General features: G+C 39.5%; 7 protein-coding genes, 4 long non-coding RNA genes and 1 other non-coding gene across 20 annotated transcripts; 6 read left to right on the forward strand and 6 right to left on the reverse strand.

The window, feature by feature from the left end:
• Positions 1-13,371: 13,371 nt before the first annotated feature.
• Positions 13,372-17,847, reverse strand: LOC146663836 (uncharacterized). The gene is made up of 2 exons (XR_014913068.1): positions 14,202-17,847; positions 13,372-13,620 (listed from the first exon to the last, which is right to left on the reverse strand). It is a non-coding gene; the product is annotated as an uncharacterized LOC146663836 (long non-coding RNA).
• A 299-nt stretch (positions 17,848-18,146) lies between these two features.
• On the forward strand, positions 18,147-20,381 carry LOC146663837 (homeobox protein SIX3-like). The gene is made up of 2 exons (XM_085416746.1): positions 18,147-18,991; positions 19,567-20,381. Exons 1-2 carry the CDS (start codon positions 18,297-18,299, stop codon positions 19,709-19,711), a joined length of 840 nt encoding a protein of 279 aa, XP_085272872.1. The 5' UTR covers positions 18,147-18,296; the 3' UTR covers positions 19,712-20,381.
• Positions 20,382-24,660: 4,279 nt separating this feature from the next.
• Positions 24,661-79,424, forward strand: LOC146663838 (protein kinase C epsilon type-like). Its single transcript, XM_085416747.1, has 15 exons — positions 24,661-25,854; positions 53,021-53,084; positions 64,093-64,258; positions 64,348-64,382; positions 66,417-66,505; positions 67,174-67,303; positions 67,813-67,955; positions 69,017-69,119; positions 69,767-69,963; positions 72,729-72,902; positions 72,994-73,148; positions 73,369-73,507; positions 74,839-75,027; positions 76,119-76,265; positions 77,852-79,424. The coding sequence occupies exons 1-15, from the start codon at positions 25,510-25,512 to the stop codon at positions 77,999-78,001; spliced, it is 2,226 nt and encodes a 741-aa protein (XP_085272873.1). The 5' UTR covers positions 24,661-25,509; the 3' UTR covers positions 78,002-79,424.
• A 529-nt stretch (positions 79,425-79,953) lies between these two features.
• Positions 79,954-88,650, forward strand: LOC146663839 (endothelial PAS domain-containing protein 1-like). Its single transcript, XM_085415328.1, has 9 exons — positions 79,954-80,156; positions 80,997-81,163; positions 84,097-84,344; positions 84,431-84,515; positions 85,351-85,451; positions 85,561-85,724; positions 86,544-86,650; positions 86,742-86,910; positions 88,406-88,650. The coding sequence occupies exons 1-9, from the start codon at positions 80,131-80,133 to the stop codon at positions 88,467-88,469; spliced, it is 1,131 nt and encodes a 376-aa protein (XP_085271454.1). The 5' UTR covers positions 79,954-80,130; the 3' UTR covers positions 88,470-88,650.
• LOC146663840 (U6 spliceosomal RNA) lies at positions 83,157-83,264 on the forward strand. Its single transcript, XR_014913122.1, has one exon. It is a non-coding gene; the product is annotated as a U6 spliceosomal RNA (small nuclear RNA).
• Positions 88,651-100,707: 12,057 nt separating the features above from the next.
• glud1b (glutamate dehydrogenase 1b) lies at positions 100,708-120,713 on the forward strand. The gene is made up of 13 exons (XM_085416749.1): positions 100,708-101,298; positions 107,276-107,356; positions 107,573-107,628; positions 107,965-108,028; positions 109,409-109,503; positions 113,534-113,713; positions 115,393-115,530; positions 115,645-115,782; positions 115,899-115,979; positions 116,892-117,015; positions 117,838-117,929; positions 118,159-118,221; positions 119,742-120,713. Exons 1-13 carry the CDS (start codon positions 100,902-100,904, stop codon positions 119,859-119,861), a joined length of 1,629 nt encoding a protein of 542 aa, XP_085272875.1. The 5' UTR covers positions 100,708-100,901; the 3' UTR covers positions 119,862-120,713.
• Positions 120,714-134,193: 13,480 nt separating this feature from the next.
• On the reverse strand, positions 134,194-136,641 carry LOC146663842 (uncharacterized). Its single transcript, XR_014912923.1, has 4 exons — positions 136,395-136,641; positions 135,808-136,303; positions 135,182-135,352; positions 134,194-135,095 (listed from the first exon to the last, which is right to left on the reverse strand). It is a non-coding gene; the product is annotated as an uncharacterized LOC146663842 (long non-coding RNA).
• A 2,594-nt stretch (positions 136,642-139,235) lies between these two features.
• On the reverse strand, positions 139,236-140,479 carry LOC146663843 (uncharacterized). The gene is made up of 3 exons (XR_014912924.1): positions 140,428-140,479; positions 139,911-140,000; positions 139,236-139,833 (listed from the first exon to the last, which is right to left on the reverse strand). It is a non-coding gene; the product is annotated as an uncharacterized LOC146663843 (long non-coding RNA).
• Positions 140,480-142,287: 1,808 nt separating this feature from the next.
• Positions 142,288-154,346, reverse strand: sncgb (synuclein, gamma b (breast cancer-specific protein 1)). Of its 3 annotated transcripts, XM_085416750.1 has the most exons (7): positions 154,128-154,346; positions 153,206-153,506; positions 149,559-149,600; positions 147,575-147,702; positions 146,725-146,742; positions 145,909-145,950; positions 142,288-144,670 (listed from the first exon to the last, which is right to left on the reverse strand). In XM_085416750.1, the coding sequence occupies exons 2-7, from the start codon at positions 153,324-153,326 to the stop codon at positions 144,662-144,664; spliced, it is 360 nt and encodes a 119-aa protein (XP_085272876.1). In that variant the 5' UTR covers positions 153,327-153,506; positions 154,128-154,346; the 3' UTR covers positions 142,288-144,661. The 3 variants fall into 3 exon arrangements, with proteins under 3 accessions (XP_085272876.1, XP_085272877.1, XP_085272878.1); XM_085416751.1 differs by lacking the exon at positions 146,725-146,742 and having other exon boundaries at positions 154,128-154,328; XM_085416752.1 differs by lacking the exon at positions 154,128-154,346 and having other exon boundaries at positions 153,206-153,555.
• Positions 154,347-156,558: 2,212 nt separating this feature from the next.
• Positions 156,559-172,121, reverse strand: ldb3b (LIM domain binding 3b). 3 transcript variants are annotated; one of them, XM_085416753.1, is made up of 10 exons: positions 171,993-172,121; positions 171,446-171,772; positions 168,032-168,183; positions 167,488-167,563; positions 163,842-163,864; positions 161,688-161,885; positions 161,022-161,045; positions 158,830-158,996; positions 158,632-158,668; positions 156,559-157,186 (listed from the first exon to the last, which is right to left on the reverse strand). In XM_085416753.1, exons 2-10 carry the CDS (start codon positions 171,539-171,541, stop codon positions 157,090-157,092), a joined length of 870 nt encoding a protein of 289 aa, XP_085272879.1. In that variant the 5' UTR covers positions 171,542-171,772; positions 171,993-172,121; the 3' UTR covers positions 156,559-157,089. The 3 variants fall into 3 exon arrangements, with proteins under 3 accessions (XP_085272879.1, XP_085272880.1, XP_085272881.1); XM_085416754.1 differs by having other exon boundaries at positions 171,903-172,014; XM_085416755.1 differs by lacking the exon at positions 161,022-161,045.
• Positions 172,122-174,545: 2,424 nt separating this feature from the next.
• On the reverse strand, positions 174,546-211,589 carry opn4b (opsin 4b). Of its 3 annotated transcripts, XM_085416758.1 has the most exons (12): positions 211,248-211,589; positions 204,410-204,546; positions 204,139-204,272; positions 195,607-195,810; positions 193,405-193,576; positions 193,010-193,171; positions 190,758-190,865; positions 187,116-187,287; positions 186,832-187,020; positions 181,611-181,682; positions 180,825-180,886; positions 177,352-177,488 (listed from the first exon to the last, which is right to left on the reverse strand). In XM_085416758.1, exons 1-11 carry the CDS (start codon positions 211,368-211,370, stop codon positions 180,872-180,874), a joined length of 1,488 nt encoding a protein of 495 aa, XP_085272884.1. In that variant the 5' UTR covers positions 211,371-211,589; the 3' UTR covers positions 177,352-177,488; positions 180,825-180,871. The 3 variants fall into 3 exon arrangements, with proteins under 3 accessions (XP_085272882.1, XP_085272883.1, XP_085272884.1); XM_085416756.1 differs by lacking the exon at positions 180,825-180,886 and having other exon boundaries at positions 174,546-177,488; XM_085416757.1 differs by lacking the exons at positions 180,825-180,886; positions 190,758-190,865 and having other exon boundaries at positions 174,546-177,488.
• A 36,124-nt stretch (positions 211,590-247,713) lies between these two features.
• On the forward strand, positions 247,714-250,792 carry LOC146663847 (uncharacterized). Of its 3 annotated transcripts, XR_014912927.1 has the most exons (6): positions 247,714-247,752; positions 247,874-248,005; positions 248,426-248,489; positions 248,848-249,000; positions 249,367-249,457; positions 250,041-250,792. It is a non-coding gene; the product is annotated as an uncharacterized LOC146663847 (long non-coding RNA). The 3 variants fall into 3 exon arrangements; XR_014912926.1 differs by having other exon boundaries at positions 247,722-248,005; XR_014912925.1 differs by lacking the exons at positions 247,714-247,752; positions 247,874-248,005 and having other exon boundaries at positions 248,022-248,489.
• Positions 250,793-265,828: the final 15,036 nt, after the last annotated feature.

The following is a 265,828-nucleotide window of genomic DNA, read 5'->3' on the forward strand; positions in this document are numbered from 1 at the left end:
GAATGGGGGTTGAGGCGCCTAGGACAGGATCTTAAAACTGCATTGTTAGGTAGCAAACAGTATCATAAGCCACCCCTGCTGTTCAAAGATGATAGTTTCTTTCACTCCTCTTTGAAACCATCTGTCTTCTCTGTCCAAAACGTGAACATTGGCATCCTCGTAAGAGTGACCTTTGTCCTTTTAGATGCTGATGTACAGACGAGCCTCGTCCTGTCGAGGTGGCTCTTCTATGTTGTGCCATGCATTTGTGGAGTAGCTGTTTGGCTTTTGGTTTCTCCAGTGTAGAGCACTGAGCACTTTAGCTTGTGTTTGGGAGTTTGGTCCTTGGGATGAACCAGGTTTTGTCCGAGTGTGTGGCTGGGTCTGAAGTGAAAATTCTCCTGAGTTATTTTTCTCCCTAGTCGGTGCCTCGCCTTCTTTCCTGTGCATCTTCCCTGATCTCCTGAGCTGGCTCATATGAAGTCAGTCTTAGTCCTAGCTTGGGACCTGTCTTTAATGTGCTTTAAAACCAAGCAGCAAATTCTGAAACTCAGTTGTATAAGGCATACAAAGCCAATGGAGAGAATCCAGGATTTGAAGGATGTAATGCTGTTTGATGGATTTTTAACCAGCTGGAAGTGAGAATGATTTTTTTTTAATGCTGTGTACTTGTGTGTGGCCTTGTGCAGACTGTCGGTATATGTGTAATCTGTTGATGTTTGGAGCACACTTTCACTTTATAAACAGACGCGACTCAGGCATTAAGAAACCGGTTGCCTGTTTTCAAACATCAAAGCTTGTTTGGCGTCACATTTCCTTCAGATTCAGTTTCTTTCAGTAGGGTTGGTACTACAAAGCAAGTGAGGCATAGCCAGGTTTTCTTTGCAATTGCTGGCTCAACAAACCCTGATAATAGGTATCAGGATGGTTGGTTATTAACTTTACCTTTTGTACCAAGAGTTCTGCTTCCGTGCTTAACGTCCATAACTCAACATGAAGCTTAAGTCTTTAGGCAAGATGCTAAATTACTGGTAGCTCAATGATGCTGTTGTGAAATTTGACCTCTGACGTCTATCAAGTACAGACGCGACTACTTTAGTTATACGGGTAAAAGTAGGCACTATTGTCTCACAGCAAGAAGGTTCTGGGTTTGGCCAGGCTTTTTCTGTGTGGAGTTTGTATGTTCACCCCATGTCGGCATGGGTTCTCTCCATTTTCCTTCAACAGTTCAAAGTCTGTGGCTCAGAGACTGCAAAGCATTGTCAGACTGAGCACTCAGAGCAGGCTAAAGCATGAGCTTTTGGCTCACAGGGATTACTTTCACATAGGCCGACCTCAGTATTTAAAATCCTGGCCATGTTTATTATGAGCATCTACAATCTAACAGTATCTATGTGATAGAACATAAGACGCGTAATAGCACACGCTTTATCAAAAATGTCCGCCTTGACAGCACCACACCTCCCCGACACACGCACGCTACCCTGTCTAATCTGTCACTCTGTCATAATTTGATCATAATCCCTAATCATAATCACATTGTATCTTAAAGGTGTTCCCAATCTGGAGTGGGATTATGGGATTGCAGAACATGTGTGCGTTTGTGAATTAGTGATCCAAATACATTATGAAGTCGGTGCGTATGTGTGTTTTGGGAGGGGTAAAAGGGGTAAATTTAATTTGGTGATGTGGGGTACAGCACGCGCTCTCTCACTGATTCACCCGGTGAATCCACTTTAAGCCTGATAGGACAAAACAATAGACAGACACTGACCTGTTAACATTGTGTTTGTGGAGCCCTGTTCGGTTCAATGTTAATCTCTTTCACTTTAATTTGTTTTCTCAGAAATACAAATTCTTCTCTCTCTCTTTTTTTCCTCTCTGCTCTCTGTTTTGTTTTGTTTTTGTTTGTTTGGGTTTTTTTTGGGGGGGGGGGTCTATGCCAGTAGGGTGACACTACAGATGACAAATTTATTCCACTTCATTGGTTCACACATAGTAATCTTTACCAATGAGAACTTTACTGAGAACAGTTTTCTTTATGTTTAGGCAGCGGTCCTAATAATCTAAAAATAGCCATAGCATTCAAAATTATACTTAAATTATCAAAAGTAGAAGGTCATTCAGAGCAGAACAAGTCGATGGTACCAATAAAAAGATTTATTTTTGTCTGTAAAAATACTGTTTTTCCACTGGACAAGATAACTACAGTATATAAGATAATCATTTGTGGTTCTATTTGAGGTGTTTTTTGTGCTTTCTACATAACACCCACTACATAACGTGGCCAATGCCTAAAAAAAGTACAGTTAAATTGTGAAATGGAGAAATTAGTCTTAGAATACTGATAATATCATTTGTCTCTTTTTCTGTAAAATATGTTAAATCATGCACGCGCGCACCAGCAGCACCAGTTGGCAGACATTTCTGAGTTTACAGAAGGTTGACTGATGGTTGACTGTTTGTCCCGTGCACTTATGTTGGCACAGACTCTGACGCTATGGCCGCTGACCAGCGTGCCGCCCCGGACATCCTTGCCCTTCGGTCTGTGCAAATGGGCCTTGTACTGGAGGACAGACCAGAGTGGAACGGCGGGCCTAGCCTGCTTTGTGATGTTTCCACTGGCCGTCCACGTCCTGTAGTTCCCCTTTTGTGGCGTCGTCGCATTTTTGACTGAGTACACGCCCTCTCTCATCCAGGCGTCCGGGCCTCGGTCAAGCTGGTCAGCTCTAGGTTCGTTTGGCCGGGCCTTCGTAAATCAGTGAAAGACTGGGCAGTGGCGTGCATCCCATGCCAACGCGCTAAGATCCATAGGCACACGCAGGCGCCCCTCGAATCCTTCCACGTTCCAGGGAGGCGTTTTGATCATATCCATGTGGTTCTGGTTGGTCCTCTGCCGCAGTCACAAGGTTTCACGTACGTTTTGACTGTAGTGGACCACACAACCCGCTGGTCCGAAGCAGTGCCTCTTGTGTCCACTACAGCAGCAGCGGTGGCCAGGGCATTTTTGTCAATGTGGGTTTCGTGTTTTGGTCCCCCCTCGGACATCACCTCAGACAGGAGCCCCCAGTTTGTTTCGGGGCTTTGGTCTGCCGTGGCTGATGGCCTGGTGGTCAAGGTCCATCGAACCACTGCGTACCACCCGCAGGCCAACGGGATGTGCGAGCGTTTCCACTGGTCGGTTAAGGCCACGCTCCGTAATTCTCTTATGGATGGTAACTGGGTTGACCGCCTTCCGTGGGTTTTACTGGGGTTGTGCTGCACCGTTAACGAAGACCTTGGGGTTTCCCTGGTTGAACTTGCCCAGGAGCCCGCCCCCGTGCTTCGGTCCCTCTGTGCTTTCTCTCCGTCCCCCAAGAGTCGTTTTCTGTTCCTGGCCCAGTGCACTATTGTCTGCCCGACACCTTTGTTCCGAGGTCGTTGGACTCTTCGCAGTTTGTTTTCATCAGGCATGACGCTCATAGGCCTCCCCTGCGTCCACTGTATGACGGCCCATTTAGGGTTATTCAACCGGGCCGAAAGCATTTCCTTTTGGACTTTGGGGGTTGGCAGGAGGTTGTTTCCATTGACAGACTTAAACCAGCAAATGTTCCTCTGGATGATCAGGTGGTGCTGGCCCAGGCCCCCCGCCGTGGCCATCCGCCTTCCACTGGCCTGGATGACTCTGCTTCTTCCTCTGGGACCACCCCCTACCTGGCGGGGCCCGAGCTATCTTCAGCTTTTCTATTTTACTCTAATGGAATCTATAATTTACAAAATGAATGTGATGTTTGTAGACTTTCATATAGCCTTCATATTTCTGCACCCAAAGGAGTCACAGCCTGCTTGGCTTCACTTTTCAGATGCTAAAGATACACCCATCTTTCATATGAAGTCTAAACGTATTAGCTTCCTGATTTTGGTCATAGGCTCTATTCTTTCATTCTGCCATGTTCTTATTTTCTATTTTCTATCTGTTCTATTAATAAGCTGATACTTCTGTGAAAACATCAGAGCTTCTGGATGCGCGACCTTTGACCTGTAGCTGTTATAAAGTCGAAGCTGCTTTAGAAACTCAATATACAGGGTGTATATGTAAGCAACTGCCTTGTGTCACAGTATTTATATCATATATTTCTGCAGCTATCCAAGCACCGTGTTTATGTCTTCCTCTGCAGTGATGCTAGTGGTTGTTGTGCGCTTTTCAGTTCAAGATCACCTGACCTGGTTGACCCTGACACTCAGAACAACTTGTGCCAGATGAAAAACCAACAGATGAATTGTTTTCTTAGCAGAGAGGGAGATGCTAGTGGTATTTCTTCGAACTCTGCACTCTTAGGTCTCCATTTCTTTTACTTATTTTTTCCCTTTTCACCCACTCCTGGTGCTTTCACTTGAGTTCTCCTTCCACCCACTCTTGTCTATTCATTGTAAAGGGTTTTTTGCTTGATGCGGTAACCTTGAGCGAGAGTAATGGTGGCCTGCTGATTTAGTACCCAATGAGAGCCCAAATAAGACCAATTTGCACACACTGTGAAACATCATTTACACACAGCTCCCTGAACCTTTGTGTGTGTGTTTGTGTGTCTCAGCATATGATTTTGAGTGAAGTAATTTAGCAGATGAACGCGTGGCCATTGTTAGAGGGATAATCTGGCTCTTGCTGCTCAGATAGGTTAACATCCAGCAGATTAGACCAGATTACCCCCAACCACACCAGACTGTTGCCTCCCTCCCTTTACCTCCATATTTCTGAGTAACCCCTCCCCTCCACCTTTCACTCATTCTGTTTCATCAGGCTTTAGCTTCCTCTAACTCCTACAACATTTATTCCTACCACCCGGCTAATAGTCCGACTGCATTTTCCTCTTTATTGCCAGATTCGGAGACACATACCTCAGGTCAGCTGCAATCAAAAGGCGAAAAGCCGTGCATTACTGTCAAAGATTCAGGCCTGTTTTATGCTAGTTGTTTATGCAACTTTATCATCTTGTGAAATATGTATGTCAACCTTCTGTGGATTTAAAACTTCTGCATCTAATTCTTGTTTGCTAAAGTTATTAAAGATACATGTTGTACAATCATTTCACCCTGAAAAAAAGCAGTTCAAAGAAGTCCTTAAGAGAAATTATATTCATGCTCATGCTTAGTTTATGTAAACTATTGAGCACAACTGCAGGTACAATGATAGGCTATTAAAGCATTACTATGCATAAAATACAGTATAATTGGATCATAAATGATCCCACTCAGACATTTCAGTTGCTCAAACAGTTTAATTGCTTGTGGGTTAGCATTGTTGTTTTATTCAAGACACAATAATTACATTCATTCATTCGAAGACTGATCAATAAATAATCTTAGGCCTGCGTGATCACAGGTTGGCATCTAAGCCTGTCAATAAGTCATCTTTAAATGTATAAAACATTGAGTGATATACTCCTTCCCTTTCTGTGCCAGATTTACTAAAAGTGCTGCAGGCAGATTAACTTTCTCTGAGTTACACAAAAACTTTCTGCAGGAAAAAAAAAATCTCCAGATGAAGGAAAATTCTTAATGTAACTCATTCTCCTCATTTCGTTTCCTTTGACATATGGTTTCATTTCCCTCTCCTGCCGACTTTGCATGAATATGTCTAGCTGGAGGGTGTTAATGCATTAGCTCTGTGTGGCTATCCGTGTGTGTCACTACATCTGCACGTGTACCGTGTGTCTCTGCCTTGAGAAGCCTAGGAGCCAGCTGTTTGTTCAGGTTCCAGCCAGCTGTTTGTATTTTTGGCCGCTAGTGTTTGTTTGTCAGGTCGCTGCTGTGTTTATCTCATTCAAGCTATTAATTGAAAGCACTGCCAGTGGTGAGATGACACTAACATAACACAGGATAATGATGTAATTATTGGCTTTACATCTGGACCAGCTGTCCTAAAGCATCCTAGAAAGCATTGTTAGTTAAATTATCTGATTATTTTGTTTATTCATCTATAAGTGAGGTGTTTGTGTTTTAAAGTCTGTCACACGATCTGTCACATTTCAGTGCGTATTTGCGAGCATCTGTGTGTGTTTGTGTGACACACAAACATCCTCACTTGTTTCGGCATTTAGATATATTTTTGGACACTGACACAAGTTTTGTTTTGCTTGCCTGTATATATATAAAAAATCTACATGGACATAATGTGTAGAATATCAGCTTTCATTTGAGGGTATCTGCATTCAAATTGGATGAAGGGTTTAAGAGTTTCAGCGCCTTAAAAATTTATTACATTACAAAAGTAATTGGACAATTTCATGGGCAGGTGTGGGCAATTCCTTTGTCATGTCATTATCAACTAAGCAGATAAAAGGCCTGGAGTTGATTTGAGGTGTGTTGCTTGCATTTAGAAGATTTTGCTGTGAACGGACAACATGCAGTCAAAGGAGCTCTCCATGCAGGTGATACAAGCCAACCTTAACCTGCAAAAAGAAAAACGCATCTGAGAAACTGCGACAATATTAGGACTGGGGAAACCTACAGTTTGGTACATCCTGAGAAAGAAAGAAAGAAAGTACCGATGAAGTCAGCAACACAAAAAGACTGGTGATGATCGCAGAATAATTTCCATGGTGAGGAAAAATGCCTTCACAACAGCCAACCAAGTGAACAATACTCTCCAGGAGTGAGGCGCATCAATATCGAATCTACAATGAAGAAAAGACTTCATGAAAGTAAATACAGAGGGTCCACTGCAAGGTGCAAGCCACTCATAGAAAAGCTAGTTTGGACTTTGCTAAAAAAGAAAAAAAAAACATCTAAAAAAGCCAGCACAGTTCTGGAAAAACATTCTTTTGGGCAGATGAAACCAAGATCAACCTCTGTCAGAATGATGGCAAGAAAAAAGTACAGAGAAGGTGGGGAACGGCTCCAAAGTGTAGCACATCACATCATCATCTGTAAAACACAGCAGGGGCAGTGTGATGGCTTGGGTGTGCATGGCTGCCAGTGGCACTGGGACACTAGTGTTTATTGATGATGGACAGACAGGACAGAAGCAGGACAGAATTCCGAGGTCTTCAGAGACATGCTGTCTGCTCAAATCCAGCTACATGCAGTCAAACTGATTGGTATTTATACAGGGAGTGCAGAATTATTAGGCAAATGAGTATTTTGTCCACATCATCCTCTTCATGCATGTTGTCTTACTCCATGCTGTATAGGCTCGAAAGCCTACTACCAATTAAGAGGGATGCAGCAGTCTCAAAATTGCAAAGCTTCTGAAGCGTGATCATTGAACAATCAAGCGTTTCATTCAAAATAGTCAACAGGGTCGCAAGAAGCGTGTGGAAAAACCAAGGCGCCAAATAACTGCCCATGAACTGAGAAAAGTCAAGCGTGCAGCTGCCAAGATGCCACTTGCCACCAGTTTGGCCATATTTCAGAGCTGCAACATCACTGGAGTGCCCAAAAGCACAAGGTGTGCAATACTCAGAGACATGGCCAAGGTAAGAAAGGCTGAAAGACGACCACCACTGAACAAGACACACAAGCTGAAACGTCAAGACTGGGCCAAGAAATATCTCAAGACTGATTTTTCTAAGGTTTTATGGACTGATGAAATGAGAGTGAGTCTTGATGGGCCAGATGGATGGGCCCGTGGCTGGATTGGTAAAGGGCAGAGAGCTCCAGTCCGACTCAGACGCCAGCAAGGTGGAGGTGGAGTACTGGTTTGGGCTGGTATCATCAAAGATGAGCTTGTGGGGCCTTTTCGGGTTGAGGATGGAGTCAAGCTCAACTCCCAGTCCTACTGCCAGTTTCTGGAAGACGCCTTCTTCAAGCAGTGGTACAGGAAGAAGTCTGCATCCTTCAAGAAAAACATGATTTTCATGCAGGACAATGCTCCATCACACGCGTCCAAGTACTCCACAGCGTGGCTGGCAAGAAAGGGTATAAAAGAAGAAAAACGAATGACATGGCCTCCTTGTTCACCTGATCTGAACCCCATTGAGAACCTGTGGTCCATCATCAAATGTGAGATTTACAAGGAGGGAAAAGGGTACACCTCTCTGAACAGTGTCTGGGAGGCTGTGGTTGCTGCTGCACGCAATGTTGATGGTGAACAGATCAAAACACTGACAGAATCCATGGAAGGCAGGCTTTTGAGTGTCCTTGCAAAGAAAGGTGGCTATATTGGTCGCTGATTTGTTTTTGGTTTTTTTTTTTCGAATGTCAGAAATGTATATTTGTGAATGTGGAGATGTTATATTGGTTTCACTGGTAAAAATAAATAATTGTAATGGGTATATATTTGTTTTTTGTTAAGTTGCCCAATAATTATGGACAGTAATAGTCACCTGCACACACAGATATCCCCCTAAAATAACTAAAACTAAAAACAAACTAAAAACTACTTCCACAAACATTCAGCTTTGATATTAATGAGTTTTTTGGGTTCATTGAGAACATGGTTGTTGTTCAATAATAAAATTATTCCTCAAAAATACAACTTGCCTAATAATTCTGCACTCCCTGTAATACAGATGGACAAAGGCCCAAAACATACAGCCAAGGAAACCCAGGAGTCCATTAAAGTAAAGAAGTGGAAAATTCTTGAATGGCCAAGTCAGTCACCTGATCTTAACGCAGTTGAGCATGCATTTCACTTGTTGAAGACTAAACTTCAGACAGAAAGGCCCACAAACAAGTAGCAACTGAAAGCTGCTGTAGTAAAGACCTGGCAGAAACCCAGCATGTGATTATGTCCATGAGTTCAAGACTTCAGGCTGTCATTGTCACCAAAAAGTTTTCAACCAATTATTAGACATTTTATTTTGATTTATTTAATTTGTCTAATTACTTTTGAGCCCCTGAAATAAAGGGATTGTGTTTAAAAATGTTTTAGTTCCTCACATTTATATGCAATCTTTTTCTTCAGCCCATTGAATTAAAGTTGAAAATCTGCACTTCATTTTGGTAATGTACAGAACCAAAATTGGAATAAATTTGTCTCTGTCTAAATATTTATGGACTTTAGTGTAGTTGGACTAATGCCTCACCAATTACAACACTGGGATTGGGTTACCATCCAATCAGGTGATGGGATTAGTAGCTCAGGTACAGTTACTTAAGTACCTTTCCTCCTCAGCTTTGTGTGACAGAAGTTAATTTGCGGTCAAATGGCGACCACACACAACAATGTGTAACACAATATGCCCAAATGTGCAGGAAGCTTTCCTTCCCCTACACTCATATTTGTGTGATGATGATGGGGAATCCCACCAACCTGTTAGGTTTTTTTTATTATTATTATTATTATTATTATTATTATTTTAACATTTAGCTGATTAGAAGAAAGATAAAAAGAAAAGTGTATGGAAATGATTAATTACTAGGGTCTTTAATATAATGCTCTGGTATTACTACAAAAGAACAGACAAGCTCTTTAATACATATAGACAAGAAATGCTAACAAACAAAAATGATTATTGTTACACAAATAAAAAAAACAATATGTGAAGGTTTTATGCTGTTTGAAGCTCTTGGTGCTATGTGTGATGTTGGAATTGTAAAATACAGGGTGGGCCATTTATATGGATACACCATAATAAAATGGGAGTGGTTGGTGATATTAAAGTCCTGTTTGTGGCACATTAGTATATGTGAGGGGGCAAACTCCTCAAAATGGGTGGTGACCATGGTGGCCATTTAGAAGTCAGCCATCTTGGATACAACTTTTGTTTTTTCAATAGGAAGAGGGCCATGTGACACATCAAACTTATTGGTAATGTCACAAGAAAAACAATGGTGTGCTTGGTTTCAACGTAACTTTATTGTTTCATGAGTTATACAAGTTTCTGACAACCTATAAAATGTGTTCAATGTGCTGCCCATTGTGTTGGATTGTCAATGCAACCCTCTTCTCCCACTCTTCACACACTGATAGCAACACCACAGGAGAAATGCCAGCACAGGCATCCAGTATCCGTAGTTTCAGGTGCTGCACATCTCGTATCTTCACACCATAGACAATTGCCTTCAGATGACCCCAAAGATAAAAGTCTAAGGGGGTCAGATCGGGAGACCTTGGGGGCCATTCAACCGGCCCACGACGACCAATCCACTTTCCAGGAAACTGTTCATCTAGGAATGCTCGGACCTGGCACCCATAATGTGATGGTGCACCATCTTGCTGGAAAAACTCAGGGAACGTGCCAGCTTCAGTGCATAAAGAGGGGAAACACATCATCATGTAGCAATTTCAAATATCCAGTGGCCTTGAGGTTTCCATTGATGAAGAATGGACCCACTATTGTACCCCATATACCACACCAAACCATCACTTTTGTTGTTCCAACAGTCTTGGAGGGATCCATCCAATGTGGGTTAGTGTCAGACCAATAGCGGTGGTTTTGTTTGTTAACTTCACCATTCACATAAAAGTTTGTCTCATCACTGAACAAAATCTTCTGCGTGAACTGAGGGTCCTGTTCCAATTTTTGTTTTGCCCATTCTGCAAATTCTGTGTGCCGATCTGGGTCATCCTCGTTGAGATGCTGCAGTAGCTGGAGTTTGTAAGGGTGCCATTTGTGAGTAGCTAATATCCGCCGAAGGGATGTTCGACTAATGCCACTCTCCAGTGACATGCGGCGAGTGCTACGCTGTGGGCTCTTGCTGAATGAAGCTAGGACAGCCACTGATGTTTCTTCATTAGTGACAGTTTTCTTGCGTCCACATTTTGGCAAATCCAACACTGAACCAGTTTCACGAAACTTAGCAAGCAGTTTGCTAACTGTAGCATGGGAGATGGGTGGTCAAGATGATAAAGAGTAATGGTGAAAAATCATATTGCATATTAAGTTTTTGCTAATGTTTCATTTGTTACAGGCTCTGTTAATTTCTCTTCATGTAACGTGACCTAAAAAAGTGTAATGAGTTATTAGCAGTAAAACTGATAGCAAGTCTGGTAAAGCAGCTTTTTTTTTTATTATGCACTACAGACTCTATACATTGTTTTAATGCACATAGCAATTATAACATCAGACATCCAACTTAGGAAGGTGAACCATCTAAGCAGCGTTTTAATGCACAGTACAGACAGAGAACTGTTAACTTAGCTTTCTCCTTCTAGCGCAGCTTGTTGGATTTATTTTTCCTTTTGGGGAAATATAACAAACACAATACTGTTTGTTCAGCCAGGAACTGAACTAGATCTCAAATGTTATCGATTTACTCTCACTGAAAAAGCCACAGTTTGAAAATGCACTTACCCAAAATGTTAAAGTATTCTTTTAAATTAAAGAATCATCACTATAATTATTGCTATTTCTTTTTCTGATCACTTAATCAACAGTTTATAAGTTTATAACAGTTTGTAAATTGTTGCACAGTCTTGCTGTGCAACAATTTACCCTCGTTTTCTGTGTACAATTGTGCTCCAGATTCTCCTGGAATCCTGTAATGGCACTAAAGCACGACAAAGACTCGGGAAGTGATTAGTGGCTTAATGAGGAGGAGGTTTTGGTGGGAGTTTGGGGCCTGTATGGCCACGGGTGAGGGGGTTAGCGTTTTGGGGCTTAAGAGGTCAGTGGAGAGGTTAATTAGGAGCACGGCTTTTGTTTATGAGGGGATAAGGAGATGCAAAGGAGATTCACTTTGTCTCCTCATAGTGTTTCTCCAGCCACCCTGGAAGTGTCATCCACCCGGTTTTAGCCACCTCTGCTTTCCCTCCTCCTCCCCCCACCCCTGATAATTACCCTGCAGCTTGGTGGAGGTGCAGCTGAATTAATATGATTGTCTCCGTTATAACACACTTCCTTCCTCATCATGCATGCACACATACACTTTGAGTATCTTTCCTCAAGTATGTTTGGCATGTCCTTCCTGCTTCCACAGAAGAACGTTTTTTCAACTTGGAGGAGCTCTGGTCGTGACTGTCGCTCAAAGCCGGTTGTGTGAGTCCATTGTTCTGCTGTTACAACACAGATAAAACGGTCTGCAAACAGAAGCATCCACAGACTCGAGCTCGAGTCGAGCAGAATGAGTGAGTCCACATGATGAGTGCGTGTCTGTGAAGACGAGTAAACAGAACTGACAGCTTTCTTGGCCAAAACTTTTACACCACTTTCATTGTGTCTTAAACTGTGCATTAAGTGCATTTAGAAATTAGGCAATAATTGACAAGCTGATGTTATCACCACAAAAATAGTCACAGATGATTGCAAGACATCCTCTGCAATATATGTGTGTAACTGAAGAATAGAAAGAGGGCCAGGAATTAAACGGGAATTATGTATTTATTCAGTGCTTTGAAATGACTGCGAGTGTGTGTGTATATATAATTATTATTTTAATTTAATAATGCCTAAGTTTATTTTATTAAATCCCTAATTAGCAATCCCTTCCTGTCTGCCATTTCTGCTTCTTCTGCCAGTTCGATAACTTATGTTTACTTTACTCGTTAATTTTGGGAATCTTCACCTCAAGGTGTCGTGAAATACAGGTGGGGAAATCTGACTGGAGCACCTGCATGTTTGAATAAAAGTAATGATGCTTTAGAGGAGAATCTTGTTCCATTTAAATTGCATGGAGTTACATTCCCTAACACTGTTTGGATTAAATGCAATTTTTTGTTTTAGCCCTTCTGTGTCTAACCTAAGTGGATGTTGGCCGAAAAATCATGTGGAGTTTTATGTAACTGGAGCTCGTATTCAGCTATATTTGAATGATCGTGGTCTGTGTAAAGTTGTTTAACTGCACATTGAATCTCTGGAATATCAGTATAAGCAAAAAGAAGTGCAATTTCAGCAGTACGTCTCAGTTTTCTTCACATGATAAAGAAATGTTGCTGTAGTTAATGAAATAAATCTGTCAGCACGATTCTTTGGGCTTTAATTGTAAAATACTATTGTTCAAAATTACGCAAAAACTTTTAGCAGCCCATTGCCCAATCAGTCCTGTAATTATAAGATGACATTTTTGTTAATTCACAGAAAATGTTGTGTTTTATTTATTTATTTTACTGTGGGCATTTTGTGGGAAAAAAAATCAATTGTAGTGAAAAAACAACTTTTCCGTCATTTAATTCTTTATCTGTTATTGCATTACTTTGGTGCAGTACACAGCAAATCCAGCATGTCCAAATTAACACTGTCGGATTTGATTTCAACACTATTAAAGTGTCTATATGGGTCCACACCAGAGAGTGTTAATTTAACTCTTTTTGGAGAGTTGGTACGTTAACTCTGATTTAGTGTTAAACACCAAATCTGTCTGGAGTTGATAATTTAACACTTGGTGTTAAGAGTTTATATATTAACTCTCAAAGAGTATTTTAGTTTAACTACGTAAGAGTTATCTTCTAATTCATTCTAAAAAGCGGGAATTTTACTGTTCTGAACTTCTAGAAATTTCTTTTGGAAATAAACATTTACGAAAAAGATGCAATGGTTTTTGAAAAACATTTATTCTGAACTGTGCACCACAATTTCAAAACATTTTCTGAAAGATGTAACAGTGTACATGTTCTCACTTTCATTAGAATTTTGTTTATCAAAAGGTCTGACATGGTAAATGCAAATAACAGCATTCTCATCACTTATTTCTTCAATACAATATGCATGTCCTTCATTCATCACTTTGTGGAACTTCAACACACTTCTGCTCTCCCCCATATTCCATCTTCACAAGCATATCCTGTGCGGAGATTGAATAAAAATTAGTTGACACTAATTAATGGCACAAATAATCCAGTAAACAATTGCAGCACAGTAAAAAAAAAAAAAGGAATCCTCTTTGAGACATTACTTGTGTAAAGTATTTTCCCAAAAGACAAAGACACAGGCAACAGGTATACTGAACTAAATGTAAAACCTCAACCTTTTTCATTTTTACCTAAACCGTGTGCACAAAACTCTGGAGGGATCTATGCTAACGTAGAACCCAGTCAGGACGTCTGCTACTGCTGTTTGCTCGTTTTTTTTTATGGGCGATCGTTTTCAGGCTTCAAGTAGCACCATTATACCAACATTTCACATTCTAGACATTGTTTTAGGTGTATTTGACCAAAAGTTTGACTGAAAATTCACATGCAAGCTTTTTTCAAGGCTGTGGTATTTGCCCGCAAACAATACCTTTCAGCTAGCTAAAACAGAATATTATGCTATCACCGAGCAACATGGCTATTGCCTTTCACACAGCTTTGTCTCAACTCCAAAGAGCCACAGAAGTAAAAGCTAATAGAAATAATTGAAACAATCTTTGAAAAAATGACTTACCAAGCATGGCAAACAACTCAAATATGTAGAGCAAAATGTTCTGAAACGGCTTCACTTCAGCTTCGATTGGAGCCGTGCTGGGGGCGGAGTCTGTGAATTTACTCTGTTGGTGTCATAGCCCCTGTAGGAGTTCAGAGTTAAGAGGTCAAGAGTTAATGTTTCCATTGTAACACCTCCAGATTTGACAGAGAAACACTCATTTTTAACACTCGATTTTAACTACTATCATTTTACACCTCAGAGTTACATTAAAAGAATGTGACTCTGCTTAGAGTAAAATTAACTCTACTTTTGCAAGAAGACTATTAACACCAAAACATTTAACACTTTTGAATTTGCTGTGTACGATTGGCTGTGGGAGAGGTCTTGTCAGTAGGACAAGCTGTAAAATACATGAAAATGCATTTAAAAGTCCAAAACGTTTCCCCTCCTTTACAGTTTCCAGAAGATGTCCAGTAGGCTGGATTGAAGTCTTTGCTAGACCAATTCTGGTCCCCGAACCTTATGTTTGATGCCCCTCTGGTAAAACCTTTTACTACATTTTGCAGGAATGTGCTGGAGAATGGTTAGAGACAATCTGTCTGTGATGTTACACATTTCCCTTCTATACCTGCAGCTGCATAAAGCCCAGAAATATGCACCTTTACCTGCCTTGAAGGCTGATAAGACGTTGGATGCCACCAAAGACGATATAAAAGACTAAGATAGCGTGCTGTCACTCGGCTTGTGAAGTCCTGTAGCAAAGCCTCAAGATATACCAATGTGACAAGGAGGGGTGGTTCTGATAGTAAAACCACTTGCTCATTGGCTAATGACTTGAAAAGTACTTCGCCAATGAGTGAGCAGGACATAGCATGGCTATTCCTCATTTATGAAACTTTTTTTTTTCCAAAATGACCCAACATGAGCGACTTAGTCCTTGAACTCAGCAGGAAAGGTCAAGAAAGAAAGCCTATTCCCAAAGACTTCTATAGGACCAGATATCTTTTTGCAACCACACCTATCATCATCTGGTGGCCTTCAGATAGAAGTAGGTTTAATGCACTACCACATTGGCTTTGTGTTTTTTTCCAACCAGGATTTTATGTCCACCACTGTGGACCATTACTTTTGTTGACGCTGCTTACCCTCAGCTGTCCAGAGCAGGTATCTACAGGGCAAAAGAAAAATGGAGGCCCAAGCAGTCTAAGATCTTAAAAGCTTACTGAACTTTCTCCTTGTCTAGTTCTCTCTTCTGTTTTTTTCTCCTCTTCTTCTGATTCCCGTGGGTTCTTTGTTTGCATAATCTTTGCAGTGCTACATGGTTTCACTGAATACATGCTTACAAAAAAGTGATCACAAAACATATTGATCGTTCATTGTGCAACTAGCTGAAAGTGAATGAAACATTTTTTCATTTTGTCCCCGTCCTTTCACTGTAGGAAATGAGGCTTTCCTGAATGTTACAAAATTAAGGGAGAAATGTGTTCCATAGGGGAAAAAAATAAAAAGAAAGATAAAAAAAAAATGCTACCTGGCACAACATCACATAAATTGTCGGGAAATGTTCATATTTTTAATTAAATTGGTTAGAAATGATAAACTGCAGCACTTCCTGGACACTGTCTCCAGCAGACTGCCATAAGGACAGATGCAGGTAATCTGTAATACATTGTGCAATAGCGCGGGACAATGCAGCACATCTGTCTAACAGATTATTATCTGTTCTCTTGTGTTAACATGCTATTTCAACCTTGCACTGTCACTACACTTTACACTATTTGCACTCTGAGCCACTTGGATGCTATCTATTTCATGCTTTTACTTAATTTAGAAGCCATTTTTACTGATAAAGTTTGCTTTATTTAATTTTACTCTATACTTTATATGGTCATTTTATTGTGTTGTCTTGTATTTTAATTGGATTTTAACTTTATTTTTTATGCTTCTTTTTAATCAAGGCCCTTTCTTTTGTGTACTTCTTACCCTGTTGAGCTATTGTAATTCGTTTATGTTGTACTTATTGTATTTTATTCTTATGTTCTATTCATTTAACATTTCTACAAAATATTGCTATTAATCTCTACTTTGTGAACAGTCAATTGGTTTCTCAACATAAAACTCACTGCAGCACAAAAATGATTCTTTTAAACTGATTTTTAGTTTTTCTGTTATTATTTTTCTCAGTGTAATCAGTTCTGTCCCTGGTTAGCTAGCATAAACTAATGTAAGTCTATTATCTACAACCAACCACATGACGTCACGTTCCGTGCTGACAGAAGATGGCTCCGTACATGTTCTCAAAATGTAAACTTTAAGCACTTCTTTCTTAAATTGGTGATTACCTGTTTAGTGTTTCATGTCCTCTTTAACGTCTGCTGTTAGAGAACTTCGAGGCTTGAATGACCACCCTGGTGATCTCAGTAAAATCAGTATCAAAACCCATTATGTCGAAATGTCTTGCATACAGTTTATTTGTTGGATTCATTTAAATTTGAACATATGTATATTTTTCACAGCCCTTCCTCTATTGTTTCCTTGTTGTTTTGCATTAGATTCTTTAATATGTATAAAATATTTGGGATTATTTATTATTTTAGGCTTACTTGATTTGATTTAGGGATTAACCAGAACCATATGTGTCACTCAGGGTGGAAAAACTGGCACACAACCCCTCACATCACAGTGCAGGGACATCTGTCTGTTTGGGTAATTGGCATTAACCCTTTTAAGCCGAGTGACACCATTTTTTTTTACAGCCCACACATCTGCATGGGGGTATTTAGAGGGTGTTTCTATGTGACAGAACAGTGCAAGAAGGTGTCCAGCAAAGATATAAAAGATAGTTTTTGTTGTTTCGATCAAGTACTTTAGCTTGCACATACAAGAGGACGTTCCACTTATTTACACTCGTTTACTGGACTCTGACCATCGTGATCAACCCCAAACTTAACTCTAGCCTTGCATTGCATGCTAAAATATAATGTTCTCCACTGCAGCAATTTTGTTTATTGTCCTAAAAAAGGAGGAAAATCAACACAGTATGACAGTTTAAACAGTTTTATGTGCTCATACCTTAAAGAATACAAGCACAAACATACACAGAGGGGCAAAAGTTGCCACACTTCAAAGCATATGGCCCAGGGCAGCTAAAATGTGTTAATGTTGATTGAATAAACTGCTCCATTACACTAATGTTAGCAGGCTGCATAGACCCGATGCTAATCCAAGGTAAGAGAATGGAGATGGAGCAGCTTATCTCTAAACTCATGGATATTGGAAAATGATTAGAAAAGTGATTAGAGTGGAGGGAGACCACTTAGAGAAACATACGCTTTCAGGTTCTGATGTTGTTCCCAATCACAACAGGACGCTACGCATTACTGCTATTAATGATGCAAGCAGCTTACTGCAAGGAAGAGAGAGGTTATGAGACTGAGGTGATAGGTGTTGATTGCAGTTTTCAACATAATCACCATGGAAATTTAGAATTACAGTGCACTATATACTCACCACCAGGACTTTGCTTTTAGTTCTTCTGCCTTCTGCCGTCAGAGCTATGCGTTTCCCTCTTTCTTTATAAACTGTTATATTTACTATGTTGGCACACAGCTTGCACACACAAAGCCTTCACATTACAACAGTACAAAGAAATTCAAAAGCACTGAAAACTGTAGAATGCTATTTATATTTATTTGTTTATTTATTTTACGCTTGCACAGTTGGTGTGGAGTACCCATAATTTTGTTGTACATGTACAGTGACAGGACTATTCTTCTTCTTCTGTTGACACTGACAGATTAAAAAATTGATGTTGTTTTTGTTTTTGCACTGCAGCCTCCATCTACAGGGGGAAAACAGAATCAACTGTCCACATTAGAAATGCAACCGAAGTGAATTCATCTGTACAGCTAGTGCCAGAGATCACCCAGCTGTGTTTGATTGACAGGGGCGCCATGACAACCCCGCATCAGCTCCCGGGTGTCCAATGAGAAGTCAGAGTCAGTGTCCCTCCCTGACTCCCAGGTGAGTTTAAAAATCAGATTTAAGCAGATTTCTGTCAGATGGTTCACGGAACGCTTTCCGCCTCCTTTTTGGCTTCAGTCTGCGAGCCAGATGGTTTTCAGGTCTCCCCTCGACTTTTTCTCAGCCTCCCGCCTCCTCCTGCCGCACTTTGCGGACGGGTCCCCTGTCCTGGCTCGCTCTCAGTCCCCGGATGACTCTTCCTTGGCTTGCGCTCCCGTTGCCCTCCCGGGACTGTGTTTCTCTGCTGCACAGATCGCCAGCGTGTGCGAGACCCTGGAGGAGACAGGAGACATCGAGCGGCTGGCCCGCTTCCTCTGGTCGCTCCCGGTGACCTCGGACGGCCGCGACTCTATTTCTGAACACGAATCTGTGCAGCGGGCTCGCGCTGTAGTAGCCTTCCACACGGGAAGTTTCCGAGAGCTTTATCACATCCTGGAGACTCACCGCTTCACGCGCGCCTCGCACGGTAAATTGCAGGCGATATGGCTCGAAGCGCACTACCGGGAAGCAGAAAAGCTACGCGGGCGGCCACTCGGACCCGTGGACAAGTACCGCGTGAGGAAGAAGTTCCCGTTACCCAGGACCATCTGGGACGGAGAGCAGAAGACACATTGCTTTAAAGAGCGCACCAGGGGCCTGCTGAGAGAGTGGTACCTGCAGGATCCGTACCCTAATCCGGGCAAGAAGCGGGAGCTGGCACACGCCACCGGACTGACACCGACCCAAGTAGGGAACTGGTTCAAAAACCGCAGACAGAGAGACAGGGCGGCAGCAGCCAAAAACAGGTCAGTAGATTTGACTAGGCTGTGCCCTTGGAAGGTGCACTGAGATTTGTTTGTCTGTCTTTTGTTTTTGTTTTTAAATAAATGCACGAGTGCATTTGGAGATTTTTTTCGTATCAAGTTACCGTATCTATATCACATTTCAGTTCAGTTTCATTCAGTTTTATTTATGTATCAAATCAAAACAACAGTGTGATGAGACTACTGTTCATACTTACTATTCAGTTGGGAAGTACTCTAGCTAAGGGTGCGCAAAAAGGCCATTCATGCGTAAAAGCGCACGCCCTGCAGCTTGTAGGTTTTCGTTTTCCAGTTGCACAGTCGGTCTTTCTTCACCTTTCTGTCACTACAATTTACTTCAGGGTCAGTGTGCGGGTCAAGCACCGTGCTGATGAAGGCAAAGCAAGGCATGCATGAATGGGCACAAATTGCTCATCATGCAAGGATAGACTCCAGTTTGACAGGGACGGAGATGGCATTAATTTAGTTCATAGGCTGAATTTAATTTCAGTTTTAGTTATAAGTTTTGTGTTCTACTTTACCTAAGTTGATAAAATTTACTTTTTTCCCCTCTTCAGTAATAGGTTGCAGCACCACCACATGTGTTCCGACAGAGCGCGTGCACTAAGCAGAGGAGGCTGTAGTCCAGACGGGAGCACAGAGCGCGCGGATGGAGAAACTCTGCTCTCAGTAACGGACAGTGACTCCGACTTGGACGTCTGACACTTTTAAAAGTGAAATAAACATTTAGGCTCTGCCGTTGGTCAACTGTGAGGAGAATGTGTGTGGACAAACGCTGGTCAGGATTTGCGCTGCAATAAATTCGGCGTATAAAACGCAATATTATTCCACAGGCGAAGCTTACGTTAACTTTTTCTGGGTGTTTTTCTTTCTTTTTGGTTTTTGGTGGTCTTCAGGTACAAATTTTGAATTGTAACCACCGATTTTATTTAAACTGCGTTATTGGAGGGTGAGTGCAGTGCACATCTGCTGACCCAGTTTGTCATGAGCATAATTAAACACGCATCAAGCAATGCACTCCTGTTGGACTTTAAACCCAGGGACCCCCCAAAGAGAAGACTGAAAACTGCCAGTGAGCGAATCACTTTCATTCTCACTCATTTTCTCAAATTATGTGTCATAAAAAATCAGTCTAGTTGTTCCTTTAGAGGCTCAAGGTGGACTCCTAAATGTTTACTGTAGACAATCAGTCAGCACCACTGAATTCTGCCTGCTCCCTGTCTGTTTGTATTTTAATAACCGTTTTTTGTCAACTTTCCATCTTTTCGTTATTTAAAATTTACTGTGTAGCCATGTTCTGTCTACTTGATGTTCATTTTAATGCTGAATAAATGTTTTTTGGTATTTTATAGAAATAAAGTTATTTATTATATCACTGTTATGAATACTTTTGTAATGATCCGTAACCAAAAACCTGTCATGTAAACAGTTAACACACACAAAAAAAACACAATTTATGATTACAGTAAATACTAGTATTTACTAGTATTGATTGCAAATGACTCGCATGTGGCTTCAGCCTAAAATGTGTTCTTAAGGGGTAACCTAAAGGGATTTATCAAAGCATATAAAGCTTATCAAAGCTTTGTTGTTTTCTGATTGATCCAAAACCCCAAATAAGGGAAAAACATACATATAGAATTGCAAATAAAAACTTTGCTTAAATAAACTCAAACTATCCCTTTTTTCAACCAGTTGAGTATTAAAACCGTGCAGAATACGTTTAATAATCGTGTTGGATTTTCCGTAAGTATTCGTTTATTTTTGCCTACTTTTGCGATCAGTATGTTTAACCTGACTTTCCCGCAAAATGGCCTCGATTCCGGTCCACACAGTGACCTTTTTTGTATGCCAAATATTTTTATACACCTGTATACATGCAAACTACGCCTACATATATGGATAGATATTATTTAAATACTCTCACTTTCTGGAAACGCTATTTAACAAAGTAAATGCACACCGGCTCCACCTAGTGGTAACATTAAATTCAATTTCTGTAGAAAACCAACGACTGTTTTCTACAGTCATTGGTTTATACCCGTTTATGTAAGTCCAATCTGTTAAAGCTGAAACTATGCAGTAGTTGATACAATACTTCAATAGTGATTCACCCACTCTACAGTAATATAACCGGACTTTACTGCACCACTACTGCCTTTATTGGGGTTTTTAATGTATTGTACATTTTAAGTTAAAAAAAAAAGAAGAAGAAGAAAGAAACAGAGAGAGAGAGACTTTTAATTCTAATGTGCCACATGTCTATATATTTTTAAACCATCATCTCCAACATTAGTCTGGCTCCACCACTTGGGTAGTATTTCTGAGACAACTGACTCATATTTCTTGGCATTTATCTTGGTTCGGCGTGAGTCACACTATCCTGTGAAGCGCGAGAAGATCAGAATAGCATTTTGTTTTAACATGCAATGGTTTTCCAGCACAGACGACTGGACGACCTTTTTCCTCCTGACCATTGCAAAATGGCAACGATCTCCGAGCTGCACTTGAACACAGCGTTCAGTGACATCACGACTGATAGCGTCATCCTTCCGGTGATACTTTTCTTGCACCAGCAGGTGGCGCAGTTGGACAGGCCTGATCATAAACTGCATAGGCGTTAATAAACAGTCTCTGATGATATGATGACATTTTACTCATCATTCTATTTAATTTACTAGATCATAATTTGATATCTAAATAAATAAATAATACATTATTTCAGACAGGAGAATCAGCTGGATGTAGCGGAGTGGAAGATGCTACTGTTTTCACTGGACAGAATTAGAAATGAGTATGTCAGGGGGACACCTTTAGAGACAAAGTATAGAGGTAAGCTTGAGAGAGTTTGGACATGTGAAGAGGAGGGATGGTGGATATATTGGGTAAAGGGTATAGAAAATGGAGCTGCCAGACAGGCCACAGTAATGGAAGTAGGAGGACACACAGAGGGTTGGTGTGACAAACAAGGATACTAGGCATAGGACACGATAGAGGCCACTGTGGCCTAAGTGAGTATCCAAAAGAAGACTTTTGCTTGTGATAAGACCTGGGTACCTCTTCTACCACTGGCTCCATGGTTAAGATGCTCAGATTCCTCCATAGGGAAAAAATATGAAAAAAGACATGGCCAAGAGGCTCTTTGTGAAGATGTGTTTGTTATGTTTTCAGCAGCTGTAATTGTAAGAGTTATATTTCAATTCCAAACCAACAAAGGAATAAACAAGCAGCACGTTCGGAGGAGAAGAAATGATGACGTTTGATTATGGTTTCGCTCTGTTTAAGGACTAGTGGAGGCAGACGGCAGGGAAAAGCTGGAGTTTTAGCAGATACTTTGCAGTTATAAGTTCCAGGATGTGTATGTTGCTTGAGCGAGTGCACAGGAGGTCAGGGCTTCACTAACATAGAGTCCAGAAGATTTATGACAAAAACAGCGCTATGCTTGTGGTGTAGTTTTAAATAAAGTTTAGAACAGCATAAGTAATGAATATATATCTAAATTTGATTGTTTTGAGTACTGGCATGTCTTGGGACATTTCTGAAATTGCATCACTCACTGCTGATTTAAAAACCAGTCAAACATCTATTATACTCTTATAGGAGTAGCCAGTATTACTGTAGTACTTTATAAGATACTAAAATACTATTCCAGCAATTTGAAAAAGTGTAGATGGTTTCTTACTTTCAGGGCTCTTTCATGTGAGAAGAAATGTGAAAACAGAGGTTCTGGAGCATTTTCATGTAATATTTTGGAACTATTCTAAGTTTCTATTTGGGGAAAGAAACTATAGACATTTTGGGTGAATATGATAATTTTTATAGAAAATGGGCAATTTATTAAAAAAATATAATTAAATGTAATGTTTTTTTTATTATCACATGAAATGTAATGAAAGAATATGAATTTTTAAGGAGGCTCTACCTCCTCCCTGTATATGTGGATAAAACCCACCAACCCTTTTTATAGTCTGTTAAAATTTGAATTAATCTCTAAATCTAGTTAAATGAAGTTATTTGGTGATGATTTGATGATGACATTTCAGAACATTTATTATGTAAATATGCTGAATTTAGGCTAGTTAAATTCCGTAAGTACAGTGGAAAAAAAGAGTAGCAATTTGCAGTTTTTAAGGGACAAGAGAAAAAACCCAGAATATAATTATTTTTTCGAAGAACTGGTAACTGTTTGCTTTAAGGTAAGAAGGGGATAGGGTACTCTAAAATTGAACCTAAACCCCTATAAAAGTAATGGTTGATTATAAAATAATAAGAAGGGCTCATTGGATTACTCTACAATATAGCCTGGAGCCCTATTATTGTGGTGTAATTACAATGTAAGAAGAGAAGGTTAGCCTAGTCTAAAAGGCAGCCTGGACCCCTAATAGTAACATGTAATTACAAAAATAAGACAGGGTCTTTAGGATAATCTATTATACAGCCTTCAACCCTAGTAGTAATGTCTGATTACAAAAGAATAAGGGATTTAGGAGCTTCAGGATATAGGGAAGTAATGCAGCCTGAAGCTCTATTAGTATGTATTGTATCTTGAAGCATATTAGACTACTCTAAAATACAGCCTAGACACCTATTAATGTGTAATTACAAAATAAGAAGTGCTCTTTGGGATACTCCATAATATAATGAAGCCTGGAACACTTTATAATACAGACTGTAGCTCTGTTAGTATCTACAATGTAAGAAGGGATGCTTAGATTACTGTAAAAGGCATCCTGGAACCCTAATTAAATACAAAGCAGGGTTGAAACCCTTTATAATAAAGCCTAACCCCAGGAATACAACAGACATGGTTCCGGCTTTTCATCACCACTGGAGCCGACTGCACCTGCTCAAGACAATGCTTGTAATTCTACCAGACGTACCACAAGTGTCCAAGCGGCTCTCTGCTCCACGTTGCTTAAAATAGGCCTAGTCTGTTTTTTCTCTGTCTGTCTGTCTGTCTCTCTTTTTAGGAAGACATGTCAATCTGCACAGAGCAGATGACAAGGGCAGAAAGTCTGACAGAAAATCGACGCGGACAGTGTCATAACTTTTCAATTTTCCCTGTGAAACCATCAAAGCTTGCAAACAATGAAATAAAAATTGTGTAAAAGGCAGTTGGGATACTCTTTAATAAAGCTTTATTACTTAAAAATGTTTAGTGTTAAAATGATTTAATCTTAAAAACAACAAACAACTGTTGACTATGACTCATTTTTTAAGTATCATTGGGAATCTGTAGTATTTTAGGAACCTGAAAATCACATCCTATATTCAGGGTGTGGTAAAACGCGGGCTGTATTATAAAGTGCTGCCACCAGATTTACTCAACAATATCAGCCCTGTCTCTTCAGACTCTCTAACTGTGCGTGAGGCTGTCTGTGGTCATGCATGAGGACTGATGGGCTCTGTGGGCTGTCTGGCCATGACACGCGCGTTCACACATACACATTACTCCACGCCTGCGGGTGAATTCCATCGCCCCTCTTTTAAAAACACCTCTTCCAGCTGAGCACACACACACACGCACACACGTATGTATGCACGCACGCACGCGCACACAGATTCTCTCTGTCTTTCTTTTCTCTCATCCGGCGCAGAAGCCCGGCAACGCGGGTGACGCGTTTTGCGCATTTCCTGCAGCTCGCGCTCACTCACAGATTCAGGAGCGAGGGGACGGGAAGCGAGGGGAGCGCGCAGAGAGCGAAAGGAGAAAAAAAAAGCGAAACGGGAGCGGAGCACTGGGATGTGTTTGGGGTGCTCGTGACCCCCCAAAAAACCGTCATTTGGGGGGGTGGGGGGGCAATAAAAGGCACTGCTTTCCGAGGGTTACGCGCAAATATCGCGGTGCCGTGAGGTCTTAGGAAGGAGATTATCCAGGAGAGGAGCGAGTGAGCCGAGACGGGCTGGAAGAGGAGAACCAATCCCGGATGGCTAGGCGCGGCTGGTCGCGCTCTCTTCCACCTTGACCCGGGAGAGACACACGAGGACCGCGGGGAAGCTCCGGGACTTCACGTGAACGTGAGCCAGTCAACCTGCGTTTCTGATCAGAGACATTCATACCCCGTTCTGTTTCCGCGGTAACAGGAATTTTGTGTGGCTCACGAGACCGATCGTAAACAAACAAGGCAGCCGCCTCGGTGGGAGAGCGTCCACCAGGAGACCCCTGAAGGGTGTGAGTCCGCGTTATTTCTGCGTTTTTCAGTCTGCTGGGGATCAGTCAGCTGCCCTGTTGGCGTCTCTGCGCGCGTGTGTGGATAACGAGCTGTTCTGATATGGCTGTACTAGACTGAGAGTCCAAGGAGCCAGCGGCATTATGGGATGTAGCAGGACTGTGCAGTGACCCCGCTCATTGGAAGGAAACACTCTGTGTACAGGAGCAGGAACAGGCAGACTAGCCTAAACACACACACACACACACACACACACACACACACACACACACACACACACACACACACACACACACTCATCCTTTTACGCACACACACTTCCCAGCAGCCATGCCTGTGTTCAGTGGTCTGTTGAAGGTGCGGGTTTGTGAGGCGGTGGACCTAAAGCCCACTCCATGGGCGCTGCGTCACGCAGTGGGGAAGAGCGGCTCCTTCCTGCTGGACCCCTACCTGGCTCTGAATCTGGATCAGACCCGACTAGGCCAGACCGCCACCAGAACCAAGACCAACAGTCCCGTTTGGCACCAGGAGTTCTGCACCGAGGTGCGTGAGGGAAGGAGCCTGGAGCTGTCAGTGTTCCACGATGCACCCATCGGGTATGATGACTTTGTGGCCAACTGCACCATCCAGCTGGAGGACCTGCTGCAGAACGGAACCAGGCACTACGAAGACTGGGTATGCGTTTGATCTGTAGCTGTGTATGCGTGTGTGTAGGTGTGCGTGTCTGTAGGTGAAAGCCACAGTTTTGCATGTGCAGGTGGAAGGAAATCCTAAACACTGTATCTGCATAGTGTATTTTATGTGGTCTATTAGGCTGTGGTATGCATGCCATTGCTTGACTGCTTGTTTCATGTTCCTGTTCACAGTGAACAGCTAGGAAAAAGTATTCCCAGGTTTCACCTGTCGGTTATTATTGCGTAAGGAATCAATACTGTTGGTCTTCTATTCCCAAAATTCAAACGTGAGCCTTTGCCACACCAGTGGGTGAAACTGAAAAAGACTACAATATGATGGCGAGGACTTTAGGACCTTATTATGCTTGTTTTCTGCTCACAAGAGGTCCGCCCTCCCCTCCAGCTTCAGGTTCCTATTACAGACAGTATAAAAGATGGTGGTGGCTTCCAGGTCTGAAAAGTGAAACTAACATGACAGTACCTTCAACCAAGATTCTTTGTAATATCCACCAGGGGGTGATACTCATGGTTACGGACCTACTAGAGTCCATTTTGGAAGATTTTGATCAGTCGGCTAACGTTTGACAAGTTGTTAGCTGGTTTCACAATCAAATCTGCCCCTCTTTCCGTATAGTCAGTTTAAAAAACATGAAAAATGATAAGAGTGTGATTGCTTCAGAACAAGACTTTTCTAAACCACCAGTTTCATGTTACAATACCAGCATCTATCTCCTAAAGGCTCCATTTCACACTGAAGTTTCCTCTCTTGTTGTAACCTGATGTTCAAACCGTCTGTTTGTGAATTGTAGCCAGTGAGAGGCTAGTTGATTTAAAGGGGAAAAAGGTTGTTTCAGAAGGTAGATAAACCAAGGGCCTGCACCAAGGTCCAGTGTAATGCTCGACTTAAAAGTCTGCAGCACTGATTTTTTCCTTCACAGAAATATAACTATACTTAACAGCTACACAATATGTCCACTTTAATCGGTAACAAATATATGTTTAACTCTAGTTTCATTCAGTATCAAGACTGACACCATCCCTATCCAGTGAAACCTCTGGTTTCAGTTCAGAGCCTTTTACAATGAAGTGGGCCTTCATATTTATGACAACGTTAGTGAGGCAAGGCGGAGATGGTTTGGACATGTGCAGAGGAGGGATAGTGGATATACTGAACAAAGGATGTTAAATATGGAGCTGCCAGGCAGGAGGAAAAGAGGAAGACCATAGAGAAGATTCGTGGATGTTGTGAAGGAGAACATGCGGAGGAAGATGCTAGGGATAGGATCAAGAAGGAAGAAGAAGATGTTTACCTTATGTTTATTATTAAATGCTCTCTTCCAGTGTCAAACATTTGCACTGAGCTCTTCGTCAGAGCCTCCACTTCTGTTATTCATATTCCTTAGCTGTGCTGCAGTCTGTCGTTGTCACACTGCAGGTGTGTATGGATATAACAGCTGGAGTCTGACTGATACCACATTATAAAAGCCGATACCGATATTTGGTCATTTAAGAATCCAATATTCCAGCATATCGGCCGATATGGTTTTTCTTTCATGAGAAACGGATTTCCCTAACACTTGTTACGTGTGGTCATTTTTAAGTTATTTGCACTCTGCTCAGATTAGCTGTTTGTTGTGTTCGTGGCCTTACAAGAAAGTGTTTCCAACGGGGAATTTGCAGAGTGCCCTCTAGTGGCTGAACTATGCAACATCAACACTCATAACATGGTTGAAGGGTGTTTCTTCTGTCTCCGTTACTCTTATACTTTCTATAAATGCCAATATCAACCTCCAACCAAAGTCATGGAGTCGTCTTTTTCTAATGTGAAATGAGACCATGTAGGGGCGACTTGTTTTCCATTCTATTATCATGCAGCTTTACCCTCGTTATCTGTGACACAGGAGCTGTTCGGACTTGCATTGCATCTGGTTTGGGCATCTCAGGTTCGACTTGCAGTCGCCCTTTCACAGTTCATCGCATTCCTCCTGTCTCTTTGCACTCGCAGAAACAGGAGCTGTTGTTTTCTTTAACCCCCCTCCGAAAACGCAGCATTGCAGCTCAAGATAAGTTTGTTTTTTTACTTATTTATTAGTTTTACTGTCCTTTCAGAGATGTACTCAGCTATGCAGAGGAGAAAACTATACTATGGTTTCCCATCATTTAACGTTAAGACTGTGATGTTGGATTGCTACACATAGATTTGTATGTAAGGGAATAAAGAGCTGTTTGTTTTAGGTCTGCAAGTTTTGTCTCCAGTTATAACATGTGATCTCGTTCCACTGCTTCCCCTCATTTTGTGTCAACTTGCCTTATGTTAGACGAAAGGCTAATGAAGGTGATTTCAGGACAGAGTTGGGAGGGGGAGAGGATAACGGCAGACTGTTCTCCAAAGCACATTGTGAAATACTCTGATAATTTTCTACCTTTCAGGCAACTGTTTCAGGCAAGACACACACACACACACACACACAATGAAAATCCACTGTCAGGCCTTTGGAAGAGGATATGAAATCACAGCACCCACTTATTACAATATTATTACAGTTTATTTTGTGAAATGTCATTTTCCTCTTTGAAGTAAGAGTATTTAATAGAGGCCCTGCTCTCAGCTGGATTAACATATGACCGTGATGTAATCTTAAAAAAAAAGAAAGAGGGGCAACAAAATGCTCATTGTGGTGAATTAATCGCAAATCTAAAGTCTTAGGAAGCTTATTTTCATGATGCAATGCTGCAAAAAATGTCAGTGTGAGCTCTGTTAATGAGTGTCGAATGTGAAAGTGTATATGATTTCATGCTTGCCAAACTAGGTTTCCTTAACGGGGGGTGGGGGTTAATTGATGTGCAGTTACATAACCTTATGCTATGTCAGCACACGCACTTGTATATAAACCAGCACACACACAGGCACCCACTTTGCCCCTCAGCCATCCAAAGTGAGGTCAGAGCATATGGATCAATGTGCTGATTGACCACATCCCATCGATCAGCCAGCCGGCTCGTCAATACATCTGCCTCAGAGCGACACAGTCCCTCTCACCCACCCCCCCCCCATTATTCCATTACTCACCATTTCTGCCTCCCGAGTCTTTCTCATCCTCCCCTCTTCAGCAGCGAGCTCATCTTTCAGCTTTAAGAACACCCCCACTCTCCCGCCCACCCTTCGTTTACCCATCATCTTCCTCTTCCTGCCTCGCTCGTGCACCTTAAACTCCTCTTTTATCTGCTTCCTCCTGATGCTCTTACCTTCTCGTGCGCCTCTGTCTTAAGCGAGGAAGGAAGGATGTGATGTTCAGTCTCAACAAGGAGGTAGCGGTGGGAAATATAGTATACTCGTTAATAGGTTGTCTGACTCAGATCAGACAGGGTTTTCTCTTCAGTTTTTTTTTAAACTCATTTATACAAAAAATAAAAATAAAATAGGCCAGCCTGCCTCTCACACACTGATTTATCACTACTCGCTGTATGTTTCACAAAAAATACATTATTAGGGATAAACAGAGAATACTGTTAACACAAGAATGACTTCTGGAATCAGATCTTTTCAACCTTTTCTGCTCGGTGGTGGATGCAAACCCTCTGTATAAATCTCTCTGTATGTAAAAATGAGCAAGCAAATTAAACTGGGTGGTAAGGCTTTAAATCTAGCTCACTAATTCTTTCATGGTAAATTTATCTGTTACTTATTTGACCCTTAAAAGGTCACAAAATAGTAATGAATGACCTTCATAGCCGCATGGGGAACTCTCTGCTTGCATCTTATTAAGGTGGAATGAAATGCTCTTTAGGTATTCTGGCTTTTTAAATAGCTTCAACAGTTAATGACAATCAAAAATGATGACAGATTGTCTTTTGGTCAACTAATTATGTAACTTCAAAGTTCTGGTCAGAATTTGGAAAAGTTTATCCCCAGAGGATGAATCCTAAAAACCTAGAATCCTAAAGAAGATTCTTTCTAACGGATTACCGTACCGTGCATTCATTCCTCCCTCAGGATGCACACCGACCAAACATTAATCCCTGTCATTGACCGAAAAGTTTAGCCAAATTTAGCCGTCATCAATTTAAACAGTCAGTCTTTTACTTTGGTTCATTGGCTAAATATTAATATTGACTTTTGAATGAACATTAGCTATATGTTGTAGTTGGAGATAGATAACTAAAGCCCCTTTGCCATTCGCCACGGATCGCCATGACTTGATTTGGATTGACTGGTTTTCCACTACAATCTGGTACTAGCGAATGTGCGTGGTTGTCGTGACAGAAACATGTCCGAGCGTCCCACAATGTTATTAATATGGCACACGAACTCTACAAAAAAGGTGGACGTCAAATGAAACCTGCTGCTCGGTCTGTGACTTTTTGTCTGACTGGGGGACCATGGCGTTGTTTTAACCATTTCCTTAGTTGCTGGGTTTCAAAAATGGCTGTTTTAATTTTCATGAACGAGAGGCTTTCTTGACTCATCGAGTGATGCTACTGACCAGCCAGTCAGTGGCATGCAGTCTGATGATGTCACACTTTAGTGCCTGCTGGGATCGCTTGGAACCCCAGTTGAGCGGGTACTAAAAAAGTATCTGGTACCAGCTACTATGACCTAATGGAAAACGCTGAAAACCGTGGCGAACCGTGCTGAGTTGATCCAAGTAGGTACTAATGGAAAAAGGGCTTAAGACTAAACTAAGTAAACAGATAGATCCCCCCACTCCCCGTCCCATTTTCAGCAAATGCAGAATCACCCATCTGGGATTATTTTGGTTTTAAACCAGGTTACATCAGTGAACTGAAGGACTTAAACAAAGCAGGGAGATGAAGGATGTTACCGCTTGCAGCCTCCAAATGAAAAGCAGGTACAGATATATGTTATCCAGTGTCAAATATGATTTCTGAATTGACATTGCTTGTCAGCCTAGGCCAGGGGTCGGCAACCTCCTCCTTTTTTAAAAAAAAAAAAAAGGAGACAGAAATTAGGGGAACAAGCAGTGATTTGAGCCAAATACTAGTCTTAGATTAGATTACATTTGTGCTTTGCAGGTAATTATTTACCAAGTTGAATTCTCAAGGCACAACATTAAATTAGCAGTTGTGAACTCAGCCAGTCCAGTCTCTCATAGCCACTATATTCATCCAGTAGCTCATCCATTCTGTAGACATCGTGTTTTTTGAGTTTGCAAAAGATTTTCCATAAGACACAAAAATAATTTAATATTCAGTTAAGCCTAGCTAAAAGAAATCTTTTGTGCTCAGTTGCAGTGCCATGTTTTTGTTCTTGGACTATGATCATTAAGTCTGCTGTGTGCAAAGAGGGCCATTGAACAAGTCAGTAGAACGCCAGGTCTGAAGGAAAAAAAACAGTATAGAGCTCCACAAAATCTGTGACTTAATACAGTTTGCATAATGGATCCTGGATCACGCTACCCCTATCATTGTATATTAACCACTGCCCTTCTAAGCAGCAATAATATCAGTAATTGGCAATCTAATAGGGGGAAGAGAGGGCAACTGGATTATGAAGAAGATCACCTAAATCATTAATTAAAATATATTCTTTTTCTCTTACATTGGACCTTTCATCCATCCATTCTCTGTCTGAATCAAACGTTTTAGCTTCCTCTGCTCTCCATTTAACCCGTCTTTCTTGTGATTGGCTGCCCCTCCCAATGTGGGTGGGTGGAGCTTCTGTGCTCACAGCCCAGGGTTCAGCAGCCTGAAGCCTGAGATTTTGCATCATAGGAATTATTTGCACATATATTGACATTATTTGGTCGCTTTCAAGAAAATAAGCAAAATAGACCACTTTAGTGTGTACGAATTATTGAAACCTCGGCAGAGTTTGCAGTACTTAGAGCAGATCAGTGACAAAAACCGAAGTGTACAGTAATACACAGTGAGACCCAGCACAGAGTACAGCCAAATGGCATACTTCCTGCTGTTCAGAAGAACACTGAGGCATGTGTACCTCAGCTCCATCTTTCTCACTTCCTCCGCCCTTCTGCTGCCTCTCTCATCCCATCTCGTCATCGCTCCATCTCTGTCGTATGTGCGCTGTTATCCGCATCCCCTCTGCTTCCTGTTCTCTTTTGTCTTCCACCACCTCTCCATCTCCCCGGGACCCAAGCGCTGGTTCCTGCTTTGTGCTGCTGGTGAAATATTAACCAGGACTTTGATGCTTATTAATTGTCCCACTCAGTAATTGAGATGCTCTACGGAGCCCATCCCCATGGTGACAGTGACAGCCCCGTCCCCTTGGTGACAGTCACTCACCCACAGACACATCAGAGATAGAGAGAGAGAGATGGGTAGGTAGGAGCTTTTTTCTTTTGGTGGGGGGGGGGGGGGGGGGGGGGGGGGGGGCAGGGGGTAAGAAAGGGCAGAGAAAAAAGCAAGAAAAGCAGCGTTTTAGTTCTTTTAGAAGGAAGAGTGATTCAAACTCAAGGCCTTCAAAGGTAGAGAGACTTAAAGGGTTCCCTTGTGCTGCGTGCCCACTCTTCAAGGGAAATTCCACTTTACTCACCAGCATAATTATGCCGATGATGTATTCAGGTAGTCGGTGAGACACGACATTACAGCATCAACCACTGGGCTCTGTAAATCAAGCCTCAGGCAGGTTTGGACAAGTTTTACTCAGTAACAAAACAGTAATTAATCATTCGTCACAAAATAGAGTTGCTGTTTAGATCATCAACGGCGTAATGTACCGTTTAGGACACACAGGTTAGTTACACCGCCATTTATGTATTGTTTTCTGTTCAATATAGCAGCTGTGTTTATTATTTCGTGACTGAAATGCTTCACTGGAATATGTTTGAAAATTCAAAATCTGTCAGTGGGATTGACTCGCCCCAAGTGGCCATTAGAGGATCTGCAGTTTTTTCAGCCCTGCAGTTTGGTGGTTTTACTTCACATACACTGCAGAGGAAATTCTGTTGCTTTCTCCATTATTAGCAATTATTACAGTATTGACTGTAAGCTCATATATAGATTTAGGGTGGGTTGCTTTTTTTTAACAGAAGAAAAAAGAAATAATCAGAATCAGAATCAGAATACTTTATTGATCCCTGGGGGAAATTATTTTTTGTTACAGTGCTCCATTTTAAACCAACATTAAGACAAGACAGACAATACACTAACTAAGAATAGTACAATATATACATATATATACATACATACATACATAAGTCACTCATAAATAAATAGTTGGAAAAGAAACATGTGTAGTTGTAGCAGCAAACAGTGTGTTAAGTGGATGCGTTGTACAGGGAGATGGCCACAGGCAGGAATGATTTCCTGTGTCGTTCAGTGGTGCTTTTCGGTAATCTCAGTCTCTCACTGAACGTGCTCCTGTGACTGACCAGCATGTCATGGAGTGGGTGGGAGGTGTTATCCAACATTGTCTTTATCTTGGACAGCATCCGCCTCTCCGACACCACCTTGAGGGAGTCCAGCTCCATCCCCACAACATTGCTGGCCTTACGGATTAGTTTATTAAGTCTGTTGGCATCTGCGACCCTCTGCCTGCTCCCCCAGCATGCAACAGCATAGAGGATCGCACTGGCCACAACAGACTCATAGAAAATCCTCAGCATTTTCTGGCAGATGTTGAAGGACCTCAGTCGCCTCAAAAAATAGAGACGACTCTGGCCCTTCCTGTAAAGTGCTGTGGTGTTTTTAGCCCAGTCCAGTTTATTGTCAATGTGTACTCCAAGGTATTTATAGTCCTCCACAATGTCAACACTGACCCCCTGAATTGAAACAGGGGTCAAGTGTTTCCTGGTCTTCCTGAAGTCCACGATCAGTTCCTTGGTCTTTGCCACGTTGAGCTGCAGATGATTCTGCTCACACCACGTGACAAAGGAGTCGACCACAGCCCGGTACTCTGTCTCATCATCCCTGCTGATGCATCCAACCACCGCAGAGTCATCAGAAAACTTCTGAAGATGGCAGGTCTCTGTGCAGTGGCTGAAGTCTGTGGTGTAGAGGGTGAAGAGGAAGGGGGAGAGGACAGTCCCCTGTGGTGCCCCTGTGCTGCCCCTGTGAACAAAGAACAAAGAAATAATGTCTACAAAAAAATGATACCATGGAAATCTTATTCTGTAAAATAATTTACTCTGAGGCGCTTACATATTTGTGGCAGAGGTTTAGAGTCAAGGGGTGTACGCACAGGAAATAATTCACAGTGATGTGAGCAGAGACCAAGCGATGATGGGCAAAATAACCACTGCTGATATGTTTCTCAATTGAATTAAACAAATACCAATGACAGTGAAGGATATTGTAGATTCGTGTCCAGCGGGGTGGTGGACACGCCAACAGTTGCTTAGGTAATTAGAGATTACCTAGGCAACCAGAAGCTTGAATTACCGTTAGCGATTGACCGTTATTGCAAAGCAATGTGCAGAGAACAAATACTTACATTTAGTAAGTTACTTACATTCACAGGGAGGTGCACAATAGCTTACAGCTCAGGTTACGTTGTAAGGTTTCAGAATGGTTTCCACTTGCACTCATTCTTCCAAAATTTCTCCACCAAAGCGATTCTATCTCCAGGTAAAAACTCCAGGTACTTTCGAGTAACACGTTACCATCACCTTGTTTCCTGCTGTTCTGGCCCTGCTCACACTTAGAAATGGTGAAAAAAGAGCCTCATTTTCTTGAAGCCTGAAAGGCGTCCAGACTGCAGAAACAGCTCTGCTATTGGTTGAAAGTTACTTTGGCTCTGTTCTTCTAAACCTCCACCTCTCCTCACTGTCTCCCAGCTGTTAACAGCCTGTTACCCAGCATGCCTTTCACTTTATTAATGTTACAAGCTGTTTATGTTTGACAGATTATTTTTTACCGTGACGTTTTGCCCTTATGATTGTTGTGCATTATTTTATTTTTTATTTTTTTTGCAGCAGCGTTTTTATTAAATTTTAACACAATACAGCCATAAATCAGAACATCTTGTACGTTTAAAGTATATTCAAGCTTTTTTGCCAGAAAAAGAAAAAGAAAAGGAAAACACACACACACAGAAGGGCGAGGCTTCTGTTTTGCAGCTTCACAAAACAAAAAAAGAAAAGAAGAGCGGAGGGAAACATCCTCAGTTTGTTATATATTCAAATTCTCGACATGAAGGATGATGAAGGGCGTCCATATATTCTCAAAGGTCTGGTCAGCAACATTTGATTTATCTATTGGTGGTGCTCAGTCTGTGACTGGACTTTCATAACAATGCAGTCAGTGCTTTTTTTTTGGAATAGTCAAACTAAAAATTGCTCATTTTTACTTTAATTATGTTTTTTTCTGAAACAATCTCAAGAGGTAACATTTCAGATCCTACAAGATCCATTTAGTGATTGTTTTTTTTGTAATGATGCTTTAAATTCTTCATAAGATTATCTGGTATTATTTTTTATTATATTTATTCAATAGTTGTGGATTATTAATTGTGGTTTTATATTATTGTATTTAATTCTAATAACAACAAGGAGTGAGTGTGCACAGTTGCAGGCTGTAATATTCAAGTCAGGCTGGCTATCCGGTCGTTAAGTCTGACGTCACTAGCCGTGTCTGGGCCTAAACTCCGCTGCAGGTCCATATATCAAACGATCACTATGGCATTACTGAGAGTTGAAAAACTGTCTAAAGTCTTTCATCTTTAATAAAATGATCAGCGTTCTGCTCTACCAGGTGTAACAATTGAGTTTAACATCCAGGCATCCATGAAAACGGAATTTATTTAACAGAGTTAGAAGTTAGCAGGAAGTTAGCTCGCTAGCTTCTATCTAAATACAATATAGCATGTCCTGACTGCGGGGTTTTGGAAACAAATTAAAATGTACAGCTCTGTTATCACTTCCAACATAAATGAAGACAGAAAACTAAACAGCAGTGACGTTTGTAGGGTCACTGAAGTTTGGCTAGCTGGTATATAATGATGTGCTACGTGACCGTTAGCGACACAGCTGTGTTAGCATAATATAAACAAGCTAACTTTTTTTTCCACTCGATAAAAGTTAATGTGAGTGTTCTCGGTGGTCAGGAACAAATGTAATCGCATGGCAGGATGCTGTAAAAGGACCAAACTTCAGCCAGGAGAACAACTGAGATAATCCATCCACAATACGAGGTTAGTCATTCATATACTGCTGCATGGGCTGGGCTGTAGTTACATCGTAAGGTTTTAAAAACTGAGCTTAAATAAATGATTAGCGGTAATTAAAGCCGAGGGAGGTCAGTGATCACTGACTGTTTTAGGAGCTTTTTTTTTTTTTTTTCCTTCTTTTTTTTTTTTTTTTTTTTTTTGCCTGTCCCGTTTGGCTCTTTTGCCATCAGAATTGTTGTCTAAAGGCAAAGAAAGATGCCCAACGGATTTACTTTACCAAATTGACCATCCCAGCCTTGCCGTAATGGTCCATTTGATTCACCTTTTATTGTTTATTTTATTTTCACTTACTGAATATGGGACAGACTTGACTGGGGGAAAGAAGGGGAGAAAGAAAGAGGGAAAGAGAAACAGCTGAGAAGAGGGATGGGGGAGAAGGGCAAAAACCAAAAACCAACAGAATGAGCAGAAAAAAAAAAAAAGAAGAAAAAAAGAAAAAAAATGCATATATCAATCACCTGGGTCACCTGCTGAGAAAGAAAAAAGAAAACAAGCAGAAGAGAACAAATAGAATAAACAACATCACAATGATATATGGGAATATGACAGTAAATACTAAATATTAAACATTATTGTGCAGCACATAAGAGCAACAGAACACAGTGTGCTTTGAGGTAGGAGCCAAAAAGGGTGTAGTTTGTGTGTGTGATCACCCGTGTGTACACCTGTGAGCATGGACGCGCTTGTTTTTTGTTTTTTAAAAGGTTCCTTCATGTAATGATCTGCTAGAGGGTGTGGGGGGCCACAGCCCCGTCCTCCAGGGCATGAAGCATGAAGGAGCTTTTTGAGATTAAATACAAGAAAATACATAACATTAAACATCAAACAACACAAAAGCCATAATAACACAGACTACTTTAGGCCCGGAAGTAGGATTCGTCACGTCATCACTTAACGACCGGATTATTACCACCAGCTTATCGCTTCCTTAGCAATTAAAAAAAAATAGCTCCTGGTAGTGTTTTTTAAAAAAAGTTCTCAGTTGACAGAGAAAACAGAGTTGGTGCAAAGGTAGCAAGACGAGTCTGAGGAGGGGGAAAACAGTGGTGATGACTGAGAGAGGACAGGAGATGAGGCGTGGAAGTAAGCTCTGTGTACATGTAAACATGTCAGGCTGGAGGGCGAAGCTGCGAGGCTGCTGGAAGCTTCTGAGACGTGATGACCACACAGTGTAACGTTTCCTCGCTGGGACACGGGCCACGTCAGATGTCAGCCAGCCACTGTTTGACACTTGGCTTCAGCACAGATACACTCACATGCTCCAACACGGCAGCCGGGATTAAAGACTGAAGGGCTACAATTGGAGACCGACCAACATCCGTTTAAAAGATGGTTTAACCAGTTTAAATTCTTTTTTGTTTTACAACTACGAAGCCAAATATTTTAGTACAACATGTTTTATAGGCTCCGTTTATGCCTGCCAGAATTTATTGCATTGCATATTTCTAAGAAATCTTAAACAAGTGACAAATTCAGACGGTGTAGAGTTTCAGAATTTGTTATATTAGTGTAAATATTGAATTTATAACCATTTTATGTCAGCAGCGACGGCTTTGCAGTTGTTTTTTCATCTCAATCTCAAGAGCGCCTGTCAGGAAATTTCTTCACAATTGACTCTAAGGCGATCTGATCAAAATGTTAATGTCGCAGGTCAGGGAGAAGAATATATATCTTGGCTGTGACAGGGAATCCTATTTGCATGAACGATCCTTTTCTGTGGCTACCTCTAAGTACAGTTCCTCTTCTACTTTTTTTGCCTATGGTGTGCCACAAGGTTCAGTTTTGGGGCCTTTATTGTTCTTGCTGTATTTACTTCCTCTTCAACACTTATTCAGCACTTTTAAGGACATTTTGTATCACTGCTATGCAGATGATATTCAGTTATATATCTCCTTTAAGCCCCATGATGTTTCCAAGCTACAGATTTTGCATAAGTGCATAGACTCCATTAGAGGTTGGATGGCTGGAAACTTTCTTCAACTAAATGAGGAGAAGACTGAAGTCCTTGTTTGTGCTCCTAAAAATTTTGTACCTAGTGTTATGGAAAACTTGGGTCCACTTGCTACATTTGCCAAACCGTCTATCAGGAAGCTTGGTGTTACTATTGACTCAGCTCTGACTTTGGATGCTCATGTAAAATCTCTGGTTCGCTCCTGTTTTTATCACTTGAGAAACATTGCTAAGCTGAGTCCCATTGTATCGCGCTCCGAATTGGAAGTTGTCATTCATGCATTTGTTTCATCTCGTCTGGATTATTGGAATTCTTTGTTTACTTGGAGCATCTTTGGAGCATCTGCAAGTTGTACAGAACGCTGCTGCAAAGCTTCTGACCAAGTCCTCCAAGTACTCCCATGTCACACCCCTGCTGATTCAGCTGCACTGGCTCCCCGTTAAATTCAGAATCCACTTTAAGGTTTTGACCTTGACTTTCAGGGCTCTGCATAGACAAACACCAACATATATAAGTGAACTTTTACATCCATACATTCCCAGCAGGTCCCTGAGGTCATGTCACCAGAGCTTGCTGGTTGTCCAACACACGAGGCTGAAAACAAAAGGCGACAAAGCTTTTGTAACTGTGGCCCCCAGATTGTGGAACTCTCTCCCTTTGAGCCTGAGATCTGTGGACTCCGTGGTCGCTTTTAAAAAACAGCTAAAAACTCATCTTTTTAAACTTGCTTTTGGTTGATTTTTATTTTTAGGTTTTAGCTTCTGTGAAGCACTTTGTGATTTTTATCTTGAGAGGTGCTATATAAATAAAATTTTACTTACTTACTTACAGAATTACACCCAGTTTGTAAATCAAAAATGTATCGATTGCACAAATGTGGACAAAACATCATAATTTCATAATTTGCCACTTTTTTGCAGCAACATAAGTCAAGCTTTGGCTACAACTTATGTTGTGTATGCTATCAGAATCAAGCGTGTTAATCCACAGAAGGAATTTGACTTACTCTCAAAAAACGTAGACACAAATGGTGACTGTGTAGCCACGGAAGAACAAAAGATTTTTGGCTGTATACATAGTTCTTTCCACAGATTTTAAATCCAGTTGTGCCAAAGTGAGGTTGTATTGCAAATGTGTTAGTCGGCGTGCAAATGTCACGGATATATGTGGTATTCAGTTGCACAAAATATCACAAAGCTAAAAACCCCCCCACAAAAGTGCAGTGACTCAGTAAATCCATTGAAGACAAGGCGCGGGTTGTTAGTTTGTAGTAAATCTTTTTCAGTGTGTGCGTGAATTTGCCCCATGTGCCTGCTTTCAACATTAGATAGCCATAAAAAGTCTAGATGAGCTGTAGCTGCAGTAGGTAGCAAAGCAGAACAGAGCCATGAAGTCTGTTACCCTGAAGGGGCGTCCACATAGGTAGCCCTGCTTTGTTGCTAATGGTTGTTTGCTCCAGTTAGAGTTTCAGGCCCGGGTTGCCTAGGTAACCTTTTGGTAATTAATTTAGCACCTTGTAATATGTCAGTCATCAGTATTTCACTGTCATTGGTAGTTGCTTCAGTCACTCGCCTTGACGTTTAGTCCTGGGCATCGCCTCCGTTTTCTTCACTGTCGTTTAAAGTTGCAGAATTTGATTTTCTGTGCTCACTGGTAACCACGTTGCTGCGAACTGGGGGATGCAATTCTCTCTGAACGAAATCAAGGACAAACATGAAAGTTTTAGTTTTCCAAAGTTCAGCGTTACACCGGGAAGGTTGGTGTCAATATTGTCTCCCATTTCTGCAACCAACGTTAGGGTAACCAACAAGTATGTTAAAGACAGCTTGTAATTACCGAGTATGGTATTTGGCACATCTAAATTTGACATTTCCTTAGATGGGGAGGAGGGCCAAAAAATATTTTTGTCCTTTAGTGGATGTCAGAGTCGTAAAAAGGTTAAGAACCGGTGCCACTTTGAGGGAATGAACTGCCGGAGGGTTAAAAATAGAAAACACTAACAAGTCTTGCTAGCCTCTTTTGTGCCATCTGCTGCTACCTCCCAAAAAAGATGCAGTTTGCAGAAAGTTATAAGATGAAAACAACTGAGATCCACCTTTTTGACTTTATATATTTTGTTGCCTTAAAAAAAACAAAAAACATCCAAAGTTAAAAATATCCTTGAGCACTAACATAATCCTATAGTCACAGAGGCAGCATCATGACACCGTCACCTTGTTCCCCGCCTTTCCACTTTGTCTCTTTCAAGACACGATTATCGTCACAGCCACAGCCACATTGTCATTATGCCTTTCTTTACTCCTGACCCCCAGACTCCCATTCCCTCACAATCGCTGTTTGTGGACAATGACATCATGGGCCCCACCCCTCGGTGACCTGCTGGTTAAGTAGGACAGTCTGGATTTAAGATATACGCTCACACACAAAGAGAAATATGGTGCACTGCCCACTAAAGCCAAATCAGGACAACCTTTAGTGTGTATGTGTAGGGTGTATGTTTGCTGAGGGTGTTTAATTTATGTTTCCAGTGAAAGGGAAGAAATGGGAAGGTGAAATGCACACTCCTTGTCTCCTCTTTCTGTGTGAAACCAGGAGTGCACCTGTATTTCTCTGCCTGTTTTAGCCAGTTTTTCTATGTTATGTATGACTTTAACCACAGTTTTGGTTGTTAAATGTCTCTGAAACTATTGCTTTGGTAGTAAACCCCTTCCTTACACAAGCAGCACATTCATTTGTGTTTCCTTCTGGTCCCAAACTGGGAGCCTTCTTACATCTTTTACATGTAAGGTGAATTTATAAACCACTACACTCTGGAGACACTAGGCGGAGTTGCGTTTCAATGTCTCGCCATGGGTGGACCTCTGAGAACTGTAGTTACACAAATAACCAAAAGTTATATTGCTATTTTTCTCCATTTAAGAATTCTAATCTTATCAATAATAAGCAGGCTTTTTTTTCAGTTATTATAATAAAAGTAGTTAGCACAGAGTTTATGAACTCATTGGTATTTAATAAAAAATGTCCTGAAAAATAACAGGAAAAAGTATAGACTTAAGTTAAGTAAGGTAACACAGTGATTATATGTGTGTGTCGTTCCCCAGAGGCCCAGTACTTCCACTTTTTGGGAATTATCTGATTAACAGTGGAGAGTAAGGTCACAAATGAAACTACTCACACGGTTGTGTAATCAATTTTAAAAAAAAAGGTCTGGCAGTTTTATACTTTTGAGTACTCACACACAGACGACTCTTGTACGGCAGCAAGTTATTATTTTTTTACTCAGTTTTTAAATTTAATATTCTAACTATAACATTTGAATTACTGAGTGCTAGAAATTCCCCTCGGTGGATTTTATTTTGGTTTGTATGGAGCAAAATTTCGCCAGCTCCTTATCCTCCTTTATCAGACAAATATATAAATTGGCATCAAGGTTCTCGTTTAGCTGTGCCAGGAAGTAAATTAAAAAAAATAAATAAATAAATAAATTATGGACATGTTGTGAAGCTGTTAGTTTGCCAATTTTCCTATCATAACTATTGCTTAAGAGCATGAAGGTGTTATCAAAAAATCTTACACCTCAATTGATGACACCTCGTTTATCATATGTGAGAGTCTAAACAAAGGTTTAAAGAACAAATGTAGTGTTTACATGAAAGCTGCCTTTTCAGGAGCTGGTTTAAAAGAGGAGGACCTTCAAAAAGAGCGATGTCTTATATTTAATTGGATATTTCTCCCCAATCGTGCAGCCACCTCGTGCGGCTTGAATTTTTATGAAGTGTGTTTTCATCCAACGGTGACGGCTGTCTGATCTACGGGGACTGCTCATCAGACTGTCTGGATATCACGCACATATCTGGAGTGGTTGTGATCTCTTAAGATGACTGAACGGGCTGGATGATTTGATGGGGAACATCAACTGTTGTAAATCTAATTGGCCTCCTGCCTGACGCTACGGGATTGTTGGAGCGTTGGGTTGTGGTGAGGGGCGGGTTTTGTTGCAGTCTGAACGCAGAATGAGAATCTCTCCCGTCCTCCAGCTTTACCTTCGCTCCGCCGCCGCCACAGCTCGGCTCTTCTTACATTATTAGCCGTCTGTGATGTTACATTAAAGATGCATGACTCTCATGCTGTCTCACTCAGCGGGGGCCTCCTGTGTGAGTTGAGTTGCTGTTAGAAAGAGGGCCAAACACACAGACACGCACAGACACACACATGTTATCGTGTGAATGCGGTCGAGCTCTCTCAAAGCCGAAATTTGTTATTTGACAGATGGATGTGGGAGGCTGTCACTGAGACTAAATGCTCCTGAGAGAGACACAGAGAGCCGTCTGGCTGGACAGAGATAGTGAGCTAGCTGGATGGAGAGTGGGAGGGGGTTAGCTCCACAGTATTGATATAATGCAAGCTTTGAGTGCCCTGTCTGCCTGGTTGAGTGCTTGTCGGTGCTGCTGCATATGGTGTGTGTCTTTTATTGTAGCAGTGTGTTTTTGTGTTTGGAGAGCGAGGAGATGGAACCGATGCGAGAGAGTTAAGACTGTACGTGTGTTTAACGCTAACGTCTCTCTGAAGTCCATTTTAAAATCCCCAGACGCCTTGAGAGCTCAACCACACTCTGCTTCCTGTATGTGTGAGTGTGTGTGTGTGTGTGTGTGTGTGTGTGTGTGTGTGTGTGTGTGTGTGTGTGTGTGTGTGTGTGTGTGTGAGAGAGAGAGAGAGAGAGAGAGAGAGGGCTTGTGAAGCTATCTATCTCTCTGGCTGTATCAGTGTCCTAATTGGACTAACAAGATTAGGTGAGGCGGGGAACCTCGGTGTTGGTGTGTGGTTGTGCACGCAGGAGGTTAAATCCAAGTCACATTACAATTCATTTAACAGGGCTGGTGACGTGGATGCAATCTCCTGTCACAGTAATGTAAAGTTATTAGTGCTTAAGTGGTCAGTCGATTAATCAGTTGGAGAAAATTAATAAACAGATTGTTCTCTCCACGCTTTGACGCTTAATCGGCTGAACAGTTAATGATGTAACCAGGAAAATAGCCGGTGATAATTACTTGAGCCATAATATAATAAAGTTTGTGAAGAGACAAGCTTATTCATAAATAACCTAATACAAATGTCAGTTTTGGCCTAACTTGTCAATTAAACTCAAATAATCAAGGTATGTCCTTAAAAAAATAAAAATAAAGATACAGATGATTGGTATTACCTGTAATTAACAAGTAAAAAAGTAGAAATTAAGCTACATTAAAGAAACATATGGCCTATTGCCTAGGATAGGATACTGTCACCTCTTATCTCATTATAGCCTTAATGTGATCTGATCCATCGCTACATAATCAGCCAACTTTTCCAGCTTTGTTTATCATCTATTATGAAGACAATATGATTAAAAAAAGAGACAATAAGGAAGGAAAGACACAATCTGGGATGATTCTTCACCCATGACACTCGTCATTTGAGTCACTGTTGATATAAAAACATCATCAGAAACAGAGCAGGGCGTTATATTCTGAAAACAACCAGCATAACTGGCAAAAACAACATTTTAGTGGCAAAAAAATATTAGATTTTGCTTTATTAGAGGATTTTTTTTAACATGCTAGCCTCTAGGTAGCCTTTAGAAGGGTAATGCAAGCCTCTGTAGTTAATGAGATGTTTACAAACATAACGTTACTCAGCTTTCTGAACTAATGAGGTTTTTCAGTCATGTGACCTTTGCTTGTCTGCCATTTTGGACTTGTGACAGCTATGTTGACAGTGTAGGCTCAAATAAGTAAAGCCCCGTTCACACATGTCAGTGACCCTCTGGCAATCACATGTTGCTAGGGGAAAACATGTGTATTCCCCAGTCAGTTAGCCAAAGCCTTCTTATGATTGTTTTGGTTGCTAGCATGTTGAATGGAAGAGAAGGACTTGTCTGGAAACAAGCTAGCTACTCTCTGTAGTTGCACCTTATAAAACATGTTGGCAAAACTTTTTACTTAGAAGGAGAGCCTTAGCTTTTCGGTTGGAGTCACATTATTTCAAGTTGTCTTACGCCTCGGCTAGCAGTTAGCAATTATTTGCACAGGATCATAAAAGAAAAAACTAAATGCAACTGTGGAAATATGCTAGCTACCATTGCCAACCTGTTGTTTCCCTAGCACATGGTGGCGTCACATCCTAGACAACAGCGGCAGACAACTCTCAAGCAAAGAGTGTGTGATGCCATGTGAGAAACCTCAATAATACTAGTACAATTCTGTTACAACTACATTACAGAATTTGGATGTGTGAAAGAATGCTTGTAGCACACAAAGGCACACTTGGTGTCAAAATGTTCCCATTTTTCTGGCCTCACTTTTACATTAAAGGCTCAGTTTTCAGTAGATTCTGAATTATTCAACCTGATGGTAGTGAGTAAGCCTACAACATGTTGCAGCTTTAAATTTGTATTTTATTTATTTAATTTTTTTTCTAGCAACAAAATTAATGAGGTAATACCAAGTCAAAAAAGAGCAAGTTATTATTTTTCCTCCTGATGTTGTCAGAGCTCAGGTTGGTATAACAACCCAAACCTGACCAAATTATTTCTGAGATACTGCATGATTAAACTCACTGATAAGCCTATTGATGCAGTACAATGCTCTTGTGGCTTCGTGAATAGCTCGAGGGATCTTTCATGGTTCAGAATAGCAGACTCGTGTTACGTTTGTTTAGTCATGAATGGACTGCTGGGCGTTTCGGCATGACACATTTGGGGTGGCTGTAGCTCAGGCAGTAGAGCAGGTCATCTACTGATTGGAAGGTTGGTGGTTTGATTCCTGGCTTCCCCTAGTCTGCATCCCAAATTGCTCTCCGATGCATCCATTGGAGTATGAATGTGTGTGAATGTTACTTAGACAGCACCTAGAACAATGTGCTTGTGTGAATGGGTGAATGCACAAGTTGTGTAAAGCGCTTTGAGTGCTCAGAAGAGTAGAAAAGCACTATATAAGAACCAGTCCATTTACCATGACAATTCAAATAGAGGTGAGGTTATAATCATAGAAAACAAGAAGTGGTTAACTCTCATGTTTTATTGAGACAGGTGTGTTTGCTTGCTAAAGCAGTAAAAGCAACAAAAGCCGTACTGATCTATTCTCCTTCAGTTTGAAGCAAAGCCAGCATTCACAGCGTCCATGATGAGTATTATTAGGCAGTTTGTGGTGTGTGTATTGTTCATATGCAGATACTGAATCACTGGTTTGTCTTACTGGGATATGGGAATGCAACTTTTTTGGGCGGTCACGTGATACCAAAATATTGGCTACGTTCAAGAACGATGTTGAGTTGTGTTGACTCACTTGTGGTTTGTGATTACCTCAAAAAGTTTTGCAAACAAAGAAACTGTTGGCAGAGAAAGCATGAAATGCATCCAGACTGTTGCAACTCATACTTTTAGCTTTCTCCATGCTACCTACGCTCACTCCCCAGCAGAACGAGATAAACTGAATTGAATTGTCCTGTTTTCACCTGATCCACTTTTTGAGGATGGGAATCGGTGGATCCCTACTAAGTCACCTGATTTGACTGAGACTGTTTTTAATATGAGTGTAAAAAAGGTCAGTAACAGATGTGTTAAAAGCCAGAAGCCTCATAAAGCCTCAATTATACTCATCACGGATGTGGACAGCTAGAAACCCGACAGCCGAGTAGTCATTCCTGTTATACTTCTTTCAAGTCCGTTTGAAATTCGCTGCCTGGGTGCATGTGTGGTTGGTACATTGGTAATGTAAATTCTATGCAGACAAGTCCGTGTGGTCCCAAAAAAAGCAGGCATACGAACATGGAAAGCATAAACCCTGCTTAAGCCAGAACTGGCCCATCATAAGCTCCAGTCTGGCCGTCTCGATGGTTTTGCAAAGTGTAAAAACGACAGCGAAGGGGGGTTGGGGATTGGACTTATCACTGTACAGTATTTTGAACCAGGAAATATTGTGTTGTTAAAGGTACAGTGTGGAAAATCATTCTCACAATTCAAGTGCATATTCCTTGCTACAGTGGTCGCTGTGGGAAAAACCTGCTTTAGAAATTGAATGTTAGGTGATCGTTCTAAGGGTAATGCCCAAAGTGCTTTTTAGACTACAAGTCACATTCATCTACTACAAACAGCGAGCTATTTATTAATTGGTGGACCCTTTGATGGTAGCTTTGCATGACTCGAGGACCAAAATAATGCATTTTTAAAAATCTTATAATGGGCCTTGGTTCAGTGGCCCCATAATGTACTGATTTACACATTCAACTATGAAGTGAGGAAGGAGGAGACACGAATACCTTTGGGGGAGGTCATCTGGTGTAAAACTGCCAAATCAAACATGCGGTGCTACCTGCTGTGGTGACCCATTGTGAATGAGGGAGCAGCTTCACTCAGCCTTGGTTCAGCTTAATTGTCAGCCTACTTTGCTCTGTGTGGCTGTCCCCAGGCTTGCAAGGGTTGCGATGAAGTGTTATCCTGACCTTAAACGACCATATTAGAGATATTCATTTAGGTCATGCAGATCCAGGAGTAGAAAAAACCCGTTTTAATCAGAGTGTTTAGAGCACCCTGCAGCCTGAAACTTCTTTGTTTGAAACTTTGGCCATGCTTCATGTAAGAATCCACTATTATGTTTAACTCCATTGACCTATAAATATTTCTAATTCCTTCAGATTACATGGATGTTTAACTTTACCGTAACAATCAATGTCATGACGATCTGTGGGAAGCGTTTAGATGACTCTACAATCTACAAGTAATGTGGTGATTTGGCCAAACTCTGAGGTTTGGATTTATGGTAAAAATGGTCGTATATAACAAAGCTGGTATAATTCTGGATGCCTAATTAACCATTGTGCATAGAATACTGTATCTGTCATGGCTTTTATTTATTGCTTTATAACTGCAATAAACTCTTCTTTTTTCATTTTTAAAGATACATGTGAGTGCATATATGGTCTAATTCATCCTCCAAAACTCATATCTGTGCAGCAGATGTATTTTTTGTATTTTAATTGATTTTGGATATGAAAAACGAGCTCGAAGGCACAGCATGGCTCAAGTGGCCAGTAACTGGCGATGTGGAAAGAGTGCCGTTTTGCAGGATGGCGTGCCATCCGAGCGCTAAATCAGTGATGGTGCTGTCCATTTGCTCCACTCTGTTCCAAATCACTCTGCGTCCATCTTTTGGCTGAAATCCCCGCTGAGATGCGCTGTTATGCAAGAGGTTACGTTTGGGGATTAGCACATCATTTTCAAGGGTAGACATGAAGAATCCAATGGCGTTTATAGGTCACAAATCCCCCGCAGTTGCTATGTGTTAGACACACAAAACAAAAGGATAATACTTGCACTCTCATATGTAGTACATCTTTCGAGTCTTTTAGCGTTTTTAGCTTGGGACAGTTTCCTTTACATTGGGATTTTCAATTAAAAATAAAATATATGTCAAAGAAATGCAGCAGATCCCCTGATATGACACCAAATGTGTGGCATTTTTCACATTTCTTGCTGTAAGAACAACTAAAATGCACGCAAGCTGGCCTTTTTATGTATTGTTCCATCTTTACTTGACATCAGTAGTACCATAAAATGACAGAAAAGCTGACAGGTCTTTGATGAAAGTCATACAGATGAAGAAAATATGAGCTTGAGAGTGAATCAAAAGAAAATGTAACACATTAATGAATTTATTTGCATGGGTATCTTTTAACTCTGTGAACCATAAAAATCTAAGCAAGCAGCATTTTTGTGATATTTTTAAGGGGACAGGAAATATGTAGGTTAAAAAAATGTGTCATGTTTGTTTGTTTATGTCATATTAGTCCAACTGGAGGCAGCAGGACTGTTAGTTTCTGTCCATGTAGCTCTGTGTGTGTTTCTCCACTAGGGCTGAACGATATATCGCATTTGCGATAATATCGCGACATGATCAAGTGCAATTTTCTAACCGCAAAGGCTGCGATTATACTGCGATTATATTATACAATTCATGGGCTGCATCCTCCTGAGGCCGCATTTGTAGACCGATTACGTCACAGCGACGCGCCGAAGGCTGTCCAAATTACTACCATATCCCAGAATTCATAGCGCGGCCCAGCCAAACTCCAGTTTCCAGCAATGGCGGCCGCTACTAAGTTTTAAAATTACTCATACTAATCTTTCTGGGTCACAAAATAAACTTTTAACATATTTTCAGGCGAGAAAGTAGTTGTGTAAACATCAAATATCTGCTCGGTTTATCAAGATATCCCATATTTGCAAAAGTGCTTCGACGTTTTCAGAGGCGTCTGCTACCCACCAGCTCGACAGCTAGCCGGGAGCTCGAGGGTTACTGATGCGGCCGAGAACGGCACAACTCCCGGCACATCATTTTCAGATCACCGCGGAGTTTCGCTGCTCGGGTTAAACGTAATATATAAGTCACTTAGACAACCTAAAAATGTTATTGTTGGGCTTTTTTCAGTGTTTTGTTTGTTCGTGAGTAAATCGGTTTGGCTGAGATTAAAGTTATTAGATTAGATAAAATAAAACTTTATTAATCCCCCGGGTGGGTTCCTCCTTGGTTTTCACACAGCTGACTAAACGTCAAACAGAAAACTTATTAAACAGAAGTATGAGACAGTCGAGAATTTACACCAGTGTCTGGTTATATTTTAGATAGCAAGAAGCAGACGGCCGAGTTTATTAAACTCCACCGAGACAGCGGTGACGCTAATCAGAACTAGACCGTCCAATTTCACGCCTTTAAATTTTAAAGGCGTGTTTGTGTGTGTGTTTATACAATTGCTATTATGTTTGCACTTTATGTGTAATGTTACTGACTGCAGAGATCAGTAAGATGTGTGTATTTTTTATTTATTAGTTTTATTTATTTAATATTATTTTTTAATTGAATGACTGTCTAGTAGTTCACAGATGTCGAAAAACTGAGTGTGGTAAAGCCACTGATTTTTTTTATGTATATTTCTGCAATCTGCACATTGTACTGACTTTCATTTTAATGTTTACACCAGGGTTCCTTGTCAGCACTTTATGCTCAGATGTTTGTAAGCTAAAAATAAACTATTGTGTATGTTCAAATATACTGTTGTGATTGAAGAAGTTAAATAAAAATGTCAGTCATCAATTCATGCATCACCTCATGTCATCATAACAGAGGTCTGTCTTCCAGGAAAGAACAGTTTAAAATTAATGTAATATAGTATTGGCCATACTATATGATGTATTGCTTGTCTTTGTTTAATAATACAGAAGACAAATACCTTAAAAAATAATCGCATATCGCATCGCAATCGCAATATTGGGGCAAAAAATCGCAATTAGATTATTTTCCATAATCGTTCAGCCCTATTCTCCACGCACTGTGCCTGATTGCTGTGGGATAGGATGTGTGATGTGTGGAGGTATGGACCCCCTATTTGTTTGTGTTCTTTGTGTCTCATGTTCAGCAATGCATGGAGTCCGTGTGTGCGTGTGTGTGCATGTGCGCTGCTGCCTCCTGTGTGCAAGTCTGACTGTTGCATAAGAGGATCTGCTGCTGTCCCAGAGCTTAACTAAGGATTTAAACCTCTCTTCCTCACTCTCTCTTCCTCACTCTCTCTTCCTGGGTCGTCTGCCTCTCCAGCTCGCTCTGTTGCACTTTCTCCCATCTCTGTGACTGCATGTGTGTTGTGGGCGGCTGGTGTTGAATAAGTCTCTGTGCGTATGCAGATCGCCCTTACCCATTAATATTTAAAAGTTTGAAACTGCCTCCCTTTTTGATGGCTGGCTTAACTCATTATAACATGTAATTTTTTTTGTTTTTAATAAAAATAATGATTGATGTGGTGATTTAATCAGCTGCGGTTTTGATTAATTCATTTAATTACACTGACTTTAATTTATTCATTTTATATAGAGGATGAATGGATTATAACTGTACTGTACATACATCTCATACTGCCTTCATTCCAGACGTCCTCTATCAACTAGTCGCTGTTTTGGCAACTCTAAATATCTTTGAGTATAAGAATAGACACTAATATCTTACCACATTTATAATGTGTAGATACCTTCAGAATTGGGCTTGCTGGTGATCTAAAAATAAAAGGTTTGGATGAGACTTGGATGCGATGTGACTTGTCCAAGATGCCAGTGCTGCAAATTTGTTCGCCATAAACTCACACAAGAGAATGTTTTGCCAAGGTGCTCATTGGACTCTGTGCTGAGGAAGGTTTTACTGGGCTGAGCGTTTTACTATCAAGAAATTCTCTACTATATTTATTTAAATTGCATTATGCAGCCATAAACATTTTGATTGCTGCTCTCTATAATAACAGCAATTTCCCTTACGTTAAAATGCAGGAAGTTAATATTAGAGCTTAATAATCGCCGTATGTAAATGATCTTGTGCTGCACACACTGGATGAGCAGTGTTATTTAGCAGGAAGGGACACTTGCTATTTGGTTTAGCCTAACTGTTACAGCAAGTCATTGCAAACAGTATGCTGCAAACACAGATGACAACCTGCTCATTTTTTAACCATTGATAAGCTGAAGTTTATACGAAATCTGACTGTATTCCATACAATGTCTGTTCCTTTATTTGCGTTACTAGTGAGTTGCCTTTAACCCATTTTTTTTCTATTTTGATGCCTTTATTTTCCTAAAGTTTTGAGTTTGGTTTTTCTGAGGTATTTTTTAGATCAGCAAAGTTGACTGAGGACCCAGTCAACCACTCGTCCAGATATAGGACCTCGTGTTTTTAAGCCTCGAGCTTGAAAGGTAACGATAGCAAGCTGCATACACACATAGCACATAGGCAACACAGAAACACTCATATCTACTAATTAGTACTAACATACTAGAATTTCAGTCATGAAAACTAATGCAGAAAGTTCTTCGATTGTCTGTATGACACAGTAATTTGTTAAGTAATGCTCCAAAAGGTCCAAAAACTCAATCTCAGTCTCTTTTATAAAAACACAGCAGTGAAAAATGTGACTTGAGTACATTTTGCAGGTACGTATCTTGATTGTGTGCAGTTTATCAGTGCAGTTGAGTTAAAATTGACAAGAAAACACAATCAAATGTCAGCAGTAATCAAGCTGTGATACTGTAGACTGTGTTGAAGTGAAGGTGGTGGTAAAGGTGATGATAATGATGACGGTGTGAGAATACCGATCACACTGGGGAACGTGGTGAGGGGCATGAAGAGAAGGCAGGAAATGGCTGTCCTGTCTTTTAGATAGTCTCAGAGAATAGCAAAACATATCCGTTACACTTCCTGAAGACACAGTCATGACCAAAGACCAAAGATATCCAGTTTCAATCACTTAAAAACAACCAAACCTCTCAATTAGATTTACCCAGACCGAATACTTTACTCCCATCTTCTCACTGGCCGACGCTCTTATTAATATTTTTGTACTAGAGAACACATGCATGTGACACTTGTATACACAGAAAACTTTCCAATGGAGAATCCTTTCATGCCGCTGCAGCTCCTGTTTTCTGTCTCGCCTGTCTTCAAACCTCATCTGTCATGCTCGGGAAGCAGATGTGAGTGCTGAAATCTGCTCGCATACACACATTTCTCATGAGACAGGTGTTTGGAAAGGGGAATGACAGACGAGCGGTGTTGAGGTTACATCTTCATCGATGGCTGAATTCCTTTCATACTTGATGTGTAAAGCGCCTAAGTGTGCCCAATTCATCTACCATCCAGCCGCACCTGGGTATGAATGGGCGCACCACGACTGGGAATAGCGTGAAAGGTTCACGCAAGCTTACCAGATTTTGGAGATCTGAGTCGACTGATATTTGATATGTAGTTGAACGGGAGCTATAGAGAATATTCAAACAAACGTAAAAATAAGAAAATACTTAAAATTGAGCCTAATTTAATGGTCGATGTCAAACATTGTACATGATCACAAACAGGGTGTATCAAATAAATAAATCAAATAAACGACTCATGTCTGTGCAACACAATACGATAAAAAAAGATTTATGCCCAAAGCACCATGCATTTTTGTTATATGAGCACATGGTAAAACATTAAATTTAACAGATTAGGGTCAAATTAAATTGATTTGATTGGTATACATTTAATTTTTACCAAGTGCATTCTCCTTAATGATTAATTATTTGAATAAATAAACCTTTGATTTTACTTTTTTTTTGTTGTTACTCAAAATTACTCAAAAGAATTATAATTGTAAGAAGGTGTGTAAAAGATGATTAATTAGTTTTAGTACAATTCAGCAACGATGGGAATGTTTAGTTTTCTGGTTGAGTTAGCGAGTACATGCATAGTATCACAAGCATCATAAGAAATGCACTACCTAAGTCAAACTTATGTCATGTTTGACTTCAGATTAATGTCAAAAACCCCTGAATTGGATAAATGGAATAAAATGGAAGGATGGAAGGATTCTCTAATCACCCCCAAAGACCTCAGCAGAAATGCTGAAGCTTTGTATTATGCTAAGCTCTATTTCATTTTACACCAGCTATTAACATGCGTTCTGTACTTTTACATCCTGCTTGAATGTGGTTGTTAAAGCAGCCACGTTATAAAGTGAAAAAGTGAATGCTGTCTGGATGCCGTCCTTGAATTTATTTATTTATTTATTTATTTTTGTTCTACACAAACGCTGCAAAGTGATGGAGACAAACTCACCTCGCCAAAGGCAAAAAAGGTTGAGCCAGTACAGCTGTATCACCTTCTGTGTGAAATTTGCTGCTCTACTTACCTACTTACCTAGCTGAAGGACGAATAAAGATAGTGGTGCCTTTGCATTTATTATATGTTGTTTACAATATATCTGAAAATGCAGATAATTGCTTACATATAATCTTTATGCATAATTGCATTTAATACCAGGAGTACATGGGGGCTAAAAGAGTGTAACCATAATAATATGGAGTGTCGGGGCGGAGTGTAATCTAGTCAAGATAATGACCTCTTGCATGTGCACTGGTGTGTTTGTTTGTGCTGGAGGACTGCCCCCGTGCCGCACTCACTGTTCAGTCGTGTTATTTCTTGCTGATTTACTCTCCGTTTCTTTCTTTCTTCCTCTACACAGATTGACTTGGAGCCGGAAGGGAAGGTGTACGTGGTCATTGATCTGTCCGGATCCTCCACTGAAGGTAAGATCACCACGAAGCACCATTATACAAAGAGGGAGAGAGAAATGCACAAAAATATGCACGCATGCACGCACACATGTGCAAAACTGGCAGTAACAAACATGAAAAGGAAGAATTTATAACCGTCTTTTAATACAAATGTAGTTTTGTATAGTATAGTGCTTATCATTAGTGCCAACCCTAAAAGCCCTTACACACCGAGTGCATTGTAAAACAGCGGCACTCACTTTTATTTATATAGCACTAAATCACAACAACAGTTGCCTCAAGGTGCTTTATATTATAAGGTAAAGACAACAACACAATGATACAGAGCAAACCCCAGCAATCAAATGACCCCCTTATGAGCAAGCACTTTGATGACAGTGCTTCCAAATGCAGTCATCTGAATGGTCAGATCTTCTCATTCACATGAAATGTCTGGTATGTAAACACCTTTACGCTAACCTTAGGCAATCAGGATATTTTTGTTTAAGAGTGGCAGTCAGGGAACCCAGGAAATATTAATTGTAACTGATGCTCAAGAACTATTCAGTGTTCACTGTCTGTTTTGCCCTTCTCCAAAAGATAAGGGTAGGACTACCTGCGATGACTTAGACCTCACATGGCTGAATGATTGTGTAATAGGGCAAACATGCCAGTAAGTATTTTCCTTACCCTTAGCATTAAAATAGCATCGAATATTTTCTTTTATTCTGCATTTAGCTCTGTTTTTTTCTCTCTGATATGACTGATATGTTCAGGTGTTTATAAGTATTGCTAAATGTTGGGTCTTAGATCCCGAGCAGGTAGCATAGAGAGGCTTTTAGCTGTGTGTGAAAAACAGCTTTGTTTTCTCAGTGGAAACAAAGGGAGTGATACTAGTGATCCAAAACAGTAAAGCGGTTCGGTGTATGATTAAAAACCGTAGCTCGCTGCCACTAAAATGTTCCTTAGAGTTGAGAGAACTGCATGCATACCGACGGTTGACCAATTTTTGACACGAGCATGCTAACTGGTGTGGAGGTGAAGAAAAGAGTGTTTACAAGGTGGTAGCGATGTTAGTCGACAGGATTCAGAGGGAGTCAGATACTTCAGGGACAAAGTAAGAGAGGTGAGATTGAACTGGGTTGTGCGGTGGAGAGATACTTGTTAAAATGGGAGAAGAGTGTAGAACATGGAGCTACCAGGCAGAAGGAAAAATGGCCAAAGATGAGGTTTGTGGATGGAGCGAGAGGACATGCAGATAGATGGTGTGACAGACGAATGTGCAGAGCACAGGAAGAGATGGAAACAGGCGATGCGCTGTGACGACCCTAACAGGAACATCTGAATAAGGTCTGCATGAATCTATTGATTACTGAAGCTTCTTGCCAGTTTAGTTTTGGTGTGCATAAAAAGCATCTATCCTTAATGTTAATTGTGTTATTGGCTGGGCTCATTATATTTTTCTGCATGGAAAGCAGCCGATAATTTGCAATAATGTGACACGTGTAATGTTCAGCCGTCCCGAATTCCGCCCACATAATGCATTTTATATGTGAAAAGGTCTATCAGTAAGTACTGAATCATAAAAGATTAATGCAACATATTAATAATAAATCAGTCATCAATTTTATTTCATCATCAGCTCATTGTTTAGCTTTCTAGCACTCAGCTTGCTGTTTTAACAGCATTGTTTTCAGCTGCAGCGGGCGGGTGTTTCTTTTTTTTGTGTGTGTGTGCGTAAAAAGCTCTAAAAACCCTCTACCCGTGTGAGTAGCTGGTAAACATCGTGGATATTTTAGCAGGTAAACAGAAAGATATTTCCCTTAGGGGTTTTGAGTGAATGTTGCACTCACATCTGCCAGGTGCGAAGACACACAACTCAAAATAAATGATAATGTTGCTCTGTGACTGGCGACCGTGTAAATAAGCACGTCAGCACACTGAGCGATTTTCCGTTGATTAGATGTCCAAAAGAAATGGTACATAACTGGGCTGAAATTGTACTTACAAGCTGGAATTGCACCTGTAATCTTATCTTTGCTACATCAGCACTTAAAGTACCGAGCGACTCAAATGCTGAATGAGAAAACGACACGCCATGGTCTTAGACTGCTTATAGAAGGGACAGAGGGCCGGCCGTGAGGTAACTCAGAGGTTCAGAGATATGATGATGGCTGGTTGACAACCCTACAAACCAAACTTGGTCACGGGAGTTTCAGATTAAGCAATACTGAAACCTCAGACTTGGATTTGAGCAGTTTCTTCTGTTTTTATGGCACTGCCTTGTATCATTACACCTAACATGCTATCATATGATGCAAGCAAGTTAGTATAGCGTTGTTCTTCTTTTCTAGCCTTGAAGCATAAAATACAGTTTGATTACCAAAGGACTGATTCATATTTTTAATAGCTGTTGTATATACATGCAACATCACAAAGATTATTCTCTCCCATTACATTGTGCTCAGTTTTCTGAGTGTTTTCTAACTCATCTAGTCATTAACATCATCAAATGTAAACATAATTTTAGAATGTAAAATGTTAATCAAATGAAAAGAGACACAGTTTTATTAATAATTCAAAATGCAGCATGTAGATATTTAGATAGCTCTCGGGTAGCCCAGAATCTCACTGACTGACTCTGGCATTTAATAGTCTATACCATTACTTAACAATCTTTGGGCTGAAATTGGGTTTTATCATGACATTTTATGTTATTTTAGCAAAATATTAGGACTTAAGTGTGAATACTGAATATTTATAAATTATAATCAAGCTGCTCCGGCTTAAAGGGATCTATATTTAGCCGGGGATCTCAAGGGATTTGCAGCGGTTACAAAAAAGCCAGAATTTCTTGGTTCTAGGACTCAGTGTTACGTTATATCAGGAGGAACACCATTTTTAACCACGCAGCAGAAGAAAGTTGAAGACAATGAAAATATATAAATAAATAAAATTTAGAAATGCTTTTTAGCTAATTGACGAAATCAGGAAATAGACAGTATCATGGACAGATTTGCCACTCAGCACACATATAATGCACACTGGAAACAAATACACTAGTGTACTTGACATTAAATACGAAAACAACCAAATGTATTAACTAGGGCTGCCACAAACGATTATTTTGATAGTTGACTAGTCACCGATTATTTTTGCGATTAGTCGACTAATCAGATCGTGCATCCATTGGACGTACAGCGTACAGCTTATTGCACCAGCAGCATCTGCTCTTACATAACTATCATTAGCTTACAGCTTTAAGTGTTTAAGATATGTGCTAACTAAAAATAAAGACAAGATGATAGTTTATTAAATTTTAATGAAATTTGCAGATTGTTTCGGTGAAGTTCAATAAACTCCTTGCTATCTAAAATATAACGGGACACCGGAGTATATTCTCAAGCATCTCACACTTCTGATAATCAGCTGTCTGCTTGACGTTTATTCAGCTGTGTAAAAACTATAACTTTAATCTCAGCCAAACCGATTTACTCAGGAACAAATAAAATACTACAAAAAGCCAAACAATAACATTTTTAAGTTATCTAAGTGACTTATATATGTTTAACCTGAGTAGCGAAAGACAGCGGTGGGTTTGAAAACGATTTGCCGGGAGTCTCACGGGCCCTAGTGAGCCTTGCCCCTGGCTAGCTATCGAGCTAGTGGGTAACAGACGTCTCTGAAAACGTTGGAGCGCTTTTGAAAATATGTGGTGTCTTGATAAACTGAGCAGATATTTGAGGTTTACACAGCTACATTCTCGCCTGAAAATATGTTAAACGTTTATTTTGTGACCCAGAAAGAATAATAATAGTAAAACTAACTAGCTTCCGCCATTGTTGGAAACTGAGCTGGGCTGCGCTATGAATTGTGGGGCAGAGCTACTTCTCCTTCTTCGGGGTTTAACGGCTGCTGGCATCCTTGTACATGCAGTGCTGCCATCTTCTGTTTCAGTCCGTTATTACACTCTTAAATCCTACTACTTATTCCTGCGTCTTTTGTGATCTTACAAAGCTTCAAACGACGCATCGACTATTAAATCAGTCGTCGACGATTCTGATAGTCTACGTAATCGTGACTAGTCGACTAATCGTGGCAGCCCTAGCATTAACGTCATCGCCATGGAGACCTAAAACATTAGAGTAAGTCATTGTCTTGAGGAAGAAAGAAGGGTAATAATACTCAGTCGCCACCTCCAGTCATTTCAAGTCACCTGGGAGGAATTTGCATATTTGTGCACCTTTTCCCCCGGATACAAACGGAAAGAATGAGTTGGTGCAAAACACCAGGAGTGCAACTTCGAAATCACTGTCTTCAGGCTTCTCATTGGGATTTTGCACACCATTTATATAAAGTCTTCGGTGAACCGATGCTGCTACGTGTTTTCTAAGAAAATCTGCACAGAGAATTAAATATAATCTTTATCGGCCTTCACCGGAGTGGCAGGGCTCAATGTTCAATAAAATAACTCACATTTTAAATTATAACTTGCTAATTTTTGTGGTTTTTAATGAAAGTTCTGATGATTTTCTATTAGCAGGAAAAACCTTGAGTGGAAATCAGACAAACAGCTGTGTGAAAAGAGTTTCTGAGAGACGTTCCAGGTATTTTGTAAAGAAAAAAATCGTCTTTTCTCTGTGTGCATCCTTGCCAGTTCCTTGCTTTGAAATGTAAGAAAAAAACTGAATCCAAAGCCCTTCCTGTTTTCCTAGAAAGCTTAAGAGCTCACAGACCCTTCTCTCTCCTTCTCCGTTTTCCCGTCTCCTCTGTTTGTTTACGTCGATTAAACACGGAAACATCTAGAAGATCTTTATCGAGTCGGTCTCTCCGCACACATTCTCTCACTCACATGCTGCCTGATAAGAGTGATTTTCACCTGCACCTGTGTATCCTCGCACCTGGTTATAAATAGAAGCAGCTCTGTGCCCTCCGGTGAAATTGTGCATGTATATATCCGTCTGCGAGCGCGCTTGTGTGAGGGTGGTGGGATAGCCTGAGCAGGGGAGGGTGCAGCGGTGTAACGCAGAGAGCAGTAGAGAGTGGAGATAGAGGGAGTGGATTCTTAAAATAGTAGGTGAGATTGAGCCACAGATTACATACAAACACACGCGCACACTCACACACATGCACAGTCTCAGGCGTCCATGTCAAGCCCTCCTCATCGACGATTGGACACTCGGCTGTGACCTCACGACCCACTCTCCTCCCACTCCTGAACTTCCTGAGTTCAGCTGGCTTGAGTGCTCGAGCTAATGTATGCTGATAAAAACAAATGGTGTGTGTGTGTGTGTGCGTCCTGATAGGAGGGATGGAGAGATGGAGGGTGAGAAATAGAGGATGAGGTGGTATTTTTAGCAGATTTATTTTTTTCCCCTTGCTGCAATCTGTTCTCTGCAGCTTCGGAGGCTGGAAGGATGTGTTCCTCTCCTTTTTTTTTCTTCCTCTTTAATTCTCGTCTCTCCTCTCCATCCTCCTGCATCTGTTGTTCTCAGGAAGCAAATAACAATAATCTGACCTAATCTGTCCATCTGTAGACTCTCCATCGGTATTTCTCGATCGCTGCTTTCATGTTCTTCAGCAGATTGTCTTCCTTTTTGAGTCCCTCCACCACCCCACCCCAGCGCCATTTTGTCAAATAAAGCCGATTTCCTTTAAAGCTTAAGTCATAACCTTCGTGGTAATTGCGTACTTGCATCTACAACAGGAGAATTTCAGGCTAAACTTTTTCCAAGAAAGGCTTATTGTTTTTCAGTGCAGCCTTTGTTTATCCAAATTAATCAGATAGTTAACAGAACATTTTCAGTGCAATGAAGAAATAATACAAATAATTTTCCTCAACTCTATAAAGACTTTTTCTACTTTAGGTTTTTCAATAAAATCTAGTGTTATTTTGAATTTCTGTCTGTTCTCTGCAGTAAGATTTAGTTTAGTTCAGTCAAAAAAAAAAGGCTGATGGGGGTATGTGTCTACTAAAAACCTCGGACGGGTTTGAATGCTGGTGACCTTAACCTCAAGGTCAGAGATCAGAGGTCAAGTTTTTTGAAAATCTTATGAAGGTGATAACTCTTGAATGAGGTGATGTTGGATTTTCAAATTGGTACCATAGGTGTGCCGACTAGAAACCTGAGGGGTAACAAAGGCAGTCGCAAGTACTTTTAAGACCAGTAAGCATCGATGCTGTGTGTACTGGATGGGAAAGAGCACATGAGCTTATTATTCATGGACGTTCCCATAATGAATGAACTAAAACAGCCTGATACAACACTGATGCATTTTAATTAAACTTAAGTGTTAATCCATTAAAAATAGATGTGGAGGCCACCATGTTGCCCGCCATCTTGAATACAGTGGCCAAGGTGGACATCGCTGTTCCGCCTAATTGCACTTTATCTATGTGACTAGAGACCGGCCACATGTGTAATAGGCCTTATAACTTACCGTTAATGTAAAGATCAGAAATAGCTTTTTCAAATTCTATTAGTTAGCATTTTTACATGTATAATTTAATGATCTCTTTCTCATTATGCCTCCCCCTGCACTATTTCCTCACCTCAGGCTTCGTCTCCTAAACTGAAGTCAGGGCTTTAACACACAAAAACATACACAAACATGCTTATTAACTTCTGATATTGATATATAGTAGATTTGAGGGCAAACAAATTCAGTGCTAACTCAGTGATATGTTGATAATAGGAGGAACTTAGAGGAGGCATCTGCATCTTCGTGAGCCTTCACCAGAGTGGCAAGGCTGTGGCAGGATGTGGGCGGCGACCTCACACACAGAAGTCCTGTTGTTCCATAAATATTTAAGACTCAACATTGGTTAACAGATTTTTATGTATTTTCCTGATATTCTGGCCCATTTGTTAAACACAAATGTATTTCAGTATTGTGTAAAATAGATCACATTTTAAATAAATAAAAACTTGTTACATATCTTTTTAATCACAGTCCTGATGGTTTTCCTTTGGTGGAAGAGCAGATGTTTTATAAGCAGAGAGCAGAAATCAGACAAACAGCACTATGAAAAGGATTTCTGGGAGAAGAAGTTCCAGGTATTTTGGATAGAAAACCTTTTCTCTGTGTGCATCCTTGCCAGTTCCCTCCTTTGAAATGTAAAACAAACCAAACTCCAAACCCGAAGTCCTTCCTGTTTTCCTAGAAAACTTCAGAGTCACAGGCTTTCCTTTCTCTTTCTGTTTTGAGTACTTTTTAGTGTAAACGTTTAGCTGCATTTTGGTAGTCAAGGGAAGATTAGATATACTAAAATATATAAGCATATATATCAATGTGAAATATTTTAAATTCATTACATTAAGAGGAGAAATACCAGACATTTAAAGGTCTACGATGCCGTGTTGCACTTTCCATTTGTGTTAATAGAATATAAGCAAATTTGAACTTTGCAGTTAAATTTGTTGAATTTGATCTGGTTTCTGTCCAATTGCTAATTCAGGCACTTCACATCCAGCGAGCCGGTGATGACCAGGTTATGGTTAACCAAAGATTCAGATGGAAATTTCCCTTCTTTGGCAAATGTAATTCTTGTAACTGAAGAAGTGCAGAGAGGTGGTTTCAAAGGTAACACCGACTAGTATGTGACCCATCGTGTGTGCAACCTTACCCTAACCAGGTCACTGAAGACCTGCTGCATGTTGGGAGGTATAACGAGTACGGTGGCACCATGCTAGAGTTTCAAGCTCGATACTATGAGGGAAAAAGAAGCTTCCTTTAACTGCTTCCTTATTCACAAGAGGTGGATAGACAGATCAGCATATCATTAATATCAATTACTATATGAGTAACAGTAATATAGTAGTAATAACACTAAATTAATACAATACAGAAAAAGGTTTACACACATGAGTCTACAGTCTAATTTAGGATTTAAAAAGAAGCTGACACACCTGACATCAATGTTTTTTTGGGGGGTGAAAGCATGCACATTGAGGTTTCTGGTGTGTCTTTCCACGATGCCAGCAATTAAGCAGTAATTGCAGGGGAATGGGTTTAAAATTCCTCAGTATTTTAATGAAAATGCTGACATTTGTTAAATACCACAAAAGAAAGCGATGTGGTGCATCGCCCACTAATCTGCAAATTTATTTAAGATGTTCAAAGTGTCGCTTTCATTTTTTTTTTCAGTGCTTTCACTTCATTTTCTCTGAGCAGCTCAGCTTTACTTCCACAAACATATCGATAAACGGCTTCGGCATTAGAGGGACCGTCTCCACGGCTATTTCTTCTTTTCCGGAAATGCAGCTTAATTTTTTTGTTTTGTTCTTAATTTAATTTAAATTTATATTTAGATACGATTTCATGCTTTCGGATCCTTCTTCAAAAGCGAATCGCCTGCTTGCCTGTGCATGTGTGTGTCTGTGCATTTGTGTATGTGTGTGTGGTGACGTGTACATTTATTGGGTGACCACCCGGCTTGTCCAGAGTACGCTTGTCTCTACGGTGATAACTCTTACCTGTTGTTATGCCTCCTCAACTCTTCTTGTTAACATGCTTGTGTGTGTATGTGTGTGTGTGTGTGTGTGTGTGTGTGTGTGTGTGTGTGTGTGTGACTTTGTGTGTGTGACTTTGTGTGTGTGACTTTGTGTGTGTGACTTTGTGTGTCCTAGACAGATGGATGATGTATTATGTAAAACAAAGTGATCCCAGTAATGGCCTGTTTAGCTGCCACCCTGACCAACACCAGCATCTCACACACACACAGTTACACACAAAAACTCACACTTACACACACACACACAGAGTCCCTAGACAGCCTGTCTGTAATCGAACTCTGGAGAGGCTCAGCGGTAACCACATCTATAACGCACCCTGGAGAGAGATGCTGGGCGAGTGAAAAGAAAGGCAAACTAGGACAGGAGCGCGGAGAGAAGGAGCGCGTGTGGGAGGGAGAGTGGAGGTGGTTCTCTTGTCTTAAGGTTGCCCTCGGAAAGCATTTATCTTCCAGGGGAGATGCAGAGAGGAAGTGAACAACTGATTGGATGGCGCTGGCTGAGGAGGAGTATTTTAATATGCTATCCTTCGTTTTAGTGCCCACACATGAAAGTATAAATAGCCCGCACACGTACGTATGCATAGGCCGCTGGTAGGTGTGGGGTGTTGTGTGAGAAAGAAGGGGTGGGGGGGTGACAGAGGAAGATGAGAGGCCGCTGAATGATTAAACGTCCTCGGCAACACGATGCAAATGATCCTTATTTGTACAATCGAAGCAGCTCAGTGATGTGTGTGAATACTCTGAGCCAAGACTGACTCAGAAAACCATAAAACTCAAGACAGTTTTTTGCACATTTAACTGTGAGGCCAACTTTTTCTACTTCGAGTATGATACCGATACCTTCACTACAGCAGTCTGCTGGCGATGACCTGATACCAGCGCTGAATCAATAAACTGTGTTCATATCTGTGAGGAAAATACTGGGAATAATTCTTGATCTGTAACACAACGTCAGGCTACTTTGTTTTCCTAACAAATAAATACATATGCATATAACAACAGGCCCAAAACAAACACATTAAACAATAAAAAAAATTGCATTCATCTAATTTACTCACACTAGTCTCTTTTCAGCTCAGTGTAGGAGTCATTAAGCTCCTGCTTGCTGTTTTTCCTGCTCCTGCACACGTCGCACGTGGACCTGACAAGAGACAACCAAAGTTAAATAATAATTTGAACATGCCGGGATGTTAGGTTATCATAAATGCACTGAAAGGTTCCCAGCAGGTGTTACACTGGACCAGCCTGCTTGTAGTTTCTGCTTTGTGTAATGTGTCTCTGACCGAACATAACCGGCGAAAGTGAACGAGCGAGAAAGAGAAACAAAAACAATGTCGCGTCAGCGCTTCTCAGTCATGTCGACTCACTTGACTCACAGTTTGCAGTTAAGTTAAATGGTTTATAAACAAACAAAGACAAGCTGTTGACATAGCGAGCGTGGAAAACGCTCCAAACTGCCAACCCTTTGCTGTTAACTTCCTACGAGCTCTGCTGCTACCTGCTGCTGACCTATGGACGATATACACAGGAAAACACTGAATAGATTGGCACGTTGTCGCTGATCCAGCTCTTTAACATCAGACTGTTGCATCATTAAGATTACATGTTGCTCATGTACTTGTGACTAGAGTTATTGTAGCATTATGTTTTCTTTTAGTTTCATATTTTTTTTCACAAACAAAATCAGCTGCAGCAGATTTATATAACAAAACAAAATTCAGGTACTATTATAATTTTCCAGTATGTTTATAAATGAACCAGATAACAATATAAATTTATAAGTTCCTCTTTTTTCCTCATCCCCTTAATTTTCCTGCTTTGATTAGTTGCTCATACCGAGGCTCACGGCTGGTAGCTCACTCTGAGCACTGGTTAGCTTTAGCCACCTTTGTTAGCTTCTTTAAAACGATTAAGTGTCTCACTAGGTTTGCTGTTGTACACATTTTCACACCGTTTACTTACCTGTGCCGGTGTGTGTGTGTTCCACATGCACGAAATTGGCCAACTCACAATCAGTCATATGGAAGGCTGACCGGCTGGTCACTGGTCATGGTGGAAAACACTGGAAATTGGCTGATTAAGTCATGTGGACATAAGTAAACATAGCACACAAAATCCCTCTAGTGCCTGCTCTGTTGACAAAATTGAAAAAGACTTAAACTAAAGAGCTAAAGACATTTTCTATAATTGTTTTAAACTAGTTATATGGAAAGGACTGGTCTTTGTATAGTAAGTTTCTAGTCTGATCATAATGATCACGCCATGACATCACAAGAACTGTTTGCCTTTTCCCACATTTTCACACGACGTTTTATTCTCAGCACTTAAGAGCCTTATCTAGCTTCCATCCACACCTATGGCCATTTCAAAATCACCAGTTAACCTAACATGCATGTCTTAGGACTGTGGGAGGAAGTAGGTGAGAGAACCCACACAGGCTGTGAGGCGACAGTCCAAATCAGTGCTCTGCAGCGCATCGCTGTTTGCTAACCATCATAACCTTGACTGTTTTTCTTTCCTCTGCAGCTTCAGGAACCAACGAGAATGAGGAGCGCGTGTTTCGCGAGAGGATCGGCCCTCGCCGGCGACAGGGCGCCGTCCGTAGGCGCGTCCATCAAGTCAATGGACACAAGTTCATGGCCACCTATCTTAGACAGCCGACCTACTGCTCACACTGCAGAGATTTCATCTGGTGGGTGAAACATCTATCGCATGTATCTGACCCCTTTTGCTTGCTGTGATGCCGCTGAAATGTTGACTCCTCTGTGTGTGATCTGATAGGGGCGTGCTGGGGAAGCAGGGATACCAGTGTCAGGGTGAGTACTTTTCTCCGGCAGACTCCAATTTCTGAAGTAACATTGCGTATCATTTATTATTCAAGCATGAGAACACAAGAGGGATTACATGTTGCTGAGTGACAACTGTGATTTGGTCCCACGCCATCACCCCAGAGCCACGCATTTACAGCATTACACGAGCAGAAAACAAAATGAAGCATAATATTATAATATTAAAAATTACATGCACAGGCTTTTTTTCTTCTTCTCTGTGCTTGCAAATATCCTAAAAATTCAGCTTGAACTCGTAGTGTTATTTAACAGACTCTTTAGGGTACTTCATTACTTCACTTCATAATGCAGCCTGTGGAGGTGCGGGTGGAAGATGTTATGCAGCTTAGCGGTGGAAAAGGTGAAGGTGGAGTGGTTGAAACTGTGCAGCCAGCAAAAGTTGTGCCTCTCTTACCTTTGCTTTAATGCGAATGCAGTTTATCTGCTGTTAACCTCACATTTGTGGCAACTTTAAAGAGTTTTAAAAATCCTCAGAGTCTGTGAGTACTCTTCCTGCCAGGCTTATACATTAAACATTAAATACTTGTGTATATTTTCAGCATTTCGCATCATTTTAACCCAGTTTTATTTTAAAACTCGAATGATATTCACCATATTCGTATTACTTATACTGTCGGTCGTTCAACCAATGAGAATTTGGTCAGATGGGAGCAACTAACAGTCAAAACATTACTTAACTGAGTCATTAATGAAGAATGAAGAATGAGTTCAACAGTTCAGCCCGTCCATCTGCAACCCTACCGAGGCCTGTGCTGAAGTAATTTGGCCTTTGATAAATAAGCCTTAAATCCATTCATCTGGTACGCCAACTGGACTTCCTGGATCATATTTTATTGTCTCACCTGTAGTTTAAACAGCATGCCTCTATCAACACAGCTGTCTGTGGTTAAACGCGGTGCATTTCTTCTTTCCCCTGGTTTAAATATGCAACCATAATAAAGATGTTTTGATAACAGAATGGTGTTTAGGTGTCAAAATGATTCTCTGCGCAGCAGGTGGTTGAGCTATGCAGTTTTCATTGATGCATATGGGCTCGAATTTCACTCGAACCGAAGCATATTTTTTATGTTTCATGTGGGTTGTTTTTGTTTTGTTTTGTGACACTACAACAGTACACCTGAGTGCATCCTGTAAAGATAGAGGAAGGGAACGGAAGCTGCTCATGTGCTCCTGTTGACGTGTTGCTTATACTGCACAGTCTGTGTAGACTAATCGTTGCTTGTGAATATGAAAGTAATGGATATTAACAAAGACAAATGGAAACTAATTCTGTTTTTTGCTGAATTATCCATTGTTAATGTCTCCTAGTGAGTTGTGCTGCCTATGAAAATTCTTTCGTTTGTGCTTTTTATTCATTTAACCTTCATTCATTCATTTAACCGAGAAAATGTAACTCCCACGATTAAAATCCCTTACGGCTAAGTTAGGAAGCAGCTCAGTCAGCAGGCTAATAGTACCTGCACAGATATGGATAGATAGATATACACAAGTTAAGGAATATATTGTTAAATAATCATTATTCAGCTACTCTTCGAAGTCTTTTTCGTGTTAGATTTGTAGGCCTAATTAGGTCTTTCTCATTAATGAAGAGCCGTGCAGAGGATGTGTGGCTGTCAGTGGTAATGCTCACTCACCAACATTCTGTTGTAGACTGTAATTATTTGTGATTTTAGTTAGTTAGCCTTTTCATATTGATATTCAGAGCGGGTCAACCAGATCTTTCAGGATTGGTCGGCAGTGGCATGAAGAAGTGTGCGGCTGCATTGCAGTGCTTTGTTGAACTACACTTGCCTCCCAGTTCATACTTAATTTTGTGTAAATATGATCTGAGATATGATAAGAACAGATAAGGCTTTCTTATAGCTTGCTGTTTGTTTGCAGCTGGAAAAATCAGATTAGCACACTTTGAGATGAAGCTGATGTCCCTCTGCCTCTCACACATCTGTTGTTCAAAATGAAAATATGTTTATTTGACCAAGGTTGTGTGTGAATGCCTTTTAGTGTGCACGTGTGTTGTCCACAAACGCTGCCATGAGCTGATCATCACCAAGTGTGCCGGCATGAAGAAGCAGGAAGACACACCTGAGGAGGTACACACGTCTGCAAACACTCAGCTGCACGGAGACTTTGCAGGAATGAGAGGATTTTTAGTGGACCTCAGTTCATTATTTGCTAACTAAAGGCTCAACTGAAGTTTATTAATTGTTTTTTATTCAGAAATCATAACTTAGACAGTGAGAAGAGCACATATAAAGATATACCAAGTAGTCTTGTGGCCCTTATGCATAGAAAGCGGTGTGCACTGTGGCTAATACTAGTTGGTTGAACTTTGTGCGCTGCCTGTGCTGTTGTTTCCAGGAAAATTAAACAGGTTTAAATGGTTATGTTAGCATTGTTCCATAATTTAACCCCAACAATAGAAATACAAATGATCTTTTAATACTTTTGCTACAGTGAGAATACACATACGCCAAAACTCACTTTGATTTGACTTTATTAGCATTATTTTACCTCTTTTTCAATTAAACTTGATTGTATTGTTATTTTAAATGCTGATCCTCACAGTTTCAGAGAGTAGGAATCATGAAAGAAATACTGAATATGGACAGAGACGCTCAACATTCAGGCCACTGATGAACAAATCTGTTGCTTAAAGCAATGTGTGTCAGAACGCTCCTCTGATAATGCCACCCTGACCTCTCGTTAATGCCCCCGTGTGTGTGTCTGTGTGTTCTTCTGTGTGTGTCTCCCTCTGCAGGTGGGCTCACAGCGGTTCAGTGTTAATATGCCCCATAAGTTCAGTATCCACAACTACAAGGTCCCCACTTTCTGTGACCACTGCGGCTCCCTGCTGTGGGGCCTCATGAGGCAGGGCCTGCAGTGCAAAGGTGAGTTTATGAGCAGTGGGGAATTCACATGAGAGCCCACGGGGAAACATCATGGCAGCCCAGGTGCTCATATTTGCATGTTGAAGCCACATGATGTAAACAGGGATGCCACGAGGAACAGCGTTTTCATTACATCTGTTAAAACATGATAACAAATGAAAAATGATTGCTTTTCCCCCATGATTAATTACATTTCTGGTAAAAATAGTGTTAGGCTTTTGCTATAGACTCTACATACTCACATAGAATTTCTTTTTAATCTAATTTTCAGAAGTATCCCCAAGTAAAGTCCACCACTTGCACTTGTTTTTTGTCATGCAAAAATGGCTTCCTTGGTCTTAACTCATGTTTTATACTAAATGTATTTTAAAGAATATACATTTTTAGTTTGCAGACTCATTTCTGGATTTTTAAAGTAAAATGCCTTTAATGAGCACTTAGGTTGTAGTAGCAGGAGACATGGTTTATGTGTTTAAATTTCACATTTTCTTTCTTTCTTTTTTTTACAGTGTGTAAGATGAATGTGCACAGGCGGTGCGAGACCAATGTAGCTCCTAACTGCGGCGTGGACGCCCGAGGAATCGCCAAGGTCCTGTCTGACCTGGGAGTCACACCTGACAAGATCTCCAACACTGCGCAGCGCAGGAGGAAGGTAACAAGCCGCCCGTGTCAGGTCTTTACTAGATTTTCTCTTAAGGACGTGACTTCTAAATACTGCTCATCTGCTGCATTTTCTTTAGGCCTACCACATAAGTTGTCCTCCACTTGTCCAGTTTCCATAAAACTCACCTTGTTAATGCAAGAGAAATAGGAAGATAATATGGGAAAAGACTTGTTTCAGTCCTTATAGAGAGAAATACCGTTGTCATGTATGTACAGGTGGTGAGCTCGAGTTCTACCCGAGGAAATAAACTCCAGCACCTCAGATGTGCACAGAAAATGCATTTGGGACTTTTCCCAGGCTGTAGCACCTTCCCTGAGGCCGGCAGGTTAACCTGTGGAGTCACACGTATAATGTGCTAATTAAGGAGCTTCATTAATTAAGGAGCTTACTGGTTCCTTCTTTTTTTCTAGTGTTTGTGGGAAGCTCAGCTAAGCTAACCGTCTGTTTTTCATCATTGTGTGGTGCACATCTTTGCATTTTACTCCTAAGGCGTCTCAAAGGGTGTCCATCTATTTGTCCAACTACGCATTTCAAACTGAATGTATTTCTGTTACTGTTGGATGAAAAGCACAAGCTGTTTTCAGACTCTGGAGTATCAGTTCGGGACGTTGTTCAAAGATGTCCTCACTCACACGCGGCACACAACGGCAGGAGTCGGTTTCAGATGGGTTCTCACTCCTGTAAATACTCCGCGTGGTTTGGGTTAGGGAGCGCACACAGGAGGCAGGACACATGACGCCCACTCGCTCGCTGTGAATTCACCGAGCTATTACCTGCTTTATTCTTACACTGGGTCAATCAGACATCACACAGACTTTGTGTGGGAGCGACTGCGTTGCACATTTGTATTCTCACGTGCTCCCGTGTTTAGTAATGCCTTTAAAAGTTCAGGCCTGCGTTGGACGTGTAAAAAGCAGCTTTAAAGCTCCGATTTTCAACTGAGAAACTTGGATTCACCTCCGTGACTCGTGATTCAGGAAACAGATTTTTAGAGGACAGCCCAAAGGCACGGCCATGTTGACTCTCTCTGTGTTTCTCTCTTTCTTCAGTTGACTCCAGGGCAGGACCCTCCCCAGTCTCCTCCTGAGCACTCTCAGACTGAGGAGAACAGCTTCAGCCAGCCAGCTGTCCCCACCTCCCCCTCACAACAGGGTAACACGACACACACACACACACACACCAAAAAAACCACATACGCAACATCAACAAAAAGACGTCTAAAAGCCCGCTTCGAGATGGGTACGGCGGGGGGCGGTTTAATGTGTAATTCTACCAGTGAGGGGTAGTCATTCGATTTCAGCGATAATATTGTTGCTGTTTTTAAAAAATAAGTTAAATGTTATTGTTTTTTTCTTTCTCTCTTCTTTTTTCTAAAAACAAGCTAAAATTGAATTATCCCTCCACCGCCCACCACCATTTGGTTGTCACAGTTAGTCATCGCATTATCACACTTTGCAAGCTGAGAAATAAAAAAGTTAACTTTCTCTTTGTGGAAGTCGTCCCATTTTTTTTTTTTGTTCTCGTCGAGCCAAACGCCGATGACAACGGCGCCGCTCGCTGCTGTTATTTAATCGCCCTGGTCCGGGGAGTGAATCATTCCAGGTTTTAACAGAGGATGTGATCATGTTTTGTTTTGTTTTTTTCAAAGTTTATTGAAAAGCAATCAGTAACAAATGTGTAATGCTTCTAAACAGCTCTTATTTCCGTATAATTGAGTTGAATGCTGACAGGAAAAAAGAGAAAAGTCAGCCAGCCTGTTTTTGCTGATGTCTGATCTGCTTTTCCGATGACACCCACAGACTTGGCAGAGTTGGATCGCCTGCAGGACGCGCTGTCGCTCAACCAGCAGGGACCTCAGCACTCTTCCTCCTCTTCCTCCTCCACCACCTCCTCTTCCTCGTCCTCCTCGGCAGCCAGGCAGAACGGAGAGAGCCAGAGGAGGAGCCTGAAGGATTTCAACTTCATCAAGGTTCTCGGCAAAGGCAGCTTCGGCAAGGTGGGAGAGCTCGGAGGAGGCGTGCGAGGGGGATGTTTATTTGTTTGTTCCTCATTATGTTTATAATTAAACTGTTTTTATTTTTAAATCAACAACCAGTTCACGGGGTTCCCATTATTCATAACACCTGAATTATCAGGGGAAGTGAATAATATCAGGGGAGCAGAATAGACTGACGCTCATGTGCATTGCATTAGATTCAGGCACCTGCTTTTATTTATAATTTAAATGTAATGTTTTTTATGCAGTTTAGATTTTTCTGCTTATTGTTTTCTATTTATGGGTTGCAGGATTAATTGGTACCATGTTGATACAATGTCCAGCAGCAGGTCACTGTAAAACCTTTGTATAGTTACTGCAGATTACCTGCCCAACACCAGATGGTAGGTTAGAGAATAGCTGGTAAATATATTGGGGCTCTGAGCAGATAAAGAGCCATTTGTTTCAATCACCAGCTGCTAGAGACCAAAAACAGATCATATAATATTGTTCCATTCATAATTTTATCACTGTAAACCCCCTCTTGCATTTTATAATACACCGACGAGCTAAAACATTATGACCACTCACTGGAGTGACTCATATTGATGATCTTACACCTATTGCAGTCTGTGATTGAACAGGATGAATCTGAGCAAAATTGACAAAGCCAGACGACCCAGTCTGAGTAACGAGCCAAGCCAGTTTCCCATTGTCTGGCGCAGTGGGAGGACTCTTACATTTCATTGGACCACCTTTAACTTTGTTGCATTGTTGCATCGTTTTGAAAAGCTTGTGCAATGTCACTTCATTTATTTTCATTCAGATATGCATCAGTTGTTCAGCCCAGAGCTCCCTCTCTTGGAGATGTGAGAGTCGGGGCCGCTGTATGAAGTCTGCTCCAACATGTAGATTTTCCGGACTCTTTCACAGTTTCAGCCTAACGATTCCTGTCGTTGCAATCTTGGAACGCGGCTGCGCCGTCGAGGAGAAAAAAATCAGTTGATGAAAAATGATTCAGTCTAATCAGGTAGTCAGCTGACCCGATGTTTTCAGGTGCATAACATTGCTCAACCTGACCGGCTGACACAAACCCAGGTCATAACACTGCTCCCACAGGCTTCATCGCTTCGTCCACCTCTCCTCTTACTCAGATATACTGATCGCTCTGGAAAACAGATTAAACATCCAGATTCCTCTGACCATGTCACCTTTTTCCACTTTTTACAATCTCTTTGCTTCCCAGCAAACCGAAGCCTTTTTTCTGATTTGCTTTATTGATAAGCGGTTTTGTTAGGCGGGCACAGCCGTTTGGCACCGATCCATTAAGCTCTCCTCACTTTGTTGAAATGCTCTTATTTCCCTTTCCTTTTAGCGCTCGAGTTCAGCAAATGTTAAAGGGGTGTCCAATCGCAGTTATTCAAGATTACTTCCTGATTACATTTCTTCCTCAAAGATGATGTTTCACCACTATCCTTCCAGGTTGTCAGTAATGCCTTTGGCACTTCTTAACCTAATTTTAGAGGTTTCAGCAGTCTTCTTTATTGTGTTCTTTGCTTGATGCAGTAACTTGACCCTTCTGAAACGAAGAAGCATCTTTTCCAGGACCAGAGGAGATGTCTTCCGATTTGGAGAAAGAAGAAGTTACTCACTGTTGCAGACCTGAAGCCTATTACTCACTGCAGTAATTATCTAGTAGAAGACTCTTACCTATTTGCTTAGTAAATCCACATGGTGACCTTTTTGTTTTTTTTGTGAGGTAGTGTATTAAAAACAAGGGAGAAAATCACAAGATATTCAAAACAGAGAAACATTAAAAAAATATGAAAGACTCTTTAAAACAGAGACAATGAGAAAAGGTGTGAAAAAGAAGCAAAGAGGTATAAAAAAATAAAACACTTGTGAATAATAGAAGCAGAAGGCTAATTAAGGATTAAGGAAATGGGCATCTGCTCTTCATCTACCTAGGCTACTAACTGTGGTTGAACCTAGTATGAAAAGCACGTGCGGGACGTAACTTGGAACCAAAGCGTGCGAGTTGTGCCAGCGCACCAGGACGCCTAATCCTCACCTTAAGTAACAAGCGTTTGAAGCGTCCTGTAGTAGGCATTACTGCATTACTTGTGTGCGTCCTGCAGTCTTGCAGGCTGCAGATGGATAAAGTTGGTCCAAGCATGGACAAACAAGGCCTGCCCGAAGCTTACAGGAATTACAGGATCTTTGTTTTGGTGCCAGAAAACTCCAGGGCACCTTTAGAAGTCCATGCCTCACTGGATCAGAGCACTTGAAGGACAGACAGCATATCAAGAAGTGATGGCTTTGGGTTTTGGCTTGTCGGTGTAAACAAAATCAGCCTGGATTTTACACGTCACTCTCAACGTTGAGTCGGCAGATAGTCTGATTAAGTTTACTTCGAGAGCTCATTTCAATACAGCAACCAAAGTGCTTGTAAAGTGCTCACAAAACAAACACTGCCTATATAAGACAGTGTATATAATAAATAATTAATGTAAGTCATAGCTTATACGTGGAAGCAGATGCCTCCTGATCTATGTTTGCATTCATTCTGAATTATAATTCATCTGATGTATCATAAATCACATGTGGTACAAATGCTTCACTTCATCACCGTGCAACTATGGGTTGTACTCAGTTGTAATGCAAGATGCCTACAATTCGAAACACCCACAGATAACGAATGACCCCGTAAAAAGAAAAAGGTGTTAACGCTGAGATCGCGGAATAAACAAATTTTTGCCGTTTCATACTGCGCATCTCTTATCCAGGTGATGCTGGCGGAGCTGAAGGGGACAGAAGACGTTTACGCCGTTAAAGTTCTGAAGAAGGACGTCATCCTGCAGGACGACGACGTGGACTGCACCATGACCGAGAAGCGCATCCTGGCCCTCGCCCGTCGACACCCCTACCTCACCCAGCTGTACTGCTGTTTCCAGACACGGGTAGGCTGACGTGTGAAGCAAAACGTACAGATTCAACAGCTGACTGCATTTCTCCTGTCTAATACCACTCCGTCCCTCCCTCTGTCTGCAGGACCGTTTGTTCTTTGTAATGGAATATGTGAATGGAGGAGATCTGATGTTCCAGATTCAACGATCCAGGAAGTTCGATGAGCCTCGCTCTCGGTTCTACGCTGCCGAAGTCACCTCAGCCCTTATGTTTCTGCACCGTAACGGAGTCATCTATAGGTAAACACCCTGCTGTCCTCGTTTGGCTTTTCTATCAAGGTCACTCTTAACTGTCAAAGAGAAAATATATATTTATATTTTGCTTTTTATTTTGGTACGAAAAGCCATAGAAAACATCAGTGCTTATTATCTGTTTACATTGCATGCACCTCCCCCAGTGAACCAAACTTTCCTAGAAAGTAGATGGTGCTAATAGCGTATCTGTGTCTTTCTGTTACAGGGATCTGAAGCTGGATAACATCCTCTTGGATGCTGAGGGTCACTGTAAGCTGGCAGACTTTGGTATGTGCAAAGAGGGCATCATTAACGGAGTCACTACCACCACCTTCTGTGGCACCCCGGACTACATTGCCCCTGAGGTGAGATTAACTCAAGGGCCTGCACTTCTTTATGTTGATAGGGTATAATGGTCGATATTCTTACCCTTGTATTGTTAAGTAGCTATTAGCTATTAACAACATTATATTTCACCTGGATATTTGAACATCTGTCCTGATAACATTAATCTGAGCTAAGTTAAAATCACAGATTCAGACTTATCAGTATTGTACTGATGTATCAAAGATGGAAGTCCCATGAGCTGAGTGCTTTTCATTTTTGCTGTCTTGCTGTTTTAAAACCTCGTGACGAGTGACGGACAGACTGTAGCCGAGGACCCCACAAACCACTTGTCTGGTCCTAATAATGACTATAATTTACCAAATGGCTTCATTTTTTAACCGTGTGTGAACTGGAATTTGAAGTTGAGCCCATAAGTTCATTAGAAAGTGTTTTCTGAATTCAAAAATAAGGGAGCCGATTTCTATGCAGCTGTAAGCATTTTTTGCAGCCTGCTGCACTGCCCCCTGCTGGCCATTAAAAAAAAAATACAGGTTTAGGTCACAGCAGAGTTTTGGGCCACATTTTAGACCCAGAAGTTGTGCATATCTTATGCTGTCTATCCAACTTTAGCTCCCTTTTAGTCAGGACTAACAATCATATTAACAACAATCAACATCCGGCTCTGTTGCTCAGTGCGAAAGGGAACAATCTTCATTCATTTCAGGGTCATATGACTTCGCTGTCATCACAAGCATTTATTGGCTCCACCACCGTGCTTGCTGTGGGGTCATTAACTTCTGGGGGACTCTCAGTCCCCTTGGTTACAAATATAATGTTTAGTCTTTGTTAAGGAATCAATCAAACACTTTTTGGATAAATTGCCTAAAAATGTCACCGGCCGAAGTGCCAAGTGTTCATGACGCATCTGAGTGCAATCACTTATCATGGGTATTACACAAGTCTGTGTTTGTGCACATCAGCTGAAGGTGGACACTGAAGTTGAAGAAAACTTGTGTGCAGCAGTTAAAGCATTTCAAGGGACTTTTATTTGCATAATTTTTAAGTAGATATGCTTTTAAGAAGTCAAAAAGCATATGAAAGATAAATTATTATTCAATGCAGAGACTTTTTATCTCTCTTAAACATGTATGGAGATGATCTTTAAGTAGTTCAGTTTCCCTTTCACTCTTGCTGCTGATGACATTAGTTAGGTCTATCCATTGTTTTGGCTTTTCTACACCACTTAAAGTGGAATAAAGTACATCCTATTGAGGCTCTTCACCTCAATGGATCTGTTTGCAGGATGTCACGCAAGCAGAAATGTATTTCCTCGTAATCATCTTGAGCTGTGTCATTTGGTTGAATTCAGATCCTGCAGGAGCTGGAGTACGGAGCCTCTGTGGACTGGTGGGCCCTTGGGGTGCTGATGTATGAGATGATGGCCGGACAGCCTCCGTTCGAAGCCGATAATGAAGACGACTTGTTTGAGTCGATTCTCCACGACGATGTCCTCTACCCCGTGTGGCTCAGCAAAGAGGCTGTTTCTATTCTCCGAGCGGTACGTGTCGTCTCTCCCAACATTATCTGACATTTTTGTAGGACTGGTAAGCTCTTGGGAAGCTCTCATCACCAATTTCTTTTGATTCTACAAGGAAAGCTTAGTTTATTTTAACTGTATTTAGGAGATTTTGATCAAAATCAATTAAAATCAGTTCAGTTTTATTCACATAGTGCCAAATCATAACAGTCTCCTTATTAATGTGCTTTATACTGTCAGGTAAAGGCCCTACAGTAATACAGAAAAAATCCAACAATCAGATAACCCCACTATGAGCTAGCACTTGGCAACAGTGGAAAGGAAAAACTCTCCATCAGAACCAGGCTCAGGGAGCAGCAGCCACCTCCTATGAGTGGTTGGGAGTGAATGTACTAATAAAGTACTTGTGTATTTTAACATGGACAACCAACATTTATTAAACGTGCTATGAAGAGAAATGTAGAACGGCTATATGAGCACTGTAACGAGTGTAACGATGCAGATAAGTTGAAGTTAAGTTAAACAAAAAACAAACTTCAATGTCTAAAAGGCTCAATTCCAGCCCAGACTTGGCCAAGCTTTAACACAACAGCATCTCAATTAACAAAAACTGTTCCTGCAAGAGTCTTGTGGTCACCGTTTTAACTTTCATTCAGATTTCTATCCTCAGAGCGTCACACGAGCAAATCAAACTCAAAGTGCACTTGATGCAAAGGTGTCATGCTGCACTTTCCTCGGACACTGAGGAGAATTAAAAAAAGGTTAAATGCAGTCATAAAACTGCAGTGAATCACAAAGTGCTCTTATAATGCCGAACAGACAGCAGAACAAAAGCAACGCGGTAAATAACACCGGCACTCTGCTGACCTGTTTGATCACTCTGCCAGTGACACTGTGGATGCTAAAAACAAAGAGCCGTTTATGCCTCGGCTCTATTATTAGCACCAAAATGCTCCCCCCCTTATCTCCTCAATCCCGAATCCTTTGTCTTTACTTGTGCAAACAAAGATGTGAAGTGTATTTTGTTATGGATTAAACCACAGCTAATAGTTTTCAAGGTCCTGCTTTTCTGGAAGAATAAGTCCAAAAATACAAATGTTTTATTTGTGCAGTTCATGACAAAGAACCCGGCCAAGCGTCTGGGCTGCGTCGTGAGCCAGGGTGGCGAGGAGGCCATCAAGACCCACGCCTTCTTCAGAGAGATCGACTGGGTACTGTTGGAGCAGAGAAAAGTCAAACCACCCTTTAAACCCCGGATTGTAAGAGACACACACTCTGCACGAACTCACACAGGCCACAGTTTTACATGCAGCTATTTCACACATAAACCTTCAGTAATGCATCGTGTATTTGATACTAAACATTTTTCAAGGCTCAGTAGTTTTGTGAACTTGTGGATAGGTATCCGAATTATTATTCTTTAGTTTTAAATTTACTTGGAATGCTGAAAGACTATATACATGACATATACTGAGCATATTCTGATTCTGAGGAACTACACCAACAAACTAGCAAAATACTCAAAAAATACTTGTTTCTCAAAATACTAATTTATCATTAAGCTAAAATCTCAACTGTAGCAGAACGAAACATAAGCTGCAATGTTCAGGTAATATTTGCTAACATTACCTGGCAATGGCTAAACTAAAGAGAGCAGCACACAGCCAAAAAAAAAAAATGCTTCTTTTTCTTAGTCCACCAGGTGGTGCTGTTGAGTTTTGGGTTTCATTTGGAAGTTGGTAAAACAAAGATGGAGGCCTGAGAGAAGTGCTGTGTGTTTAAATCAGAGATGTTGCCTTTTTTAACAAGAAAGGGACAAAGGAGATGGATTTGTAAGGAGTGTCATGTGAAAGTAAAATATTCTATGAATACTGTAAACATGAGGGCATATTTCATGCACTGCCATCCTCTCTGGTAATTCCTGCCTCTACTGCCGAGTTGGGGGACCTGTTCTTTGTACTTTGTTCTTTGTACCTGTACTTTGAGGTTTATTTTATCACCCCATTTGCAGTTAGTTGTTAAAAAGCTAATGTTAGCAAAGTATTTGAAACATTAGGGTAAGTGGGACCAGTCAAATAAGGTTTTAAAGCCCTGCGGTGGCTGTTATATTTTCACCACCATCTCTGCTGGTGTCAAGTTGCATCGTAGACTTTCATCTGGGATTGTTTTTTAATACTGTACGTCTCTTTTTGTCTCAAATATAAAATTCAACATCAACACCTTTATTACTATGCTGTCAAAAGTCTTCAGGTTAGCTTTCAGGAATTTTAAAGCCTAGAAAGCCTGAAGTTAAAGTAGGCATAAGCACGGAGATTGAAAAAGTATCTCAATTCGTTATGTTGTTAATTCTCACAGTACCAGTCAAAGGTTTGGACACAGTCACCCATTCAGTTGTTTGCTGGCAGAATCGAAAAAGGGAAGTTCACATACTACGAGGTCAACTGAGAGTCATGACCTGCTTCCCCCTCCAGAATGGGCAGGCTTTAAGCGCACTCTGTCTCTGTCAATCATTCAAAAACAAGTAAATATGTGTTTTTAAAAAGTCTTTCGGTGTACTGAATTACTTTAATTTTAATATGTGTTTATTCATTTTGTTTGTGAAAGAAAGACTGTGCCATTTAGTCTCTAAAAGTAGCTTAAAAGGCTTGAAATCCCAATTTTGCTAATGCTAGATTTAAAAGGTTTGTGGCGTGTTAATTAAAGACCCCCTAAGAGAGCACCTTTCAAGGAACAGTAAGTCACAGTGGTCAGAAGGTGTCGCTGTCATGTAATTTTGAACGTTCTCTGACATCCTTCCCTCCGTCCGTGCCTTTGTGTGTGTGTTTTCGTGTGCATGCGTCTGCAGAAGACCAAACGAGATGTGAATAACTTCGACCAGGATTTCACCAAGGAGGACCCCGTGTTGACGCCCACGGACGAGGCCATTATCCGACAGATCAACCAGGAGGAGTTCAAGGACTTCTCCTACTGCGCCCCCGAGGAGACGCATACCTAACACATACACAAATACACACAGATCCAGCCACACTAAACTCGGTATGCACGCACTCACACATGCTGACACTCCATAGATCCATAAAATCCCTTTACAAATCACACACGCACACAAACACACACACACGGTCAGTCCTTTACTTTGAAGCTATTGGCTGTTGTTACTTTTGAGATATAATTTACTTGCATTGTGTTGTTGTTGTTGCCTGGGTTCATTATGAATATGAATTTAAATATGAATATGCACACGCTCTCACAAACAAACGCACGCACACATCGACACGCTCACGTGCGTACAAACACTACAATCCCAAGTTTTACGTGCCCTCGCGCACTCCTACAGTACAAGGTCACTGCACACGCTCAGACAAAACCAAACACACATACACACACCTACACTGCTTCTCTCCCCGGCACCTGTACACATGTGGACTGTGGGTGCTGGGTGCAGAGGCTTGTATATAGCCTGTGTTGAGTGGCTGTATCGTGCTGGTGTTGTCTGCTATTAAAGGAGCGTCGTGGCGCATGGACAAGCACCCTACCTGTGTTATTACTGTCCTTATTGTGGACCAGTTAGGGCCAAATCCCCTTTTGTGCAATACCCTGACTATCTATATATTTTATGGTTTGTTTGTTCATGTGCGCGTGTGTGTGTGTGTATGTGGTTTTTTTCTTCCTCAAAATGTGTTTTTTAAATTGTTTTTGTTGGATTATGGTATGACTGAAGTATTCACTCATTCTCTGTCCTTTGTGTACAAAGTGAATGTCGAGCTTACGAGTTACAGGCTATCGAACTAATTATGTCGAGCAGAGTGTTAGAGGCGGCCTGTGTAGCAGTGAAAAGCCCCATTTCCAGCTATTTCATCCGTCTGTTAGGTTCAGAGATTTGGTCTGCCCTTTTTGTGTGAATGTGGGCCTTTTTATTAATATTATTGTTATTATTATTATTATTATTGTGAATGTATATTTTCATGCGTGCGAATGTGTGAATTTCTTTTTTCCCCTTTTCTGTCTGTTTTTTAGCATTTCCATAGCAACCGTCAGTGTTTTCCCTTTCCTTGCACTCTATTTCAAAGCACCAATTCCCCTTTTCCACATCCAGCAGCTCTTTCAGCCAAAACCACACGCTTTATTTTTTCTGACTTTTGCTCTTTATGTTTTCAAGAATGGCTTTTTCTTTCTTATTGCTCTCTCTCGCTCGCTCTTTCTCTCTTTTTTATTCTAAATCGAATTATTATTATTATTATTGTAAAGTGTATCTGGAGAAATCCTTTGTGCATAATACTATAACTATACTATTATAGGTCTGTTACAGCCGGGTTGATAAGACGTGTTGAGAGCCAGCAGCTGAATTACCTCTCACTTCACACACACACACACACACACACACACACACACACACACACACACACACACACACACAATAAGCACCAATACAGACTAGCTCCTTTTCCACCTCCCCCTTCTTCTCACTTTCTGTTGTGCAGACACACACACACTAAACACAGAAGGACTGTTGCGTACTGTACAGTGATCTGAAGATGAGCTGGTTGCTCTCTGTGCAGTAGAGTTGATGTGTAGTGAAGCTTTGTGCACCTGGTCACCCTATCTTACTCTGTGCCAAAATGTAGTGCAACAGCCGGGCTAGTCCTGTCTGGTCTGATTCCAATAAAACACTGAGCTGTCTACATCAATCCCAGACTACATTGTGTCTTTTTCTTATTGTTCTTTTCCCCTTCTTTGCTTTAATCGATTCTAACCTGCTGCTGTTCAGAGGCAAATCTGTGGGATGCTCAAAAGTTTATGTAAGAGAAGAAGAAGAGGGGAGGGAGGGTGGAGTGGAGGGAGGAGGAAAGAAGAGGGGAGGGAGATGCTTCTCATCAAGGCTGACCTATCATCACTTTTGGAGCCCTCTAGGTAATTTGCATGCCAAGGGGAGATGAGACTGTTTGGAATCCATTCAAGTCATCTGTGCAGCACTGTGGGTCTAATTGCCTGTCTGATGAACTAGTCTACCTGTGATGGTGCAAATTGCAGTGCAGAGATTCGCTGTTGTGCCGTGAACTCCTGCTGCCATCGCGCCTGCTTTCCTGAGCCGTCATTCACCATGCGAGACATCTGCGAGGCACGATGACAGCTGACAAGGAGAAGAGAAGGTAAAGCAGCGTGTTGCTTTGTTCATAGGGGCATTCATTTGGCAGCAATAAATCTTAATAGATCAAGTTTAAGTGAGTTGCCAGCTAACTGAGGTAAAGAAGTGAGGTCAAAGAGAGTGCTGTGGCCACTCTGGATGCCTCAGATCTTAACCACGGTGCACTGTTGACCTTCCACATCTCTTCATCAGTGGTGGGGGAACTATTAAAAAACAAAGACACTAAAAACTGCAAAAGATAGAATTCAAATACTTCAAGGTAAAGCTCTGGAATCAAATCTTTCAGTAGAAATGAGGCAATGTTAGCAGTAAAAACACTGAAGGTGAAGTAGGAATAAGCATGGAGATTGAAGAAGTGTCACATATTGAGAAATTCTCTAAACTCACACAGATTATGTCAAAAGTTCACAGTGTGATGAAGCTGAAACATGACTGTTTTTACAGTTCCTGTAAAGCTGAGGAACAATGTCACTTTATTTATTTATTTATTTTTCCTTACATCAGTTTGAACACAGAATCCAAGTCTGCAGAGTCACAACATTAGCAGGCAAAATGCAGAAAATGAACAATATTATCTTCCGATATCAAAGAGAGTACATTTTAAATAGTCTTTGAGAAAATGCACTTCATCCAGTATCATCTCACTTTTACTTTAGTGACTAAATGAGTGAGTTTTCTCTAGTTTATATGTATCTATGTTGTGTGCAGCATAGAGCATACTTGCAGTAAAATGGTGTTTATAAACTTACCTAACTTAATTTTAGGTAGTAAAATCTGATGTAAGTTTGATTGAGAGAAATTTAGTTCAGCCTTCTTTGCATTTCCTGACTTCTGCTTTCTGAAGAGCGATCAGCCGTGAGGCTGCTCGAAGGAGACGGCGAGTGGAGTCTGACGTGTTTGGGGATTTGTCTCGCCTCCTGCCGCTGCAGCCCTCCGTCAGAGCTCACCTGGACAAGCCCTCCGTCATTCGCCTGACCCTCAGCTACATACGCATGCACACACTGCTCAAAGGTAACAGCGCACATGTGAAGACATTTAACACCGTCTCTGACCTCTGTGTGTGAGATACACTCAGAGCAAACTGAATCACAAGGAGAAAAACACCACTTGAAGTCAGTAAATATACGCATTTACATATTTATGGCACCATTTATGTACTCGGCACTGATAGTAGTTTGCAGGCTTTAGAGAAAATATAGTGAAATATAGAGAAAACCTTCAAATGATGTAAATGCTTTGTTTCCTTTATTTCTCCTGAAATCTGGGAAATTCATACAAAACACCCCCCCCCCAAATAGCTCACAAAGTGTAGAGAACAAGCACAAAAATAGCTAAAACTGAAGTGTTAACAGTGCTGTTCAAAAATAATGTATTTCATAATACAAACAGATTTCCATTAAGGTGATATCCATAAATAAATACATGCAATTGGGCTGTTTAAACTATTTAATTCTTGCTGAGGTGTGTCTGGCCTATTTATTTATCAATCCATTATCCTGCCAAGGATCCCAGGAGTCTTTGTGTTTGCTCTGCGCCTGTCTTACAACAGTCAATCCATCCTCTTTAAATTCAGCTTGTGTTTGGGTTAAATTTGACCTGTTTTGACATTTGATAGCAGCACAAATGCTTTAAATGTTTCTAAAGTGACCTAAAACACACAGAAAATGACTAACATGACTAACAGGTGCTAAAAATATTTTACAAATGGATCTTACATCAATTTTAGGGAATCCTGCAACTGTGCATGCCATGTCTATGTGTATTTCATATGGGACAGTAGTGACAGTTCAAAGTGGACCTCAACACAATTGTATATGGTGTTTCTCTACTCAGTTTTAGCATTTAAAGTGTTTTCTTCCTCCAAGCCTCATTCACACATTCATACACAAGCCTTTTATCGAAACCCAGTTGCCGTTAACCACACATTCACACACTCATATTCATACTCTGATGGAAGTATTGGGGGGAGCTCATAGCTCTACCACCTGACCCAAAGAAATCTGCTAACAGAGTAAGAGTAAAACAGCATAAGAGTGATCATATATGGAGCACATAAGGAAGAGCGGCCGTACAGGGGTCACAGGATCTGTTGACACAAACACAAGATCTGAAATTTTTCGGCATGGCGGTGGAGTGGTTAGTACAGTTGCCTCACAGTTCCTGGTTTAAATTTCCTGTGTGGAGTGTACGTGTGCTCTCTGGGCCTTCAGGGGTTTCCTTCAGTTTCCTTTTGGCCCGTCTCCTCGTCTCCTCCCACGGTTCAAAGACATCCATGTTAGATTAACTGGTGAGTCGAAACTGGTTGTGGATGTGAGGCAGAATAAAGTGCTTGAAGTAGATGGAATAAAGCGGTGTATTAATGTGTGGTTAAAGTGTGAGTTGTAGCTAAAAGTGCTTTGTGTGGTCAGAAGAACTAAAAAAGCACAACACAAATGCAAGGACATCACGTGAGCACCCACAACGGAGCAAAATAATCTAAAAATAAACAAGTTAGAATTAAAGTCTGAAATCAGTCTGATTCGAGTTGAAACTAACTGAGATTATGAAGCTAACCAAGCTGCCAGTTCAGTGAGTGTGGAAAACACACGTGTGAGTCCCACATGCAAGATTTCCTACTGATGCTTTTAATGTGCAGACTAATCCTTTTTTTAAGCATTTTGTGTGTTTCAACTAACAATTAATCTCTAATTAACACTGATAATTATAAATGGCAGTTTTAATGATGTAAGAGTGAGGAAATGGTTAACAGCTGTAATGGTTATATAATAAAGCTCAACAGTTCACGTTCAGTAAAATACATTTAAATCATTATGGCTGTCTTAGGACATGAGGTTTGGTGATTACAGTGTTTTTTCTCTTTTTCTCTTACATCTAATAAATAGATTAATCCTCTATTTATTACCATCACAGAGACTATTTGTACAGAGTTGTAGTTCTGAGTCAAATCTTGGCTCCACACTTGGACATGAAATATGAGCAGTATGAAAGGGTTATGTAAGGCCATGTGCTTGCTTCGGCAAGCGCGTACGCTAAATTGGATACGATACAGAAAAGATTAGCATGGCCCCTGCGCAAGGATGACACGCAAATTCGTGAAGCGTAAGGCCATGTGCAAATTCATGTTTTCATCCCTTCATCCCAGAATATTGGGTTAATTCAACTTGATTTAATATTTTAATATTATTATTATTATGTGGTTTTCAGTGCCCCACTTCCAGTGGCTCAGTGTCCACAAACCACTACCATAACTTAACCCCAACACCAAGTCTTAGCACGGCAGATATTTAAATATGTGTGAAAAACCAAAATGATTTAGTCACTCTGAAAATCTAAAACTCAAGCTGGTTCTCACAGAGCAGAGAAACACACCCTTTTTTGTTTTTGCTTTTGTTTTTGTTCTTTTGTTTCCTGTGTGAGTTAATTTCACTCAGTCGTGCCGTTTAGATCATCAGTTCTCAAGAAAGCTAAAAACCACAATCTGTCAGTTCTGCACAGCCGTGTTGTGAGCAGACACCTTGGCCATCTCTTTAAAATTAGACACCTATAAAATTTGATGCTTTGCCGCACGTGCTGCATTTAGAAAACATCTGTCAATTGTATATACAAAAAATTAACAAGGGTTACACTATTCATAAAAAGGAACTGGACTAATAAAGACAAGTTAGGATAACAGGCTCGTGTAGTTTTTTCTGCTTACTTAAAAGGTTTTCAGATTAATACATTGTTAAAATGTGGAGATGCAAAAAAAAAGTGAAGAAAAAAAATTCAACGGGCTTGTGGGTTTTAGATTCAGATTGGTTTTAGAAAGAGGAAGTCTAAGATAACACAAGTACTAACAGCTGAAGCAAACACACAAAATGAAAAAGGAAACGCATCTTTTGTTATCCACTGAAAATGTAGACTAGAAAGCTTTGTCATATTAAAAAACACTCTGTTTGTCTTAGAAAATGATGGGATAAATGCCGGGAGTAGGCACATGATAACATATCAGCAAGCGGTGGAAGGTGGAGATGAACAGAGCGGCTGTGACGGAGCACAGGACGAAGAGGAGAAAGACACAGAGGAATTTGAAGCCTCGCAGGAGACAAACATGTACCTGGGGATCTTGGAGGGATTTGTCATGGTCTTGTCCACTGAGGGAGACATGATCTTTCTGTCTGACAATGTCAGCAAGTACATGGGCCTGACTCAGGTAAATAAACCCATATATATTCTTACTATTCTTTTAAATAACCAGTAGGATTCAGGACTGAAATACTCTTCTATGTTTTCTCAAAGACTGAGTTGATGGGACACAACATTTTTGAATATACTCATCCCTGTGACCATGAAGAAATCAGAAGTAATCTGCGTCTAACAGCAGGTGGGTATTTGAACATCAAGGATATATGTTTTTCATATATGTTGGACACCATTTCAAAGCAAATATCTAATCAGACAATCACACGGCAGCAACTCTGTGCATTTAGGCATGTAGATGTTGTCAAGGCGACCCACGGAAGTTCAAACTGAGCATTAAAACAGCAACTCAAATACCCACTCGTAGCATCCAAGACACGCAGAAGAGCATCTCTAAATCCACAACATGTTAATTTGAAGCAACTGGTTTACAGCAGCAGAAGACCACACTGGGTGCCACTTCTGCCGGACTCACCAAAATGGGACAAGGAAGATTATAAAAACATCACCTGCTCTGATGAGTGTCAGTTTCTGCTGCAACATTCACATGGTATGGTCATGATTTTGTGTAAACAACATTAAAGGATGGATCTATCCTGCCTTGAATCAACATTTCAGTCTGGTGGTGGACGTATAATAGTGCGGGGGATCTTTTCTCGTCACACTTTTGGCCCTTTATGACCCACTGAACCAAATGACGCACTTTAAACACCAGAGCCTATCTGACTATTTCCATTGAGCATGTACTGATGACAGGTTCTTGTCTCAAAGCTCAAATCATCTCAAGCTGGTTTCCTGAACATGAAAATGAGTTCACTGTACTCAAATAGTCTCGACAGTCACCACATCTCTTCAATGGAATGGGAGATTCCCATCATTGATGCGTAGCTGATAAACCGGCAACTAAAGAAGTTCTGAAGCCATAAAGGTGGTTTAGCATATTGTACCTAACAAAGTGTCCAGTGAGTATATAATCATACAGCTTTGTCCATGTGGCTAAATTAATTACTTATTTTTAGAGGAAGTTTGGTACGGTGAGAAGAGGGACTTTGTCATGAGGATAAAAAGTGCTCTGACTCACAGAGGAAGAACCGCCAACCTCAAGTCGGCTACTTGGAAGGTTCGTGAGAAACAGTATCGCTTAAAAATATCTTTTTTAAAAATGGCCCCCTGGTCTACATCATGATGATTTTTTATCACACCTCCCATTTCCAACTCTGTGAGTTCAGGTTCTGCACTGTCAGGGCCGAGCAAAGGTGTGCGTGGACCCGTCTGCAGTTTCCTGTCTGCTCCTGACCTGTCGGCCTCTGCCTCTCTCACACACCCTGCTCAGCAGATACACCTTCACCAGCCAGCACAGCATGGACATGAGGTTTACCTATTGTGACCAGAGGTGTGTACATGCATTCAACCAAAGGTGGAATTTGTTGTTTATTAAAAGGATTGTCTTTTTGTAATTACTCTTCAACTAGTAGCTTAGATTAATTAGTGCTTGTGAATAAGCGGAAATAAGTAACAACGGGAAAAAAACCCCAACAAAAAAACCCCCATGCAGAAGCATTTTTAACCACCATATATATATTACTTTAATACATTTAAAATGAATGCAGGATGTTAAGTTGAAAAACAGGAACATGTCTGGTAATCTTATTATGCAGTGCTGGATATTATGAAATTATATTTTTTCAAAAAGGGACAATTTTCGAAGCCAATTCGGAGCCAATTTCGTTTAAAAACTGTGCTGCATTAAGTGTTCTATCTGAACCCTCAGCCAAGAAAGCTCAACCAAAAAATCGGCTACACTATACAGTTCAAACATTAAAGTAGAAATCATTAAAACAAGTTTCATTATGATTCTGGTTAGAAAATCCTGATATGTCATAGTTATAGCAGATTGGTAGTTAATAACCTTCAGTGTAACACATTTCAGGGCCTGACCTATGTTTATATAAACAACTCTGTGGTTATAATGCAAACCCTTGCCAGCTGAGAATGAGTGCACAGCATAATGTGTGACTTTATGAAAGCAGTGAATTGTAAACTTGCTTTTGGTGTTGGCTTTTGCACTTTTGTCATTGGAATTAAAGAAGAATGACTGTGCAGTTGTTTGTAAAGGCAACAGTGACTGGTTTATTAACATGATTTTAATCCTCAGTGTTGCTGACTTGCAAAATAAAATCATTTTGCCTCGTGTGTGTTTCTGTGTGTGCAGAGTGACTTCTCTTTTGGGCTACAGACCTGAGGAGCTGCTGGGCCGCTCCATCTATGATCTCTGTCACGCACTGGACACAAGATGTTTGAACAAAAATCATCTAAACCGTAAGCACTGACACACAGACACAGACGTGCACGCGCACACACTACACTCCTATAAATACTTAACTAACTAACTTAACGTATTTCCCCGCAGTGTGTCTGAAGAACCAGTCAGTCAGCGGTCAGTACAGGATGCTGGTGAAAGGTGGAGGTTACGTCTGGGTGGAGAGTCACAGTGCTGTCATCCCCAGCGTCCGACCCTCCAGGTCCAGACCTGGCATCCCCCAGCCGCTCTGCATCCTCAGCGTTACCTACGTCCTCAGGTGTGTGCATTATTTTTGAAACCGCTTTGATTTAGCATGGCCATCACAGTAAACATGTTATTGGCTTTATTTCTAACCAGATTGGTAGCTCCATTGTCACCTCCTGACCCAGGACCAGGCCCTATCTCTTAACCCAAATCAATTTTAAGAATCATTTCTGGTGGTTTACCCAGACTACAGTGATGCATTAACTTCCAACATGCGACTCTGACAATAAACGATCCTTTCAGTGATTAATGGCCATCAATTTCAACCAGTCCACAAAAATGCCTACCACAGGTCTTTATAACATCCAGGGTGTTTGCACAACCTGGAGCACTGATGTCCCAAATGGAAACGTGCTAATGGGAAAGGGATTAAAAAAGGTGTTTGCAGGTAGATTTGTACGCCATAGCATCTATTATTTGTGAAGGGGAGAATATGAATCGAATAACTTAAAGCAACATATTATTATCTTTGAGGCTGTAACTAAGGATGATAAGTTATTGAAAATTAATTTGTTGATTATGTCTTAATAGAGAAATGTAGTATGATGACCTGTAGGGTTCCTCAGTAGTCTGGGCCTGGACCTCCTGTTTTCTTTATACATGTTACCCCTGAGGCATGTCATCCACAGCAATGGTGTGAGTTTTCCTTTTTATGCAGATGACACACAGATGCGCGTCTATTTTAACCTCAGTGACATTCTCTTAAAATCAAATCATTGAGTGACTGCATCCAATATATTAAATGCTGGATGATACAGAAGTTCTTGGAACAAAATATGGATAATTAAAACTGAAGTAATTGTTACTGGCCCCAGTGAATCTGACACGCTCACATGGACACACCTGAACTGTCTGTAAAGTTGGGCCAGTACTGTAAAAACTTTGGCATCAGTTATAACAACCAGGTAGCACTGAATAACTTTTCAGTTCAGTTTTTCAGTCTCGTTAAAGTAGCTTAGGAAACTTATCAGCTCAGTTTTATTCAAAGGAAATCTAGAGAAAATCGCACATTTGTGTGTTAGATAAGTAAAACTCATACGCAAACTATTGCTGATTCGAACTGAAACTTCTTACTAAAATCAAAAAAACAACACATCACTCCCGTTTCGGCTTCACTTCACTGGTTAACTGTTAATTTTAGAACTGATGTTGTTGTTGAATTTTAAGGCCAGCTGGCATCTGACATATTTGCCTGGTTTAAAGCTGCTGGGCAACCCACAATCATCGGTTGAGAGTCAATGGTGATCTGGCTTTTTCTGTTAGGAGATCCATTCTTTGAGACAATCTTTCTTTGAGATAAGCTGTTTTTTTTCTCCATCTTGTCTCCCAAAGCACTTGGGAACTTTCTTTTAAAGAAATTCATAAAATATAAAATATCTCCTTTGCAAAAACTCAGATAAAAGTGAAAACTCTGAAGGTAGAATGTTTTTTTGTCGTTGCTGTTTTAATACAACTCAGAGTGCTGTTATTTACAGATGTTTAATATTGTGTGCATGTGTGTGTCACAGTGGTGTGGAGCAGCCATCTCTGCAGCTCTCCCTGGACCAGACTATCCACAGATATTTGAATTGAAATCGAGATCTGAAGAGATGTCTGCGAAACCCTCCGTCCTTCTGGGAGCCCTCATCGATTATTTCTATTAATCAAATTTCATTAAATTTTTGACTTTTAAAATCAGAGTGGCTGACTCTGTGTCTTGATGCAGATTATTGTATGCATTATTTGATGAAGAGTGTTTGGATTTAGACTGTTGTTTGTTAATTACATCCACAAACTTGTAAAAGGATGTTTTGTTAGTTCAGGTAGATATGTTGTTGTATTTGGAGTTTTTCCCTTCACAGTTTCTGTCTTACACTTTTGCAGAATTACTGCAGTATGACAGCTTCTCATTCTCTAAAACAAAAAACTGAAAGCCTAGGTGTAGACTGTGGTTGATAGTCAGTTGACGGGGTGTTCTGAGAGTTCAAATATGTTGATGAAAGCAGGCAGTTTGACTTTTTCTTGACCTCCCTGGGCCTGACCTTACTTCCTTTGGGGTTTCCTTCTGAGCCACCTGACACGTGGGGTGACATCTCACTGCCAGCCATAATGCAGCGCGCACACAGACACACAGACATGCACATACACACACATACAGGCTATATAGAGAGAGATACGCATTGTGCTGATGTGGAGATGTGAGTAGACGCAAGTCAAAGCCACAGCTTCCTGAATAGAAACACACGATAGGAAAGTTCTCATGGGAACTCTGTCAACTTTTAACCTCTTGGCCTCTAAATGCACGCAACACACACACACACACACACACACACACACACACACACACACACACACACACACACACACACACCAGGCTGTTTCGAGTTTCAGTTCAGTTAGTTTTACTACTATTGAATCAAAGTGAATCAAAACATTCTCTGTAAATGAAAACAGTCCGAAAATTTACAAAAAACACATGATGAATATAGTTTTGTTAATAAGAAAATTATGAAAACCCCAAATTATTTCTCTGTGTCCGCTGTTCACAAACATATGTTGTTATACCAACATAGCACCTGCTGAATGAGCATGCTCTTCAGCTCCTCCTTTGCATCTCTGCTGTAACTGTGATCCAGGAAGCACTGATGTGGTTATTCACGGTGTCTAGACTTCTCTGGTAAAACATAACTGTGCTGAAAGTCGTTTTAGCCACCATAGTTATATATAAAACTAGTGTTTCACTGACTTTATTTCAGCATATGTTGAACCCTTTGAAGTTATAATGCTTTGTTACGCATCAAACCATTGTTTCTCAACATTTTTTAGCGATGTACCCTGAGCTTAAAATACTTTTTCCACCAAGTGCAACCTCAAACCAAAAACAGAAAAGAAAAAAATGTGAGAGATGAAAAAGAACCCCCATAACTGCGTATAACATTAGATTAACAAGAAGATGATATCATAGGTGTACAATCGGAGTCTCTCTGCTAAGTTGTGCTTAAATTGAATGACAAACATGGGCTGTTTTTTCACCAAGGATCTTAGTCATCTGTAAACAAATGTCAGTTGCTTTCACCTTTTGTGAGGCTTAACGGCCGTTGACTTTGTCATAACATTGGAAACAGAACTTTCCAGACTTATTTTTCATTAAACTTACAATTTATTTCATAACTTGGGGGAACTTGAAAGCAAAAACTGACATAATCGAGACTATCTCAAAAATGATGCTCTTATTTGGGGAAAACTCAGCAAAGGACATTGGCTGTCTCAGTGTTGGAAGAAGATGCAGTCTCCCAGCATATTCATCTATGATGCTAAAAGAATCAAGTGCCTCCAGTGCTGATAGCCTAAAGGGAAAAAGGTGGCACATACACGAAAATGGTTCTGATTAAGCACGTTTGTTGACATGACCAGAATAAATTTAGATTTTACAACTTTTTCCTGTAGTTTTGTTCAAATTCTGCCCATTTAGCTTTGGGTAATTAGCACTGGAAAATACTGGCTCCAACTCAGAGGCGGAGCCAGACATTTGAAACACCCGGGGCTTAGCCCAAAGAGTAGTATGCATGTGGGATTTTTTTTTTTTTTTTTTGGGGGGGGGGGTGTAGAAATGACTGAAAGATTAATAGGCTCTGTTCAAAAAAGAATGACTTCATAGAGGGAAAAATATATATCACATGTGCAGGACACCTTAAACTAGTTTTTTAATTAAGCAGCGAGGCAGAACAAGGTCAGGGCTGTATCAAGACACGAGGACTAAACCCCAATTCAACCAGACCCAGAACTGATCCAGAATTAAAACAGGACTACAACAGTTCAAAATCAGGACTACTGAGGACTTAACCAAGACAGAACCAGAATCAGAACTAGATGATAGCAGCACTAAAAATCATCATAGACCTGCACTACACTTATTTTTTAATTCTACCAAAGTACAATATTTAGATTGAGAAAAGTTTATATAATTATTTAGCCTTGTTGTGCAAACAAGCCTGCAAAACTTAATAAATATAGAATTTGAAAAATAACAAACCTAAAAAGAAACACTAGGTACGAGATACATGAGGACCTGTGATACGGTGATACTTTTGGTAAACAACCATTTGACTAACATGTGTGTCTCACCTGCTCCTGTTCATCTGTTCAGTCCTCGTTCTCCTCTCTCTCTCTCTTTGTGCTGACAATCATCAAATATACAGTTGAAACCAGATATTTACTCTTCAGATAAAAACACTTTTTTAATTGTAACATCAAATCAGACTAAATGTTTATTTTTTTAGATAAATATAAAAACATATTTGTTAACTTTAAGAGTAAAGAGAGAAACTATCTGTATTTCTTAATTGCAAATGGCACCAAATTGTATTCAAACTTGAGCCACACTTATGGAGCTCCACAGTTCTTTTCCTGGTGTTTTGGTTGATATCTCTTGATTTTCCCATGTCAAAGAAACAGGCTCTGTGTTTTGCCTTATATGCATCCACAGCTGTGCCACCAATTTACTCACATGGACTCTACTAACCTATCAGAAGCTTCTTCAGCTCAGAATGGAATCGTCTGGAGTTTTCTTATTAATTAACAATAAATTTAGTGTACATGTACTCCTAAATTTGATGAAAGTGATAAAAATAGCTCTGTCTCTCTTTATTCTGAAATTTAACTAATTCAAAATATATTTCAATATTTATCTAAAACAAAAATTTACTCTAAATTGATGTTGTACAGTAAAAATGTTTTATGTTTTCTCCCTAAAGTGTATGTAAATATCTGGTTACAAATGTGAATATCCTGCTGTGTACTGAAATCCCTCTTGTTTTGCATAGAAATATACTGAACAACATACAAAGCATAATATATAAAATAACATTTACCTGAGTTTTTTCTTTGAAAGAACCCTCGAATGTCCATTCTTATATTTCAGTACATAACTGAAACCGATTTAGTCGGGGAGGGTAAGAACTGAAAATATGAAATAAACACACGTAAGCTAAGACTCTCTAAAAAAAAAAAAAAGCATTTGTTCGGCTTTTCATTTTGCCATTTGTTGATTCACTTGAAGAGCAAGTAACATAATATTGGTCAAGTGATCAGTTTCATATCAATCTTTCGTGATGCACCGTCATATTTACATTATTTGTACGGTACGAATGATTTGCTTTGGTACCTGGTCAAACTTAAGCTCTCCTTAGTATGGCTGGCTCCGTCTCTCCAACAGTGCACTCACGGGCAGCAGCTGCCCCGCCCCCTCGCTCAGTCGCTTAGTGCCTGAGCTTGGATCATACCAATATCAGGGGGGGATTCACGCACAGTCGTAAATTCCCACAGTGTGCACTATGTGCTTCGAATATTGTGTGTACTTTTTGTTTTATACAGTTGTCAGCCAGACATCTAACTATGAAAAAATTACACTCCAAAATACCCCGGGCTTCTGACAAAACAACCCGGGCTTAAGCCCCGTAAGCCACCCCCCCGCTCCGCCCCTGCTCCAACTGATAACTCTGGTCATTAGATTTTTTTTTTTAATGGAAGGTTTCTTTGCAAAGGTAGTTCTTGTTAAATCTGGGAAAGTAAAAACAAGGAAATGTAAAAGTCAAACGCTGTCTGCGAGTTGGAATTTGCTAATTCATTCAGTATGTGGAGTAAAAGCTCTTGTTACAAAACAAACAAACAAAATAACAGCTTGTCATTTTTTTAGAGCTTTGTCACTAAGTGGTATGACAGAATAACAGAAACAGAATAAACAGAAACACAATATCACAGCAGATGTGAAGGTAAAATTATTAATCAAGCAAATATTTAATGTTTTAACTAATCTTATCTCATTGTCCCACTATCCAAACATATGAAACCAAATTTATGTTTTAATGTTATTTGTACATTTTCTTTCACATTTTCTTGGCTCAGGAAGCTCATTGCAGTTTCAAAGTAGAAGGCCTGCAATGATTTGCATTCTCATCCTCACACTGATGCAGTGACACCAGAATGTGGGAACAATGTTTGCACCATCTAGTGTTGAATGCTAGTCACTGAAGCAAACCCAGTCGCAGTGTTAGTTGAAACTTTCATCAGTCTTTTTAGTTTTGGCTACAGCTTAATGTTCTGCATGGATCAAAACCATCTCATGTGACTTGTGATTCTGGAAAGCATCCAACAACAATAGTTTTTATTTACGTGCTCATAAAAAGCACAATAAAAAAACATTCATATTACTTTTAATGTGTATTTACCTTTTTACTATCCGAAACTTATGGATAGATTTAATGAAAGAGTCACCAGAGGTAGAGCTTTTCTGGATTCTTGAAGAGAATCTGAGAGGATTATTTTGCTAAATTGTACATTTCTTATCATAACTACAGTGGCCCTGAGAGGTCTTTTAAGCATGTCACAGCGAAATCCTTCACGTTTTAGTTTTTGACACTTCCGCAGCTTTTCTGCCACATTATTGTTTCCCTTAAATCACTTCTGTTGTGCATTTTTCCAAGTGATTAAGTTGCATTGCGTTCGACCTCCCAGGGCTACTATACATGTCTTTACAAAGACCTTTCAAATATACAGTAATACGAAAGATATCTGACGTTTTCTTTAGCTTATTAGACTAATAAATCACAAATTAATCCCACTCCAGAAAATCTTTGAATCCATTGAGTACATTTTGCATGGAACATAACTACCTGTTCGCAATGCAAAAAGTGTTTCTTCATATGCTATTATGTGTAAAGACCCTCAGGTTATCAACTTCCTGAAACAAGTTGTTTTTGTTCTCTTCTGACTGAGAACAAACAGGTCTGAATAGCAGGTGGGCGGACCCCCCTGTGCTTACAGTGCTTGAAATGACCATATTAAGAATATCTGCTCTCAGTGACATCATAAAAATCCAAGAGCCCTCAGAGTTGTCTGAATCCTGAGCCTTAGACTCACAGACGTTAATTGTAAATCTTACTATTATTATTGTTATTATTAATTAGGTTTTGGCCATCCACCTTTTTTAAAAGCATGTATACAGAAACCAATGAAAAGTGAAATAGGCCAACTTAAAAACAAATTAAAGGGAATTGAAGATCAGTAACATTAATAACCAATATAAGTCCATATTTATAAATATTGATTCTTTAATGAAGGATATCATAACATACGCAGCAATCACAACATCATGACATAACACCATAATCAAAGAAAACATGGGGAAATAATATTTTGTAATCTTTTTCAACATGCTATAGTTCATCAGATTTATTAGGTGTACTGTAACCATATTGGTTGTCAAGGTGACCCAGATGACCGTTGCTGCCTTGCACATTGCTTCAGAGCCCTGTTCACTGCGGTTTCACCAAGTGTTCAGCCACACAGAGTGGAGATAAGAGGTGGAGGAGGCAGAGTCCAGTTTCGTCAGATCCCATTTTACATTCTAGTTTCACAACGTTCTCACGCAGGAAGGCAGGAAGACCAGGTTTAAACTCATATGTGCTTCCTGGGAGAGCAACACATGAGTCCTCTGGGTCTAGCCCTGTTTACGTCAAGCCCCCATTACCTTTTCCTACCCTCTTCTCCTCCCCCGACACACCCCTATGGTTGGGTGGGTGTTGTCAGGCCCTCAGCCAATGACATTACAGCGAATACCCTTTGAACAAGCCACGATAAATCAATCTGTGTCACTGGAGGGAGGAAAACAGGCAGAGGGAAGGATCTTAAAGATAAACTGGAAAGCATTGCTATAGTGATGAGAAAGAACTTTGCACTAATATCCTAATGAAATGAAGACCTACAGTTTCATGTAACTGTTAGTAATTATTTTATTGTGGAATTATAAAAACATATCTAGATGGAAAAGTGCGTGAAAACAGATATGAATGAAAGTGACCTCTGGTGGTCTGTTCAAAGTTCTCGGACTGATTTTGGTTTTACGTGTCAGCCAAAGAACAGGATTCACTGCCAAAGAAATAACCACGACTTCCTTACATTTTGCATTTATATGTTTTGCTTAGTTGGTTAGAAAATGAAGAAACTTGTATCTTAAATCTCACAACGCAGTCTTATGCAGTGATGACAACTGTGTGCTTAATGGAAGAAACTGTCTGCAAGTTGGAATTTGCTACTTCATTCAGTATGTGGAGTAAAAGCTCTTGTTACAAAACAAACAAACAAAATAACAGCTTGTCATTTTTTCAAAGATTTGTTACTGTGTTACATGACAGTTGTGCATGGACAGGAAAGTTGGGAGAGAAGAACTATGTATATGTCACACTGTGGTTAAATGGTGAGTAGGTTTGCAATCTGTCTAATCAACAGATATTGCCTGAGAATTTATATGTCTGATTTTTCAGGCTTATGATGCGGCAACATGTATTACTTCAGTTATCATCTGTTTGTGTAAGATCTAAGATGTGTTTCTTATTGTTCTTGTTGGTCACAGTCATGTGACCTGTCACAGGTGATTTAAGATGTGTTTTACTGTCTGAAGAAGAGCAAGTATGCTCAAAATGTTACAAGGTGCTAGAGGCGATAAATAAGCTAATTTGAGACGTGCCCCGTATGATGGTGAGAATGTGCCTGGATTTTTTTTTTATCCTGTTTTAGAGGGTAAAGGGAAGACAGCAAATGGCCTGAGCCAGATTCACATTATGTATTTTTATTATTTAGTTCCAAGGTACAGCACTTTGCATCATCTGTGGTGGTTTTAAAGTGCTTTATAAATAAAGATGCTGATGAATTACTCAAACCAACCTGTTTGACACCCAACAATCATGTCGTGTTCTAACTCACTTAAATCCCATTTCTTCCCAATCAGATGCTTGGTTTGAATTTACTATCATGTGACTTGCTGATTTGCATTTTGTATCTTTAAATTTGATGATGTGGAAGATCTTGCTCTTCTCTTTTCATTTTTTTCTGTACCTGAATGGGATTGAATACATCCACAATCCTTTAGCTTCAGTTGTATATACAGCTTAAGATTATCTTTACTGCTGTTTTCTTATCTAACAAAATGGAGACAGAGAGCAAGCATGAGTGTTCAGCCTAGGGTATGACCTTTCTCTCCTGCCTGTCGTACAAAACTAAAATCCAGCCTCATTCCAGCTTGATGTTTGTGTTACCCTTACCATTCGATAAAGCTGTACCACAAAAACAGAACAATAGAAGGATAACGACTACTGGATGAGTGATTACTCTCGATTATATTTTCTAAATGACAACAGAGTGACAGTACCAGAAACTGAAAGCATTCAGATTTGAAGCCTGATCAACCTCATATGTATTTGGACATATGTTGCAAAATTAACTACTATTCAATATGCTTTTCATATTCTGTCTCCTCTGTTTAAGCATATGGATGAACATTTGCACATGCACGCAGAAAGTGAATCTAATCTTATCTTATGTGCAGAGTCCACATGTGTAAGCACAGGTCATTCAGACAAGCTCAGCACTGGTTCTTTGTAGAGTAGCGGATCATTTACACACACATATGTTTGTGTGTATGCGTGTAATTATGTCAGCATGTTAGGAAAGGTCGTCACGCTATCTTGGTTGTGCTTTATCAATGGGAGTGAATCGAGTGTCATGTTTAACGAGTAAAAGTGTGGAGCATTAGCATTTTTATAAATTTATGTTGATATAATGGCTACTGCTGTGAAGTGAGACAGAGATTTACAGCAGATATATCTCTAAATCGCACTCCATTGTGTCTGACTGTTTTTTATGTTTTATGCATAAAATACCAGAAAAAGCTTCGCTGATCGGAAGATCAGCAGGTTGTTCCCGTGATACCCCCCTGCCCTTCTGCTGACTCAAGAGACAACTTGAGCAACCTGGTAGTGACGTCAAACTCTGTGGAGGACACCAGGACACCAGGACAGCCTCACCTCCACAGACACACACAAATTAAGTACTATTTAAAAATACAACAGATCCTTTGTACTCCTTTTGTTCATAGGTCCATAAATTTTCAACCCACTCAAAATTTGTATTAGAAAAGAACAGAAGAGTAATTTTGGAAAATTATTACATGTATCTGTTTAGAGTAGAGTTTGCATGTTGTCCCTTTGCCTGCATGGGTTTCCTCTGAATGCTTTTGAATACATCCTCTCACAGACCAGAGACATGCTTGTGATTCTAACTTGGCCATGGATGTAAGTATGTAACAGAGTGCTGAATGGTTAAAATTTGACACGTCTAAAGCGCTCTGAGTGGTCATAAGATTAGATAAGCAGTATAAATCTCAGTGCATTACATTAACTTACACATTTAAGGACTAAGCACATGGTAAAATATGAATAAATAGTGGAAAATGGAGAAGATTGGAGCATTTTATGTGGGGGATGGGATTAAGAGGAAAATTCAAGTCCTCGGAGGAGACAAACATGTACCTGGGGATCCCGGAGGGATTCGTGATGAATTTGCGACCTAATGTCATTCACACATGTGCAAACCACGAGTTCCCAAAATTATGACTTTAACCACAAACAGCTGCACAGATAAACTTGCAGGAACAGCATTCATGCATAGACAGATCACAAATAAAAGGTGGGCGTTTTGCTTGTAGAATGACATTTGTAGGGACGACGGCGTATCAACAAAACTGCTAGGTCTACAGGTGCTATATTATTAGGTTTTAGTTTAGTTTTTTTCCTGTATCAGCTCTTGAAATCCAGTGTTGAAACTGTCAAAAACCAATCATTTGCTGTCAAAACTGCAAATTTTAAGCTTTTATTCTCAGCACGCTGGTGAATCTCACCTGAATGTCTCAGTTTGCAATGTTGCTCTACCTCTTTGGTCAAGATTAATAACTAAATTTCTGGTGGTCCTCCAGCAATTTAGTGCCACTAAACATGGGCTTATGCTGACTTCCAGTCGAGCAAGAGGACAACATGAACCAGGAGTCCTATTATAGCTTTGTCAAGGGAGGGCAAGGTGTGGATGCATCGCATTTAATGTCTGGTGGCACGAATTAGGCCATATCTATAAACCTTAGCTTTGCTTTATGTTCTTTCTTTATATATTTCTTGGGCTTACAGCCTTTGTTGTGAGACAACAGCGGTGAGAAGACAGGAAAGCTGGTGAGAGAGAAAAAGGGGGGAAATTTTAACCAGGCTATTTAAACATGTTTATGTTTTTGATTTAAACAAAGGCTATGTCATAATGCCATATGACATACTGGCCACCTGTTAAACCTAGTGAGCCAGACTTTCACTCTGTTTTGTATTATTTCTTACTCTGAAATGAAAGCATGCTAAATATGAAAACAAACAGAAGTGATAAATTGGCTTTAGTTTCTTTTTCACATTATTCAACTGAATCTGACAATAATTATTTGTGCTAACTGTCACAAACTGGAAATGACCAGATCACTTCCCTCATTAATTATTGATGCCTGTGACTGAGGTTAATGACTGATTCAGGCACAATGGGCCTTTTGAATATCTCGCGTCTGACTCACCCTCTCGCTTCTCTCATGGCTGCGTGTCGCTCGCCCAGCAGATCAGGGAACTGCTGATGACAGCAGACGAGGCAGAGAGATCCTTTGATCAAACCACAAAGTACAAAACTATATCACTGTGGCCCCTGAACAAAAGCTAATGAATGACCAGGCTGGTGCTCGTCGTGTAGCTGCAAGCTTGCTGTCAAGATTAATGTCTTGAGGTTTTACTTAGAAGGGAAGAAAAACAAACAAACAACAAAGACTCATTCATAATTTGAACCATAAACAAGAAATAAACTTGTTTACTTGTTACCTAAATGGGCTTCAAATATTACAGCTTCCTCCAGCCTAACATGAATTTATTACAGAAACTAATGGAGTTGCAATATGGCATTTCAGATCTTTAAATCTCTGCAGTCTTCGTATCTGAATCGTTCCTGACAGAAATATTTAATTCTGCGTTCTTCTTAACCTTAAAGTGGAGTGGTGGGGTCATTTATGACATATTCATATACTGTTGTAATATTTTTTGATTCTAACAGTGCTGTCAGTCTACGTCTTCTACAACCTTTCAGGGTTTGTTACAAATTGTTTTGGGTTTTTTTTTCCAATATATAAGATTTGATTCAATTGTAATTTTGCACTTATAATCACTACATTGTAACATTTTGAAGGTAACCATGGCTGAAAGTTCTATAACCAGGTTCAGAAATATGTTGAAATGCATGCAGGACAGGCTGTGGACAAACTTGCTGTTATCAGTGATTTTTGGAAAAGATTTGTTGCCGTTACACAAATACTATAACCCCAGCACTGATCTTTGTGTAAGATAAACAGTTGCAGACTGGTGCAGTTTAGTTGTATCTCTTCTAAATCAGCCGCAGCAGAAAAATCTGGGAGAACTGTGATAGCAAAAAAAACAAAAACATAATTAAATACATGTAAACATTTTAAAATATCTGTACTAGTCATTCTATAATAATACTCCAATTCATTTAATAACATAATAATATACACATAATAATCGGTATCAAGACATCACTTTAGAACTGATTTCCAGTCTTACTGCTCACTCTTTGTGGTCTCTTACCATGTTAAATACATCCCCTGAGTAATACATAAGGCTGCTGAGATTCCCAGGCAGAAGTAGATGCCTTTTACCAATCAGAAGAAACCAGGATGGAAGAGTCAGTGCCGCTCCTTAAAACACACGCTCAGCTGCTGTAGTTTTATACAACATTTGGTTTTCTTTCTATGGTTTATCCAGCACCGACCTGAGGCATAAGCAAACTAAACAGCTGCTTGGAGGCTCTAGAGCACTTGAAATGTCACACAAGAAGGTTTGATGATAACTGAGAAGAATACAGTGTTATTGAACTAGGAAAAGGAGGAGGAAATGTTGAGATCCTTAGATAGATGGAAATTTTAAAAAAGAGGAAGAGAAGAGGAGCAAAAGTGTGTAGGTGTTGGTAGGTCTTCCTGATTTCTCAGGTTTTTGCATATTTGTCACACTTACATGTTTTACATCATTAAAAAAAAGACAAAGATAAACAGTGTAAATACAAACGCTGTTTTTATAGGATGATTTCATTTGTGAAGCAAAAAAGCCACCCAAACCTAGCTGGCTCTATGTGGAAAAACTAATTACCCTGTACACCTAATAACTGGTTGTGCCAACCTCAGCAGCAAGAACTGCAATAAAGTGTTTGAGATAACCAGTTACAACCCAAATGCACTTGAGCTTCAGACTGGCCGTTCTCCTTCTAGGAAAGGGCAGAATTCATGGTTCCATTAACAGCAAGTTTTCCAGCTCATAAAGCAGCAAAGCAGCCCCACCCCATTACACTACCACCACCATGGTTGACAGCCTATATGTTCTTTCATGAAATGCTGCCCTTGAAACCTTCCAAAAAAGTTTAACTTTTTTCTCGACATTCGACAGAACATTTTCCCTATCGTTCTGGGGATCATCAGGATGCCAAGAATCCCTCGTCTGGCATTTGACAGATTGTGTTTATTTTGGTCAATGGTGGCTTTCTCATTGGAATTCTCCCCATGGATGCTAACACTCCCCACTCTCTTTCTTATTGCTGAATCATAAACACTGTCTTTAACTTCAAGAAAGAAATTAAGCAGCGGCAGAATCGTTTCTGACAGCACTGAATATGACATTATCCTGATGAAAACCAGTTTATGTTTTATATTAGATATAATTTTGCACCGATCTATATGCCTGATTACTCAAGAGAGAAAGAGGAGGCTCGTGCCGGTTATTTGTGCCCGGACCTTTTCTTTTCACTGGAAATATAAAACAACGGTTCAAACCCGGGAGCGCGCACTCTTAACGGTTTGGCAATTGCGCGTACCCATGTAGGCCCTCCTCTTCCGCGTGCGTCTGGGAGAGCCTCAGTTGGTGTGGTCGGCTCGCGCTGCCTTTTAAAGCAAACTGACACGACATGCCATTTCCCACTCGGCCAGAGGACGGGACACGGTGAAGAGCTTTTGTGTCTCTCATTCTAACCCCTTTTCCTGTCGTCACCCCCATTGTCCTTGTTGTTGTTTAGTTTCCTTTTTCTTTAGTTTGTTCACACGGTTAGCTAGTTTCAGTCATGTATCGGTATTTCGGGGAGCTGCTGAGCCGCTCTGCGGGTAGTGCCCTGGCCTCGGGGTGCGTGGATTCCGCTCTCCCGGCGTCCTCTTCCCTGATGAGGGTCCGTCGCTATGCCGACGCAGCAAACCAGCCCGACGACCCTAACTTCTTCAGGATGGTCGAGGGCTTCTTCGACCGCGGGGCCGCTATCGTAGAGGACAAGCTGGTGGAGGATCTGAAGACTAGGGAGAGCCCAGAGCAGAAGCGGAACCGTGTGCGGGGCATCCTGCGCATCATCAAGCCCTGTAATCACGTCCTGAGCGTGTCTTTCCCCATCAAGAGGGATAACGGAGAGTGGGAGGTGGTGGAGGGCTACCGCGCCCAACACAGCCAGCACAGGACACCGTGCAAAGGGGGTAAGAACTGAGCCAAACCACCTCCACCAACCCGTTTGACAGCTAGCTTTAGCCAGCTTTTTACCACTATTTAGCAGCAATGCTAGCTTGCTTTGAAAAAGCATAAAATAAACTAAAAACACGAATTACTCCAGTAATTGAACCTTAGACGTTTTACTGCTAAATTAGCATCATGTTTCCTATGTTTGTTTATTATGTGTCACAACAACAGTGACCTTCCTCCTCACCTGTATCTGCTCTAGTTGGTTAGCTTGCAAACTAGCAGTTACCCATACTTTGTCCAGTCTTAAAAAACTTCAATTTTTAAGGTAGTTATGCATGCATACTAAGTTTGTCAGCCTGTGGTTTGATCAAGAGTTAAAGCACAGTCTCACTCTAAATGTTATGGAGAAAACAGACCTACTGGCATCAGGTGTCATACATAATTTTATGCTGACATCTCCCCATGTGCAGCACAAAACACAGGAAAACAGGACAAAGTCTACATTAAGATCCACCTAAAACTACTGCAAAAACATGGTATGCTATTGCATTTGCTCTTGAGTATATAGTTCAAGGTTCAAAACCAGAAGCCTCAATCGGCTACTGCTGCGACTCACCCTGGGTAAACTGTGAACAGAAGGTTTCAATGTATATAAGAAAAGATGAGGCATTAAAATTTAGGAGGGGGTGGCTGTGTTTCTAGGCATCCTATTTGTCAGTGTGACAGATGGGGGAGGGTGTTATAGAGAAGAGGAATTCTCTGAAGAAAAGAAGACATGCATTTCATTTGCTGACCAGACAAAGGGCAAGTTTCAGTGGTGTGGAGAGACACTAGCCTGGTAATGACACTGTGAAACCTTTCCACAGCAGCTGCTTAGTCTAGTGAACACAGCCCCATCGTAGGGGAGACCTATTTCTGTTCAAGACATGGTCATTGCATGTTGCCACTGAGCCCTGTACAAAAGAATTGGTTAAAAAAAAAAGGTTGGTAAACTATCTGCCTAGATGAGTCAGTGTGGCACCCACATGAAATATGTTTCACCCACCACCACCCACCCGACAAACCACTTAACGGTAATATAACCCATTTATGAATTTATAGCACTACTGCCTGTCCAGGCAGTAACCAGCACTCAGAAGCAATATAGGGACGTTCAAAATCAATAAGCTTGTCCAGCATCACGAGTATCTCCCTGATCCAAAGACAAATCAGAACAGTCTTGCATGAACTGCCCTTCACAGTAGCATTATTCCTGAAAATCTAAAGCCATGATCATGCTGGACTAATAGCTTATGGTTACAGTAACAGTAACAGGGCACAGTTCACCACAAAGGTGTACACGTGAATGTGTGTAAAGTATATTTATTCATCTATTGATCTATCTCTAGTCTTTTGTGGACAAGGCCAACTTGTATTTAATTTTGTGTAAGACAAACTTTATTCATCCATGTGAGATATCGTTAATCTCTCATTATATACTGTTGCAGTAAGGCACTTTTGCAGCCACAGAACCAACCAGATAATTAACACCTACAAATTAGCTGATTGTAGTTTGCACTACACAAGAAACCAATCTGTTTAACTATTTGCTACTTGCGACTACTTGTTTAACTACTCAAATTACACAGTTACACCCTTTGATATTTAGTAATATAGTAAATTTAAATCTTATTCATTACGTTTTGTGTAGTCGCAATAGTAGTAATAAAAATGTGTAACTGACACAAAATCAGATGTATTTATTTATTTTTTTTGGTTTTTCTTTATTTGGTGTGTTACCCAGTTTTGTAGGTATCATAAAATCGAAGAGTGGAAATAAATGGCATTTGCCTGTCGACCAAACTGTCCCATTTAAAAGAAAAAATAAATGAAAACAGCAATATCTCTTCCCAAATATAATGACATGACTAATCAAAATAAAATATACAGATCTTATTGTGAGCAGTTTTATGTAGGAACAATTTATTTCTATTCAACTACACCTTTCAGGCATATAAGAAAGTCTCCATGTACCACTGACAAGAGGTACATGGTAGTGACAGCTTATAAACGTTTAATGGCAACAGCCCCCTACAGCTGAGCTGTAACTTGGTTAGCTGCATTTTTCTTTTGGTTGGCAGATGTATACAGAAAAAGAACAGTTGATACATGAAGTTGCTCACAGCAAAAGTTGTGGAATTTGGAGTAACTGAGTTTGGGAAGTGGCATTGCTGCTGAGTTTTTAAAATGCATATTTGGCACTTTGATGACCACAAAGCAACAACCACCTAGTTTCACTTTCAAGAGAAGAAGAGTGATTTCTACACCCAGCATATCAAAAAAGGGGCCTGGGCATCTCCCCACTTTTTAGTGGTACGCTATTAAAGGCCTACCACTGGGTTGGTTCTGGGTTTTTAACAAGGGAAACCCACCTGTCTGTTTTTTAAGTGGGGTTTAATTAACTTCAGTATAAAATACATATTTAATTTTCTAATGTCCAGAAATTATCATTTTGAGCCAGTAAAAATGAAATGAGTAGAATAAAGTACATCATTTAAACGTATTTCTTATCAGGCCCAGTTTATGATCTTATATTGGTTTAGCCGTCATATGCAGTTGTTACAGATTTGAAATAGCTTGAAGCATTGGTCCTTCATGACAGTCCCATGGATAATGGTCTGAATATGGTTTGAAGTTGTTATCTTTCAATGGCTTAATCATTGATGTAGTGTATGAAGCTTTTGCTGTATTCAGATCAAACTACAAAGTGCAAAGGCTGTCTGAGTGTGCATGTTGTGCTCATCTTCCCCCTTTTGAGAGCCACATAGATTGACAGCTGCCAGGCTGGACCACACTGCCTTTAACTGGATATGTGAATGCAAGAAGTGTTGTCTGTGTGAATGTGCATGCAAAACTGAAGAAGGCTACTGAGATTTTGTATAGTCTGCATAGTGATTACCATTGTTCTCCTTTTTTGTGCAGAAGTGTAATACATTTGTAGGTTATTTCATGTCACATGTGAACTGTGCAACACTGTGAAAAAAAAATGGAGATACAGAGGACATCTGATACTGCATAAAAACTTGTAGACATTAAGTAGAACCAGTTTCATTAAAATGCACATTTAACAACACAAAACGGTGTCACAGTCCTCCGTTCCTAATCAGAGGCTTTCTCTGACAAATTTACACTTCAAACACTAAAAGACTTGTGAATTACACCTTGATAAAAATATCTGCTTACAGCTGTCCAAATTCCTTTAAATGGGTCTATTCAGTGTTCTGATTTTTGAAGGACTGAAAGTTAATAAGTGTGTCCCTTATCATTTCAAGTCTGTTAATATTTCTTGAGGAAAAATTGAAAAATAATTAGCCGAGCTTTTAACACCATGAATAGTAGTTTTCAATAGTAGTTACAGTCAACAAATAAAGTAACATGGAAATGCATTTATTAAATCAAGAAACGCCAACTCTTTATCTCCACTGTATGGGAACTAATGATGTAAACACGTGCAGTTTCTCCCCAGTTTGAGACAGAAAACAACCTGGTTTTAAAAAAGAATTCCAATGTACAGGTTATAGTACTATTTAAATATATTTATGGCAAAGAATTTTGCAGTCTAAAAATAACATTTAAAAAAAATCTAATGTTAGATAATTGGCACTTTTGTTTGGACAAGAGAGAGCCATTAGTTTGAGTGCTGAAGGAAGTTTAACTTTGAGAGAAAACTCAAAAATCTGCCCACCCATTTTAGAGGAATGTGTTTACAGTCTGTTTTGGTACTTGTTGCTGTGGGTCTCTGTTGGTTGGGTGGGGAAAAGATGGTTGGATGGGGGATGGTTTGGTAGTCAGGCTTTTTTTTTCCCCTCCTTTTTTAAAATTTGATTAGTAAACATACAATTGTCCTTTGCTGGCTGTGGGAATTCAGCTGATCTTTGGATGAATGGAAAATAAGAGCAGGGGCAATGCTCTGAAACACAGAGCTTTGTTTTTAAATGTTTTTAGTACCTCCTTTTTCCATTCACTATAGTTTAATGCAGTATTGCCAGAACAGAAAAGAAAGCAGAAGCTCTAACTGCAGTAATGAAAATACTAGTATGTACGGATAAAATTCCGTAATCCAGTGAAGTGGAGGATGTTTCCTGCTTCCTAATGATTATTTGGTGGGATTTGTTATGTATGTAACAAATGCACTCTAAAGAAAATGAGAATATGATGCCTTTGGCAGAAATGTATGCATTTTCCTGACATTTTAGAACATCTGTTAAGCAAAAATGAACAAACCTGGTTAAGAGAAATCTTAAAATGCTAGTGAGTTCCCTTTTGACTCTGGCTAAAACTGCTTTGGTGGTGTTTGTCTGTGCTGGAGGGCCTCTGTGTAAGATGATTCCATAGTAGGAGGGGCTTTTACTTGTGCTGTAGTTTTCAGTATTCAGTTGAACAAGCATAGCTAGATATGCACACACAAAACATGCTGCTGTCTCCTCTTTGTGCGCTTCGTCCTTGGGTTTGTGTGTGTAAGCTAACCCTGGACCCTGCACTATTTTTGGTATTGCCATCTAACTCGTGTGCGCACACACACTGTGCCAATGAGACGGGGGTAGCGTGACATGCTATATGATCTCATGTAATGCTGCACATGTTGCTGCGGTGACGCTAGTAAACGCCAGAAAACAGGAAGGTATGACTCCAGCTGAAGGGCTGGGGTCACAATGGGGGGCTACGATTGGTTCATTTGGTCTCCACCCACCCTTTAATGTTGCCCTGACTGCCGTACACACTTGGCGATCTTTGACCCCATTCATGTGGTCTTCTGTAGTCATTATTAGTCTGGTTTTTCACAGTCCTTCTGTTATTCATTTTCTTTTGCTGTTGCTAACCTCTACAGACAGGGGAGACACTTTAAGACCAAGAATACTCTGGCTGCTTCATTATATGACAGTGGATGTTATTGGTCTGATGCTGCTGTGGTGAAAGTGCAATGTTCTGATAATGGAATATAAAAAGTGCATTATAAATACCTTCACCAACTTGTTGTTATTGTGTTGTTTCATGGAGGTCATGTTAAAAAAAAAAAGTAAAATAAAATACCAGTGAGCAATATGACTTCATGCCCACCGAGGCTGTGGTTTTAGACGGGGAATGGATGCCCTATAAAGTGAAATAAAATGGGTATCGCGTTGAGATTAGTTGCCCATACTGTCCATGTCCACTCATTATCACTTCATGCTTGAGATGTGATCCAGTCCACTTCTAATTTTGTGAAGTCTCTAATTAAAGATGGTTATAAAAGCTGGCAATATAACTAATGGAAAATGGTAACCCCTAAATTCACTTGTCATTTTAATGTAGCTCATAATCTTACTTGTTAGCTGTTTTACAGTCTTCACATATGGCAACAGCTTGATAAGAAATATATTTTATTGCAGCAGAGTAATTTCATCCCTGCCTTTAATAGCCTACCACTGAAGCTTCAAAACAGCAAGTCATGCCATGCAATGGCAAATTCAATCTTAACTAACATATTAATTATGTGTCGGGACTTTTTGTTTGTTTGTTTGTTTGTTTGTTTGTTTGTTTGTTTGTTTGGGTTTTTTTGGTGCTTTACTGGGAAGATGGCATGATCTCCCTTTCTTTGGAAAAAAAGGTCCAATGTATCCTCTGCTAAAGAAAATAATCAAGGAAATGCTGAAGTGCCTTCCATTAGTATTTAGAGAATTCAGAGAATTCATTATTATGGCTGGGAGACAGATACTTGAAGGGCAGTTCAGTGAAAAACCTTTGTAAGGAAAGGTGGTTGTTTGACTGAAGTCAAGGACTTATCCAGGTTACAGACTGAATATACAATCTTCTATCAATATATAACACACTTGAACTGATTAATGAGCTAATAAAAACATGGAAAATATGGGGGAAGGTTACATTTTGTGCATGGAAAACCATTGAGATCTTTATTTTCAGCTTTTCTATACAGGCCCTGTTACAAATTGTTCCCTCTGTGTGTGTTTCCCTCAGGTATCCGTTACAGTACAGATGTGTCTGTGGACGAGGTGAAAGCCCTGGCCTCTCTGATGACCTATAAATGTGCTGTTGTTGGTAAGCATTAAAGTCTTAGCCTTCCACAAAGTCTACAGAAGGTCATCCCTGAACTCTGTACACATATTAATACTGTACAGGAGGTTGGTACTTATGTGGAAATGCCAAAAAATAGTTTTCTTTTTTTCCTGCTTCTATCTTGTATGTCTTCATGTGTATTTGCAAAGTAATGTATGCATGTTCTTGTGGTTATAAAGCTGTATTATTATCTTCCAGATGTGCCATTTGGGGGAGCCAAAGCTGGAGTCAAGATCAATACTAAGAATTACTCTGTAAGCCTTCTGATTGCAAGCCTATTCTCACATAATTAATAAAACCCTCGTAACAACAACAACATAAGAGATCAATCACTCAATAAACTTGAGGTGGTAAAGGAGACAAGCCTTTTTCTTTTTTCTTTTTTTGTTGTTGTCTTTGATTGCTTAATTATAGGGCACTGTCATTTATTTAAAGGTCATCAACTGTTCATCTAAGCTTATAGTCAACTGAAGAGAAAACCCTCACAAAACCTCACAGATGCCTTACGCATCTTTCTTAACATTTGATAGGAATTTGTTTATATGAACTGTTTAGTTTTCTGGAAGTAATGTAACCACACTTTGTTGCAGGACAATGAGCTGGAGAAGATTACCAGGAGATTCACGATTGAGCTGGCCAAGAAGGGCTTCATTGGTGAGTTTCTAGTGTGTGGTTGGTTGTTTTAACTGTTTAATGGGCTTTAGAAGTGAGAGGTAAATACTTGCACCCATGAAGGTAAACATTTCCAGTCTTCTAATGGTGTTTATTCAGGTTGGGGTCCTTCAGAGTGTGTCTGTGTCAAGTAAAAGGGCAGACAACTAATAATGGTTAAGGAAACTCAGTTCTGATATTTATAAAGGTGGAGAAGCCAAAAAATCATAAAAAAAAATTAGCTAATGCATATTTACAGTATATAGTCAGGACAAGATGCAGGTACACTGATATTTTTCTTAAGTTAAAGTACATAGGGATAACCTACAGAGTAAAAGTTGGCATTTTAAAAATTGAAACTTGGGTGCTAAAGTATCAAAAGTCACAAAAGTAAAACTAATATATTTCAAAATCCGTCTTATTGATTTTTTTTTCTAGATTTATACTTTAAATACTAAGCTTGGCAGTAGGTGGCAAAGTTGAGGCTAATTTTTGGGCTCATAAACTTCACATACTGCTGGGTATATTGCCAGGTATACTTTAATAGTAAATCATAACTTTGGTTATGTATTATTAATCAGAATCTGCAAAGTAACTAATTTAGTTTGGAAGTACAAATTGACATAAAATGTTCTGCTTAATTGCAGTATATGGGGAAAGAATACTGGGTTAGTTTCTTGAGGGTACATAATTGTTCTTGTTTGGCACAGGTCGTTCCAGTTTAGCTGATGGAAAACCTTTTGACAAAATCAGCCTTTTAAGATCACATTAAAGAACTTTTTTTTTTTTTTTTTTTTTTTAAAAAGGTCAAAACAAGGGAACACGTATGCATATTTGTCACTACTTGTTCATTTGGCAGAATAATTTATTTTTTAACTCAACCTCACAGAGAATAAAATGGTAATTTCATTTACTTTCTCCAGGAAGCTGGCATAGATGTGTTTAGTATGTTGAGCAAAGTCACAGAAAACTTGTTCACTGGTTCCATGGGTTAATGGGCCCCTATACCACCTGTTTATTCACCCTTACCTGGATGCATTTAAAATGTTCATAATGTGTTTACTTTACTACTGAGGGATATGACGCTGTCTGTAGTCAACAATAGTTGCTGCTTGTGGAGCTTGGAGGTAAAAAGGTACCCACCATCTGCCTGCAGCACTTGTCTGTCTATCTGTCAGTGGACAGATTCAGTTACTTTCTGTCTGCATGCTTGCTGCTGTTTTCACATCTTGAGGCCCTTTGAGGCACATGGTTATGTCACACAAGGACGTGAAGCCTGGTGCTCAGAGTTTGTGATATTATACTCTTTTTCTTTTTTCTTTTTTAAACTCTCTTCACCTCTCTCTCTCTCCCTTTCCTTTCCTTTCTGTCTTTGCTCAACAGGACCTGGCATCGATGTCCCTGCTCCTGACATGAGCACAGGCGAGAGGGAAATGTCCTGGATTGCCGACACGTATGCGAACACTATTGCACATACTGTAAGTTCTCAGACTTAATGGATATATTATTTTGTAGACGGCATAGCCAGTCTGTCTGACTTGGCTGCAGTTTTGGCACAAATTTTAAAATGGGCTAAGTTAAAAAAACAAGGAGTGAGTCATACATAAACCATGAACAGTGGTTTCCTGCCTCGCCCTTTCCAGCTGACCACAGAAGCATTCCTCATGTCTTAAAAGGGTCTTTTCAGACTGAGGCCTCTGTTCGTGTTATCAGCTAATCATTGTGCTATCTCAGTCTGTCAAACAAGGCTTATTTGATTAAACATGGAAAATATTTACCCATGTTTATTGTTTCACATGGGATCATGTGTTGTTTAGAACTGGTTTGATCTAAAAACTATAATTGTCAGAGAACTCTGTTGACTGATATTTTACTTATTAGCAGCAAGAAAAGACCATAATATTACTCATATCTTTTACCCTCTCTCTGCTTACAACACCTTATTGTTTCAAAGTTAAAAAATATAATCCCTTTCAAATTATTAACAGTGTTGATTGCATAATCCTGAGGGCTGTACTGCAAAGGAGGTTCAACACAGTCAGGCTCTCTGCGCATTAGCTGGATCGAAAATCCCCCCACAGATGACAGACAAGTTAATAACTGCTGTTATTAGTTAATGACATAAGCTGGGCTTCTCACTTCTGTGCATGCTCACATGTAGAGCAGGGCGATATGGCCAAAAATATTTATCACGATATATATTTGAAAATTTGCGATAACGATATAACCAACGATATAATTGATGCGAGACAAAATACAACTCCACAACATTACTAGCGCAAAAAGACAACCTTCCATTTATTTTCACTTAAACAAGAAGCTGGTTTTTATGTACATTAAAGCTTTATAAAAATATAACAGTGCAAATGCAAATTCCTTGCTGAAAGTTTAACCAAAAGGCATTTCCAGTAGAAATGGGCTGACATATCCTGAGCATAACCATGTATAATATCCACTGAAGTTAAAAAGAGGTGCTTTGCAACATTAAACTGCAGTGTGCAGTACGCATTTTTCGGACCATAAGGTGCACGGGATTATAAGGCACATTAAGCGAAACAAAGCAGTCAGATAAATCAAACTTTATTAAACTCATTCTTCTTGCTTCCTCCACTTCTGTACCATTGTTTCATTAATGTTGAATTCTCTGGCAGCTGCTCTATTCCCATGTTGTTGCAGTATATTAATGACTAACCTCGTATTGTGGATGGATTATCTCAGTTGTTCTCCTGACTGAAGTTTGGTCCGTTTACAGCATCCTGCCATGCGATTGCATTTGTCTCTAACCATGAAGAACCTTCACGTTAACTTTTATAAGTGGAAAAGTGTTAGTGTTCGTCCTCCAGCTTCACTGTTTATGTTATGCTAACATAGCTGTGTCGCTAGCGATCACGTAGCACATCATTATATACCAGCTAGCCCAACTTCAGTAACCCTACAAACATCACTGCTGTTTAGTTTCCTGTCTTCATTTATGTTGCAAGTGATAGCAGAGCTGTACGTTTGAATTTTTTCAGAAATCTCTCAGTCAGAACATGCAATATCATGCTTAGGTAACTAGCGAAACTAGCGAGCTAACTTCCGCTAGCTTCCTGCTAACTTCTAACTCCGTTAAATGTAATACATTTTGTTTTCATGGATGCCTGGAAGTTAAACTTCATAGTAACACCTGGTAAAGCAGCAATGCTGATCGTTTTATTAAAGATGAAAGAATTTAGACCGTTTTTAACTCTAAGTGATGCTGCAGTGTTGTTTGACCTGAAGCATACGGAGTTTAGGACCCAGATTACTCCCAGATTTAAGAGCATCTTAGTCCGACAAATACGACAATAACAACGGCCCCTTGCATGTTCTGCAAAAAAATGTGCTTTGTTGTGTATCTGACGGACAAACACCAAACCAGTTCCACATCACGGAAGTTGCACCATTTTTACAAACCAATTCTGGTTCATCTGTTTCACTCAACAATCGGCCATGTGCGTATGAAAACAAAGGCACTGCGCATGCGCGTTTTACTCCCATTCTATCGCGATATTTCATTTTCCTATCGTTGCCTAACATTATACCGGTATTACCGTGAACGGTATAATATGGCCCAGCCCTACTCACATGAAAAGGAGCATTTCACGCATTATATGCCTTTTCATGAATGCCGCTTATTACAAGTAAGTAGAACGAACTTTGATAATTGAGAAGGCATTCTTGGTGATGGCCTGTTCGATTTTTTTAATCTGTGTCAAGAATAGCTGAAATATTTCAGCTGTGGAAGAGACTTGGCAGCAGTGAGATACAACTCGCACATATAAAATGTATTCCTCCAACAATTATTGCACTTGAAAAATTGTTTTAAATAAAAGAATTCGAAAAAAAACATGGTGCTTTCAGTCGAAAGTTTGAGCACAGCCTGCTGCAGACCAGGTTATGTGCTGCACATGAGTCACCATAGGGATTTGCCAAGTTTAAAAAAAAAACCCAAACAAAACACTTTTATGACACAGAAAACCGACATTTCTTGCTATCCCATTAATCTTGCTTAATAGTACACATCTCAGTCTATTTTTTTTTTTAAATAAGATTTATTTTCATTTTTAAATCGACAAACAAACAAAGCGAACAAATAAACAAAAAGCTCACAACTATGGCACACAGCAAGCATCTACAACTAACCACAACATGGCAGGCCATTTTGACCACAGGAACACTCCTAGGTGCACACTCTTGTATCCATGCCTTTCAAGGACAACCTCAGACATCCAAAAAGCAAACACAAAAGTAATATCTCAGTCTATTCTTGACATTTATTTTTTCCTATTAATACTTGGTTGGTAAGAGACAAGCAACATTGATGAACACAGTGGTGTTCCAGAAACACTGAGAACTTAAGGATTTAAACCATGTAACAGACATATTTCTACTTTAAATTATTGTTGTTGTTGTTCTTGTTATTATTAAACTCTTAAAACAGTTTGTGTCATTGAGATCAGGATCTGAGAGAAGTGCAAAAAACATGAAACAATATAGCCAGGTACATAATACAGATGCACGCTATGCATGTTCATAAATTAAGAAAGGATGTGCAAGAATGAATGCTGATAATTAAATGTAATCAGTGTTTAGTTTATAAACAAATAGATCCAGTTCACACTGGGAGATTCCCTACAAAGGTTGTAATGCCAGCGTTACCAAATTGGCCTGCTGGTTGTGTTGTAGTCATTTTTTTTGGCTCACATTCATGAGATGGGTGCTATGTTCCAGTTAAGGTCAATATCCAGCAGTCACCACTTCTGGCTCATTCATGTGTGAATATCAATGATTTAAAAACTGTGTTGGTCCTGTTCCACTCTTCTCTCTGGTTGCCTCACACAGTCATGTGACCTCTGCTCCAGATACCCCCATGGAGTAGGTCACAAATTCCTACTCTGGGTATCTGAGGGAAGAGGAGCTTGGGTAGTACGTGTCATGGTACCTGGGCCACACATGACATTTTATGACATGGTCACTGGAGACTGGCTCTGGCTTGGCAAAATATTTGGCCTACTGGATGGCTTTGTCTGAACTTTGCAGTGAAAAAATTACTCATGCATGGTTGCTCATTTTTGGTGGTGCCAGCTTTAAAGAGTTTGTCTAAATTTGTGGAATTATATAGTTGAATCTAGGCAAGTGTTTTGAATCATAAACATTTAAAATATTGTTAGTTTTTTTTTTTTTTTTTAAATACTACAAGGTGTTTTTGGTTAAGCAGAAATTATTGCAAATTCTTGTAATGGTCTAGCCTACCTACTGATTAAATAAGGTTGTATGTGGCACATACCAGATACCTGATTCATTAAAAAAATCTTGGTTTCTTTGGTTTACATTATTCGTTATAATGCTGGAAGTTTTTGTGTTTGTCGGTTTCTCGTCCAACACTGCCCAACTGAGGTTTCAATAATCTGTGTGCAAAGATGCTGTGTATATAGTAGTGTTTTAAGCTGTGGTCTGATTTCTTTTTTCTTTTTTTTCTCCTTACAGGACATCAACGCACATGCATGTGTGACAGGAAAACCTATCAGTCAAGGAGGAATCCACGGGCGTATCTCAGCCACTGGTCGTGGAGTTTTCCATGGCATTGAGAACTTCATTAATGAGGCTTCTTACATGAGCATGCTGGGCCTCACTCCTGGCTTCCAGGACAAGACCTTTGTTATCCAGGTACACAGACGCATGTACACTTTGATAAGAGAAACAAAGAAGAATGACTTCAGTGATGCAGACTCTTGTGCGGCTGTTTTCTCCCTGATAGTCACAGGACTTAAGTTTTCATTTGAAGTCGTGATGAGGGGTTTTAAAGCTGTGCCTCAATCAGAGCCATGCCATCTGTTTTTGCCTGATCTCCTCATACCGCACAGGCAGCAGCGAGCTCAAGTTTTCCCTTCTTTGTTTATGGAAAAGGATGATTCATCGAGAGTAACCAGTTAAAGAAACTGGGCTGCTCTGCTGCTCAAGTTCCAGCTGGTTTTGTGAAAAACAGTTTGAGTTTAAACTAATATGTTTTAGAATCAGGCATGAAAACTCATCAATGAAATGCAGTATTGGAATCATTTGCAGTGTTGATTAAAAGGAACTTGTCTTTTCTTTAAAGCTGTGCTGATTTTAACTGTAACCATGTGAAAGCAGAAGTGTGCCTGCAGAGATAAAAAGTCAAAGAGCAGCATTTTGCTTAGCAGTTTCATTTCCAGTAGTCACATGGCAGCTCCTCACGTGTCACTGACGCAAACTAAGCAGGAAAGCCCTCGGCAGTGGTGTCTGCTGTTTTCTTGGAATACTTTCTGTAATTTCCCCTCTTCATGACAGCAGTGCAGTCTGATACTCTCGATCAATAGCTCTGTGTGTTTACATCCATTTCATTTAGTTAACCATCTCCGTGAAGTTAGCTGCAAGACTTGCAGATTTCAGATTTTTTATTTTATTTTTTTAAAGGATCTTCTTGTATTTGCTTGAGATTATGTTTGAAGTTTAATGTCCTGGCTTCACTGAGATTTGTAAAGTGGCAGATAGTTCAGATTCAGTGACTGTAAAGAAACAAAGATTTTGAAGGCTGATGATTACTGCTGAGTGGGTTTAAAGTGAGGGATGATAGGGTGAGGAGGTGAAGAAGCTGTGACGACAGCTGATTCATGATGTGGATGTTCAAAAAGCTAATCCGTGTCTGTGTTTGGGGATTACTCTGTGCTGCGCTGAGATTACATTTTTCTTAGAGATTTATTAGTGAGAAAGGACAGAGCAGATCTTTAATGTGGTATTAAGATGAAAGCAGGGGTATATATTTACTCGCTTTTTCTTTCTTTTTTTTTTCTTTTTTTCTTTTTTAAATCATTTGTAAAGTTGTCTCTGTTCTTGTCTTTATCCAACAGCTCTGTTAGTGGCCAAAAGGCGATATCAGCAACGATATTAGCGATATTAACTTTATTGTTGCTTTAAAACTATGAGACTCTTGCTTTGGGGTTTATCTATAACTTATATACACAATGTCATCTTCTTTCTACATCCCAATTTCTGGAGTTGGATATACAGAATCTTGGTTATTAGTGTTTAATTATCTTTCTTTTCCTTGCTGCATCTGGTTTTAGTAATATATATTCACATGTTTGTTCTGTTTTGTAGTGTGTGCAGATGAATGCATAGAGAAATTTCAAATCTCATATATACTGTACTGCTGTCACCCATTTATAGTCAAATGAAATAATGATTTGATGATTTTTTTTTTCTTCTTAACCTCATCTGGCCACATGGTGGCAGCAGAGTATGTAGCTTATAAAAATGAACATCATTTTGTTTGTTGATTGGGAAGGGGAATAATTATTTGTAACTATGTGCTGTGACTTTCACAGGGCTTTGGTAATGTGGGTCTCCACTCAATGAGGTACCTGCACAGGTTTGGGGCCAAGTGTGTGGGCATTGGAGAGATTGATGGAGCCATCTACAACCCAGATGGTATCGACCCCAAACAGCTGGAGGATTATAAACTGGTATCAGCACTGCTGTCTTCCCCTCATTTCTGTCGTTTCTTAATTAATTTATTAATTAATTTTATTTTTTAAATTGTACTTATTCATTCTCCACTGAAACATCCATCTCTACAGCAACATGGCACCATCGTGGGTTTCCCAGGAGCCAAACCCTATGAGGGGAACATTTTGGAAGCGGACTGCCACATCCTGATTCCTGCAGCTGGAGAAAAGCAGCTCACACGTAACAATGCTCCGAAGATCAAGGCCAAGGTAAACTCTTTGTCTGATTACAAAAGCTGCTGTGATTTTAAACTGTCAGTTTGATTAAAATTATTAAGGTTGAGCAGTTCAGGTAGTGGTTAAGTATATTTGTTTATTTTTGTCAGATCATTGCTGAGGGTGCCAATGGTCCCACCACCCCAGGTGCTGATAAAATCTTCCTGGAAAACAACGTCATGGTTATTCCTGTAAGCACACACACCACCAAACACACAGGGAAATACAAGCTAGTTTTATGGTTTGTTTAAAGTGAATTATTGTTTGTGTGTTTTGATTCCCTGAATGACAATACATGTGCACACATTGCACATTCATACACATTCAGACTTAATTAAGCTGAACTGTAGAACAGATTTAAGCATGACAGGTTAAACAAGGTTTTGTTCACAGAATAAAAGCATCGATTTCATTTTATTTTCATGCTGATCTTTTCATTTCATTTATTTATTTTTTAACAGAAACACGAAATAAACAGTCTAAAAGCAAAAATAAACAGGAAAAACAATCTGCTCTGCTCATTCAGCAGTTTACATCCTCAAAAAAATTTTTCCAGAAAAAAGGGGCAAAGCACAGCAAATGAAATCTTCAAATTTATACAAAAAGCTAGATCTAGATTAGTATAGCATATTATTTTATTATTTAAACATATTCTTGTAATTATGTTTTTGTCTAAGATTTGAATTGGTTAGGACTTGGTTAATAAGACACGAAGTCCCATCCTTCTGAGCTCAGATCACAAGAAACAAACTACTATCCATCAAATACGGTTAATCAAAGCACACTCGTACGTTTCGATAAAACACATTCATTTGCTGAGGGTTAAACTCTTTGTAAATTAAAATATTTTCCTCATGTTCAAATAGACTGGGACTGAAAACATGCATTTGTAAATATAAATTCTAACTAGAAATATGATGGAATGTATTACTAAGTGTTGTTTCTAGTTCTTGCTTTAAAATACAATTTCGATATGTGCTTGTTAAATAATTTCTCCTTTAACATATATAATCAGATTTTTAAAAGTCATATTTTCCACACAGAGGACCTTTTCATCTGTGCACTTATCCATACAGAGAAGTGAAGACTGTTTCTACTTGCAGGACATGTACTTGAATGCTGGCGGTGTGACGGTATCTTATTTCGAGTGGCTCAAGAATCTCAACCATGTCAGCTATGGAAGACTAACCTTCAAATATGAGAGGGACTCAAACTACCACCTCCTCAGTGAGTACAAACCTGCAGTTCATGCTTTTGTCTGGACGCAGATTGTATTTATATTGTCTGACAGCTTTTATTCGTTAGAGACATGCTGCAAATCGGTATGAAAAATAATGATAAAACACAAACAAACGCAATAAATCACTCGTACAAGTTCTTTGTGTGTGTGCGTACGTGTGACCCAAAACATTTTATTCAGATCAGAATTAGATCTCTATAGTTTTTATTCCTCTCTGGAGTAGTAAATAGGTTTTATAGACTGAAAAAATTCTTCAAATGCTTTACAATCATCCTGTGTACCCTTTTTTTAAAAAAAAAATAATTTTTTTTTAAATCTTGAATCAAAATCTTTCCGCTAGGAAATACAAACACAACACCTTTACATCGTGGTTAAGATGTAGTTTGTCCTCGATTTGATTTCTTGTGGTTCCAGGGTAGGCTGCTTTCCCCCAACAGTAACAACTTACAACATTCTGAGTAACAACGTTCTGACGGCTCTCATAGATAAGCTTCTTTAAAACAAGCAGTATCTTTTGCTGCTGTTGGGCAACAAAAAAAAAAGAACAAAAGAAACAGAAAATGAGTGAAACCGTGTAGCCAGCAAGAATTTAGAGAAGAAATGCTTAAATTTCTTACCTTTTTAAAAATCAACTGACTCTGTGGTCACCTATCTTCTGGTGTCGCTCTTTTGCTTTCTTCATGTACTTTCTGATTGGCACTCTCATACAGCCAATTATATGATACGCTCAATGAATCAGACATGTTATCACTGCTATTTGTAGTATTTGTGATTAATTTGTATTTTTGTTTTACTGTTTTCTCCTTTAGTGTCTGTTCAGGAAAGTTTAGAGAGGAAGTTTGGCAAGCAGGGAGGACCCATTCCCATCGTACCTACTGCTGACTTCCAGGCCAGAGTTGCTGTAAGTAACAGCTGCTGTCATACACATGCATTTCTTGTTTAAATGTTGTAAAAGTACCACACGTACCAGTGTGATGAATTTCCTTCCATATGAAACTGTTTCTAATCAATAAATGCGATCAGGCCAGCTAATGTTTATTCTTTGTCAACTGATTAATAATCCAAGAACTATTTTACTATTGTGTCCCGCTCAGCCTGATGTGGGGTTAACACATAATCGTCCTTTACAGGGTGCCTCAGAGAAGGACATTGTTCACTCTGGATTGGCCTACACTATGGAGAGATCTGCTCGGGTAAGTGATCATGCAGGAAAGGTCAGAGGTGTGGTTCTCAAACATTTTTTATTTCTTCTTATCACTGTAATTGCACCTTGAAAAACTGGTTCAGGTAGACAAAATATCAGGCACAATGCTTCCACTTGTAAGCAGGCGCATCCTGTTAGGTGTCATTAAGTCCTGTTTAACAACACACACAACATAATTATGGTTTGCTTGTTTTATGGTCAATTGGACATCAGTGCTTAAACCACAGCTCTCACATTTCCTGCTTTCTGAAATGGAGCTCCAGGATGGGGTGGTGGTGCAGCAGTTTGTGTGTCGATTCACAGAAGAAATGTTGGGGGTTCAAACGAGGAGCTTTCTGTCTGTGTGGATGTTTTGTTCTCGTTGTGGCTCTGAGTTTTCTCCTTATTTTTTTTAAATGGGCTGTGGGTATGTGAGACGGAAAGCATGCACTAAACAAAGTGATGGAGAGGCAGGTGTAAATGTGGTTATGGTGCTCCAGTCCATGTTTCATAACCAGTGAGATGACACTTTTATTTATTTTACAGTCATCTCAGAGAACTTTATACTGTGAGGTAACAATATTAGGAAGGAAAGTGCTGACGTTCAGATGATCCTCCAGGAACAAAATTTTATAACAGTATGTGCTAAACGTTGATTTGATATTCGTTCTGTTTTATTAGACTTTGATGGGATAAAGTCTAAACTCATTTTCTTTGTAGTCCTTTCTATGAAGGTACTAGTTTGAACACTGTATAAACTCTTTTCTATATTTCCTTCAACTTACTCTAGCCTGTTCTGACTCCTGCAGTGACAGAATCTTAAGGAACTATTACATGCAGTCTATCGACCTGGTCTCTGTTATTAGTTCAACTTTTTCAACTGTTACTGTCAAGGCTAAACTGTTGGAACTGCTGTTACCCATCTAGTATAAACTCACTGAAAAGACTTTGAACACTCCTTTGCTGGATGTGTAAACACAGTAGATTTAGTTTTTCTCAACCAAATATATGCCAGCCAGTTCCTGATTTGATTTGATTGATTTGATTTTGATTTTATTGATTAGCATTCAAATTCAAATCTCAGTGAAAACAGTGAAAAAAAAACAAACAGTGAAAACAGAACAAAAATCTACCATAAAGAAAGAAAGCATGAGACAAGGCTAATCAAAAGGTATTGGCTGTTTTTGAAAAAGCAAACAAAACATAAAAACAGAACAGCAGCTTGCTATGATGTGGACATCTGATAAATGTTAACCTTTGAGATAAATCTAACCCGGTTTCAACCCTGATGTGGACCCATTTAGACCCCTAAACAAGAGATGCAGTCTCTTGATGGAGGAGATGGGAAGGGACTGAGAAAAGAAGAGGATAGTTAAAGTTTTTATATTGTCCTGAAAGACGTCCTTTTACTTTTCACTATTTAAATGTTAAATGTCTGACTGACCAGGTTAAACCAGGAAACTGCATCCATTGAAATGTTGAACTTGGTGGTGTAGCATGTAAAACCTGTGTCATCATCTTCTTTTGTAGCAAATCATGCGAACAGCGAGCAAGTACAACCTCGGTCTGGACCTGCGGACGGCTGCCTATGTGAACGCCATCGAGAAGGTCTTCAAGGTGTACAACGAGGCTGGGCTCACCTTCACATAAATGGCTGACCAATGGTCCACACTAGTCTCCCTTCCTCCACCCTTCTGCTGTTGAATCCCCTCTCCTGCCTTTCTCCACCTCTAAAACAGCCTTCAGAACATATCACTGTTTACCGCTGCTCCTTGGCTCCTTTCACACACACATGCAGCGACACAGTGGCTTGCCTCGTAGTTATTTCATGATCTTTGTGCTGCCATTATATCTCTGCAACTCTTTTTAAATATTGTCCTGTTCTTGTTTTTTGCCTGAGGTTACAGACAGAGAATCCCCCAGCCGTCATACAAGTGTTTATAATTCAGCTGTATGGCAGCCATGTTCTTAGCTCTGTGTTTGTGATCGCTGAATGCATGTGTGACCCTCCTGTTGCAGTTGTTTCAGTTGATAGCACTACAGATGCCTTATTTTTAGGAGGAGGTCTGCTCTAAAAGGGACACGGCCACTTCAATCTAATGTTAACTCAAACAGATTTAGATTTAACTTCATGTGAATAAGAGAAAAAAGTAATTTTATTACCCTTGAGTATGTCTTGTCACTCTTAAGGTGTAAAAAGTTAGTGATGGTTTTGCCAAGTTTTAGAATTCACAACAGAGATTCAGTGTTCTTCATAGTTGTGTTTTCATGTTCCCGTTCCCCTTTATTTTCCTCCCTTTCCTGTTGTTTCATCGTAAATGCAGCTTCTTCCCGACTCTTCCACTGGCCAAGAGAGAAGAGCAGGGATGGGCCGAGGTGTCACTGTGATCGGCCAATCCCTGCCTGAGTATTCTTCAGTTTAACCGTCCAGTTTCAGTACTGCAGCATTTTTGGAGGAAATTTTTATTTTTACTGTACTCATTTTTTTTTTTTTTTTTTTTTTTTGGAAATCATAAAAATGTTCAGATACAGAAATGTGTTATCAGTGTTTATTTTCTGGTGAGCTCATCCTGTAACATCTGGTGTTTTTCCTGCAACTTTATAAAAGTTGTTAATAAGACCTGAAGGAGGTATCAGCAGTATTACTGGGAAAAAAACAGGCTTGAGGAAAGTTATTTAAAAATTTCCTATTAAATTATTTTTTCTTTGGAATTGTTTTTAAAGAGTTGGTAAGTAGACTAATACTTATATAGCACTTTCTATGTTTGAACGCTCATGGTGCTTTATAGTACAAGCCTTATTCACAAACAGTCGAGTTTTTTAAAATCGTTTTTAATAATTCATAGACATTCCATCGGATCTGTTGGGAGGAACTAAGCCTTCAGTATCTTGGCCAGGGATTGAACCACCAACCTCTCAGTTACATGACAACTTGCTCCACAGCCACCCTGTTGGGTTAATAATAATTAAATGAATGGTAACTTTTGACTACACTACCAGTCAAAAGTTTGGACCTTCTCATCTAATGTCTTTTTATTTATTACTACTTTCTACATTGTGGATTCATACTGAAGCCATCAAATATATGAAGCACGATGTATGGAATTATGTAGCAAACCCACTTTGAGATCCCTCAAAGTCGCCATTTGGCCTTCTCTCAGTGTGCTTCGTGTAGTCTCCTGAAATGGTTTTCACTTCACAGATGTGCCTTGTCAGGGTTCAGTTGTGGAATTTCTTGCCTTCTTAATGGGATTGGGACCATTAGTTGTGTTGTGTAGAAGTCAGGTTGGTACACAGCTGATAACTTAAAATTCATATGACAAGAACCAGAGTCCATTATTACTTTAAAAACTGAAGGTCAGTTAGTCTGGAAAATTTCAAAAACTTTGAACTGTGGGAATTGCCTTTTATGGTCAAATAACTGCTAAGAAACCATTACTAAGGACAAGTAAAAAGCAGGTGAGACCAAGAAACACAATGAATGGACATTAGATCAGTGGAAATCTTTGGTCTGATAAGTCCAAATTTGAGGTCTTTGGTTCCACCTGCTGTGTCTTTGTGCAATGCAGAAATGATGAACAAATGGTCTCTACATGCCTAGTTCACACTGTGAAGCATGGAGGAGGAGGTGTTATGGTGTGTTGGAAGACACACTGAACAAGCATGGCTACCACAGCATCTTGCAGCAACATGCCATCCAGTTTGCATTTAGTTGGACCATCATTTATTTTTCAACAGGACAATGACCCCAAACACACCTGCAGGCTGTGCAAGGGCTATTTGACCAAGAAGGAAAGTGATGGAGTGCTGCGCCAGATAGCCTGGCCTCCACAATCACCTAACCTAAACCCAGTCTAGATGGTTTGGGATGAGATGGGAAAACAAGGTGAAGGCAAAAGGACCAACAAGTGCTCTGCATCTCTGGGAACTCCATCAAGACTGTTGGAAAACCATTTCAGGTGAATACCTCATTAAATTCATCGAGAGAATTCCACGAGTGTGCAAAACAAGGGTGGCAATTTTGAACAATCTAAAATATAAAACATGTTTTGAATTATTTCACACTTTTTATGTTTACTACATAATTCAGTGTGTTCACTCGTATTTTGATGCTTTCAGTGAGAATAAACAATGTAAATAGTCGTGAAAATAAAGAAAAACCATTAGATAATATGTGTGATGATGTTTCTGAACACTCAGTGTCACGGGAGCCTGGAGGCTAATGTGAGAACTACGACCCAAAAGCCGATTCAAGCACAGGGGAAAGTGATGAGATTTCAACTAGATTTATTTGCTTAAACACAGGAATTAATGGCAACACAAAGGCGGGATTCCTGGCGTAAAGGTGATCTAGACAAAACTGTGGGAGGAAGGAGGTTAGAGATGATGCAGGGGACGCTAGACTGGTCTTGGTGTGTGGAGTGTAAACTGCTCTGGGGGAGGTGAACGCCCAGCTGAGCTCCTAGAGTGGTGAGTGAGTAGGTTGAAGTGATGAATGATGCAACCATGAGCAGTGAAGTGTGCGTGATAAACGGGGACATTGCCGTGGAGACCAGAGTCCAGGAGCAACTAGAAGCACAGAGTAGATCAAGTAAACACGAGATTTTAACGAGCATGAAACAAGGAGAACTGTTATCAACGTGAGGTTAGCTGATGAAATGACAAAGGAGAGAAGATGATGCTTACCTAAAATATGTCTCCTGGTTGCTTGGGGATCAAGAATAGGTGAACTGAGCAGGTGGCATGATGAGGGCTCTGCCCCAGGACTGATATGAGATGAACACAGGGTGGGCATGGAAAAAACACTGGACTTCACCTGGACCATGACCAGTGTTGGGCAAGTTAGTTTGAAAAAGTAATTAATTATAGTTACTAGTTACTTCTTCAAAAAAGTAACTGAGTTAGTAACTGAGTTACAGGATTCTAAAAGTAATTAATTACTTGAAAAGTAACTATTGCGTTACTTTAAAAAAAGTTTAACCCTCTGGGGTCCAGTTGTTATGTACAGTTATGTTTTCATTTTGACATACTGTATGTTATATTTTTTTACTGTAACAACCACAAACATGTTTAATGGATCATATTTCATAACTTTAAATGCAAATATAAATGGCCAATTTTAAAATCATATGCACAAGTTTTGCAAACAACAAAGTTATTTGCAGCCATTTACCTTTTACCTCTTTTTCAATAAGATGCCACACAAATTTTTTGTGCCACTCCAAAAATTTCTGTCCACTATAAAGGAGAACATCACAGCCTGATACCTGCAGGTCTGACAGCAGCAGGTGTATCACTCCTGTTTCTACCTGGAGACAGCAGTCGCCTCATTGTTCTGACACACAACACAAAACTATCCACAACACTACACACTAACTACACAAGACAACACATTAACTACACACTCCAAACACACTAAACGTCACAAATCTCAAAACTCGCTCTCTCTCTTTTTCTGCTGTCTTTCTCTTACTCTCTCACTGTCACTCCTAAAACTTCCCCTCTTCCTAAACATCCAAATGCAATGTTGCCATATCATTTTTTGATTGGTTGACATTTACATTTTACATGTACATTTTCCACCAACATGAAAGGGCTGTTTTTTGCTTTGTTTTTTAATTTTTTGGTCATAAGCAGAGAGTGCTTGCTAGCACTGTCCTTAGACAGTGAACGTCACAAAACGTTTGAGGAAAAAACGCCGCATATATATTGTTTATCATGACTCTGGTTTTACGTGGCCTATCAACACAATTTAAAAACTGGTATATATCACCTTGTTGCTTTGTCATCTTAAAGCGGTAATGTGGTTGACTTACCACAAATACTTTATTCTTCCTCAGTCAAACAGCAGCACTCATGCGATTGTTAAATGCTGCTAAAGACTACTACTGCCAAAGAAGAATGGATTGGAATTTAAAAAAATAAATATCCTAACCTTAATTACTGCGGGAGAATAATGAATGATGCTCATAATGAGTAAAAAGTAAACTCAGTGCATTTTTTGGACAGAGATTCACTTTTAATGTGTATGTATAATATAATATATATATACATAAAAAATGCACTCCAAAATAGAAGAGTCCTTGAAATGTACAAAATATTATTAAAAAATTGAGACACCTTGGCCTCTGGTACAATGTATACAATGTATGAAAAGATCTTTACTGCAGATACTTCTATGGCTCTGCAGATTTTTTCTTTTATTTTAACCTCACCTTGAGGTTGGCAAATCTGTCTATCACATTTTGGTGGTCAAGTCTCTCATGCATCTCTTTCTCAACTGACATCACAGCCAGGTGCTGGAGTCTGCTTTGACCCATGGTCCTTCTCAGCCAGGTATGGAGCTGATGAAAGACACTAAAAGACCTTTCACAGCTACAGCTGCTAACTGGGTTTGTTAGGGCAACCTGAATAACATTTTCACAGTGTGGGGAAGATCTGATTATCCAGAAGATTGTACAATGTTAACATATCTGAAATGGCACCAGCCTCACTCTTGAGCTTCAAAAATTTTTTGGCAACCATGACTTCCTCTGACTGAAGTTCAGTATGGTGATGCAGTGCCAGGGCTGACAACCCAGTTTGTTTTGCAGATTCTGTATAGCAGCTTTAATATAGGGAGAACACAACTTCCAGATTGTACGAGTAAAATTAGTTGTTTTTGTTGTTCTTTTTCTTTGCCAGTTTAACAGTTTGTGTTGTGCCTGTTAGTACTCCCTGTCTGTTTTCTTACCTGGTTCTTCCTGAACTTGTACTTTCCCCTCTTTCCTCTCTCCCTCTTTGGACTGACAATCATACACAAATAGATTGTATTCAATTAGATTAAAAAAAATACTATTAAGAGCACTAATAAAAAGTCCTCTTTCAGTGTACTTTCAACCAAAAGGCAAATAACCAAACCACATGCACATCTAATAAAGGATATAAATATTGAAACACTGATCCAACATTATCCTTTATTGACGGATCATTTGATCTTACACTTTTACCTGAATGTGGCTCCTAGATAGAAATAGTAATTAGATTACTCGTTACTGAAAAAAGTAACCCTGTTACTTGTAACGCCGTTATTCCCATCACTGACCATGACACTCAGGTTGGTACTTACATAGCACCTTTTTAGTCAGTTGAGCATTCAAAACACTTTCATGCTACAAGATTCAATCACTCAGTCACACATACATGCATTCAGAGATTTTTTTCTATTACTGAGTGTTCATCAAACAATTTCACAAAATAATTTCTTAGTGTTAAAGTCATGAATAATCAAATTTTATTGATTTCTTTCAGTACATAAGACCTTTTATCTCCGTGGTTACACACACACATATATATATAATGTTTCCTCTTGCAGGACTGTTGAATGCTGGTGGTGTGACATTATCTTAATTTGAGCAGCTAAAGACTCTAAATCTCAGTAACTGTGAAAAACTGATGTTCTGAAAGACAGTGTGCTGCAGTCCTGCTAGAATCAAGACACCATAAATTTTATGTTTGTAATCATAACATATTTACTTTTCCTGACACCAGTCTAAAACATATGTATGTAATGAATAACAGAATTTAAAGAGAATAAAGAAGTATTGCAAATCAGAATAAAATATCCAGTATAATCACTTATTAAGAGTTCAAATACCCATATTGATTTCTCCCCATCTAATGTACCCAAATAACAGAAAACTGAGGCTCTGTCTTTCCCTGCTTTTTTAAATTTTATTTAGACTGTTTTTGTTTGTCCTGTTTCAGAATCAGGTTCTTCAACTTTCAATTGCTCCAATGTTTTCCACACCTGTTCTTATCTTCTCCTATTTGCGCTTCGTTTAATTGTGTCAAACCTGTTCTCAAATGCATCAAGGATTTCTTCTTTACCTTGAATCAAAATCTTTCCACTGTCAAATATAGACACAGTGCCTCCATCACAGAGCTCAAGTTTGAGTTTCTTGTTTATTTCCATTCGAATAGCGTTGGATTGAGGGTAAGCTTCTTCTATTGCAGCCCTGTAGTGTGCTCCAGAGTTGGTGAAGAAAATGAGGTTACATCTTATACCAGTTTGTTTTCTGTCTTCATAGAGAACTTCTGGGTTTCCCATCAGAGTTTCTTCTCTGAATCCATTCCTTACCTCACCCTCCATTACTTCAGGGTAGTCAAAACGACGAGCTGGCATCTATGAAACATAGAATTATTATTATTATACGCAATTTAATGTTCCACTGATAAACTACATAACAAATTCAGCACTTATAAATGTGATGTGGTGATATACATTTACCTTCAATGTTTCTTGTTCGTCATAAATCGAGATGTACTCAACTTCCAGGTGAAAAGGTGTATTTTCCTTACACAGCACTTGCAGTAGTCGGTTCAGACTCCGAGTTCCTGTAAGTCTAAAATTGATTGATTCTGTTCTTAAGCTGAGAAGAAAGAAGCTTTTAATAAATGATGTTTTTGCTATTAAGACCTTCTTAAATACATCTAATCTCATAGACACGTTTCTATTTTACCCTTTAATCCTTGAACAACAATAAATAAAGACAATTGTCTCCACTGCTCTCCTAAGGTGTGGTGGCTGTACTCTGCGTATAAAATGTCCGTCTTCTTTTCAGATTTTTTTTTTACATATCTCAAAAAGCAATAGAAAAAGTCAGGAATGTGGTTTTCACACAGGGGTACACCGTGATGCCGGTAAAGCAGTTTCAGAGTCTCCAGAGTCTCCAGGTTGTTGTTTGTCAGTACGCCACCATAGCATCTTTTACTTACACTTCAAAAATCTGCATTTGAAGAATTTGCCTGTGCTAATTCAGGATCTGGAATTTGCACAGGCAAATGTGGAAAGTGTGTGTGTTTGTGTGTGTGAATTTGCCTGTGCAAATTCGGGATCTAGAATTTGCACAGGGAAGTGAAAGATGTTATGATGGTGCAGTGGTCATAATGGTCACTTCACAGCAAACCTGGGGGCTTTCTGTCTGTTTGTTCTCCCTGTTTTCTCCTTTTTCTCTTTACAGTGTGCTTTAATGTGCGCTTATCAAATAATTTCACAAAATAATTTATTTTATCACAATCATAATATATTATTTATTATTTCACAGAAATATCATGGAAACCCTTTGAATACCAGAAGAAACCAAACAACTACCAGCATGTACACAAATTTGAGCTGTAAAGTACAGAATTGACGCTTATAACATAGCAAACAAACACAAAGTGGTTATTCTTTATCACTTCATCTTATGTTTTAAAATATTTAATCTTTTGAACTTATAAAGAAAGAAAAGCTCAACTCTGCTAGAAACCTGCCGTGTCTTTCCTGGCTGAACATGTTGATCCTGGAGTTTTGCTCTTGCCAGTTGTTTGATTGTATTTATTGTTTTTATTTTGTCATTGAACCATTCTGTAAACTGTTTTTTCCCCCTGATCATTGCCATACACATCACCAGTTCTCCATTATGATGCAATACAGTTTTGCCTTTACTGGTTGTATGATTTCGGTAGCAGTGACTTGTGTAGTCTCTGGCTTAAGATCTTCTGTTATTCACTGCATTAATCTTTTTTGATGATTCGTTTGTAACTGCAATTTGTCCTCTTTTCCATTTCTTGTACTGACAATGAGTTTTTCTGGGTTTTTAGAGCATTCTTTACTTTTGGCATCCTTGTTGACCTTCTTTTCTTCTTCTTTGGTTAGTGTCATTGGAGCTAGAGAGATTTCTAGAGAGAAACAAAAAGAAATATATTGCCATGGTACTTCTTTTCAGATTTTTTTATTTATTACATATCTCAAAAAGCAATAGAAAAAGTCAGGAATGTGGTTTTCACACAGGGGTACACCGTGATGCCGGTAAAGCAGTTTCAGAGTCTCCAGAGTCTCCAGGTTGTTGTTTGTCAGTACGCCACCATAGCATCTTTTACTTACACTTCAAAAATCTGCATTTGAAGAATTTGCCTGTGCTAATTCAGAATATTATTTAATTATATTCTTTGTATTCATTCAAACTCTTCTGGCGAAGGGTGCTGGACATAGCACCCCCAAACTTAGGAGAACGAGAAAACAACCACAATAAAAACAACAAGCTCGTCATATTCCAAAAAGCGCATCTGAAGAGCATAAACTCATTCACTTTATATACAAGCACCAAATATCTAATTTGTCAGTTTGTAGTTCCAGTAGGCTGTTAGTGGAGTGGATGGTTATCTTCAGTTATTTGATCATTATGCCAGAATCTCTTAAATTCTGGCATAATGATCAAATTTAAGAGAAAGTGTCCTTTCTCACTGTTCCTCTTCCCCTCTGTTTTTCTTTTCCTTCCTCTCTTTCTTTCTCCCTTTCCTATCCCCCAGCCATGTCTGTCACGTCTGTAACAACTGCAAATAAAATAAAATTAAAAAAATAAATAAAATAAAATAATAACAACAAAGGTCAGTCAAATGGACCAATACGGCAAGGCCGTGATGATCCACTTCGTAAAGTAAATCCGTTGGGTATCTTTGTTGGCCTTCAGACAACAACTTTGATGGCTAAAGAACCAAATGGGACTGGTTAAAAAAAAAAATGAAAAAAATAACTGCACTTAGTCCCTGTTATTCTGCTATAATTATTGCTGTATCACTGACTGTCAAGACCCTGTCAGTTACCAATCCCACTTGGATCATTTTATATCCACATAAAAAATCTGCCTGCATTAAAAACACAACAATACAAGCCAATTTTATTACAACATATAGAACAACAATACAAAATACATTTTTTATGGTTCTGCTCACCCTGCCTGCCCTGCTGACTTTCAACTTCTTAATTCTGATGTACCTATTTGAAACCTGAGAAATAATCAGTAGCTAATGAGTAACAAAAAAAAAAAAGACGTGTAAGCTACCTGTAATACCTACCTGTAATTATTATTTCACCAGGTTTTAAAAAGTCGTAAATATTGAGGAGGTAAAATTATTAACAAGATGATGGACCTCTGTTGGAGTAGCGTTCAGGTAGCTGCATTGCTCTATGTTGTTGCAGGGCATTGAAGATGATAACAGTGGGTGAATTATATATTATTATATTCTTAAACTTAGTTACAGCACTTTCAAAAAGACATCTACTGTGATGATGTCTACTTCCCACTGCTGTGTAATCAATTATTGTAAATTTAACTATTATCAGGAAATGACCAGACAAGAGAGGCTTTTCAGGAAACATTGTTAAATGTTTAGTTTCTATTTGACAGGTAAAAACAAGATCTAGAGTGTGATTCAAGAGGCAGGTGGTGTCACAATACGGCTGTGTGCAGGCAAGAGTAGGACCCAAACGCAAACTCGCAGAGACAAAAAGTAAACTCAAAAAACACAGCTTTATTGCTGGCGTGGAGTGGGACACGAAAAACAATACAAAACTAAACTGGGAAAACTAAAGCACAAGGAGCCACAGGGAAAAATCACACAGCTATGAGGGAGACATAATGTGGATTGCACAACACTGGTCACTACATTCTTCATTTCCGGTTAATACTTGTACAGCTGCTGTTATTGTGTATATATTTATTTATATTTCTTCATACATTCTTATATAGTTCTATATTGTGTATTTTGTTGTACAGTTATTTTATTTTCAACTTTAATTTATATATTTTATCTTATTCTTTCCCAGTTAAATTTACCCTTCATTCTAATTTGTGTTGTACAGTTATTTCATTTTTAACCTTAATTTATATTTTATTCCTTCCTAGTTAAATTTACCCTTTTTAATTTTTCATATTTATTTCCTATCTTATTCATAGCCTTTTCCTTTTTTGTTTTCTTTAGGTCACGAGCAGTTGTCCAAGCATTTCACTACATATCGTACTGTGTATGACTGTGTACGTGACAAATAAAATTTGAATTTGAATTTGAGGACGCAACACTGACAAAGAGAAACATGGGGCTTAAATACACTGAGGGATAACGGAGGGGGAATGAGCCACAGGAGGAGAGCACAGCTGGGAGTAATTAGGCAGGACGAGACAAGGGAAGCAAAACTAGAAACATTAACATAGGACAGACTGTGAAAGTAAAACAGGAAACACACTAACGGAACTCAAGACATGTAAACTTAACAGACTGGGGAGACAGAACATAGGGACCTGAAACATGGAACAGAAAGGCACAGTAGACACAACATGAACATAACAACGGGAAACATAATGAAACGCAAACATGACAACATATGAAACACAGACATGAAGCACATGAAAGACAAGGGAGACTTAACAGGGGTTGGATACACAAGGGGAATCTAATAAACAAATGAACTTAGATAACCTAATGAACAAAATAAACTCAAACTTAAAACGCTGGGTCAAAAGACCCAGGATCATGACAGGTGGGTTCTTTTACATTTTGAGTCTAATAAAAGAGACAATTCTGATGATTGTGCAATGGTACTTCTAAACATGTATTCCATGAACAGTTTATCAAAACGTTGTTTTATCTATATCTGTATATCTTTATGTGATTTATACCAAAATTCAATATTTATGCCTTTCATATTTTTTGTATCTAGAAATCTTAAATTGTATAGTAACTTCCATCCATTCATTCTCCTCCGCTTATTTATGTCACGGTCGCAGAGCCTATACCGGCTATCATAGGGTAAAAGTCGTCTGTCTGTCTGTCTGTCTGTCTTCCCTGTGGCTCTGAGTTTTTTCCTTTTTTTCCTGAGCCCCAAGGATCAGATGATCTTTCATGAACAGGACTTGGTGATAGTGGGAGGAAAACTAACAGGAAGAGTCCTTTAGCAAAACAGACTATCTGCTGTGATTGGTGGGAGGAGAGAGAAAGAAAGAGGAAAGAGAGAGAGCAAAGGACAAAAAGCCTGACAAGACAACAACCTGTATGAGACAGAAGACAAATGTCAGTGACTTGCAGTAGTGGCTGATCATCAAGAGGGAAAAGGAATGGAGAAGAAATGCTGAGTGCATCATGGGAAGTTCCCTGAGCCCATTACAGTATAACTGACTGAGCACAACCTATAAGCTTTACTCAAAAGGAAAGTTTGAAGCCTAATCTTAAAAGTAGAGAGTGTCTGTGTCAGGAATGTAAACACAGGAGAGTTCATCTTACTTAGACTGTGTAACCAAATCCAAAAAGGCTCTATGACCTACAATGAATTTAATAACCTTTGTTTTATAACAGTATGTGTTAAACATTGATTTGATATTCATTCTGCTTTATTAGTCTATGATGGGATGAAGTCTAAACTCATTTGCTTTGTACATGATGACTTTGACTAGAAAGGACTAGTTTATACGGTGTGTAAATATCTAATTTGAACACTATATAAACTATTTCCTGTACAGTTACTTCAACTTATTCTAACCTGTTATGACTCCTGGAATTACAAAATCTTAAAGAACTATTACATGCAATCTGTGAACCTGGTCTCTGTTGGTAGTTGTACCTTTACAGCTCTGCTGTTACCCACCAAACAAAAACTCACTGAAAAGATTATATTTTGCTGGAAATTAAAACAATGTTGATTTTCTTTTTGTCAACTAAAAAAATGCCAACCACTTCCAGTGAAAACAAAAGACACATGTTGGAATTTTAAAAGCAGCAGCTTGCTGTGATATGGACATCTGATAAATGTTAACGTTTGAAATGTCTTCAGCCTTCTTCTGTCTTCAGCCTCGTGAAGACAGTCCTCTGAAGTACTGGGGTGTCAACAAAATACCTCTCAGCCCCATGTAGCAGTGTGGAAAGTGAAAGGCTTTTTAGCTCAGTGTCACACATTATAGATGAAAACAGAAACAGTCTGACTGCTGATAATGCAGAAAAGCTACTTTTCTTAAAAAAAAAAACACCCTGCCATTCACGTTTTCTCTCCATTAAGTGAGTCATCTTAGACTTGATGTTAATAACTACCTCAGTTGCACTGACTGCCACAGTTCTATGTCAGTGGATTTTGTTAGTTTATTCAAATATTGTGCACTAAATAGCAAAGATGTTTATTAATGCCCCTTGTGTTGTCCAAAGCGGCAGAGTTTACAATAAACTGAAAAAAATACTTGAGTTGCACTGTCACTGTTTAAATTTTTGTTAAATTATAGGACTAAAGCTGTTACCTGTAAATTTAAATCATGTTTTTATTAAGTACTCGGTATCGGCATCGGCGAGTACTGAAATGCAAGTACTCGTTTCCAAAAAAGTGGTATCGGTGCATCCCTAATGTGGAGTGACCGTGTCAATAAGGCGATAAGCTGATGGCAGAAATACCGGTGAGATTACACGTTTTATTCGTAAGCTGTGTGATCACTTGGATGCTCGTTTTCCAGAGGATAAACTAAAGGAGTGGTCTGCATTTGACATTGAGGCATTAAGCTCAGACGTCAGCTTGAGTATGGAACAGCAGACATTGCCATGCTGGCAAAGAAGTATGAGGCCATTTTCCATCACTCACATTCTGTGGAGGTCATTAACAGTGAATATGCTGAATTCAAGTACATAATGAGGCAAAACTTAAACACGAGTCAATCAGTACATTCTCAGATATATTGGCTGCAACAGTAAAATATGAGGAGCTAAAACACATCCCACAGCTTGTGGATATTTGTGCTACATTTCAAGCATCCAGTGCAGATTGTGGAAGAGGCTTTAGTTTAATGAATCGTACCAAAACAGCATCCAGAAATTGTCTTGAAGTGGACCATTTGGACCAGCTGATGTGCATGAAGTCAAAGCTGCAAGCAGACGAGGCCATCAACCTGGACAACATGTACAACCACTGGAGACGTGAGAAGGACAGACGGGAAAATTAGGGTGAAATTTAAGTTCTTAATCAGTTTAGTGCTTATTCTAGTGTCATTTATTAAGAATTTTCATGTATAATGGTTAATAGTCATTAAATGCTATTACCATGAGTAGTAGAATTTGTAATAAAAACTGTGTAATTATATATTTTGCAGAGTTAATGGAATCCTTGCGCTATAGGCCACATGTGCAAAATGTGAAAGTTTTAATGTAAACAAAATTTTATCTCTAAAAGATGTACATGCCTCAATTATTCCAGAGCAGGAGCCCCACCCTGACAACACATTAAGAGTCATTCTACACATCTGTTCATGCAGTCCACTCTAACTACTTAACAGGTAACTTCCATATGTCTTCCTTCCACACTGTGTTATTGTTCAAGTAGAATGCAGAGCCCTAACTGCCTTCACACACCCAAGATCTTATTTCTTCCAGCTGTCACTCATTTCTTCAAAGTATGGGTCAGTGCCATTATGGCATGTAGTGTTTGTGAGTGGTTCATGGGTGTGCCCAATGAAGGTATTTCTTTTTAGTTTTTGTGAACGTGTACATTTGCATGTGAGATTTTACTGTTTGTCATGTGGTAGAGCAACAACACTAAACTGATGAAGAGGAAAAACCAGTCAGGCCAGTAAGGAACCTGCAACTTATTACTGAAACTTAGAAACCTGAAATCTGCTTTGTCTAACTTCTGTAGTTAACTTCTGAGGCCATCACAGGGCAGTTGTGGAGCTGTTTTGCAAAGAAGAACGGGCAAGGATTTCAGTCTCTAGATGTGCAAAGCTGGTAGAGACATACCCTAAAAGACTGGCAGCTGCAATTGCAGCAAAAGGTGGTTCTACAAAGTATTGACTCAGGGGGCTGAATAATTACACACACCCCACTTTTCAGTTATTTATTTGTAAAAAAATGATTGGAATCATGTATGATTTTTGTTCCACTTCTCACATGTACACCACTTTGTGTTGGTCTTTCACGTGGAATTCCAATAAAATTGATTCATGTTTGTGGTTGTAATGTGACAAAATGTGGAAAAGTTCAAGGGGGCCGAATGCTTTTGCAAGCCACTGTATATAGGCCTTTAGATTCATGTTTGAGCAGTGTCATTTGGCTCAACCAGTAAGTAGCTAGAAGAACTGGTAAGAGCCATTAATAGATGTAATACTTATTTAAAAGTTTTAAACAAAGGGAATGTCCACAGGTTCGATTTTTGTATGCATGATATTTTATTTATATAACTTAGCAAAGGCAAAGCAAAATCAATAAAATTTAAAATAATATCCCATGTTTTATCTTAACCTAACTGATCTGCAGGACATGTACCTGAACGCTGATGCTGTGACATTATCTTAATTTGAGTGGCTGAAGATTAAATCTCATTCATCTCTGTGGAAAACTGACCTTCAGATATGAGACGGACCTCAGTGGGTACAAAACTATAATTCTTCAAACCTACAGACTGAAAGAGATTCATATTTGTAATATGAAATATGATATAAAAAACAATGATACATCAAATGAACAGCAGAATTTAGAAGAGAATAAAGATTATACAGGTATTGAAAATCAGGCTAAAATATCTACTAATTTTTAAACACAAGAAACAAAAACTTTAATATTCACTTATTAATGCCCGTATTGTTTCTGCTGTTTCCTGCTTTTTCTTATTTGTATCACATTTTATTTAGACTGTTTCTGTTTGTCCTAATCTTCTGTTTCAGAATCAGGTTCTTTGACTTTCAATTGCTCCAATGTTTTCCACACCTGTTCTTATCTTCTGCTGTTTACGTTTTGTTTAATTGTGTCAAACCTGTTCTAAAATGCATCAAGGATTTCTTCTGTACCTTGAATCACAATGATTCCACTGTCAAATATAGACACAGTGCCTCCATCAAATATAGACACAGTGCCTCCATCAAAGAGCTCAAGTTTGAATTTCTTGTTTTTTTCCATTCGAATAGCGTTGGATTGAGGGTAAGCTTCTTCTATTGCAGCCTTGTAGTGTGCTCCAGAGTTGGTGAAGAAAATGAGGTTACATCTTACACCAGTTCGTTTTCTGTCTTCATAGAGAACCTCTGGGTTTTCCAGAGGTTCACTATGAAAACGACAAACAGGCATCTATAAAACATAAAGCAATTATTATTTTTACACAATTTCATGTTTCACTGATAAACTGTAGATGTGATGTGGTGATATACATGTACCTTCAATGTTTCTTGTTCTGTTCTAAATCAAGATGTACTCAACTTCTAGGTGAAAAGGTGTATTTTCCTTACACAGCTCCCGCAGTAGTCGGTTCAGACTCTGAGTTCCTGTAAGTCTAAAATTGCTCTTTTGTTTCCTGAGTAAAGGAAGAGCCACTCCTTCAAACACTCCTGTTAAACAAAGGGAATGTCCAACGGTTAGACTTTTGTATGCACTGTATTTTATTTCTATAACTTAGCAAAGGCAAAGCAAAATCAATATAATATAAAATAATATTTTATCTTAACCTAACCGATCTGTAGGACATGTACCCGAATGCTCATTTTGTGACAAGACTAAATCTCATTCATCTATGTGGAAAACTGAGTTAAACTCCCACCTGCTCAGTGACTACAAAACTAAAATTCTTCAAATCTACAGACTGAAAGACATTTTCATATTTATAATATATTATGCAATACACTTACTTTTCCTTGACATCATTGTAAAACAATACATATATAATAATATATCTAACAAACGGCAGGATTTAAAAGAGAATAAAGATTATAAAAATATTGCAAGTCAGACTTAAATATCTAATAATTTTTAAACACAAGGAGCAAAAACTTTAATATTCACTTACTAATAGTTCAAATGTCCATATTGTTTCTGCTGTTTCCTGTTTTTTTCTTGTTGTATCACATTTCATTTAGACTGTTTCTGTTTGTCTCGTCCTTCTGTTTCAGAATCAGATTCTTCAACTTTCATTTGCTGTAATGTTTTCATCATCTGTTCTTCTTTTCTTGTGTCTACATGTTGTTTCATTTTGTTAAACATTTTCTCAAATGCATCAAGGTTTTCTTCTGTACCTTGAATCTAAATCTTTCCACTGGGAAATATGGACACAGAGAGTTCAAGTTTGAGTTTGTTGTCCATTTGAATATCCTTCAATGCTTCTTCTATTGCAGCCCTGTAGTGTGTTCCAGAGTGGGTGAAGAAAATGAGGTTACATCTTATACCAGTTTGATATGTGTCTTCATAGAGAATCTCTGCGTTTTTCCCATCAGAGTTTCACGTTTGAATATTTTCTTTTCCTCATCGTCCATTCCTTTAGGTTAGTCGAAACGACGAGCTGTCATCTAAAAAACATAAAACAATTATTATTTTTATGCTGATAAACTATTTAATAAATTCAGCACTTATAGATGTGATGTGGTGATATAAATTTACCTTCGATGAAGTAATCAAAAGCTTTTATAATAAGTAAAGACAATTGTCTCCGCTGTGGCAGCACAGATGTAAATCCTTCCAAATGTCTTCTGTGCTCTGAGTGTACAATGTCCGTCTTCTTTTCAGATCTTTTAAATATCTCAAAAAGTGACAGAAAAAGGCAGGAATGTGTTACCCACACAGGGGTCAATCAGTCTCTTGTATAGTTTTTCCAGAGACTCTGGAGTCTCTCCAGTTTTTGGGCTGTTTTTGTTAGGACAGTTTGACACACACAAACACAACACACACAGACACTCACACTTTCCGTCCTACTGGAACATTCAGTGCTTTCCTGTATTACACAACATGCCTGAACAGTGCTCTACTGCACTTCCTTTTTCTATCAGATCATGTTTAAGTACTTTCTATTCTATTCTATTCTATTCTATTCTATTCTATTCTATTCTATCTAGTCTTATTTATAACATTGATTAGGTTTATATCACATGATGAATGAATGCATGAATGAAAACGTCTGGAGACAAGTTTTGTTTTACCCTTTAATCCTTGAACAACAGTAAGTTAAGATAATTGTCTCCGCTGCTCTCCTAAGGCGTGGCAGCTCAGATGCAAATCCTTCCAAATGTCTTCTGTACACCCAGAGTACAATGTCCGTCTTCTTTTCAGATCTTTTAAATATCTCAAAAAGTGACAGAAAAAGGCAGGAATGTGTTACCCACACAGGGGTACATGGTGATGCCAGTAAAGCAGTTTCAGAGTTTCTCCAGAGTCTCCGGGCTGTTGTTTGTTATTACAGTTTGACACACACAGTCAGTATAAGTTACAAACGAAATTAAAAAATTACAAAGTCATTGCTCTCATCTAATAAAATGTCCAGCTCAAAAAAACTCTATTATGATTTAGTTTGCTTTTTGTATTAAATTTGATGATGAGATTTACTTTATTTGTTGGCCTTATGAAGTTGCTGCCAAGTTTGAGTTTGTTGGCCATTTGTGTAGGTTTGGATTTGGGGTTTCATTCATAGTTTCAGTTTGAGTCATTTCCTTTCCACATCTGTTGTTGCTTTTGGGTAGTCAAAACAATGACCAGACATCTAAAAGTAAAGCATAAAACAAAATCATTGTTTATATGAAATTTTATGCAACTGATACATGCTTACATGTGTGTGTGTGTGTGTGTGTGTGTGTGTGTGTGTGTGTGTGTGATGTGGGGAAGTACCTGGTGTTTTTTTCTTGCACAGGCAAATTCAGGCTCTAGAGTCCCGCTCATGATTCTTTGACGTCACCACCCAATAGAATTCATTGTAAGTTTCACTTGTTATTGGTACAAAATAAATTGAACTTTAACAGTTTTTTGTGTCAGAAAATGTTTCAGGTTGTTTCAGTTCATGCTGAGAATAAAGAAAAACTTTACTAAACTCTAAGCTTTTACAGAAAACAGTTTAGTTGTAACTTTCAGCCTTTCCTGTTGTTTCATCTTATATAAAGCTTCTCCCCAACAAACCATCCTACTTTGGCAAAACGTCCTACCATAAGTATGCACATTTCTGCTGTCACAGAGTAATTCCAGCACAAATGTAAGTAGGTATGACGGTTTGCCACTTAACTTTACCCATCAGAGTACGCTTGTAGCTCATATTCATAAAGCCAGGACGGTTTGGCACTTAATTTTACCCATCAGAGTATGTTTCTAGCTCTTATTAACAAAGTTAGGATGATTTGTCACTTAATTTTGTGTCGTGCGCATGCGCAGAAACAACGGGTAGGATGGATTCCCAGAACACCGTATCCTAAAATTAAAAAAATATATTATTTGAATAGTATTGTGTCTTTGTTTGGTTTAAGAAATTAGAAGATGTCAAGAAATTTATTCTAAAAGACATTTCTACAGCTGAGAGTCTGAAAGGTAGAAACACACTGTAGTTTTTACTTGCAAGGGCGGTCACAGAGCGCTCACACAAGAGTGGGGGCCCTGTGATGTGCGCGCTCTGTTCTTGCACTTGTCTTTATTCAGATACAAAAATAATACAACAGTGAATACGTCTATTCATAGACAGAGGAATGTTAGTGCGTATGTATGTGTGTATGCAGGTGTATGTGTGTGTGTGATTCTGAAGGACGCGGCCCCTCTTCTTGTTAGGGAGCGCAGATAAAAGTGTCCAGCTCTCCTCTTCCTGGTAGGAGTGAAACTGCTTGTTCAGCTATTATCGCTGTGGGAAAGAATTTATAAAACAGAAACAAGTCTTGTAGTGGACAACAGTCTAAGTCATAAAAAGGTCATCATGCAGTATTCTATCACATGTAAACTTATATCATTAAAAGCTTATACTGACTACTAAGTACAATTTTCCATTGACAGAAGACAACCAGTCAAAAAGCCACTGCTCTTAGTCCAGCCTCTAAACTGCTGTCATTATAATTTAATTTTATTGGTTGTTTTGAAATTTCATTATATGGAAGCTCCTTTTCCATTAAGTCAACATGTATCCCTCATATACAAAAAATTTCGAGAGAAGGATGTTGGAGCTTCTCTGTATCCAGACAGAAGAATCCATCTGGAGTATCTAAAACACTCTGAAACCTGCACTTTTAACCCTCGCAGATTACTTATAACAAGTATGACTGAAAATAAGGAAAAGAAGGAAATGTTTTTTTTAAACGTTTTAATTTCCAAATTTATTTTGAACAGGTGCAGTGAAGCAAACAAAAAGTAAAAATTTCCAAGCACAGTAAATCAAATGTTTACACATATTATCTTGTCAATTCAAAGAAAAAACAAAAAAAACAACCCACAAAACTGCAAACATGCTTCACAACAAACAGCAGTTCTGATTTACACTCTACAGATAAGGTTTGATGACATAATATTTCATTATATGTGAGCTATGGAAGGGTGGTGCTTTTTAGAGGCAAATCACAACAACAGTTGCTTCAGGACAATTTATATTGTAAGGTGAAGACCTTGCAATGACACAGAGAAAACCCCAACAATCACATGACAACCAATGAGCAAGGTTGTAGTATTTTCGTTGTTACTTTTTTAATGTCAACTCTTTCATTTTTTCATTTAGGTCTTCTGTTTTTTGATCTTCTTGCTTTACGTTAATTTTGACTTTTTCTCTGAACCATGTGAGAAATTCACCCCTTTTCTCATTTGAAACATGTATCACACATTCTCCATTGCTGTGTAACATTATGGTGCTTTTGTCTGTGTCATATTTGTAAGTGATTATTTTTTCAGTTTCATCACCAAACTCCTCTTTTATCCAGTTTCTCCATTTTTCTGGATCTTTAGTATAAAACTGGTATTTATCATCTGTCGATTTTCTTTGATTTACAAACAGCTGTTCAGGTCTGCGCGCTCTTTCTTCCTTTCTGAATTTCTTTTTTTCATGCTCTGTTGCGCTTTCATTGGGATAGACATATTGTCGAGGAGTCATCTAAAAGAAAAGATAAAAATTGCATGAGCACATTTATTTTACGCCATATCCTTAGAAATCTTGTATGCAGTGCTCACAGTTCCACTGGTGTTTCTTGTGTTTTCTGCCATTTCTTTGAATCAGTTAACTTGGTTTGAAGAAGAGTCGACTCATCCCACAGCGGCTTCCTGAGTGCAAAGGCAAACCTTGATCATTTGTACCAGATATCATATGTTCTGTTATTCAATCGAAGCTGCACGCAAGTCATAAAAACCATTGCCAAAACAAACAAACAAAACATGAATGAATAACAGTAAATTACCTGAGCTTGCACATCCTGGTGTTTTAAAGTCTAAATAAATCTGTTTCCAATTAAAATTGTGCTGGTTGAAAAGCTAGTATTAATAATTTGTTTTCCAACCCTGTTTACCTTTTCCCTCATAATGATGCCCGTGGTTACACATTTACTGTTTTCAGGTGTTCCCACGGTAAACTTTCAAATTCAGGTTTTTTTTAATCCTCTATTATTTTTAGGTTATGATGTCATTAAAGTGTTTCTGAGTGTAAAATAAACAAACGGAGAGTTAAAGACATATAAAAGGATCTGTTACTTACTCAGTCTACTGCTTCAGGCAGAGTCTGTGATTTTGCTGTTTCTCGAGCGTAGTCCAAGAGAAATGACCTGCTGACGGCTTCTTTTCCCCTTTTATACTTTCTCCCTTTTTTTTATTTATTTAATTTTTACAAACAGCCAATCATAGAGCAGAATCAGTGTTCACCAGGGACTGCAAATAAATACAAAGAAATGTGTTTCTGTAAAACAAGTTAATCTTCACCTTCATACAGTTTAACCAAACACACACACACACATTAAAGTTTATTGAGTATTTTTTGCCTGCTAGCTGTAGCATGTTTAATACTAGAGGAGGTTGCCATGGTGAAGTGGGAAGAGTTTTCTTCATATTACATTGAGATGTTTGCGCCGTACAGGGTGTAAGATGACCTGAGGGATGGACTGAAGAGCCAAAAAGGAAGTTTAAACCACCATCCTCAACTGTTTGGACCAATCATGTTAGCATTCTGTTTTTATGACACATCAAAGTATTTACTGCCGGGATGTGGTGCTCTTTTCTTCGTTTGGGTCTCCTGAGCAAAGGAAGAGACATGGAGTCGTTTTGAATCAATAAAAGCAACCAGGCAGTGTGAGCACTGCTGCTAGATAGACTTATTCTGCTGTACTTTAGTACTTAAAACCCTTTGTACATCGTGCCTCACCCTGATTCACATAATCACTTTTTTTTCAATGCATAAGCGCTTTCTATCTAAAATTCACACACATTCTCTCTACAATATATCAGAGAGCAACTTGGAGTTTATTGCTTGCCCATGGTGTTCATTAGGTGCACACTCATTGTTAGGTTCTATTCAATGATGTGAATAAGGGTGGCATGTTGGTGCAGTGCTTAGCAGTGTCCCTTCACAGGAATGTGGAATTAAGTGAATGTGGCTGTAGGATAAAATGCTTTGGATGGTTACCAGGATGAGAAAAGCTCTACACAAGAGTCAGTTCATGCATTTAACACTTCTAGGGCTGGACTTATGTATTCCATTATTATCAGGATGTCCTAAAAACTCCATAAAAAAATCTTTATTTGATCCAAGGGTTCTGATGAGGACTAAAAAAAGAGCATACTTTGCCCACACTGGCTTCATTGTCCCTGTTAAATACAGAATTGGATTTAAAATCCTTCTTGTCACACACAAGGTCTTGTATAATTAGGTCCCATCTTATTTTAAAGACTTCATAGCACTGTATCATCCCACTTCTCTCTCAGACTGTGTGTTTTGTCCCTATAGTATTTAAATGTAAAATGGGAGGCAGAGCAACTCTTGGAGCAGAGCAGCTTCTAGTTTGGATCAGGTGGCCCCAAATCCTCACTCAGGTGGCCCAGGGGCTTCCCATGATGCACTGAGTGTTTCTTCTTCACTCACCTTTACACATTTCTCTTCCACAGCATGTTTTTATCCTGTCTTCCTCCTCTAACCTCAACCAGCAGCAGATGGCTGTCTCTCTCTCTCTCAGCCTGATTCTACTAGAAGTTTCTTTCTTTTAAAAGGGCGTTTTTCTTTTCTTCGATTCCGCTTCCTGAAGAGCAGTTGTCTAAGCATTTCACTGCATATCGTACGGTGTATGACTGTGTATGTGACAAATAAAATTTGAATTTAATTTGATTTTCTATGCCAAACCGTTGCTCATAGCAGAGCATCTGACTGTTGGGCTTTTTCTGTTTTGTCTGTTTAACTGAAGGATTCTGGCAAATATAAAGCAACTTGAGGCAACTGTTATTATGAGTCAACGCTATGTAAATAAAATTGAATTGAACAGAAAAATTCCCGTGGCCTCGACTGCAAGATCAAAATTAATAAAACTTTTTAAATTCTTCAAACAAAACTTGACACTGTAGCTGGATTTCAACAAAACCTTTTTAATTTCATTGGTACTGTTTAAAAAAATCAGCGAGTCTGCTTTGATGCCAACTTAAACTTGGTGTGTGAACCGTGTTTGTGTATTTGTGGAGGGATTCGTGGTTGTGTGTGTTTTTTAGTGTGTACTGTGATGTACACGTGTGTGGGAATGTGAAATTGCTTGATAAGGCAACATGCAGTCATCAGTTTCCATTGGCCTCAAAGTAAGAACACACAAACCAGGTCCAGACACAAACACACACACACACATTTTGCTGGCTGAATCCGTTCTGTGTTAGCAAACACACACGTCCACTCTCACATACAGTACATGTAGACACACAGTTTTGCAGGGCAAGCAAGCTGTGAAACGTGTCAGAACACTGAGTGACAGCAGAAAGAAACGATCTGATTGGTTGAGACAGTTGAGGGGTGGGAGCTTCACAACAGTCAGATTTAGATTGTGTGAAATAAAAACCATCCTAAAAGCTACTACATATCCCAGAATTCAAGCTGTGCACAGAACTACACATAAAGCTGGTCTAATTTTTAAACCCAAACCTTCATTATGCTCTTTTAAAGATGAATTAATAAGAATAAGAATATTTTCAACTGCAATACAAACAACTGACAAATGTCCCATCTGCTTGTTTCTCTCGATGGTTTGCCAAACAGTGTTACAGAGACTAAAAAGCAGCTACACAATAGCAGAAAGTGATCTTATTTTCTCCTTGAATAGTTATTTTGAACATTTTTCACACTATCCAGCACAGATTTCTTTATGAGAATTACTCTTGAAGAAGTCACGTGTCAGGCTTTTGTGATGTCTTCCAACTCGGGACTACCTGGAGGAAATTTCTTTTAATTTGGCACAATCATTCACTTTAAGTCAAGGAAGAACTGCAGCTCATTTAAGAGTCAAAGGTAAAATTCACAATCACCATACAAAACTTGTTTCTGGCATTAACTAAATAACTCATTTAATAACTACTAATTAAATAACTTCTATCAAAGTTTTACACAAATGTGAAGCAGAATTAAATAATGAAGGTGTGATACTTGACAAAAGCTCTTTTTTAGTTGTAGTGAAACACTATAAGTGAGGGATAAATATAACCGCAAGGTAACAATTCTAGTTATTTTTTTCTCTGTATGTAGCTTTCTTTCGAAGTTGCTGAATTTTCTGCAGATCAATCAATTTTAAATACAGTTCTGTGTTTCTGAAACAATGCCAGTCAGCTTCTTTAGTGCTAAAAGTTGTTCACATATGAAGTCATTGTTACAATGGATGTTGCTGAGGTCTGAACTGCTTTGGAAAAAGGACATTCTCGAATTTTAAACTAAAATTATTATTATTACTTTTATTTTTGCGGGGAAACTTCCCTCTCAGTCAAATCTGATTAAACCTAAATCCTTAACTTAAGTAGTTCAAAGTAATAAGAGCTTTCTTCTCATTAAGTCTGCTTTCTCACACCTCAAATATTTAAATGTTATAGGAGTTTCTTTTAAAATGTTGCCTTTGCTTTCTCATGCATCACATGAACACATTTCAAGCTGCTGCTCTGACAGATGAATATTGTCTATTGCTTCCACTGTATTAACCCTAAACACTGAGTAGAAACACACACTAAGCCATTCAAAGCAACACAGAACAGCTGCTACTCTAGATTTAACAACACGTTACGAGTCATTCTACACATCTGTTCATGCAGTCTACTCTAACTACTTCACATGTAACTTCAACATCATCAAAGCACATTTTCCTGCACAAGCCTCTGGAGATTTGTTCTATACAGCAGCAGCTACACATGCACACACATACACGAGCTAACACTGGTACACAGACGCACTGACTGCAGCTCATCCACCCTCTCATGTCTTGCCTCAGTCGCACACTGTGTTATTGTTCGCACCCAGAATCGTATTTCCCCCAACTGTGACTCATTCGCCCAAAGTGCGAGTCAGTGCCGTAACGGCATGTACTGTATGTGAGTGTTTCATGTGTGTGCCGAATGTTGGTGTGTTTCTTTTTTGTGTGTTTGCGTGTGAGATTTTACTATGGGTTCATGTGGCAGAGCAACAACACCAGGATCATATCAGGACACCACTAACACACAGATGAGGCGGGGGTACGAAAGCTTCAGGCTGCTTTAAATTAGAGGGGAGGAAAGATGGCGGTGAGGACCACAGGGGGAGGCACCGGGGAGTGATGAGACTGAGCGGGGAGAGAGGGGCGGTTGTGCAGCATCCGGAAGAGTCTGTATTAGTTGATTTTGGTTCCGTAAAGTCACAAAAAAATATTGTTGAAGATCTGGAGTCTGGTACAGCGAGGCAAAGGGGGAGGCGAGGGGCAGGTGGAGAGCACGGGAGGGCCTGAAGATGACTAGTATCCCTGGAAGGGAGGAAAGAAGAAAAACATAAAAACACAAATATCAACAGTGGAAGACATTTTTTATATGTATAACAGTAAAAAACATCAAGCATATGTTAAAGATCATAAAGCAGTATTCCTCTTTTTGCTACTTAAAATTTCCATACAATCATATTTTAGATGATTCGATTTAGAGTTTTGCATTCATAGTTCAACATGAAACCAGCGGCTTCAAGCATTTTTCTGCTTGTGACCTCTTACTTTAAAAAGGCAGCCGGAAATCCTCATCATATCTGTGCAATCGCTGATTTGTTCACAGCAACACCAAACAACTTCCTTTTAAGATGTCCCACCTGGTTTCAGTGTTTTGCTGTCATTATAAACTTGCGTGCTTCTCTTTTTCTGCTAATCCGGTTTGTGTTTATTTAGGCCTTGGATTCTGGAGACTGGTACACAGATTCTTTAGGTTAGATTTTATTATTGTCTAAATTATGGTTTTACTCAATTTACAAATGCATTTTGCTTGGATGTTTGATCTTTACTAAATTACTAAACTGACGCACAGTAGCAGCTTGATCCTTGATAGTATAGGATATGCAACGTGATACTGAAACTTACTCTAGTGTATTTAAAATGAGAATGGATTCCAACTGATCTGCCTATCCATGCATTTTAAGAACTGAAAATACATTTTAAAATAATTGTATGTGTCTTAAAGCCTGGAGATGTGTACAGTAAAAACCTGTATAAACTAATTAATCTGTAAGTTGTACAGTTTTGTTTTGAAATCTAGAAGCCTGAAATCTGCTTTGTCTAACTTCTATAGCTCATCTCTTCTCAACACTAGCAGCTCCACATTAGTTACCACTAGAAGAATCATAGACTGTATATAAAAGATCAATGTGACCAACATGAAATTATCCAAATTCGGCCATTACTCTTTGTGTTTTGAAAGTAAATGTGAGAAGAGAGGAGATGATCAGGCTGAGAAATGCAGGGACACTGTTAGTTATTAGCAACTTGTAAATCACAATGAATGCCCACCTTCAAGCATACAGTGCTTTATTGTCTGTTTGACTCTAACTGGGATAAAACTAACATCATGTTGGAAAAAAACGAAGATATGTTGAGTCTCACCGGGATCATGGAAACTGGAAACTGGAAAGAAAGTCCTCTGTATAACAAAGGTGTATGTGACCGCTTTTAATGTATGTGTTTTTAATAAAATACATGAAATAAAAGAAATTGTTTCATCTTACCTCTCCTCCTTCCCCGCCCTGCTGCATTCCTCCATATTCTCCCTGTGGGAGGAGAAGACGTTAATGTGGATGGATTATAAACACGAGAGAGGTGGCGTGAATATTTCAGCAAGGATCAAAGAATGAACTGATGGCACCTCTAATTCAATAAAGCAGTTACAATATTTCCAAAAAGCATGCAGTGCCATTGAAAGAGCTCTTATCATCATGCGCAAGATTTTTCAGGAAAGGGAGAGTCAGTTAATTAATTATAGCTTTCTAAGATGTCAGAGGAACACTTTTGCCTACAGGCTTCTGATGCACAGGCCTTACAGGGAAGCAGTTCAGAGCATGCCATAAGAATATTCACTGCCTTGTCTGATGTTCTATAGATGTGGCTTAATGTTGCATAGACAAGCTACACGGTTAGAAATGAATTTTAGTATCACTGGAGCCTAAAGTACGCAACTTAGTGAGCATGAGAGGAAAATGTCTCAAATATTCAGAGGAAGAAGTCACAAAGTTATTTTTTATGTTGTATTACAACTTGGATTTTTCCTGGAAGCATGAAGGGTTTAATCCAAAGCCCCAAATGATGCAGGAATAAATTCAGGAAGCCTTACAGAAGCTTCTGTTCCTTCCCTTTCCTCCTGAAGCTCACTGAGTTTGTTGTACACTATTAACTAATGTTCACGCAATCCAATACAAAAGGGTTTCTACAGATTGTGTACACCTAACAGACTGTTAGCATCATGCACAGTATCCCCCCCCCCACTTTCCTAACCCTCCCGATTTCTTTATGACCTATGACCCCAAAATGTTCTGTCCAACTGGCACCTCGTATACAGGCTCCTCCTATCAGGGAAACAAAAATGAGACACAAACAGCACAAACAACAAAATGTGAGAACAGTAACACACAAAAACAAAGCACAAGAAAAAAAAGCACTGGCACAAAATTATAACAAAAGAACAGCACACAAAACACACGACAATAAAGACATGCAGAAAAGACACAAATGTTAAATGCAAGAACATCTAACATCTGACAGAGAGTTCAACGTATAAGAGCAGAAGGAGGACGATCAGTTCCAAGAGCTCCAAATGACATTAGTGGTAATTCAAAATTTTCTTATACAAGTTGTAATACAAGTTTTTTGCAAATGTGTCACAGTTATATGTATTTTATTATTTCTTTGCTTAAAAAACAAGCAAACAACACAGTGATGACATAAATAATAATTGAATCCGTAAATACTAAGTTTAAAAATGTATAATTTTTTCAGGCTGTGGAAAACTGGACAGACAGAAAAATCCTCTCACAAGCAGATGGAGCCACAATGACCTTAATTTACTCAGAGCAAATAAATGTAATTAAAGTTTCTCAACAGAGAAAGAAATCGGATTTCTTTGGTGTCCTGCAGTTGTTTGATGTGAGTTCAGGGGAAATGGCTCCATCTAGTGTTCAACCTCAAACTAGCATTAAAGATCAGTTTCAGGCACAATTTAACTTAAATGTGCAGCTGACACTTTGTTCAGCTCAATCAATCCCTGATCCCGTTTTAAAAATGAAGTTTCAGCATTGTTACTGCATGAGTACTCTGGTTCCCTTCTAGAGCTGCAAAGATGCTAATGAGGTAAACCTATGAAGAGTGTTGGTGCGACCCACAGTAACCATGGTAACTAACCTGGTTGACCAGCCCGGTTGATGCAGCAACGTTCTCGACTCCCTCCACACCCGCCTGCGCCACCTCGTTGGCTCCTGCAACCGCTGTTTCTCCGACAATGTTGGCCTGATCCACGGTCCTGTTGGCCACTGAGACGTGGAGAGCGAAAGAGGGTTAGTGTGTAAACTGCACTGTGAGAAAACAGTCCTGATTTTCACCTCAATGTGAAAATCTGTGCAAAGCTCTTTCCAGGACTTTGAAAAGATCAGATGGGGATGGGACAGGAAATCAGAACATTTGATCAGGAAAAGTGGTATGCAGTGTAGACAACATATTCAGATTAGTGTGTAACCATCTGCCCTCATACAGGTGTATTACCTGCCAATATTTACACCTTTTTTCTCAAGTAAAATTCATAACCCTGCTAAAGTAACCTAAGAGTACAAAGGTTTTAGCAATTAAAGTACCTAAAGTAAAAGTACTCATTCTACAGTGTTGCTTGAAAATAGTTCATTATTCTCTAATGATTCATTAATGTGTGTTGTAAGCTATACAATAAAATACATTATATCACATAACATAGCTTTTTATTTCAAGTACTGCAGAGTAGAAGTAGATGGTATCATAACAAAGAAGTACTTAAAGGATAAGCTTGTACGTCACTTGAGTGATGTGAATGTATTTTCCAGTACTATTTATGCTATAATCCTATTGATGCTTTCATCTAAGAGTGTTGGGCATGAACAGTAGTCTACCACAGTGACCCTAACTTTAGTGTGGAGTAGGCTTGGGCAGTGCCACCTCATGGGCCCCCCTATGGAGACACCCCTGAAACTAAGTTGATACATTGGCCTCATCACAGAAGAGCCTTTTCACATATATAATTTGCTAAACCAGAAAGATAGTGTTATTCACTTTTATTTTCTTTATAAAAAGCAAAGTTTAAAAACATCTTGAAACCTGAAGTTTGTCTTTCACACACAAATGACGCTGTATAAGAGGGTCCAGAGCAAACAACATCAGCCTGCTCAGTGGAGGACAAAGTGAAGTCTCCAGATCCTTTAGCACAACTGTAATGTCATTATTTAAAGTAATATTAAAAGTAACAGCACTAAACATTAAAATCCTTCGGTAAACATCTTATTTACTTTTTCTATATGACAGTTAAAGCTTTATGCAGCTCTGTTATTATCTGTATGGATTAGAATAAAATCAGGATTTTTCTTATTTCTACTTGGCCATAGTATTATTTTAGTAATAAGCAATGAACCACATTTGGGTCACCTGGAAGAGGACACCTGGTATTTAAACACATTTCTGATGATTGTACCTCTAAACGTGTATCCAATGAACAGTTTATTTGTACATACTGCTCTTATTTGATTTATACCAAAATTCAATATTTATGCTTTTCATATCTTAAATTTCTAGATACAAAAAAGAAGTAATTTGAGAAATCAGATCAGCATCTACAGAGCATTTAAGCCTTTATCTGTTCAAAATAAAAGGTTATCATCATCATCATCATCATCAACATCTGCACCTGCTAGTTGCAAAATCAAATTGAGTGACACATACAGTAGGTGGCATCTGTGCTTTATCAGAAATATTTTCAAACTTTATTTATGTATTTTTTATTTTTTTCGATTTTACTAGAGAAAAAAACTTCAACAATGAAGATTAACTGACGGTTAACCATCCCACCTACCTATGTTACAAAACATACCCTCTGGGACTTTATACCATTCAAGTGTGACTAAGAGCTCCTTGTTCTAAGAACCAGAGTGTTTCAGCACAGTGCTTAAAGGTGTAGCCATGAATTCAGTGCTGAAGTGTGAATATATTCGGATGTTGTTTTTGTAATAAGAGAAGGGATCATAACGAACTCTTCGGGACAGCAATCACTTCATATTCAGACAACAAACCTCTGCATTCTCCCCTCAGAGGTTTCTGTTTCTATATTTATATGATCTTAATAGTGGCTCAAACATGCAGCTTTTCTTACCTGTGTTTACTGATGACACCACTCCCTCCTTTGTCTTACTCCCTGCAGACCAAAAAGGAAAAACAGACTCATATTCATGTACATGACTCATGCATGTTTCCTGTAAAATAAAGAGACACATTTCACACGCCCTGTTTGTCCTGTCTATGGTTTCTTTCCTCAGTAAGTAAAACAGTCAAATGAAACATAAACTATATAATAGATTTGTTATTAATGAATAATGTAGGAATAAGAGCAATGAGAGTTACATTATTAATAGCCTAATAGTAGCACATTTAATACACCAGTGCATTAAATGTTGTCAGAGAAATATCATAAAATGTTGACGGCAGATATTGCTTATGTATTTTTGGACATTTCTCAGCTGCTGTTGCCCCTTTAAACTCTGACATAACATTCCCAAGAGTCTCAGCTCAGCGTGATCCATTACTGTTTCTAAAAATACATTCACAGACCTACTTTTGCTCACAGTTTTGTCAGTCTGACTGGTATGTTGTGCGCTTTCCTGCGTCCTCAAAGGGTTTTGCCTTTTTAAATTTTTTTAATAAAGTCTGGACTGTTTAAAGATCCTGTTATCTTTACCACTAGCTCTAAAAAAGCTCCTTTCACTTGGAAACATTTTATTTAATTGGAAGTCATCCTGTGAATGGGCTGCAACAGCCGCACGTCTCTGTGTGTGCCTTCCTGCTTTCCAGCCCTGTGCTCATTACAGTATGATCCCAGCAGATTAAATTGTGGTTATGTAATCTGCCAACGTTAGGGATGACAGGAGGGAAGTATCCGAGCTAAAAGATAAGAACAGTAGAAAGAGTGAGAGGAAGGTAAAAAGGAACTAATGGAGGAAAGGAAGGCTACATCTGCAGATGAGTAAACTGACTGCACTCTTTTTTATAGTCACATAGATGCAGCTGCTGCCATTTACAGTGTCCCACATCCAGTCAGCCTTGCTACCTTCTGCTTCCCTCCATCTTTCAGCACGTTCCCCGTGGTACATGAGCCACGTGCGGGGTACTGAGCAGTACTGCAGTACAGCTCATCGCAGGCTGCAGTGACACAGCTTCTTTCTCAGTCAACAGGGGGAGCCCCCCTCCCGAGTGTCACTGCACGCCGTGACTATTTCAGCTGAAGAGCTGATCTGCCTGTCACCAAACAAGCCATGCCTGTGAAAGAATACATGACTTCTGAGGAAACTTTGCTTTATGATTTATCGAGTAACTCATAAACATCTTTTTGTAATAACGCTGATTCCAGCTGAAGGTGATGCACAGGACACAGCTGATCAAATGACAAGAATAAGAACAAAAACGCAATTGTTGAAATAATTCTTGTAATAAATTATAATCCTGATTGGAGGCATGCCTGAGTACACAAAGACGGCATGGATTAGAGTGTTTGAATGCATTTTTACCCATTATGAAATGATGCGTTAAACACAGAGAAATACAGCTTTTTTTCCAGAGGAGGATTTGCGCTTCAGCAATCCTGATGTGGTGAAAAATCCTGTTAACTGTGAATCCTTATGTGCTCTCAGCTAAAGAAAGATGCAATTTTACACACCTATATATAATCAACAACACGCTGTATTACCATATACATACAAATGAAAAAGGAAATTCATATTCCGTATTGCAAATACATCGTGTTAAATTTACAGGGCAGAAAAAAAAATCATGCTAATTGATTTCTTTCTAAAATAATTGCTATATATGTTGGTATACTTTCATATTATTGCAAAAATAAACACCTAGAATTTTTAGATTGTGTATTTTGGATTTTTCATGAATCTCTTTAAACAAAAGATTGTAATGAAACCATCAGTGATTACCAAAACACCGAATTAAATCTTAAAAGCAAAAATAAAGGGATTGATAAAATCACATGAAGTTAAATCTCTTAATTAAAAGTTAAAACTTAAGTTTTGGAGCTGTTTTGCGGCAGAAGCTTTTAAAAATAAATTAATAAATCACTGAGCATGTTGCTGTGTTTGTCCAGGTCTGGCCCATGTGGTGGAAAGCAGGCGTGCAAACCTTGATACTGTGTACTGACAGCCACATGCTGACGTAGGCACTCTGCTGCAGGTGGATACAGTGAAACCATTGACACTCTTCACTGATCACATCCCCTCTCCCCCTTCTGATCCTCCCCCTGTGATCTGCGTTGTTCCCTCTCTGTCTCTTGCTTCACTTTTACCCCCTTTCTCTTGCTTCCTTGAGCTTGTGACCACTGTCTACTTCCTGGAAGATCCAGGGTTTCTTTACCCAGCAAGTCTCAGCCCTCTGTCCCAATGTGTCACCTGTCTTTCTCCTCCACGAGCCACGAGACTACAAGCTCAAAGCTTTTGGTGACATAACACCCCTCCCTTCATTTTTTTACCCCCTCTTTTCTCTCTCTGTCTCTTTTTCCTGCATCCCTCCGTTCTTCCATGTCTCCCTGGGGTGGGTGTTTTGTGAGCTGTGGGGGGTGGAAGGAAGGAGCACTCACTGGGAGGCCAATCCTGCTGCTGTGACACCACAAACTAACACAAGCACACAAATGTTTTTGCGTCCAGCACAAACCGATGAGGGTAGAGCGTGCGGGAGAAGGAGGGTGGGGGTGGAGGGGTTGTGATAGAGAGAGAGAGCAAATTGCTGCAGTGCTCAAATGATCCTTGCCCTAACTCACCCCTCCCTCTCCAGCTTGTGCCGTTGACTTCCCCCTTTTTTTCATCATTATGATTAAAATTTTGTAGTTGCTGCATGACGGTCAGACAGAGCACTGACAGGATAGACAGCAGACAACGATGGAGCCCTCCACTCTGATCGTTCCTCACCCACCCTCCTTACTTTTGCACCCCCTCTGGCCTGTCCCAGGTGGTGTGAAGGCCTGCTGCTTGGGATAACCTTGAAACGTGACGCAGTGGCAGCTTGAGCTATAATTAAAGTGCAGGAAACAACAGCATCTGTGCAAAGCACCCGAGGTAAAATATAAATGAATCATTTTTCTTGGGCATTTAAAATTGTATTTCCTCTTACACTTACATCATCTTGCGTCTTGCTGTGAAATGATTCTTTTTAAGTGTTTAAATGCTTTTTATAACACTTTTCTAAATATATTTTTTTCTTTTAATTATGAATGTAAGTCAGCTCTATTCTGTAAATTTAATTTAAAAAAAATCAGATAAATTGACACTCTGGAAACCAGTCCATCACTGGACATCCCCATCCAAACTGCTTCACAGACCAGTGATTTAATATAGTCACGCTGGTCAGGTGATGAAAGCCCGAGGAAGCGGCGTCACAGAGCTCTGCAGTGACCTCCTTTCCCTCCTTTTGCTCTTCTCTTTTGCTTTTCTTTTGCTTTCCCCCCAAACATCCACTGATCACTGTCCTGCTGCAAAGCTGTAACCCTCACTGTCTTTTCCTCGCTGTTTCTCACTGTCCACCCTCTGGACCCTGCACCACCAGCACTCACTCCATCCCCTCCTTCCTGCCTTCTCTTCTCTTTTTCCTCCTCCTCCTCTATCTGTTCCTCTCACAAGTCTCAGACATGGATCCCAAATCATATGATGCAAAAAGTACACGAAGTAATTCCACATATAGACCAAAAAATGAGTGCACCTCCCCCCCACAACCCTCCAAACTCTTTTTGCTGCATGATATATTACATACCTACATACATTACCCCCTCCTTGGTCTTAGCTGCTGCTTCCTCCATGCCAGCTTTGGTCTTCTCTGCGGCGGCCACCACCCCCTCCTTGGCCATGGAGAACCCCTTCATCAGTACATCCATGTTGGGCGATGAAACAGTTGGGCTCCCCTGCTCCAAATGGGCCTGGCTGGTTGGCTGGCTGGTGCTTACAGTGAGCGTGCAGAAGTGATGCTGTGAGATGTCAGAGTGTGTGGCTGGGTGAGTATGTGTAAGTGCCTGTTTCCTGGTGGCTCCTCCTCCCTTTGGTGCTCCAACAGAGGGCTGAGAGGAACACACAGCAGGGCTACAGCACTCAGACTGAGAGAAACAGGAGGGCGGATACAGCCAATATGTAAAAAGATGGGGAGAGGAGGAGGAGAGGCAGCCGGATGCTGCAGCATTTTCAAGTCATGCTGCAACCCCGCCCCTTTAGTCATCCCTCCACTCTCGTCCATCTTTTCTTCTGGTGACTCTCTCTCATGCTCAGCTCAGCCTCTGGCTATCTGTTTGCATATTTTGATTGGCACGCTTTGCTCTGGGCACACCTTTGTAGATGCTGAGGCTCCATGCGCTGGTTACATAACCGACAGATCCTCTTGTCAGATCATATGCATCCTTAAATTTTGCAATGTAATCTGCAGTTGCATCACAGAGCTTGTCCCAAACATTTGCTTCCTTTGTTTTTAATTTCTTAGCAAAATGTTCTCAGTTGATACTTTATTTATATGTTTTTCTATTCTTTTTACTTATAGTATTGCTGTTTATATTAATGCTTTGCCATCAGCTCAGATTTTTTTATTTTTACCACTTGAGCTGAATCAGAATGCATTAAGAAAGACAAAGAGAGCATCTACAGCTATTTCTGTGGTTGTGATTGGAGAGAAATTGCTTTGTCATCTTCACCTGAATGAGTCACAACAGCCCCGCTCTTCCTCTTCCTCCTCCTCCTCCTCTTTCTGTTTCACTCAGACATGCCGATTCAGCAGTGCAGTGATTCTGAGTGACATTGATATCACAACCAGGGTTTGAAATGATCCGGAACCTTCAGCACCTTCAGTCATTAAATCTGAGGCAGGTTAAGGTAATTTTCCGTGTGCTGCTGCCTGGTGTTGCTTCCAGTGAAAACATGGAGATATACTTGCTCAGTAATAAAAACAAAAACGTCCCACGACCCGCTACACCCTCAACACATCCTTTTTTCTTCTCGTCCCTGTGATGCGTTCGCGGTGCACATGTAAAGTTGGAGTGACATGCAGTGAAACGCACAGGAGAAGAAATGTGAGATTATTTTCAAAAGTTTAGCTTTTAAATCACACATTGGATCCGTACTTGGTATTTTGCTGTTTTTGTGAAATATCCTGCAAAATAAACTGTACTTGAATAATAATTTTGTGTTAGTCAAAGGTTTAATGAAGATACTAGGCTACATTGGTTGGTTTGCGGTAGTGTAATAAAGAATACACTGATTCACTGCATTGGACTAGTGCAGAAGAGGCTGTGGTATTCATGTAAGGCTGTAGGAAGGGTAGCAGACATCGATTTCTAATAAAGGTGATGATGCACACTAGATTCAATCACTGAATTCTACTTTATATTGTGCATTTGTTGGATATCAGCTTGTAAAACATCTGCAAATCAACGAAAAGTAATCAATATCAGAGTCATGTGACTTATCTACAGGTTATTCCTCACCAGCTAAATCCCACTTTACACAAGCTCCATTTTTTTTTCAAAAAACAAAACAAAACAGTTGTTTGATATTAAAATGTTGGCAAGTAGGAAAATAATTATATTCACTGTATAATACTAGATAAAGGAAGGGATGAAGCTAGAACACCGTGATCCATGAAGCGCTGTTTTGCTGTTGCAGAGGCGGAGGGTCCCTCCTTCAGGTCTTTGACTGCCCTCTGGTGTTCACAGGACTCATCGCATCATGACGCAGCATTATGGCAGTGATGGGGGGTTATTTAGACTTCAGCTGTTAAGTCATAAGATGTATGATCATCAGTCACTGATGCTGTTTGCAAATCTTTTGTAGCCAAGTCCAAGTCAACGTGCACGACTATGAACGATAAACTGTTTACCTGAAAAGAGCCTTGCTGGTAGCCCCCCTTCATGCAGTTCCCCTCTGCTCTGCAGAAGTTTTCTTTCTAGAAATTGAATTTTTGGTTCTGTATTTTAATATTTTTTGTTGTGGCCTCACTGGTCAAGTCCATGTTTGGTGTGTCAGTTTTCACCAGAAAGTGCAGAAACATTAGGTAGCTGGTTGGGGAGCGAATAGCAGAAAAACACAGCCAAATATCTTTGTCATGTGTTGGTGAAGAAACAGAACTAAACAAAGAGTTAATATTGTTAACCCCTGGATGCTAACTCACTGCCACAGTATACACTGCTAAAAAATTTGAAAGGGGGATTTTAGAGTACAGCATCCAGCCAATCAATCTGGTCAGTTAAGTAGCAGAGGGAGTTGTTTTTGCTGCTTTGGTATCAATGAAATTAAAAACAGGTGCACAAGAGAGGCAACAATGACACAACCCCCGAAGACAGAAATGATTTTACAGATGGAGGTCACTGATATTTTTTCCCACCTCATGTTTCCCGTTTTTTCATTAGCTTTGCATTTGGCTGTTCTCGGTGTCACTACTGGAAGTATAAGGCAATAGCTGGACCCTACAGAGGTTGCACAACTACTCCAACTCCTCCAGGAGATGCAATTGCCAAAAGGTTTGTTGTGGGTATCAAGATGAACTCTCTGGACCCAATATCAGACACTACGCTGGTGCAGTGGGTCCTGGGTTCCTCCTGGTGCACGACAATGCCCAGGCTCTGGAAGGAGAAACCCCAGGAAACCTGTCATCCCATTAGGAGCTGTCACTGTTATGCATGCATATAAGCACATGGGGGCCATACAAACTACTGAGCACCATTTTTTCCATTTTTCCATTGAGATCTGATATGTTTTCAGTGTTTTATTAATTTGTTTTGAGAAGTGAATGTTAGAAAATAAGAAAAAGTTTAATGGCGTTGCCTTAAAATAAAAGCTGAAGATTGTGGCTCCACATGCTGTGTTCATATCTAAGGCTTTGTCAGCCCTGTTATCACAGCTGTGCCAGTGCCAGCGGTGCCACAAGCAAATAAACAATCATCTTATTATCCTGTCAAAAGCTGTTAGATGCTCTTTTGTTTTTGGTTTAGTTTTTATCCTGGTTTGCAAAGTCAAAGACTGCTTCTGCTTTTCCATCAGGAACAGAAATGACAGGAAACACGATTGATGAACGTCTCAATCATAGCACCACACCATGTTTCCAGCGGTTTACAGCAGTTCATTCAGCCGTATTGTTTTAAGAAAACATTTATTCACATTCATATCAGTGCATTTGTTTTTTTACATACTGTATTGGTGCATTTAGATACATCTCTATGTGTGCTGCCTCACAAACATGCACATAGTGTTAAAATTCATATGTTTGTTTACGTACTGGTGCATAAAAGAAACATAATTTCTGCATTTTCACTTGAATACTTCATTTTTTGTACAATTTCCCTTTCACATAAGAGAGACAGAACCCAAACAAAAAGGAAACAAGGAAAGAAAAACCCAAATGCTAGATCAGGTTTTAGCAGCTGACAGATATATTTGACATTTAACATTTAGCATTCTTACACTAACATTTAGTATCTTTCATCAAACTAATCTGGGCTACAATACTATGTCACATTCCCGAGCACTTTGCTCCTCCTCTTGCTCCTTATCTCTCTCCATAATTTATCTCTTTTTCCTCCTTTTGTCCATGTCGTCCTTTACATGTTCTCCTCCTCCCCCCTCTCTCTCTTTCTCTTTCCCTTTGTTTTCACCTTCTCCTCTTTATTCCTGGACATTAAGGATCTGTGCAGACAGTCCATGATGCCAGTTCTTCAGCTTGGCAAAGCGGGGCCCTTTGACCTCCGACTCAAACTTCTCTCTGATGGTAGGGAAAACAATATGTGTGTGCGTGGGGAAAGAAATTAAATAAATAACACTTTTTAGTTTACGGTTAGGTGCATGCATATTTGGAGAGTGACACACTTCTTTATAATTTTTCATCTGTACATCATCAAAGTGTATTACAGAAGAAAAAGCCAGTTTTAAACATAGTGCACCACTTTTCCAAGTGGATTCCAGAGAACTGAGGAAAAAAGTATTTTTCTGTTTTCGTGATTTCCTGCCTCTTTGGAGGTAAAAGAGACCACCCAAACATGAGATATCACTGGAAATGCCAGAATGTCCTCTATTGAGCACATTGAGACTTAGTAGGGTCGCTCAAATAAGTCAAAGGATACAGATTAAAAACAAATGTCCATTACAGAGGACAAAAATGAATAGGCTGGGTCTCAGGAGGATATTGTTTCGATCACTGTCAGGTTTCCATGCTATCAAACTCAATGGCAACATCCTTGCTCTAGTCCAATCATCTTCTTGCCCACTTTCTCTGAGCCAATCAGCCTGCACTCTGTCCCACTCTTGTCACTCAGAGCTTCATTTATACACCGGTGACGATGAAGATGAAGATGGAGGCTTAGACTCCAGGGGGTCCTATCCTAATTCCTATCACTGGGAGTCATCAGAGTCTAATCGTCAAATAGATTAATTGTATTCTGTATCTTGGTGTCTCTCCTTTCTGAAATAAACTGATGATAGTAAAGTGTTTCTTTAGAGGTTGTCAAAAAACAACTCTCAAGACGTACAAGATTAACTTGCACAAAAATGATGGAAGGAGAAGAGTATGAAGAAGGAAAAGAGCAAGTCATGATCTAAAGCATGCCAGCGTACTGAAGCATGGGCGTATATAGCTGCCAGCCAGTGGAGCTGGTTTACTAGTATTTATTGCTGATACGTTCCTAATAGAAGCAGCTGAGCTCTCTGCTCAGATTCAACCAAGTGCTGCAAAACTAATCTGACAGTGCAAATGAATAATTAGCTGAGGCAAAATTCAAAATATGATGTTCTAGTGTCAAAATAGGTTATTAGATATAAAAGTTAAGTCAAAGAGACCCTTAAAGCAGAAGGAAAGCTGGCTGCAGTAAAGGCCTGGCAGAGCAGGGTTTCAAGCAGGGATCCAAGCATTAGAAACAATCCTTCCATTAAAAGTTATGTTGGTTTGTCCAGTTACTTTTGAGCATATGAAAGTGGATTGCTATGTATAAAAATGGCTGCAATAAACAGTTAATGCAATACCTTTCTTAAACCCTTTTAATTAAAGTTGAAGTATCCACTTCAGTTCAGCTTAGCTTTCTATGCATTTTTCTTTAAGACAAGGTAGCTGATGCCAGTTGATGTAATTTTTCAATTTTGCTAAAGTATCTGAACCTCTCTAATGTCTCCAACTGTCAGTAGACTGGTCACGCACCATTAAAAGACCACTCTTACCTTGACTTCTGCAGGGCTTCCTCATCTGGGTCTTGCACTGCATTGACAGACATAAACAAGAGCATTTAGTAAGATCTCTCAATGAGATGATAACTAATTGAGGATTTGGAAGGAGAAGTATCGGGCACATTCAGGGAGAGGGTATGAAATCATAAAGGATGAAAGGACAAGAAGATAAGGTGGAGTCAGTGTACTGACAGAATTCGGTGCCAGTGATGTGGGCCAGAATCCTGAAGCTTTTAGACTGCAGGTTGGCAGCGCGGCGAGCCCAGTCAGTCATGTCCAGGGGCTCTCCTGGCCTGATCACTGCCTGGTACACTGGAGATGCACAATCTACCACAGGCTCCTTGATGGGCAGAACACCACTGCAGGACAAAGAGTTCAGTTAGACGTCATCGGAACAATGATGGATGTTAAGGCCCAACCTTTAAAAGCTGAAACTAGATCATGTATTAAGTGCCCATGATACACTACCACCTAACGATATTAGAGTAGTAGAATATTTGTACACCAAAAACAAATATTGGAACAAAAAGTAAAATTGCCTAAAGCATCACTCTTTTAATTCAGTGTTGTGAAGAATTATTTGCATCCTTCCTAATTTCTTAGTTTTTACATTTAGTTTTGACATATTTCAAATTATTAAACAAATTTTAATACTAGACAAAACCCAAATAAATACAAAATACAGTTATATATCCAAACCTACCAGGCCCTGTGTGAAAAACTAATTGCCCCTTGTTAAATCATCAATTAGTGGTAAAGTTGTGAAACTTTTGCCTGCCAAACATACAACAAGAGTGAATGATGACTCATCCAAGGGGTCATAGAAGAACCCAGAACAACATCTAAAGAACTGCAAGCCTCACGTGTCACAGTTCAGGTCAGTGTTCATGGTTCAACAACAACAAAAAAGAGACTGGAAAAAAATGGCATCTATGGGAGACTTCCAAGGAGAAAATAACAGGTGACAAAAAAAGAACACAAAAGCTTTCTGCACATTTGTTAAAAAAAACATCTTAATGATGCCCAAGACATTTGGGAAAACAATATATGGTCTGATGAGCCAAAACGTAAAGTTTTTGCAAGATTTAAGTTCCATTACAGCATTTCATAAAAAGAAAATCATGTCAACAGTCAAGCACAGTGGTGGTAGTGTGATGGTCTAGGGCTGATTTGCTGCTTCAGGACCTGGATGACTTGCTGCAACTGATGGAACCATGAACTCTGTTCTCTATGAAAAATCCTAAAGGAGAATATCTGGCCGTCAATTTGGACCCTTAAGCTCAAACGGACTTGGGCTGCAGCAGAACAATGATCCGAAAAACACCAGCAAGTCCATCTCTGAATGGCACAAAAAAACCCAAATCAAGGTTGCAGTGACCTGAAAAACTTTGGCATGATCTTAAACAGGCTATTCATGCTAATAATAATACAAAAAAAACCTTCAAAGTTATCAAAAAAAACTTGATTGCAGTTCTTTCTGCCAAGGGTTTTGCATCATTTCATGTTATCTTTGTCTAGCATTAAAATTTCTGTGATTATCTAAAACATTTTAGTCTGACAAATATGAAAAAGATGAAGATATCTGGAAGGGGGCAAAGACGTTTTCACAGCACTGTATGCATATTTGTATGTGTCTATAATTCTTTGCTTTTTAGGAGTTCTTGAAAGTCTCTAATCTCAGTGTGTAACAGACCTGAAACTGGAAAGACCTGCTGAAATCTGCAGTATTAACACCCACTGAAAACCCACTAAATATTGAATTTTATACAATCATGGGCATTTTTTACATTAAGGTTAATTATTACATTTTTATAGTTTATGTGTTAATCCATCATATTCAATTCTGTTCTGTTGATCTATAGTTTTACCTTAAGTGCCTGTATTTACTGTCTTGTAGTCTTCATGACAGTAAATACTCAGGAGCATGTACACAGCAGTTAGTAAGTGATTCAGTGCGGGTCCGGGCAGTAGATGTTTTAAAAACCTGTGATACTCAGAACATTCCCATGCCATAAAACTGCATCAGATGAAATCCCATCAGGTTCCCGAAGCTGTGATGATACTGGCTCCTTTTTTCAGAGTATGACTCTAAACTCGACTTGCACTCTCACACTAAGGCCAAAGTACCCACGGTACTTCCTCACACATAACCATGACAACCTCATGGTTAGTGTGCATCAAACACTTTGATGTGATGTTTCAGACAAACACATAAAAACATAAATTCTGTATACAGGAGGCTGGAGGATTTTCAGACATTTTTCAGTCGGGCATTAGTTTATGAGACACATGGCACAATGCGCAAGCTATTATGAAGTCGTGAGACGAGAGGAGACGCACGGATGAGGAGAGGCGAGACGGAAAAGCAGCTCTGCTGTACTTACGCCAAGGGGGAGCCTGCCTCTTCACTTCATGTCACAACCAGGAAGGAAGGATGGGGAGGGATGGGTGGAGGACAGCGCGGGTGTGGTTGGTTGGTTGGATGGAATGAGCAGAGGAAAGTGGGTGAAGGCACGGAGGAGTACTCGGCATGGACATAGACAACAAGGAAAAGCCCGGGCATACACTACACCACTATAGACACCCTATTTGTAGCAGCGTAGGCTTAACGTATGCTCAGAAGCTCCACCTTATTTGGAGCTTTTCAGGCAAAAGTTAAAAGGTCAGTTTCATCAACCACTGCTGTTTTATCAGACACATTGGCATCTCATAGTGGCAGTGATGCTGTGACCTACTGCGTTATGGCAACAGTAAAATGGGATTCTCATTCATAACTCACAAGTTGACTTGCAAACTACTTTTTGGTGTGTCATTTACACACAGAGGCATATTTTAAACCAATCTGACAATCAAAGTAGATTTTAGTGCCTTAATATAACCAGCAAGTGAAGATTGAGTGAATGAATATGGGGATTTTTGTCATTTGAGTAACTGACCCTTTAATTTCTAAACACGTGGCTTTGTTCAGTCAGTGTGATGTCATCAAATGGTGAGTGCAAAAGAGGTATAAAACACCTGGGGGCGGGATTGGTTTAGTTGTGTGTCCTCACCTGTCGTGTCCCTTTGCCTGTGACTGCCCTGCGATAGCGTCCATGATGGCGTCCTGTGAGTACATGCTGATTGGTGTGTTGTACTGAGCGTGAACGATAGTGGCTTTTCCTCCTGGACCCTTCACTTCAATGGGCTTGTGGGTGGACAGGGCTGAGTCTTTCAAAGCAATGGGGTTGAAGCTGGGGGTGTACTCCACACTGTCAGAGCAGGTGGAAAGGGTGAAAGGTCAGTGGGTAAAAGAAGAAGGTTTCAGGTGTGGGGTGAAGGGTTTAAACATGAGGCGTTAACAGACGGGGATATGAGGGGAACGAAAAGGCAAGGTCAAGGTGTAGTCATGCAATCGGCAGAAAGGGGGGGCTGTTGTACCGCTGTAGTGGTTAGCAAATATACACCACTCTGTACTGTAGCTGTGTCCCAGATCCAAAACATGGAAAAATGTGTGATTCCAGACTGGATTCGAGCCCCAGATCTTCTTGCTGTGGGGAAGCAGTGCTAACCACTGCACCACCATGCCACATATGTTGACTTACACCATCAAAGTTTGGGATTGTCTACAAACATCACTTAAAAGTTCACAATTTATTAACAGTATTTAAGTGCCCATAGACATAGAGACAACCTAACAGCTCTTTCACTTTTAATGCTGAAGCCACAATGAAGTATATTTTAAAATAATCTAGTTGACACAGGGAGCATTGCATCCTGCTGTCACTGTTTGGAAGGGACATTAGCTGCTGCATATGTCATATGCTAACTTCTTACAGTGCAATCCAGCTGAAGTCAGAATTTCCAAGTTCAGAAATGGAACTTTCACCTGGAACTCTGCCTTAAAATCGGATTTCAAACTTGGAAAGTTGGAGCAACCCCACCATCTCGACTGAAACTATTCTAGATGGCAGCAGCGAATGTAAACAGTAAAACTTTTCATCTGTATTGTTGCATATTTGTGACTTGCTAATAAATAAGCCACAGACAGATCACTGACCGGGCTCTATCGATTATGGGCTGCGGTGGCTTTTAAGTGCTTGTCACACATGACAGGCTTTACCTAAGGAGCAAAAAAATAAATAAATAAATAAAATAGTGTTTCTTGATTTTCCAAGTTGAAAATGCTCAAATCGGGAATCACGTTGTTCCAAGCTACAACACCCAACTTTAGAGGGGAACTAAACACAGCATTATTCGTGTACTATGTGCGGCAAATGTTCAGATCCTACTGGATAAATATTTAATACCAGTGAATTAATATTTCTAATATTTGTGGAATTGGGACACAGCATGTCAACAGAAACTAAAAGGTCTTTGACATCATCTCTTGAACATTTCTAAACTCTTAGCTTTTACTTGACAAACAAACAAGTCCAAAGAAAACCAAACATGCTAATGTTTCAGGCACCCAGCAGGCCAAACTGACAGGTCATCACTGGCATGTTTAAAATGATGCACTCAGTTATACTGATATAGGCATAGTACTGCAAATACATAACATATCTGTTATGAATTTCACACACAGTAAAACTGATTAAAAGGACCAGCAGAAGTGGAAATGCAGGTAAATGTCTCAGTACATTATGAGTTCAGTGCTGATGCTGGAATGCCGGCAGCCTTAAACAATTTCCTTTGGGATCAATAAACTTAATGAAATGAAATGAAAATGAAATAATTATTTAAGGGAGAAATAAAATTGTGTCAGCGCTAAAATTTACAGTCTGTTTTGGTTTCTTTGTCTCAAAATGTAAGTAACGTTGGAACTCGTCTCTTGGCTACAATGTAATCTTGGCAGGCATGTTACATTTTTATGATAAAGTAAATGGCAACAGAGCTGTCAGATAAACAAAGTGAAGAACGATGCACAGTCATTTCTTGTGACATGGAGAAAAGTAGAGATTCTGGCCAAAGTTACCAAAGTAATGTGGTAGTCTGCCATTTTCCACTTCTGGGGACCAGATGATTTTAACATGACTTGAATTTTTAGCTTGTGAACGCCACGCTCAGTGCAGCCCAACAGCTACAAGGAAGCTTTAGTTCAACCACAAACACACAAATCCCACAACCTCACACCAAAGTTACGAGTGGATGATCGAAAATTGCTAATACTGCTGCGCTTCACTTCATGCACATGAAATGCTGTAAAAATAAATTAAGGTACTGACTTTGCAGCTGTGTTTGCAATAACCTGAAACACACCAGAGGAACCGACACACAAAGAGAGACAAATAGACAAAAGGAGGGAATGTGGTGAATCACTACAGGTATTTTTTGTGGATAACAATAGCTCTATGTGCGTTGCAGGAAACCATCCGGCTACAGTGCTCATGTGTAATCCCATGTACTGGTCAAAATAGCAGCCTTTTTCCCATCACTGGGATATTTCCCTGCTACCCCTGAAACCTCAGGAGTGACTGACAGGAGCAGAAGTGTTTCAGTCACATGACACAGGACGACAGGGATGTAGACACATTTAGCGCAGAACAGACAAAAATATACACAACCACACAAAACAGAACGCAAACCACCCGCTCAACTTATGTCAGAACAGCAGACATTACAGATAGATGAACACAGGCTGGCACAGACAAGTTACTGCAGATTTCTAACCCTGCATATGGAAATATTTATGTTGGTTTCACTTTAGCTTTTGCCAAGAATCTGTCTCATGTATAAAAGGTTACACTCTGGGCTCTTAAAACCTGCTAAAACAGGAGTTTGTAAAGTTTCACACAAATTCACCTTCATAAATCTGCATCCATTTCACTCTTATTCTCAGGGTTACTTGGAACAAATGGTGGTTTTCAGTGTTGTTTCATTTTAATATGGGCACAAGACAAGGCTAATGATATGGCAATAGTTCGGTCTGTCCATCCATCCATGCATCTAGCTTATAAACCGCTAATAGACTGGGGCCTATCCCAGACACAGTTATATAGTTTTATTAAATTTTCACCTACTGCAGAGGTCAGTTTGAATGTGCTTTGAGTTTGTGAGTATTTGTGAGTTCTGTTGCTGTTTTCAAAATAAACTGAGAGGACAAACAGAGTGCCTGATAGTTTTAATGAGCTACACATAGTGCAGCATAACCAATATCGTGTGAGATTTTAAGCCTGAATGATTTCAATCTTCAGAGAGACTGACTTCCTCTTATGCGAGGAATCATTGCCAACTTCATATTGTCAGTGTAAATGTGTTCAATTCCACAGTGGTGAGACACATAAATGTTTGTCTCTACAGTACATGGATGTGTTCAGGGTACAGTAAAGTGAAACATATCACGTATGGGGCATCTCCCTATAGACGGGGTGTCCTTTCTCAGGTTTGGCCTTCAGGGGATTCAGGATGATGGTGTGTAACCAGAGCGGAACATTCCATAACTGCGTACAACAGCTGCTCGTCCTCTCCGAGTGTGTGTGTGTGTGTCCGCATGTACTCAGTGAGGTGGGGCTGCTGGCATGACGCTGCCGTCATCATCCTGTGCTCTGCATGGAGCACGTTTTTCTGACACCTGACTTCCCATTGGCTGTTACTGTAAGGGCTCAGCAGAGGGGAAACAGATTAGGGGGAGACTGATACGTGGCTGTGATATGTCAGAGGCCAAACACGTTACACCCTTAATTAAACTCTACACGTATTCCATGACTGAGACTTCACGCAAACACATGCCATCCTTCTGAGAAGAGACCGCTCAACAGCGGCCATAATTCAACTCCCACCAGACTCCAGGTATGGGAACTTCCAGATCAAATATGCAACATGAATATGACTTTACGGACACCAAAAAAGAAGAATAAGAAAGAAATGGAGCCAACCTGAGCTTTGTTAGGTGGAAATATGAGTTGAAGAAAGTGCTGTTTTCCTGGTATCTGTTTAGAAAGTATATATAAGAATGTGCAGAATGTGTTATATTATGTTTTGTCCAAAAAATATATTATGTAGCCCAATAATGCACTGTGAACACAGAAGAAAAATTATTATTATAGTGGCATTTTCCCTCGACGTTGGAACTAATTTTGAGTCAATCCCTTGGTTTTCTGTGGAGCTGAAAATCACCCTCTATAAGGACGTCTTTCATTACATGAATATCAACTCTAAAATTTACTATAGTGGGGCCCTACAGTTATATTCTCAAAACTGATAAATTTAGAAAGAGAAAAGCACAATGCTGAAATAAATGGCCACTATTACGCTGAATAATTCAGTGATAACAGCACAATACAGCAGAAAAGATTAGTCAGTTACAGGTTATTAAATATGTGATCCACTGAAAAACATTGTTGCTATTTTAGGGGTGAAAAACCAAAACAGTTTTACAAATTCTGACTTTAATTTTTAATGAATGTTTCTGCATTTTTCCCTTAGAATTGTTTAATCAAAATAAATGTTATTGGTTTGTTTTCTGAATCTAAACACACAGATAGCCAGAAGGCGAAAACAAAGATAAAAAAGCAACAAAAAACAACAAAATTAATACCTAATTATTTAGATCTATTGAATAAAAAAACAAACAGAATCTGACACCTTTTGTTTTTTGGTTTTTTGAATGAGCTCAGAGAACCGTAAGTCAGCACCTGTACAGCGGGTTTGTTTTTGCTATACCTGCAGAGCTTTTACCTTCGCATCAGCGACACTCACAAAAACAGCATGTCTCTGCTTCAAACAAGAATAAAACCTTTGTTGTGGGCTTTCATTCCCATGTGTGCAGTAAGAGGGATGCATTCCCCAGATGATAAAATCTTCAAAAAACCAACTTGGGGAGCCGAAACAGCAAAAAGACTTCTTTGGTGACGATGTTGCTGATGGCAGCATCATTTCACTGGCTTTATGTTTTCATCTTGAAGAGTCAGTTTTTGTTCTGAGATATTTAAATGTAGTACTGAGGGAATGTGACCTTTAGTAAAGAGGCTCCAAATATCCTCAAATGATCCTGCGCTCCTCCCGTTCTGTTACCTGGATGCAGGCCAGGTGCATTTGTATGCACGCTCCTAAAATAGTGCCACGTGTGAGAGGTTATGCGTACTGGAATAGCAGTGGAAAGTTCTGAGTATATTTTCTGTTAATCTTTGGTTAAATGAGGGAGGTGTGGCTTCATTCCTTGGGTGAGCTCTGTTTGGCTCCCCCCCCCCCCCAGATTAGTTATCTTCTTCTCTCCGTATTATTTAACCGGTGGTTAAAGTGTGCTAACCTACCCCAGCGATGAAACTCTTCTGGCCGATGCTGATCCCTCGCCTATTTTGCCCTGCATATCAATCATATCTCTGAGAGTTTCGGGGGAGTAAAGGCCTATTGGGGAATTGTACTGCCCCCGTTGGCTTGGTGGAGATCTTGAAGCTGGGAAGAGATTTCTTTTGCAGGGTTTTTTGTCCAGGAGGATTCCACAAGACTCTTGATCCTTCTTTTGAACTTCTCCTGCAAAATGTTCCTCTTGTAATGCCTTAAAAATGGGAGAATGTCAAGATAGATGGATATATAGAGATGAAAAATGAATCTTTTAAATTAAACCAAAGCTAGCAGCTTGTTTAGCAGTTGTTCTGTTGGTGTTTTGCTTTTCTTTTGCTGACCTCTGACCTCCCTGTAGTGATTCCCCTTCAGTTGCACTGTGAATATTTTACACTAGAGGGCAGCAGGTCACTGCCTGATGGCACCATTATAAAATAGTTAATCATATTCTTACAAACACGTATAAGACGAGGATACGTAACACATTTACCAACACACAGGATTTAACAGACAACATATATGATATTCAGTAGGTCTGCGTGTGTCATTTAGGTATGTTTTTTTATGATAGAGCGGCTGTGTTTATACCTTCTGGTGAGGGATGACTGGCATAGGTGAGTCCATCCTTGGAGTTGCCGTGGGAACTGGGGCCGGGCGTCTTGATCTGTAGATTATACAGCAAAAAAATAAAAAATTCTGTTCAGGGAGAAAACGTCAGATGTGTTTTCCTCATGTCACTTTTTTGGTGTTAGAGCTGCAGAATCAGCCAGTTTTTCATATGCATAACTAGAAGTTGGAAAAATCTCATGTGCTCACCTTTAGTCTAAATGGAAACTGTGTAGGCGGATTGAAGAGACTCTCATAAAATTAAACTGATTTGAACTGAGTGTGTACATAGAGGGATTTCGCGGAATCACAGCTAGTTACAGAGCCAATCCCGGATCTGTTAGTTTACTCAAGTGTGAAGTGGAACCTTAATTTTCTGAAGTATCACTTTCATCACTTTGTCCTCCTCCTTAAACGCCCAAATTGACAAGGCAAATCCAACTCAAGTACCTTAAAAGTTTCTTCTTCATCACCTACTTTAGTTTGTGGGGGTGGGTGTTAAGATATAAGTGTGCTGCTTGTTTACTTCTGCATTGAGAGGGTGAGTTTGATGGTGGCAGACTTGATCTTGTTCTGGGCCTCCAGGTGCGTCATCCCCTCGGTGCTGACCCCATCAATAGCTGAGATGATGTCACCCTGGGTCAAGCTGCCTCCCGCTGCCTTGCTGCCCGGAGTTATCTAAGGAAAGGGTCAGCAGAGCAGGTCACGCTAGAGCCACTGATACACCTTCCTCAGAAAACTGACAAACATATGCAGTTACACTTAGTACAAATTGACCTGCATTTAAGAAAGTTACAAACACAAGATACGATTCAAACAGTTTGTTCATCTGCCTGCTAATGTTGGCCTTAAACCGCCCAGCCGACGTGTTACTTCCGCTTCCACTGTAGCTGCTCTTTTCACTCAGTTATTAATGCTGTGTGTGTGTAGCGGCACAGTAAATAAGCCTTAAAGTTAGTGGAGAGAAAAGCCGATGAAGCAAACTAAAGTAATCCTTCAGCTCTGGAGATGAGTTATGTTAACTGACAGAGCGTAACCAACTGTTATCTACGAGTCTAATGAGTATCAACAGCAGAGAAAAAACAGTGAAATAAAAGCAGCAACATTTCAGAGCCACAAAGCGTGCAGAATACTTTTATTCCTGACACTGAACTTATTTCATTGACATGTCTCATGTCGGTTAGAGAACACAGAACAAGAGAGAAAGAGAAGAAGGTCCTTAACAGAGGGATGGGAAGATTTTCTTGAATTTGAATGACAAGAAAAAAGATTTTATTCTTCAGATTATGTAAAGCATTACATCACTTTTCTTTGTCACTTTCAGTTATCCTTCATGTATGACCTTCAACGCAGTATACTTCTAGCTGTGCAACAAAGCCTCGTTTTAGCTGTTAAACTACACAGAGAGGAGGTTTAAGTGAGCTCAGCGGTCTGGGTTATACAGTATTGGGTCTAGGCTTACAGGCAACTCGTTAAAGAGTTGAAAATAAGCGATGCTCCTGATGCCAGTGATTGACCCCTGTGAGCCCCCTCTCTATCTCTCAAACACACACACACACACACACACACACACACACACACACACACACACACACACACACACACACACACACACACACACACACACACACACACACACACCTACTACTGACATTCATGCAAAACTTCTTTGATTGTTCTTTTTTTCTGTTTATTTTAATCATAGCCTCTACAAACTCACTACAAAGCATTTTTTTCCCCCAAGATTTGATCACATTATCATTGGTCTGCTGTGTCTTTTCACACTGTTGTCATGTCTTTATTTCCTCTTTACGTCTGCTTTGTCTGCTTTAGTGTTTCCATTTCAGTCTTTGTGTGTGCGTGTGTGCAAGAGGCCAGAAAAGCAAGGTGAAGGAGAAGTAATATTTCTGCTGCCTCAGTTCAGCGAAGCGCACGACACCACCCAAACAATTCATCACGCATGTTTTCCTTAGATATAACACGTTCATCCTTCAAAATAAGAGTCTTTAAAATGAACGATGAATAATTCATGTGGAAAAAAATGTTACTTGCAGGTTTTATACAGCATGCCAGACTGCACTGAATCAATTAGTTGGACAAATATTAGGCATAATGTTGCTATTGTTAGGTTATTTTTTCCACATGCACTAACGAGAGATGCTTTCATGGTGAGAGATGTTTTCACTCCTTTAGAAATATGTCAGTCTCAAGAGAGCATGCACATAGACCAGAGTGGTGTGGGTGAAACTCTGAGAGAGTCAAGTTTTTAAAACAATTTCAGCTATGGCAAGCACAATGAGAACATTTTAACATCAATATATTTAATTAATAACAATAGATATATAAATAAATATCACTCTTAGTGGCAAGTGCTTTGGCTTGGATAACAAGAAGTAAGGAAATCCAATGTCTTCATTCCTCTTTCCTTTTATTAGTTCTTGGCAAAAGTCCGAAATCCAAACCTCTGCAGTGTTACGTCAAACTGTAATGTCACCCTGAGCTGACATGTCAAGCTGCAGTGTTTTATGTTAACTTGTCAGGACCAATCACAGGTAACCTGAACAAATCCAATGATACAATCTTACCCTGGACACAGATCAAAGCTCCCCTCGCCTGCCTAAGACGGGGATCAGAAGACAATGAAGTAACAGATGTCTGGATCAATATAACAGAGCCTGATTACCAGCTGAGCATCAATCAGGCCTGAGGAATGAAGGGCTCGAGGTGGGAGGGGAGCAGAGATTACTCTCAGGCAAGCATCCACCTCATTCCTACTTTTCTCTGTTATTTCCTAAATCGACCCCCTGCCCATCTGTTTCTCCACAGGAGCAGCTCCAAACGAGGAAACTGAAACTGACCACGAGAAAGCTTACTAAAGGTAACACAAGCTGCCGTTAGCTTCCTCGCAATGCTCGCTGCTTTCCTGTCCCATTCCCAACCATCCATCCACCTCTCCCCTAAAGCTATTTAAAGGGAATGCTGTAAATACACCCCCAGTGGTGCCTGCCAGAGAATCAGAAAGGGAGAAAGTCTCTCTGCTGAACACTAAGTGGTTATAGTCTTTCCTTCCTTTTAACTTGAATTTTAGATTTTGCTTTGTTTTTTTTAAGAAAATTATGCTTGTTATAAGTTCTTATAAAACTTTTTTAACTTTTATTTTAAATAATTTAGTAACAGTTTTGACAGTTAAAATAACTTCAATAGTCACTTGCTTAACTAATGACTTGGATGAGGAAAAAAGTGATTAATCAAGATGAAATGTAGGTATTCTTGAAAATTAGCTGAAGTGTGCCAGCAGCACTCAGCGTTAAGTCAGGCAGCAGTGAAACTATTCCCATCTTTCCACTGCTGCTGTTCTCGAAGTCTCCATGGAGGTTACATCGGAGGCTCCCTACCATCACTGCTTACAGCAACATTACATAACCAAAGCACACACACAAACCACACCTGCTCACACAGATATACAGTATGCGCGTACACAAACACAAGCTAGATGTCAAATATAGTCAGAGCAGGAAAAAATAATCTAATCTGCGCTGCGTAATAAAAGATTTTTAGGCTTTTTAGGTTACATTTAAGGGTTTAAGGGCACTTTATTAAACAGTTGAAGAATGTGCTGTGTGATTGGTTTTCTGCTGACACAACAACAAATAAATAAAAAGATGCTTACTAAGTTATCCAAGCAGGGAAAGGTTACAGAGGTTTTGTTTGAGGGTGTTAATCATTTGCTTACAGTATTGTGAACTGTGTATTTTGTGTTTTATCACCACTGAATTATTCAATTTGCTTTAAGCCAGCCAATCAGTGCACACAGTCTGAGATGTCTGAAGTTTTGGTTTCCCTTTCCAAGCTAATTACAGGCTGTCTCGTTAGTGTCACATTTCTCATTACTTTCTCTTTATGTTGCACAACAAATCTGTGAGGGTCGCTCTGTCCTTACCCTGGAGATGGTGAGGGGCATGTTGAAGTCTTTTCCTCCCTGTAGTCTGAAGCCCCACGGAGCAGGGCCATTCAGAGTCACTGTGTATGTACTCATCTTCGGCTAAATGTCAACACTCCTCCTGCAAACAACTCCTGCTGGCTGCGCGGTTTCCCCTCCTGTGTGCTGTGCCCTTGTTCTCCGTCCTACCCCTGCTATCCTTTTGTCCCGCTCGGTGCCTCGGTGGTTGCTCTTACCTCCCTTGGCCCTGGCTTCACAACCCTTCTGCTCCCAGCTCTCAGGACAAACACCCTGGGGTGGGTGGGTGGGTCAGGTGCTATGGAACCACTGAGATACACAAATGGAGACACACACACACGCATATGTTTGTGCACACAGACACACACGTGCAGATAGGTACACACACAGAAGAGTCGGGCTGAGCTACTGCAGAAAACAGTAAAGTCTGACTTCTTACCCCGAAATCAAAAAATATCAATAACACTCAAATGCAAAGTGGCAAAAATGAACATTTAAATTAGTATTAATGTGGAGAAGAGTTTCTTGCCTGTAGGGTTGCTGAGGGTGAGGGACAGACAGCCTAAGAATAGCTGAGAGAGCCAGAGACACAGGGGCCCTGGCCCGTATAAGGCCTGTAACACGAAGCCCCAGAATGCTTCACTGCCGATTCATATCGCCAATATAGACCCCTCTTACTGCAACACATTCTCTCTCTCTTTCTGCCTCTCTTTGGCTCTCTCTCTCTCAGTGCTATGAGTACATGCCGCTTGCACTCTATTGTCTGTAATCAGTGTCTGTGGGCTGATGTCATTTGCCTTTCAGGCTCTCAGTCTTTCATTTTGTTTGAGAGAGGAAACAACAAATTACCAAAGGCCAATTTTCTAGCAACACACCAACCCAGTTGATTAAGTTGCCGACACTCTCTGTGTGTGTGTGTTTGTGTGTGTGTGATACAAAGCAATTTAATTCACAACCAAACACAAACAACAGACGTAGGCATTGTTAAATAGGTCGTGACAGACTGCATGTTTTTCTAATTTCACATACCACATCCCATTATTTTTGTGAATCAGTTCTGAGTCACACACCTTCAAACTGGCAGGGTTTTTGCAGTGGTGTGAGACTAAACACCTGGTTTCATGTGCATGTGGTGTGGAAAAACAGCAATAAGTGAAGTTGAGCCAGCCTGGCCAATCTACTCCTCGAGGCAGTGCTCAGCAGTGATTATGGATTCACCTTGATGATACTCGCACAAATCTGTCAAACATTTTTGACACCACTTGATTAAATCATATTTCTTAGTCATGTATGTGGCGTGGTCACATACTGGGCCTCTCTGATAGAATTAGAGCACAATCACGCCTGGTTTTAATCTATCCCAGACACCTGTCCAAAAAAGAGAAATAAGATATTTGAAAACAGCTGAAGGTTTTGGGCTCACATTCAGTTCCAGGGAAGAGTTTTCAGTCAGCGATCTTTTATTCCTATACTGCCACCAGTATACGGTGGTCAGAGGGCCTAACTCTGGCGGGCGGTCTGGTGCCTATACCTGGTATAGGCACCAGACCACCCACAACCCTGATAAGGACAAGCAGAAGAGTATGCATGCATGGATGGATGGATGTCCTCAATGGGCATGGAAGAGACACTAGAGTTTAAGTATACTTATCTCAGAATAAAGCTCAATATACTGGCTTTTGCAGCATTTATATAAAAAAATTAAAGTGACCTGAACACACACTTTTTTTCTGGAGGGGTTCTCACTGCCCGCTGTTGTTATAAATGTATTTTTATTCATTGTGTTTTTAGAGTACTTTACACCAAAAGTGTTTTTATACTGTTGTGAAGTGTTGTTGGCTGTGCAGTGTGTCTTAAATGCCGCTGGAGAACGTTCTTGTATTTGGAATGGGTGAATGGGATTGGCTAGTTTGTCATGCAAATGTGTGCGCATTTATGTATTCTATTATTTTCTTGATGTGCATGAGCTGTAAATACACTTGTTACTGTATAATTAGGGCTTATCTACAGTGTGATGAATCCTATGCATGTGTCAGCAATGAAAAACAAACTGACTAAGAATGTCTCAGAGGAGTGTGAAACACACACTCACATGAGTGTGAACACTTTTTGGAAATTACTTTCCTGCAATGAATAACAAGCATGATCACATAGCAAAGATGTCATTGAAGCTCATTTGTTCTGTTTGTTTCTCGTACCACTTATGCACAACAGCTTACAGACACACATTGAAGGGCACCATTAAGAGACACCTGAGAGATCCGACACACAAGAAATTCTGGGCAAACTGGACAAAATTAAGTCTTTAAGTGGAGTTAAAATGAACAACACAGAGGCTGTATACCAGACGGGATGAGCAGGCTCTGTTTACTAATCAGAGATCCTTCAATATGTCCAGAAAATGATGGAGATTTTCTGTCAGTCTGTTGTGGTGAGTGCAGTTTACTTTGCTGCAATCTGCTGGGAGAACAGCATTGGAGCTGATGATGCCAACAGACTTAATAAACTGATCAGGATTAGCAGTGATTGGCTGGACAGTGGACACTTTTGAAGCTGCGGTGCAGAAGAGGTCACGGAACAAACTGTTGTCCATCATGCATAATCTTGACCACCCACTGCACCACCTAGTGGACAGGCAACAGAGCACCTTTATTACACCACTTCCTGTTCTGGTAACTGTCCACAGGGAGATCTCCGGAACTCTTTTAACCCACATTTAATCATTAATTTCACTTAACATAAGAATTTCACAAATATATGATATATAAAGTATCCATCATCATCATTGTCATCTTATGTTGACTTAAGTAATGTGTTTAAAGACAACTGAAATTAAACTGAAAAAAGACTAACATGGGCACATGGGCATATTAATGCATGTGAAATACCTTTAATATCTTACAAACGTTTTGCCTTTTGAGACCAAGTTTTTAAAACTGAATAAAACCATCTGACGCTTGGAGATTTAACAAACTGAACAAAATCACTTCAGCACTTGGTAATGGCAATTTTTAAGAGCATATGGTTTACTATAAGAGTTAAGACATACTAAGTTTAAAGATCACAAAACCAACCTTCCAGAATTTAGCGAGATCTTTTATTTAGAAAAATAAATAAAAACAACACAAAACATTTTATACAAAGAAAACAAATTTACCTTCACTTCATCAAAGCAGATTTTAAAGTCAACATATTTATAATATTTACATTTTTCATGTCATAATATTTCAAATATGTATTTTTTTAATACATTCATTAACAGATACTACAAGACAAATGAGCAATAATGAAAACAGATTTAAAAAAGTCTTGCATTTTTAGCTAAGATTTGAATCCGCAATACATTATTTGACAGAAATGACATCAAGAGTTAGATTTTATGCTGAGGCATGAAGAAAAAGGTTTTTACAATCATAGTCAATGATGCAGCAACCTGAGGACTCTCAAAAGGAACTGGACACGTATGGAGGTGGACAAACAGTGTTGTATTTGTGAGATAACGGTACTAAACTAAAGTGAACTAAACATGTTTAGGGGAAAGAATGATTTCACAAACTGTCACCTATACATCTATATGTTAAATTATGGCATCTGGGGTGATGCAAAATACACTAGGACATCCAGTACACGTGCAAACACGCTCATACTGTGTTGTTGGGTGACCTGCTGTTCTGTTGTAACCCATTTGTGACCTGCTGAGTATGATCTGTATTGCTTGATGTCACCATGAATGGAAAAATCAATGACAAAGTTACTCTTCTCTTCTGTCCTGTTACATGTGTGTATATGTGTGTCTGATTGCCAAGTCTAGAAACATGTCAAATAAAAGTTTTGTTACTTGTTTTTTAATGTTAAGTCAGATAAAGATGTAATCAGTGGTACAAATCCAGCAGGTGCATTTTAATTTGTTTTTTAATTAATCGGTTTCTAATTTAATCCTTCTAAGGCCATGTCCTTGTGTGCAATCAGATGGGTTCCAGCACTCCTGCTACATTCTGTCCCCAGAAATCAAATTTTGACGGCCTCGAGACAGCAGACCTCAAATTCTGTGCAAAACTAAACTAGCTATCATGTGGAGAAGGTTGGCATTTAAATAGTGCTTTTTAAGTTTCACTAACCACTCAAAGCACTTTACACTACAAGCCACATTCAACTTTTCAGACTTGGTTGTACTACCCCAATGACTTTGTGGTTGCTAGCAATTGTTAGGTGAAATAAATTGTTAAGAGGGTTTTGATTGAAAAAAACCTCCTTGTTGCTGCTTTGCGCTGATTTGCCTGCAAACACTTGCTAACTAACAACCATGTGGCAGTGAACCTTATAATGCAAACGAGAAACAAAGAATGTTCATCTTCAAAGTTAAAGCTGTGCCTTACTGTTGAAATCAACACGTTTCAAAAGTTACATCTTTGACTTAAAACTGCTAGCAGTTCCTAGGAGGTTTTCTTGCAGTACCATATATCTCTGTTCAACCAGTTTCACTTAACTGGTTGAAAAGTAGGTAGGTATTCTCTAACCTGGCAAGTATTTGCCAGGTTACTTATTTTGCTCTTCCATTGGTTGCCAAACAGTTGTTAGCAGTTTCTCGGCGTGAGGCCTAACTCAGCAGATTTGGCTTTTTGTGAACTTGTGTTGTTCAAAGTGAAATTTAATTTGAACAATAGAAGTGGTTAACTAGTTAGTGTGGGCATACAAAAATTGCATAGAGCAATCTAAAAATAGCAGAAGTGCTCAAAGCCATCCATTGGTGCTCAAGGGGGATAACCTTGAAGTGGAATATTGGTGGGTGTGGGCGAGGTTTTCGATTTTGATTAGTCACAAAAAATGCTTTAATCTTCATAGGTGAATTCCTAACTGTGGAGGACCTTTGTATATCTTTTTTTACACTTTTCATTAAAGTTTTGTACTTTGTTTCTGTCATTCTGAAATTTCAGCAGGTTTCAACACGTAGAGCTTTTCAGCAAACACTGTGTGGGTACAGATGGAGCAGGAGCTGAACACTACAATTTTAACGTGACTTAAATAGGTAACGTGTGAGATCAGTAGTGCGCCCAGTTTTTCCACATTATCAGCAGTCATTTTAATCAGTTTTAATATACAAAATGTCTGGTCCATTATTTATACTAGATACATCATTTAGAGTACATTCTTTAATCGGCAAACACTGTAAAAGAAAAACAAGAACTCTGATTCTATTTTATTGTAGAATTGGTTTGAAAACATGCTTTTCATTTGCATGAATAGGTTCTTAATTCAAAAGTAGGATTCTGACACTTTTCCGTAGCTACGCATTAACATAAACGCTATGCACAAAATAAAATCTCAACATTTTTTAAAACTTTCAGTTGTAACACCGCAGAATAAACTGATGACATCAGTAGCCATTCGACTTCTGTATGTAAAGATAAAGAATATTCACATTTCACTTTGAAATTGAAATAATTCAGAAAGAACATCTCCGTTTATGGCAAATCTCACAAAGTATGACCGGAAAGCATGTCTAGAAAGGTCAGGTGTGATCCGAGTGCGACTCCACCTTTCACATTTTGTGTTTAAGGCTAGTTTACTTACAGTTGAGGTAAACAATCTCCAGCCACCATGATATGTCAGAAATGACAAAAATCCAAATGAGTGCAAACACATGCATAAATTTACTGGGCACACACGCACACATACTTGTACACTGCATGCATAAAAACAATGCTAGGGTCCACAGTTATCATAACCCGCAAACAGCATGCTAGTAAGAAAAGTTCCCAATTGGGGAGAAATACTGAAGCATACATACGCACACTTTCACACGCTTTCACTCCTTTCTGGCTGTTCATGGTAAAGCTGTTGTCTCCAGCATGGCTATGTCAAGGGTCTCCTTGGCAACTGGGCTGTGACTTTTGGTCAATTTGAAGTTGCCATGGTAACCTGGGGGACTGTGCAATATTGACGGGCTGGATATGGAGGTGACGATGACAGACGATGTGGTCTTGCACACAGTCCTTGGCCCTGACTCCCTCATGACATTGTCCAGCTGTGCAAACAGAGAGCGAGAGACAAGAAGAGGTGTTCAGGTGTTCACGTATTATCATTCCCATTGTCAGTCAGTGGTTGGAAATTTGAATAACGGAATGAAACAGAGAGTTGCTAGTTAAGAAAGCACTGAATAAAATGTTATCAGATGTTTGTCCAGTTTACATTAACACAGCTCTTTTCCACTTAATCTGCTAGAGCAACACGGCTGATCAAAGGTATTGATTGGATAGATTGATGAATGGCTTTCTGACAGAGCCCTTAATGAAGTTTGATAGTTTAACTTGGTCAACCTCACGAAATCAATAGTTCTTCTCTAGAGGTACAAAGTAGTGTAGCTGAGTATATTTAAGTATAATTGTGCTTTTGTATAGGAAGTGCACACTATTACTAAAAAGAAATCAATGGGAGAATTTTGTAATACTAAAGATAGCAGTTGTCTTGTTCCTGTTCCAAGCAATAGCCCGACCAGGAGCACAATAGAGGTTCAGAGCAGTTATAGCTCTTGACTTGATTAGATCTTTTAATTTGTAGTTGCACACCATAAGTGGGGGAAACAATGTTTCAATCCTGTGTGTGTACTGCAGAATTGACAATTGAGTAGACCTGTATGGACTTGTTTTTTTATTCAGTATTATCTGAAGAGCGTGACGGGGCTCATAAACTCATCGGGAAAGTGTTTTCAGAAAATAGGGCAGTTTACCCACAGGGGTATATTCACACACAAAAGGTAATTATGGAGTCCCACAGGGTTCTATGTGAGGATCAGTTCTGTTTGCATTCTAAATGATTATCTGCAGTGTCATTCAAAGGAATTACAATGCAGATGTAACCCAGCTTTATCTATCCATGAACTCAGAAAACACACACTAATTAGTTAAACTGTTTCAGAGACCTCTAATGGCCTCAAATTCCCTGCTTTTAAATTCAGATGAAACAAAGGTTATTGCACTTGGCCCTAAAAAACTTGGAGATATCATGTCTAACCAGATACTTGTTCTGGCATTACCTTGGGCTCCAGTAACATAGTAAGGAAAAACTAGTTCATGAATTTGTTGCTGCTAGGCTGGACTACTGTAATCCGTTATTATCCGGCTGTGCTGAAAAACTCCCTGAAAACTCCCTGAAAAGCCTTCAGTTGATCAAAACTGCTGCAGGGACAGGAAAGAGAGAGGTCATTTCACCCACATTGTCTTGTCTTCACTGACTCCCTATTGCATCCAGAATGTATTTTAAAGTCCTTCTCCTCGTATAAAAGGTCTTGAATAATCAGGCTCCATCTTATCTTAAAGACCTCATTGTATCACATCACCCCAATAGAGCACTTTGCTCCCAGACTACTGGCTTTTTTTGTGATTCCTAGGGCATTTAAAAGTAGAATATGAGGCATAGCCTTCAGCTTTCAGTTCACTCTTTGGATTCAGGAGACAAAAAGCCTCTCTACTTTTAAGATTAGTTTTAAAACTTTGATTTTTGATATAGCTTATAGTTAGAACTGGATCAGGTAACCCTTAATCTTCACTCAGTTATGCTGCATTAGGCTTTGGCTGCTGGGAACTTTCCAGAGTGTTTCTTCTTCCTCCAATTTTTTTGTTTTCTATGTGTTTATACCCCTCTGTGCATTTTCACAGCATATCTTTTGTTCTGTCTTCCTCTCCTCACCCCTAAAAGGGTCGTGGCAGATTGTTGTCCACCCTTGAGTCTGCTGGAGGTTTATTTCTTTTAAAAGTGAGTATTTCTTTCCCACTGTCACCAAGTGCTTTAGCATAAGGGTTTGTTTGATTCTTAGGAGTTTCTCAGTATTACTGTAGGGTCTTTGCCTGACAATATAAAGTGCCTTGAAGTAAATGAATTGAATCGAGCATTTATATTCCTCATAGTAGTAGTATTTTTTTCTTTTTTCACTTTCTCTACTGTATCCATAAAATTTGGTAATGGTTAAATGGATACAAAATTAGCAGGATTTTGGAGGAACAAGTCAGTCTATTTTTACTTTCACTTTGATAGGATAGATATGATTCAGGGGAAAAAAAGTTGTTACATTGTCCAAATGCAGTATAAATGCCAAAGGGTACCTTACTTTTGACCAAATAGCTGTATTGGACACCTACAACATGAGAAAGAGCTAAATACACTCAAATTACACCACATGTAACAAGTAAATCATTTTAGACATTTTATATACTTTATGTTGTAAAGTTGCCATTAAAAATTTCTCTGTGAATGTAATTCAGTAACTTGTTCAAACTCAGGTTGTTCTTGGCAATATTTTTTCATCTTCATCTTTATGAACCACAAGTGCTAATAATATGAAAATATGACTTATTTTTATGTTATATTCTAATTATAGGTTTGGGTGTGGATAGTGAGAGAAAGGTTGACAAGAAGCACCCTTCATGCCTTTGATATTCTACAAGGTTCGATTAATAAAGCAGCGTCATAGCAGCAGGAAATGAATTAACCATGAATGGACAGAAAGCACGGCTAATTAGATCTCCTAGACTCGGCAAAAGAAAACATTTCTAAAGATATTTGCCAATCATTTTAAATTACTGTCCTCTTATTTTAAGTTATTGGCCTATTCAGCTACACAGTCAGCCTAAAACTAAACCTAAAAAAAAATTAGTGCAGACAATTGGGAAAGACTGATAGAAAATATTATTTAAATGTTAAAGTGGTGACAAAAAATCAAACTATTGCCAACAAACCTTCTTCTCTGCACATATTTTGACTCATTATAGCAGGAAAAACACAAGTGGTGCTATGTTAACGATAACACTGTTCTATTAAGTCAGACTCTCATCAGTGAACCACTATGTACCATTACCATCCCCTTATTTAGCTCATCTAAATGGAATACAGCTATCATTAACGGCATTGATTATCCTTACAGTTTTCCTCCTTTTCCATATAATTTACAAACGTGCTGTGAAAAAATACCCTAGTCTATATCATACCTGTGTAAACCAGCAATTTTCCAATGCATAGATCATAAATGTTAAAATATGTAAATATCTTAAAAAAATCCATAAACACAGCAAATACAATGATTTGCATTTATTGGAAAGAAAAGTAGCTCTGTTTTATGTACACCAAATATCATTCCTTTTAAGTAACCAAAAACTAATTATTACATTGATGCACAGTTATGCAGAATTTAGCAATGTTTCCTTTTCATCCCAGTGGGATTTGAACGTCCAGCTGGGTTAAAGATTTCCTGTGTTATCTGCCAAGCAGGAGGTTGCACATCCACCAGTGCCTGAGTGGGTTTTCCCCCACAAACCAAAGACGTGGATGTTAGGTAACTTGTTGATGTCTCTCTGATAGAGTGACGTACTGTTTTCCTCCTCTTTACCAGCCTCAGCTTCAGCCTCAGCTCCAGCCTCAGTTTGACACAAGCTGGATAAGAGATCGATGGATGGACCATTAGAGTTATTTTGGTGAGCACATGACCATGAGCTTAACATAACACAGTCATCCACAATCTTTGTACCAATATATGCCATTTGCTTTCAGCTAGTCTACACTGTAACTACAGTGAAATTAGGACACAACTGCCCCTCTGCATTGTTAACTGAAACACTGGCCACGATTTACTTTTTCAAAGCCTGATTCAAAGTATTCCGATTCCTGGATTTCTGTGAATAGAGCATTCATTCTCATTACAAAATGAGCAGAGGTTAATGGAAATAGAGTGAAATAATTTAGCAGAGTATGTATCAAGATTTTTCAATATAATGTGGAACATGTTTAATAAAAAACATGAAGATTGCTTTTTTTGTTATGTTGGCAGGAATCCACTGCCCTGAGAATGTGCTTCATACTGTAGTACTTTAGTTTGAAGTTTGTGATAAACCAAATTAATAGCTGGACCAAACCATAATGGACGGAAGTACACATGCTAGAAAAAACAACATTAAAAAATAAAGGTGAACTAATGATTTGTACTATATGATGTTCTTACAGTTATTCTGAGAGGATGGATAAAGAACATTTCTAGAAGTTTTTGGATCATGGAGGTTGTTTAAGTATGTTTAATGTACACAGATACTATTTATTAGTAGAAAAAAACTATTTACTACATGTGTGGCAAAAAGAAAAAGGGTGATCGGTGGATTCTTACAGAAGCTGGCAGATTGCTGGTTGGCTGCAGACTGATGTCCGACATGGAGATGCCTTCAGGTTCTGTCAGAGCCTGAAGAGTGTGCACATAAACACAGCCATTTATTATCAGTTATACTCACAACAGCTTTTGTGCTATTTGGGCCTTCAGGTAACTTTTACTGAATGCAGACCCGCCCCATATAAAACCAGAATTGCAAATATTCAAACCACTGGTAAAAATATATTTTAAAAATGGTCAGACAACCCACTTTCAGACCATTTTTTTGCACTCAGAAAATGAATAACACAAAAACGATCACAGATAAATTCCTAAAATTTTCGCTGGTCTTTCTTGCCATGAATATTGAATCAGGATCTGTAATTTGAGACAGATACATAAAATAATCTACAAGTATTAGCTCATTAAAATATGAACAAAAAGGCCATCACTCCTACAATTTAACATATTTGTGCACACACACTAAACTATTATTCTTATTTAGAATTTCTGAATATTCGTCTTTATAACATGTGAAAACGTTATATTTCACAACAATGCAAAAAAGAAACTCATAATTTCTTTTTTTTTTTTAAGTTTGGATATATATAATGATTGCTATGAAATTTTAATACATTTTATATATCTATAAATATATGTCTATATCTATATCTATATCTATATATATATCTATATATATCTATATATATAGATATCTATATATATCTATCTATCTATATATTTATTTTTTATTTTTTATTGCCCTTTGAAATCTGAATCAGTGTGTCATCAGAATGTCTCAAAAATTATTAAAAACCCTGTAATTTTCAATGCTCTTTCTCACCATCAAAATTAATCCACATCTTTAATTTGAGCTGGATGCTCATGATGTCTCAGTAAAACAGCAGGTTGGCTAGCTCAATAGGAAAATGGAAGAAACAATTCAGTCTTTATACTTATCTGTTCAAAGTAGTCTTTTACTTAAATTTTATTATGTTGACTGATGCTAGGCTAAATAACAGGACCTTGTTTAATTCAGTGCAGTTTAACAGCACAACAAACTATATCAACAAAAATAATCGTACAGTTAAAATGCCAGCCCTCTTAAACACTCTCATAAATTGAAATTGACAGTCATGATGACTGTGTATAGGTAACAGTGTGTGAGTGTATATGTCATGTAAACATGTATACAAACTACTGACTAAAGATGGAGGTAGCAGTCAGGGGCTTTCTTCCACTGCCAACAAGTGCAGTACTTTTAAACACGGGGCCGCATCATGCAAACTGTGGATTAAGTCTGAAAGTCCCAGATTACTGGATTAGTGTTTGCACCCTCTGTATCAGAGTCCTCAGTGAACCTGACCTGCGTGGCGGTTTGCCTGCATGTGTGTGTTTGCATCATGCATACATGTGGATTGCTTGTATTATTTTTATTCCTGTGAACTAAGATGATTAGAGGGAGACGGAAATGCTCCATATACTGCATGTCCCACATAAAAAGACCTGTTGCTATCACTGGCCTGTCAACAGCATGAGGCTTTTTTTCAGGTTTTTATGAAACAAATAAAATGTCTGGGCGACACTTGACACAAGAATGTGAGATGATACTGAGGAATTATTCAGAACAAGCTGTTAAATAATAAATTGTTGTTAATCAGCTTCTGAACATGTCAGAATTGAGAGGTTTATAATTTTTTTCCTACACCAGCCAATGAGCCATTAATTTCTAAACACTAAACATTAATTTATTTTAATTAAAAATGGTTTAAAATGGTTTATGAGTTAAAATATAGATTTTCATGATGATTCAATTACATGGTGGTTTCAGTTGCAACACTGGGTAACACAGGACAATGGAAGCTCTCAGTTTAAGGTGGTCTTGTGCATGTGAGTGCATTAAGAGTGATCAATCATAAAAAGATCAGTTGGCTTCTGCCACTTAGTTGCCAAAAGCTAGAGCAATCGCTGACAGCTGGTGTGGATGGCCTCCAGTACCAGAAACTATTACACACCTGGTAACTTCTGTGTACGCTGGGTTTCTTAGTTTGTGAACACTACCATGCAAAATTATCTACTCGTGTTCAAATTTTATTGGACAAATTTTATGACATTACTCTAACATCCTAAACAACATAAATGCAAATTAAACACATGTGTGACGCTTGAAGGGGCTGATAAAGTGACTAAGTCGATAAAGCTTAAATTATAGATGTGATATGAATGAAAACTAATGCTGGGTTTATTTTTAAGATACTCGACAGCCAATTTCACTTGCTGCCAGCAACTTCTGTCATTTTTAGTTAGGTCACAGCCAGCTAAAAATGACAAAATGCCATTGCAAGCTGATCTTCACTAATAAAAGACAGAGAGAGAGAGGGGGGGGAGAAAGGCTTACAGAACTGTGATTGTCTGGTGGGGAGGCTCAGGCATTTAGTATTTGAGGTCACATGTGGGTTAGCACAAATTACTCATAAACTGTGGATTTTGAGCTGTCTGTCAAAGGATGTGTGAATGGCATTGTGAGGGCCGCTTTATGCTGTCTGTCCACATCAGAAATCCAAAGTGTTTATAGACGTTCTAGGCTGACATGTTCAAAGGCACAGAGAAAAGCAGGGTTTTATAGAGAGGAGGAGATGCAATAGTTTTTGAAAATGGTCCATTCCCAGTTCTGCAATCGTTCACGTGACAAAGGCATCAACATTTGACTCCTTTCATGCCTTCCCACAGTTATGTTGTTCCCTAGTTTGAATTAGAGTATAAAACCAATATGATGACAATACAAGTATTCCCCCATGTACAAGAGAGATGGACATCTAACAAATGAAGGGTGTGTTGAGAAGATAGTAGGGGTGCTTCGAGGATGGAGGAAAGATGCAGAGGATTAATAATGTACTAGTGACAATCTTCCAAAATAAAGGTGATATGACCAGAAGGGAAAGGATTAGAAATGGGTATGTCAGAGGAAGTTAGAGTTAGAGATGGTTTGGACATGTGCAGAGGAGGGATCGTGGATATATTGGGCAAAGAATGTTGAAGATGGAGCTCTCCAGCAGCAGAGGAAGAGGAAGACCACAGAGAAGATTCATGGATGCAGTGAAGGTAGGGTTAACAGGGATATGACAGGATGGAAGCAGACGGTCCGCTGTGGTGACCCCTAAAGGAAGCAGCCAATAAATAAAAAGGCGAAGAAGAAGAAGAGGATGCTAGGCATGTTCCACTTCTTTAAACCATGGTGGTATAACTGAGTCGTGACCTGGTGGTTGTTTATGCTCCTTGACAGTTTATTACTCTCAAACAGATCGACTTACAGTATGTAACTATGACAACCACATGGATTGACCCACAGGTGACTTCCAGCCTTTGAATCAATAAATACATTGATGGAGGTTAAACTTTTGGATAAAACTTTCCTTTGAGTTCTTTATGTGCTGTAAACTGTGAGAGTTTATAGTCCATTTAACAGCCTATTTGTTAGAAATTTGCCTGCACTGTGAACTCTTACAGCTGTTCATTTACTGAGTTTTGCAATTAAAAGTGGCACTTTGTGGGGTGCTAATTTAGCTCACTGGCTTGAACAAGCGACCCATATGCCCAGGTTTGAATCCGCTCCAATGACACCCACTGTTTATCTTCCCCTGTTCTCTATCCTCAATGTCGCTGGCTTCTCCCTCACTGTCTAAAAAACAAACTTTATGTGGGTTTACATTCACTTTCACTTGGCTGTTTACACCATATGTCCCTCAGTGGAGAAACTGTGAGTTACATTTTTGTCACTAGTGATAGAGTAATAATGCAGAGTTGTAGACATCAATACATGCTGATTCCAACATGACACTCTTTTCTTCATTTTACTGTATTTCTGATGGCAGAGTTTATATGCAGGTTGATTTTAAAGTAGCTGTGATCACAATAAAGTTCCAGACATGAAGATTTCAGACTGAGACAGTTCGCAAATGTCAGCTTCAGAGAGTCATTTAAAAGCAATAGCAGTCCGTGAGGTACTTGTTCTTTATGAAATTCTTTCTGTGGTTTGAATTTGTTTTAAAAAGTCAAATAAGCTGTTCCCATTGGTAACCAGACAATATGAGTGATACTGAAATGCAAAGTCAAACCAGCAAGATCAGCGTTATTTTCTGGCACCACAGAAACACAATTACACAGTCCCTGGTCATAACATTGAGTTAGCCTGGATTTTAAGTGGACTCCCATCAATATGTCCTCTTTAAGTTATATGCAATTAAACAATGATGACATCGACGATGTCTCGAGCTCCCAAACAACAATTTAAGAGGATTTAGATCAGCTTTGATGGACAAACAAGAAGCAAAACCTTCCATCAAAAGTATCATGAAAATATTATAAGAAATGATCGCCTGAGTCCTATTTCACCCCTTTTTAACTCTATACTTCAGAAATATACTTAGAAATACCATATGGTGTAAAAATAAATCTTTGGGTTTACTATATAGTAAATATATTCTATGTGTGCTGTCAAAAAATCCAGCGACTCTGCCAATAGAAAGAAAAACCCTTTATCTGTTTTAAATTTGAAAAAGTTATCACCTCCGATTCAAGACTACCAGCACAAGCTTAACCGCAGTTTCACAGCAGACCTCAAATTTGCACAGAAAGTAAACTCTGTCCTCGAGAAACAACTTTTACATCAGAGTTCTGGTGATTAGAGCTGTGTCCAAACAGTTGTGTCAGTGAACGAGTTTGTTACGTCTGAACCAATAACAGGGACATCTGGTCACAAGCAAGCACAGAAGCAGTTAAACTGTCATTCGACGGGTTGTGTGCTATGAATTCATCTGCAAGGGAAAGACTTTCAGTGCAGTTTTACTTAGAGGGAATATTCAATACAAAGTACCTCAACAGTGGTGTTGTGTCAGCCGGCCATTGTACACCCATTCAAAATGCATCAAAACTTCTTTCTACTTCTTTCAGGAGCCAAACATAATTTGCAATGACTCCCTACCTTACTCTACAGATTTTACCTTGTGCAACTCTCTTCCCCAAAATAAACACAGGCTGAAGGCTTTTAATACAATGAAGGACACTGTGCAGGTGATCAGAAAGAGACTTCCACTTATTGAGCACTGAAAGGTTTTTTCAAAGTGAACAAGGAGATGAGAATGAAGGGGAGACAAAGCTAATTAAAATCAAGTAGACTGGAATCATGGAACTTTTTGTCGTGTTAGCAGCAATACCTTTACACAAGTGAGGCTTTTATACTCACAGTGATTGGTGACAGGTGACATATTGCTGGATCAGTGGCATTGTGAGCAGAGGTTCTCTCGTACTCTGTGTTATACCCTCTCACCTTTGACCTCTGGCTAGCGTGACGCACCTGTTTGGCATCACCGGACAAGTGACGACTAACAGGAGTTCGTGAAGAGTAGTCTTCCTCCGTGTCTGAGAACTGGGCCTGAGATGGAAAAGGACTGAAATCAGCAATCCATATTTTAAACCTTTGTACAAGGACATAAAATACAAAACATATTAAATATGAGCCACACTCACTGATTCACTCTCAGACTGGGAAGAGTTGTGAGTCCTGCTGGGGCCTTTGAACTCTGACTGGCTGGTGAGGGTTGATCGGCGGATGGACTGGAAGCTGCTGCTGCTGAAACGGTCTCTGCTCTTCATACACAGCAATACCCCGAGGTAAGGAACGTACCTGCTGATTGCTGACCTGAACGAGACAGAGAAATTTTCCAATCCATAATTGCTTTTTTTTTTAAATTACATGATAGTGAAGTGTGGGGCTGCATGACATCCTTACAAGCTGGAGCTGAATTAGACAAATGTCAGCTTTTAATTAGGATGTTAAAAAGTTATCAAGATGAGAATACCACAAAAAATAAAGTAGTCACGAGGCTTGGCTCCTTAAAGTTTGGTAAATGGTAAATGAACTAGATATATATACAGTATAGTGCTTTTCTACACTATACAAGTTTGATTAATGCTGTGCATTTAAGGGGTTGTGGTACAACTACCAAGACTGCCCATGTTGTCACTGTAGTCAGTTTTTTCCTTTATTTCAGTGTACTGCTCTTTTACTACTATTTAATTATTGCCTTACTAATGCATTTACTACTATTCAGTTTCTAGTTGCTTCGGTGATTCATGTAACAACACAAAACAAAACCAAATAAGCTATTTTCAGCCTTATTCACTTGGGGGTGAGGGGTGGGGTAGGGTTGTTAGCAGGTAGCTTGGCATGTTTGATGTGGTTTCACCTGGAATTCTCTCCCTGATAAAACCTGAAAGGGATTTTTGTCTCCTGCTGGAACCTTTTGATTGTTAAGCGAATGTGCCAACTACCACACAAAAGCAGGATCAAATAATAAACAGTAGTAATAAAATAATGATAATAAATTATAAAGTAGGTTGAGGCTGATGTTCACCCAGCACTTTGTAGTGTCTTTAAAATCAACACGAATTGGCTCCGTTGCTAAGGTGCAGAATGAATCCCCATGTAAGGATTAGCTTTAAAATAATAATTTGATAAGGAGCAAAGTTATGATAAAATGGAGATGATGAGTACTTTAAGGGGAGACGGGATCATAGTGTCTGCTCAGATCAAGTTTGCTTGAACTTACACTCACTAGTGCGTAGGCATGTTCATGGTAAGCATGGCAACAATTTTAGGGGCAGCTGTAAATCAGGAGGTAGTGCAGGTCATCTACTAATTGGAAAGTTAGTAATTCCAAAAGTTCCAAAATACAAGGATATTTGCTGCCAAATGTCCTCGTACTACTGCCAAAAACAAAAGTAAGCGCATTGTGTACATGAAAGTATAGCCTGCTAATGAATATTATCAGAATTTTTCCCCAGTTGAATATTTAAATAAATTTTTACAAAAGTGAAGTCATTTGCATTCTTTTTCATTGTTCATTTCTTGTACAGATTTTGAATTTCTGCTTTTACCATCCCACAAATCAGAAAATATGGTCAAAAGTCTGAAAAATAGGATTGGAACTGAAATGTTCTACAGAGTAACATATATCTAAATCCCTCCAAATTGTTATTGCATCGGACTTTCTTGTGGGATCGGTGTGTATGTGTGTGTGTGTGTGTGTGAGTGTCATGTGTTGCAGGAGGTTGCAGGAGGTGCCGAACACATGGCCAGTGTTCATGGCCAGACTTGTAGCTTGTTCGCAATTTTTTTTATATTAGAATGTGATTAAAGAAGTGCAAAGGAGTCACTGGGAGTGTCATGCGCCTCTGTGCGATGGCACATTTACCCTCTGGTTATTGTATTTGATCATCTTTATTAACCTGCTTTCTAGCACTCTCTGTTTCATGCAGAGTAGTGATTAGCTATGAAGACTCATCTGCTTGCATATGAAGTCAGGATGGTTGGAGTGCCTCTCTCTCTGGTCTGACATTGGCCTCCTTTGACTTCAGCTGCTTAGTAAACGTTCAATATTCTACTGAGTTGAATGTTGTGGGTTGTCTTGTTTTCCGTTTTAATTTCATTAGTTTGGTTTATTAACACAAGTTTAGATAAGGCGATTTAACCCTCCTGCCATCCTTTAAAAAACTCACACCCATCACCCTAGGGACCATTCTCAGCCACGCCATAAAAAGACCATATATCCATATTTTATTCCACTTTAAATTAGCCAACCTTGTAAAACTACTTCTCCCTGAAATATTCATGTAAAGTTTTAATTATATTTTCGTTGTTTTAACCCTTCAAATCCCAGTGTTATTACATGAGCGCCCTGTGTTATAAGCCCCAAAAACCAAAAAACGAAACTAAATATTTCCACAAAAAACCAGTTGAAGTAATATGTGATTGTCATTATAAGTAGGCCTTTAGATGGACCAAAGATTGGCACCAACATACATTTTGACCTGCCATTATTTTTTTTGCATTTTTTTTGCAATTTAAAAATTAAAACTTCAAGGCCCTGAGTCTTCATTGACATCCAAGAAAAGAAGAAAAAATAAAATCATATGATGATAATTTGGGGTTGAAAAATAGCGTTTATAATGGAAGTCAATGGGCAGAAAATGGTCCCCAGGGTGATGGGTGTGGGGATTTCTGCTGCTCAGCCATTTTAGGCTGATTTAAGGAATTCACACTGGAATATTAACATTGACAGGTAAAAACTATCCTGTGGCAAGTTTAGTTATATTCCACTGAACACAGTGGAAATGGCAGCCATTTAACACATAGCAGTGGCACAAAAAGGTCCCAAGAAGGCAGGAGGGTTAATCGAATCACACACTGGGTGGGTGGCCTTCAACCTTCTTTTGTTTGTTTGTTTCTGGCGCTCCAATCTCCTTTATTTGTCTTTTTTAATGTTTGTTTTTTGTATTCTTCAAAATTCTTTGAACTGTAGAAACTTTGTGACATCGTATATGCTGGGCTCCTGAGAGATTTGTAGATTTTTGGGGGCTGACCTCTCACACCCCAAGCTAAAATTATACCCTTTTAAAATAATTAAAGAACAATGAAACCTTATTCTGATATAATGTAAACCACACATGTTAATCATTCTGTGGTTGTGCCATCGGTTAAAGTATCAACTACTGAGCAACATCTTTGCTAAAACTCCAAAAATAATCTCCCTTTCTAATCAGAGCTGATCAGATGTAACTGACTATAGACCAAGGAAACACATCCCAGCCATTTATATGGGTGACGATGACAAACCTGGCAACATAGTATCAATTATGCACACATGCAGAGAGAGCAATACCAAATTTGACACACTCTCAAACCAAATAAGATGAAATATTTACTTGGAGAGATAACTAACATGAGCATGGAAGCAGCTAAATTTGTTCTTTAAAAAAGTCTGAGCCGGGGGGGGGGGGGGGGGCACAGAGACAACATGAACCTTTACTAAAATACTTCAAAATGATTATTTTGTATCTTTTCTTTACTTTCTCTGTATACCAATTATACTTCTCTGTCACACTGCTTTATTATTCCTTTTTGTAGCTTGATGTTTTCTTTCTTTTCTTACATTCTTACTGTGGTGTGCCATTGTGTACATACTGAAGCTGCAAAAAGTTTTTTACTTTTATGTCCTTAATTATTACTCTGACACCTTGTGTAACGTCTGCTTCTTCACCGCTGTTGTGTGCGAGGAGATTGAGAAAGAACACCATTATTTTTTAACTGTTACTGCAGCTACATCCTACCTGTATTTAGGATGTGTTATGGCGTATATGATCGGGTTGTGGATAGCTGATGCTTTGGCAATCACAGCAGGAACAGAGTTCATATAAGGAGTTAACAAGTCTGCATACCTGAGAGAGAGAGAGGGAGAGAGAGATGAGACAGATGGTGGCAGGAAGAAAAATGAGACAAGGAAATGAGACACATTTGTGTGACAAGGGCATGGGTGGGCGTGTGTTGTCTTGTGCAGAATTAGTGCAGAGACACAGGACTGGGACACACAGTTGGGCTTGCATTTAGTGCTCAATTCATCCCTCACTTCACCCCAACATTTTCTTAACCCTCTGTAGAACCTGGGACCATTTCGTGGCCTTTCCGTTTTTTAATTCCACGCCATTTCCACTGTGTTTAATGGAGTATAGCCAAATTTTCAAACATGTATTTTTTTCCCATTTTATTTTAAAATTTCAGTCTGAGTTTTTTAAATGAGCTTAAATGGCTGAATAAAAGGCATACATCCACTATCGAACCTCGTGGCCGATTTGTGCCCCATTGAAACCCATTATAAACGCTATTTTTCACGCCAGAAAAATTACGGTCAAATCGATCGTCAGGTTTCCGGCTTAGGTTTCGTTTTGGACTACAGGCCTTAGAGTTGTAATTTTTTTATTTGTCCACCGGGTGGCGCCCTTGCTCCACATGTGACGCCTGCTGGAACATACACATGTTCTCCAGCGGCCTGCTCGAGACAGATACCCGGAAAAGGCAGACTAATTTCCCGCGTACAGCAGCAGCTTGGCCCGCTGCTCGTTCCGGACCATTTTCTACCCTTAGGTTCGTTTGATTTTTTTTTTTTTTTTTAATCAACAGGAAATGACGTATTTGTTTTCACGTGGTAGCGGAAGTGTGTGCTGCAGACACGGGAACCGAACCATATGCTCCGGCGCTGCGCGAAACACACCCGCGGCAGAGGCACTCCTCCCCGGGGGAGCAGGAGCAGCAGCGCCGCCTGGGGACATTTTTGGCTTCTGGAAAAAAAATTAAAACCGGATCGAAATTAATGTTCGTGCCAATCTTTTGTCCATCTAAAGGCCTAATTATAATAACAATAAAATATTACTTCAAATGTTTTTTTTGGAAAATATTTTATGTTTTATGTTTTATGTTTTTGGGGCAAAAAAAGCAGTGCGCTCATGTGACGAAACCGGGATATAAAGGGTTAAAATCCGCGAAATGTAATTAAAACTTGACATGAATATTTCAAGGAGAAGTAGGTCTAAAAGATTGGCTAATTTAAAGTGGAATAAAATATTAATATATAAATTTTTTATAGCACTTTTTGGGCGTGGTCGATAGTGTGCATTTTATGAAATGCGCTCCTGGAAAAAAAAATAAAAGGCGATCGAAATGACTGTTGGTGCCAATCTTTAGTCCATCTAAAGGCCTAATTATAATAACAAACAAATATTACTTCAAATGTTTTTTTTGGAAAATATTTAGTTTTTTTGTTTTTTGGGGCTAAAAAAACAGGGCGCTCATGTAATAAAACTGGGATTTAAAGGGTTAAAACAATGAAAATATAATTAAAACTTGACATGGATATTTTAAGCAGAAGTAGTTTTAAAAGATTGACTAATTTAAAGTAGAAAAAAATATTGATATATAACATTTTTAGAGCACTTTTGGGGCGGGACCATTTTTGGTCCCGAGGTTCACGAAAGGATGGGATTTTGAGGTTTTACCAAGGCAGCCAGGGTCACGGTGGGCTGGAGGCTATACTTCAGGTGACACTGGGACAATGATGGGGTACTTCTTGGACAGGCAGCACAGTCCATCGCAAAAGAACAGGCAGCAGGTAGTTGTGTCACTGTCCACCTGATCAATCCAGTATGCAGCCTTTCCTAGTTTCTTATTGGTCTACCAAGTATTGAGAGAAATATGGTGGTTTGGAACAAATCTACTTAAAAAAACAAAGGTTTGGTTCTGTCATGCATGTGTATTGATGAATACTCTGTTCTAGGTAATCCATCACGGGAGTTCACTTCCTACAGGAATATTAACAGTCTTGTTACGACTAAAACCACGCAGCCATAGATAAATAGCTTTTGGCTGAAACAGCTTTAATGGCATCTTCAATCATAAACTCAGTACTTTATTGTGAGTAAAGTGTTCAACTTTGGGGTTTTTTCGTCCTAATGGAGAATTTTAGACGTCACTGGACTGTGAAAAAAGATGTCTCTTTAGCAGACACTGACACACACACTTGTGCACGTACCCAGCAAATGCAGTGAGGGCTGTGCAGGAATAAGGGGCCCAGGAGATGACAAACAGGAGGATGACGATGAGTGCAATTTTAGCCATCTTCCATTCGCTCCTCATTTTATGGAACCTCTTTGCAGAGTCTCTGGTCCCCTCGCAGTTGATCTTTGTTATTGCCCTGTGACGCACAGACATGCCCACCACCAGTAAAAATAGTTATCGAAAGCCGTCGTCTATAATAAATAATATAAATTGTAATTTTACTGTGATAACAGACCCTCGTTTGTAATTCATTTTTATGGCTAACTTGTTGATATTCACACAGCTGTGGGAGTGTGTCACAGGAGGAGACCTTCGAGAATAATAGCCATAAATGGTGTTGATGTTCGTGTGTGCATGAACAGTACCAACCGCGTTGTGTGTCGAATGGCTCTGAAGATACAGCAATAGCAGAAAATGATGACAAAGAGAGGGATGAAGAAGACAAAGGTGAAGAGCAGCATGGTGTAGGAGCGGACGGAAGGGGTGAACGTCATGTAGTCCCAGGAACAAGACGTCATCAGACCCTCCGGGACGTAGGCACCTTTGGGAGGACATAAACTCTTTTGGTCATTTTCCACATCATTAAATCTGACATTTCTCTCCTGCCTCTTTGCTCCTGAAAAGTCTTTGACTTCATACTTCTGCATTTTGAACATGTTTGTGCCTACTACTTCAATAAAGGGCTGCCGGTAGAGTATGTGAGTCTTGTATGAATGGAGTTTACTATATGGCCAACCTTTTACCACATTGATTTATTTTGTCTATTCAGTGGACAGAAAAATGGAAGAAAACACTGTTTTATATAAGATGTATGGAAGGAAATCCATCCTATAACTGCTAAACACCTAAACAACCTTGAAGACAATGAATGAAAGAGCCAATAGCCTTTGGAAATACAGGTAACAAAGCATAAATAGGGAATACAGAATTAAGCTGCATTACTGGTTTGTACTGTTTATGTAATTTATCCTCTCTCACTGTATTTTATTGGAGTCACTGAGATATTTCTTTGAAATCCTGAAGAGGTTTTTTTTGGCATTGTTTGTGGGGCTTTCCATTGATTGTCACTCCCTGAGACTAGACTTGAATTTGTAAAATGACCACAGCTTCTTAAGAATGCATAACATACCAATGGAAAATCAATTAAGAGCCTTGCCATGGTATACACACTCCCTGGTGGTGGTGGCACTGGATAAAGAATGAGTCAATGCACATTCAAGTCAAACACATCTCCCCTGTGGTTCCACTGTTTCTGGCACATTGTCCAAAAGCACCTTTATTTTTAATCAATCAGTATTAGTGACACGTTCGAGTTTACTTTTATTTCCAGCCACGGTTATGTTATGGTTAGGCTTAATAAGAAGCCATGTTGTAGATTTTAAGTTAAAACCTTCAACCTTTTCAGAAAAAGCTTGGATTTATTGAGATTAAGAAAAGGGAGAAGGCTTTCAATGGTGCTGCCATGTAACCCATTATGTACTACCACCATGGAGTCCTTTGTGGAGGCGACATCATGCTGTGACAGGCTATGTAAGTGTCTAAAGCTTACTATTGTATGCATTTATTTGTTTTGTTTTTTTTCTTACCCTACACCTCTATCAATCATAATTGCTAGCTGTATTTTGTTGTCTTAATCAGTCCTCCCACACTTTCTGGACAGGCCTAAGCTTAAGTGTCTATGATTTTAATAATGTAGACTTGTTCTTCATGGGTTGCAGCAGTTGCTTTCACAGCTGGAGTTGTACTTTGTGATACTTGAACAAGATGTGGACAGAAATACCCCTCCCCTAAATCAAACACAGTACAGGAAAAGCCAAAAGCTAATATGAGAGCGATGGCTCAAACACAGCTCTGTGGTGGTACGCACAGCTTTGCAGACCATTGTCTACATGTTGTAGCTGTTTACTCTCACCAGGTGGCAATGTCACAAGCAACCATACTTCTGCTTGGGATGTTGTTGGGCCTAGCCAGAGAAGTTACATGCAAAGAGTTAAAATAGTGAAACAGCTAAAAACAGTGGAAAGTGTCCACCATCTGTGCCTCTCATGTTGAACTTTTTGTCTTAAATTTTTTCCCCCATTCTTCTCTTGTTTGTATTGAACTCGGCTCCTTTTTCTTGTTATGGTCCACTTTTCAACCAGTCAGCGTTTAACCTTCGCATAGCTTAATCAATGTTAAGGTGTCAGGTCCTTGGAGGACTGCACACAAGCATATTTGCATTGGTAGCATCCCCCTTTGTGTGTACTCTGCAAATGCGAGTACCTTCACAAACAGATGCAAATGTGGTACCATAAAACGTGTGAGGCTGCAGAGCCTCAGTAAAACTGTTCCACTATCATATCCATCAAGTGTTTTAATGATTCACGTGAAATGTTCATTTTTTTCCGTGCTGAAAAGGCAAACCAAGATCTCTTTGAAATAATGCCACACTTTTCATCAGGAAATACAAATGCTGCCATTAGTTAGATCAGTTGGAAATAAGTAGCTAGACAGAGATTCAAAAACTATATCGCTATATCACACTGATAATCATTATTAAACATCCAGGTCACTGAATAAAATTGTACTCACTCCAGCCAAAGAAGGGCGGCAGACTCCAGCCCACTGAATAGAGCCAGGCAACAGCCACAGTGGTGAATGCTTTCTTACGAGACATCACCCCGAGGGAAGCCAGAGGCCTGGTGATCACCACGTACCGGTCCACTGCAATCACCATCAGTGTCATCATACTGCAGATACCGAAGAGAGCTCCACAGAAGGCGTACAGCTCACAACCTGGGTAGGAAATGTCAACATGTGCTCATGTTAATACTGACCACATCTGATTGTATAATCACAAATAATTGTAGTAAAAACTACAGTGATAGCAGACAAAGTGGTTAACTCTCTAACTGCAATGTTTAGTTAGGTTTAGCTTTCTATTCCTAAGGGGAACATTTTTGCTGGTTGACCATTTGAGATCTATGCTTCATAGTCTATACAATTGGACTGTAAGAATTTCTTAGAGTCAAGTGACAAAAACTGCATTCTTCAATTACCACTTGAGGCTTGCTCCCTGTTGAAATTTCCAGCTATTAATAATCCAAAAAGCATGGTACAAGTAGGAAAAGAGCTAAAAGCTCTGCAGCTTCATAACATGTAAAGTGTTCAGTTCCCTTTTTATAAATGTATAGCACCAATTTGCAACACAAGTTCCTTCACAGTGCTTTATCTTATATAGGCCCTATAAGGAAGAACTTCCACATCACAACCTAGCCATGAGGGCTGCAAACAGATGTACTCCCCATGACGGTCTCGAGGCAGAATAAATGGAGAGAGTTGCATCAGGAAGAACATTTGGTATAAAATAATTGCCAAATCAAAAATAGCCATTATCATGCAGGCATTATTGTGTTAGCAATGACAGACACGAGTGCTGTTGACCGGCAAGGTGCTTGTTGTAACTAGGATACTGCTGAGTAAAGAGAAAGAGGAGACAGCGTGTTTGAAGTAAGTAAGTAAGTAAGTAAAATTTTATTTATATAGCACATTTCTAGATAGAGATCACAAAGTGCTTTACAAGATATAACAGATTAAAAAGACAAAATACAAACAAAGTTAGCAAAAGGCAGTTTTAAAAAGATGTGTTTTTAGCTGTTTTTTAAAAGTAATCAATGAATCAGCGGATCGTAAGTCCTGAGGAAGGGAATTCCACAGTCTGGCGGCCACAGTAGCAAAAGCTCTATCACCCCTAGTTTTCAGTCTCGTATACTGAATGACAAGTAAGCCCTGACTACTCGACCTCAGAGACCTACTAGGGGCATAGGGCTGTAAAAGTTCAATAATATATGGTGGTGCTTGTTGTTGAAGAGCCTTGAAAGTTAAAACCAAAATCTTAAACTGGACTCTAAATTCAACAGGAAGCCAATGTAACTGCATGAGCAACGGTGTTATATGTGAAAATTTAGAAGCTTTCGTCAAAAGTCTTGCTGCAGCATTCTGAACGATCTGCAGACGCTCCAAAGAACCTTTATTTAAACAAGTAAACAGGGAATTGCAATAGTCCAGTCGTGAAGAGATAAAAGCATGAATAACAATCTCCAGTTCGGTATAGGATATAATAGAGCTCAATTTAGAAATATTTCTTAAATGATAAAAGCAAGACCGAACAAGAGATTTAACATGACTATCTAACGTAAGAGCAGGATCAAGGATAATCCCTAAGTTCCTGACAGATGGTTTTACAAATGTTGAAAGAGGACCAAGAGCATTTATTATACTGGGTATATGTCTATCTGGGGCACATAAGAGGACTTCGGTTTTACTTTCATTTAGTTGGAGGAAGTTTTCAGCCATCCAGCCTTTAATGGTTTCCAAGCACACATTTAAAAGCCGCAGCTTAGAAGCCTCTTCCGGTTTAAAAGATATATAGAGTTGGATATCGTCTGCATAACAATGGTAACAAATATCCTCAAAAGGGCTCAAAATGTGCTGGAGAGGGAGTAAATAAACTAGAAACAGTAATGGCCCTAGCACAGAGCCTTGTGGCACACCAAAAGACAGGGACGCAGAAGATGATCTATACTTAGAAACTGCCACAGAAGAATATCGTTCAGAGAGATACGAGGAGAACCATTTCAATGCAGTCCCAGAGACACCAACCCAGTGTTTCAGCCTGTTAAGTAAAATATAGTGGTCAACAGTATCAAAGGCCGACGTAAGATCCAACATTAAGAGAACAGAACATTTACCTGCATCGCTTTGTAACAAAATGTCATTAGAAACTCTAAGAAGGGCTGTTTCAGTGGAATGAACTTTACGAAAGCCAGATTGAAATTTGTCGAAAATACTATATTTATCTAAAACTGCTGTAAGCTGCTTAGCCACGATCTTCTCTAGAATCTTAGCAATTAACGGAATTTTTGAGATCGGTCTATAATTGCTAGTGAGAGATGGGTCCAGCATAGGCTTTTTTAACAAGGGATGTATAACAGCAGTTTTAAAATAGGCAGGGACTATGCCCGAGGCCAAGGAGGTATTAATTATAGTAAGAATACAGGGACCAGTAGAGTAAAAGACATTTTTAAATAATGATGCAGGTAAAAAATCAAGAGAGCAAGAGGATAATTTTGTTGCACTAACTATTTTTCCCAGCTCTGGTAGTGAAACAGGTGAAAAACCTTCTAAAACAACAGGCCGAGCTGGCGTGGGAACAGACAGCGCAGACGCTGAAAAAGACAGGTTTTTCCTTATGTTGCTAATTTTTTCTAAAAAGAAAGCAAGAAAAGTTTCACAATCTTCAACAGAAGAAATAATAGCAGCAGGTGGAGCAGGAGTAATAATATTAGTAATAGTATCAAATAAAACTTTAGGATTACCTCTGCTCCTTGCAACCAACTGAGAAAAGTAAGCAGCCCTCGCAACTCTAATAGCATTGTTAAAGAAGGCTAAAAGATCCTTTAAATGAAGGAGATGAACATTTAAGTGAGTTTTCCTCCATAACCGCTCAGTTTTACGACAATTACGTTTTATAAGACGAATGTTGTCATTTAACCAGGGTACAGACTTGGAAACAGGCACAGGTCTCATTTTAATCGGACAGATTTCATCTAAGATCGAAAGACAATGATAATTGAATAGATCTATAGAAAAATCAACATCGTTTTGTGGGGATAATGTTAAATTAAAAACATCAGAGAACTTCTGTGCTGTGGAGGAGTCTAAAGTGCGGGAAATAACTGTCCGATGAACAGGAGACATAGGCTCATAAAAAGACATATTAAAAAAGACACAATAATGGTCAGAAATAAAAATGTCCTTAGAACAGATATAATCAATATTCAGACCCAAAGAAAAAACAAGGTCCAGTGTATGGCCTTTGTTATGTGTGGGGCCAGATACATGTTGGATAAAATGAAAAGAGTCCATGATACTGGTAAAACTCCTAGCAAAGAGGTCGGACTCATCATCAATATGTATATTAAAATCTCCCACAAGAAGCAATTTAGACAACCTCATAGTAGAGGACAGAAAATCACTAAACTCGGCTAAAAACGAGTTGTTTGGGCCAGGAGGGCGATAGACCAACGCACAGTAAAAAGGATCCTTCTTTCCAATTTTGATGAGCTGCAGTTCAAAAGACAGAAAGTGTCCAACTTTCACTGAACGGCAGTTAAAACGGCTCCGATATGCCACCGCGAGGCCTCCTCCACGACCAGATCCTCGAGGCTGGCTAATGACAGAGAAGCCATTTGGGCACATTTCAATAGTAGACGAATAATCCGACCCCCGTTGCCAGGTCTCAGTCAAGAACAGGAAGTCCAGATTTTTAGAAACAATAAAATCGTTAAGCACAAACGATTTATTCGTCAAAGATCGGGCATTAAAGAGCGCCAGGCTGGAGGAAAAAAGGAAGAGCACAGGGAAGGTTTTTGGATGTTGTGAAGGAGGACGTACAGAGCGTATGAAGGAATAGGGTGAGATGGAGGCAGGTGATTGATTGGTGATGGAGCAGGTGAAAGATAAGGAATGTCTTAAGGGTCGCTATGACTAACAAGTGGATACCAACACAAGCAGCAGTAGGTAGTAAGGGAACCTCACAAACAGGTGGTTGACATCATGATGGCTATTTCCATCTATTATGTACAGTTTGTTGTCACATGCAGCGTTAGCATGAAATTCATAGTTTTTCGATCCTTTTTTTTTTCAATTATCACGGTAAAAAAAGACCCAAAACAGTTTATTTAAATAATTTGATTGGCACTTAATTTCATGCTACATTTCGAAGTATAATGAGATAAATGAGATATGAAATGCTGGAAAAGAGCTCTAGGTTAGCGATTACACTTAACATCATTTGCAGACAAGTGTATGTGGTGAATTAGAAATGAGAGAAAATGTGAGGGAAATAGAAAGCAGGGAGTGTGAAACCTAATGTTTATATAATGAAAAATGTGTCAGAATATTTTAACATGCTGTCTTTTTTTAGAGAGACACATTGTTGGCATATTTACACTTAATGTATCCATGAGGAAATCTAATAGATACACTTGTGGAAATATATTCATGCAGATGACACGCATGACAAACGACAAGCATTCACTCATCATTTCATCAGCTGTTTTTCCTCCAGGCTGTAGTTTTGTAATTACCATTGACCTGTCACACGTCATATAATCACAACATCAAGTCCAAGCATATGACAAACTCTGTGTTGGCTTTGTGATGAAACTCAAACAAATGCAGGCGATTAAGGCAGTTTAATATAGTGTACATCAACACATCTGTGTGTGTGCGTGTGTTCAAAAGCCAAATGCTGAAGCTAATAAATTCCAGACTGGTTCACAATAAACAGCAGATGTTTTCTGAAGAAGAACAATATTTTTAAGTCCTGAGGCATTTGCTGTAACAACAATGCTGAGAGCATAGTGAAGTCCAAATGCTTTATAAGAGGGGAAAAAATTTATGAGATTGTTTTTATGCAAAATGTGGAAATATGCAATAAAAACCGACATTTAAATCTAAAAACAAAATAATAAAAATTGTCATTTGCATATGGTAGATAAGTTAAACTACAACGTCCAGTGAATATCCAGAAGAAGAAAAAGTATGGCATGTGAAAGCATCAGATTCATTAGAACCAAGGTGGACAAATAAATACATTCAACAATTTTAAATGCTGAATAATCTATGATATCTAAAATGTTTTGCAGTGTTTGGAATTTGGCTGGAGCTCATTTAATTATGGCATCTTGTGACACTTTATCTTTATCCATTTTCTTTGTCGCTTCACCAAATAATGTTGCAGGTGTACAGTAGCCAATCCCTGCTGATACTGGGCGATAGCCAAGGAACACCCATCAGTCAATCATAAGGTTTCCACACAGAGAGACAGACAACAATTCACTCTAACAACCAGCCAACAGTCCATCAAATGTAAAACCTGCTTGCTTTGAGTTTCACTTCATTTGCTCTTCTTGTTTTCATTTGATTTTTTTCCCCTAGCAGCTTATTTATATCACAGGATACTCAAATCAAAATATACCATCAGTCACATTTTTCATATTTCTCATATTTAAGCCCCTGGATTCATTCATTCATTCATGTATAAAAACATGTCACAAACACCAGTAAAAGCTATTAAATCGATAACAAGAAACTGAAAAGCCTTGATAGCTGTATAGGATCAGTCTTTGTGAAGCAGTTTTAAACTTCAGGTTATAGCTACATAGCCCTAAACTATAGCGACTCTACACCCACACTTGTGGGTAAATGTGTTAAAAATACCACCCAGTTTGAATGTTATCGATCTATTGACTGACACAAGTAGGTGGTCTCCTACAATCTTGTGAAAAACCAAGAACACCCCATGAATTAGCTGAAACACCTTTAACAGCAATAACTTGAAGTGATTGTTTTCTGTATAACTTTATTAATCTCTCACATCGCTGGTAAGGAATTTTAGCCCGTTTGTTTTCATGGGGTTTGCATTTGTCTATTCACTGCTCTCTTAAGGTTCTGCCACAACACTTCAGTCTGGTTACTGGTGCTGACTGTTAACTGTTATGACCAAACATCATTACTTTGGTATCATCTGTCCAAACAACATTGAAGACTTGTGGTTTGCTTAGTGGCAAACACTCAGCATGTTATCGTGTGCAAGAAATTAAATGTGCTATTGTTTCTAACATTTTGAATGTTGCATTTGAAAGCTTGTCAATAAATGTGTGTCAAATATAAACATACTGGAATAATATGGGTAACTTCAACCTCTGTGGTCTTCTAGTAAATCAAATCAAATCTATGTGACATCATTTCATCAGTGGGGCAGTGTTTGCCTCACAGCAAGCAGGTCCTGGATTTAAATCCAGCAGCTGGCTGGGGTCACATTATCCATGGGCCTGTGTGGGTTCCTCCTGCTTGTTAGACACATTGGTTACTCTGTGTCTCTATCTTAGATCTTTCTTAGTGATAGACTAGTGAGCTGTCCAGGGAGTACCCTGCCTCTCAGCCCAGGATGGGCAGGGTACCACATTGCTACCCTGACAAGCGATTAAGAAAATGAATTAATAGATGACATCATTTCATTGTGTATAATTGTTGCCTGAACTGAAGAAACCAGATGGTCACTAAAGTTTATTCTTTGAGGAAAATCAATGTCCCTGCAATAGACAGACTGACAGATCATCCACCTAACCTCCTAAAACTGCCACTCACAGAATCCCTAGAGCAGAGGTTGGCAACCCATGGCTCTTTAACAGCTAAAGAGCCGCATGCAGCTTGCAAACAACAGATTACAATTCGGGCTAACCCTAACGCTATTAATAAATGTACTCCATGTATTAATTTAACCTCTCCCAATTACATCTGTCATGCATCTGCCCTAAGGCACAACAGAAAAATCCCATTATTAATTAATGTATTGAGATTTTGTTTAAAGGTACAGTGTGTAACATCTTGCCACTAGATGTCAGTACATTACAGATTGCACCCAAAATAAAAACAGCTTTCTTACCTCTCCCAGGTCAAATGCATAATCTTAGCTACTGTGTCTGCTGTGGGACAAACACCTCTAGCCATTGTTCATCTGCAGTGAGTGTAGGTTTTTGGGCCACTGTTTACTTCAGCTATCAATATGTGTTCCGGTATATTTACTTCAGAGGAGACTATAAAACCTTTTGAAAGCAATCTGATATGAGCTGATGTATCAGTGAAGCTCACTTCTGACCAGTGACACCAATCCTGAGATGAGTTGTTGAGTATATTTGACACTGTTAGCCAGCTTTCTTTGAAGTGGATCTAAAATTGATGGACTCTGGCTTGCAGCAAATAAACTCTCAATGATGTGAGAATGTAATAAAATTATTTATGTGTTTATCAGATGAAAAATGTAATCTTTGGGACACTCAAGCCTAACATTAGCTTTTATATTTTCTTTAGCTTATAACCAGCTGTTGTTGTTTAGCTGGCTTGTTGTTAGCTTTCTGCTGACAATATGTAATTGCAAAAATATTGAGAACAAATAAGCATGTTCATGCACATTGTCATGTCTTAAAACCCTGATTTAAATTCAAGAGATGAGGCTTAAGCTGACGAGAAAGAGGATGAGGAAGAAGAGAGTGCAATGGTGGGGGAGGAAATAACCGTGATGAGAAAGCGATGATGAAACTATACATGTAAAAATGTCAAAAACTCATATACAGTTTAACAGAGCTATCTGTAATCTTTAAAATAAAATAAACGTATTAAGTGTTCAATGTATGTGCTCGATTCTCTAGCCACATACATAAAACATTATTACCAAAAAATGTCCACCTCACTATATTTAAGATGATGGGGCAATGATTTGGCTTCAACAAACAGGTGCTCACTCATATGTATTTTTAATGGATTCATTTTATTTTATTTTAGAACACATTAGGTTTAATTTTACATGGATATTCTATTCACGTGAAATTATCTTAAAAAATGACTTACTGCACCTTAAAAAAAACACACATAAATTGCAAGACTCACCCGGTTTACTTGCTTTATTTTTTCATTTCATAATCTGAATCTTGTTCTGTCTTTTACAAAGGATAACTGGGTAGGAGGATGGCCAAGGCTAGAATTTAAAAAAAAGGAAGCAAACGCCCCCCTGCAGTAACCACCGCTGAGACTTGAGCTCCAGCTCTGACAGCCATTGGCTGTCTTCATCAAGGTCAGGACACCTCCTGAAGGCGCCTCGACTACCAGTGTTTGATCAGTGGAGTGTGTTGCCTCTTTAAAAACCTCTCAATACGACATCTGCTCATGAATGATACCTCCCTCCGAATGCATTCATGTAAAACACGCTATCATCCTGCACATCTGATTATGAGTAACCCTACTGCACAGTGTTTTTTATTTTAAACTGTGACAGAAAAGCAATCATACGGGGTGACAGCTGTGTTTCTGTGTGTGTATCTGTGTGAGAACATTCACTGAACTGTATGTCACAATGAAAAGGTTAAAGTTACAGGTGGAATTCAAAGTGTGTGTGCCTGCACATATAAAAGACTGTTTAAAGTCTGTAAAGTCTGTAAGTGCAACATGTTACGTAATTGAGTTAAAAATGTTAAGCTTTGTATGTGCACAGTGTTGCACCTTTCTTCCCAAAGATCCAGTGTTTGTGCATGCTGTTGATGAAGAAGATGGGCGTCTGCGTGAGACACATGAGGAAGTCTGTGACTGCCAGATTAATAATGAAAATGTTGGATGGTGTCCTCAGGCTTCGGCTCCTGCATACAAACATAAAGCTGTCATGCTTAATGAACTGGGAATAAATAAGTCACAACATATTCTATTATCAGAGAGATATGCAAAAGTAACTGTGGGACATTCATTTAAATCAGTCACATAAGCAGAAAAGAAATACCTGCAAAAAGCATATATGACCAGGAAGTTTCCCAGCAAGCCTGTGATGCCTACAGCAAGGATGACAACACCAATAGTGTAGTGAGCGTGGTCTGGAACATCTACGGTTGGAAATGGGTAGTCTCTGACCATGGAACCCTGCAACAGGACAACAGGAAGCAATTGCTTTTAATTCATGAAAGGACAGTGAAGAATTCAAAATCTAAAGAAAAACTGAAAAAGAAAAGGAAAATAATAATTATTGTAGTAATTGGGATGATTTAAATCTCATTAAATCTTAAATGGAGAGGAATAGAAGCTTGCAGTGGAAAGGAAAACAAAACAAATACTCATGTAAAAAATGGGCTTAAGCTGTTATTCAGCTGTAATTAATATAGACAACTATGTATACAGTAGGTCTTGAGCCACCCCTCATTTAAAAAAAAAAAATTGCTAGAAAGGAGGAAATGGGCACAAAATGTGCGAAATACATTTTTGGTACGACCACCTACATTTTTAAACACAGGCTGAAATCTTTAAAGTTTTCTTTTCATTTCTTTAAGAAGTCTTCACGAACAGTTGTCAAGGTTACTTGAAGGACAAAGCTCTTCTTTGGATGTTGGCTGCCTTTTGTTCCATTCTCTGTCAAGACGATCCCACAATGCTTCAAAAATGTTTAGGTCGGGGCTCTGAGGTGGCCATGCTTGACTGATAGTGTTCTATTGTGTGTGTGTGTGTGTGTGTGTGTATGTGTGTTTCTTTTTCTTTATCCAGGTATACTTTTACTGCATTGGTAGAAAGTCATTGTCATGTTAAAAAAATGAAGCCACAACACTTCTTTCCAAATCGTATTGCATGGTTGATCAAAATGTTGCTGTACCCTTTTTTTGTTCACAATTACATAGATTTTGACAAAGATCCCCAACACCACTGATTGAAATGCAGCCACACACCATGACAGAGCTTCCAGCGTGTTTTACATATGGCTGCAGACACTCAGTGTACATATTGGCAACAATTTGGACTAAACATCTGTTCAAATTGTTGATTTTTATTGATAAAAAGTCAGTGTTGCCACTATTTTTCAGTCCAGTTCTTATGTAGTTTGGCATATCTCCATCTTTTCTCCCTTTATCTCTTTTAAAGATGGACTGCTTCCCTTTTACTGAAACCATTTCTGGTGAGGCTTCAGTGAACAGTAGATGGATCAGCTGAGGGGCCAGATATCCGCTGTTAAGTCCTTGCTAGATGTTTTTCCTATTTCTATTTCTTAAGAACGTGACTTTTAGATGCTGTTCACCTGCTGTAGATAGTTTTTTCTTCTTCTTGTTGTTCTTTTGTACTCCACTTCTCTAGCTGCCTTCATTCTTTAAAGACACACTGCACACCATGCTGACATATGCACCAAAAGGGAATTACTTTTCTTGTGCAAAAATAAAATTTTATGCCTGTTGAACTGTTACCGTTTGCAGGTTAAGGAACCAAATGCAGACATAGGAGACAGGTGGAATAAACAAAAAGCACACCTTCATTGGTGGATAAAAGTTCAATAACGAAGTCCATAAACACATAAACTCCTATAAATCCAGCAAGAAAAGTGACCCAAAGTAGCACACTGGGAGACTAAACAGATGACTTAACAAAGGACTAAATAAAGGACTAAAGGATGATGTAGTTGTCACACACAAAGAGCCAATCAAGGGAATGAACCACAGCTGAGGGGAAGACACAGGTGCACACAATCAGCACAGTCTCAGGGGAAAATGTGAGACTGAATACAATACACAAGAAAACTAGACAGCAACGTGAAACAGGAAGTGAGTAACAACAATTAAATCAAAAAACTTGGACACAAAGGTAAACTTGACACGGGGGTCCTGCCCTAATTGATATGACTGTTGGGATTCTGTTTTGCTATGATGGGCCATCAGAGTTTAATCAACAAATACCTTAATTGAATTCTGTATATCAATAAATCATGTTCAGTTTCTTCTATTGATCGCTCCTTATTGAACTTTAATATAATCAAGAACTGAAACTAAGAACCTAAAATGGCTGAATCACAGGCCATGACACAAATTACTATATCTTTGCTATTTATGACAGATTCAACCTGATAGTGTGTGTGTGTGTGTGTGTGTGTGTGTGTGTGTGTGTGTGTGTGTGTGTGTGTGTGTGTGTGTGTGTAAAACGTGAGTTAAGTGCCTTTCTTTCTTTCTTAAATAATCCATAGGTCAGTGCTAAATGACTTTAAAAAAATAAAATGTATTCCTCTGAAAATGGTCAGCTACGTGGACTAGACTAAAAATGGGTGGAAAAGCAGTTTTGGTCAAATCCATGATTCAGTTCATGCCAAGGTTGGCTATGATTTGGTCAGTACTAAGTACCTTAACTGATAACATTGCATTTGCACTTATTAGCAGGCAAATTTGTCAGTGCATCTTCAAAACTGGATGCACTTTTAACGAGACGCAATCTTGTTACAGTTGCTAACATTCAGCAGGGCTGCAGAATTTGTGCAGTTTTGTACAAGAAGCCCTTTTATCTATATTAAAATACATTACATTGAGTCCTAAGGTTTAAAGTCAAATACAAAGAATCAATTTAAAGAAAGTGCCACAAATTTATCCCTAAAAGATGCACTTAGTTATATTCAACCACTTGCCATTTTAAATGAACTGAAATAAACCAAGGTTGGGTTTTGGGGGGTTTTTGTTGTTGGGTTGTTTTTTTTTTTTACCTCAGAAGAAGAAGTTGTGTGTTAATGAAAGGTTTTCATTTGACAGCACCTTATTTTTTCTGAGATGCTGTTTCACCTGAGAGCACACAGCTCCACTTCAGAATTCATATCAGAAATCCTTACACACCCGCCTGCATGAACACTTCCCTTTTGACTCTCCCTGTGTTTCTTTTAGACAGATGCACACCCACCCACACACATATGCACACGGTCCCCAGAACTAGCTCTGCTGAACTAAATCTTCCTTAGCTGCCCTACCGGTCAACTGGAACACGCATATCTTTTTCATTAATCCTGGATGCCACATTTAAGTGTGCATCTGTTTTTTTCTGCTTATTTGACATCCGTTTCAGCTGTTTTTTGTTTGGTTTTTTGCAGAGTCACAAGCTCTTGTTTTTAAATGGAGGAACAGAAAATTGAGGCACAGTTATGGAGGCTAATGAGTGAAAATGTGGTGGAAAATGAAGTTTGCATGCATGCATGATGCTGTCATGAGGGATGCGTTGGATAACACAGTTCAGTTTTTCTCTGCTGGATCTGCTTCTCCTCCATGGCCACTGATGATTCCCAATTTGCACAATTTCTCACCTTCCTGACTTTTCCTACAAATCTCTCAATCACTCCTTTCTTTCCCTCTGATGTCCTCTGATGTCACCATTCTCCCAGTTTGAGCAGCTTAGGACCAGATTAATGCCGATCACATGACGACGAGGAAGGAAGGAAACAGCGAGCTGCATAGCACGGAAGGCTCCTCGTCCTCTATGCATTTTCCTACGAGACTTACAGACTAAAATGTTATCTTTATACTCTTGATAGTTAATATGTCTGTGAACGCATACTAAAGCCAGACGCACCAGCATCGCTGAGTTTTTCCTCATCGCTGAAAAACAGCTAATACAAATGTAGTGGTCTAGTGACTGTTTAATGAACAGTGAGATAAGACAGGCAAAGAAAAATAAATGAAGTGAAGCATAAAATTAAGATAAGGGATATATGAGATTGTGAGAGACATCGAAGAAGAGGAACACGAAGAAGAAAAATTATAGGAGTTGAATCTGAATGAAATTAAGACATTTCTTTTGTTTTTAATAATAATAAAAATAAGAAGAACATAGATGCTCATATTTATATCAGTATTTGTTTTATTCTGATTGGGCGCTCCATACAAACAAAATGTTTGAACAGCAGGTGGGTGGAGCTGCTGTGCTCACAGACAGAGCTGTGTGCTCCAGATGACCATATTAGGGATATCCCCTCTCTTTGACAATGAGCGAAGAGTAGAAAAAACTGAGCTCTGAAGCATGAGCTTTTGGCTCACACCGATTACTTACAAATGCTAACCTCAATTTTGAAGATTTGTTTAATTTGAAAATGTGAAGTTGTAACAGTCAGTACTGACGAAAATAAGAAAAAGCACTGTAGGTCCCTTTTAAATTTCTGTAAACATAAAGAGTTTTCAAGCTCAGTATCTTCCCCACACACATGCACAGGCACTGATGAATCTGTGTGCAAAAATTATTAAATCAACATCCCTCTGATGCAGCCATATATGATAAACATAACTGCAGGAGATTCTATGTTTTTATTAAAAACAATTCTGTAGCCACTCAGATATCAGTGAGCTATAGACTTCTGCACATATTAGGAAATAGGAACCATCTCTTATATTTAAAGAGGATCTTATAGTCAGTTCAATACTATAAGTTCATCTTTAATCAAGCACCTTTGATGCTTTTGTTTAGCAGTTCAGAAAAACAATATTGGCATAATCCCTTAAAAGATTTTTTCTGTGAGTAAAATATCTGGGTGAAATCTGGTTGTCAGGAATTAATAAAAGATCATCTAAGAAAATTAGTTATTGGATTTTGTTTTGTGTTGATGTTAGTGCACTGATGTGTGTTGGACATTCACAACCACAACTGACCAACAGGCTGCTGCAAGGAACGTCCATCCAGTTTTTAAAAAATATGTTAAGGTTGTATATTTGCACAATTAAAACCTCATATTCTGGATTTATTCTAGGGCTTAGTTGACTTAACTTTAATCATGTCCTGTCACTCCCATATCTACTGAATGCAAACATAAACAAATAATCAGTAACTGCAATCCAGCAGCCTATTCTATCTCTTTTAAGTGGTAATAGCCTTTTTTTCTTCAGTTGTTCTGAGGCTTAACGGGATTGATAAATGCTGCAGTAACTGCTCAGCTGATTCTCTGCTCACTGAATCTGCCACACCTCAAGAGCAAGTTGTTAATCAGCCTATCAGCATGTTGGCAGAGAAAAGGTTGATCAGAAGATCCCATCTGTTTCTCCAGAAGCTACCCCCAGGCACGGCTCTGTTATCAGCTTTTCCCAGCACTCCCGTGAACACCAGACCACATAAATACAGTGGTTAAAAGCTGCAAGTCTGAGCTTCAAATTCAGAATCCAAACTATACCATTCCCACTTGTTGAACTACATCCAGTGTATCACTTCACCCATGTGTTTCTCAGTACATCTTTAAATCTCCTTTTATAAATCATTCTTAGTCAAGGTCAAAATGGGCTCATGTGGGGCAAAGTTAAACAGTATCTTGTGTTCTATATTCAGTACACACAGATCGTCTAGACGATCACGATGCTACAGATCTGTTTGGGATTTTTTGGATGCGGTGGGTAAACTAATCCTACTCTGAATCAGAGAGGGAGACAAAGAGAAATAGAATCTGATATATACTTGAGGCTGGGTAATGCTTTCCAGCTTGAAAATAACTGTAAATAAGGTAACAGAGGTGTGGACGACTTTAAAACAAATTTCTAAAGCAATTACAAGAAAACAATTAAAATCACTTATCGGTTTGTTTCCATGTGCCTCTGTGCGGACAGAATTTACAAAAAAAAAAAAAACCAAAAAAACAGTAAAGTTACGTTAAGTCACCTGGAATATTAAAGAACTGTTATTAGTTATTAAGTGTGAAGGAAAAAATGTCCATCCCGGTTTTCCCTCCAAGGCACGAGCGATAAGCAGAGTTCTGTCCTTTCCTTATAAGATTCCTAATTATTTAAAGTAACACTCAGATATGCCATTCAGCGTGTTAGTACGAGCTCGGGAGCAGCTTGGGAGAACAAGAAAACAGAGACTGCTTTAGGTTGCCTTCCCAATCGACTCAAAGGTTTATTTAGTACATAACAGCTTATATAGAGGAAAAAAAGGTTCGTGTGTCAGCTTTCCCAGTTCAAACCGGTACAGACCAAATAAGGAAACGTCTTCCTGCCTTGTGAGCAAAGAAGTATCCTGTGTGTAGTTTATCAGTTCAGCTACAATTTATGATCATCCCAGCAAAATACACTCCTAGACATAGAATACAGAGTTCTTTCATTAGTGAATTCTGAAACAAACCACCTGGCCTTTAACGAGCCTTTTTCTAAGAGATAAAGAAGGGAGGATGGGAGTAAGGAAGTGGTCTCGTCTCTGTGGTATTTTCGACCTTGGGGTACCAGCCTGTGAGTCTTACACATTAATTCTTGGGTCACAGAGAAAGAGAAAAACAACTATTAAATGGGCCTTATTGAGTAACTCTTTTCTGTATAATATCACAATAAAACAATATCCTGTAAATGCTACCATGGTATCAAAATATCACAACAAAGTGGATGATGTCCCTGCAAACTGGTATATGAGGACTATTATAAGAAAACTACACGAGGAGCAGGTTAAAATTGATTCGCGCTCTCACCACAGAAGTTAAACCCTAAATACACCCACAGCATCTCTTTACAGCCTCAGCGGAGCAAGCCAGAGAACCACCGGTGATGACGGGATTTGCGCTGCGCTCCTGCTTTCATTCAGGTCCCGCGCTGAATGAACAGAGCGCAGATACGCATGCATGGGGAGGATGCCGCGATTCATTCATTCACAGAGAGGTGACACCTCGCGCACTCTCACTCTCAAACATCTCACGTTTTCTGAATGAAAAAAATAGCGAGTTCCTTTGCCCGTTTTTTCCCCATTTGGGTGGGTTGGTTCACATTTTCGCCTCCTTTACGCATCGATGCAACGCGCAGGGGCTCTCCAGTACAGTCGAGGGATAGTCATTTAAACAAGAAAGGAGAAATCAAGAGTTGTAGCGCGATACTTACAGTTGTAGCCATCGATGAAAGCTCCATGGGCCGGCGAGGGCTGATGGAGGTGATATTCCAGGGTGTACGGGAAGTCGGGTCCGGTGTCGGGAACACCGGTCCAATTAGGAGCTTAGAATCCATTAAAGATCCAAGGTGGTTAATGGAAAAAATAAAGATGTGTGTGTGTGATAAAGTGGAATTGTCAACTGCTGATTCTATATATGAGGTGGTCTAAGAGTCTAAGTGGCCAGTCATTATTCCTACCCTGCTTTCATATCCCACTCTAACAGAAATGTGCTGTTAGTACAGCAGCTGTTGATAGGGTGGGAAAGACCTGCTCTCTCTCTATCTGTGCGTGTGTCTCGCCCAATCCCTTCCCGGGATTGCCTCGGAGTGTGTCAGTGGGTCTGCATATGTACAGGAACACAAGCGGGCTTTAGTTTTTGTTTGTTTATTTAACTTCGAGGAATGAGTGAAGTAGTGTTTCTCCAGATTTGCCTGTTTGCACAGCTTCTCTTCCTACTCCCTCCTGGGTTGGAATTATTATATGTCGTTCCTACTGGTAAGAGTTAAAGTAAGAAAAAACAAAAAGAAGAATTATTCACTAGATTGTTAGCTGCCTCCTCCACATATGGCATTGAATGGTCATTTATTGCTTTTCTTGTTGGGGAGAACCAAGTTTTATGTTGGCTAGCTACAGCTCGCAAAATACATGCATTTAGGTAACATTAAGTAAAAATCTGTATTTATTGCGTTGCTGAGAAATGATTCATTGTGAATGACCCAATTGCAAACACTAAAGAATGAAGGGATACATTAATCGATGAGGAAAAGAAAAATGTATTTGAGTTGATCTTGTTAGATTTTCATTCTAATGTTGTACTTGTAAAGGAAGTGAAGTAAAAAAAACACACAAAAATGAAGTATTAAAGAAATATGATGACTTAAAGAGATTTTGGGACTGCCTCTTAATCTTCTCATTTTGTGTCCAATCCTACTGTGAATCACACTTGGAATTGTTTGGATTTACTGGCTGGTTGGTTTCCTGTAAGCACATTCCTGTGCACTTGGGAAATAGTGAACTAAGGAGGTGTATTGCTATCATTAGCCTACTTAGCTATGACTTACAGATCATTGTTTCAAGAAATATTTGTAAATTGCAATTTTATAAAGAAAGCGATTGGAGGCTTGCTCTGCAGTTGCTTCAAAGTCTCTTCATTGAAGCCTTTTAGCTTTATTTTGCTATAAAGCTATATTTTTTTGTTTTATTTTACTAATGTTACTAAAAGAGTTGTTGTTCAAGTCTTGAGCTGAAAGATGAAGCCAGTGCGGAAGCCCCAAAAGCTGAAGTTTATCCATTGGCCATTTGAGGGTAGCTCCAAAAGTAGGTGCATTCACACAAAGTATAACATTAAAATGCCTAAATACCATTTAAACCAGTCTTGATCTCTGTAAATAGTTTCTCTCTGAGTGTAATTGTTAAGCTTTGGATTGTGGCCATGTGCATGGCTGCCACTGTGGCAACACCTAGCTGTCTACTATTGGCTTCTGCTAATTCAAGTCAATGAACTGTGCCACTCAGCTGCAGTTACTTGTGCTTTTGGGATCATTTTACTGGAATTATTATACATTAAAGAGACAATATGTGATTTTTGGTGTGTGCACTGCACCCATATAGTTTATTTATTGACTTGGCATGCAAAGCAAGCAGTGCTTGTCCAGTGACATCTAGTAGTAGATCAAAAGAAGTTAAAAACAAAGTGAAAGCAACCTCTGTCCTTCCATGTCAAACAGCATTCTTTCCCACATGCTTCTCTCATTGCCTGTTTGTGGCATCTATTAAATTATTGTGACCAAAGATGAATATTCACTCTGCAAGTAAACAGGCGCTTTGTAATTTATCACCTTAACAAATATGTTTCTTATTACTAACATGTGTCATGCAGAGGAATTAAAGTATGAAAAAGGCTTTAATAAATCCTTTACCAGGTTAAGAAAGAAAGCTTTGATGATGGAGTGGGGATGACTCCAGCCATGTCTGATTGGTGCAACTCCCACCATGGTCAGTAATGCTAGTCACACCTCAGATGCACAGTATGAACCAACATGGTGGTGGACAAATGCCACTTTTGAGGCTTTAAAATGCGGCATCTAGAAATCAACAAGTGATGCTAACTGTTTTTATGATATCTGGTGTTCTCCCACTGTTGCAATGTTTGGTTTGTCTTCCATTTGTTGGTGGTGTCAGTGTCTGCCTTATGAGTCATGACAAATAGTAGGAAAGATGTAGCTATCACCAAAATTTACCAATTTATTACCCAAAACAGCAAAAAAGCAGAAGCCACAATGACTTCATGCAGTGTGTTTATTGGGGTTGCAGTGTGCTAAATGAGTTAAGTGAGTGTTTGAATGTTCAGCATGTGTTGTGAAGTATTACTAGCTGCACTAATTAACTCTTCATATCAGGAACCTGCAAGACAGCATTTAAGGACAAACGGGGGAAGCATAGATCAGGCTCAGTGAAGGCAGAGCGCTATCACACTGGACAGAGTGAACAAAAACTGTATAAACCAACGTATCTGTAAGATCACTTTTTAGATATTCATAATAGCTGATAAATCTGGAAGCCAAAATTTAGATTGCTCAACAACAAAATGTAACAGTTGTGGTACTAATGGGAAGACAGATGAAGCTCTGAGAAAGGTCAGGGGTGCACTGATTTGTCTGTCTTATGACTCCTGGGAAGGTAATGTTGGTTAGCAGTGATACTACAGTGGTAAAGACCGATACATTTACCATGCAGGAGCATGTTTGGTCTCGTCTGCACCAGCTCCGGGGTGAACAATAAAGCATTCATTGCATCTCTGCTGATCCAAGATGACATTTAGGGGAAAACAGTCTCAGGACAGGGAAAGGGAAGAGGCACTCATTGATACAGCAAAAGAAAAATGTTGACAAATTCGTAGAAACTCTCGAGTGTTTCTTCGAATTTGTCAAGAGATTCTTCATGTGAAACCCTTCCTCCCTTTGTTTTCTTTACCTCAACTGCCCTTTTTGCCTTTGGACTTGTTTTTAATTTTTTTTTAGCACATTAAGGCAGACTAAATCCTTCCCCTGTAACCCATTTTAACATTTATATAACTGTCTTTGCTGCGGTCTTTACTTCTCAACAATAACATGTTGAAAATACTTACTAAAGCCCTTTAATGCTCTATAATACACCATAAGTGCCCTTTTAACTGTCTTAACCCTACTTACGTTAACTCCCCTCTGTTATACCACAATCTTGTATGTGAAGAGTATCTACCACCTCTCTCGGGTCGGACGTCTGTGGCTTGAGGGCATCATGCTTTATACATTTCTGTATCTTTCTTTGCAACCAAGTGTCCACACACATTCATACAACATACAAGTTTAGGGTTTCAAGATGTTTAAACATTTTACTTCTGTCTTCTAGACTTTGCACTGAACTTTCTAACAAATAAACTCATCCTTCCTGCATACTTGCTGTTTATTTTGATTTTATGTGTATTTATGAGAGTGTATTTGAGGCCCTCTGGCTGCTGTAACACCCACAGAATCGTTGGTCCCAGGATTCAGAGTACTGGCTGATATTAAGAGGATCAGAATGTGGGTCTGGACTCACACAACAGTAGCATTATACAAATAACACATTTAATACACAGGACTAAACAGTACCGCTCTGTGTGGCATGATCCTTGCCCTTCCTCCCTCTCTTGCTCAGTCCTGCTCAGGTTATACAGGTTATTCTTTCTCCACGTCATCCATTAGGCTCCTCACATGCAAAAATAATTAGGTTACATTAAAATGACCTGGTTTTAGATCAGGCAACCCATTGTATCCAGGATATTGCATATATTACATATTTGCTTGTTGTTTTACATGTAAATAAACAATATATCAGTTTCGACAACCACAAAATCCTATTAGGCAGCATCCAGTGAAAGTAAACCTAACTCAGTACATTGCAAATAAGCAAACACAAATAATTTAACTGCTAGTGCAACAATAAGCTAAAGTATAAACATAAGCTCCCTCAATGAATTACAACCTTATCGTGATAGAGGGGTTTGTGCATTCCAGTAATCCAAGGAGCTCTGCTGTTATTTGGCCTTTATAGGGTCTTTCAAGGCAAACTGGTCCTGAGTGGGGGGCAAGACAAAGAGTGATGCTAAATCAAAGCAATTTGCTGGACAGCATTGGCGTACCCACACATATAGTGATGGTGCACTGGGAACCACTGGCAGATACCGCCATGGAGACTGGGGACACTAAGTCTGAGTGTGCCATGTTCCCCACCTCCATTGCTGAGATGGCTGCAAGAGTTGTGGCTTCAAGGTTGGTGGTGCCTTTTGTGGTGGTAATCTTAGAACCAGATAGTAGACACTGGAGGTAAAGAATGAGACTTGTTAGGGTTGGTTAGCCCGTGAGACTCCAATGGCTGCTGACAGGTGCTCCCAGTAGAGTGCAAGTCTGGCAGTGGCTGATGCAAAAACACAGGTGTGGGAGGAGTTTGGTGAGACCATGGAATAAGACTTTTGGCTAGCCTCAAAAAGATTCTCATAAAACATTAGAAAAATCAAGAGGGTGAAGTGACACTCTACTCATACTCTATACAGTGGTAGTGGGATTCTGCTGCCCTCAACTGAGGATATAGTCAGGCAGTGGAAGTAACACTTCCAGGATCTCCTCAGTCCCACTGTCATCCATTCTGTAATGGAAGCAGAGTCTAAGGACATGGGGCATGACTGATTAGTTAAAAAAGTGCTCAGTGGCAAAGAGGTTCATCCTTAGCTCGACCTTGATCAGGTGGTAGCTTCCAGCTTGCACAGGAGTGGCTCAAGCAATGAGAATCTGCACTTTCACCTTGACCAAGGCTCTCGTGTGGAAAAGGCTGAAATGTCCACTCTGAGTCTGGGACGAGTTACTACACCAAGTGAATGAGTTTAAATATCTTGTGGTCTTGTTCATGAGTGAGGAGAGAATGGAGCATCAGATTGACAAATGGATTGGTGCAACATCAGGAGTGACGCTTTACTGATTTGCTGTGGTAAAGAGAGAGCTGAGCGTAAATACAAAGCTATCAATTCAATGGCTGAGCTATGTTCCTACCCTCACCTATAATCACAAGCTCTAGGTAGTGACTGAAAGAATGGGGTCACAGATACAAGTATAAATTAATTTATTTTGAAAGGTGGCTGGGCTGTCCATTAGAAATAGGGGGAGGAGCTTGGTCATTCGAGGGACTTGGAGCAGAGCCACTGCTCCTCCAGATCATAGTGAGTCAGTTGAAGTGGTTTGAGCATCTGATTTGGATTCCTCTTGGACATCTGCTAGATAAGTTGTTTAAGGATGTCCTTCAGGGGGAAGCCCCAGGGAAGACCCAGGACTCACTGGAGAGATCATGTCTCTTGCCTAGCTTGGGAACAACTAGATTAACTGGTGCCCCCACAGCCAAACCTGGATAAGCGGTGGAAAATAGATGGATAAAAATGAGCTTGTAGCAATGACCTTATTTCATTTCATAGTAAGTCAAAAAGGGTGTTTATTACCCTGGTTCAAGGTTCACTTTCTCTTTCTTGTATGAAAAATGATTAAAAATAGTTAAAGATAAAAAATACCTTTATGTCGTAAGCACGAGAAAGAATATTCTAATCACCAAAGTTATTCTAATCCCACTTAAGGCTGGTTCCTTATGTGTTCCCCAAGTGGTTGGCGGCAGTTTGTGGAGGTTGGTTCTTGCAGGATGAAATTGGACACAAAAAAGATCTTCACCAAAATACCTCCAAGTTTGGTTGCCAGCAAATGCTAGCTAACTACTAGCTGAGCAGTAGTACAGATTGGAAGAGTATAACATAAATGGAGAAAGATTGCCTTCAAAGTAAATTCAATGCCTTTTGAAAATTCTAAATATTTCAAAGGGCGCAACTTTTAACAAACGAAGCGGTCTCCATGTGTTAGTGTCACATTTTTCACTGCAGCTCTGAGAGGAACTAGACAGTGTTTGTAGACAATCTGCCTCTTTCATTCAAACTACAACTTCAATAACATGCTTGTGACCAAGGAGGTTTTGCCAACCAGTGAATACACATTTTTCCTAGAGCCAGGTGGCTGCCAGGGGCTTACGGTCTGGTTTGCAAGCTTGTACAACTGTGACTTTAGCAATCATTTTCCCAGCGACTGCCATAAATCTCCACTTGCAATCAGTCATAGAGTACTCATTTGTTCCTTTATGATGACTGGTGGTTGCCAGATGGTCGCAGACCGGTTTCTATGCCTGTGTTACTGGGATCTTATTCGCTTTACCCCACTTGCAACAATCACCATGATTGTTGCATTTTCAAAATGGCAGACAAGTTAGCATCACATGCACAGTGGTCGCATGTCTACAGTCCATGCGTAAAACACCTCTCTTGAATTCCTTGAACACTTTTCTGGTGAGTTTATGGGGTCACTCACTCATTCTGGGTCATTCTGAATTAAAAAGTAAGTCAATTTCGGCCGTATGATGTTTTATGATGGAGGATTATCCGTAGTGTGAAACCGGTAAAGAGCGCTCATTCACAATCACAAATTGTTCCCCAATGATTGCGTCATTTAAAGTCAGCTCTTCCTCGTCACATCTGGAGTTTACATTTACTAGAGATTGATGCTACACACATTCTCAATATTTACATAAAATAAAACAACAGCAACCTATTTCCCAACCACAGTTCCAGAGATCAGCAGTTTCCTAAAGCTATATTTATAATAATTTGTCAGCAGCATTTTCAACTAATTGTATACGAGCAAGAGACAATTGACTAACAACAGTACACAGTGCATTACAATAGTAAAATCTAGCATGACCCTTTACAGATCTGAAGGTTAAAAAAAGATTTTAGTCTATAGTTCATTTTGAGCTGGACAAAACTGCTTTTTACTTAACTTTGCATTTTATTCTTACTGTATTCTTTTTCTACTGAAGCTATAGAAAGTTTATTTCTTTGTTATCACTTTAGCCTTCCTCTGCATGCTGCTTTTGAGTCCTCTCTTAATGGTACATCTTAAAAGGAAGAATTTTAAGTGCTGGGGGAAAAGGGCTTTTTAAACCTTATTCTGGGGAAAAATCACCAAAAACCATTTCTTTATCAGACTTGACCTTCAGTTTTGTAGCTGTAGCTTACAATTATGGTTCTGGAGACAGCAGCTTCAAAATAACTGCCCAGAGGCTTCATCAAGATGACTTCAGTGTGGCAAGACTTGTTAGCTAATAACTGCCAATCAGCTTTATTTATACAATTCACAGCAACAATTGGACTATACACACCATAGAATATATGTGGTCTCCAATGGGTTTATTTCCCATCTTTGTTTCCTTCCTGCTTTTTATAATTGGTTGCTACACTCTAATTAGTTTTTATCTGTGTCCTTTTTGTTCTTAGACCATATTTATAATCCTGCTTGCTTTGACAGTCTGTCTGTTCACCAGCTGCTATTCACATCTCCATCCATACCTCCTTTTGACTTTGTTTTTGCTTCCTTTAGTAAAGTCCCTTTTCTGTGTTTCATCTTTTTGTTGGATAAACTGTAGTTAGTCTTCAGTTGGGTTTTTTGCCAATTTTCTGAACCATTTTTTGCTCCCACTTTGTTTTAAGTGCCATTAAAGTTCCCTTTGTCTGCCTCACCTGCTGACACCAGGTTTGGGTCCTCATTTTGATGGTGCACAGTAAGTCTGAAGTCTGTTAGTATACAGACGTCAGATGGATAAAAGGAAAAGCATTAAAGATCTATCTCCTTGAAAAACGGCAAGGATACTTCCTCCAAACTGAGTCTTTGTTGTCTCTAAGGGGCAGTTAAACACTGGTTAAAGTAAAATAAAGATTTGCTGTAAAAGGATTGAGATGCATTGAAAATTTAAACAGCTATAGATTAGGGAGGAATACATGATAAATAGAGATACACAAACTGCCAGTGTATTAAGATAGAACAGAAGCAATGAAAAGCGCAGAGGAGTATGTGTATAAGGTCCTAAAGATCTCTTGTTTATAGTGTGTGACAAGAGACCCGATAGGATGACCAATGATCATGTGGGCCATTTAGTTCAACATATTGTACGATGGGGCTTTTGTGCAACACTGGCCTGACAGTTTGATTACTAGATGCTCTCATCTGTTTCTGTCCAACAGAGGAGCCTCCAGATGGAGAAATGAAAAATGTTTATTGCAGTGCTGAGGAGGGAGAACCACAGAGGACAACGAGCCACTTCTGTCAAACATAACCGAGCCAAATTCTGGCTGCTTCTTGACATGTTGTTCAAACCCAGTGCTTGATATTTCGAGGGTTATGGAAGAGAACCCTTCCTCCCTGTTCCCTGTTGGACCTGCTAAATTGATTCCATGGGAAATAATTTCTTTTCTCGATTCAAGAGGAAAGAAATTACAGCTCTGAGACGTCGGCGCTTGTTTACAAACTCAGAAGACAGCAACCGACACAAAACTGCAGTCAGGTGTGTTGAAAGTGCCCAAGTCTAAGGTCACACCTGAGCTTGGTGTCATTTGAAACGAGAGATCTAAAATGACTGATATTTAGAAAATCTCTCTGGGTGTGTGCATTCTTCTAAGTGTGAATGTTGGAAACAAGACATGTGGTTTAAAATGCTTTGAATACTTGAGTAGAAAAGTGCTATATAACTACCAGTTAATTTACCTTTTATAGAGCAAAATCCTGATAGAAAAAATAAAGCCTCACATGTCAGTTATTTAAAAAGCCCCTATCCAAATATTATTTAGTTTAATATCATTGGTCACGAGGACATAAAATCTCTTTGCATTTATCAACGCTAACTCTGCCAACAAATGAAATTTAAGAAACTTTAATATCCTGGTACACATGCAAGAATTACACTACATATACATTACACTGTAATGAGCACCAGCAATGATAAGTGTCCCTCAAGCCTCACACAAAACAAATGCCGTGCTAATTCAAGGCATGGATACATTACGTGAAATAAACAAAATACAGTTGACTTCATTATTATATATATCAACCATCCACAAGTCAAATTGCTATGACCTTTTACTGTGTATGTGCATCAGTGTAACAAAAAGTATGGCTCATATGTTTCCCACTTTGGCTTCTGATTGGCTGTTTGAGGGCAGGGGTAGGACAGTCGCCATCTTTACCATTATGCACAGGGTCAGATCTAGATCATGTGTGGGTGTGGGTATGTGGGTGCGCAGTTTAATAATTAGGTGGGCAGTTTAGGTTAGAGCAGCTGTCTAAGTAACCTACAGGTTGCTCGATTGATGTCCTACCATAATACTATACAAGAATATTATTAAGAACAATTCATCATCATAACACTTATCTAACTGAAAAGTTAATAGATGCACAGAGCAGCAGCAGTAGGCACTCTTTCAGTGACCTTTAGCTAGTCAGAAATTATGTAATTGAGGGAAAATTTTGCAGACCCAGTGACCATTACATCATTACATGTTAACTCAAACAAATGAAAGTGAGACAGAAAAAGCGAGGGCATCATCTAATCAGCAGAAAAGCTGCCACAACAGTTCAACCAAAGCTACACAGAAATTCAGGATGTCAACAAAAATCTCTAAACAAAGTACAAGCTATTTAACACTAGAATTACTGAGCCTTTTTTTCCCTGGTGCAAGTCCCTACTACTAGATTTACTAGCCTGCGCAAATTTGCGTAAATTCCCCCCGACCCTAACACCTCTTGGCACCCCGCTGAGATTTTCACAGGTCTTCAGCTCTATTGTTCTCCTGCCTTTGTTGTGCAAAGACACCCTCCCCCAACCCCCAACCATGAGAGATTCAGGTCTTTCCTTCCCTGCAAGGCTACTTCCTTTCCTTACCTGCAGCGTACACTGCACCATGTTAGTTCTTGTCAATCCTTGTCACTACATTGCATGCCTGTCCATAAACACATATACACAGAGTTGTACATATATTTATATAGCCACACCTTACATAATATGCATGTGTATATATATATATATATATAGCAGCACGGTGGTTAGCACTGTTGCCACACAGCAAGAAGGTCCTGAGTTCAATTCCAACATCAGGCCGGGGTCTTTCTGTGTGGAGTTTGCATGTTCTCCCCGTGTTTGCGTGGGTTCCCTCCGGGTACTCCGGCTTCCTCCCACCGTCCAAAGACATGCAGCTTGTGGGGATAGGTTAATTGATTAATCCAAATTGCCACTAGGTGTGAATGTGCAAGTGAATGTGAGTGCGAATGGTTGTCTGTCCCTGTGTGTTGGCCCTGCGACAGACTGGCGACCTGTCCAGGGTGTACCCCGCCTCTCGCCCCATGACAGCTGGGATAGGCTCCAGCGCCCCCCGCGACACTGAAAAGGATAAGCGGAAGCGAATGGATGGATGGATGGATATATATATATATATATATATATATATATATATATATATGTAGATATAGATGTGTGTGTGTGTGTGTGTATCCACACACCAATATTTTTGAATACACGTGTCCATATTTATGCTTCCAGATTGTTTGTATAGTGCACTTTCTATACCGTGCTCTTTGTACAGTTTTTATTTAGCTGCTTTTGTCTTGCACTGTCCACTTTTTTGCAATGACAATGCAGATTTTCCACTTGTGGGACAAATAAATGCAGATTTGCTGTGTGTGTGTGTGTGTGTGTGTGTGTGTGTGTGTGTGTGTGTGTGTGTGTGTGTGTGTGTGTGTGTGTGTGTGTTTGTGCAACATTGGCATTTGTTCGCATATCACTCCAGTCTTGGCCTCCCTTCACTGGTTGCCTGTAAATTTTAGGTTTCATTTTAAAATTTTAGTTCTAACCTTTAGGGCCCTGCATGGTCAGGCTCCTCAATATTTATCTGACCTGCTGAAACCACATACATCTTCTCGGGCTTTAAGGTCATTAGATCAGAGACTGCTGGTGGTACCGCGCACTCGTTTTAAAACTCGTGGTGATCGGGCCTTTCAGACTGTGGCACCACGGTTGTGGAATTCTCTCCCACTGTCTCTTCGCTGCACGGACTCCATTGATTCTTTTAAGAAACAGCTGAAGACATTTTTATTTAGAAAAGCATTTGATTAATTTCTTCTTATGCTGTTTTTATAGTTTTATTGTTTTACATTGTTTTATTTACTGTTATATTGTTTTTATATTCCCATTTTCTGTGTTGTAAAGCACTTTGTGATTTTTATCTGTGAAAAGCGCTATATAAATAAATTTTACTTACTTACTTACTTACTTTACTAAGATCCAAGGCAGGCCAAACCTCTGTGTTACAACCTACATACAAAAGACACACATTCACAATATATGGGTACACAAGTCTGTTTTATTTCAAAGTGTTTCAAACTTTACAGCGTTTGCAGACCCAGTGTCCATCATCCCTGCATTTGGCACAGGTGAATTTCTGACATGTTGCACAGGTAAACCTGCTGCGATTCCTGTTGCAGCTCTTTTGCACCTGGCACTGCGTTGTCTTTACAGTCCCTGGCACAGCAGCTGCAGCAGCTTCAACAGCCTGCCTCTGTGCTAATATTTCCTTGTGCTGCATGAATCGGCAACGAAGTTGCTGAGCTTGAAGACTCAGAAACATTCTTCTTTTGCCTGTCCACCCTGTACATGCCTTGTACAAAATGTAGGCATTCACCGCCGCCAGGTCCAGCATATTGTAGAAAACCGCTACTGGCCACCTGCGTGTTGCTGCTCTTATGCCATTTGGTCCAACACGTCTACACCACACTGTAAAAGCAGAGAGAGAGAGTCATGAGTATCTATTTTTTTCTATAGGCCTGTATAGCACACATCAGAAAACATTGTGGCACTGGTGTAAAATTGTACACAAATTCACATACCTTCATGTGGTTATAGTCTGTTATCGTGTTGGGTTTCCTCTTTCTGCCGTCACCGATCATCACGTCTTGGTGCATGGAACTTAGAACACACACAGTTTTGTTTTTTTTAGGTGCATAAATTGTCAAGGAGACACCGCCACTTCTAAGCACTGAAGTGGAGAATACCTCTCGCTTTGCAGTATCTTTTGTAAGTTGAGGAAGTTCACGCCAGACTTTATTCACCGTGCCCAGTAACGTTGTTTTGCGCTGCAGCAGTCTGTGCGACAGTAACAGTGAAGTAAAGAAATTGTCCGTTGTGACGTTTCTCCCATCATCCAAAAAGGGCTCCATCAGTTTCATGACCACGTTCTCTGCCAGCCTCTCTCCCCTCTGAAGACTGGGGTCCTTTCCCAAGTAAGGAGATGCACTGCAGACATATTTGGTGTCCAAATCCATGGCCATCCAGAACTTGATCCCAAATTTGTCTGGCTTGGTTGCAACATACTGTGTGAATGGACAACGAACCTTGGTAGGGAACAGCTGTTCATCTATGGTCATGTGTTCTCCTGGAGTGAAACTCTTAGCACAGTTCTCGTTGAAGCTTGTCCAGATGTCGGAGATCGCCGCAAATTTGTCTGTTTTCACCCGTTCTGCCCGCGTGTCCCTGTCATCAAATCGAAGGTGTTGCATAATTGAAATGAATCTATCTCGGGGCATTGTCTCTTTGATTACTGGCACCAGAAATCCTTCTGACCAGCAATCCACAATGGCACCAACAGGACACATGATTGCTCTTACAAACAGGATTGAAATGAATGCCATCAGTTCATGAACTGACAAATTCCAGTCCGGCTCTGTTCTGCGGGCTTGATGTACCGTGCACTCTCTGATGGTCTGCAGCATTCCCACATCTAACAGGCAAAGGAAGCTTTGGAGCACACTTGTAATCTTACGCTGTCGGAAGATAAACAAATAGAGAATGGTAAATTTACATGAATCTCACTCTAAATGGGTTTATATCAATATCATATCTACTATGGCTGTGACAAACCTTAGCAGACTCTGTGGGTCCAGGTTGCGCAGTGAAGCACAAACGATTTGCTACTGCACTGGGCATTCCAATGTCCTCTTCAACCCACACAGTGCCGTCTTTTGCCGTCTTTTGCTGGGCTTCCCAGCACCACGGGGCCTCTTCTGTGGTGGCATGTTGGGTTCTTGTTCCGTCTCCTTTTCAGATTCTTCTGAGGAGGTATCAGTGGCCTGCTGGACAAATGAAACCTCTCCTCCATCAGAATCTGCTTCATCCATTTCCTGAAGCAAGGCCAAAGCCTGTTGCGCGGAGAGGTTCTTCCTGCGTGGCAGTGATACGGAGGCCATCCTGATGTGCATTTTTCAGAAATGCGAATAAGAAATGATTCTCCCGTCTGGGTCAGTCTGCTTTTATGCACAGCACTGTGCTGTAGTCAAGCAGCGCAGGTTAGTAAACCTAGTGTTAAACTTCTATTGTTTTCATTCAAATTCTGTTGTTTTCATTCAAACTCTGTTCTGTACATTCTAATTCCGTTGTTTTCATTCAAATTCCATTGTTTTCATTCTAATTATGTTGTTTGTTTTAAACTTCCGCTGTTTTCATTCAAATTCTGTTCTTTTCATTCAAATTCCATTGTTTTGATTCAAATTCTGTTCTGTTCATTCTAATTCCGTTTGTTCATTCAAATTCTGTTGTTTTCATTCAAATGCTGTTGTTTTAATTCTAATTCTACTCTTTTACTTCAAATTCTATTGTTTGTTTTAGAATTCTGTTGCTTTCATTCAAACTCTGTTCTGTACATTCTAATTCCGTTGTTTGTTTTCAAATTCCGTTGTTTGTTTTCAAATTCCGTTGTTTTCATTCTAATTCCATTGTTTTTGTTCAAATTCTGTTTTCATTCAAATTCTGTTGTTTTCATTCAAATTCCGTCGTTTTCATTTTAATTCCGTTGTTTTCGTTCTAATTCTGTTGTTTGTTTTAAACTTCCATTGTTTTCATTCAAATTCCGTTGTTTTCATCCAAATTCTGGTCTTTTCATTCTAATTCCATTGTTTTGATTCAAATTCTGGTCTGTTCATTCAAATTCTGTTGTTTTCATTCAAATTCTATTCATTTCATTCTAATTCTACTCTTTTTATTCAAATTCTATTGTTTGCTTTAGAATTCTGTTGCCTTCATTCAAACTCTGTTCTATACATTCTAATTCCGTTGTTTTCATTCAAATTCCATTGTTTGTTCTCAAATTCTGTTGTTTTCATTCGAATTCCATTGTTTTCATTCAAATTCCATTGTTTGTTCTCAAATTCTGTTGTTTTCATTCAAATTCCATCGTTTTCATTTTAATTCCTTTGTTTTCATTCTAATTCTGTTGTTTGTTTTAAACTTCCATTGTTTTCATGCAAATTCTTTTGTTTTCATTCTAATTTTGTTCTTTTCATTCTAATTCCGTTGTTTTGATTCAAATTCTGGTCTGTCCATTCAATTTCCGTTGTTTTCATTTTAATTCTGTTGTTTTCTTTCTAATTCTGTTGTTTTCCTTCTAATTCTACTCTTTTTCTTCAAATTCTATTGTTGTTGTTTTTTTGGAATTCTGTTGCCTTCATTCAAACTCTGTTCTATACATTCTAATTCCGTTGTTTTCATTCAAATTCTGTTGTTTGTTTTCAAATTCCGTTGTTTTCATTCTAATTCCGTTGTTTTCGTTCAAATTCTTTGGTTTTTGATCAAATTCTGTTCTGTTCATCCAAATTCTGTTGTTTTCATTCAAATTCCATTGTTTGTTCTCAAATTCTATTCTGTTCATTGAAATTCCGTTGTTTTCTTTCAAATACTTTTTTTTCATTCTAATTCTACTCTTTTTATTCTAATTCTTTTGTTTGTTTTAGAATTCTGTTGTTTTCATTCAAACTCTGTTCTATACATTCTAATTCCGTTATTTTCATCCAAATTCCGTTGTTTTCATTCAAATTCCGTTGTTTTCATTCAAATTCTGTTCTTTTCATTCTAATTCCATTGTTTTCATTCTAATTCTGTTGTTTGTTTTAAACTTCCATTGTTTTCATTGAAATTCCGTTGTTTTCATTGAAATGCTGTTGTTTTCATTCTAATTCTACTCTTTTTATTCAAATTCTATTGTTTGTTTTAGAATTCTGTTGCTTTCATTCAAACTCTGTTCTATACATTCTAATTCCGTTGTTTTCATTCAAATTCTGTTGTTTTCATTCTAATTCCGTTGTTTTCATTCAAATTCTGTTGTTTTCGTTCAAATTCCATTGTTTTCATGCAAATTCCGTTGTTTTTGATCAAATTCTGTTGTTTTCATTCAAATTCTGTTTTCATTCAAATTCTGTTCTTTTCATTCTAATTCCATTGTTTTCATTCAAATTCTGGTCTGTTCATTCCAATTTCGTTGTTTTCATTCAAATTCTATTCATTTCATTCTAATTCCGTTCCTTTCATTGAGATTCTGTTGTTTTCATTCAAATGCCGTTGTTTTCATTCTAATTCTACTCTTTTTCTTCAAATTCTATTGTTTGTTTTAGAATTCTGTTGCTTTCATTCAAACTCTGTTCTGGGGTCCGTTCTTCGTACCTCGCTTACTACATCCAAGATCAAATGACACATCCAAGATCAAATCATCGCGCCAACTTTGAGCTCGCTATTCCGGTTCTCCGAACACACCTGTTGTTGACGATTAGTATAGCTGGATGAAGTAATGTGAGATCACTGGGTGGCTTAACAGGGGCTACGCATCGATAGTATAAATATTGATTGGCAACCCTGTGATTGGTCGGCGAAAATGTCGAAGGAGCGCGCTCAGTATTTTTCGGCAGCAGAGCAAGAACTCTTGATTGAGGGATTTCAGGAGTTTCAGAGTTTAATGAAAACGCAAGGGAACACTGCAAAGGCTCCAAAAGCAAGGAGAGAGGGCTGGCAGAAAGGTGCTGACAAATTAAACTCGTAAGTAATTTAATAATAATAATAATAATGGATTGGATTTACATAGCGCTTTTCAAGGCACCCAAAGCGCTTTACAATGCCACTATTCATTCACTCTCACATTCACACACTGGTGGAAGCAGCTACGGTTGTAGCCACAGCTGCCCTGGGGCAGACTGACAGAAGCGAGGCTGCCATATCACGCCATCGGCCCCTCTGGCCAACACCAGTAGGCGGTAGGGTAAATTTATTATATTATATTACATTATATTACATTATATCCTCTTTCACATTAGAGCCACAACAGGACCCACTAGAACATGGGAACAAGTAAAAGTGCAATATAAGAATATTCTACAGAATGGTAATATTTATCACTTATATTGCTTTTAGTCTCTTGAAAAGAGACCCTGAAATAATCTCTTTGTTTGTTTATAACAGCAACCAAGAAAAGGGCAGGGCAAAAAAAGACAGGTGGTGGTCCTGCACCCCCTCGCCAACAAGTTGGTTAAGTAAATAATACCCTCACGGGAAAATCGATATCTCTCTATGAGCACACTGTCGCGCTGAGCTAAAGGATCCTGTGTATCCCGCAATATACGCTGAATTCTGAAAACTCTCCTTATCAATCTTGCACCTTCCGCAATGGGTGGCTCACGTATACGGACAGGACATGGCTGCGACAGACTTCCCAAATCCACTTTCGCTTTTATAGCCGTGGTCTCTCATCTTGATTACATGAAGTAATTTACTATTACAACTCTAAAATATGAATTACATCTGAAAGAATCAAATACATGAAATAGAATGATTAATAGTACATTTCCCTTTTTTTAGGAAATGACCAGTATGTATCTGTATGAAATCAATAAAAGAATCAAGTACTGCATTATCTTTAGTTACATTGATAATATTTACTTATGGAAAAACAGTGGTAAAATATCGCTGTTGCTTTCGTATAAATGAAGCGGACATACCTGAGTGGCCGCGATCTAATCCTGTTTACATAAAGTAAGCCTGCTCCCAAGCAGGTTTACGCTTACGGATCTGTTGCTATGACAGCAAGTCCCGGATGGGCTTCAGAGAACCGAACGATCCAGCTAACTTATAGCGAGGTACGAAGAACGGACCCCTGTACATTCTAATTCCGTTGTTTTCATTCCAATTCCGTTGTTTTCATTCAAATTCTAGTCATTTCATTCTAATTCCGTTCATTTCATTTAGATTCTGTTGTTTTCATTGAAATGCTGTTGTTTTCATTCTAATTCTACTCTTTTTCTTCAAATTCTATTGTTTGTTTTAGAATTCTGTTGCTTTCATTCAAACTCTGTTCTGTACATTCTAATTCCGTTGTTTTCATTCAAATTCCGTTGTTTTCATTCTAATTCCGTTGTTTTCGTTCAAATTTTGTTGTTTGTTTTAAACTTCCATTGTTTTCATTCAAATTCTGTTGTTTTCATTTAAATTATGTTGTTTTCATTCAAATTCTGTTCTTTTCATTCTATTTCCATTGTTTTGATTCAAATTCTGGTCTGTTCATTCCAATTTCGTTGTTTTCATTCAAATTCTAGTCATTTCATTCTAATTCCGTTCATTTCATTTAGATTCTGTTGTTTTCATTCAATTGCTGTTGTTTTCATTCTAATTCCACTCTTTTTATTCAAATTCTATTGTTTGTTTTAGAATTCTGTTGCTTTCATTCAAACTCTGTTCTATGCATTCTAATTCCGTTGTTTTCATTCTAATTCTGTTGTTTGTTTTAAGATATATAAAAGTAGTGGGACTGTGCAGGTATTTTACTTGTTGCCTTTCTCTCTGCTCATAGCTGAACACCTTTGCATGCTCCGAGAGACACAGCTTGTACTTCAGATCTCATTAAGACTGAGCTAGTGGGATACTTTAGAGTTTGGATGTTGTCACGATCTGGTTATAGGGACTCAAACGCAGAGCGGTTAGATGTCTCCAAAATGCAGTTTATTTACAGTTCCAGTGCAATATATATACAGTGAAGGGAATCCAAAACTCCAGGGAATCACAGGGTAGCTCTCTCACACTCGCTCATGTCTTCTTGCCCACACTCACACACGTTCACACGGCAGGGAGGTCGCAGGTCCGGGGGGGAAGGTCTGAAGCAGAAGAGAAGGGAAGTCACAAACTAATCACAAATCACGAAGCACAAGTCCACAGGAGCTGTGAGAACACTAACGTCAGTAGTACAATCATCCAGCGACGAGAGGATCTGTGTTCCAGCCTCAAATAGTGCTCCCGGTGATGACAGGTGATTGTTGTCAGGTGTGTGGGCCAAGGGCGGGAGCCCACAGTGAGCTCCGCCCAGGCAGAGAGGGAGAGAACCGAAACAGCAAATGTAGCCTTGTGGGGCCGACCGGGCAGGCACGGAGACCATGACAGATGTAGACTTTCCACCCAGTCAAACGTTACGTTGGGGGGTTAGAATAGGTTTAGATGAGCTGTCACCCATGGCTATATCTAGAACTGGCATTCGTTACACATTTCTGTTTAGGATTCTTTAAGTGCCATGCTTCTCTCTTATAATAGCTCTATTAATGGCTTCTTTGTTCTCTAGCAACTTTAAATTATTAATTTGCATCTAATCTACAGTGGTGCTACAGAGCTACAATGATGCAAACATCTGCCTGGAGGCTTTCACATTTTTCACGCTTTGTCTTGCAATAGAAAGGAAAGTCCAGGTGTGGATAATAGCTCACTGCTGCTATTCCCCACGTTCAGACTCACAGAGCAAATGGGCAAAGACACTTCAGCGTGCTTCCCCTTGCTCTGTGCCACCACCTCTGCTCTAGTTCAGTCATGTAAATGTAGTTGTAGGTGGGTTGAGAGGCTTCACAGGTGGCATGAACAATAAGAGCAATCAAACACACTCATCGGGGCCACATATGCAAATTAATTATCAGTTACACTGGCAGCCTTAGTTATGCTTCACCTCTTTAAACTGAAATATGGTGCTACTTGGCACTTCAAGAATTGCGTAATTCCTGTTTTTCGACTGCTTTTTTTTTCTCATTTTTGCTGCTTTATCCAGTAAACATCAGTCACTGAATATGTTTAATATTGTCTGAGAACACAACGAGTAATAATCATAGTAAAACTTTTGTTTATTGCTGAAAGTTTACCACAAACTTCAAATTTTCTGCATATCCCACAAATGCTAGATTGTGAGCTACCCTTCATCTTTCACTCAGTGTACAGGCAATATATTACACAAAGAAACCGTGTTTCGGTTTGTTCGGTGACGATAAAAAATAATGGTGATAGAAAGCAGTTTGCTCTTAGGGATTCAAAAACGTCCCCTTATCCTCACAACATCCTTTTGAAACAACTTAAGCACTCGCTCATGTCAGCTTTTTTGAGCTTTAGCTGTTTGTTTGCCTCAGTGAAACACCTTTGGTGCCAGTGCACTAACACAGCTCTCCAGCAGCACCAACGTTTCCATTAGTCTTAAGGATGCAGAGCACGGAGCGTTTGTGCAGCAGCTGAAGTGAAAGGTCACCGTGGACAATGCCTTGTTGAGATGTTCAGTGCTACAATGACATTCTTTCCTAAATGAATCATTTCTTACAGGCCTCTGTCACATCACCTATAACAGGTTCAGCCACAGAAAGAAAGAAAGCTATCATTTATTGAATAGAGTTTCTGTGGAGCACATAATTGGACTTTGCACTAACATTGGTACAGCTGCGATCTTCCTCCTTTTCTCACTTTCTCTTTATGTGGGTGTCTTGTGCATCTGTATTTAAGCATCATACCAAAACTCATAACTGAATAATTAGCAGAATAATAATAACGTATGGACAAATTGCCCTTGTTGATTTAACAGTGGCTTTGACTTTATTTAATAGCACTCTTTTATTTAAGTGTCTCCAAAATTATGAAGTTACTTACGGTAGCTACATTATTGGTGTATTGGTTTTAATTAAGTTGTTTTAAGTTGAATGGAAGGAGAGTGTTTGACTCCACAGGCCAACATCCAGGCTGTGAGGAACATGACAAGTGGCAACAATGTTTCCCTCTAATGAGCAACAAATGAGCAGCAAAGTGAAACTATACTGCCTAAGTATATCATATTTTTTAATTTATCCCCACTTTAACAGATCATAAATTTTGTGTCTAATTGATGTATTACTGGGTCTGTTTGCTGCCTAATAAAGAACCTTTGGTGTAATTTAGCACAAATGACTTGACAGTTTTAAAGCAGTTGTAAACTTACAGTTTACAGTAAATTAATGTGCACATCCATTAACTTGGATGATGTGGTGCAAGGCTTGTACAGTTAGGGAAGTAATTATTTAATCCCCTGCTGAATTTGTATGTTTTCTTACTTACAAAGAAATGAACACTTGTTCATTTTTAGGGTAGTTTTCGATTTAATGGCGACAGCAACCCAGTTTCACGGCAAAACGTGCAATAGACACGCCAGTTCCACTGTGTCTATTTCTCCCTTTGCTTCTCTAAATGGTGAAAATATACGCATGCAGAAGTTGCAGTAACATGAGAGGGGGATATGTTATTTCAGTCCAACGTGAAAATAATCACAGGAAAGTGTTTAAACAGACATTATTGACACATTTACACATAAATACGTATTATAGCTTAATCACCTCCAGCGATTAAGGACCCTGGAATGCACTTCATAAATTTTTTGCCCACTACCAACTTTGTGGCTTTAAATATATTATCTCCCCCTGCCGGCAATGCAATTTCCGCATGCATGTTCACTTCACACTAATGGACACACTGGACAGGCATTTCTATTACATATTTTGGCAATATCGAGTTGGAGAGAGACAGAATATAATATTCTCTCTCCATTAAAATTAAACTACTATAAAATAGACATTGTTCATTTCTTTGGATGTTACAAAAGCAAATAATTTTATTTCCCCCACTGTGTGATTAATGCTTCATTTGTATGTCTGTGATGAATTTATGTAGAGTGTATGAAGTGTTCGACACTGTTTAGTATCTGTTTTTCAATATTGGACTGCTCACTAACCCTCTTGACATTCAGCTCCATACATACTAATAAACTCAGCATTAATGATCATGTTTAGAAAAGGATGCACTCAGCTGAAAAAAAAGATCGCACTAACCATTTTGTTACATTTTGGGCTATTTTTTCTCTAAAATGAACCCTAATCTCAATAAACCCTCTTCAAAACTGCTACAACCCAATTATGTTTGCTGCATTGAATGTCACACTGACCCTTTTGACACTGAGCTGTGCGCATACTAATGAAATGTGTATGTTTAGAAATGGACACACTGAAAAAAGCCACAGGTAAAGACAACAATGTGCACTTGACTGACTGCATTTACGTAACTCAGGGGGAAAAAAATTAGATTATGACCATTTTATTACATTTCTGTCCCTTGGGTTCATTTTTCGTTACTTGTAACCTTATGAGTACTGGACCTGATTAGATTACTCAAAGCTTCCTGTATTTGTCAACAATTTAAGTATTGTACAAATTATGCTGCAGTGTAAATCTGCTCGCTTTCCTGCCCAGCATTAGTGAGGATTTACTAAGCAATCGTTCTGGATCCTAAATTCTGAAGTATGCAGGTCAGCATTTGCCTACAGAGAGCTGGATTTAATTTACTAATTTCTAGGGCTGATCGTAATTATCTGTGCCCCCCTTTTTTCAGAATGTTGGTATTAGATAAACCAGCTAAAACAGACATCTAGTGCATTCTGCTCACACATTCTTGACTTAGACAATCAAGCCAGATGCTAACAGTAAAACTGACCTGTATTTGGTTGTTGTGTGTGCTTGCATGTGTGCACGCTTGTGCGTGTATTCCTATGTGGTTGCATAAGTGGATCTGGCAGAGGCAGCAGATAGATGCTGACACTATTAAGCTGCTCTGGGACCTGGAATCAGTCCAGAACAACCAGTTCAACAACACACCAGCGATGATGTCCGAGTTTCTAGGACACGACAGCTGACATTGACAGAATTATCTGATCTGTCACACACACGGCCTCAAAGTCCATCTAACTCAACGCATAAATTACTGTATTTTTTAGAAATACGTCAATGTTGCATAAGAATTTGAGTGTAGATTAGATCTAGAGCCAAATTCTTGATGCTTAAAAACTTTGGTACTTAGAAAAAATACTTTTTTCTAAGTATCCAAGGTTGTCATATAAACTGTTTTGCCTTCTTTTTGACCAACAGTGTTTCCGAGGCTCACAGCCTCTTAAGCCACAGCGGTGTGTGGGTTGTTTGTTTGTTTGTTTTTTCATTTCAGTTCTACAGATGGGGCAAAATAAATTCAAGGAAAACAACATTTAAATCTTTCTCAGTAAGACAGCGTTTCTGTGAAATAGAGCAACATTCTTCAAAAACAAACTGTGCAAATCATTTTTTGTTTCTTCAAACTGTTTTCACCTCATGTGTTCAGCAGGATCTGGGCCTCATGCATAGAATTTTACTTAGATAAACACAATCACCTGTCCCTTTATTAGGGATAACTATTTAACTGCTGTTAACACAAATCAGTGATGCAAATGGCAGGAGTAGTTAAGATGACCTGCTGAACTGAGCATTAGAACTGGTGAGAGGATTTAAGTGGCCTTGAATGTGGCATACCTTAGTGTCAGATTGGCTGTTCTGAATATTTCAGAAACTGCAGATCTGCTGGACCTTTCCCACAAAATCATCCCTGAATACTTTTATCTAAAATTTACATCATCATGTGCTACCACATGCTACACTTAAACAAATGTTTGACATGGTCTGCCATCTTATTGTAGAACCTTTCCAGTTTCTTGCCTACCTGGAAAGATTGGTTAACTTTCAGCTGATTAGCTTCAGTGAAGTTTGCAAGCCACTGTTTACTGATAAGAGATAATTACATAAATTAAAAGGTATATCAAATGCCTCATGGATGCTGCTGCAGAATGCTAAGCACAGCTAAACAAAAGGCTAGTCTATTTAAGTCCAGCCCACAAGTCAGCGCAAGTGCCGGCCAATCACCTCATTGAGGTTGATATGGAAACAGAGAGCGCCAACACAACAGGGGTAAAGTGTTGAAGAGAGGAAGTAGCAGAAAGACAGAAAAGCAGCATCTGCAGTCACAATAAAGAAGTCTGAACTTCTCTTTCATACATTTACAGTTTAGGAAACATGACAAACTAGGCAAACACTGTTGCTTACTGCTTCAGCTGTATCTTAGGAGAAAGAGCAGGTCATCTACTGATTAGAAGGTTGGTAGTTTCCTGGATCCGTGGCTGTTCCAGGCTGCATGATAAAGTATCTTTGGGCAGCATATTAATCCCAAGTTGCTGTCCGATGCATCCACTTGAATATGAATGTGTATCGGTGTTAGACAGAACGCAGTTACATAGAAAAAGTGCTTGTATAAATGGGTGTGAATGGGTGAAGGCAATTTGTATAAAGCGCTTTGAGTGATCAGGTCAAGTAGATTAGCATTATATAAGAACCAGTCTATCTTAAAATAAAATAGTTATGTATTGATTCTCCATCTGTGGGTGTTTTAAAAAAAAAACCCATTAAACAGATTAAAGATAAATTTTTAAAAACAGACTGTTTGTTCTCACCTAAAATTATTGTGAGCACTCAAAGTGTATCCAAGTTGAGATCCTCATATATCCCTATCTATATATATATGTATATATCCAATGGTTATGCGTTGGTGACAATACTAACAGAGCATTTTTACGCAGGGACTCGCATCTCCTTCAGATGCTGACAGATTGCTATTGAACCCTGTCAATCTGCCCTGGACACAAAGTGATGCTACATAATGCTCTCTTCAGTGCATTACAATATACACAACATGTGGGAGTGAGAGCATGCTGAAGTGGCAAATTTCCTAAAAGCATTGAGATTATAAAACAACATCTCATCTAATAGCATAACAGGAACTGTGGAAAACATTGTTTCATTAGAAGAAACAAGAGCACCACCAATCAGTAAATATCTGGAGACATTTTTAAAACTCCATGAATGAACTTTAGTGTCCAACTGCAGTGTCAAGCATCATCATTCCAATATATTGCATAAAAACCTATTATGGTTGTTTATCGCTGTCATCATTCTGGTTTGCTTTAGTTGAACGTTATCATATAGGCTGCAGGCAAAGCTGTCTGTCATCACGTCCACTGGGTCCTGTGGGTTGTAGGCTGATGCCTCCGTGGATCAGCTTTGTTTTGGTGCTACTGTGGATGTTGGTCGGAGTGGGATGTGGGAGGCTGCAGCCATGTCAAAACCTCAGATTCTTTTTGTTTTGTTTTTGTGTTTTGGCAGGGCATGTTATTCTGCTGGGGTGCTTCTGCTTTCTTGTTAAGCCACAGAAGCATAGTGCATGTCAAAGTAAGCCAGGGCCCAACTATGAACTAAACAAGTGGCGTGCACATTAGTGACATTTCATAGACGGGCAAATTACAGTGATGTGGCACTCCTCAGTGATAACACAAATTAAGATTTTCATACTTGTAATTAAAGACATTATTGAGTGTCTGTTAAACGGGGTGTAGAAAAAGAGTAAATAAGCACAAGAGCACGCTCTTGACTCGAAATTAATTGCTTCATGAATGAGTGACAGCATTAATTATACCTGCATTTCCTTTTGTTGTGCTGTTGCAGAGCTTTGTTAGTGTGGCTTTTGCTGACTGACACAACTGGATGAAAGGAGCTACCATTACTGTAACAGGGCTGCAGGCACAAATACTCGAGACTTTGCTGCGAAAAATGCACGGATATTTAGAATGAGTGAAACAAAGCAGAATCACAGCGGTGGTCTAATGTCAGACATGAGAGGGATATAGCCATAGGCAAGCTGGCATTTGCAGACTATCTCTCTGCACCATTTATTATTGCAACATCTGAGGCAGATAAGCTGTAAGACTATGCACAAAAGACAAGTGGGAAAGGCAGACAGTTCAAGTCTGATGAACAAAAATCTGAGCTGTCGAACATAATTTTTCATATTATTCTATTATTCTGTCCTGTTATTATTATAATAAAGTATTATAAAGCCTGTGTACAGTATTCTGTACACCACATACTATTGATCAAAATTTGATCGTTTTTTACAAAAAGGGAAAACAAGACACCGTAAAAACACATAATCATTTACTGACACAGGCACAGTTTAATTACAGACTTTTGGTAATAACTGCTACAGTTCATTTCATGATAGTATTCCCTGATAAAAACATTTTTAAAAAAAGCTTTGAGTCTTTATTTCTTTTCATTTCAACATAAAACAAACTCATTTCTAATGTCTTATTAGTCAAACATATGCAAAAACCTAAAAGTTTGCAGTGTGTTTAAGAGGATGTGGCAAAATATTATCATGAGAGAGAGTGGAGAAGACGGGTGGGATGGAAATATTAATTTGTGATACGTTATAAACCCAGTAAAAAATAATAATGATAACAGCCACAAATATGCCACAGTTCAGTAAAAAGTCATTAGATATATTCACCCCTTGCAGTACTGTCATCATTAGGCACATTTTTTAAGAAGTGTATTTTATTCCACATGGTTACAGACTGTCAGTATTGGAGGCTTCAAGTAAGTTTAACTGTTTAATCGTCAATTTGAGCAGATATACAGCAGAAAGGTCAACACATATTAATTCCTAGTGTTGTGACATGACAATAGCTCGGCCAGTATTAGTCACACTTCAGAAACTAAGGAGGCTAAATATCACTGGCCCTCAATCCACCTGTGCCAGCTCACCACCTTTCTATCGTTTGCTCTCTCCTTAGTGCTCTCTTTGTTCTTGCTGCTGTTGCCATTGTTGCTGGCACCACCACCCTGCCCGTTCCAAATAAGCTACTTACTTTGTTTATTCTTCTGAGCAGAAATCCCTGCAAGATCATAGAGCTGAGAGAAAAGTTTGGTGAAAGAGAGTCTGTGGAGAAAACGTACTTGTTGAATAACCTGCCTGTCTGGAATATCCACTGCAGCCTCACAGTGCACACAGACATATAGGGCTCACACACAGGCATGCAACTGCTCTTTCATATAAGTTCATGAGCACACATATAGTCAGACGATACTAAGCGCCACTCATGTCTACATATTGCACTCTTACTGAACCTTTCACCACTCCAGAGAGAAGAGGTTAACCAGCAATACACCCAGTTATACACCCAGAGGGTAGCTTTCTAAAAAAATTATCTTTTGTCATATATATAACCAAACGTTGATGACAACTCATTCTACCACGATTTTTTTATTACACTCACTGAACACCTAAATTGCTCACTTGTTCTTAAGGGCGACCTCAACTTTAGACTAAATGAAGAAATGGACAGGCTCAGTACAGCAGGAACTCACTGCAATTGTCAGTCCACAAATATAGTTAAGCCGTACATCTGGATTATTTCCTAGTCAGCAGCTCACTGTTCAGTGACATTTCAGACACTGAGATGCTCCCTATAGCTGTTAAAGATTATGGTCTTGTATCTTTAGCTCTAGGAAATAAGAAGGTCATTACGCCAAGTAAAAACTGGAGACTTTATTAAAAAAAAAATTTATAAGCATGGACTTTATATTTAGACTATAATTACCTGCCTGGAACATCAGAATCTGCTCTCTGAGAGCCAGGGAAAGTTGTGAAATAAGAAGGTAATTCCACCAATAATTTCAGTCTCATCACAGAAGAAAAAAAGAAAAACAAAACGTATTCAGGAATTAGAGGAAACCATTAAATCCTTAGCCTATGGCTCCTTGCTGGAATGCTGAGCAAAATACATAAAGCAAAACTAGATTAATTGAATTATTGATTTAAAAAAAATTAATTCTTAGTACAAAGACTTCGCTTGCAAAATCTTGAACACAGTAGAAAAAATCTGGTTGATTTCTAACTAACCAGTTAAAAATAAATAAAGAAGAAACAACTACATGTTCTGTTAAAGACTTAAGTGGGAATACAGTATATGATCGTGGAAGAACGCAGAACACTTTCTGGGACTTTTACAAACCTTTATATTAATTTTAAATAAGCCTATTTAAAGATAAAAGTTTTTTGATAGCATAACCCTTTCAAAATGATCAAAAAAATGTCATCTATTCTTATCCTTCTTTTATATGGTCTATATGTTTGACATTATGATTATTTCTATTTCTAATAGTGTTCTTATTGTTTTGTGTTGAAAGGCACCAAAATGCACTTATTAGACTAAATGAATCAAAAAACACAAAGAAAAACTTCAAACGACCTTCAGAAAGCCTGGAGAACTGTTGCACAAGACGACAGTCAAAATTCCAAGAAAGTCAAGCTCCTTGGAAGCAAAATATAAACAAATGAGTCATTGCTCAAGACCTTTGCAGAGTGCTGTATGTCGATGATGCCAAATGTGTTCCTGAGAATTATCACAAAGGTGGTTTTGAGTCCTCTGACAGATACTTATATGTCTGCCTGTGGACAGATTTAATGTCAGAACCATCCGAGATACCCACACGGGCTTTGACAGGTGTGCAGTTAAGATCAAAATAAAGGTCGAAGAGGGATGTGGTCTGAGTCATGACTACTGAGAACCTATAAAATAATGTAGTAATGACTTGAGTTATAGTGAATTTGATTGTCATGGGTATTGTATGAGGAAATATAAGATACTATACTCTCTCATGTTACATTAGATTGTTTGAAAAAAAAAAAAACAGAAGTGAATAATGTAAAAGAGACGAGAAACAGGGAAGTCTCTAACCTGTCTGTTACATGGCCCACATTTGTGTTTCTTTTTTTAGCTGTTAAATTATTGAAGTTCAATTTTATATCTTTAATATAGATGCTTTTTTTTGCCATGGTTTGTAATTTTGCATGGATTTGAGTTGTAGGTATGTGTGGAAATGTATGAATATATATATATATATTGGGACGAGCACTCAAAGAAGACTGATAAAGAGTTGGGAATGCACTTGTTACTAAGTGTTACTAAGGTCTCTGAGCTCACCAGCAGGGTCATCACAGGGGATTAGGAAGTCCAGGGATTACCAGCAGAATGGCAAGATGGGATCTGTGCATTTTATCAGAATTGTCATTAATCCTGAGCTAAAACCGTCCACATCTCTGTGCGACAAAGACGCAGACATCTATATTCCCTATAAAAACACCTACACACTCACACGTGTGATGTATTGACAGAGACCACACAGTCCGATATTTCCTATGGTGAAATTTGTGCATTTGTGATTTAGAAAGCAATCCTTTTTCTCACTTATAGCAACAAGCAAACAACAGGTGTGCTTTCAGGTTTAGAGAAGAAGAAAAGAGGTGTGGGGATATTTAAAAAGGCAAAGATGAAAACGAGAGGTGATAATAACATTTATGTGTAAAAGATCTGTTTCTTCTGTACCTGTAAAATAATTCTTCTTTTTTCTTTTTTTTGGTTTTATCAACTAAAGAATCTATTAGTGTTCATGGACTATTATCATGATTATTATTAGTAGTATTGTATTAGTGTTGAAAAGGATCTATTAAGTCTTTGAGTCAGCTGTGGGTCAGTTCTGCCTGATGGGTGTCATAATGCTCATAAGCATTCATCATGTGAAACTGATATAATTAAAAGTGGTGTACACAACATAAATCTATGCAACAGCTATAGTCATGTGTAAAGAAAACCAAAAAAACCCCAAATAAAACCCATTAAAATGGGAGCGAAGGATTAGTGTCTCCTCCCAGTTTACAATTCCCAGAGATGCTCTTATAAAGGCCGGAATTCTTACCTACTGTAAACCAGGAGAACAATCGCATTTAATCAAGGGTCAGTATCCACAAGTGCTCATGCCGTAGCCTTAGTTTCATTGCACGCTTAGTAAAACCTCTGTTTTGCTGATGCTATGCTTTGGGTAAATTTAATATTGTATTAATAGATTTTCTCGGATGCTTTGGAGCAGCGATATCTTTAGATATCTAAACTCCTGGGGGAAATTTTTGCTAAACACTTGGCTAGTTGGCATTTCATCTGTCTTTGCAACAAAATGAATAGTCCCACATGCCATTAATCATAATGGCATGTGCCTGACATTCTCCACCCCTTTACAGTGGGGCAAAAAAGTATTTAGTCAGCCACCGATTGTGCAAGTTCCCCCACTTAAAATGATGACAGAGGTCAGTAATTTGCACCAGAGGTACACTTCAACTGTGAGAGACAGAATGTGAAAAAAAAATCCATGAATTCACATGGTAGGATTTGTAAAGAATTTATTCGTAAATTAGGGTGGAAAATAAGTATTTGGTCACCTCAAACAAGGAAAATCTCTGGCTCTCACAGACCTGTAACGTCTTCTGTAAGAAGCTTTTCTGTCCCCCACTCGTTACCTGTATGAATGGCACCTGTTTGAACTCATCATCTGTATAAAAGACACCTGTCCACAGCCTCAAACAGTCAGACTCCAAACTCCGCCATGGCCAAGACCAAAGAGCTTTCGAAGGACACCAGGAAAAGTATTGTAGACCTGCACCAGACTGGGAAGAGTGAATCTACAATAGGCAAGCAGCTTGGTGTGAAAAAATCAACTGTGGGAGCAATCATCAGAAAATGGAAGACATACAAGACCACTGATAATCTCCCTCGATCTGGGGCTCCACGCAGGATCTCATCCCGTGGGGTCAAAATGATCATGAGAACGGTGAGCAAAGATCCCAGAACCACACAGGGGGACCTGGTGAATGACCTGCAGAGAGCTGGGACCAAAGTAACAAAGGTCACCATCAGTAACACACTACAACGGCAGGGAATCAAATCCCGCAGTGCCAGACGTGTTCCGCTGCTGAAGCCAGTGCATGTCCAGGCCCGTCTGAAGTTTGCCAGAGAGCACATGGATGATACAGCAGAGGATTGGGAGAATGTCATGTGGTCAGATGAAACCAAAGTAGAACTTTTTGGTATAAACTCAAGTTGTCGTGTTTGGAGGAAGAAGAATACTGAGTTGCATCCCAAGAACACCATACCTACTGTGAAGCATGGGGGTGGAAACATCATGCTATGGGGCTGTTTTTCTGCCAAGGGGACAGGACGACTGATCCGTGTTAAGGACAGAATGAATGGGGCCATGTATCGTGAGATTTTGAGCCAAAACCTCCTTCCATCAGTGAGAACTTTGAAGATGAAACGAGGCTGGGTCTTCCAACATGACAATGATCCAAAACACACCGCCCGGGCAACAAAGGAGTGGCTCCGTAAGAAGCATTTGAAAGTCCTGGAGTGGCCTAGCCAGTCTCCAGACCTCAACCCCATAGAAAATCTGTGGCGGGAGTTGAAAGTCCGTGTTGCTCGGCGACAGCCCCAAAACATCACTGCTCTCGAGAAGATCTGCATGGAGGAATGGGCCAAAATACCAGCTACTGTGTGTGCAAACCTGGTAAAGACCTATAGTAAACGTTTGACCTCTGTTATTGCCAACAAAGGTTATGTTACAAAGTATTGAGTTGTATTTTTGGTATTGACCAAATACTTATTTTTCACCCTGATTTACGAATAAATTCTTTACAAATCCTACCATGTGGATTCATGGATTTTTTTTTTCACATTCTGTCTCTCACAGTTGTAGTGTACCTCTGGTGCAAATTACTGACCTCTGTCATCATTTTAGGTGGGGGAACTTGCACAATCGGTGGCTGACTAAATACTTTTTTGCCCCACTGTATCTTCCGGTGCTCTCTCTCTCATTCCCTCTTTTCCTTGCTATATGCATGTGGGAGATGCTGCGTTTTATTTACCTCGATGGTTGGGTGTTGGAACTCAGACTGATAAGGCTCCCAAACTGGGGACGTTCCACTAGTAAAGTCGGAAAAGCAAGGGAAATTTTGTTCCTTAGCAAGATAGAGCCATTCATGCATCACCTGGTACCTGTTTTTCTGCACTTCAGAACACTGCTGCATGTTCATGGGTAGACCCTGGTCAGTGTGCTGTGTGTGGCGCATTTAGCCAGTAACAGTGAAAATTAGAAATTTTAAAGTTTCACTGCTGTTTACGTGTACTGCCCTTATCTTGAATTGTGACGTTGGGGTTGGTGGGGCTGCTCCGACTTGCCAAGTCTGATTCGCCACACTTAAGATAGTGTTCCAGAGTCAAAGTCAGATATATATATCTATATATATATATAGATATATATATATATATTGTTGAATTCTCCCAATTCTTTGAATCTTTGGGCTGAAGGAAGGACAATACTCGGTGTATAAATGCTCAATCAACAATCATTTATTTCCATACAATTCAACAGTCAGAGCATTACAACGTCCGGACGGGAGAGATGCTACCAGAGGGTCAGGCACATGTCTCAAAATGGTGACGGGTTGCTCAGCTTTTTATAGTCTCTAGTGGCCCCCAGCTAGTCGTAAAAGCCAAAACATCACATTTTTCTCTGTTACAGCGCCTAAGTTATGACCTCGGCAGTTGTTTCTCTGCTTTCTGTAAGGTGGGGGTGTGGAATGTGGTCTATCTATCTCCCCTGTCTTTAGACACAGAGTCTCCTGCTTACAACCTTCTCTTCATGATTCAACAATTAAGCATGTCAAGAAAACAGTGTAACACATTCCCAGCAGATCAAGGATACAGAGTGATGCACATTTATCTAATGAACTAATATGTGAATATGTTCTGTTAACTCAAAAGTATAATGAGAACTAAACTACATACAGCTCACACACTCTATATTAAAGGGTATAATGTGATCTACAGCAGTATTCTAATTCAACTACTTTGATTACATATATAAGGTAACATATAATAACAGAATAATCTAATAATATATATAGATATAGATATAGATATAGATATAACACCCTTAAATTGCTTCCTTTAAAGCATTAGAACAAAACAAAAATACGATAATTACAATAAAATTGTGGAATGGAATCATGGAAAGGCTTCGGAAAATACAAAAGTTTCTAATCCTGATTTAAAATAACTACTAGAGTCTGCACAGCAGAGTTGTGAGTAGAGATGGACCGATCCGATATTACGTATCGGTATCGGTCCGATACTGACCTAAATTACTGGATCGGATATCGGAGAAAAATAAAAAATGTAATCCGATCCATTAAAAATCACGAAAGCACCTCACAAAACTTGCAACACGCCGTAACTCACCTCAGAACGTTAGCACGTCGGAGCAGTATGCATCACGTGATAGAGCGGCTGTCGCATGCAGGACCTGTCGGTGGTCTGGATAGCATTTGGAGCTTCGCTAGCAACCCGGCATTTCATCTCCGACAAAGTTATCCCCGAGAGAAGTAAAGCAAGTGTGTAAGTCCATCTCTGAATGTTTGTAAAGCATTCCTGCGTTAAGCTTAACGAGCGACTGCCTCTCGCTCTCCGCTGCTACTTCAATCATGAAACTGCTTAATGATCAGCTGATCGGCTTTTCTGTCGCGAGTCCGTGTCTCTTGTTTGCTTTTGGCCCACTTTGCACCAGAAAGAGGAAACCAGTGGATAAACAACAGCAGCACGTTTAAGCTTGATCAGCTGTTGTTAGAATTTATTTATTATTACTTTCTACTCCAGGATCTTTTTCTATGTAGCTGACGGCTGGTAACTGTGCAGGGGCGGATCTAGCAAAGTTTAGCCAGGGGGGCCGATAGGGCATTAACAGGGAAAAGGGGGCACAAAGACATACTTTTCTTTCTTATTCTCATTTAAAATGTCGAGCTTTTAATTATTTAATATTTATTTGAATCTTACACCCAAAGTTTTAATCTGATGTAAAATGTATAGAAGTCCATTATTGTATATAGTAACTGTTAAGTCTAATATACCCTAGTAAGCTATAGTACTTTTTCCTTTGGGAAGGTACCATCTGTGCAGTCTGCAATTTTGTTGAAGAAAGATGTTGAATCTATTTAATATTTCTTGAAAAAGAATTGATTTCTGTGTATTTTTTTTCACACTGCATCAAATTAAGGTTGATTACGTCGATTAAGCATCATGAGGTGGAGCGTGAGGGGTGGGTCCCTATTTTTTATTTATTTATTTTTGTTGTTGCTGGGAGTTGGAACCCTATTAGTTAGGTTGCTTAATATTTATGCTAAGTACTCTTTAAAATACCAGAATAGGGAGGATGGTGTAGGTTTAAGTTTATTAGATTGATCAGTATTGCTGAACTATGAAATATTTTTTTTTGCATACAGGTATAACAGAATAGCTTTAGTGTAGTTGTTGTTTTAAACTTGAGTATGAACTTATACAAAATGCAGAAAGATATTTTAAAAACAGTTTTGTTGATTAAAAAACACTATATCGGATTCATATCGGTATCGGCAGATATCCAAATTTATGATATCGGTATCGGACATAAAAAAGTGGTATCGTGCCATCTCTAGTTGTGAGGGGAGATTATTCCACAAGTGAGACACATAAACACTAACCTTGTTTGGTTCCAGTCCCAGGAATATTAAGTACACCCTTGGCCAGGACCTTAGCAGCAGCATTTTGAATAAGCTGCAACTGATTAATCTTTTTTTATTATTATTAAGATCAGTAAAAACTCTAAACTATTACAATAATCTAACCTACTGAAAAAATGCATGTGTAAGATTTTCACTATCTTTCTTTACCACGCGACCCTTAGTTCTTGCAATACTTTTAAGATGGTAATAGGCTGATTTAGTAATGGTCTTTATATGGCTAACCATATTTTTAACTTGATCTGTAGTTTTGAGATTCATTAAAGAAATTTGGGAAATAACTTCAAGCCTTGCATTTTTTTACTGCTGTTTTCTCAGCATTGAGCTGATGAAAATTCTGGTTCATCCATACTCTAATTTGTTAAATACATTAACCTCATAAGTCTAAAAGACCAAAGTTATAAGGTGACACTGAAATATACTGCTGAGTATCATCAGCATAACTACGGTACAAGATATTATAATGCTCCATAATCTAAGCTAAAGGAAGCATATAAATATTAAACAGAGGTGTTCAAGAGCAGAACCCTAGAGGACCCCACACGAAACCTTTCTTTGGTCAGAATTATACTGTCGTTGCAAAGTGATACAAAATAATCTCGATTTGTCAAATAAGATTTAAACCAAATAAATGCACCTTAGAACACACATGCATCAACACTACAATGAGCGGGTGGAGGGAGGTTTGGAGTCTTCTCTCACCCCCATTCTCTGCGACCTGCTGGAGCGGGGGGGCTAGGAGGAGGAGTTGGCCGTCCGACTGCGGTCTGGAGTGTGGGGCCTCCCTGCTGCTGCGGAGTCGGGGCGGTCTGCCTCCCCCCACCGCAGGGAAAAGGGTAACACCACCTGGGTCTGGGTGCAGTTCCCCCCCCTCCAGGGGCAAGGGTACCTAGACCCGGGGCTTAGAGTATGCTTGGGGAGTGTGATCGTGTGTACAGCGTCTCTTTATGTCTGTCTCCACGTTGGTTGAGTGTGGAGTAAGTGTATATGAGAGCATGAGGGTGGGAATGGATGTTTGTATATGTGTGTGCCTGTATTTCTGTGTCTATATGTCAGGTTGGGTGTCAGGCGCCACCTCTCTGGGGACATCTTAGGCCCTCCAAGGTATGGAGGCCTATCTCCCCCCACCACCACTTCCCCTGCCAGTGGCGGACTCCCTCAGACGTCGGTGCGTTGGTGGTTCTTTGTGTCCGGGGATGGGCGTCCAGGTACACACCGGCTCACTCCTTGGCGGCCGCTTATCGGGGCCTGGAGCCTGGGGCTTGCTCGGGCCACTTCGGAGGTGGGGTGCCCCCGGCCTCTCGGCCTGGGGCTCGGTCACTCAGGCACGGCTGGCTGCCGGCGGAGCTCACGGGCGCGTCACTGCAACTCCCCCTGGCTTCTGCTCCGCGGCTGCTGAGTGAGCCCTCATCTGGGACTCTCCTCAGCTCTTTCTGGGACAGTGGCGCGGCTGCCCCTCTGTTGGTCTTCCTTGGTCTCTTGTGTTCTGGGGGCCTCTGGATGTCTGGAGTTTTGATCTCCTCCATACCTGCTTCATGCCCTGGAGGACGGGGCTGTGGCCCCCCCACACCCTCTAGCAGATCATTACATGAAGGAACCTTTTAAAAAACAAAAAACAAGCACGTCCATGCTCACAGGTGTACACACGGGTGATCACACCCACAAACTACACCCTTTTTGGCTCCTACCTCAAAGCACACTGTGTTCTGTTGATCTTATGTGCTGCACAATAATGTTTAACATTTAGTATTTACTGTCATATTCCCATATATCATTGTGATGTTGTTTATTCTATTACTCTTGTTCTCTTCTGCTTGTTTTCTTTTTTCTTTCTCAGCAGGTGACCCAGGTGATTGATATATGCATTTTTTTTTCTTTTTTTCTTCTTTTTTTTTCTTTTTCTGCTCATTCTGTTGGTTTTTGGTTTTTGCCCTTCTCCCCCGTCCCTCTTCTCAGCTGTTTCTCTTTCCCTCTTTCTTTCTCCCTTTCTTTCCCCCAGTCAAGTCTGTCCCATGTTCAGTAAGTGAAAATAAAATAAACAATAAAAGGTGAATCAAATGGACCATTATGGCAAGGCTGGGATGGTCAATTTGGTAAAGTAAATCCGTTGGGCATCTTTCTTTGCCTTTAGACAACAATTCTGATGGCAAAAGAGCCAAACGGGACAGGCAAAAAAAAAAAAAAAAAAGATTTAAACCAAATAAGCACAGTTCCTGAGAGTCCCACCCATTGCTCTAACCTGTTAAGCAGTACGTTAAGATCAACCATATCAAGTGACAATTCTGATTGGGAATTCGGAAAGTCTGACTTTTGATTCAAATACAATGCACCAAGAGTGGCAAGTTTCCCACTTTAGTGTGGTCTTCCTGGGGGTGTGGCTTTCAATCAGCTGCTAACAGTGTTTCACCTGTTTTCTGTTCCCTCATCAGCTGCAGTGTATTGAAGGACTTGTTCTCCCCTCTATTCTGTGCAAGATTGTACAGCTTCAGTAAATTAGGCTCATCTTGCTTTTTGGTTCTTGTTTACCTTATGTCCTCAACTTGGAGTCTCCATTGCTTCTCTGGGTTTCCTTTCAATGTGTTGGACAGTTTTCCTTGGCCTGCTCAGACAAATTGAGTTTCTAGATCCAAACTATCACTCCGAGGAGGACTTGAAATGCTCACTTATTTGCCCTCCACTCTGCTGTCTTTTAGTAAGAAATTCTTCAACTTGTCTCAGTTGTTCCATGTCTGCATTTGAGTCTACCTGTTTTAATTAAATCTGACAAAAGGAGACCTTGTAAGTATCGTTGCAACTGACAGAACGACAGGATGTGAATAGAGGAGTAAAATGCCTGTGCATCTACCTTAACCTCCTCTCAGTCTTTTAACAACAGAATAACAGCAGATTAAAGATCTTTCTATGGTATCCCACCCCTTTTTCACATCCACATAACTACCTGTGAGGTCCCAGACATCTGAACCTCACTAAAATATTTTTCAAAACAAGACAGTAAAAAATGAGTGTTGCTAGGTGGCTTTTATGGAATTCCATAAAATTGTTGCCACCCTACAGTGATTCAGATTAGTTTGTGTTTCAGGGATTAGGTTGATGCAGAACTCATGAGCAATGGTTTAGGCACAAGAACTGAATATTAATTGATAATCATAATTTAGGGAAAAAAATATGATTTTGTTTCAACAAAACAAACAAAAAAAGGCCCAAAACGTACTTTTAATAGTTCCTAAGTGCACTGAAAAAAAGGGACTGGCCATCTCTTGGATTTATGTAAGCATCTTGCATGCATTTAACACAATTGCCTCATGTTTTAAAGTTAAATGTAACTATATAGTGTAAAAACTACATGATATGCAGAAAGGGTGTATTAAATTGTTCATATCATGTTCAGGTGAAGTAAGTCAATAAGATAGCAACGTTAAATCTCGTGAAACCACGCGTGATTTCATCTCGCGGGCTTTGGATCGTGGTTTAAAAAAGGCATCCATCTCAGTCAAGTCGAGCAGCCAACTCTACGTTTTTGGTATGTCTTGATTTTTTAAATTCATTTTTACCATATTTCAGCCAAATGTAGTTAAACGTCTAGAGTGTCGCCATGTAACATGCTAAAAAAGAGCCGTTAGCTTATTTGCTGTTTTATCTGTTGTCAAAGAATTGGCGCTTTTTCATTTGAATTTGTCTTTGGCACAAGAGCCGTAATATCACATTAAACCTAATTACGAGGCACTCATAACATAATTTGGTTTTCTGTGTGAATAGATTTGTCAACTGACTCTTCAGTTACATTGTGTATTTACTGCACCGTGGTGTTAGTGAGATTTTGGACATTGAACAGCTTTAGCTAATATCATCAGCGGCATTATGCTAGCTTACATCCCTACCCCTCCTGCCCTCACCTGCTGTCCTTTTGTTTTTGTTTTTGTTTTTTTTGCTGCACATTGAGAGATGACCTCTATTCTGCATTTCACCAGGAGTCAGCTGATGGATTGTGGGTTCAAGGTGTTATGGTAAGAAAGTATATTCTATTTTCGTTTCTGTAACTTAATTATAATAGGTTTTTTATAATTATTAGGTGCATGCATACTCACCCTATTAATACAACTGAGAGATCCAAAATCTGCCATAGGTTTAACTTATACCTGTATGTATTGCCAGAAAGGTGATTACTGGACTCGCATTAATGCACACTTGAACTGAAATGAGGTTGTAACTTGTGGGTTGTTGGGTTGCAAATCAGAAACAAACATCTTTGGATTTTTTTTAATCCCATAAGATCTGGAAACACAGTTTTTATTCAACAAAACATTACTGATTAACCAAGCACAGTGCCTGCTGTTATTTCAAAATAATTGTATGTCATTTCAGATAAAATGCAGCATTCCAGTGCATCCCAACCATGCCTTTACAGTCAAGGTTTCTGACGGAGCTGAGTTTTTCTCTGACAGTCTGCTGAAAGTGTTTGCAAAGTGATCGGGGGAACAGGGCACAAAGCTAAAGGATGTAGCTGCCATAATGACAGTAAGAACTTTAAAATTCTTTAACTACAAAGTGTATATGCATTGCATTAGGTCAGTAAAAGATTTTTATGCTACATCCATTGAAACAGTCAACTATTACCTGTGAGTAATGATTCCACTAAAAGGATGCCATAATTTTCGTCATGCATTTACTGGCCCACTGAGAAAAAATTATCTTTTTTTAAAAATAAATGTTCTGGAAACTATATATCCATAAAGTTGATGTCAAACAGGAACTTTTGATATTGCTTTGTAGATGCTGGTGTTGCATGTTGACTGGTTTAAAAAGTCAAGAGTTTTTGTCTGGGATCATTTTCTTCTGTGCTACTGAAAAGTTCACAAATCTCTGTTTTCTTTGTTATAATAGTCAAGGATGACATTAATGCTCGGAGTCCCTCATCAAAGTGCTCCGCATCTGTGTGAAAGACAATTGCAACATCTTGGTGCAGGAGTTCATGGTGAGTGTTTTATGAGTAGATTGTGGCTTTGCAACATTTAAAAATGCATTTAGTTATCCACTTGATCCTCATTGGACTGGTTAGGACCAGTAGTCCTCTTTAATAATTTGAAGTTCACATGAGGCCTGGTAGTGAAGCCCTTGAGGCCCCATCCCCACCCCTGTATTAGGGGTCACATCAGTGTGAAAAAACTTTAAATTTGTCATTCTAATGAACAAAGGAAAATCCCACCAATATTTATATTAGCTTTTGTTTGAAAAAATGACCAACTGACCAACAGCTAACCAAATTGTGGGGCTGAAAGTCTAAATTCTAACATCTTCTGAGTGACATAACCTGGATTTCTGATGGGCCGGTGTCTTTCTAACAAAAACTAATGTAAAGCATTTGAAATTATTATGTTTTTCACCCTCTCTTAGAAACTCTGTTAGACCATGAATGGCAGCATGGCAGGCCACTCTTTGGCTATAGCTATTTACTATGTTGCTTGCATTGGTTTAAATTACTCTAACATTAGAACTGGTAGATTCAAAAGAGATGAGTTTAAAAAGGAATCTTAAAGAAATGTTTTGTGTTTAACCAGGACTTGACTGAGGCCACTGCACAGATTGAGAAAACCACAATGAACATCTGTCTCCAGAGGATGCGGCAGGCAATGACTTTTCTGATGTTGTTCTTCAAGATCTGGATAACGTGACCTTTGCAGTAGCCATGCTGTTTGGACCTTTTTTATTCCTTCAACATGAGCTACCCATCACAACTCTGCTACACTTTTGAGGTGATTCAATGGGTGGTAATGGAGTTGGATGCAACTCAGCTCTCAAGAAAAGCTCACAACTAAGACAAAACTGCTCCTGCAACGAAGCTCACTGTTATGCATGTGAGGTGACCAGCTCTAGGTGAGAGGACATTTAAATCTCACACTTGTTCTGCTGCATTTTTGAAGCTCAATTCCAGGAACGGATCGCAGGGTTCATTTTTATATACTCTGCAACTGCCATGAGGACGAGCCGTTTTTTGTTGTTGTTTGTTTTTCCTTTTGCTCTGTACAAGTTCTGTTTGTCTGTTTGGCAGCATTTTTTAATTTCTCTTTGTATTTTTTCTTTCTTTTACTAGTGAAGAGATGTAGCGTGAACAGTTATACAGTCTAAATATCCCATATGGGTCGTGTGAAATGGTATTTTCAGTTTCATTCAGTTGAAGTAAAGAACGTTGAATATTTCTAAGTGTGCTGTTTTGAACCAAGATGTCACAGTATGATCAGTGCTGTAATTTTTGACAGTCACTGTATCAATGTTATTTTTGCGTCTCTTGAATAAAGGTTTTGACCTGCAAGTGCTAATTTCTTTAGTTATTGGGGTAAAATGGGAGGTGTTAATAGGAAGGTGTTTGCCAATTCAGTAACCTAATTTAATGTTAATGGAAACTAACATTACCTCAAATTGTTTAGTTATAATTGTTGTTTAACTGAATCTTGATGTCAGAGGCCTTAAATAGAATGTTTTGTATTGTTCTTTCCCAACATTTTTCAAAAGAAACAGTCCAATTTCTTTGCTGTGATTGATTCCAGAGAACACGGAAGAACTGACATTATTTAACTGTTGATTTATATAGATTCAGTAGAGGAGTAATGTCAGTTTAATTCTTTACCTACTGCAGTGAAATTAGACATTTTGTTTTGAAAGGTTACTGGTGGATGCCAGCAACCATCTTGGAAGAGAACAATACAATCTGTTATAAGGCCTCCATTTGAAAATTGTGTATTTGATACTAGAATATAATAGCAAAATGTAATTTGAAGATAACATGTAGTATTTAAGTGACCAAGTAGTATTGGGTAAAAGTTATTGAATCGTGTTGGGATAACGTGAGAAAATTGTGAAGGATTAAAATATTCCAAGAGCTCAAATTACTTCATCAAAACATGTTTAAGTCACATTTTATCAACACAAATTGCACAAGTTTATTGAACATGAATAAATTGTGTTAATTTAACTCAATTGTTTAAGTTGCTGCCAAAGCAAAACATCTGTGTGCAACAAATGTCCACCATTGAATTAAGTAAATCCAACAACATATTTTTTTCAGTGTGGTCAGTGGTCAGTAGCATTTCCCATTTTTGGATCATGCTGCTCCTAAGTTGTTTGCGGAATAAAACATATGTTTTTGCCACAAAGGTACAAGAAGCAATAATTATTCTTATGACTGGACACACAATACAGCTGAACAATGCCATGTTTTTGCACAACAGTGAAATTATTGGTGCTGAGAAAATTATAGTTTGCTCGGCGTCTGTGGTTTGGAATTATCTCAGAAAGATGGTTACGTTATCTTGCAATCAAATGACCGAAGCAGAACAAGTGGACAAAAGCTTTTTATCTTTGAATTCTGTTAAGACGAAAATAAAAAACACATCAGGATAGGCAGAGCAGGAGTGATGCCTGAGAATAAGTTAGGAAACTGAGGGTTTAGTTGGTTAAAGAGTGTAGATTGTGCCTGATAATGATTTTAAGAAAATTGCAGTATTGATGGTTGACTGTTTATAAAGTAATTTTCTCCTCTGTTGGAGATGTGTAGGTGGGTAGACTATTACACAGCTTTCAGCTGTTTGTGTACCTATATTACCACCTTTTGTTGAAACACTAATGAGGTACTGACTTGAAGGATGGCAGTGAATGAAACAGCTGACACTGCTTAATCACTACATGAGGACTGGGTGTCTTCATCTAATGGTGTTACCAGAAAAAAAGCATCTGCCCACCCTCTGTACTCCTCACAAACAGGGCAAATAAAAGGAAGATTAGTTTAAAATGGTGTACTACAGATTAAAATGGAACAGTGGGTGAAGAGATTTCATCCAGCTGGCTGTTGAGATGAAAAGGGAAACTAACAAGCGGTACCTTGGACTCTTTCTCTGCATGTATGTGTGTATGAAAAGAAGAGATTAGGTGAGAGGGACTGAATGAGCTAAAGGAAAAAAATAATCTCCAGGTTTTAGAAAAGAGTGGGCAACTAAATTTACGAACACAGATGAACAGGAAAGTAAAAACTGATTTTCAGTGAGGTTAAAGGCAAAAACTGATAATATGTTAAAGGGCACGCAGATTTTTCCAAAAGAGGCTTACCCGATAAGCCTTCCTGCCCTAGGTGACCCCTAAAGTAAAGCATTCTGGAGCAGAAAACATTGTGGCTAGTCGACATAATAGAATATGTTTATAATAAATTCACACTTTGTCATAGTCCCGTCCTGCTGTGCTGGCTCACAACATTGTATGTCTCTTTCCTGTCGGGGTGTGTGTGTCTGTGCGTGTCTGTTCATTAATCTTGCATTTCAGGGGGCAGGTTCAGTACCTTGGTTCCCACCTTCTGGTTCTATGCAACAAGAGGGAATCATCTCACCTGTTTGTAATCACCCGTCACTATGTGCTGTTTAAGATGGAGAAATTGTTTCAGTTCCAGTTGTTGAACTAACCCCGTGGTGTTGGTGAAAGGCTGACTCCTCATGTTCAGCAGTTTAGCCCTTGTGTTTGCTTCCTGTGCTCTTTGCTCACCCATCTCTCTGGTGTGGAAAAAAAAGAGATAATCTGCAGAGAATCCTGTGGAGAAAAGGAAACAGTGAACTTACCTGCTTCGCCCGGCCTTGAACCTCACTGCATGAAAGCTTCTCCATTGGATGTTTGAACTCTTTTGTTGCACGTAAACCTGTGAACGTTTACTCTACAGTCCCCTATTTGAGTCAACCTTTGACTATCAGTTGTGACAACTTCAGGGACTCTTTACTAAAACATTTGACAATAAATAAAAGAGAATATACAGTTGTGGTCAGACATACATCTTTAACGAATTTAAAAACCAAGAATTAGATTTTTAATTCATTTAGGATTTATCTAAACCACACAAAGATCAAAATTATGCATACAGGCTCAAATATACACATACACCCCCAATAATATTTGGTTAAATGTCCCTTAGCAATATGCATTTTCTCCAGACTCTTGTGGTAGCCATTAATAACCTTCTGGCATAATTCTGTCTGCTATTTGATTGCATTCCATCCACACAGCTACAACGCCATGCTTGACAGTTGGTACAATGTTCTTACGCAAGCCTCATCCTTACTCCTCCAACCACATGTCTTGTCATTGTGGTCAAATAGCTCAGTCTTTGTCTCGTCTGACCATGAAACTTTTGTCCAGAAGCCATTTGTCTTGTAGGCAGCCGCAAATTTCAGTTTGAGTTTGAAGATTTCACTTTTGAAGGACCTTCGTTTTTGGTTGATACCCTCTCAGTCCAAAACGATGTAAAACTTCCTTCACTGTGGACAATGACAGTGGTGTCCCAGCAGTTTCCAGTTTATGGCAGGCTTGAATTTTAGTGGTTCCTGATCATCCTAACCAGTTTCCTCTCATTGGAGGGTGACAGTTTAGGTCAATCAATCACACCATGGCAACATGGCGACACATCTGTATAATGTGTATTTTTGACCTCGACATCTGCAGTTGTTTAGAAATGACACCAAAAAACCATCCTAACTTGTGCAAATCTACAGTTCTTCTTAGATCTTTAATGAATTCTTTGGACTTTCTCGATGTTCTGAATGTCGGTCAGTCCAATGACTACTGTCAAATAAATCCTTTCTATGCTGGCAAACAAAAACTACCGGTTGTATTCAATCATGATCACTAACAAGAGGTTAATTGACCTGTAAGATACTGTGAGACACTGTAGAACCTTCATCACAAGACCAAAATTACTATTACATTAATTTACATGACACGTGTCTGTAAACTTTCGACCACAAAAGTAAATGAGCTCTATAGCTGGGATAATTTGGGTTATTTTTTGGCCAAATAACTTTCAGGGGACTTTAAAGGACATATTACAAACAATGTGAGCATTTTAATTAATTCCAAATTTAAAGCTGAACTAAAAGGCCACTGGATCTAGCTTCTTAAGTACTGGACAGATAAAAGAAGGACTGATCTTCTCATCTAACTCTCAGCAAGAAAATAGGTGTGTTTTCCAACTTGGTCCATTATTTCTTTAATCACTCATTTAAAAGCTCGCTTTACAATACTGACAGGCACGTGGCATGCAATGCCTTTTGTGTTCTTATAGGATCAGACAGCATTTCCTTGTGGGGTAAACGGACTGCTGACTTTATTTACATAAACAGATGAGTCAACTAAAAATGCCAAGGGTAAAATCTGGTTTTTGGCGTGATATCAACATTATCTAGGGCTCTAATGTAAACATATCACACTGAGGGTATTAAATGGGGTTTACAAGCATCCACACTGGAATCCTTATGTCGTCAAAAATCTTTTAGGCATCTTAATCCAAATAAAAATTGCCCGTTATATGTGACATGCACACTGCACACACACACACACGCAAGCGCACATAGTCTCGATGGTGTCCTGCTGCTCATCCAATTATGATTGTGCCATGGGGGATAGGGATAAGGGCAAATAAGCTGGTCAGCATAGATGAGTGGAAGATGGAAGTAAGAAGGGGAGATAAATGTCACTTGAGGAATAAGAACTGGCCAGCATGTTCTGGACTGAAAGATCCAACATAGTCAGTCATTAAGAAATAGCTAGAACTTTTTTAGTGCACCAAACTGCCTCCAGTGCCTTAAAGTGATGCTGTCACCCTTTGGAGGTGCCAGTATAGTTTTAAAACAGTCCAAAAGTAGAATTAGCACTTGGCATTTGTGTGAATCCATCAAGCAATTAAGATGCAGTTTACATTGTGAATGTCAAATATCAGCACTGTAGCTTCAATATCTAAGCAAATATGACATATGATAATAATTTAACCTTCTGTTCTTGTCACATGGTTATGGCTAAAACGAAGGGGGTCACAGTGATCAGCTAATGTTTGAGTTCAAATGAACATTTGTACTGGATGGATGGATGAGCTCTATCGCCTCTGTCGTGTGGAGTGCTATGGGTTGTTCTTGATGTGTAGCAGTTTGCTCAGTGACCTCCTGTCCCTCACTGACTCAAATGCCTCCAGATTCTGGCCAGTGATGGTTACAGCCTTGTGGATTAATTTGTAGATTCTACAGGGACTAGAAAGAGAGAACATATTTCTCCTGTTTTGGCTTCCCTTCATTGGCTTCCTGTTAAATCCAGAATTGAATTCAAAATCCTGCTCCTCACATACAAGATTAGGCTTAAAACTTTCCTTTTTGCTAAAGCATATAGTTAGGGCTGGACCAGGTGACCCTGAATCCTCCCTTAGTTATGCTGCAATAGATGTAGGCTGCCGGGGATTCCTATGATGCATTGAGTTTTTCCTTTCCAGTCACCTTTCTCACTCACTATGTGTTAATAGACCTCTCTGCATCGAATCATATCTGTTATTAACCTCTGTCTCTCTTCCACAGCATGTCTTTATCCTGTTTTAGCTGTCTAATGTTTGTAACATCTAACTTATGATGTTTAGTCACATTTTTTTCTTCCAGAAGTCAACCATCATCTCTTTTGCAATGTTATCAGAGAGGTGGGTGGGTCATTCACTGTTATATACATTGTTTATCCATTTTTATGGCTCCCCAGCAGCTCATCTGTGTTTTTTCTAGAAATAATTACTGTTGTTAAAAATATTGGCAGCGTAAAGTAGACTCAATTTGATCTCCCCTGACTTGTTTCCTCAGTTTGCCAATTTTAATGATAAAATAAGATTTCTTTGCATGCCAAATTTTAGTTGATGGCTTCATAATATTAATAGTAACATCTCTGGCTGTTGGGGCAATGTGAATGACAGGAAACAGCAAACCCACTTGTTCTGTGGGGATGAAGTGCAGACATGTGCAAGATGTTGGAGAATGCCTGATAATGGACAGGATGTGGGTTTGAAGATGGTGAGAAATGGGAAGGATTTTTGTTACATGAAAAAAGTGTTAAGAATCAGAGAGATTTAGAAAAGATTTAGAATGACTTAGAGGGCAAGGAGTGTGTGAAGAGCAAGTGAAACAGATTGCTGGAGTCACGAATGACAATAAGCCATACAGAGGTAAGATATTGATTAGCTGTCCTCTTTGATGTCAGTGTTATCCATTAAAATAAATGTCGATAAAATGTCTGGATTTTGGTGATGTGGTGGAAAACAGATAAAAGCAGGATTGATGGAACAACAGAGATCAGTCAAAAATAGAAAACAGTACAGGAGTGAATGGTTCTGATACGTTAAGGGTTTAACATCCAACTAGCGGCTCTCAATAGAAGAGTGCAATACATCATGCACACATGCAGAGAGAGGACTGACTGTGTTGCTGTGACCGAGGGCTGAAGTCAAAAGCAGCAGTTGTGATGATAATAATCGCAGTGATTGCTACTTGTTCGCATATCTCCCAGGCTTTATTCAAATGTCTTTCCCCCCAAGCCAACTGCATAGCCTCCATTAAATCTCCTCAATATCTCTCGCTCTCTCAATAGGGATAGCTGAAAAGAAAAAAAAACAATGCACTGGAATCACAGATGGACTGCAGAAAATGTCATCAAAACCCCTGAAAGGCAGATTTGACTTTTATTTTGTAAAATAAATAAATAAATGTCCAGTGCATGTGTGTATGTGTCAGTGTGTTTGCTATTATTGTGAGGACTTGTTTGGGGTTTAGAGCTTAGGGTTGCGGACATTGATGCAAATCCTTGCTTTCCAACATCAAAGGATGTTTGAGGGTTAGGTTTTTAAGGATTGAGGTACTTCATAAGTAGGCTTAGATTAGGGTTTTAGTGAGGAACTCTTTGTAAATTAGGAGCGATATAGAAATGTATGTGCAACATTATTTGCTTATGTTGTGAGAACTAGCAGCAACTTGTTGTTGTGAACACATTGTCACGGCCCAGCGGCACGAGGGAACAGAGATGGACACAGGTGCAGAAACCAACCCGGAAGCGAGACGGTAAGAGAACAAAGGATTTATTTCCGCCCGCAGGCAAACACAAGCAAAAATAAAAATGACGCCACCACACTAGTGACGCGTAGGATAACTAAGGGTGACCTAGACACCTCTAGGAGACAGCTGAACAGCAGAGGCAGCGGGGAGGTGGAAGCAGGACTATGTAGGGGCCGGGGCACTGGAATGAGAGGAGATCACGGTCAGTGGGATCCAGCAGACAATCAAAAATCCTCCACAGTTAAACTGAGTTGCCTTACTTGGTTTCAGGTGGAGGGGACAGGTGGGGCGGAAGGCCCAGAAGCGGTCGAGACGTGGGGAGGCAGGCAAGTGAGCGGTGGGCCAGCAGGCAACGTCGTATCAGCAGCAAGCGGCCCAGGTCCAGGAAAGCGGGAATGAGGGAGACAAGACCTCCACTATATACATTCACCAGCTATTTTATTAGGTACACCTCTTCTACTGCTTGTTACTACAAGTATCTAATCAAGCATTCACATGGCATCAACTCAGTGCATTTAGGTATGAATGAGGATGGAAGGTGATGTTGAACATGGCGTGCTTGTTGGAGATAATTGAGTTACTGTTACCTTCCTATTTGCTTGATGCCGCCTGGCCATTTTCCACCAACGTCTGGCATCTACAAAGCATTTCTGCCGAGAAAAGCTGATGTTTTCTGGATATTTTGTCATTTTTGGATTATTTTCTCTACAATATATGAAACACAAGATATAAGAGCATCTTTGAACATGCAACATGTCAAACCTTGAAGCTGATTGAGTAGGAACAGGAAAACTGAAAAAAAAAACTTGTATCTGTCATGCAGGGAAAAGGGATTTTATTTTAAAAGTGCATTCAAGGTTTCGTGGGTACGGGAAACCTGAGATCAGTGCAGTGGCCCAGCACACTGAAAAGAATCAAAGCTCACAACAATTTCTCATGTGAGCTTCAGTAGGTTTTCTTTGTGTACATGCTGTGATCAGCTGACCTTTTGCTCTTTGTGGATTTACACAACAATTCAACAAGATGTCAGCAGACTGAGAAACTATCGTGGCTGATGTCCATCCTCTACACTGACACTCCAGTTTTTTTAAACTGTCTTTATACTAGACAGTATACAGTTGGTATAAAGTTGTAATTCGGTTAATTAATCTAAGTATCATTAGCTTAAATGCAAATTCATCTCTGCTGCACCTGAAGTAACCTAAATCTGACCATGAGGACCACAGCCACTGTGCTCCAGTCCACCACAGTGCTTTATTGTGAATTCACCCCAGTGCTGCGAAATAACCTTTTTAACCTGCACTAAACTACCCTGTATTTACATGCAACATTTGAATAACACAAGTTTGTATCGCTTAGTTTGTTTAATGTTATGTTTCACAATACAAAATTGCAGAATTTATGAAAACACATCATATACATAACCAATATGTAATTAAAAGTGTGACATTACATGCAAGGTTTAAATTTGCAGTTTATCAAGCGTCACTGAAGGGTCCTTACCTTTTAAATCTAACCACTCTTGTTCCTGTCCTGTCCTGTCTTTCTTATCTTTCTCCATCTATGAGTGAAGTTAGCGCCCTTTCTTTTCTCTACCTGGAAATAACTGTACCTTTAGCTAGTCACACACTGTCCAACATACTGCACACAAACAGTTTGTGTGTTTTCTGATGTTTGTTGAGCTGACAGGTTACATTTGCCTGCCACTTGTCAAAATCTCACCCCCTTCATGTTTTCTAAGGAGCTTGGAAAGAAAAGCGTCTGGACTTCTTTAAGTTGCTTGAAGATGTTTCACCTCTCATCTGAGTAGCTTCTTCAGTTCTAGGGTCAAATGGTGGAGAGTCCCAGATTTAAACCCAGTGGGAGTATCCCCCTAAAGAGGGACAAGTCAAGTCAAGTCAAGTCAACTTTATTTGTCAATTCTGCCACATGTACAGGACATACACAGAATAGAAATTGCGTTACTCTCAAACCCTAGTGATTAGAAAAATGCAAATAAAATAATTAAAAAGTAAAAATTTAAATAAATACAATACAATTTTACGTATAACAAAAAAAAAGCTATGCAATATACAATATACAATATTCAAGTAAGAAGGCATAGTGGTGCAAAATAGGCAAATAGTGCAAATGGAGATTTAGTAGTGTACGGTAAGAGATAGTGTAACAGCAAAGTCTTATGAGGTAATGGCAGTCCAATGCTCCACAAAGTGACTGGAGCAGGCCAGTGAGTGCGTCAGAGAGTGAGTGTGTGTGTGTGTGTGTGTGACAGAGTTCAGTGAGACCGTGGTGGAGAAGAGGGGAGAGGGGGGCAGAATCGGGAGGGAGTTTAGCTTCCTGACAGCCTGATGGATGAAGCTGTCTTTCAGTCTGCTGGTCCTGGCCTGGAGACTCCGCAGTCTCCTCCCTGACGGCAGCAGCTTGAAGAAGCTTTGCATTGGGTGCGTGGGATCAGCCGCTATGCAAAGGGCTTTTTTAGTGAGACGGGTGCTGTAAATGTCCTGGAGGGAGGGGAGAGAGACACCAATGATCCTCTCTGCAGCTCTCACTATGCGTTGGAGGGTTCTATGGCAGGACGCATTGCAGGCTCCAAACCACACAGTGATGCAGCTCGACAGGATGCTCTCGATGGTGCCTCTGTAGAAAGTGTGCATGATGGGGGCTGGTGCTCCTGCTCTTCTTAGTTTGCGGAGAAAGAAGAGACGCTGCTGTGATTTCTTGGCCAGTGCTGTGGTGTTGTACGTCCAGGAGAGATCCTCTGTGATGTGCACACCCAAGAACTTGGTGCTGCTCACTCTCTCCACAGACGCTCCGTCAAAGGACCCCCTGATGATCCTCTACCTAATCACATGAGCCAAGGTGTGAAAACAGGTGTGGGTCACAATCAGCCAGGGTTTCGGGTGAGCTCATTGTGAAACCTGGACCCACCCTATCATGTGATTTTCTGAGGTCAGATGGCCCAGGGTGTGAGTGGGCATTAAGGCGTCTGGGAAGGGATCTCAAAACTGGATTATAGATCGCAGACAGTTGGTGTCGTAAACCACCGCCTCTGTTCAAAGATGGTCGCTCACAGTGGACATAGATGGCTTCTTTCACTCCTCTTTCAAACCATCTGTCCTCTCTGTCCAAAATGTGAACATTGGCATCCTCCCTTCATGTTTCCTCCTTTTCTGTAGAGCTTTAGCTAAATGCTGAAGTACTGCAAACAAAACTTATGGACACATGCACTCCTTCCCACCAACTTTAACGAGCCTATTTTGAAAATGTGAGGAGTAGAAAGAACAGATATTTGTTCAAAAATGTAGGGAGTAAAAGTAAAAAGTAAATACTGAAGTAAAGATACCAGAAATTTGGACCTAACAACAGTAACAAAGTATTAATTAAGTGAAGTTTTAAGTGTGTAGTTTACAGTGTATTCAGCATAGAAAATTTACCGGTTTCACTTGTACCTTGTGCAATGGGACTGCAGCAAGTCCACAGCAAGAATCCTGCAGTAAACACTACCTTGTATGAAATATTCAGTTTCTGCAGAGACCACAAAGCCTCAACTTGCCGTTTGAGAATGAAAGTCTAACCCCTGGGAGAAAAAAAGGTTAAAAATAATCTGAGTCAAATTCCCTGTTGCTAATTCTCTAAGCTTCAAACTGAACCTTACGAACCTTTATTCAGCAAATGGAACTGGCTCAACTGTCATCAGGTTGGATTGATTTAACACTTCTTTGCATGCAAATGAAAAATGCTGGTTTCATGTCAAAAAAGACTTTCCAGTTCTTTTCCATGGAGACCTCTTCCCAAAGAGAAAAATACTACTGTACTGATCAGAGCCAACACTTGGTAAGGTGAAGGAAATACCAGAACAGCAAATGGAGCTAATCAAATATTTTTTATTTATTAATCTTAAAATAAAATCAGCATAAATACAGGTTAATCACAGCTACTGTGTGACTGGCTATAACACCAATTAAAATCTGTGATCACAGTTAGGTCATCTTCTTAATTTTGCATTCAACTGTGGGCAGGATACTGATGCACTCTGATGAGTTCAACTCTATTAACCTTCAGCCCTTGTCCTGTTCTCTGTGATCACCCATAATGTGTTGTAATACAGCCAACCTAACCATTTAGCTGTTCTCATTTACATATCTTTTTCCTATCTCTGTTATAAAGCAATCAAAGAAGTATAAAACTCTGCTCTGATAAAATTCTCCAGAATGGCACCTTTAGTATAAACGCTGTCTGCTGAAGTCTGGACCAAATTTAAAAGATATAGAGATATGCTGAAATATAACTCAGCTGTCAGTGAATATGCCTTGAATGGTCTGATGACAAATGTTCCCAAGTTATTTCCCACATCATGATTTATCATATCAAAATGTGCCTCTAATAGGATTCTGCAGGGACGACTCCTAATCCGCTCTCCCTCATCTCAAAGTCAGCAGGATTTTTTGCATGGGTTTTTTGATTAGATGGCTAAAATGAGTCGGTGATTAACAAAAGCTTTTCACATTTTGTTCTACAACACAAAATACACTTTTGTCAAGGCTTCATTTTTTCCAGAGAAGATGTTTGCTAACACTTAGCTAAATAAGACTACAGAAGTTGCTGGGGACGTGATGTCAAACACAAAAGCCTGGTGTCACAGTTTGAAGTTATACAACTTAGGTGTAGTTCCCAGTAGATTCTCATGCTGTTTAGTTGTTGTATGGATGGTGATAAGACTGTATGTGCCCAGCTAAACCATGCCCTGCAAACTTTTCACCAGCAGAACAAACCAAATTTTGGTGGTGAAATCTTCTCAACCATTGTTTGGATTACCATACTCTAAATCTAACTAAGCCTGCCAACCAAAGCATGCAGCTTGCTAATATTATAACTCAGACAAGTGGAACGCAGTTAATTTTTACATTCTGTGACGCCATTATGAGTATAAGCCTCTACTCACATGTGGAAATATGCTTTATTTTGTTGATTTCATTAGAAAAAAAATTTCATTAGAAAAAAATGGGTCCTACATGAAACTGTTTCATAGGTTTGTTGAGCTGTTGTATGTGTGTAAGATGGTCATGAGTTTTCTTTTGGTGCTTTAAGGACCATTTGATTCATTTCCACTATATTTCAGAAAGGGAAAGACATCTTTACATATAACATCTGCAAGAGTAACCCTGACTCACACCTAAATAACTAAAAAGGTATATTTGGTTTTGGAGTGGAATGTCCCTTTAAGTCATCCCATTTTTTTTGACACTATAGCACCACAAAACTGGACAGTAAGTATAAACCTACAGTATTTTTCAACAGTTACAACATCGCTGCGTGTTTAATATAGTTCCACTTTTGTTTCAAACAAGTTCCTGCAACTGTCGATAAAACAAATACACTTCTAACTTTTGCAAATTTACAGCCAATGCACCTGAACAACAGCATACTACAGTCCCCCAAACAGATCAGCAGGCACGAGGATGAATGAACAGCCTCCTGACACTTCTTCACAAAGCTACCGTTTGAATTATTTATTAGATTGTCATCTATTCTTGCCCAGTGTCCTCAAACCCACACAAAACCTTTAAGAGAGAAGTAAACGAAAACTGAAAAACAAACAAAAACAAATGAACAGTTCAATGCATCAGTGCATTAAATATTACATTTATTGATGAATGGATAATTGAGGAGTGAGGAAATTGGAAATGAATGGCTGAGTCTGTGCACGTGTAGTGAGTTAATGGGTTTAAGTCGCGGTTGCTATGGTAACAATGCTGTCAGCTGCATGCATACTGTAACTGCGTATTTTACCCCCTTGTTAACGTTCATTCATTCAGAACTACACGCACACACATTACGGTAAAGTACAGTGTTTTGTCCGAAACCCTGAAACTGCAGCCTAGCCGTAAGATTATAAGAATGAGTCACCGCTTCATTCACGAAAAGAAAAATACAAGTTCAACTTTAAAAAGAATGTAATTGAGAAAAGACAAAAAAAAATAGACCAGCAACATAAATAAATAAATAAATACTTATGGCACAGGGGTTTACAGAGGAGGAGAAGAAGTCACGCCTGGGTGCAGCACAGGGACGCGTGAGGTAAAAATACCCCAAAGTTTCTATTTCTTTCTCGTGTAGGCTCCTCTCCCTCCTCCGCTCTGCGCTATTTTTAGCTCACGATGACACGAGCGTCTGTCTGCCACCGCACCGATAACCGCACGTGAGCCCTCCGCACGTGCACCTCTCCCTATGACAGGCAGCTTTGGCGTCAGACACGACTCTCACCGCTGCCAGCACCACGGAAGACGAGAAGGGAGAGAAAAGAAAGACAGCGAGGAGGAGGAGGAGGAGGAAGAGGAGGAAAGATTACTTCTCATCAAAGAAAGCAAACAACTAAAAATATAGCCGGCATTTTCAGCCGTGTTTTAGCAGCTATTTGTGAATGTAGCTACATTGCTGGAGCCTGGCTACCTGGTGTATGAGGCTAATATACCATGTCGTGCTGTCGAATATAAAAACAGCCTCCTTGTGTAGACATGAATAAGTCATTCATGGTTTACAAAAGAAAGAAAGATAGATAACAGATAACCCACTTGTCTCAGTTAAGGTCACTTTTTATGAATTAACAATAAGGAAGAGACTGGACAAAAATAAAATCCAAGGAGAGTTCCAAGGAAAAAACCACTGCTGACAAAAAGGAGCACACATCTTATTGATCCCCAAAACTTGGGAAAATATTCTGTTGACTGATCTGAGGTCTGAGTGATTTCATAAAAAGAGCATCATACCAGCAGTCAAACATGGTGGTGGTAGTGTGATGGTCTGGGGTTGCTTTGCTGTAACTGATCTCTACAAGAAATTCCTGAAGCAGAATATCCGGCCACCAGTTCATTCACAGATGCTCAAGCGCACTTGGGTTATGCCTCCACAGTGCCAGTTATTGACAACACCTGCTTAATAGGATTTTGTAATGAAACACCTTTATATTTTGATTGGAACACACTGGGTAATGCTAAGTCAAACGGATGATCAATTATCAGTGGAAAATGCGGATGAATAAATAATAAATATGCAAATTATTTTTCAGGGGCCATTAATGCCACAGCTGTTGGTGCTTCGGGCAACAAATGCCAATAAAAAAAAAACATTGCCGCATCTGGAAAAACAACAAAAACAATCAAAAATCAGCACTCTGATCAGAAAGAAGGATTTTAAGTAAAAAGAAGCTCTTTTATGAAGTTAACAGTTTGGGGGCATCAAGTTGCAAAGCTGGCTTACTCTCAAACCGTGGATTGAAGTTTGTTTACAATAAAGTGCAGCTCTGTTTGCTCACTTAAGGGTTTGAGGTTCTCCCTGAGCCGGGGACCACACATGTCTCTCTGCATGATGTGGGTTGGAATTTGTTCTTTCTTATCAGTGTGTTTTGATTTGGGTTCTTGGATTTATCCTGGAATTCCTGTAGGCCATTCATTTTCAAAGCTGATTTTCTATTTTGTGCACTTGCCCATGTGGAGTTTGCACTATGTGTGACCTGGTATCACGGTAGTTCCTTTAACTTCCACAGGACTCCTGCTTCTCTCTGAGCATATTATCTCTCCAGTAAAGAGCTTCTCCAGACATTTTTAAGCTTGGCTTTGACAGGTTATTGAGTTTGCTGTCATCTGTATTTGTGGTGATGTATTGTGTTCCCACACTTCATTACTATGTGCTTCCTTTAGCATGAATGAGAAATTTCAAAATTAAGTTGACTCTAGGCTCTTGAATCAAATCCTTCACTGTTCTTGTAACTTATATCCAAAATAGAAGCTTGCCTTCCAGGGAAGGTAATTTCTGTCGACCTCTTGAGCCAGAGTGAAATATGTGAAAGGTATTGGAGAAATTCCTATAAATTTTCTGGTCATCAGAGGGTAAGTGCTGTTGACTGATTGACCCTTTGACTTGTCTACTATCAACACAGGTTGGCACTTTGGTGTTTATTCGAATATCCTGGCAGGTCAAAAAGCCTGTGTATTTACAGTCAGCACGGCTTAAGAGCCTGTGTAGGTTGAAGCTGTTTCCTTGCTTAGGCCTGCAGCATTATTAGAGCTCAGAACAGCTTTTACATATTATCACTGACTGTTGTTATACATACCCGACAGAAGTGAATGTGAGATCTCAAATGTCTAGCACAGTAGGTTCACATACAAGCCAGTTTTTAACCTGTGAGCTGTCTGTGATCTCTTTTTGTACTGTAGTCCAATTAGTGCAGCTAATAGTCCAGATCATTTAACTGCTAGCAAAGTGGACATTGTGTGATGTCACCTGGAAGGTCTTACCGATACTAAACCTTAAACACGAACCATATGTCCGGCAGTGGAAACTCATCTGAAGTGGATTTTTTTCCTGCTGTGGAGATTGTGAGAAAGGAAAATTCTGGAAAATAAACTGACCTAAGTCCCAAGTATCATTTTCCGGTGTGTAGACGTTCCTAAATTAGATGCTAAAGG

The sequence above is a fragment of the Rhamphochromis longiceps genome, linkage group LG8, assembly GCF_057381845.1.
Source record: "Rhamphochromis longiceps isolate RC_006_pf linkage group LG8, R_longiceps_female_GT1.1, whole genome shotgun sequence".
Lineage (NCBI taxonomy): Eukaryota > Metazoa > Chordata > Actinopteri > Cichliformes > Cichlidae > Rhamphochromis > Rhamphochromis longiceps.

What these genes read in the sequence shown, in the direction of transcription:
- LOC146663837 (XM_085416746.1), top strand. Translation starts at nt 18,297, where the DNA reads ATGGTTTTCAGGTCTCCCCTCGACTTTTTCTCAGCCTCCCGCCTCCTC. An exon ending in GCGGCAGCAGCCAAAAACAG is followed by an intron (nt 18,992 to 19,566) that starts GTCAGTAGATTT and finishes TCCCCTCTTCAG; the next exon opens with TAATAGGTTGCAGCACCACC.
- LOC146663838 (XM_085416747.1), top strand. Translation starts at nt 25,510, where the DNA reads ATGCCTGTGTTCAGTGGTCTGTTGAAGGTGCGGGTTTGTGAGGCGGTG. An exon ending in CACTGCAGAGATTTCATCTG is followed by an intron (nt 64,259 to 64,347) that starts GTGGGTGAAACA and finishes GTGATCTGATAG; the next exon opens with GGGCGTGCTGGGGAAGCAGG. An exon ending in CTGCGCAGCGCAGGAGGAAG is followed by an intron (nt 67,956 to 69,016) that starts GTAACAAGCCGC and finishes CTCTTTCTTCAG; the next exon opens with TTGACTCCAGGGCAGGACCC.
- LOC146663839 (XM_085415328.1), top strand. Translation starts at nt 80,131, where the DNA reads ATGACAGCTGACAAGGAGAAGAGAAG. An exon ending in TCAAGTCGGCTACTTGGAAG is followed by an intron (nt 85,452 to 85,560) that starts GTTCGTGAGAAA and finishes CTGTGAGTTCAG; the next exon opens with GTTCTGCACTGTCAGGGCCG. An exon ending in TTTACCTATTGTGACCAGAG is followed by an intron (nt 85,725 to 86,543) that starts GTGTGTACATGC and finishes CTGTGTGTGCAG; the next exon opens with AGTGACTTCTCTTTTGGGCT.
- glud1b (XM_085416749.1), top strand. Translation starts at nt 100,902, where the DNA reads ATGTATCGGTATTTCGGGGAGCTGCTGAGCCGCTCTGCGGGTAGTGCC. An exon ending in CGAACACTATTGCACATACT is followed by an intron (nt 109,504 to 113,533) that starts GTAAGTTCTCAG and finishes TTCTCCTTACAG; the next exon opens with GACATCAACGCACATGCATG. An exon ending in CTCAAACTACCACCTCCTCA is followed by an intron (nt 117,016 to 117,837) that starts GTGAGTACAAAC and finishes TTTCTCCTTTAG; the next exon opens with TGTCTGTTCAGGAAAGTTTA.
- sncgb (XM_085416750.1), bottom strand. Translation starts at nt 153,326, where the DNA reads ATGGATGTACTGATGAAGGGGTTCTCCATGGCCAAGGAGGGGGTGGTG. An exon ending in GGAGGGGGTAATGTATGTAG is followed by an intron (nt 149,601 to 153,205) that starts GTATGTAATATA and finishes TTTGGTCTGCAG; the next exon opens with GGAGTAAGACAAAGGAGGGA. An exon ending in GGTGTCATCAGTAAACACAG is followed by an intron (nt 147,703 to 149,558) that starts GTAAGAAAAGCT and finishes TCCACGTCTCAG; the next exon opens with TGGCCAACAGGACCGTGGAT.
- ldb3b (XM_085416753.1), bottom strand. Translation starts at nt 171,541, where the DNA reads ATGAGTACATACACAGTGACTCTGAATGGCCCTGCTCCGTGGGGCTTC. An exon ending in ATTGCAAACACAGCTGCAAA is followed by an intron (nt 161,886 to 163,841) that starts GTCAGTACCTTA and finishes CTGCTCTGACAG; the next exon opens with TGTGGAGTACACCCCCAGCT. An exon ending in GAGGCAGGCTCCCCCTTGGC is followed by an intron (nt 158,997 to 161,021) that starts GTAAGTACAGCA and finishes TTTGTCCTGCAG; the next exon opens with TGGTGTTCTGCCCATCAAGG.
- opn4b (XM_085416756.1), bottom strand. Translation starts at nt 211,370, where the DNA reads ATGGATTCTAAGCTCCTAATTGGACCGGTGTTCCCGACACCGGACCCG. An exon ending in TTTCATCGATGGCTACAACT is followed by an intron (nt 204,547 to 211,247) that starts GTAAGTATCGCG and finishes GTCCTGTTGCAG; the next exon opens with GGTTCCATGGTCAGAGACTA. An exon ending in GCCGCCCTTCTTTGGCTGGA is followed by an intron (nt 193,577 to 195,606) that starts GTGAGTACAATT and finishes GTCCTCCCAAAG; the next exon opens with GTGCCTACGTCCCGGAGGGT.